Consider the following 276,164-nt stretch of genomic DNA (forward strand, 5'->3'; position numbering starts at 1 on the left):
TATCACTTCTCGGTAGGGTTAATACAATAAAAATGAATACTCTCCTTCGCTTAAACTACCTGTTTCAAAACCTTCCTTGCTATTTGTCCCTTACATTATTTAAATCCCTTAATTCTCATATTTCTCGTTTTATTTGGAACAATAAGTATCAACGAATTAGGTTATCCACTCTTACTAAACCCAAGCAGTTGGGAGGTTTATCTTTACCCAATTTGCAGCTCTACTACTGGTCTGCTCAGCTTAAAATGATGTCTGACTGGTTTTCTAGTAGAGACACCTGCTTATGGCAGGGGCCTTGAATCTTTTTCATGCTGTCCTAGAAGGTTAAGTTCTCTCCCATTTATCAATAACTTAGATCAATTGATTCATTGAAGGAAAACATGGTAGTTTATAGTACTTTGTTAGCTTGGCAAGACATAAGGAAATACTTGAATATTCCCTCCTTTATCTCAATTAGATCCCCCCTGACTTTAAACCCAGACCTACCAACTTCTATTAGAAGTATTGGCCTATTGAACTGGTCTTGTTCTGGTCTGCCTGCCAACTGTGACATAAATATGTGGATGATTGTGAACGGCGTTTATGTGGCTAAACTTTCCTGTATTTTGCTGCAGCTGCTTCTATTGCCAACCGCTGATGACCTACCTGTCTGTCTGTCTGTCTGCCAGGTGCTGCTGCACACAGACCTCCTGTCTTTTGTTATTCTTCAGTGCTGCAGCCCAGGAAACATTCTCACCACTCTAACAATGGCAAACTCGTTAACACACACCCACACACCCCAATACTCCAAAGGGTCATACAAACAGGTTAGTATTTCTGCAACCAGGTTTGTCAACTTATAGTTTTCTCTTTTATAGAATTTTTGGCTACTGGCTTTTAATTGAAAGTAAGCTAACAAGAAGAGAGAAAGGGGCAAAGGCATGAAACAAACAGACCGAGGACATTCCTCGAAGTCGGGACGGATGTGACAATGTCTGTAGCCACTGAACAAAGAGCACCACCCTACCCACTGTGCCGCATGATGCCCCATGTCTGCCTACATTGATACAGGATGCAGTCTTGACTTAAAGAAGTTGATTGTGCAAGTAGGACTCCATTTTGAGATGTTGATTCTGTAGAGCAGAACTGCTTTGACACATAAAGTCAACCAGATTCTCTATGTTGTATGCCTTAAATGCCAAAAATAGAAAATTTGAGAAAAAAAGAGAAAGGTAACAGTTGCCTTAACTAAGACACATACAAAAGACAGTTTATTCATGATTTCCAGGCTGGTAATGAGAAACATCAATTAGAGCGCCTGGGATTTCTGTCAGTCAGCAGTGTTTTCACAGCAGCTTGGCCTCATGTGAGCCAGGCTGCAGAATCTGTAGAGTAACAATGACTTTAACAGCTTTTCTGAACCAGGGGTAGAACAGGGCGTAGATCACAGGATTTAAACAAGAGTTGCAATAAAAGAGGAAAAACAAAACCGATGAATATGAGGTACTGGTTAGATTAACATCAAGCAAAGAGTAGCAGTAATATGGACAGTAACACATTAGATATACAACAACTAGAACCCCCAGAGTCCTGGCTGCTTTTAACTCTGATCTCTTTGTTCCTGATGTCGCTGAATGAAACGTGACGACTGTAATGTGAGAGCGCATGGCACGAGCCTGAGACACAGCCACCACAAATACTCTCAAATACAGAACTATGATGGTTGTTACTGGAAGTATGAAATTAAAAATGAGGTCAAATGTTCCTAGAATGTAGCTTATGATAAATTTACATTCTCCAATGCAGGATTTACTCCTGCCAGACTGAACCATCACATCATTTGAATAGAAATAGCTGCAGGAAGAAGCACAGAACCAACACAGACAAACACAATATTTGACTCTCGTCAACGAGATTCTGGTGGGGTAATCCAGAGGGTAGCATATAGCAATATAGCGGTCAACTGATATCAAAACAATGTTCCAAATTGAAGCACTGATGAGGTTAGAAATCAAAAACCAAAACAAAGCACACATGGCGTCTCCAAGAAACCAGCAGAATGTAAATCTGTAGATTTCAAAAGGCATCAGCAGGAGACCAACAAAAAAGTCTGAAACACCCAGAGAGAGGAGGAGGATGTTTGTAGGAGTGTGGAGCTGCCTGGAAGGAGACAAAATCACAATTATGCATCAAATATAGAAAAAATATCTAAATTTTAATTCTTTTTCCTTTTAGCTAAACATTTCCAAATGCTAAGGTGGAAGTTTAGTGTAGGTTGAGCTGAGAAGCTGCTGTTTGCCTGAAGTGTGAGACTGAGATGATGATGAGGAGGTTGAGCACTACAGTGATCAGTGAGATGAAGAGCAGCACAGAGTTCAGGAGAACGGCTTCAGACCAGTGAAGTGTGGGCTTCCTGCAGGAGCTGTTGAGGAGATGTGGGAAACAGAGATCAGTTCTGTCTTGGATCTCCATCCTCAGACGGCTGCGGCTCTCTGATCTGATCCTGTCCTGTAGCACATGTTTTCCTGCCTTAACCCCTCTGTTGCTTTATCTCTCTATGGAGTTTCTGCCTCCTCCTCCTCCACTTTGCAGATGTATTTCATATATATAATTTACCTTTTTTTGTCTCCCCAATAAGAAAAAAAATTCTGACAAAAGTAAAGACATTCATTATTTTCACACATCTCCTCCTGTTTTCTATGTTTGCCATCAGAAATTCATTCTCAAATTGTTTAGCTGTTAAACTCACCATCTGATCCTCTGTTGTTTTAAAATGCTGAAAATATCAAACTTAAGTTAAGAGAAGTTTATGTCACAATTTGGCAGCTTGTAATTGACCTCTGTCTCTTTGAGAAGCTCCATGACAACAACGCCTTTCCATTATGCTGTTTACCATCGTTCTTAACATTGTAAAAAAAGTGTTGTTGGCTATGGTTAATTTTATGGACTTATTTACATAAATCTCACTTAATTCTTTTGTTGTCGTGATGACAGCTTACTTTTTTGTGTTCAGCTAATGTAAAAGTTACAAATCTAACTAACTTAAATTAGCTTAAAGGAACATTTTACTTTGACTTGAAACAACTGAGTTCAATGCCAGTTTTGTATTCTGTGTCTGACCAACTCAATTTAAACGTCCCATTTAGTCTGCAGGACCATGCTGAGGGTGTAGAGCTGGTCCTGTGCTCCACATTCATGTTATACTTAAATGAAATGTTTATAACATGAAATGTTTTATAACATTTCATGTTATAAAACATGAAATGGAGACAGACAAAAGTACACAAAGCCACTGTTGCTTTGGAATAGTGTGTTCCTGATATGCGGTGGGTTGCATCCTAATCAGGGATCCTTGAGCCTGTTCTTCTGTAGCAGTGAGCTCATTGCTGTTCTTGGTGCGAAAGCAAAAAAAGTTTTCGCAACAAGAACAGCTAGCTTAATAAATATGAGGCAAAGCTACTCACTGCAAACTTTTTTTGCTTTCGCAACAAGAACAGGAATGAGCTCACTGCTTGTCAGTGAGTTGGCAGGGCATGATTTTATAGGCCCTTTGTTAACCATGAGCAGTCTGCTGTATCTTTCATTTCCACATCTAGTTGTCAGTATTGGTCCAGCGATAAACTTCTTAATTTTTAGTTTCCCATTTGTGCTCAAAAGACGAGTAAAGTGATTTTTCTGAATTTCTGATTTTTGCTTGGCTGGATCATTAGCTCCAACGTTTTCAATTAGAGTTTCAACATTAGGCTGATCAGTAGTTAGAGAATATTTTCTGTCTTACATCAGACACTTTGTCATTGGGGCAGCAGAGTACTGGTCTTCTGCTATCATTGCATTAGAAAATCATCTTAAACAGTGGGAAAAGACCTGAGGTTTCAAAACACTGTAGAAATGTTTCACCTGCCAGCGATAAACCACAACTCTGAGAAACATGGTTGATATGACAGCGCTGAGTTCTCATCACATTACTAGATAGATAGATAGATAGATAGATAGATAGATAGATAGATAGATAGATAGATAGATAGATAGATAGATAGATAGATAGATAGATAGATAGATAGATAGATAGATAGATAGATAGATAGATAGATGAAAATAACTTTAAATCAATCAGTAAATTTAAGTCTAGGACAGTGGCATCTCCCATAGAACAACTTAAAATAAGTAATAAAAAAGTAGATTCAGGTGATATTCTGAACCAGGAGTAAAACACTGCATTATTCATGTTGCATTGTGTGAAATGTAAAAAATAAAATCCAATATTTGACTATTGATAGGAAGGCTCTTATCCTTCCTATTTCCCTCAATCCCTGTAATTATGTTAAAACTTTTATCTGTGTGTTAGACTGGAAGCAGCTGTTAAAGTCTTGTTCAGCTTTATTTAAGTTAAACATTAGAATTGAAAGAAACCAGCAGGACTAGAAACAATGTACTTGGAATATATTATATTGTGGTTTTATTTTCTTTATTATGTCTAATATGAAAAAATACAGCAAATCAAGATCATTAAAGGGCCATTTGTGGAAAACCTACTAATGAAACTACCTATTAAACATTAAAATATTATAGCTTGACTACTTAATAAAATTAAACATTTAACATTTTTTCACACTGATGTAATTTGGCACTGTGCAAATAAAAATTGATTTGACTTGACTGATAAAATCATTTTTAGACACATAACTGTTATCCTATAGTTTGAGTGATGTGGCCCTTTAAAGTGTCGATGGTCACAGAAATAGATATGGATGATCAGATGAGGCCTAAAGTGAGACTTCACATGTTTAAATGGTTTATGTTACAGATACAACATAGCAAATCCAAGGTTAACGTGTTAACCCTTTCATGCTTGAATATGATCCTTTGTGTCAGGATTTTTTTCAAATTTTTAAAAAATTTTTCTTAAGGCATAAAAAAAGGTAGGATACAAATTTTGTAAAAAAATATATATATCTATTTTATTCAATTGTATATTTGTGGATAATATGTTAATTGTAATTTTCTCCACATCCAAAGTTGTTATTTCAAAAATACATCAGTACTATTGTTCTTCAGGGGTTATCTGATGTCACAATATATAGTTTTTTTACCTGCAAGAGTCATCTACAGTAGAAGGAGGGACCAGGTCGTTCGGCATGCTTCTTTGTCTGTCGGCCATATTGGATTTTACAAAACAAAAAAATCTTGCATTTGCAGCTGATGGCCAGTAGTTAACAATGTATTTTATGATGCATCAGTGTCCACTTCAGTGGTCTGTGTGCATTTATAACATAAAAATCCACAAAAAGCAGAAGAAAATGGCTTTTAGATAGCTGCCCACTTTAGTGACCGCTATGCATGAAAGGGCTAATGTGTGAAAGTTAAAGGAACTTTTTCCAATATTCAAAAGCGATAACGTCTAACATCTTACAGCAGAGAAAAGTATTTTATGCTCAACTAATTTTCTTTGTCCCCACCTCCCCTCAACCAGCAAACATTTAATCTATTAATTTAGAGCAAAAAACATCCAATTAATTTATGTTTTTCAGACTACTAATTCAAAGAGTCCAAATAATGGACCTATTTTGTTCATTATCAGTCTTCAGTGTATTCACAGCAGCTTGGCTTCATGTGAGCCAGGCTGCAGTATCTGTAGAGTAACAATGACTTTAACAGCTTTTCTGAACCAGGGGTAGAACAGGGCGTAGATCACAGGGTTCAGACAAGAGTTAACATAGCCGAGGAAAAACAAAGAAAATGAATAAGGGGTATTAGATAAAGTAATCCCAACTAAAGAGTAGCAGTAATATGGACAGTAACACATTAGATATACAACAACTAGAACCCCCAGAGTCCTGGCTGCTTTTAACTCTGATCTCTTTGTTCCTGATGTCAATGAATGAAACGAGGCGACTGTAATGTGAGAGCGCATGGCACGAGCCTGAGACACAGCCACCACAAATACTCTCAAATACAGAACTATGATGGTTGTTACTGGAAGTATGAAATTAAGAATGAGGTCAAATGTTCCTAGAATGTAGCTTATGATAAATATACATTCTCCAATGCAGGATTTACTTCTGCCAGGCTGAATCAGCTCATCCTTTGCATACAAAAGGCTGCAGGAAGAAGCACAGAACCAACACAGACAAACACAATATTTGACTCTGGTCAACGAGATTCTGGTGGGGTAATGCAGAGGGTAACAAATGGCTACGTAGCGGTCGACTGATATCAGGACAATGTTCCAGATCGAAACGCCAAGGATGGTATTAATAAAAAAAAACAAGAAAATACACATGGCGTCTCCAAGAAACCAGCAGAATGTAAATCTGTAGATTTCAAAAGGCATCAGCAGGAGACCAACAAAAAAGTCTGAAACACCCAGAGAGAGGAGGAGGATGTTTGTAGGAGTGTGGAGCTGCCTGGAAGGAGACAAAATCACAATTGAACATCAATTATCATATAAATATGGCCTAGCATTCTTAAAACTTAATCTGTAGGTTGATGTTTGCCTGAAGTGTGAGACTGAGATGATGATGAGGAGGTTGAGCACTACAGTGATCAGTGAGATGAAGAGCAGCACAGAGTTCAGGAGAACGGCTTCAGACCAGTGAAGTGTGGGCTTCCTGCAGGAGCTGTTGAGGAGATGTGGGAAACAGAGATCAGTTCTGTCTTGGATCTCCATCCTCAGACGGCTGCAGCTCTCTGATCTGATCCTGTCCTGTAACACATGTTTTCCTGTCCTCCCTCCTCTGTTGCTTTATCTCTCTGGGGAGTTTCTGCTTCCTCCTCCCCACATAATTACATGCATTTCTCTTCTTTATTAGGTCATAATTTACATCTTTAATTCATGCTATAAGCTAAAAAAGTCCTAAGGGTTCTGAAAGATTAGGTGGAATTGTACTTTAGCCGTTTCCCAAATCTGCAATCTGAAGTCAAACACAGCAGGAGTTTCTTAACGAGATGGAGGGAAATTAGAAGGTTTCTAATATATTTTTATTGATTATTAACAATATGTTGATAAATATCATACAAAGCCATTCATAGCAATACAATTATAAAAGGTTTTAAGCCAAAAATGATTCCTGAACAGCAGACATTCCCTCACGAAACTAAACTGGAGTGAAATAAATAATATTTGCACAAAGTATAATAAAGACAACACAAATAAAAAAATGCCATTTGAGATAACCCTGACAGTAAAATAAACAGAAACAACCAATCAGAGCCAGGAGGAGGCCCTTACTGCTGTCAATCACAATATCATGTGGTGCTACTCATACTTCCTCACCCTCACCTTCTTGCTCCCTGCAGCTAGCTGAGCCCGTTGCTAAAGCTAACAATTAGCTTTATTATATAATAATTATAAGTCCAGTTCTGCGGCGACTCCAAGACGACGGAGCAGGGGTTCGGCTCTCACAGTTCAAAACTTCAGCTGTAGTACGGAAGATTGATTTCCAGGAATTAGTCAGAGAACGGAAAGACCAAAACATGTGGATGAAGGCAGCAGGTGCTCTCCCACACCTGACCCACGTTGGGTCCACATTTGTGTAAACGCACGGCAGGTTAACTTTAGAGAATAGAAGAAAGAATTAATGAATCCAGAAATTTTAAGAATTATTTATTTATCATAATAGGGAGGAGCTGGAAAAGATAGGTACTCAGGGAGCAGCAGCAATGATATAGTAAATATTATTTTTACATTTTAATATTTTAAAGAAAAATGTTTCAGATTTAACTTTCATTATTTAAATTGTTGAACTGTGTCTTTGTTGCTGGTGAAGAGCAGAGCGACTTCAAATGTTCACACAGATTCCACATTTAATAACACTTTATTTTTACAATACAATTAGTTCAACACAATTAACACAGGGAACAGAGACTACAACCATAAATATTTCTGACAGTTTTGTATGAGACATGTTAAACTCCAACAGTTTATCCACATTAATAGTTTAATGTACAAACAAGCTGTTTTAAAACTGGAAGGACAGTGAGTCCTGACGACCAAAACAGCAAACTCCGGTCCGCCTAGAACCCAGTTTGAATAGAAGGAACTCTGGTGTATCTGAACGTCAAACGGACCAGAAACCGCTCCAAAGGCAGGAAGCTGACTGTAGTGCAGGGCATTCTGGGTACATACAACCAAAACAAACATGAGAGTCTAATGCTAGCAGGAGAAAAGGCTCATGGTCTTTTACCAAAGACAGAAGAGAAATCCTACAACCACAAAAATCTGACACCACTTCACTTTTGTTTACATTTTGTGAAGAAGGAAGTTACGCTCGGCGTCTTCTGAGGTTTTCACCTGGTTTCCTTCAATAGTTATTGGAGCAGAAACACCCACAGGCAAGAGGGGAGGAAAAGGTTTTTCTATTGTTTGACACAGCAACTGAAAATGACAAAAATGTTGCAATTTTGGTCCCCCAATAGAACCAAGACTAGCAGACATTCAGGTGTGAAAGTCAGCAGTCGTCTCATTATGTTTACAGATCATCTACAGCAGCTTGGCCTCATGTGAGCCAGGCTGCAGAATCTGTAGAGTAACAATGATTTTAACAGCTTTTCTGAACCAGGGGTAGAACAGGGCGTAGATCACAGGGTTCAGACAAGAGTTGGAATAAAAGACAAAGCACAAAATCGATACATATGAGGTACTGGTTAGATTAACATCAACTATAGAGTAACAGTAATATGGACAGTAACACATTAGATATACAACAACTAGAACCCCCAGAGTCCTGGCTGCTTTTAACTCTGACTTCTTTGTTCCTGATGTCGCTGAATGAAACGAGGCGACTGTAATGTGAGAGCGCATGGCACGAGCCTGAGACACAGCCACCACAAATACTCTCAAATACAGAACTATGATGGTTGTCACTGGAAATATGAAATTAAAAATTAGATCGTTTATTCCTGCAGCATAGCTTAAATAATGTATACATTCTCCAATGCAGGTATTTCTCCTGCCAGGCTGAATCAGCTCATCCTTTGCATAGAAAAAGCTGCAGGAAGAAGCACAGAACCAACACAGACAAACACAATATTTGACTCTCGTCAACGAGACTCTGGTGGGGTAATGCAGAGGGTAACAAATGGCTACATAGCGGTCGACTGATATCAGGACAATGTTCCAGATTGAAGCACAGATGATGGTAAAAATAAAAAATAAAAAAAAAACACACATGGCATCTCCAAGAATCCAGCAGAATGTAAATCTAAATATTTCAAAAGGCATCAGCAAGAGACCAACAAAAAAGTCTGAAACACCCAGAGAGAGGAGGAGGATGTTTGTAGGAGTGTGGAGCTGCCTGGAAGGAGACAAAATCACAATTGAACATCAATTATCATATAAATATGGCCTAGCATTCTTAAAACTTAATCTGTAGGTTGAGCTGAGAAGCTGCTGTTTGCCTGAAGTGTGAGACTGAGATGATGATGAGGAGGTTGAGCACTACAGTGATCAGTGAGATGAAGAGCAGCACAGAGTTCAGGAGAACGGCTTCAGACCAGTGAAGTGTGGGCTTCCTGCAGGAGCTGTTGAGGAGATGTGGAAAACAGAGATCAGTTCTGTCTTGGATCTCCATCCTCAGACGGCTGCAGCTCTCTGATCTGATCCTGTCCTGTAACACATGTTTTCCTGTCCTCCCTCCTCTGTTGCTTTATCTCTCTGGGGAATTTCTGCTTCTTCTGCCTTTTCTCTAATGCTTTAATTTTAAGTCTCATTGAAGCCATGTTCTTTTTCTTGTGCGCATAAGTTAACAATATGGCAAAGCGCTAAGAAAAAACTATCTAGTTTATATAAAATAATCCTGTGAAACATAATTGAATATCGAAACAAATTAAATATTTTAACCATTGTGTTGCTTTTCTCCTCCTAAATAAAGCTCTCAAAAGATCCTGTGGTTGTCAGTGAAGATCAGTGAGTTGGCAGGGCATGTTTTTATAGGTCTTTTGTTAACCATGAGCAGTCTGCTGTATCTTTCATTTCCACATCTAGTTGTCAGAATTGGTCCACTGATAAACTTCTTCATTTTTAGTTTCCCATTTGTGCTCAAAAGATGAGTAAAGTCATTTTTTCAGAATTTCTGATTTTTGCTTGGCCGGATCAATTAGCTCCAACGTTTTCAATTAGAGTTTCAACATTAGGCTGATCAGTAGTTAGAGAATATTTTCTCTCTTGCATCAGACACTGTGTCATTGGGGCAGCAGAGTACTGGTCTTCTGCTATCATTGCATGAGAAAATCATCTTAAACAGTGGGAAAAGACTTGAGGTTTCAAAACCTGTAGAAATGTTTCACCTGCCAGCGATAAACCACAACTCTGAGAAACATGGTTGATATGACAGCGCTGAGTTCTCATCACATTACTAGATAGATAGATAGATAGATAGATAGATAGATAGATAGATAGATAGATAGATAGATAGATAGATAGATAGATAGATAGATAGATAGATAGATAGATAGATAGATAGATAGATAGATAGATAGATAGATAGATAGATAGATAGATAGATAGATAGATGAAAATAACTTTAAATCAATCAGTAAATTTAAGTCTAGGACAGTGGCATCTCCCATAGAACAACTTCAAATAAGTAATAAAAAAGTAGATTCAGGTGATATTCTGAACCAGGAGTAAAACACTGCATTATTCATGTTGTATTGTGTGAAATGTAAAAAATAAAATCCAATATTTGACTATTGATAGGAAGGCTCTTATCCTTCCTATTTCCCTCAATCCATGTAATTATGTTAAAACTTTTATCTGTGTGTTAGACTGGAAGCAGCTGTTAAAGTCTTGTTCAGCTTTATTTAAGTTAAACATTAGAATTGAAAGAAACCAGCAGGGCAAGAAACAATGTACTTGGAATATATTATATTGTGGTTTTATTTTCTTTATTATGTCTAATATGAAAAAATACAGCAAATCAAGATCATTAAAGGGCCATATGTGGAAAACCTACTAATGAAACTACCTATTAAACATTAAAATATTATAGCTTGACTACTTAATAAAATTAAACATTTAACATTTTTTCACACTGATGTAATTTGGCACTGTGTAAATAAAAGCTGATTTGACTTGACTGATAAAATCATTTTTAGACACATAACTGTTATCCTATAGTTTGAGTGATGTGGCCCTTTAAAGTGTCGATGGTCACAGAAATAGATATGGATGATCAGATGAGGCCTAAAGTGAGACTTCACATGTTTAAATGGTTTATGTTACAGATACAACATAGCAAATCCAAGGTTAACGTGTTAACCCTTTCATGCTTGAATATGATCCTTTGTGTCAGGATTTTTTTAAATTTTATTTTATTTTCTGAGGGCATAAAAAACGTAGGAAACAAATTTTGTAAAAAAAAAATATATTTTATTCAATTGTATATTTGTGGATAATATATCAATTACAATTTTCTCCAACTCCAAAGTTGTTATTTCAAAAGTACATCAGTAGTATTGTTCTTCAGGGTGTACAATTCAGCTTGACTTAAAGCAGAACTCATAATACACTCAAGGGGGATCAGTACCAGGAAATCAGGTAAAATATGATAGACCATTAATTTGATAAATAAATAAATACCCAACCACTCAATAAGAAATTTGTTGACTTTTAGCATCAATTATTTATTCAAAAAGAATTACAATACTAAGAAATGAAGATAGTTATCTTGATAAATAGATCAATAACCCAGAAATCCCTCAAAAAATAATTATGTTAGACTTAAATCACTCAGTTTGTATCAGCCAAAAAACCTAAATAATGAAATGTCCCAAATTTTCCCGTTCTTTTTTCAAAAAGATTAATGTCCACAAAGGAGTTCCATATTCTCAAAAAAACAAAGTCCTAGAAATATTTCCCCATTGTTATCCAAAGTCCTGATCAAAAATGAAAATCCCAAACGTCAAAAAAACCCCAAAAAAGATAAGAAAAAAGAGTGGTACCACCAAAAATCCCCAAAAAGAAAAGTAAAGTCCAGATCTCACCGGGAGAGTCTTTCTTTCCCCTCGGTGGCGTCTTCTCGCACCGGCGGCCTTTCCTGGGTGCAAACTCCGATCCAGTTCCTATTATACGATCTGCGGCACTGGCGCGAACTTTGATCGCTGTTTTATGTCTTTTCTTTGATTTTTACTAGTTTTAAACGATCGATAAAGACAAAATCCCGCTGCACAGATCTAACGGTGAGCGTCTTCCTCTCCGCTGCGCGCCGACGCACCCGCCTCTTTTTCAATCACCAATTTCACACACACCTGAAAACAGCATGATGTTTCACCCAACTCAGTTATAAACAGTGGAAATTCAGAATGATTTTTAACAATGAAATCACTGCAACTGTTCTACAAGACAGTTTGATACATTTGCTTTTTAATATAATTATTCAGGAAAAAATTAACATAGTGGTTATGTTACAAGGGGTTTTCTGATGTCACAATATTTTTTTTTTAATTTACAAAAAAAAAAAATTGTTATCTGTTGTTTGTCAGTCAGCAGTGTTTTCACAGTATGTTGGCCTCATGTGAGCCAGGCTGCAGTATCTGTAGAGTAACAATGACTTTAACAGCTTTTCTGAACCAGGGGTAGAACAGGGCGTAGATCACAGGGTTCAGACAAGAGTTAACATAGCAGAGGAAAACCAAAGAAAATGCATAAGGGGAATTAGTTAAACTAATCCCAACTAAAGAGTAACAGTAATATGGACAGTAACACATTAGATATACAACAACTAGAACCCCCAGAGTCCTGGCTGCTTTTAACTCTGATTTCTTTGTTCCTGATGTCGCTGAATGAAACGAGGCGACTGTAATGTGAGAGCGCATGGCACGAGCCTGAGACACAGCCACCACAAATACTCTCAAATACAGAACTATGATGGTTGTTACTGGAAGTATGAAATTAGAAATTAGATCAATTATTCCTGCAGCATAGCTTAAATAATATATACATTCTCCAGTGCAGGATTTACTTCTGCCAGGCTGAATCAGCTCATCCTTTGAATAGAATAAGCTGCAGGAAGAAGCACAGAACCAACACAGACAAACACAATATTTGACTCTCGTCAACGAGATTCTGGTGGGGTAATGCAGAGGGTAACAAATGGCTACGTAGCGGTCGACTGATATCAGGACAATGTTCCAGATCGAAACAACCAGGATGGTATTAATCAAAAAACAAAACAAAACACACATGGCGTCTCCAAGAATCCAGCAGAATGTAAATTTGTAGATTTCAAAAGGCATCAGCAGGAGACCAACAAAAAAGTCTGAAACACCCAGAGAGAGGAGGAGGATGTTTGTAGGAGTGTGGAGCTGCCTGGAAGGAGACAAAATCACAATTGAACATCAATTATCATATAAATATGGCCTAGCATTCTTAAAACTTAATCTGTAGGTTGAGCTGAGAAGCTGCTGTTTGCCTGAAGTGTGAGACTGAGATGATGATGAGGAGGTTGAGCACTACAGTGATCAGTGAGATGAAGAGCAGCACAGAGTTCAGGAGAACGGCTTCAGACCAGTGAAGTGTGGGCTTCCTGCAGGAGCTGTTGAGGAGATGTGGGAAACAGAGATCAGTTCTGTCTTGGATCGCCATCCTCAGACGGCTGCAGCTCTCTGATCTGATCCTGTTTTGTAACACATGTTTTCCTGTCCTCCCTCCTCTGTTGCTTTATCTCTCTGGGGAATTTCTGCTTCCTCTTCCCCACATAATTACATGCATTTCTCTTCTTTATTAGGTCATAATTTACATCTTTTGTTCATGCTATAAGCTAAAAACGTCCCAAGGGTTCTGAAAGATTAGGTGAAATTGTACTTTAGCCGTTTCCCGAATCTGCAATCAGAAGTCAAACACAGCAGGAGTTTCTTAACCAGATGGAGGGAAATTAGAAGGTTTCAAATGTATTTTTATTAATTATTAACAATATGTTTGTTAGGATCTGGGGAAGGCTGGTTGGGGGGTCTCTAGTTTCTCCACCAGGGGGCATCCTGGGACCTTCTGGAGGGCGTGAACCTGGAGCTGCACACCTGCTGCCACTTACCATTTTTTGGAGGGGTTTATCAGGACTTAGCCGCCGACACTCCAGTGCCAGAGTGTTAGCCTGTGATGGTAATATCATTGTAGCTCACCTCCGACCACCTGTTCTCCGAGTAACCTCCTTTTGTGCTGCCTTTCCTAGATTGTCGTTCCGTGAAGCCCTGAGTTTCTTCAAACTTCTACGAACCAGGTCAGATTATCTAAGATCCTCGAGACCCCACGGAGTCTACCCGTTGGTGGCCACGTCCCTGAGACCAGCCCACAATTCTGTCAGCGGCAGATCCCTGGTCAAGCTGATCCCTTCCGGCACCTGTCTGAGATCTCCCTCCATTCACCTGTCCGCCCTCTAGAGAAACTCACGCCCTCGTTCCAGCCTGCAGCTCCGGATCCTGGCGGTTCACCTCTCCGTGCTCAGACGAGCTCAACGGCAAAGATCCAGAACCACACAGACGAGCACCAGTTCCGGACCACCTTGTACATACCTGTTTGCACTGTATTTAATAAATCACCATAACCTTTACCCGTCTCCAGAGTGTGTTCTGCGCATGTGGGTTCGACAAATTGATCTCAACATGACAATGTTGATAAATATCATACAAAGCCATTCATAGCAATACAATTATAAAAGGTTTTAAGCCAAAAAAGATCCCTGAACAGCAGACATTCCCTCACGAAACTAAACTGGAGTGAAATAAATAACATTTGCACAAAGTATAATAAAGACAACACAAATAAAAGAAAATGCCATTTGAGATAACCCTGACAGTAAAATAAACAGAAACAACCAATCAGAGCCAGGAGGAGGCCCTTAGTGCTGTCAATCACAATATCATGTGGTGCTACTCATACTTCCTCACCCTCACCTTCTTGCTCCCTGCAGCTAGCTGAGCCCGTTGCTAAAGCTAACAATTAGCTTTATAATATAATAATTATAAGTCCAGTTCTGGGGCGACTCCAAGACGACGGAGGAGGGGTTCGGCTCTCACAGTTCAAAACTTCAGCTGTAGTACGGAAGATTGATTTCCAGGAATTAGTCAGAGAACGGAAAGACCAAAACATGTGGATGAAGGCAGCAGGTGCTCTCCCACACCTGACCCACGTTGGGTCCACATTTGTGTAAACGCACGGCAGGTTAACTTTAGAGAATAAAAGAAAGAATTAATGAATCCAGAGATTTTAAGAATTATTTATTTATCATAATAGGGAGGAGCTGGAAAACATAGTTAATAGTAAATATTATTTTTACATTTGAATATTCTGAAGAAAATTGTTTCAGATTTAACTTTCATTATTTAAATTGTTGAACTGTGTCTTTGTTGCTGGTGAAGAGCAGAGTGACTTCAAATGTTCACACAGATTCCACATTTAATATCACTTTATTTTTACAATACAATTAGTTCAACACAATTAACACAGGGAACAGAGACTACAACCATAAATATTTCTGACAGTTTTGCGTGAGACATGTTAAACTCAAACAGTTTATCCACATTAATAGTTTAATGTACCGTATTTTCCGCACTATAAGGAGCACCACATTATAAGGAGCTCCTTCAATGAATGGCCTATTTTAAAACTTTTTTCATATATAAGGCGCATAGAATAGACGCTACAGTAGACTTAGACTTAGACTTAGACTGACTTTATTGTCATTTTGCATGCACAGGGTGTATACAGAACGAAATTTCGTTGCATACGGCTCAGGACAATGTTTTGAGCTTTCAATGTTGTGAGGTTACTCCAGAATAAAATAAAATACAGTATAAAATATGAATATAAATATAGAATATAAAGTGCAGGAATGACAGTAAAATATAAGTTATTTAGTAGAGGCTGGGGTTACATTATGCATCCATTAGATGGAACTGCGCTAAAGGGAATGTCAACAAAACAGTCAGATAGGTCAGTCAAACTTTATTAATAGATTACAAACCAACGTTCTGAAAACTCTGTTCATTCCCAAAATGAATAAACAGCTGTTGCTTCCTCCACTTCCTTCATGATTCGTTCATGTTAAATTCTCTGGCTGCTGCTCTATTCCCATGTTCTACTGCGTGACTGATCGCCTTGAGTTTAAACTCTGCATCATAAGCGTGTCTCTTAATAGGAGCCATTTGGGGTCTTTACACAAAACCCCGAATGCGCCGCGCGCTTCTTCTACTATGGGGGAAAATGAAGTCGGCGGCTGCTTACCATAGTTGCGAGACCGGTTGTGGCTCAATATTGGTCCACATATAAGGCGCACCGGATTTTAAGGAGCACTTTCGGCTTTTGAGAAAATTGAAGGTTTTTAGGTGCACCTTATAGTGCGGAAAATACAGCTGTTTTAAAACTGGAAGGACAGTGAGCCCTGAGGAGCAAAACAGCAAACTCCGGTCCGCCCAGAACCCAGTTTGAATAGAAGGAACTCTGGCGTATGTGAACGTCAAACGGACCAGAAACCGCTCCAAAGGCAGGAAGCTGACTGTAGTGCAGGGCATTCTGGGTACATACAACCAAAACAAACATGAGAGTCTAATGCTAGCAGAAGAAATGGCTCATGGTCTTTTACCAAAGACAGAAGAGAAATCCTACAACCACAAAAATCTGACACCACTTCATTTTTGTTTACATTTTGTGAAGAAGGAAGTTACGCTCGGCGTCTTCTGAGGTTTTCACCTGGTTTCCTTCAATAGTTATTGGAGCAGAAACACCCACAGGCAAGAGGGGAGGAAAAGGTTTTTCTATTGTTTGACACAGCAGCTGAAAATGACAAAAATGTTGCAATTTTGGTCCCCCAATAGAACCAAGACTAGCAGACATTCAGGTGTGAAAGTCAGCAGTCGTCTCATTATGTTTACAGATCATCTACAGCAGCTTGGCCTCATGTGAGCCAGGCTGCAGAATCTGTAGAGTAACAATGACTTTAACAGCTTTTCTGAACCAGGGGTAGAACAGGGCGTAGATCACAGGATTTAAACAGGAGTTGGAATAAAAGACAAAGCACAAAATCGATACATATGAGGTACTGGTTATATTAACTTGAACTAAAGAGTAGCAGTAATATGGACAGTAACACATTAGATATACAACAACTAGAACCCCCAGAGTCCTGGCTGCTTTTAACTCTGATCTCTTTGTTCCTGATGTCGCTGAATGAAACGTGACGACTGTAATGTGAGAGCGCATGGCACGAGCCTGAGACACAGCCACCACAAATACTCTCAAATAGAGAACTATGATGGTTGTTACTGGAAATATGAAATTAAAAATTAGATCGTTTATTCCTGCAGCATAGCTAATATAATGTATACATTCTCCAATGCAGGTATTTCTCCTGCCAGGCTGAATCAGCTCATCCTTTGCATAGAAAAAGGTGCAGGAAGAAGCACAGAACCAACACAGACAAACACAATATTTGACTCTCGTCAACGAGATTCTGGTGGGGTAATGCAGAGGGTAACAAATGGCTACATAGCGGTCGACTGATATCAGGACAATGTTCCAGATTGAAGCACAACTGATGGTACCAATCAAAAAAAACAAAAAAACACACATGGCATCTCCAAGAAACCAGCAGAATGTAATTCTGTAGATTTCAAAAGGCATCAGCAGGAGACCAACAAAAAAGTCAGAAACACCCAGAGAGAGGAGGAGGATGTTTGTAGGAGTGTGGAGCTGCCTGGAAGGAGACAAAATCACAATTGAACATCAATTATCATATAAATATGGCCCAGCATTCTTAAAACTTAATCTGTAGGTTGAGCTGAGAAGCTGCTGTTTGCCTGAAGTGTGAGACTGAGATGATGATGAGGAGGTTGAGCACTACAGTGATCAGTGAGATGAAGAGCAGCACAGAGTTCAGGAGAACGGCTTCAGACCAGTGAAGTGTGGGCTTCCTGCAGGAGCTGTTGAGGAGATGTGGGAAACAGAGATCAGTTCTGTCTTGGATCTCCATCCTCAGACGGCTGCAGCTCTCTGATCTGATCCTGTCCTGTAACACATGTTTTCCTGTCCTCCCTCCTCTGTTGCTTTATCTCTCTGGGGAATTTCTGCTTCTTCTGCCTTTTCTCTAATGCTTTAATTTTAAGTCTCATTGAAGCCATGTTCTTTTTCTTGTGCGCATAAGTTAACAATATGGCAAAGCGCTAAGAAAAAACTCTCTAGTTTATATAAAATAATCCTGTGAAACATAATTGAATATCGAAACAAATTAAATATTTTAACCATTGTGTTGCTTTTCTCCTCCTAAATAAAGCTCTCAAAAGATCCTGTGGTTGTCAGTGAAGGTCAGTGAGTTGGCAGGACATGTTTTTATAGGTCCTTTGTTTACCATGAGCAGTCTGCTGTATCTTTCATTTCCACATCTAGTTGTCAGAATTGGTCCACTGATAAACTTCTTCATTTTTAGTTTCCCATTTGTGCTCAAAAGACGAGTAAAGTCATTTTTTCTGAATTTCTGATTTTTGCTTGGCTGGATCATTAGCTCCAACGTTTTCAATTAGAGTTTCAACATTAGGCTGATCAGTAGTTAGAGAATATTTTCTCACTTACATCAGACACTGTGTCATTGGGGCAGCAGAGTACTGGTCTTCTGCTATCATTGCATGAGAAAATCATCTTAAACAGTGGGAAAAGACTTGAGGTTTCAAAACCTGTAGAAATGTTTCACCTGCCAGCGATAAACCACAACTCTGAGAAACATGGTTGATATGACAGCGCTGAGTTCTCATCACATTACTAGATAGATAGATAGATAGATAGATAGATAGATAGATAGATAGATAGATAGATAGATAGATAGATAGATAGATAGATAGATAGATAGATAGATAGATAGATAGATAGATAGATAGATAGATAGATAGATAGATAGATAGATAGATAGATAGATGAAAATCACTTTAAATTAATCAGTAAATTTAAGTCTAGGACAGTGGCATCTCCCATAGAACAACTTAAAATAAGTAATAAAAAAGTAGATTCAGGTGATATTCTGAACCAGGAATAAAACACTGCATTATTCATGTTGTATTGTGTGAAATGTAAAAAAAAAAATCCAATATTTGACTATTGATAGGAAGGCTCTTATCCTTCCTATTTCCCTCAATCCATGTAATTATGTTAAAACTTTTATCTGTGTGTTAGTCTGGTAGCAGCTGTTAAAGTCTTGTTCAGCTTTATTTAAGTTAAACATTAGCATTGAAAGAAAGCAGCAGGGCAAGAAACTGGGAATTATTTTGTGGTTTTATTTTCTTTATTATGTCTAATATGAAAAAATACAGCAAATCAAGATCATAAAAGGGCAATTTGTGGAAAACTTACTAATGAAACTATCTATTAAACATTAAAATATTATAGCTTGACTACTTCCTAAAATTGAACATTTAACATTTTTTCACACTGATGTAATTTGGCACTGTGGAAATAAAAACTGATTTGATTTGACTCATAAAATCATTTTTAGACACATAACTGTTGTCCTATAGTTTGAGTGATGTGGCCCTTTAAAGTGTTGATGGTCACAGAAATAGATATGGATGATCAGATGTGGCCTAAAGTGAGACTTCACATGTTTAAATGGTTTATGTTACAGATACAACATAGCAAATCCAAGGTTAACGTGTTAACCCTTTCATTCTTGAATATGATCCTTTGTGTCAGGATTTTTTTCAAATTTTAAAAAAAAAATTCTTAAGGCATAAAAAAAGGTAGTAAACAAATTTTGTAAATAAATATATATATTTTATTCAATTGTATATTTGTGGATAATATATTAATTGCATTTGCAGCTGATGGCCAGTAGTTAACAGTGTATTTTATGATGCATCAGTGTCCACTTCAGTGGTCTGTGTGCATTTATACAAAAAAATCGACAAGAAGCAGAAGAAAATTGCCTTTAGATAGCTGCCCACTTTAGTGACCGCTATGCATGAAAGGGCTAATGTGTGAAAGTTAAAGGAACTTTTTTCAATATTCAAAAGCGATAACGTCTAACATCTTACAGCAGAGAAAAGTATTTTATGCTCAACTAATTTTCTTTGTCCCCACCTCCCCTCAGCCAGCAAACATTTAATCTATTAATTTACAACAAAAAAATCCCAGTGAATTTTTGTTTTTCAGACTACTAATTCAAAGAGTCAAAATAATGGACCTCTGTTCATTATTTTGTTCATTATCAGTCTTCAGTGTTTTCACAGTATGTTGGCCTCATGTGAGCCAGGCTGCAGTATCTGTAGAGTAACAATGACTTTCACAGCTTTTCTGAACCAGGGGTAGAACAGGGCGTAGATCACAGGGTTCAGACAAGAGTTAACATAGCCGAGGAAAAACAAAGAAAATGAATAAGGGGTATTAGTTAAACTAATCCCAACTAAAGAGTAGCAGTAATATGGACAGTAACACATTAGATATACAACAACTAGAACCCCCAGAGTCCTGGCTGCTTTTAACTCTGATCTCTTTGTTCCTGATGTCGCTGGATGAAACGAGGCGACTGTAATGTGAGAGCGCATGGCACGAGCCTGAGACACAGCCACCACAAATACTCTCAAATACAGAACTATGATGGTTGTTACTGGAAGTATGAAATTAAACATGAGGTCAAATGTTCCTAGAATGTAGCTTATGATAAATTTACATTCTCCAATGCAGGATTTACTTCTGCCAGGCTGAATCAGCTCATCCTTTGAATTGAGAAAGCTGCAGGAAGAAGCACAGAACCAACACAGACAAACACAATATTTGACTCTGGTCAACGAGATTCTGGTGGGGTAATGCAGAGGGTAACAAATGGCTACGTAGCGGTCGACTGATATCAGGACAATGTTCCAGATCGAAACGCCAAGGATGGTATTAATCAAAAAACAAAACAAAACACACATGTTGTCTCCAAGAAACCAGCAGAATGTAAATCTGTAGATTTCAAAAGGCATCAGCAGGAGACCAACAAAAAAGTCTGAAACACCCAGAGAGAGGAGGAGGATGTTTGTAGGAGTGTGGAGCTGCCTGGAAGGAGACAAAATCACAATTGAACGTCAATTATCATATAAATATGGCCCAGCATTCTTAAAACTTAATCTGTAGGTTGAGCTGAGAAGCTGCTGTTTGCCTGAAGTGTGAGACTGAGATGATGATGAGGAGGTTGAGCACTACAGTGATCAGTGAGATGAAGAGCAGCACAGAGTTCAGGAGAACAGCTTCAGACCAGTGAAGTGTGGGCTTCCTGCAAGAGCTGTTGAGGAGATGTGGGAAACAGAGATCAGTTCTGTCTTGGATCTCCATCCTCAGACGGCTGCAGCTCTCTGATCTGATCCTGTCCTGTAACACATGTTTTCCTGTCCTCCTTCCTCTGTTGCTTTATCTCTCTGAGGAATTTCTGCTTCTTCTGCCTTTTCTCTAATGCTTTAATTTTAAGTCTCATTGAAGCCATGTTTTTTTTCTTGTGCGCATAAGTTAACAATATGGCAAAGCGCTAAGAAAAAACTATCTAGTTTATATAAAATAATCCTGTGAAACATAATTGAATATCGAAACAAATTAAATATTTTAACCATTGTGTTGCTTTTCTCCTCCTAAATAAAGCTCTCAGAAGATCCTGTGGTTGTGAGTGAAGGTCAGTGAGTTAGCAGGGTATGTTTTTATAGGTCCTTTGTTTACCATGAGCAGTCTGCTGTATCTTTCATTTCCACATCAAGTTGTCAGTATTGGTCCACCGATAAACTTCTTCATTTTTAGTTTCCCATTTGTGCTCAAAAGATGAGTAAAGTCATTTTTTTCAGAATTTCTGATTTTTGCTTGGCCGGATCAATTAGCTCCAACGTTTTCAATTAGAGTTTCAACATTAGGCTGATCAGTAGTTAGAGAAAATTTTCTCTCTTGCATCAGACACTGTGTCATTGGGGCAGCAGAGTACTGGTCTTCTGCTATCATTGCATGAGAAAATCATCTTAAACAGTGGGAAAAGACTTGAGGTTTCAAAACACTGTAGAAATATGTCACCTGCCAGCGATAAACCACAACTCTGAGAAACATGAGGACCTAATAAGCACCGTTCTGTCAAAATTTAATCGGACTTTGATTGATGAGTGATTAATGACCAGTGACTATTTGATTTTAATTTCCGGTCACATGATGCCCTTCCCCCCATCCAGTCACATGATTACCCCCCGCCCCCTTCCATTGAATATGTCATCAAAGCGACACATTGTTTAAGGTGAACTCCTTCTGACCTCTATGAGTTTGAATTAGCCAATAGAAGCAGAGACAAAGGGGTTCAGCCTTTAGTGTTTCTGCTATAAGTAATGTCGGAAAAATCAAGCATTCTACTTGTAACCGTTGTTCAAGAACTTTAAAATGAATGGAACTAAATGAGTTCATCCTGCTGTTGAGAAAAATGGACCTACCCTCCTCTGCATCATCTGATACGGATTCAAAGTTACCTAGCCCGAAGACATTCACTAAGATGATGAAGTCAACTCCGTTAACGAACAAATACTTGCTTGCTGAACAAGAAGAAGAACCTGCTATTGTATATGAGATCCCAATAGCAGTGAATCCGGATTTGGGCCCAGTGTTGGATAAACCTGCAAGCTCACCTTCATTGCCTGATGCGTTTGCCTCAAAAACTGTGGATAAAAGAGAAATATTGACAGGCAGAACATCTCTTCTATGCGAGACCCCGATATCCATCTATGACAACTCCAAGCTTGGAGCGGATGCCCCAAAGAAATCGAAATTTTATTTGTGTTGCGTGCAGAGCCCGGTACTTGGATCCCTCAAGGCAAACTGGTCTTTAAAACCTCATGGTCTATGGGGGTCATGCAGTTATGTTTTCCGTTATGAGACCGGAGAGCTTTACCTGTACCAGCTGGACAAGGATGAGGAGCTTGCACTGATATCGAATACATGCAGCCTCACCTATAATGACTGGGCAGTGCTAAGGGTTGCAATTCCTCGCGCCAATGAAGATATGGAATTGGCCTTAGAGCAAAATACAAGAGAAGATGAGTCTGACCCTCGATCTGCAAAGAAAACCAGAAGACGGTGTTTCCCGACCGATACTGACATCGGAAAGGGAGAAATTCTCTTCAGCGCAGTGTGGGAATCAAAAACTACTGAATCAGGCTGCTGGTCTTTACAGGCAAGCAGACGGAGGGGCGAGAGCCTGAATTTCCCAGACCTGTTTGTGTTGGAGGCTTTCAATGTGGAGTGTGGTGTATTCAGAACCATGCTGGCTCTCCCATTTGACACCTGGTCTGAGAAAATGACAGAAGTCGGGGATCAGGTTTCTGAACTGTTCCGAAAATCTCGCTGCTGGCTCGATATTTTGTCAGTGAAGAAAACTCTGACATTTCCTGTACAGGAAATGTCATTTCCTGTCCAGCCTATAAGGAGGGTCCCCTTCTGAGGACCTGCCCCTCTACCCTATATATTGAGAGGGTTGCAGGGACTTCTGACACCAAACCTTTAGAATGGAACAAGTAAGGAGCTATGGACTATGGGGACCAAACTTTTAATAAACAACCCGCACATCTTGGTGAAGGGGAGCACCGTGGTGAGAGAGGGACGAGCACTTTTAGCAAATCTGACTTTTAATGGACAGGATTTTAACCTCTTAAATATTTATGGCTTTAATGACAAACACGACAGGTATGACTTTTTAGACAGAAAAAGAAACAGAAAATTAAAAATGATAAGAGATTTTAGAACCCCAGTAGCTTTTAACCTTTCTCTTACATATGCTTTTATTCGGAAATTTTTAGAACATTTTAGACTGGAAGGAGAGGAGAACAAGATTTTAACTAATCATCGTTTTATTATTCCTGTTGTGCAGGACCAGGAACCAGTGACTCCAGTGCGCGGCCTCCTGTATGGAGACGCCTCCACCGTTTGGCGCAACGTGAGCCGTCCCGTCCTTCCAAACAGACTCCAGGACCTGTCATGGATGGTGGCTCATGGGATCCTGCCGGTCAGAGCCGTTATGCACTCCCGCGGCATGTCTGCAACGTCCATCTGCCCCCGACCCAGTTGTGGCGCGCCGGAGTCGGTGAGGCAACTGCTGTGGGAGTGGAGCGCTGCTGTGGACCTGTGGGCGAAAGCCGGCTCCTTGCAATTCCCACACTTGCCAGCAAGGGAGGTCCTTCATGTACAGCTAGCGCTGTACGGGGTGAGCCAGCAGAAAATGACTAAAAAGGACTTCGCTGTGAGGTGGCTCACCCCAGCCACCATCAAAGACGCCATTTGGACCTCCAGAAACTTGCTGGTGAGCAGGCGCAGGCAGATGCCCCCCGTGGCTGTGATCCGGATGGCAGCAGCAACAAGAGCAACATCAAGGGCTGCAAGTGGCGTGCCAAGGACACAGCCACCAAGAAGAATCGCCTGCGCCTCCGTGGACGAAGGAGCCGGCGCTACACGAGTAGAGGTCCAAGCAGCGGCGGCCTGGCTCTCCGGGTGAGGCAGGAGGGAAGGAGCTTCAGGGCGGGATCCCCTCTGAGCACCAGCGCTGTCTGGAAGGACGAGACGGCTCCGGACTTGGGAGGGAGTCACCCCGGTCCTGCTCAACTTTTAACCCACAGAGTTTTTCTGTTTTATGCTCTTGTTCTTAGCTTCTTTTAGCCTAAATTGATGAATTTGTACGTTTCTTGAAAAATTTCTGGATAATTGAAATAATGTAATGTTTTTAAATGTTTACAGTAACAATAAAATTTTTCGAAAGAAAAAAAAATGGACTATGGGGACCAAACTGGGGCGAGCCCAATTATTCGACAGAGACCCTCTTCAGTCCTCCGTCTCCTGGAAGCTACAACATGGGTCCATATTATCCGCCTTCTCCTCTTTTGTACTCATCCTCATCAGCATCATCGCCTGCACTCTCTCCTACAAATTTTCTGATACCGAGTACCCTAGCTGAAGAGGGTATCCCTCCAGCAGCAGCAGCAGCAGAGGACTCTGGAGATCCTGCAACCGGCTACTCCGAGCCTCCACCTCCATCACATCCCCGTAGTTTAGGAGGAATTTCACCCATCAAGAGGATGAAATTGATGGGTGGATACCGAATACGCTGATTGCTACTGTAAAAACAGCCTTACTGCATCTATTCAGTTTAATTTGTGTCAAGTATGTCAAGGAAACCTGCTACGGCTGCAAAACAGATCACCCAAACCAGCAACAGCATCAATGCCTGGAAATACCGGAGGAAGATTATTACCAACTCAACTTTCATCGCATCACACGGCGACTCCTGACTCCACGATTCATACTGGCTGTCCAGAAACTGCTGAAGCAACGCCACATACAGGTTGAGGATACAAAAGTGAAGATGATTGCAGAGACAGTTTTACACGAACTAAAATCGGCATACGGAATCCAGACTGCAATTAACGACATGTACCAGAACATGACCAGTGACGAAAACCTTGACCAGCTTCGTTCTGTTTCAGTGTTACACTCAGAATGAAAAGTAATCTTTTCTTCTGTGCTGACTTGTATTTTTCTAGTTCTATAGATTTAGTTTAAGTATTTTATTCGTACTTGTATTATCCTTTTTTCATCTTATTTAGCATGTTTAAGTATTTTATTCATTATCCTTCAATTGTGTTTTATGACTGATTGACTAGCATTAAATATATCTTTATACACGTATTATCGGTAAACATTTAATTGTAATTTCAAGTAAATAAATGTATTGTTTGTGATTTCTTACTATTAAAGGAAGAATAAATAATCCTTTGTACCATGATCTTGTTTTCTCATTATTTAACAACCGCTCACCAAAGCAGGTGACAGAAGGATGGCTGAGAAAAGGTTAATGAATAAGGTATATTACACTCCATCACATCCCGGTAGTTTAGGAGGAATAGAGAGACTGAAAACAGGTCTGCAGGATGAAATGGGAAAGAAGGTTAAGCTGGAAAAAGTACAAGATTTTTTGTCGGAACAAGACACTTATACTTTACTTATACCTGCACGCATAAATTTCCCAAGAAACAGAGTTTTTGTCACAAGGCCTTTAAAACAGTTTCAAGCAGACATTTGTGACATGCAAGCTTTGGCTGAGGAAAATGATGGTTACAATTACTTGTTAACAGTAATCGACATATTTTCTAAAAGAGCATAGGTACGAGTTTTAAAGAGGAAGACTGCTGACGAGGTGATAAAAGCCTTTGAATCCATTTTCGAAGACAGTCAGACTCCTAAAAAATTGCAAACAGATGCGGGTAAAGAATTTTTTAACAAGATATTTAAAGCTTTAATGAAGAAGCACGTATTGAGCATTTTGCCACAGCGAGCGAAACAAAAGCCTCTGTGCTTGAGAGGTTTAACCCCACATTAAAAACAAGAATGTGGAGATATTTCACCGCTAATAATGTTACATCAACGATGTGCAAGACTTGGTGAAAAGCTACAACCACAGCTACCATACAAGTATTAAAACAACCCCTATGGAAGTGAATTCAAAAAATGCCTTTCAAATATTTCAGAACCTGTATGATACATCTACAAGTACACGCTGCAAGAATTCCAAACCTAAGCTTAAACCCGGGGATCTGGTCCGATTATCAAAACTACGCGGCGTTTTTGATAAAAAATATGAACAGAGTTTTATGGATGAAGTGTTTACAGTAACTGATACCGTCATTCAATCTCCTCCTTTGTACAAACTCAAAGATCTCAATAACGAACCTATTCAAGGTTCTTTTTATGAGGAGGAGCTTCAGAAAGTGAAACTGTGTACAGATAAAATGTAACAAGTGGAAAAGATATTAAACCGACGCACCATTAGAGGGGTTAAACAGGTTTTTGTGCAGTGGAAAAATTGGCCTCAGAAATTTAACAGTTGGATTGGACTGGCTGACCTTCAAAATGTATAAAAGACACCTGCAGTTAAACTTACACCTGACACAACACCATGGAGCGCTCGGTAGAGGATGAAGGGTTCTACGTTACTTTACCCTCGAACGTGGGTTTAAATGTTTTTAAGGATAATACCATTTCAAGTTTTCGTGTGAATTTAGCACAGCATATTAATTTAGAAGGTTCCTGGCAAGTTGCCTTGACAGAGATTTCTTATCCTCACACCTGGTATAATGTCCCAGAAGAATCAGCTTACTTTGAATGGAGGGATAGAAAAGTGAAAAAGGTGTTTCGGCAAAATATTACGCCCGGATACTACAAAAACACGACACACCTGGTTGGAGAAATCAAGCCTATCCTTAGAGAAATAAAATCCGATGTTTACTTTGAACTGATTTACACGTTTGTAAATAAATTATTCTTTAAAGCAGGAGGACAATATCAATTACGTTTTCATGCTCCGATTGCTTACATGCTCGGCATGCAACCTGGAAAATGGCTAACTTTCGATAAAAGCACTTCTCGCCCAATGGACATGCAGGCAGGATTTTACATGATTTATTGTTACAGCGATGTGGTCGAACAGCAAATAGTGGGGGCCAATTATGCTCCTTTGCTGCATACAGTTAAAGTGGAGGGAAAATTTGGTGATATAATCACTCAAATTTTTAATCCACCCAACTATCTTCCTGTGGCATGGAAACATATCGAATCGATTCAAATAGAACTGAAATCAGACCAGAACGTTCCGATAAATTTCACCTACGGAAAGGCAATCGTGAAATTGCATTTTCGACCTTTACTGAGAGCAAGGCTGTGACTAGTTATCAGGACAGAATGAGACCTGTAAAACTGTTGGGCCCATATGACCAAGGAGGGAACCAGACATCTGCTCCAACAATTTATTAGCCTTTAAGAAATATTTTTGGACACAGCCATCTGCAGGAGCAAAATTAAGCAAGAACATCACAACATCAGATGTATTTTTTCATCCTTATATCAGTGATTTAAAACTATTTTTAATTTTGTGTGATCTTAAAGATGGAAAGAGTCAATTATTTTTCACCCATGGAAAAGTGTAATGTGTTTATTATGAGTAGGATTAACCAAGCTGAAGGAAAATGAAGAAAAAGGAGAAATAAATATTAATTGACACAGAACCGAATCAGCAAATATGAACTCATGAAACTATTGAAACCTTCAAGAATTTTATGTTGTGTAAGATATTTAAGAAATGTTAAGGAGGAAAGTTAATATGTTAGCTTAAATTTTGGAAAAAGCATGGCTCTCCTTTTCCTCCTGGATGCCCGGGTCCCGAGCGGATGTCGTCACGGCCGGCAAGGAAACGGCAAGGCACGATGACGTCACAGAAATACAAAGTTTAATTCAATATAAAACACCGTATGAATTTAACAAGAAAACTTCAGAGTACACAGAAGTACATTTCTTTACCTGAGACAAAAGAATTAAAAGAATAAGAACAAAGGCGCCTTTGGAGACAGCTGATGCATAAAAGCAAAACAGGGCAGTTGTCTGAATTCTTATTATTGAGCATTCCCTTTTCTAGTGAAGGCGTTTCTCTTTGTTAATATATGCAAATAGGGCGTACCTCTGTCTTGACCAACCAAGAGCTACCTTGGAAAATACTTAGACCTTCCCCTGAGTTTTTATGACAAATATCAAGAGTCATTCTAGTTATTAAAGTTATAAGTTATTTTCACAAAACCTATCTTGCTCCTCTGCAGTCAGCTTCTCCAAAGATATGAATCTTTACCTTATCACAAACAATAATGAGATAGAAGTCTTTTTCAACCTGTAAAACATAACATTCAAACCATTCCCTTTTGGGTTCCAATATTGTCATAGTTAGTACATTTTCAAATACATTTCCATTTACTAGATTAGTATTTGTATCTTGGGTAATATACTTTAATCTAACACACTATTGCTATTAATATTAAGAGGTATATCAGAAATTAAACTAAGTGTTTTCCAAGATTCCTAAGTTGTGGTCAACTCCAGATGCAACTCTGAGCTCCTGAGAAACCCCCGACCTCTGACCTGCGAGCCGGGGAAGATATTCTTTATGGCCTCCTAATTTAAAACCTTTCAAGAGCTTTGTGTTTTATGGCTGGTCTAAATTACAGCCTTGCCAAAAGAATGTTTATCTGTGAACTCCTGCCTTGCATCTGCTTTTGTCCAAATGGAATGTTGGTCTACTTAAACGCACATGGCATTAGCTTAACTATATTAAACCATCAAAAATAGCCATGATTCCTTAACAGAAACTAATACTGAATCTGCGCTCATGAATTTCTTTATTTGGTTGTTATCTCTAAAACACGTTTACTTTTTTTTGAACATCAGACATCTCATCTCTTTCCCACAGTTTTTCACTTAGTTCCACTACTGTAGTGGATTTTATAGTCAATGTTTAAAGCCAGCACACAGTCTGAAGCGATGGAGGACATTTACATCAATATGGAACCTGTTGGTCAAACCGCATCTAATCACACAGGTAAGAATGAAGTTGCAGAAAAATTTAGCATGTATTGAATTCAATTTTGCTAAGGTTGAGGTTTTTGTGCCAGACCTCAGTGATTTTTCCAAGACAGTACCCACATTGCAATGCTTTTTGAAACTCCACACTCACCCAAACACCTGTCAGAGACCGAGCCTCATCCTCGTGGGTGCAGATCCCTGCTTGATTGTTAATCTCTGCACATGTGCGGCAAAGAATGAAAACTAGCTTACCCCGAGATGTCTTGTAGGGCAGAACTGGAAAAAACAGACCCCGTAGGGGATAAACGGTGGCTCTGATGAAACCAAAGTGGTTGTTGGGATCATCAAAATCTTTGTAAATGATGGTGGGGTAGCCTAGTGGATATGCAAAAGTAGCGTTTACGTATGGGTAGAGAGATGTGAAATCCACATAATGCACACACTCACCCGGCCCTGCTGTGTACCTCAGCTTGAGAGCACAAGTTTGACCGCCGTACAGAGCGTTCCGAGGGGTCAAAGGTTCTGGTGCAGCAAATTTTTCCAGGAATCTGATCACCCCTGGATCAGACTTTTTCATTTCATCCCACTCATGTTCCCACACAGTCTTGACTCAAACACCATAAACGGTTTGCAGAATCTTAGATCTTTCAACCGTAGCTGCATAAATATTTGTTCAAACTGTACTTTTCTCAAAGGACACGTTTCAGTGGGTTGAAAACAACGAGAACACCCGTAGTATAAACATCGTTCAAAGGAGAACGCAGTGGCTAAACCTGAAATTACTGCAAATCCATCGACAGAATAGGGTCCGATTTTGCGTTTGCCCGAGTTCAACGCGTGTTCAATCTGTATGTTCTCACTGTCCATCTTCCACTCTAGCCACTGAATGGAAGTTTTAGAGAAAGTTTTGGACCCACGCCTGTAATCTACAGTGGATGGGATGGCCAATGTTCTTTCAGGAAGAAAATTCGTCACAAAAACCTGCATGCATGCAGAAGCAATTGTGATGCTCTTAAAGGGATCCACCTTTCTCTCCTTAAAGAACTCCTCTCTGAATTTAACACAACCTTGAAAAAGAATGTCCACATCATTTTTACAATAATGGAGGGATTCTTTCTCAAAGTCGAATCTGCCTTTGGATGCTTCTCTGTACCAACCAGTAATTTTCTGCCGCTCATCAGGATTCATAAGTTTGACGCCATAACAATCTAAAGGAGGAAACACACCCACATATTTGAGATGCTGTTCAGACGAAAAATTGTGAGGGGAATGTCCTTTGGAGCGGTCACAGAACCCCAGTGCTTTCGGCATGGCACTCAGTTTCATAGTCAGAAATGACAGGCTATCGATAAATTTCAATTTGTAATCAGGGTCTGTAAAACAGAGCACTTTTCCTCCTTACATGATTAGAAAAGGCTTGATACCTAACTGCACCATAGAGTTAAGCATTAAATAACTATCAAAGCCACGAGCATTATGTGCGATGAAAATGTATCCCTTGTACATAGGTCTTCTAAAATGCAGAAGAAATTGCTGTGCACAATCCAGGCCGTAAGCATGCCATTCAACACCTTTCACGGTTTTTGAAAAGACTAGAAAGTGTTTATGTACGCCGCTCTGATCAACAAAGGATTCAAAATCGTAAAACACTAGTTTGTCATGAAGTTTGTCATCAGCAGCACTGGTTTGAATGTAGCATTGATGATCATTAAGAGTTACATCTGTACCAGGAGGTCGATTTTTTTCACGGCAGATTACACATTTCGATTCACATACGTGTAAAGTATTCTCTTTGGTCATAGGAACGTAATATAACCTTTTACACATAGAACATAATTTGATCATCTCACAATCACTGATAAGCATTTCAGCATGAGGTCTGTTGCGAGGTTCTTTGTGCCTATCGAAGCATGTAGAGTTTCGACATATTTTGTTACAGTCATCGCAGCGTACTGGATTGTACTGCAGATGTGTGCAGCTGTAGCTGCAGCAGACTCCGCAGTACCCCCGGCAGTGATGGGTGTTAGAATTATTATGACTACTGTAACAAAATTTACAAATAAATCTTGATCCGGTAAAACCTGAAAGATTCCTAATGCCATAAAAATGATTATTATGGAGGAGGAGACAGCAGGGATTTGACCGATTTTGGAAATGTGTTTCAAATTTAGACAAAGCAGTATTTTTCGAGGTTCGGTGAAACATTACAATTTTTCTTTGTAAAATGTTTTCAAACTTAACAACGTCGCTGAATGTAACCGCTGTCTGATCAGATAGACCTGCCTGATGCTGCCACTTTCTTCCCTGTTCAAGAACTTGTCTGTCTGTAAATTCAGGGTGAGTTACATGTGCCAGACTGATTCCAAAGAACAGTTGATTACCGGTATTTTGTACAATATACAGGTGACGCCTCTTCTTATTAATCAATTGACATTCCAATGTTCTTTCAGCCTTGCATTTTGAACCTCCTGTGGGATACTTGACTATCTGAAGAATCAGCTCCATGTTACTTTCTGAAGGCAGCTCTGCATTAGATTGAACCAGCTCATCGAAAAATTCCTCAAATGCAGGCAGGATTGCATCATTATCAGTAACAGAGACAGTTATGTGATGAGAAATATTATCCCACACTAATTCTAACTGTACAACATCATTACGCACAGCTAACGATCTTGCAGCATTAGCCAGATCAATTAAAACATTCATAACTGCGGTGTAGAATTCGGCAAGATCAGGTATAGCATGGGTTAGAGGCGGGATTGATAACGATCTCCTTATTTCAATGTTATTGAAACGCTGATGTTTCAATCCTCTGACTTTGGTCTAGATTACCTCCATGTTACTGTGCTTCATCGACTGTTGCAGAAACTGTTTGAGATGGTAACCCAGAGTGTGATTCTGTATTTTGAAAAGCTTCATCCAACACAAATGAGGCAGCGGGTGAGTTTTGTGGAGATATACAGTTATTTAAACCGTGAAGTGCATCATTAATTTGTCTGAAATAGTGTGAGACTTCAGCTGGGTTTAAAACAGGTGATCTAGCAGGGCTAAGAGCAGGGCTCTGTGAAAGGCTATTTTCCTCAGTATCCAATGCTAATGCAAGTGTTTGCAGAACCTGAAAGGTGTTAGCAATTTGTTGAGAATAATCTGACTGAGATAATTCAACTCTAGCTTCTTGGTCTTCTATTCTTTACTGAGTTATAAGAGACAAATCATACACGAATCATTTCACAATCACCTTTACATCAGAGGAAACATTATGCAGCACTGTTTTGCTGGCTTGTAGCAGGATTTTAACTTTTTCTTGGTAGCGATTCAAAGCTCGTCCTTGTCTGCAAGCAGGACGTCTCTCCAGAAGCAGAAAAGATTCTGTAATAAATAAATAATCGGGAATAATCTTCTAACAGTTGTGAGATGTGATTTTGCTAGATAAATTCAAATAATATACCTGTAATCAGTCCGTCGAGTAAAACAACTCTGGCTTGCAGATTGTCTGCTGCAAGCCTCCTCCGTATTTCTTTGGCGCTGGAAGCTGTGAAATATAATTAACATGATTAATCATAACTCTGATTACAATCAGTTAGGTAAGGCTGCTTTAATTCTAAACAATATTTTACTGAAAAGCATTTGAAAACATATTTCGAGTTATACTATGGTGTGGAGAGATCACGCACCCACACACACACACCTATATGGGTTTTGGTGAATTAGAGGGATACTTTTTTTTGCATCATTAGACAGACACCGTTTTTCAAAATGTCCTGCTAAATCACATGTACCTAAAATGTCCTGCTAAATCACATGTACCAGCACACACACATCCACACACGCAGCCTTGTTTGCAAGCACTACTGGGGAATCAGGACAAGACGATGCTTTTTGGGAACCTCCCTTTCTGAAAGTAGTACTACTCTGCAAAAAAAAGCATGTAGCATGAGGGGCAGTGAACAAACATTGCACTTTAAATTTACAATAAGACAAACTGGAGTCCCCAACTTTACAAGAACGTGGCTCTTGGGGACTTGTCAGGTTTTTTTTTTTTAGTAGTATGGGGGGAAATAAATACACACTAATTCCTTTTTATTACACATGCACTATTATTTATCTAAAACAAATAATAAAACTCACCTAGGTGGAGAGAATCAGTAGCCCTCTCAGGTAGTGGTTCCAGCTCCGGTTCTGGTCCTGGTACCTGTTCGATGTCTGGCCTTGGTTCTGCTTTTGGGGTAATGTTGTAAACCTGGTTGGAGTCAACAGCCTGTCCTGACGGGAAGTCAAGGACCATATCATCCTCAGAGTCGGATGAAATGATGATTACAGCGTCCTTATTACGGGTTAAACCTGTAAAATAAAAAATAAATAAATACGTTAATTTAAAACAAACAAAAAAAAAACAACAAAAATAAAAATAAAAAATTTCCTGATTTTTTCAGATAAGCTATTTAAAAAAAAAAACTTACTCTGTACTCCTGTCTGTACGGAACCAGATCCGGATGGTGTCGGAGCTGCATTCAACGACTGTGATGATGATCTGATGGCTTCAGCGTCTTTTTTTTATTATTCAGAGACAAACGGTTCTTTCTGCGATTCTCCTGGATCTGTAAAATATTAGAGTAAAGGTTTATTTTCTCACTTTTAGAACTGGTTACAGACGTACTAAAAATAAAAAGATTACCGTTTGTATAGTCTAATCCTGTATGGTTCTGGTGTGTCTCCTGATTATTGGCAAGATCTGCAAGTAAATAATATTTTAAATTATTTTACAACTCTGACTACAAAGACAAAAGGTATGGTGAAAACAAACTTACCGCTTATAAATTCCGATTCTAAGACAATGTCTGGATCTTCTGAGATTGAATCTAAAGGAAACATCATTATTAAGCTTGATGCTTAATAATATCATATATTAATATATTAATAAATATATTAATAGAGAATTTTCTTTACTTACAGTCAAAAAGTGTGGATAGAACCTGGGAACTTATAGTTGCAGATCTTTCTGTAAAGTCAGACATCATTCAAAAACAATACTTTTCTAAAAAAAATTTAAAAAGAATAAGTTTACAAGTTTGTAAGAACAACAGGATTTGTACCAAAAGTCAGTAGAAGTTCTGCAGAGCTGTGATTCTTCCTGCAGGATGATGTCTCCTTTTAAAGACCATAAGAGGCTTCTGCCCGCTCTTACTGGTGCAACCCTTATGTCCTGCACACACACACACACCCCCACACACACAGATGACCCTTAACCCTAACCCTTTTTTCCTTCAGAGATGTCTGTCCACTTTTGCGCCTGGATGCATACACACAGACAGCTTGCTGACCAAAACCTTAGATAATTACAACATTCTATTTAAATATACTATATATATTAATCCTGATACTGATGGTCACTTGGTTTTTTTGTACTTTAATTGTGTTATACTTTAATTCCCTCACAAGTGCTCACATGTGCGCACACACCCTACACACCCACACACACATACACACACACCCACGCACACCCACCGTACCAAGAGGGGACTTTTGTTTCTATATGTCACACACACACACAAATGGCTTGGTGAGCAGCACTGTCATGGGGCCTCCTCCCAAAAGTCATGAGAATGAATCCTGTGCTGGCGTTTGCATCATATCAATCAACCCCTGATAGAGACCCAATTTAGATGATCAGAAATATAGAGACCCACATGTGTCACGCGTGATGACTGGCGGTCATGAGAGTCTTCCTGATGGCTGGGGCCTGTCTCGCTTCAGGCAGTATATCGGAAAGACCTTCTGTTTAAAAACCGGAGGTAGTTACAACATCCAAATCTATTTCAATATACTATATTGTATGTTACTATTGATTTTCTAACACCGAACCCCTTGTCTCTGCTTCTATTGGCTAATTCAAACTCATAGAGGTCAGAAGGAGTTCACCTTAAACAATGTATCGCATTGAGACATCCTGAGGGACATGTTCAAAGTTCAACCCTTTCCCTGTCCAGTATTCTGCCCGGACACACGCACAAACACAAACGGCTTGGTGAGCAAAACCGGAGTTAATTACAACATTCTATTTAAATATACTATATTGTATATTATTCTTGATTATTTTACACTTATTGTTTTTTTTGTACTTTAATTGTATTACTCATAAAACTCAGAGCCTGTCTCTGTTTCTATTGATTGAATTGAAATTAGCGGGAAAACAGTGTAACACGTGTTAAGCATGCTGAGGTCATGAGACATCCTGGGGGGGGGGGGGGTCATCATGTGACCGGAAATTAAAATCAATTAGTCACAGGTCATTAATCACTCATCAATCAAACTCCGATTAAATTTTGAATAAGGGTGCTTATTAGGTCTCTCTAACATGGCTGATATGACAGCGTTGAGTTCTCATCACATAGATAGATAGATAGATAGATAGATAGATAGATAGATAGATAGATAGATAGATAGATAGATAGATAGATAGATAGATAGATAGATAGATAGATAGATAGATAGATGAAAATCACTTTAAATCAATCAGGTAATTTAAGTCTAGGACAGTGGCATCTCCCATAGAACAACTTAAAATAAGTAATAAAAAAGTAGATTCAGGTGATATTCTGAACCAGGAGTAAAACACTGCATAATTCATGTTGCATTGTGTGAAATGTAAAAAATAAAATCCAATATATGACTATAGATAGGAAGGCTCTTATCCTTCCTATTTCCCTCAATCCATGTAATTATGTTAAAACTTTTATCTGTGTGTTAGACTGGAAGCAGCTGTTAAAGTCTTGTTCAGCTTTATTTAGGTTAAACATTAGAATTGAAAGAAACCAGCAGTGTTAGAAACATTGTACTTGGAATATATTGTATTGTGGTTTTATTTTCATAATTATGTCTAACATGAAAAAATACGGCAAATCAAGATCATAAAACGGCCATTTGTGAAAAAGGAACTAATGAAACTACCTATTAAACATTAAAATATTATAGCTTGAGTACTTAATAAAATTAAACATTTAATATTTTTTCACACTGATGCAATTTGGCACTGTGGAAATAAAAACTGATTTGATTTGACTGATAAAATCAGTTTTAGACACATAACTGTTATCCTATAGTTTGAGTGATGTGGCCCTTTAAAGTGTCGATGGTCACAGAAATAGATATGGATGATCAGATGTGGCCTAAAGTGAGACTTCACATGTTTAAATGGTTTATGTTACAGATACAACATAGCAAATACAAGGTTAATGTGTTAAACCTTTCATGCATGAATTATTTGAGTCATGATTTTTTTCAATTTTTCTTATTTTCTTAAGGCATAAAAAAAGGTAGGAAACAAATTTTGTAAAAAAATAAATATTTTATTCAATTGTATATTTGTGGAATAATATATCAATTGTAATTTTCTCCAACTCCAAAATTGTTATTTCAAAAATACATCAGTAGTATTGTTCTTCAGGGGTTATCTGATGTCACAATATATATTTTTAATTTATGAAAAAAATAATTTGTTATCTGTTGTTTGTCAGTCAGCAGTGTTTTCACAGCAGCTTGGCCTCATGTGAGCCAGGCTGCAGTATCTGTAGAGTAACAATGACTTTAACAGCTTTTCTGAACCAGGGGTAGAACAGGGCGTAGATCACAGGGTTCAGACAAGAGTTAACATAGCAGAGGAAAACCAAAGAAAATGCATAAGGGGTATTAGTTAAACTAATCCCAACTAAAGAGTAACAGTAATATGGACAGTAACACGTTAGATATACAACAACTAGAACCCCCAGAGTCCTGGCTGCTTTTAACTCTGATTTCTTTGTTCCTGATGTCAATGAATGAAACGAGGCGACTGTAATGTGAGAGCGCATGGCACGAGCCTGAGACACAGCCACCACAAATACTCTCAAATACAGAACTATGATGGTTGTTACTGGAAATATGAAATTAAAAATGAGGTCAAATGTTCCTAGAATGTAGCTTATGATAAATTTACATTCTCCAGTGCAGGATTTACTACTGCCAGGCTGAATAAGCTCATCCTTTGAATAGAATAAGCTGCAGGAAGAAGCACAGAACCAACACAGACAAACACAATATTTGACTCTCGTCAACGAAATTCTGGTGGGGTAATGCAGAGGGTAACAAATGGCTACGTAGCGGTCGACTGATATCAGGACAATGTTCCAGATTGAAGCACAGCTGATGGTACCAATCAATAAAAACAAAAAAACACACATGGCGTCTCCAAGAAACCAGCAGAATGTAAATCTGTAGATTTCAAAAGGCATCAGCAGGAGACCAACAAAAAAGTCTGAAACACCCAGAGAGAGGAGGAGGATGTTTGTAGGAGTGTGGAGCTGCCTGGAAGGAGACAAAATCACAATTGAACGTCAATTATCATATAAATATGGCCCAGCATTCTTAAAACCTAATCTGTAGGTTGAGCTGAGAAGCTGCTGTTTGCCTGAAGTGTGAGACTGAGACGATGATGAGGAGGTTGAGCACTACAGTGATCAGTGAGATGAAGAGCAGCACAGAGTTCAGGAGAACGGCTTCAGACCAGTGAAGTGTGGGCTTCCTGCAGGAGCTGTTGAGGAGATGTGGGAAACAGAGATCAGTTCTGTCTTGGATCTCCATCCTCAGACGGCTGCAGCTCTCTGATCTGATCCTGTCCTGTAACACATGTTTTCCTGTCCTCCCTCCTCTGTTGCTTTATCTCTCTGGGGAATTTCTGCTTCTTCTGCCTTTTCTCTAATGCTTTAATTTTAAGTCTCATTGAAGCCATGTTCTTTTTCTTGTGCGCATAAGTTAACAATATGGCAAAGCGCTAAGAAAAAACTCTCTAGTTTATATAAAATAATCCTGTGAAACATAATTGAATATCGAAACAAATTAAATATTTTAACCATTGTGTTGCTTTTCTCCTCCTAAATAAAGCTCTCAGAAGATCCTGTGGTTGTGAGTGAAGGTCAGTGAGTTAGCAGGGTATGTTTTTATAGGTCCTTTGTTTACCATGAGCAGTCTGCTGTATCTTTCATTTCCACATCAAGTTGTCAGTATTGGTCCACCGATAAACTTCTTCATTTTTAGTTTCCCATTTGTGCTCAAAAGATGAGTAAAGTCATTTTTTTCAGAATTTCTGATTTTTGCTTGGCCGGATCAATTAGCTCCAACGTTTTCAATTAGAGTTTCAACATTAGGCTGATCAGTAGTTAGAGAAAATTTTCTCTCTTGCATCAGACACTGTGTCATTGGGGCAGCAGAGTACTGGTCTTCTGCTATCATTGCATGAGAAAATCATCTTAAACAGTGGGAAAAGACTTGAGGTTTCAAAACCTGTAGAAATGTTTCACCTGCCAGCGATAAACCACAACTCTGAGAAACATGGCTGATCAGTAAATTTAAGTCTAGGACAGTGGCATCTCCCATTGAACAACTTAAAATAAGTAATAAGAAAGTAGATTCAGGTGATATTCTGAACCTTCTCGGCCTTTTGGCTAAGACAGCGGTCCCCTCCTTTGGGTGGTGATAGCGGTAGTCTTTGTGACTTGGCTGTTACCACTGATTTAGAGGTTCAGTAAATTCTGTCCCCAGTTGAGATATTGACCACTAAGTAGTGGAAAATATCTTTTACCTTTTATTTGTATTTATTGGTGTTTCTTAACTATTTATTGTTTTTAGTAAAGGTTTTAACCCTTTAACTGGTGGTGCCTCCACCATGGCGGCTAGCCATGCCGGCATGCGGAGGCACCACAGTGTTCGATTTTTATTTAAGGAAAGAGAAGAAGAAAATAGAGTAACGAGATTGGACTTTTCCAGGAAGCTGATTCAACAGGTGCTGAAGTTTCGGCCAGATGACCTGAATTGTATCCTTACCCTGCCTTTCAATAAGGGATATGACGTAAGTTTTTGCTCTGCCGCACTTCTCAAAGAATTTTGGACACGGTTTGAAAATGCTAAGACCCAGTTTTCAGCTTTTGATGTCGAGAAACTGACTGACAACTCCCTGAAAACAGTGATTGTCAGGATGTTCAATGAGACTGTCAGTGCTGAAGACATCTGTATATGGCTGGGTAGATACTGCACTGTGAGAGGCCAGGCTATGAAGGTGCGGGATGTGGACGGCATCTGGAACTGTGCTTGGCGGGTCCCCATTAAACAATGGGAAGACCCCCAAGGCTTCCAGGGCCTGAAGCATCTCCCCTCAATGATAGTCCTGGGGGAGAACAGAGGCTACATTCACTATCAAGGCCAACCCAAACTGTGCCAGAAGTGCGGCGAGCATGGTCATCTGGCCGAAACTTGTGAAAAAGTTTTCTGCGGTAAATGTCGAGAAGTGGGACACACTTTTGATGAATGTACGAACGGGTGGAAATGTAATTTGTGTGGTGGACAGGATCATTTGTTCAGAGACTGTCCAAAATCGTTTGCAAATAAATTGAAAATAGGAAAAGAGACGCTAACGGAAACGGTTAATGAGCAAGTGGACGCAGCTGGGTCGGAAAATTCAAATCTCCCGCCAGGTCCTCTGATTGGAGGAGAGGAGGAGAGGGCGGGAAGCGGGGAGGGGAAGGAAGCCCCCCCCCAGACCGAAACATCCAGTGAGGGGGGGGAGATGCTAACCGAAGGCGGAGCTAGCTCGGAATCTGAGGAAGAACAGACGGACAGCAGCGATGATGCCCCCCTCCCCGACGCCCAGCTGGCTAAGAGGCCGGCATCTGAGTCACCTTCCGACCTTACCACCAAGGTAGGGAGAGTCCGAAGGGGGAATGGAGCTCCAACCCGACCTGCACCACCATGTGGGAAGGAAGAGCTCTATTCACAGGACAGTCTCTGAACCCGCCTTGTTTTAACGACCGCCCGTTTTTTAGCATGGGTTTAAATTAGTATTATCTTGTTTTTAATCTTTCAAAATGTCATACTTGATTTTAGCCATCATACTCATGACTCTCACCTTCTCAACCATCAATGTTAGAAGTGTGAAGTCGCGAGTTAGAGCCCAGAGTGTTTTATCCTTTTTAAGCTCCGTACAGTCAGATGTGTTTTTACTACAAGAATGTTCACTCCCGTTTTTAAAGACTTACACCCGGTGGCAGGACTTGTGGCCACGGCCGTCTATATGGAGCGGCTCCAACGAAAATAAAAATGACGGCGTGGCCATTTTAATAAACAACCCGCACATCTTGGTGAAGGGGAGCACCGTGGTGAGAGAGGGACGAGCACTTTTAGCAAATCTGACTTTTAACGGACAGGATTTTAACCTCTTAAATATTTATGGCTTTAATGACAAACACGACAGGTATGACTTTTTAGAGGAACTGCAGCCCCACATGCTGGGAACTAAACCTTTAATAATTGGGGGGGATTTTAATTGCATTTTATCTAGAAAAGATAGGAAAAGAAATAGACAGGATTTTAAGGTAGACAAAACATCACTTTTATTACAGAGAATCGTTAGGGATTTTAAACTAGTGGACTGTTTTAGAACTATGCATCCTGGAGAGGAGGGCCACACCTGGTTCAGTGGTGACGGCTCTATGGCCTCTCGTATTGATTATTTCTTCATCAGGGATTGCGCCCTAACTGATGCTAGATTGTCACCGGCTTTCTTTTCTGATCACCTCCTTCTGTCCTGCACGCTTTCACTTCCTTCAGGTGCGACGACCGGGAGAGGTCTGTGGAAACTCAACCGCTCCCTGCTGGAGGACCAGGTTCTGGTCGGCCAGTACCGGGAGCGGTACCACGAGTGGCAGACCCTCCAAGACCTGTACGAAACACGAGCACAGTGGTGGGAGATGGTGAAAGGTAGGACCCAGACTTTCTTTAGACAAGCAGGGAAAAAGAAAAAGGAGAAAGAACAGAGATGCATGATGGGGCTGCAAAAAAGATTACAAAGATATTACTTTTTAAACCAAAAGGGAATGGATTTTAATAAAGAAATAAGAGAAATAAAAAAAAGAAATGAACATTTTAGCAGAAATAAAGAGTAAGGGAGTGATTTTAAGAAGCAGAGAAAGAGAAATAGAAGAAGGAGAAAAATGTAACAGATACTTTTTTAAGAAAATTATAAACAATCCAAGTTTTATTTCTGATTTAAAGTCAGAAAATGGAAACATTGCTTCTAACATAGAAGAAAAGAAAAAAGTAATTGAAAAGTACTATAGTGACTTATACTCAGAAAAAATGGTAAAAGAAAAAAATATAAAAGAAACTTTGAATTTCCTTGAGAAAAGTATAGAAGACAGCAGTTTTTTAGAGCAGGATTTTACCCTTTTAGAGCTTTTACAGTCTTTGAGAAGTTTTAAAAGAGGAAAATCTCCAGGCTCAGATGGACTCCCTGTAGAATTTTATTTAACCTTTTACGATATTTTAGCACCGGATTTACTTACTGTTTTTACTGATTTTAGCAAACAAGACACACTCCCCGATAGTTTTAGAACAGGAATAGTTACACTTTTATATAAAGACAAAGACAAGACAGATCTTAAAAACTGGAGACCGATTACCCTTTTAAACGTTGATTGTAAGATTTTTAGTAGACTTTTAGCAGCCAGGATGCGTCAAGTGTTGGGGGATTTAATCCACCCGGATCAAGCCTGCGCCGTCCCGGGAAGGAGGATCACGGACAGCCTGATACTGATCCAAGACACCATCTGTTTTGCGAGAGACAGAAACATTCGGCTGATAGTCCTAAATCTAGATTTCGAGAAAGCGTTTGATCGGGTCTCGCACCAGTACCTCTTCCAGGTTCTGCAAAAAATGGGTTTTCCTGGGAGGTTCGTAGCGTGGGTGGGACTGCTGTACCGAGACATCTCCAGCAGATTCATGGTTAACGGGTTTCTGACAAAAGCAGTGAAAGTGAACTGCGGTGTCCGTCAGGGTTGTCCGTTATCCGCCCTTCTCTATGTGGCCTGCGTCGAGCCGCTGGCGCAGATCTTGAGAAGGGACCCACAGATTTTAGGTGTAACGATACCGGGGAGTGGAGGGCAGGTAGCGAAATGTCTTTTATACATGGATGATTTTAACATTTTATGTACAGATCTTTTATCAATAGATAGGATTTTTCAATTAACCGATTGGTTCGGGAAAGCATCAGGGTCAAAATTAAACAAAGAAAAAACAAAAGCACAATTTTATGGACCATGGAAAGAGAATGAAAAATTAGGATGTCAGTTTCAAGTAACGGAAGAAGAACAAAAAATACTGGGAGTAAAATTTGACAAACATGGAGAAGGAAAGACAAACTGGACTGAAATAACAAGAAGAGTAAAACAGCGACTGGGATTCTGGGGGATGAGGAACCTTACAATAGAAGATTTTAATAGTTAAAGCTGTGATTTTACCAGTGTTTTTACTCACCAGTGCTGTTTTTATTCCTCCTAGGAGAGTGCTTTTAGAATTACAACGAGCCATTTTTTATTTCATATGGAACTCTAAATGGGAAAGGATAAAAAGAGAAATAATGTACAAACCCAAAGAAAAAGGAGGAAAAGGAGTCCCAGACCTATACTTGTTTTTAGGCAGCCACTATACGAGCACCCACCTGAAACAAGCCATGAACCTTTCCAGTAATAACAAAACAAACACGATGACCAGATTCTGGTGCGGGTCCTATCTTAGAAAATTAAAAATGATAAAAAGTGATTTTAGAACTCCAGTAGCTTTTAACCTTCCTCCTGCATATGCTTTTATACGGAAATTTTTAGAACATTTTAAACTAGAAGGAGAGGAGAACAAGATTTTAACTAATCATCGTTTTATTATTTCTGTTGTGCAGGACCGGGAACCAGTGACTCCAGTGCGCGGCCTCCTGTATGGAGACGCCTCCACCGTTTGGCGCAACGTGAGCCGTCCCGTCCTTCCAAACAGACTCCAGGACCTGCCATGGATGGTGGCTCATGGGATCCTGCCGGTCAGAGCCGTTATGCACTCCCGCGGCATGTCTGCAACGTCCATCTGCCCCCGACCCGGTTGTGGCGCGCCGGAGTCGGTGAGGCACCTGCTGTGGGAGTGGAGCGCTGCTGTGGACCTGTGGGCGAAAGCCGGCTCCTTGCAATTCCCACACTTGCCAGCAAGGGAGGTCCTCCATGGGCAGCTAGTGCTGTACGGGGTGAGCCAGCAGAAAATAAAGAAAAAGGATTTCGCTGAGATGTGGCTCACCCTAGCCACCATAAAAGACGCCATTTGGACCTCCAGAAACTTGCTGGTGAGCAGGCGCAGGCAGATGCCCCCAGTGGCTGTGATCCGGATGGCGGCAGCAAAAAGGAAAACATCAAGGGCTGCAGGTGGCGAGCCAAGGACACAGCCACCAAGAAGAATCGCCTGCGCCTCCGTGGACGAAGGAGCCGGCGCTCCACGAGCAGAGGTCCAAGCAGCGGCGGCCTGGCTCTCCGGGTGAGGCAGGAGGGAAGGAGCTTCAGGGCGGGATCCCCTCTGAGCACCAGCGCTGTCTGGAAGGACGAGACGGCTCCGGACTTGGGAAGGAGTCACCCCGGTCCTGCTCAACTTTTAACACACAGAGATTTTGTGTTTTATACCCTTGTTCTAAGCTCCTTTTAGTATAAATTGATGAACTTGAAAATTTTTTGAAAATTTCTGTATAACTGCAAAAATGTAATGGTTTTTTAAATGCTTACAGTAACAATAAAAATTTTCGAAAGAAAAAAAGAAAAAAAGATATTCTGAACCAGGAGTAAAACACTGCATTATTCATGTTGCATTGTGTGAAATGCAAAAAAAAAAATCCAATATATGACTATTGATAGGAAGGCTCTTATCCTTCCTATTTCCCTCAATCCATGTAATTATGTTAAAACTTTTTACTGTGTGTTAGACTGGAAGCAGCTGTTAAAGTCTTGTTCAGCTTTATTTAAGTTAAACATTAGCATTGAAAGAAACCAGCAGTGTTAGAAAAATTGTATTCAGAATATATTATATTGTGGTTTTATTTTCTTAATTATGTCTAATATGAAAAAATACCCAAATCCAGATCATAAAAGGGCCATTTGTGGAAAACCTACTAATGAAACTACCTATTAAACATTAAAATATTATAGCTTGACTACCTAATAAAATGAAATATTTAACATTTTTTCACACTGATGTAATTTGGCACTGTGTAAATAAAAACTGATTTGACTTGAGAGATAAAATCATTTTTAGACACATAACTGTTATCCTATAGTTTGAGTGATGTGGCCTTTTAAAGTGTCGATGGTCACAGAAATAGATATGGATGATCAGATGAGGCCTAAAGTGAGACTTCACATGTTTAAATGGTTTATGTTACAGATACAACATAGCAAATCCAAGGTTAACGTGTTAACCCTTTCATGCTTGAATATGATCCTTTGTGTCAGGTTTTTTTTAAATTTTATTTTATTTTCTTAAGGCATTAAAAAGGTAGGAAGCAAGTTTTGTATAAAAAAAAATAATATTTTATTCAATTGTATATTTGTGGATAATATATCAATTGTAATTTTCTCCAACTCCAAAGTTGTTATTTCAAAAGTACATCAGTAGTATTGTTCTTCAGGGTGTAAAATTCAGCTTGACTTAATGCAGAACTCATAATACACTCAAGGGGGATCAGTACCAGGAAATCAGGTAAAATATGATAGACCATTAATTTGATAAATTAATAAATACCCAACCACTCAATAAGAAATTTGTTGACTTTTAGCATCAATTATTTATTCAAAAAGAATTACAATACTAAGAAATGAAGATAGTTATCTTGATAAATAGATCAATAACCCAGAAATCCCTCAAAAAATAATTATGTTAGACTTAAATCACTCAGTTTGTATCAGCCAAAAAACCTAAATAATTAAATGTCCAAAATTTTCCCGTTCTTTTTTCAAAAAGATTAATGTCCACAAAGGAGTTCCATATCCTCAAAAAAATAAAGTCCTAGAAATATTTCCCCATTGTTATCCAAAGTCCTGATCCAAAATGAAAATCCCAAACGTCAAAAAAACCCCAAAAAAGATAAGAAAAAAGAGTGGTACCACCAAAAATCCCCAAAAAGAAAAGTAAAGTCCAGATCTCACCGGGAGAGTCTTTCTTTCCCCTCGGTGGCGTCTTCTCGCACCGGCGGCCTTTCCTGGGTGCAAACTCCGATCCAGTTCCTATTATACAATCTGCGGCACTGGCGCGAACTTTGATCGCTGTTTTATGTCTTTTCATTGATTTTTACTAGTTTTAACACTAGGAGTACTAGGTTTTCGATTTCTCCCCAGACTCCCCATACCAACAGCAGATCAGATCTCCTGTAGGTAATGCTCTTCAGTCTAGTTTTGAAGCATACATGAAGTGTTTTTGGAGAGATGTGACCTTTTGCAGCTGATGTTGTGCTGCATTATCCAGTCTAAGTCGAAGTCTAAGTCTAAGGAACAATTGTGCAACTGTGAGATGCGTTGAGGCCATTACCAGGGTACTTATAAGGTAATGGCCTTATTTACAGAACAAAAGCAATCCTTCAGGTCATTTGGCCTATCTCTGGATGTCAAAGTGGTGTCAAGGTGGACTAACGCCAGCACTTCGATAAAGACAAAATCCCGCTGCACAGATCTAAAAAAAATATTTTATTCAATTGTATATTTGTGGATAATATATTAATTGTAATTTTCTCCACATCCAAAGTTATTATTTCAAAAATACATCAGTAGTATTGTTCTTCAGGGGTTTTCTGATGTCACTTTTTTTTTTTTTATTTACACAAAAAATAATTTGTTATCTGTTGTTTGTCAGTCTTCAGTGTTTTCACAGCAGCTTGGCCTCATGTGAGCCAGGCTGCAGTATCTGTAGAGTAACAATGACTTTAACAGCTTTTCTGAACCAGGGGTAGAACAGGGCGTAGATCACAGGGTTCAGACAAGAGTTAACATAGCCAAGGAAAACCAAAGAAAATGCATAAGGGGTATTAGTTAAACTAATCCCAACTAAAGAGTAACAGTAATATGGACAGTAACACATTAGATATACAACAACTAGAACCCCCAGAGTCCTGGCTGCTTTTAACTCTGATCTCTTTGTTCCTGATGTCGCTGAATGAAACGAGGCGACTGTAATGTGAGAGCGCATGGCACGAGCCTGAGACACAGCCACCACAAATACTCTCAAATACAGAACTATGATGGTTGTTACTGGAAATATGAAATTAAAAATGAGGTCAAATGTTCCTAGTATGTAACTTAAGATAAATTTACATTCTCCAATGCAGGTATTTCTCCTGCCAGGCTGAATCAGCTCATCCTTTGCATAGAAAAAGCTGCAGGAAGAAGCACAGAACCAACACAGACAAACACAATATTTGACTCTGGTCAACGAGATTCTGGTGGGGTAATGCAGAGGGTAACAAATGGCTACGTAGCGGTCGACTGATATCAGGACAATGTTCCACATTGTAGCACAGCTGATGGTACCAATCAATAAAAACAAAAAAACACACATGGCGTCTCCAAGAAACCAGCAGAAAGTAAACCTGTAGATTTCAAAAGGCATCAGCAGGAGACCAATAAAAAAGTCTGAAACACCCAGAGAGAGGAGGAGGATGTTTGTAGGAGTGTGGAGCTGCCTGGAAGGAGACAAAATCACAATTGAACATCAATTATCATATAAATATGGCCCAGCATTCTTAAAACTTAATCTGTAGGTTGAGCTGAGAAGCTGCTGTTTGCCTGAAGTGTGAGACTGAGATGATGATGAGGAGGTTGAGCACTACAGTGATCAGTGAGATGAAGAGCAGCACAGAGTTCAGGAGAACGGCTTCAGACCAGTGAAGTGTGGGCTTCCTGCAGGAGCTGTTGAGGAGATGTGGGAAACAGAGATCAGTTCTGTCTTGGATCTCCATCCTCAGACGGCTGCAGCTCTCTGATCTGATCCTGTCCTGTAACACATGTTTTCCTGTCCTCCCTCCTCTGTTGCTTTATCTCTCTGGGGAATTTCTGCTTCTTCTGCCTTTTCTCTAATGCTTTAATTTTAAGTCTCATTGAAGCCATGTTTTTTTTTCTTGTGCGCATAAGTTAACAATATGGCAAAGCGCTAAGAAAAAACTATCTAGTTTATATAAAATAATCCTGTGAAACATAATTGAATATCGAAACAAATTAAATATTTTAACCATTGTGTTGCTTTTCTCCTCCTAAATAAAGCTCTCAGAAGATCCTGTGGTTGTCAGTGAAGGTCAGTGAGTTGGCAGGACATGTTTTTATAGGCCCTTTGTTTACCATGAGCAGTCTGCTGTATCTTTCATTTCCACATCTAGTTGTCAGTATTGGTCCACTGATAAACTTCTTCATTTTTAGTTTCCCATTTGTGCTCAAAAGACGAGTAAAGTCATTTTTCTGAATTTAAGATTTTTGCTTGGCTGGATCATTAGCTCCAACGTTTCAATTAGAGTTTCAACATTAGGCTGATCAGTAGTTAGAGAATATTTTCTGTCTTACATCAGACACTGTGTCATTGGGGCAGCAGAGTACTGGTCTTCTGCTATCATTGCATTAGAAAATCATCTTAAACAGTGGGAAAAGACTTGAGGTTTCAAAACCTGTAGAAATGTTTCACCTGCCAGCGATAAACCACAACTCTGAGAAACATGGTTGATATGACAGCGCTGAGTTCTCATCACATTACTAGATAGATAGATAGATAGATAGATAGATAGATAGATAGATAGATAGATAGATAGATAGATAGATAGATAGATAGATAGATAGATAGATAGATAGATAGATAGATAGATAGATAGATAGATAGATAGATAGATAGATAGACAGACAGACAGACAGACAGACAGACAGACAGACAGACAGACAGACAGACAGACAGATAGATAGATAGATAGATAGATAGATAGATAGATAGATAGATAGATAGATAGATAGATAGATAGATAGATAGATAGATAGATAGATAGATAGATAGATAGATAGATAGATAGATAGATAGATAGATAGATAGATAGATAGACAGACAGATAGATAGATAGATAGATAGATGAAAATCACTTTAAATCAATCAGTAAATTTAAGTCTAGGACAGTGGCATCTCCCATAGAACAACTTAAAATAAGTAATAAAAAAGTAGATTCAGGTGATATTCTGAACCAGGAGTAAAACATTGCATTATTCATGTTGCATTGTGTGAAATGTAAATAATAAAATCCAATATTTGACTATTGATAGGAAGGCTCTTATCCTTCCTATTTCCCTCAATCCCTGTAATTATATTAAAACTTTTATCTGTGTGTTAGACTGGAAGCAGCTGTTAAAGTCTTGTTCGGCTTTATTTAAGTTAAACATTAGCATTGAAAGAAACCAGCAGGGCAAGAAACAATGTACTTGGAATATATTATATTGTGGTTTTATTTTTTTTATTATTTCTAACATGAAAAAATACCCAAATCCAGATCATAAAAGGGTCATTTGTGGAAAACCTACTAATGAAACTACCTATTAAACATTAAAATATTATAGCTTGACTACTTAATAAAATTAAACATTTAACATTTTTTCACACTGTTGTAATTTGGCACTGTGCAAATAAAAACTGATTTGACTTGACTGATAAAATCATTTTTAGACACATAACTGTTATCCTATAGTTTGAGTGATGTGGCCCTTTAAAGTGTCGATGGTCACAGAAATAGATATGGATGATCAGATGAGGCCTAAAGTGAGACTTCACATGTTTAAATGGTTTATGTTACAGATACAACATAGCAAATCCAAGGTTAACGTGTTAACCCTTTCATGCTTGAATATGATCCTTTGTGTCAGGATTTTTTTAAATCTTCTTTTGTTTTCTTAAGGCATAAAAAAGGTAGGAAACAAATTTTGTAAAAAAAAACATTATTTTATTCAATAGTATATTTGTGGATAATATATCAATTGTAATTTTCTCCAACTCCAGAGTTGTTATTTCAAAAGTACATCAGTAGTATTGTTCTTCAGGGTGTAAAATTCAGCTTGACTTAAAGCAGAACTCATAATACACTCAAGGGGGATCAGTACCAGGAAATCAGGTAAAATATGATAGACCATTAATTTGATAAATAAATAAATACCCAACCACTCAATAAGAAATTTGTTGACTTTTAGCATCAATTATTTATTCAAAAAGAATTACAATACTAAGAAATGAAGATAGTTATCTTGATAAATAGATCAATAACCCAGAAATCCCTCAAAAAATAATTATGTTAGACTTAAATCACTCAGTTTGTATCAGCCAAAAAACCTAAATAATGAAATGTCCCAAATTTTCCCGTTCTTTTTTCAAAAAGATTAATGTCCACAAAGGAGTTCCATATCCTCAAAAAAACAAAGTCCTAGAAATATTTCCCCATTGTTATCCAAAGTCCTGATCAAAAATGAAAATCCCAAACGTCAAAAAAAACCCAAAAAAGATAAGAAAAAAGAGTGGTACCACCAAAAATCCCCAAAAAGAAAAGTAAAGTCCAGATCTCACCGGGAGAGTCTTTCTTTCCCCTCGGTGGCGTCTTCTCGCACCGGCGGCCTTTCCTGGGTGCAAACTCCGATCCAGTTCCTATTATACAATCTGCGGCACTGGCGCGAACTTTGATCGCTGTTTTATGTCTTTTCATTGATTTTTACTAGTTTTAAACGATCGATAAAGACAAAATCCCGCTGCACAGATCTAACGGTGAGCGTCTTCCTCTCCGCTGCGCGCCGACGCACCCGCCTCTTTTTTAATCACCAATTTCACACACACCTGAAAACAGCATGATGTTTCACCCAACTCAGTTATAAACAGTGGAAATTCAGAATGATTTTTAACAATGAAATCACTGCAACTGTTCTACAAGACAGTTTGATACATTTGCTTTTTAATATAATTATTCAGGAAAAAATTAACATAGTGGTTATGTTACAAGGGGTTTTCTGATGTCACAATATTTTTTTTTTAATTTACAAAAAAAAAAAATTGTTATCTGTTGTTTGTCAGTCAGCAGTGTATTCACAGTATGTTGGCCTCATGTGAGCCAGGCTGCAGTATCTGTAGAGTAACAATGACTTTAACAGCTTTTCTGAACCAGGGGTAGAACAGGGCGTAGATCACAGGGTTCAGACAAGAGTTAACATAGCAGAGGAAAACCAAAGAAAATGCATAAGGGGAATTAGTTAAACTAATCCCAACTAAAGAGTAACAGTAATATGGACAGTAACACATTAGATATACAACAACTAGAACCCCCAGAGTCCTGGCTGCTTTTAACTCTGATTTCTTTGTTCCTGATGTCGCTGAATGAAACGAGGCGACTGTAATGTGAGAGCGCATGGCACGAGCCTGAGACACAGCCACCACAAATACTCTCAAATACAGAACTATGATGGTTGTTACTGGAAGTATGAAATTAGAAATTAGATCAATTATTCCTGCAGCATAGCTTAAATAATATATACATTCTCCAGTGCAGGATTTACTTCTGCCAGGCTGAATCAGCTCATCCTTTGAATAGAATAAGCTGCAGGAAGAAGCACAGAACCAACACAGACAAACACAATATTTGACTCTCGTCAACGAGATTCTGGTGGGGTAATGCAGAGGGTAACAAATGGCTACGTAGCGGTCGACTGATATCAGGACAATGTTCCAGATCGAAACAACCAGGATGGTATTAATCAAAAAACAAAACAAAACACACATGGCGTCTCCAAGAATCCAGCAGAATGTAAATTTGTAGATTTCAAAAGGCATCAGCAGGAGACCAACAAAAAAGTCTGAAACACCCAGAGAGAGGAGGAGGATGTTTGTAGGAGTGTGGAGCTGCCTGGAAGGAGACAAAATCACAATTGAACATCAATTATCATATAAATATGGCCTAGCATTCTTAAAACTTAATCTGTAGGTTGAGCTGAGAAGCTGCTGTTTGCCTGAAGTGTGAGACTGAGATGATGATGAGGAGGTTGAGCACTACAGTGATCAGTGAGATGAAGAGCAGCACAGAGTTCAGGAGAACGGCTTCAGACCAGTGAAGTGTGGGCTTCCTGCAGGAGCTGTTGAGGAGATGTGGGAAACAGAGATCAGTTCTGTCTTGGATCGCCATCCTCAGACGGCTGCAGCTCTCTGATCTGATCCTGTTTTGTAACACATGTTTTCCTGTCCTCCCTCCTCTGTTGCTTTATCTCTCTGGGGAATTTCTGCTTCCTCTTCCCCACATAATTACATGCATTTCTCTTCTTTATTAGGTCATAATTTACATCTTTTGTTCATGCTATAAGCTAAAAACGTCCCAAGGGTTCTGAAAGATTAGGTGAAATTGTACTTTAGCCGTTTCCCGAATCTGCAATCAGAAGTCAAACACAGCAGGAGTTTCTTAACCAGATGGAGGGAAATTAGAAGGTTTCAAATGTATTTTTATTAATTATTAACAATATGTTTGTTAGGATCTGGGGAAGGCTGGTTGGGGGGTCTCTAGTTTCTCCACCAGGGGGCATCCTGGGACCTTCTGGAGGGCGTGAACCTGGAGCTGCACACCTGCTGCCACTTACCATTTTTTGGAGGGGTTTATCAGGACTTAGCCGCCGACACTCCAGTGCCAGAGTGTTAGCCTGTGATGGTAATATCATTGTAGCTCACCTCCGACCACCTGTTCTCCGAGTAACCTCCTTTTGTGCTGCCTTTCCTAGATTGTCGTTCCGTGAAGCCCTGAGTTTCTTCAAACTTCTACGAACCAGGTCAGATTATCTAAGATCCTCGAGACCCCACGGAGTCTACCCGTTGGTGGCCACGTCCCTGAGACCAGCCCACAATTCTGTCAGCGGCAGATCCCTGGTCAAGCTGATCCCTTCCGGCACCTGTCTGAGATCTCCCTCCATTCACCTGTCCGCCCTCTAGAGAAACTCACGCCCTCGTTCCAGCCTGCAGCTCCGGATCCTGGCGGTTCACCTCTCCGTGCTCAGACGAGCTCAACGGCAAAGATCCAGAACCACACAGACGAGCACCAGTTCCGGACCACCTTGTACATACCTGTTTGCACTGTATTTAATAAATCACCATAACCTTTACCCGTCTCCAGAGTGTGTTCTGCGCATGTGGGTTCGACAAATTGATCTCAACATGACAATGTTGATAAATATCATACAAAGCCATTCATAGCAATACAATTATAAAAGGTTTTAAGCCAAAAAAGATCCCTGAACAGCAGACATTCCCTCACGAAACTAAACTGGAGTGAAATAAATAACATTTGCACAAAGTATAATAAAGACAACACAAATAAAAGAAAATGCCATTTGAGATAACCCTGACAGTAAAATAAACAGAAACAACCAATCAGAGCCAGGAGGAGGCCCTTAGTGCTGTCAATCACAATATCATGTGGTGCTACTCATACTTCCTCACCCTCACCTTCTTGCTCCCTGCAGCTAGCTGAGCCCGTTGCTAAAGCTAACAATTAGCTTTATAATATAATAATTATAAGTCCAGTTCTGGGGCGACTCCAAGACGACGGAGGAGGGGTTCGGCTCTCACAGTTCAAAACTTCAGCTGTAGTACGGAAGATTGATTTCCAGGAATTAGTCAGAGAACGGAAAGACCAAAACATGTGGATGAAGGCAGCAGGTGCTCTCCCACACCTGACCCACGTTGGGTCCACATTTGTGTAAACGCACGGCAGGTTAACTTTAGAGAATAAAAGAAAGAATTAATGAATCCAGAGATTTTAAGAATTATTTATTTATCATAATAGGGAGGAGCTGGAAAACATAGTTAATAGTAAATATTATTTTTACATTTGAATATTCTGAAGAAAATTGTTTCAGATTTAACTTTCATTATTTAAATTGTTGAACTGTGTCTTTGTTGCTGGTGAAGAGCAGAGTGACTTCAAATGTTCACACAGATTCCACATTTAATATCACTTTATTTTTACAATACAATTAGTTCAACACAATTAACACAGTGAACAGAGACTACAACCATAAATATTTCTGACAGTTTTGCGTGAGACATGTTAAACTCAAACAGTTTATCCACATTAATAGTTTAATGTACCGTATTTTCCGCACTATAAGGAGCACCACATTATAAGGAGCTCCTTCAATGAATGGCCTATTTTAAAACTTTTTTCATATATAAGGCGCATAGAATAGACGCTACAGTAGACTTAGACTTAGACTTAGACTGACTTTATTGTCATTTTGCATGCACAGGGTGTATACAGAACGAAATTTCGTTGCATACGGCTCAGGACAATGTTTTGAGCTTTCAATGTTGTGAGGTTACTCCAGAATAAAATAAAATACAGTATAAAATATGAATATAAATATAGAATATAAAGTGCAGGAATGACAGTAAAATATAAGTTATTTAGTAGAGGCTGGGGTTACATTATGCATCCATTAGATGGAACTGCGCTAAAGGGAATGTCAACAAAACAGTCAGATAGGTCAGTCAAACTTTATTAATAGATTACAAACCAACGTTCTGAAAACTCTGTTCATTCCCAAAATGAATAAACAGCTGTTGCTTCCTCCACTTCCTTCATGATTCGTTCATGTTAAATTCTCTGGCTGCTGCTCTATTCCCATGTTCTACTGCGTGACTGATCGCCTTGAGTTTAAACTCTGCATCATAAGCGTGTCTCTTAATAGGAGCCATTTGGGGTCTTTACACAAAACCCCGAATGCGCCGCGCGCTTCTTCTACTATGGGGGAAAATGAAGTCGGCGGCTGCTTACCATAGTTGCGAGACCGGTTGTGGCTCAATATTGGTCCACATATAAGGCGCACCGGATTTTAAGGAGCACTTTCGGCTTTTGAGAAAATTGAAGGTTTTTAGGTGCACCTTATAGTGCGGAAAATACAGCTGTTTTAAAACTGGAAGGACAGTGAGCCCTGAGGAGCAAAACAGCAAACTCCGGTCCGCCCAGAACCCAGTTTGAATAGAAGGAACTCTGGCGTATGTGAACGTCAAACGGACCAGAAACCGCTCCAAAGGCAGGAAGCTGACTGTAGTGCAGGGCATTCTGGGTACATACAACCAAAACAAACATGAGAGTCTAATGCTAGCAGAAGAAATGGCTCATGGTCTTTTACCAAAGACAGAAGAGAAATCCTACAACCACAAAAATCTGACACCACTTCATTTTTGTTTACATTTTGTGAAGAAGGAAGTTACGCTCGGCGTCTTCTGAGGTTTTCACCTGGTTTCCTTCAATAGTTATTGGAGCAGAAACACCCACAGGCAAGAGGGGAGGAAAAGGTTTTTCTATTGTTTGACACAGCAGCTGAAAATGACAAAAATGTTGCAATTTTGGTCCCCCAATAGAACCAAGACTAGCAGACATTCAGGTGTGAAAGTCAGCAGTCGTCTCATTATGTTTACAGATCATCTACAGCAGCTTGGCCTCATGTGAGCCAGGCTGCAGAATCTGTAGAGTAACAATGACTTTAGCAGCTTTTCTGAACCAGGGGTAGAACAGGGCGTAGATCACAGGATTTAAACAGGAGTTGGAATAAAAGACAAAGCACAAAATCGATACATATGAGGTACTGGTTATATTAACTTGAACTAAAGAGTAGCAGTAATATGGACAGTAACACATTAGATATACAACAACTAGAACCCCCAGAGTCCTGGCTGCTTTTAACTCTGATCTCTTTGTTCCTGATGTCGCTGAATGAAACGTGACGACTGTAATGTGAGAGCGCATGGCACGAGCCTGAGACACAGCCACCACAAATACTCTCAAATAGAGAACTATGATGGTTGTTACTGGAAATATGAAATTAAAAATTAGATCGTTTATTCCTGCAGCATAGCTAATATAATGTATACATTCTCCAATGCAGGTATTTCTCCTGCCAGGCTGAATCAGCTCATCCTTTGCATAGAAAAAGGTGCAGGAAGAAGCACAGAACCAACACAGACAAACACAATATTTGACTCTCGTCAACGAGATTCTGGTGGGGTAATGCAGAGGGTAACAAATGGCTACGTAGCGGTCGACTGATATCAGGACAATGTTCCAGATTGAAGCACAACTGATGGTACCAATCAAAAAAAACAAAAAAACACACATGGCATCTCCAAGAAACCAGCAGAATGTAATTCTGTAGATTTCAAAAGGCATCAGCAGGAGACCAACAAAAAAGTCAGAAACACCCAGAGAGAGGAGGAGGATGTTTGTAGGAGTGTGGAGCTGCCTGGAAGGAGACAAAATCACAATTGAACATCAATTATCATATAAATATGGCCCAGCATTCTTAAAACTTAATCTGTAGGTTGAGCTGAGAAGCTGCTGTTTGCCTGAAGTGTGAGACTGAGATGATGATGAGGAGGTTGAGCACTACAGTGATCAGTGAGATGAAGAGCAGCACAGAGTTCAGGAGAACGGCTTCAGACCAGTGAAGTGTGGGCTTCCTGCAGGAGCTGTTGAGGAGATGTGGAAAACAGAGATCAGTTCTGTCTTGGATCTCCATCCTCAGACGGCTGCAGCTCTCTGATCTGATCCTGTCCTGTAACACATGTTTTCCTGTCCTCCCTCCTCTGTTGCTTTATCTCTCTGGGGAATTTCTGCTTCTTCTGCCTTTTCTCTAATGCTTTAATTTTATGTCTCATTGAAGCCATGTTTTTTTTCTTGTGCGCATAAGTTAACAATATGGCAAAGCGCTAAGAAAAAACTATCTAGTTTATATAAAATAATCCTGTGAAACATAATTGAATATCGAAACAAATTAAATATTTTAACCATTGTGTTGCTTTTCTCCTCCTAAATAAAGCTCTCAGAAGATCCTGTGGTTGTCAGTGAAGGTCAGTGAGTTAGCAGGACATGTTTTTATAGGTCCTTTGTTTACCATGAGCAGTCTGCTGTATCTTTCATTTCCACATCAAGTTGTCAGAATTGGTCCACTGATAAACTTCTTCATTTTTAGTTTCCCATTTCTGCTCAAAAGACGAGTAAAGTCATTTTTCTGAATTTCTGATTTTTGCTTGGCTGGATCATTAGCTCCAACGTTTTCAATTAGAGTTTCAACATTAGGCTGATCAGTAGTTAGAGAATATTTTCTGTCTTGCATCAGACACTGTGTCATTGGGGCAGCAGAGTACTGGTCTTCTGCTATCATTGCATTAGAAAATCATCTTAAACAGTGGGAAAAGACTTGAGGTTTCAAAACCTGTAGAAATGTTTCACCTGCCAGCGATAAACCACAACTCTGAGAAACATGGTTGATATGACAGCGCTGAGTTCTCATCACATTACTAGATAGATAGATAGATAGATAGATAGATAGATAGATAGATAGATAGATAGATAGATAGATAGATAGATAGATAGATAGATAGATAGATAGATAGATAGATAGATAGATGGATGAAAATCACTTTAAATTAATCAGTAAATTTAAGTCTAGGACAGTGGCATCTCCCATAGAACAACTTAAAATAAGTAATAAAAAGGTAGATTCAGGTGAAATTCTGAACCAGGAGTAAAACACTGCATTATTCATGTTGTATTGTGTGAAATGTAAAAAAAATAAAATCCAATATATGACTATTGATAGGAAGGCTCTTATCCTTCCTATTTCCCTCAATCCATGTAATTATGTTAAAACTTTTATCTGTGTGTTAGACTGGAAGCAGCTGTTAAAGTCTTGTTCAGCTTTATTTAAGTTAAACATTAGAATTGAAAGAAACCAGCAGGGCAAGAAACAATGTACTTGGAATATATTATTTTGTGGTTTTATTTTTTTTATTATTTCTAACATGAAAAAATACCCAAATCCAGATCATAAAAGGGCCATTTGTGGAAAACGTACTAATGAAACTACCTATTAAACAATAAAATATTATAGCTTGACTACTTAATAAAATTAAACATTTAACATTTTTTCACACTGATGTAATTTGGCATTGTGTAAATAAAAACTGATTTGACTTGACTGATAAAATCATTTTTAGACATATAACTGTTATCCTATAGTTTGAGTGATGTGGCCCTTTAAAGTGTCGATGGTCACAGAAATAGATATGGATGATCAGATGAGGCCTAAAGTGAGACTTCACATGTTTAAATGGTTTATGTTACAGATACAACATAGCAAATCCAAGGTTAACGTGTTAACCCTTTCATGCTTGAATATGATCCTTTGTGTCAGGATTTTTTTAAATCTTCTTTTGTTTTCTTAAGGCATAAAAAAGGTAGGAAACAAATTTTGTAAAAAAAAAAATTATTTTATTCAATAGTATATTTCTGGATAATATATCAATTGTAATTTTCTCCAACTCCAGAGTTGTTATTTCAAAAGTACATCAGTAGTATTGTTCTTCACGGTGTAAAATTCAGCTTGACTTAATGCAGAACTCATAATACACTCAAGGGGGATCAGTACCACGAAATCAGGTAAAATATGATAGACCATTAATTTGATAAATAAATAAATACCCAACCACTCAATAAGAAATTTGTTGACTTTTAGCATCAATTATTTATTCAAAAAGAATTACAATACTAAGAAATGAAGATAGTTATCTTGATAAATAGATCAATAACCCAGAAATCCCTCAAAAAATAATTATGTTAGACTTAAATCACTCAGTTTGTATCAGCCAAAAAACCTAAATAATGAAATGTCCCAAATTTTCCCGTTCTTTTTTCAAAAAGATTAATGTCCACAAAGGAGTTCCATATCCTCAAAAAAACAAAGTCCTAGAAATATTTCCCCATTGTTATCCAAAGTCCTGATCAAAAATGAAAATCCCAAACGTCAAAAAAACCCCAAAAAAGATAAGAAAAAAGAGTGGTACCACCAAAAATCCCCAAAAAGAAAAGTAAAGTCCAGATCTCACCGGGAGAGTCTTTCTTTCCCCTCGGTGGCGTCTTCTCGCACCGGCGGCCTTTCCTGGGTGCAAACTCCGATCCAGTTCCTATTATACGATCTGCGGCACTGGCGCGAACTTTGATCGCTGTTTTATGTCTTTTCTTTGATTTTTACTAGTTTTAAACGATCGATAAAGACAAAATCCCGCTGCACAGATCTAACGGTGAGCGTCTTCCTCTCCGCTGCGCGCCGACGCACCCGCCTCTTTTTTAATCACCAATTTCACACACACCTGAAAACAGCATGATGTTTCACCCAACTCAGTTATAAACAGTAGAAATTCAGAATGATTTTTAACAATGAAATCACTGCAACTGTTCTACAAGACAGTTTGATACATTTGCTTTTTAACCCTCCTGTTATGTTCCGGGTCAAATTGACCCGTTTTAAAATTTACAAATTAAAAAAAAATAAATAGAAGCATTTTTTTTGCATGAAACGTTTTCTATTTGTCTTAATAGGTGCACTCTAGACATAAGTTGAAAATTTATTCATTTTACACATTTGTACCAAACCCTAGGTCTACTTTTTACATCGATACTGTTCGGGTCAATTTGACCCGGCAGTCAGGTTAAAGTGCAAAAAAAGATTTTAAAATGTCCAATTCTATATGTTTCCTTGCAGTTATGAACCATATTTCACCACACACACACTCACACACACCCACACGCAACCACACACACACAAGCCCACTTTCTCACTATTCTCTTTACTTCACTAGGAAACTGCGAGAAAGCAGGTGTTCACACAACCTTTGACGGGAATCTTTTCTGTTCCTGTGGACAAACTCCACCCACACTGAGTGGACACTCAGCAGAAGTGGAGAAAAACATAAATACTCTCTGCATGACTCATTTATCTTGATTTTAATCAGCGGGTCAATTTGACCCAGAACAGTATGTGTGTCTCAAGTTCAATTATAAAGATCACCCTTTGGTAAAAAAAAAAAAAGTATAATATAAAATAATTTACCAAAGGTCAACTTCAAGGAAATTATTGTTTTTTTGTGTCTAGGTTTTTTTCATTGGACATTAAAAATCTAAATTCCATTTTTTATGTCCAAATGAGTAAATGAGCAGGTTGTCGTCATTGATCCTTAATTTCTGAGAAATAATAAAACATCATTGCACAAATATTGATTGAAATGGTTAGTATTGGAGTTAATAATCAGATACAAAAATGTTTTGGAGGAATTTTTTGGTTTCTGACACTATTGCATGATTAAACACTCCCTGGGTCAAATTGACCCACGAACATTTTTGCTGTACCCTAGAAACGAACATAACAGGAGGGTTAATATAATTATTCAGGAAAAAATTAACATAGTGGTTATGTTACAAGGGGTTATCTGATGTCACAATATTTTTTTTTTAATTTACAAAAAAAAATATTTGTTATCTGTTGTTTGTCAGTCAGCAGTGTTTTCACAGTATGTTGGCCTCATGTGAGCCAGGCTGCAGTATCTGTAGAGTAGCAATGACGTTAACAGCTTTTCTGAACCAGGGGTAGAACAGGGCGTAGATCACAGGGTTCAGACAAGAGTTAACATAGCAGAGAAAAACAAAAGAAAATGCATAAGGGGAATTAGTTAAACTAATCCCAACTAAAGAGTAACAGTAATAAGGACAGTAACACATTAGATATACAACAACTAGAACCCCCAGAGTCCTGGCTGCTTTTAACTCTGATTTCTTTGTTCCTGATGTCGCTGAATGAAACGAGGCGACTGTAATGTGAGAGCGCATGGCACGAGCCTGAGACACAGCCACCACAAATACTCTCAAATACAGAACTATGATGGTTGTTACTGGAAGTATGAAATTAGAAATTAGATCAATTATTCCTGCAGCATAGCTTAAATAATATATACATTCTCCAGTGCAGGATTTACTTCTGCCAGGCTGAATCAGCTCATCCTTTGAATAGAATAAGCTGCAGGAAGAAGCACAGAACCAACACAGACAAACACAATATTTGACTCTTGTCAACGAGATTCTGGTGGGGTAATGCAGAGGGTAACAAATGGCTACGTAGCGGTCGACTGATATCAGGACAATGTTCCAGATCGAAACAACCAGGATGGTATTAATCAAAAAACAACACAAAACACACATGGCGTCTCCAAGAATCCAGCAGAATGTAAATTTGTAGATTTCAAAAGGCATCAGCAAGAGACCAACAAAAAAGTCTGAAACACCCAGAGAGAGGAGGAGGATGTTTGTAGGAGTGTGGAGCTGCCTGGAAGGAGACAAAATCACAATTATGCATCAATTATCATATAAATATGGCCCAGCATTCTTAAAACTTAATCTGTAGGTTGAGCTGAGAAGCTGCTATTTGCCTGAAGTGTGAGACTGAGATGATGATGAGGAGGTTGAGCACTACAGTGATCAGTGAGATGAAGAGCAGCACAGAGTTCAGGAGAACGGCTTCAGACCAGTGAAGTGTGGGCTTCCTGCAGGAGCTGTTGAGGAGATGTGGGAAACAGAGATCAGTTCTGTCTTGGATCTCCATCCTCAGACGGCTGCAGCTCTCTGATCTGATCCTGTCCTGTAACACATGTTTTCCTGTCCTCCCTCCTCTGTTGCTTTATCTCTCTGGGGAATTTCTGCTTCCTCTTCCCCACATAATTACATGCATTTCTCTTCTTTATTAGGTCATAATTTACATCTTTTGTTCATGCTATAAGCTAAAAACGTTCTAAGGGTTCTGAAAGATTAGGTGAAATTGTACTTTAGCCGTTTCCCGAATCTGCAATCAGAAGTCAAACACAGCAGGAGCTTCTTAACCAGATGGAGGGAAATTAGAAGGTTTCAAATGTATTTTTATTAATTATTAACAATATGTTTGTTAGGATCCGGGGAAGGCTGGTTGGGGGGTCTCTAGTTTCTCCACCAGGGGGCATCCTGGGACCTTCTGGAGGGCGTGAACCTGGAGCTGCACACCTGCTGCCACTTACCATTTTTTGGAGGGGTTTATCAGGACTTAGCCGCCGACACTCCAGTGCCAGAGTGTTAGCCTGTGATGGTAATATCATTGTAGCTCACCTCCGACCACCTGTTCTCCGAGTAACCTCCTTTTGTGCTGCCTTTCCTAGATTGTCGTTCCGTGAAGCCCTGAGTTTCTTCAAACTTCTACGAACCAGGTCAGATTACCGAAGATCCTCGAGACCCCGCAGAGTCTACCCGTTGGTGGCCACGTCCCTGAGACCAGCCCTCAGTTCTGTCGGCGGCAGATCCCTGGTCAAGCGGATCCCTTCCGGCACCTGTCTGAGATCTCCCTCCATTCACCTGTCCGCCCTCTAGAGAAACTCACGCCCTCGTTCCAGCCTGCAGCTGCGGATCCTAGCGGTTCACCTCTCCGTGCTCAGACGAGCTCACCGGCAAAGATCCAGAACCACACAGACGAGCACCAGTTCCGGACCACCTTGTACATACCTGTTTGCACTGTATTTAATAAATCACCATAACCTTTACCCGTCTCCAGAGTGTGTTCTGCGCATGTGGGTTCGACAAATTGATCTCAACATGACAATGTTGATAAATATCATACAAAGCCATTCATAGCAATACAATTATAAAAGGTTTTAAGCCAAAAATGATTCCTGAACAGCAGACATTCCCTCACGAAACTAAACTGGAGTGAAATAAATAATATTTGCACAAAGTATAATAAAGACAACACAAATAAAAAAATGCCATTTGAGATAACCCTGACAGTAAAATAAACAGAAACAACCAATCAGAGCCAGGAGGAGGCCCTTAGTGCTGTCAATCACAATATCATGTGGTGCTACTCATACTTCCTCACCCTCACCTTCTTGCTCCCTGCAGCTAGCTGAGCCCGTTGCTAAAGCTAACAATTAGCTTTATAATATAATAATTATAAGTCCAGTTCTGGGGCGACTCCAAGACGACGGAGCAGGGGTTCGGCTCTCACAGTTCAAAACTTCAGCTGTAGTACGGAAGATTGATTTCCAGGAATTAGTCAGAGAACGGAAAGACCAAAACATGTGGATGAAGGCAGCAGGTGCTCTCCCACACCTGACCCACGTTGGGTCCACATTTGTGTAAACGCACGGCAGGTTAACTTTAGAGAATAAAAGAAAGAATTAATGAATCCAGAGATTTTAAGAATTATTTATTTATCATAATAGGGAGGAGCTGGAAAACATAGTTAATAGTAAATATTATTTTTACATTTGAATATTCTGAAGAAAATTGTTTCAGATTTAACTTTCATTATTTAAATTGTTGAACTGTGTCTTTGTTGCTGGTGAAGAGCAGAGTGACTTCAAATGTTCACACAGATTCCACATTTAATATCACTTTATTTTTACAATACAATTAGTTCAACACAATTAACACAGGGAACAGAGACTACAACCATAAATATTTCTGACAGTTTTGCGTGAGACATGTTAAACTCAAACAGTTTATCCACATTAATAGTTTAATGTACCGTATTTTCCGCACTATAAGGAGCACCACATTATAAGGAGCTCCTTCAATGAATGGCCTATTTTAAAACTTTTTTCATATATAAGGCGCATAGAATAGACGCTACAGTAGACTTAGACTTAGACTTAGACTGACTTTATTGTCATTTTGCATGCACAGGGTGTATACAGAACGAAATTTCGTTGCATACGGCTCAGGACAATGTTTTGAGCTTTCAATGTTGTGAGGTTACTCCAGAATAAAATAAAATACAGTATAAAATATGAATATAAATATAGAATATAAAGTGCAGGAATGACAGTAAAATATAAGTTATTTAGTAGAGGCTGGGGTTACATTATGCATCCATTAGATGGAACTGCGCTAAAGGGAATGTCAACAAAACAGTCAGATAGGTCAGTCAAACTTTATTAATAGATTACAAACCAACGTTCTGAAAACTCTGTTCATTCCCAAAATGAATAAACAGCTGTTGCTTCCTCCACTTCCTTCATGATTCGTTCATGTTAAATTCTCTGGCTGCTGCTCTATTCCCATGTTCTACTGCGTGACTGATCGCCTTGAGTTTAAACTCTGCATCATAAGCGTGTCTCTTAATAGGAGCCATTTGGGGTCTTTACACAAAACCCCGAATGCGCCGCGCGCTTCTTCTACTATGGGGGAAAATGAAGTCGGCGGCTGCTTACCATAGTTGCGAGACCGGTTGTGGCTCAATATTGGTCCACATATAAGGCGCACCGGATTTTAAGGAGCATTTTCGGCTTTTGAGAAAATTGAAGGTTTTTAGGTGCACCTTATAGTGCGGAAAATACAGCTGTTTTAAAACTGGAAGGACAGTGAGCCCTGAGGAGCAAAACAGCAAACTCCGGTCCGCCCAGAACCCAGTTTGAATAGAAGGAACTCTGGCGTATGTGAACGTCAAACGGACCAGAAACCGCTCCAAAGGCAGGAAGCTGACTGTAGTGCAGGGCATTCTGGGTACATACAACCAAAACAAACATGAGAGTCTAATGCTAGCAGAAGAAATGGCTCATGGTCTTTTACCAAAGACAGAAGAGAAATCCTACAACCACAAAAATCTGACACCACTTCATTTTTGTTTACATTTTGTGAAGAAGGAAGTTACGCTCGGCGTCTTCTGAGGTTTTCACCTGGTTTCCTTCAATAGTTGTTGGAGCAGAAACGCCCACAGGCAAGAGGGGAGGAAAAGGTTTTTCTATTGTTTGACACAGCAGCTGAAAATGACAAAAATGTTGCAATTTTGGTCCCCCAATAGAACCAAGACTAGCAGACATTCAGGTGTGAAAGTCAGCAGTCGTCTCATTATGTTTGCAGATCATCTACAGCAGCTTGGCCTCATGTGAGCCAGACTGCAGAATCTGTAGAGTAACAATGACTTTAACAGCTTTTCTGAACCAGGGGTAGAACAGGGCGTAGATCACAGGATTTAAACAGGAGTTGGAATAAAAGACAAAGCACAAAATCGATACATATGAGGTACTGGTTAGATTAACATCAACTATAGAGTAACAGTAATATGGACAGTAACACATTAGATATACAACAACTAGAACCCCCAGAGTCCTGGCTGCTTTTAACTCTGATCTCTTTGTTCCTGATGTCGCTGAATGAAACGAGGCGACTGTAATGTGAGAGCGCATGGCACGAGCCTGAGACACAGCCACCACAAATACTCTCAAATACAGAACTATGATGGTTGTTACTGGAAATATGAAATTAAAAATTAGATCGTTTATTCCTGCAGCATAGCTAATATAATGTATACATTCTCCAATGCAGGTATTTCTCCTGCCAGGCTGAATCAGCTCATCCTTTGCATAGAAAAAGGTGCAGGAAGAAGCACAGAACCAACACAGACAAACACAATATTTGACTCTCGTCAACGAGATTCTGGTGGGGTAATGCAGAGGGTAACAAATGGCTACGTAGCGGTCGACTGATATCAGGACAATGTTCCAGATTGAAGCACAGATGATGGTACCAATCAAAAAAAACAAAAAAACACACATGGCTTCTCCAAGAAACCAGCACAATGTAAATCTAAATATTTCTAATGGGATCAGCAGGAGACCAACAAAAAAGTCAGAAACACCCAGAGAGAGGAGGAGGATGTTTGTAGGAGTGTGGAGCTGCCTGGAAGGAGACAAAATCACAATTGAACATCAATTATCATATAAATATGGCCCAGCATTCTTAAAACTTAATCTGTAGGTTGATGTTTGCCTGAAGTGTGAGACTGAGATGATGATGAGGAGGTTGAGCACTACAGTGATCAGTGAGATGAAGAGCAGCACAGAGTTCAGGAGAACGGCTTCAGACCAGTGAAGTGTGGGCTTCCTGCAGGAGCTGTTGAGGAGATGTGGGAAACAGAGATCAGTTCTGTCTTGGATCTCCATCCTCAGACGGCTGCAGCTCTCTGATCTGATCCTGTCCTGTAACACATGTTTTCCTGTCCTCCCTCCTCTGTTGCTTTATCTCTCTGGGGAATTTCTGCTTCCTCTTCCCCACATAATTACATGCATTTCTCTTCTTTATTAGGTCATAATTTACATCTTTTGTTCATGCTATAAGCTAAAAACGTCCTAAGGGTTCTGAAAGATTAGGTGAAATTGTCCTTTAGCCGTTTCCCGAATCTGCAATCAGAAGTCAAACACAGCAGGAGCTTCTTAACCAGATGGAGGGAAATTAGAAGGTTTCAAATGTATTTTTATTAATTATTAACAATATGTTGATAAATATCATACAAAGTCATTCATAGCAATACAATTATAAAAGGTTTTAAGCCACAAAAAGATCCCTGAACAGCAGACATTCCCTCACGAAACTAAACTGAAGTAAAATAAATAACATTTGAACAAAGTATAACAAAGACAACACAAATAAAAAAATGCCATTTGAGATAACCCTGACAGTAAAATATATTATCCACAAATAAGTAAAAAAATAAATACATGAAACAAAAAAGAAGGTAGGTTAGTTGGGGGGCCACTCGGACACCAATAGCAGAAGAGTTCTCATAGACAGGGGGAAGGAACTGGAAGGACAGTGAGCCCTGACGACCAAAACAGCAAACTCCGGTCCGCCTAGAACCCAGTTTGAATAGAAGGAACTCTGGCGTATGTGAACGTCAAACGGACCAGAAACCGCTCCAAAGGCAGGAAGCTGACTGTAGTGCAGGACATTCTGGGTACATACAACCAAAACAAACATGAGAGTCTAATGCTAGCAGGAGAAATGGCTCATGGTCTTTTACCAAAGACAGAAGAGAAATCCTACAACCACAAAAATCTGACACCACTTCATTTTTGTTTACATTTTGTGAAGAAGGAAGTTACGCTCGGCGTCTTCTGAGGTTTTCACCTTGTTTCATTCAATAGTTATTGGAGCAGAAACACCCACAGGCAAGGGGGGAGGAAAAGGTTTTTCTATTGTTTGACACAGCAGCTGAAAATGACAAAAATGTTGCAATTTTGGTCCCCCAATAGAACCAAGAAACTTCCACAGCGGTTGTTCTATAAAACTACATTGTTTTTGGAAAACATAAAAAAAAGCATAGCAGTCATAAATGACTTAACGCAATGCAGCACATCAAGAACTCTTCAAAGTGTTGGGGTGCTGAGATGGTGCAGGAGTTAACACAACCCACATATGGAAGCCTCAGTTCTTGATGTGGCTGTCGCAGATTCGATTCCCGGCCTTGGCGACCTTTGCTGCATGTCCTTCTCCTTCTCTAATCGACTTTCAAATAAAGGCCACTGGAGCCAATAAAACTATTCAAAGTGCACTTACGACAACTTTTGTGCATCTTGAGTATATCAGAATAAACGGCTACATTCCACTTTATTTAGACGTGCTGCAACACGCCTCGCTCTTGTTGAACCTCTTTCAACAAACCGTGGATCATGTTTAATGTGTAGCCAAAACGTTTCAACTAAAGTTATTATTGGTCTGTTTGTTTGGCGGGCAATGGCACGTCCTGGTATGATGTTCTCAAAGTATGACACCTGTGGGGTTCTGCAGGGAGTGGTTTCCTTCTCCTTCACAGGGTGGCAGGCTGATGGGATCCAGCTGTTGCTCATCACCACCAATCTGCAAGGTCCTTAAAGGGGAGCGGCTTCCCAGAGTCAGATGCCAGATGGTTCCGCTTCTACAGTGGTACTCTCTAGCTGTCAGTGCTGTATTCCCAGTGTCCTCCTTGTTCTGACTCCTTTTCGTCTGCTCCTTCCTCTACAGTGAACCCGAGCTGAACACTCTCTGAACCGGACCCACCTGAAGAATCGGATCCCAGCTGCTCTGTTTGGCCTTGCACCTGGGTGCGTCACGCCCGCCACTCAGCTGCTGCCTGTCCGCCCTCAATCGCCTGCTGGAACTTCCCCCATCTGGAAAACAACCACGCCTACTGTTGGACCCCCATGTACTCTCCTCTGCTTACCTCAACCCGCAGCCCGTAAGTCACCATCAGGTTACTCCATCATTCCCTTCATTACTTCCCACGTTAACCGCTCGCCCTTTGCAGTTCCTCCGCTGGCCCGGTTCCTCCCTGCTGCCGCAGATCGACACCCCTCCACACACTCTCCAGCACATTCAGTTACTAAATAAATCTGTTAAAACTGTTTGGGTGTCCGTAGTTGTTGCTTGCCTTAAGAGTCCTAGAAACCTCGCATTATGACAGAACCATCTGGCCAATCGGACTCTGCAGCACAACTACGGACCGCTCTACATTGAAACCAAAGAACAAAAACTGCTTTTAGGCCTAAGCATTTTGTTTTAACAAATAGAACGCTTTCTTACAAATAACTACAGTAAAATAATCATTTTAGTCATCAATAGGAAGTACAGTAGGACAAACTGTGACTCGCGTATTTCATTTTTCCTCTGACTGTGATGCTGCGGCCTGACTCTGCTCTCTAGTGACTTTTTCTCCTGAAGCCTGTGGTGCAGGTGTGTGTTTTTTTCTCGAGAGAAGAACATAGTTATCTGTAGTTGTTGTCGCTCTTTTTCTTCTGGGCAAAAATATTTGCCAAAATTTGCCAAGCTGTATTACGTATATTTAAATACCGCAACGTTATTGGCACACAGGTAGAGAAGAAGCGCGGAGACTGTTTAGCCAATCAGGACCCATAACACAATGCGCTGTTATGGACAAAAAACTCCGTGAAACAGCGAGGCCGTGAAAGGTTATAGTGGGGGTTCACTGTAATCGAAATGGTCTGTATCTAATCGCTTTCACCTTTACCCATAATTTGTTAGAAACAAAGGAAGAAGAGAACAAATACGGTGCATTTTGACACCAAAACTGAAAAAAATAAACCAGCCAAGGCAGCATATTCACAGAAACCTGAGCCTACATATGAAAAACCTCTACTTTGAGTTCAGTCAAATCTGTTCAAAAACAAATTTTATTGGTGAAATTTAATGACAGAACATCAGAGTAAGTTGATATTTTGGTGGGACATTCATCATCAGCACGACTCATATGAATTGTAATATTTTGACAATTTGTTTTCAGGGAAGACGATTGGCAACATTTAGAGGACTGCTTGAAACCATGAACGTGGTTTCAAGCAGTGATGAATATTTATATTTGTGGATAACATGAATAACCTAACATAAACACGTTCATGTTCCAACACATGAACGTGTCCGTCCACGGACGCTCTCACGTACAAGAACACGATAATCGAAACTGGAAATATGAAATTCAGAACGAGGTCGACGGTCACGTAGCTCATCACGAACGAAGCAGGATTTGTTCCTGCCTGGTTGAATCAGCTCATCCCTCATGTAAATACAAACCTGCACCAGGCCAACACAGACCGATACAACACTTGACTCTTCCCAAAGTGATCCTGGTGGCGTAATGCAGAGGGTGACAAATGGCTACATAGCGGTCATCCGTCTCCCTGACCGCATCTTTCACACTAAGGAGAATTTAGTGAAAGACCCCAGGAATCGAACCCAGGACCTTCTTTCTGCGAGGCAACAGTGCTACCAACGCACCACTGTCCCTTTTATGCAAGATGCGTTTAAAAACATACTGTACCTGGCAGTGTTGTGGACAAATGTCTGAGTTTTTGTTTTTTACTGGTTTAACAGCTAGAATTGTACCAGTGGGCTGAGACACTAAAATATCATAACTTTTTCAGAAAAAAAATGTTAAATGATGATTTTCTGGCGTATCTCCTGTGAAAAGAATTGATCATATTTAATTGATGAGATGCTAGAAGTCAGAAAACTTAAAAGTCATAACATAGAACTTAGTGAAGAGATTGCATCATGTATGCTGGCTGCATCATGTTGTGTTTCCTGAAACATGTTAACACCTTTGATTGCAGCGGCGCCTTGGAGGTCATATGACTAATGCCTAGAGGTGTGAACAAGCCCGTCTAATGAGGCTCAGCGAGAAGCCAGTAGGAACAAGTAATTGGCTACAAAACATGTGTTTACAGAGAAACATTGTTAATCTCATCGGAGTTGTGTGTGTGTGTGTGTGTGTGTGTGTGTGTGTTATGGAGTCATTAATGGCCAAAGGCTAATTTTGATATGTTTTTAAAGTTATTTTCAAGTTAACTTCTGTTGATAGACATGGACCTATGGCAATGAAGGTTAATGTTGATTGCTCATTAGGAAAGCACAACAGTTTAGTTTTAATAACCACAACTCAAGTTGCTTGTTCTGAATTGTTCGCGAAGTTAAAGTTTGTAGCTGTCATGTAATATATGTGTGCTACAATACAAGATCATCTTATGTGTTTTTTCTACTTTGACCTACATATTCATCATTTACAATCTTTGATTTTTGGGTTGAACCTCCATTTTGAAAATTAATTTGTTACAGTTTCTTGATGAGGACACAATTGTATTTGTGGGACTTCACAAAACTTTCCTCTGCCTGATTCAAAATGGTTTGCTGAGTTCAGTGTTTTGTAAAATCAGCTTTTGAGCTTTATATCATTTTATAGTGCTATTCCCTCATCAAAAACAAACCTGGATTTTGCTTTGATTCTTTCATGCGATCCAAAATGCCTGGCCTCACCCTTTCCAGGAAGCGCCACAGTTTGTTGGTTTGAAACCCGAGGGGAAACATTAGTTCTGCTGCCGGTCTTCTGAGTAAACTGGACACCACTGACCTTCCTGTAGGTCTCAGTTCGGCACTAAGAACTTCGATCACTGGTTTCTCATACAGCTCAGCATTTTGAAGGTTTAAAAGTCAGAGGCACATTATGACAACACCTGTTTCACTTTGTTGGTAGACCTGTTGGATTGTTGAGGTGTTTTAAAGAATACTTGAATTTTGCAAGGTAATCAATGCATAACTTTATGCATAGGGCCTTAATCTTGGACATATTTTATGATCACAATATGACAGGGATCTGTGAAAGGTCGGGGGAAAAGCAAGTATCCAAACCAACTGGATGTGTGTTTGTTAATGACCTTGTTGACCCACAATGTGTTGGCAATGACTGCCTGGCTATTGAGAAGTGGAGATGTTCCACAGTCTCCCACCGAAGGCGGCAGGACGGGACGTCATGTGGCGTTCTTGTCTGCACCGTGAGGCCAGGCGTTGTTCTACATTGTAGCCCAGCAAGGTTCACATCTAACTTTTACAAATCCTTAGCGTACACGAGGATTGCAAGATACGCTCAGCAATCAGAGGGGACTGCAAAATTGAACTACTGCAGTTGATGTGTACTTGTAATGTATAGCTAGGCCCTTCCTCTGACGCTTCTGTTTGCAGATGGCCTTTCGCTATTGTGTGGAGAGATGGGGAGACTGAGTGGGTAAATCATAATGAGCAGGACAGTTAATTCAGATGCCTCAAGAAACCTATGCTGGCCAAGCTGAACAGTGATGCCTCATTATGTTTACCTCAGTTAGTTTCCCCTTAAATCAAATTCACCACTGCAGTGGAATTATCTGTGCATTGTCGTTTAAGATTGAATGCAGTCATTGTTCTCTGTGGTGCCACTGTGCCTACGTGGCATTCCCATCCACCGAGGGGGAATTCCTTTGCCAGGCCTGCAAAATACAACAATGGTTTGTAATAGTAATTTAAAAGTATTACATTTTTCTGTTTCTGTAGGTTTGTTATATCTTGAAACCCCAGTCGGTTATGACAGACGGTCACTGGCACCGGGCCACGCTCAGTTGGACGTTTCTTCCTGTTCTAAGGGAATCATCCGCTCCACTGTCGCTACATTCATGCTCAGTCTGAGGGATTGCTGCATTTTATTTAGGTAGGCAGTAACAATATCCTGCTTATAATATGCCGACTGTTTGCCATGAGATGATGTGAGTTGTGAGCTGCTGCGTTAAAGAAGCTCTGAGGCAGGAAAAAAACATTTAATGTCTCAAATGTTATTTGGAATGATGGTTTGTACATTTTTGTGTGCTTCTTGTGAGAAGGTCAGACCAATACAAAAGTTCTATTTCAGCAGTTTGTGGCACAGAAAAACACGACCGCAGCAGCCTGTACAGAACTGCTGACTGGTTAAACTTGCCGGAGTTCAGAGGCCAGAGAAGTTTGGTGTTTCCTCCTGTGACAGAGACACTAATGGCTGAAAATAAAGAATAAAAGCATCTTCTGTTTGGTTCTTTTGAAAATAAAAGCACTCCATTAACTTCATTCATTTATTTTACTACATTTTGTCTTTCATTGTTGCATTTGAATATATACAGTTTACAATTGAACAAATGGTTTCCCAATGTTAACATTTCTGTTTGGGATTTATCAAAAAAAAAATTTAATTGAATTAAATTTTATTAGAGTGGATAATATGAAATTAGTATCAACATAGACAAAGAAAGCACTGATGCAGATATTCAACATTAACAGAGTTTAATCTCTACAATTCTTAGAGCATAAATGTTAATTTCTAAAGAGGTAAATAAAATAACTCAAACTTAAGCTGTGGGACAATTGAAATATGACATAATCAAAATATAACAAAGAATTCAACAATAAATATTCATATTGTAAGTTAAGGCCTAAGGACAGAGCTACACTACAGGGAATCTAACCTACAGCAATGCAGATTTATATGGGACCTGATGTTTTGATAAAAAGTTTATTTCAGTCATTAGAAACTTAGAACTTTGAATTAGGCTTTAAAAAAAGACTTCAGACTTAACTTGCATTCATACAACAAAATTCACATTTAGCTTTACAATTCAGTGATGAGCAATCAAACCCTAACCCGGTAGTTGCTCCATTCATCACTTTGGAATCCCTTATTGCGATGCCCATAGTATTTCTTCCTCCTTATCGAGTGATGTACAGTCTGGTCGTCCATTGACGGTCTGGTGTTGAAGTTCCCTCTGGACGACCCATAGTTTCGGTTGGGTTTTGCTTGGTTCTTTCTGTGCCGGTTCACAAGCATCCATCTTTGCTCGTTGTCACTTTCCTCATGAAACATGATTAAGGCACGATTACTTCTGATTGTGGCTATAAATCACTTATTTGGATTAAAACGGCAAAAATAGCCAAGAATGTGTCTGTCACTAGCCAAACACACAGTCTGACAGAAGCAGCTGCAGGATGCATACCTGCTCCAGCACACCTGTATCAAACCGCTGAATTGCCTCATCAGTCATTCTTCTTACCAGTAGCCAGCCAATCATGTAATTTAGGTGTGCTGACGAAGAGATGCGTTTAAGGTCTTGTAAACACATAGTCGGGTCTTGTTGAAAGCAAATATCTCTGCCACATTGTTTAAAAAACTTATTTTGAAAACATCAGTTTCGGAATAATTTCTATCCAAACGAACCCGCAGAAGTACGCTCCCGACCGTTGTTTTAAATTGACCAAACCCATAGGGGGCAGTGCAACACAAAGCTAAAACCTATGTCAGCCAATCAGATTGCTTCAAAACTTCCACGACTTCCAGTTGGGAATTAAATATGGCACCAGGAGTTTAATTTTGTGGACAGATATGTAGGTTAAACTAATATTAATTATCTTATTAGAGTATGAAGTTATTAAAACACAAGACGATGTTGAGTGGGAATCATATGAAAGCATGTACGTGAATATGCTTTCGCATTATTTGTCGCAGACACTAAAAAAAGTTAGTTTTCTCATTTTACACACGAAAAACAGAATTTTCTCAGGTCTCCACTTTGGTCGGAGCTTTTATTAATAATTGTTTTTAGTGATATTAAATATATAAAACATATAAACTAGACCAAAGTTCTGGACCCAAAGTTCTTTTGGTCTAGAACTTTTGAATCTAGACCAAAAGTTCTAGATTCACAGCTCTCAAAGACTGAACGTGGACAAACGTGCAGTGCAGTACGACTAATAAATATCAGTCCAACTAGAGTGGAACACGCTGTTTAAGCAGCATGATCAAAACTGATGCAGGAACGAGACACAACCAGGTTTATTGTTTTTTATGCCTTAGACATTTATCTTGTCCCTGTAGTAGTTCTGTTAATTTTGTAGTTAACTGAGCTGTAAAAAATATATATAAACAAAACAAAAAATTCAAACTGGCCATGAAATTTCAGAGTAAAAGCAGTGCGCAGATCTGGTGGGGGTAAAAAGTTAGATGATTCTCTGTGGGGCTACTGACATCAACTCTTTACTTAAAATGTAGCTCGTTATCTGGATGATGAAACTATTGAAGTTAAGAGATATTTTCAACTCAAGTGAAAAATGTCGGCAGCAATTGCATCACACTAATGTTTGCCTGCGTCCTGTCATTGCTGACATGTTTTTGTCACACCTTTAATTGTAACGACACCTTAGAGCACAGGTGTCAAACTCCAGTCCTCGAGGGCCGCAGTCCTGCAGTTTTTAGATGTGCCACAGGTACAAAACACTGGAATGAAATGGCTACATTTCCTCCTCCTTGTGTAGATCAGTTCTCCAGAGCCTTGCTAATGACCTAATTATTCTATTCAGGTGTGGTGCAGCAGAGGCACATCTAAAAGTTGCAGGACACCGGCCCTTGAGGACTGGAGTTTGACACCACTGCCTTAGAGGCTGAGTCCATATCGTCTGACGGTAAAACACGAAGGTGTGAACAGAACTTCTATCAGGAGAGTTTCAGCGGCCAGCCATTAGAGGCTAAACGGGCTAAACAACACACAGAGGTGCTTTTCAGCCTTTGGGGTCTGTGTGTTTGTTTCTGTCTGTAAATAGAAAAATTATACACATTATGTCCAGCTAAACTTCTTTCAACAAACACTGATCTTTAGAGAGATGAAGGTTTACACCCAACTTTAATTGGGCTAATGAAGCGAGACACAAGATAAACTTCTCTGATACTTTTTTGATGTCTTCTCTCAAAACTTAAGTAAGCTTTTTAGTTGGTATATCTATAAAAGGAAGAAAAAAAACTACGCTATAGAAAAGCTACGATATCGTTTTAACAATTGCAGAATGTTTTAATCTGTCATCCAGTGATTTGTGTGCGAGTTGTCTAATACTTCCTGTTTGTCAGTGCTGGTGAGTTTCCTGACATTATTCCCAGAGGACTTCAGAGTTTTTGTTCTCTAACAAAAAGTCGATCTCAGAGAAGATCTGAGTTTGTTTTCACCTATTAATCTGCGTTTCATTTTACATTTGTCATTTTCTCACAGAATTGCTGATGCTTGTTAGGATAAAACTGTTGGATGTTACAAGTACTAACTGCTTCCAGTGAGTCAGGGGGTAACACGCTTCTACATGAAAACAAGAACAACAAGATTGTCTCAAATGTTTAATATTAATTGAAAAAAAAATGTGACAACAATTTAGAAGAAGGAACTCGCTAGTTTTAGGGTAAATAAATAAACATTAGTATTTCAAAAGACAGCAAATTACAGCTGCAAAAAGATTTTTAAGTGCAACGTTTCAAAGTGTAACACTGATAAAGGCGACAGCACTGTCTTAGGATAACATTCCAGACTTCATGACTTCATCTGGACTTGTGTTCGGGACTGGATCCGTGTGCATTTCGGACACCTTTTCCCCAGGAAACAGTCTTTGTGAAAGCAGGCCTTGCACACTGTGAAGACAGAAAACATGTTGCATGCGAATGCACAATCAGGAGTGATTTTAATAAGTTTTTTCAGGTTATGTTAATCATGTGCCCTTGCTTACCTGGACATCGCTGGCTTTTGTCTTTCTGAAAAGGAAAGATGATGTCCTTCGCTCGACAGAACTCGCAGATGAAGCCGCGGCCCCTACACAGCTGCGGGGAAAAGGTTAGGGAAAATATCAGAGGGGCTAGCTTCCACAGAGAGCTTGATTTGAACCCGACACATCATTTCATCCTTCAAACTGAAAGCAAGAGCAACAGCGCTGGTATCCAATTGAACTGACTGATTGAACGCAGATCGGTAAGACCAACCTCACAGTTGTCGACGTGCTCCAGAGCCGAGTTGAGCAGCGCTCGGGCCTGCGCCACCAGCTGACCCTTCTTCACTCTGTAGAGGTCTTCCATGGAGAAGAGCAGAGGCTCGTCCAGCAGGTGAGCAGGAAGTGGCTCAAACTCGGCCAACACCCTGCAGTGGAAACACAGCGTCACGTCGAAAACTGCTTTAGTTTACAGGCAGCCGAGGTTTTAGCAAAAACTACGCATACATTTAGTTACTGTGCTCAGTTTCTCAGTATCGCACATATGAGATTTGAATTATTTTGGTTTGAGTTTTGACGAAGTGATTCTACTTTACGTCACTTTTGCCTGCCTGCCTTCAAAATGAAAAAAAAAGCAATAAACCAGGAAGTGCAGATTCCTGAAACAAAAATAAACTCCTCCATCTGAAATTACTCATTTAAAAAAGTCATATAAGAACCATAAAGTAAGTTTCTTCAAAGAAACCACAAAAATGTGTAAAACTCCATATTTCTGTTAATTTCATGTTAAAATGAAATTTTAACAATGATAGCAGAACTGGTATCTTTTTCACTTTCATATATCACTTAACATAACCGCTCACCAACACACACATATGCATTTGTGGTACATTATATTTGTTAAAATCAGGTCGGTTTGAAATGAAAGCTGTTGTCTCACAGAGTTTACCTTCGTAGAATCCCAAAATTAGTAAAAACTAAGAAAAGACACAAGTATTAATAACTAAATTATCATTCTTCAGTCACAGCATTCTTTCCAAAAAATATGAATATCTGTTAAAAAGAAAAGTATAAATGTATTATTGTACATTCCTTTGAATTTATATATATAGGTCTAATTTTATTCCTTAGTTTAGTTTTGTTTATAATTCTGAATAAATTTGTGTGCTGAAGATTTGGAACAGGGATGTTTAAAAATCACTACACTTAAAAAAGTAAAACTGTTGTGTGTCTCGTGAGTCTTTACTTACTCTGAAACAAAAGTAAAAGTTTTATTCATTGTGCAAAGAAACCCAAGACATGAGTAGAAACTCAAAAGTTTTGCAATTATGTGGACTTGAGGGAAACACATGCCATTTTATATGTGACGGAAAAATATCTGAAATATCAAGTCTGTGTTTATATAAAATCACAGCACCTATAGCCACTAGAGACACTTTTTTTTAGGGTTATACTTCAGATAGGGAAGACATATTTTTGAGAGAGGAGTGAAAAAGGTCATCTAAACACGAGACGCCGACATCAAACAGAGTTGGTGCCCTCAGGTTCCCTCTTCACTCATCTCGCTCCTGCAATCATTCTTCAGCCACTCACACCTGGAGTCGTGAAAATCATAGACTTGCATTACGTATGTCCAGTATCGTACCTTTCAGATAATCTGCAGGCTTTCAGCAGCTTCCTGATTCCGATCAGCTGCTCCCTCAGCTCCTGAGGGGGACAGACGAAGACAGACAGCGTCTCACTTTTTTTCTATGTGTTGCGTCTCCCATACATACGATACATGAATACGAATATATGTTTACTGACGGCCAAAACGACTCACCCTGAACCTGTCCAGGTCTTTCACTTTGCTCCACAGAGCCTTTCCCACAGAGCTGAGGTCGAACAGAGGCTGAGACCAGACCGAGTCCAGCAGCTGCTTGGAGAAGTCGCTCACAGAATACCTGCAAACGTCAGCCGTGTTCAGACCAACGTAACATGCCACGGTTTTTAAACCACTCTGTTCTTGAATCCAGAACATTTCAGAGACATTTGCTCTTGTGAGTTCTTTGCCAACTGGGTTTTCACAAACAACCAAAACTACACATATTTTTTGAAGCGCTGATTATTCAACCACTTCTTTATATCTGACGTTTGCTATTTGGGGTAACAAATGTATTTCATGTAATTTCATGTTTTCATTTTTAACAGTTAAGTGTTTACCTGCGTTTGGGACGTTTAGGAACATCCCAAACGTTACTTTATAAAAAAATAAGAGCTAATCGACTCAAACAGATCAGAGCCACAGTCGTTATTAAAATGCTTTAATACAAAACATTCAGAACATAATTTGTATTCAGACGTATTAAAGAAATAGATCAGCAGTTTTAGCCTTTTTTTTTTTTTTTTTTGTACTTTCTACCAAAGCTGTCAACTGAAAAGATTACGAAACTGGAGAGTAGTAGGAAAATGTAACAGAGTGACATAACTAAAGTTTATGGAGGAAAATTGTACATTTTTATCAAAAAGTGAAAACATCAGTGGGTTTTTTTGTAGCAATATTGAAATATAATGCTTTAGGTGTAACTTTTACTTTTTTTTTAATTAGATGAAATTCAGTATTACATTCAAGCTCCACTGCTCCAACAATATTAATAAATGCTTCTAGATTCTAGAATCTAGAATCACATTGAAAAAATTAAGCAAATGTCAGACATATCATCAGCAAAAGCAGTCAGTCATTTTAGTATTTTGGCTGTGGTGCTTTGTTATTATTATTATTAATGTTTGTTTCTTTCTCTTTTTTTTTACCTGCTAAAGTCCCAGTTGGACAGAACTCGACCCGGAATAACAGCCTCTGATCCACTGTGGCAACAGTCACAGAAATATCTGTCAAAAACAACAAAAACCCTGAAATAATTAACACTGACATCATCGTAATAATGATAATAAAATACTTTAATAACATCTTTTGCGTACCTTCCCAGATATTCACAGTGCCGCAGTTTCTTGATGTATCCTGGAAGCAGAAGAAGAACTCGGACTCAGTTTTCTATCAATCAACTTGAACATTTGTTTCTCAGTTCGCATTAAGTCGGGATTTGATTTTAGTTCACTGCCGCTACTGAATCTGAACTGGTGCCACTGATGACCATAACCGTCCAGTCCTCTAGTTTCTGTAAATATTATTATCTTTTTTGGGGGGTTGGGGGGGAGTTTAATGAAAACCTGTTGTATGAGATTTTGCAACATTAGAGCACCACATTTCTTGTTAAAGTATGTCTTGTTGCTGTCATGATGTCATATAATTTGGTAATGTAATTATAAGCAATTATTATGAGACTCGGATCAGATGGCTGTTTTGAGTTTCTTATTGTGAAGCAGGAAAAGTAGCTGTTGAGTCGCTCTGCTCTGTTGACAGGAGGGTAATAAAGACTTTTAGTCTGGCTGGATATACAACCTTCAGTTAGAAAAAGACCCTACTTGTTCAGCTATTGAGATTCATATATTCAGCTAATAAATGACACATAAAAGACAGTTTGCAAGCTAGCACTGTGTTCAGCTCCTAGCTGAACGTTAGCTGCAAACAAGGAGGGAGTTACTTCCTCTTCTATCTGAGCAAAAGCTAAAGGCAGTATGATCAAACACAAAGTGGATGATTCTATGAAGAGGTTCATGAGACCTATGATCTATTTGTGAAAACAAGAAACACAAACATTTGTGATACATTAGCATGAGCTTAACACCTGCAAGATATGATCTAGTCTAAGCTGGAATTAATTAGTCCTCACATTTTTTTTGTGGATTGGTGAAACTTCTGTTCTATTTGTTAAAAAAATAAATAAATAGTGAGTCTTAAGTTTTCCCAAAATTGCTAAAACCTTGTTCTTGTTTACCCGGTGTCATGAATTACACACGTCTCGTGAGCTTGATGCATTGTTACACTCCTAAATCGAGGGCGTATCACAGCTAATTGTTCCCTCACACTGTCCCTCAAACATAAATCCCCAAAATGAAATAAAAAATAAAAATCTGAATTCGTTGTCGTCGACACTCACTGGGCTCCACCTCTGTCCCGCAGCCCGCACACAGGTAGTGTTGTAAGGCTACCACCTCGCTCCGTCTAGAACAGGAAATAAAGAGGTTATTTAACATCCAATCACATTTGCTTGATGTTTGGGGTTTTTTGACATTTTGTGTCTGCTCAGAAGAGGTCATGACCTGTGTTGCGGCTGGACAGAGAAAATGATCTGGGAACTCGGCGGCGCCCAGTTAAGGGATCCTCTCATCCTGGTCCTGAGTCGGATCTCCTCCGTTAAACTCCCAGTCTTTACCTCCACACCCCCAGTACCTGGTAACTAGTGGTGACCAATGGCAGAGGGTTCATGGTTGTGTTTATAATCCCATTATAACAATTAAGATTTTCAAGCACATCAGAAACTCGCGGGCTGTGAAAATGTAACAACCCCACTCCAACACAAACTGGAAATGAAATAACTAGACACAAATCAATAGTGACTTTAGGCATAATTGATGGAACTCAGAAGGTGAAAAACAGAACGGTGTTTTTACACTTCATAGTCCGATAGACTCGGTTCTATTGGGGACCAAAATTGCAACATTTGTTACATTTTCTGCTGCTGTGGTTCGCTTTCACACTGCATTGTGTCAAACCAACCAAACTAATTGAAAAACCTGTTCCCCTCCTCGCCTTTGGTGGCGCCGCACCAAGAACCACTGAAGGAAACGACACTCACAACTTTCTTCTTCACGAAATGTAAACAAAAATGGAGTAGCAATAGATTTTAGCGGTTGTACAATTTCTCTTTTGTCTTTGGTAAAAAATTAAAAAAAAGCCATTTCTGGCACTAGGTGTTTTTAGGTGGACCAGAGTTTGATTATGTATTCACACCTCTGCAAACGAACCGGACTTTCTAGACAAATGAACTAGAGTTCGGTTAAAGCGGACTAAAAAGGGCTGGTGTGTAAATCTCTATTTAGCCGAATTTTGATGCTCATGGTCAGTTTGCAAGGAAGAAAAACAAAAAACTTTTCGGCTCTGTGACTGCTAAGTTTTCACCTCTTGCAGTGAACTGCGGAGGCTCTGCCGTCCTCGCCGATGCACGTGGGAAGGAAGCCACTTCCTTTTGAACTCCAGCACCAGCTGCTGGGCCAGACACTCTGCACTGCTGGTGAAGCACCATATAATACACATTCAGAAACAATTCAGTGGGTCAAATGTCTGCTGTGGATTGAGCTGAAGATAAAGAAAATGTCTTACTTTCTGATCAAATCTGGTGGCATTGTGCCGACCCCACAGTCTGAAATTGAAGCACATGATTCTTTATTCATAGATCAACACTTAAAAATGAAGCAGCATGTAATACAGGAATTTATATTGGTTCGCTATGCTTGGTTTTATGTTCAAGATGTCTGCACGTTGGTTCCCTCTGAAAACTGATCATCAGATCAGATGAATGTATTACAAATTTGCGTCCTGCTGCGGTTCCTGTTTCTGCTCAGAAACAGGAACTGCAGTCTTCATAAATCTGTTAAGCGAATGAGAGCAACGACATCTGATCATTTTATATGACGGGGAACTGCGTTGTGCAGCAGCCTGCGACGTGAGCCATCATTTAGAAATAAAAAAAAAATCAAACACTTAGAAACTGCTTGTCACGGCCTTCGGAGCTCCAAAACTCAAAGTTATTCCAAGAAAAGGCGGTGAGTGGTTTGTTTCTGGAACACACTTCTGACTTGATTAATATATGATGTTACTTTTTTAGCAAAAGTACAAACAAAACAACAACTAAAGCTGTCTTACAACCTACATGTAAACAAAAGTGTGTTCCTGTGAATCTTACAAGTTCAAAAGGTGGTCAATTTTTTACTTTTTTTTTTTTACAAAACCTTCCATCGTCACACCACAACAAAAACATCTCCACCACGCCCATCGGTGTGTTTTTAATGTCTTAAATTAATAGGAAGATCTAAAAGTTACCAAAGAAATCATAACACAAAAATTATTTGCAGATTTTAGTTCCAAGCTAAAATAAGTATATTCTATCTGTCTAAATAAAACTAAATTGCTGGGGATTTATGATATACAAAAAAAAATCTACATAAATGGCCTCAGCTCTGCTTATTGAATGGATACATGAACATTTCCTACAAAACTGAGCAATCAAAACCAGTTCTGCCACGCCGAGGTCTCCCCCTGCTGGTTAATAAGCAGAATACACATTCACCCTGTTTATCGATTCCTAATGGATTCATCAAGTCTTAGAAGAATTTTGAATTAATATGAGTTACAACAACATTTAATTTCCCTTCGGGATAAATGAATTATGTTTGAATTAGATCTTTATATATTAGAATGCCTCTTTTCTCTGGAAATTTTAAATAATCTGTTTCTGACACTGAGATAAGAAAAAGTTTTTACCTTCAAACCCGCTGTCAGTAGAAAGGATCGACGGACTCTTGGTTTGATGTTCATTGTGACTGGCCAGTGGCTCCTGTGGATCCGCGCCCCAGTCCGTCCGCGGCGGCCTCGTGTCGTCCCGTAGAGGCCTGCGCTGCGGAGCGGTCCAGCCGCAAGTGTTGGAACCGTGAGTGCGCGCCGGGCTGCGCCCCTCAGAGCTCGGCTGCCTCTTTGTGCACACAACGCAGTGTTTATACATCATGGAGTCGAAGCTCAGGGTCCATTTGACGCCTTCCAGAACCTCCAGCATCATGTCTACCACGACCAAATGAGCGTTCTCCTGCACACACGCAATCATTCACACAAACATCAGAGGCAGATCTTTCACTATCGGAACCGCTGCTGAGACTTTCATGAGTAGCTTTCATGAGTAGCCGCATGAAAGACAAACTCTTAACTTCTGCTCCAAATTGGTTCTTCGGTGAATGTTTTTTTTTCTTTTTAATATTTGTGACTTTTTCCAATGAATCTGCTGCCTTGTTCCACAGACCGAGCCAAACAATATGTAGCATTTTATTTTGACATGCGGCGAATGTTCGTAGAAAGTCCGCCGACAATGTTCGCCGATTCATTGGTTCGGCGAACATTGTTTAATGGTTCTTCATTTTGGAAAACGTCGGCGAACGTTCATGACGACATTCAGAGGACGTCGTCTGAACTGTCTATACTAGCTGGGTAATTAAAATCTGACTCAAAGCCTAATAATGGATGTAAGAAGAATGTATATTTAATTATGCTCTGGGCGAAAAGGCGGGGGGACAAACTGCCATTATAGGATTAAAACAGAAAGTATTATTATTATTATTGTTATTATTATTATTGTCATGTGAAAGCATTGCCACAAGGTGGCGACGTTGGTTAAGGAGCCTACATTACTCTTACAGTGGTGAGGACATGTTTCAAAAGAAAATGTTGGTCATTTTAAGAGAGTTTTAGGCTTTAAAGTGCTACAAATCTACATGAAGGATTGTAAAAGCAGTGAAATCATAATGGCAGACCTTTTCCAGCTCACAGCTGGTCTTAAAGATGTCTGGAGGTAAATCCAGGAGTTCAGAGCAGCTTCTGTCTTTGCTGTGAGGCGTTGAGGAGGAGTGGCCTGACACCAAACAGATAAACACACATTAAAGTTCAGCACTGTCATTAATATTAATGAGTTTTCATGTTAACTGCTAAAATGTCTCAGGTTTTCTTGAGCTACATTTATTTTTCAGATGAATGAGGGGACTTAACTTTTTGTCACAATATTTTGTGGTACAATTATTATAATAAGAACTGTTTATGACGTCATGACATGTCAAACATAGCAGAAAATATCTCTTCTAAGAGTAATGCTCTTCTGTAGGACACCAATCACATGAACAAACAGTGGGGAAAAAATATTAAGCTTAAAAATCTCGACAATAAAAAACTTTTCGTTTCTCCCAAACATCATTAATTGGAATTCATTATGGCAATGATAAATTCAAATTCTCATGTAAAGAAATGTGTCACAATAACCGATAAATGATGCAATAAAAGCCCATTTTCCTATCATTTGAGTGAAATGTTTTTATGTTTCACTATTACGCTAATAGTTAAATATTTTCATTGTTAATACACACATTTCCTCGCAGTTATAATGTTTGTGTACACATAAGTTAAACTTTAACTCAAAACGTATGAGACTTAAAAGAAAAAAAAAGGTAAATGAAATGCAAACCTCTCATGATAAGTTTTGCTGGACGATAAATTGTCCCAGAAGTTATCGCGATAAGCAATAATATTGCTGTTTTGAGGCGATTTTAAAGTTATACTATGGTAGTGGCATAACGATGCACGTATACTTTCTCAAAGATCAATAAACTTTCATTTTTAATTATTTGCTGTAGTACAGACCTCTACGGGACATCCTTCATGCCCACAGCCATCACCTACTACAGCAACTCTTTGAAGAGTCTTGAATAACTTGAGCTCAATTTGAGTTTTAATTTTCCTTTGGGATCAACAAAGAATTGTTTGAATTTGAATTTAATTTCTAACATACATTTAACTCTGGAAGTGGAAGACATTTTAAATATCCAAAATACAACCAAAACAACAAATATAATGAACACTGAAGTCTCTGTAAACATAACTGGCCTTCATGAAACAGGCTAGTTGAGACCAAAGCATCAGACTGAAACCTTTTGTCATCCAGTCTTTGGTAGAAGAAGACACCCAAGCAAGACTAACTATCACACAAATAGAAATTAGCAATCTCCTTTAAATTTATCACTTGGTGAACTGATTTATTGCTCATTATGGTACCTGTTCTGTTGGGGGTACTCCAGCTGTTTAGGCTCCATCCCCGGTGCTCCTTCTCAGATCGCTGAGGGCTTCTGCTGGATCGGTCCTGGCTACTCAGGATGCTGATCGGGCTTGACGATAGAGAAACACGCAGGTTCTTATCCTCCACCGTGGTTTCGAACGATTGGTGACAGGAAGTCAGCCGGGGCTCCACGTCCTCCTTACTGGTAGGTGTCACACACTCAGGCTGGTCACGTGAACCGGGGGAACGAGGGGAAGAGTCCATGCTAGGAGGAGCACATTTTAAGTCAAATTAGAATTATTACAAGGATATGATGGCTTAGAGTACAAATGTCCTGAGTGCAGGTTTTCGCAGTAACTGAATATCTATTACATTAAGAAAGTCAGAGAACAAAACAGCTATGCATACATACATTTCTACCTAAAGGGAACCCAATCAAGCTAGCATGCATGTTTTTGTTCTGGGGGAGGAAGTTGGAGTACCCAGAGATAACCGATGCTGCATCGCTTATTTCTGTTCACTGATGCAGAGATAGACGATATCTTGTAAGTGAAATGACCACAAAATTATATCAAAACTAAAAAGGAGACATGCTAGCATTACCATAGCATAGCAACACATGGAACATGCAAGGCAACGGCCATCTCACCATGTAGTCTTTGCTGAATGCAGGTTTTCTTATGAAGAACATGAAAACTTGATTCTGTTTGACAGTAAAAACACACATAACTGACAGATCTTCAGCTCTGTTTTTGCGTATTTTAGTTTTAGTTTGCCTTCTGTCTTTTGTTTCTTGTTGCAGTTTTAAGCAGTTTCTGAACTTTAAGCTTTGTGTCCTGCTACATTCTTTCTGTCTTCACATGAGAAACATACAACTACTTTTCTGAATACCAATTATAGTACCGTACTCAAGTTTTTAGAAGTTTTCCATTTGCTTTGCCATTCAGGGGATTTACCCAACTGTTTAGCAACTGAAGCTTGACTCAGAAAATGTTCATAAAAGATAAAGTAAACGCCAAAAACATTTGATTCTTGGGGCGAGATAAATAAAAGAAGAGAAAGAACATGCTGTACTTCTTGAGGAAGTTTATGTACTTCAGTGTTTGCAGCAAGATGCTCTGACCATCCTCCTTATGAGGCTGCTTCACAACAACAGCTTCTTTAGTCAGAGGCTCCATCAGAACCGAATCGAATTGAAATATAATAATGTTAGCTGTGTTGATTTTTAAGTGGTGATCAGAAATAAAGCTAACAATGCTAACCATCTATCACTGCACCGCAGCGAGGGCCAACGGTAAGTTAGAAAAGTCGCATTTGACTAACTTCAAAAATAAGGGAAGTATGTTAAAATATGTTTTATTGACTTGAAACAAGTTAATAATAATAATAATAATAATAATAATAACATTTCAAATTGTTTGTTGGCTTGTGGGAAACATTAGGCAGATGTTAGTTATAGATCAGGAGTGTCAAACTCATGAGTCATATCCTGTCTTATTCTGTGATTTATCATTGTGTGGGTAAATAAACCTACATGTACCAATGTGTGCTTGTGAGAAACAACCAAATGAACTTGTCCCATGTGAAAGAGTTACTAGCCCTGATAGACTTTTGACATTTTTAGGTTATCAAAATGGCGTCAAAATCCTTTATGACCCAAGAGAAAGATTTTTGTCCATGCACTAATTGACAATAATTGAGCATGTTTCACCTTTAGCAAGTCAGAGATAAAACAAGAACTGTTTCTAAGTGATACATACAGAGTTTGTCTTGATTCTAACATGACCCTTTAACCGTTTTGGACAAGTACTGTTTAAGACTTCAGACACATCAGGTTACCGTATGAGCTGGTGATTTGGGTACTTCATGTTGTTCTGCAAAATAGCAGATTATTTAAAAGAAGAAAAAAACTAGAAAATGTTTAGAAAATGTTTCACCAAAAAGAAATATCAAGTTGTCGGTACAAGAAAACATATATTGTATAGCCCAGGGGTGTCAAACTCAAATACACAGTGGGCCAAATTTTTAAATTGAACAAAGCCGCGGGCCAAGGTTGGACAAATGAATCTTTTAATATGGACCCAAACAAGTTTTGATTTAACAATAAATATTGAACAAGCAAGGCTTATATAACTTAAAAGTGCAGGCGTGCAAAATTGAGTTGCTAATAATAATAATAAAACATATAAATGGCATATTAAATAAAATTTAAATAAAAATTGAAAGCCTCCTTTCTGAGGTAAATGTCAAAATTAGCTTCATACACAGACTAATAAATTTGAAAATAAAATAACATAACAACTATGAATAAATCATTAAATAAACTATGAATAAACCATTCAGGCCTTGGAGTAAAAAGAAAAGGTGCATAGAAAACTTATTTATTGCTCATTTTGCGACAAACTGATCTACTCTGATGCGGCCAAGCCAGATATCTGGCATCTTTTTTTGGATGCCAGTTCATCAATGTCGGGGCTCAGAGTTTGAGCTGAGGAAACCTTCATTATCGAACAAAGGTGTTCGTCAGTCAGACGACTCCTGTGAGACGTTTTCGTCATCTTCACTGAGGAGAAAAGTTGCTCACATACATATGTAAACAGATATTCTGTCTCCCACCTGTCCAGAAAAGTTCTATTTTCTGTCTTTCTTTTTGCCATTTTTTGGTAGGGTAACACAGTGACAGCTGTAGTTTGAGGTCGCAGTGTGGTTTGGGGGAGAGGCACGGGGATGCGGGGTGCGCCGGGGCTTTCAACCCAAGGAGTGCACAAGAAGACGGATCACCACCTTCCTAATACATCCATGTCCGCTACCATAAGTGCTACTGACACAGAGGAGGAGGCGTGTCTGCCTCTGTCCTGATTGAAAACAGCAGAGCATTATGGGACTTGTAGTATAAGCGGTGAATGCGGCGTCACAGCGTTGCCACCGTATAATACCGGCAGGCCGGCTCTAATATTAATTTGAAATTGCCTCGCGGGCCAAATATAATTACACTGCGGGCCAAATTTGGCCCGCGGGCCAGAGTTTGACACCTATGGTATAGCCCATGTTGTCCAAAACTAAGATCAGCAAGTTTAAAGGTTGCATTGCAGATCATTTCACAGGTGGAGTTTCGCCAGAACATGAAAGTCTCTCTTCCTCCTCTCAATACTGAGGAATAACATTGACCTCGTTCGTTTGTTATCCCAGTTCCTGTTTCTTGACTAACTGTGGAGAGATATAAAACGTTCAGGACTGCCGATTAATTCAAAGCCTTCTGTCAAGAATCAGTGTTTCTGATTCTTTGTCAAGAATCAGTAGCTAAGCTAGCGAGTATGAATAGTTTATTGTCATAGCTACTGTCATAGCTGTGACCAGCTAAGCTAGCTCCAGTTCATCCGAGTAACTTTTACCTTTGCCTGTTCAGCTGTTCTCTGCTTATTGGTTTTAATGTATTTCCATTTATTAGTTTTTACTTACAAAACAGATGTCCAGGCCTGAAATAATCATTTAGTTTAGCCTTTAGCATATTTGTAAAACTCACCTGGCTTAGCTACATTTGGTTAAGTGATGAAAAATTTAATTTGACCAAAATAACATTAAGATGTGATTGACATTAAATTAAATGTAATTTAATTTACATTAAATTGTGAAACAATTTACATTAAAACAGCAATAAATGTCTAAATGAGATCAAGAAGCTGTTAGGGTTAGCAAATAGGCTAAACATGTCTGTCAATGTCTTCACAGGCCATATAGATTAAGAATGTCTGATTTTTAACCGATTATTTTGACCTAAATAAAAATGAGAACTGGCTGGCTGTCTGGTCTTAAACTACCTTGACTTAATGAGAATGGCTTCTTATTAGCTATTGTTAGTTGTTTGTTTTTTTTGTTCAAAGTTATGAGCTTATGTTTTTGTCTTATTGGAAGTTATTTTTTACCCAAGTTCATTCTCCTCTTCATTTATAGAGATTCACAGAGGCGTACTCTGGCAACTACAATTGGAAGATTTTTAGCTTAACTGGTCCTGATCGACAACTGAAATTGAAAAATGTCATCTTTTTCCAGTCAGCTTAACTCAAATGTCCACCAAGGAACAGGAACACTTTTCAACGGGATCTTGTCGAGTGAATATGAATCAACATCAGCTATTTTCATTACTATTCATGGTGTAAGAAGAAATGTTATAAAGCACTACGGCATTTCGGGAGGTGTCTGCAGTTCGTTAGGGCTGCGAGAGTTTGAGAGAGAGCAAGTCTTTCAGCAGGTAGCAGGAAGGCCAAATGCACAGCAAAGTTCCTAATGTTTTTGAAAATGTTGGCAGCATTTTTAAAGTCTCAGAGCTACGTAACACACTGGGATTAGTATCTAAAATCTTTTGGAAAACCCATAGAGACCATCTTCTTTCTAACTGATGCTATACTCTGTAATAATTTTGTTTTTGCTTTAAAATTTATGTCAAATCTTATTTCATAGTCTTGTCACAAAAGGAATAACTTGAAAAATGTTTTAATGCTGTTCTTATATTGTCTTAGGAGACGCCTAAGGAGATGTAAGTCTTCTATTGCTTTGTGTGTTTTACAGATGTTGCGTACGGTACCTTAATGAATTAGACGGACTGGTTGCCTTTTCCTGCCAGGAGATGGGCTTGCTGCGTCTGGAGATGACTGGACTGCTCCTGTGTAGGGGAACGTTTTCATCCTTGGAATGGGAAGGTTCCTCCTCATTTTCCATAGCGTCTCGTGGAAGTTTGGAGTTCCTATCATGGTCTCTGAGCTTGCTGTTCCCTGGGATTTGTCTGGAATTTTTGGAGGTTTTGGTGCATTTCCTCCTTGTGAGTTGTTTCCGTGGGTACGGAAGGTCGAACGCCGTATTTGTTTCTTCTCCACTGGGTTCTTGTGTTGACTGAACCAGAGATGGGACGCAACCTGAATTGGTCGACTCCTGGCTCTGGTTAGAAAAAGCCTCTTTTTCTCCTAACAGGAAGCCAAAGCGGAAACAAAAGGACGAACATTCATTTCAAACTGGAGCAAAACACAAAAACTTAATCTTTTCTCTTTTTTTCAATAGACTTCAAATGAAAATGCTAATCCTTGCATAGCACTCTACTGATATTTATTTTTCAGTCTACTCCAGGAAGTCTGAGTTTAGTGTGAGGTTTACCAAATGAATCCTTAAGCAACCTTTCAACCTCTATGAGTCTGTCTTAAGAGTATGCAGACGCTCACCTGTGCCTGGCGGAGGTCCGGTTGAAGGTTGCCGGGACTCTCCTGAGTCCACGCTCCAGCTGACGTACCCTCCTCTGTTTGGAGACGATGACAAGCCGTCGCAGCTTCCCATCTGTGTGGAGGACAGAGATAGTTTCCTAATCACAGCAGCTTTGCTGCAAGCTTCCTTTTGAAACTCTTACGTTACAACAGCCATCACTAATAAATGTGCCCCCCGCCTCAGAAGCATGAAATCCTCCACTTATGTACAACCTGTTGGTGTGAAAACTGTCCTACTTCTTGCTTCCTGTTTGCCGGGAGATTTATGGGCATGGCGGCAGCAGCTGTTTGTCGATAACACAACCAACTCCCTTTGGTCTCTGAACACTCTGAGTCCCAAGTCTAAAGGTTGCAGTATTGATGTCAACTTGAATTTTTATGGAGGTCATAACTCTCACGGGAGATTTGAATGCAATTTAGCCGTCATGAACCTAATACCAGAACTCCCTGAATGGAGCAACAGATCACTTTCTGCCATTTAGCAACAAGCATGGACATCAGCAGTGACTTGCTCTGTGGCAAGTGTGAATTACGTAGTTCACAAGTGATGCTGTTTACACATCTCACTTGTGAACAGGTGCTGGGGCGGGGGGGGGGGGGGGGGGGGGGGGTTGAGCTCGTGTATTAAGTTCTGACATGGAAAAAATTCTGATCCATTTTTGAAGATGTACTAATTGGAAGTTTAGATTGATCTGTTCATGTGACGAACAAGAGAACTTCAATTTTTTTTTATTCATCTCTGGAAAAGAAAATGATTTAGATACAAACACCAACATGAATCTTGTTTAACTCATCAAACGAATGTGTATTGTTACTGACGGAACAGAACCCACGTAGCTCGTCTTTATTTTGGCCTTCGTTTGAAATAACTTCAATGAGTCACTACCTGTAGCCATTTATAAATCTCCAACGCTGGCCTGAAGAAAGTTTGCCTCGCTCCTCACTTCTACTTGTGAGATGTTTGAGGGGTTTCTTACTCGTTCACCCCATTTCAAGTCACCCCACAGAATCTCAACGAGTTACAGACTCAGAGCATAAATCTATTCTGGTCCTCGGTGGATTAACTGGGATGTTTTGAGTCATTTTTATGTCTCAGGGTAATATTTTTGTAGATTCCCTGTTGGTATGAGGTTCTCTTCCTGAATTGCTGCTTAGCTTGTAGCAAACTTCTCCTCTGGCATTCAGATAATTACATTTTAAACTCATCTGTCCTAACTGGAATATTTTTGAAAGATTTTTTTCCTAAGTTCTCTCTGGTGTCTTGTGTCTTTCTGGCCTTCATGTCTTTCTTGATGAGCTGAAGTTTCCGTTTTGCTCACCTTCAGTGAAAGCTACTCTTGCTCAGCTGCTTTCTGATTGTCCACACATGAATTAACATTCCAAAGATCCTGTGTTGGAGACTTCTTTTAGCATCTTGTGCATCTGCTCTGGGGGTAAACTTACTTGAACGCCCAGATCTGGACATGTTGTAGACTGGGTTCAGTGAAATTGCTGATTTTCAATCGTTTTGAGACTTCTCTAATTTGTTTATGCCCCACATTCATAAGCTGGTACAATCTTCTTCCTGTTGGTCTCACCCAACTCCTTTGACCTTATCATGCTGTTTAGTCACACCAAGAGCAAACAGAGCTGCTTTAAAATAAGTTTTAAAAATTAAATCTTCACAGATAACTTAAAGTTGTTTGATCAGCTCCGATTGTTTCTTTATATAATACAGTATTTTAGAAAAGCTAAATTTATAGATATCGGTAATAACAGATTGACCCCCTCTATGCCGGTGATGTTTACTGTAGTTTTATATAACTATTTCTTATCATTTGTGATCATTTAGAAACTAAGCTTACCAGCAGATTCAGTTTTCATACAGATGTGGTCTGTCTGTTTCTCCTCTTCATGAAGCTTGTTACTCTTTTTACAGGAAGTGAATGTGAATGTGAGGAAGGCTGATCAACTTCACACACTTAACGTCCATAACACCACGCTACTATATATATATATATATATTTACATATATATATATATATATGTATAAATATAATGTGTTACCTTAAAATGTTACTTGTATCATTTATTTATTCATTTTTAATCATACATAGACTTAAACATAGTAAAAAAAATACAATAAACACATGCTAAATTTGGTTTTAGTTTTTATTGTGCATAATGTCTTCAGAATATTAAAACTTCTTGACGTTTTTCTCTTTATAGCATCAAGAGGGTTATTAGTTCGGTCGAGTCTGCATCGGCTGCTCAACAGACACTGTTGAGCATTATATATATATATATATATATATATATATATATATATATATATATATATATATATATATATATATATATATAATATTTTATATATTCCTTTATTTAATCAGGTGAACCCCGTTGAGATCTAGATCTCATTTTCAAGAGGGACCTGGGCAAAAAAATTTGCAATACATAGCAACCTGGTTACAAGATAAAAACAATTAATACATATGCACAAGTATAAAACAATAAAAACAATTTAAAAGTAATGACACTGTTTCATGGAATCTTGTTGCCTATCTTTAAGAACTGCTCGAAATAAGTCCAGTGAAATCATTTCCGACATCTTAAGTTCAGACTGCAACTGATTCCACGCTGTGGGGGCAAAACACAGTGAATGCCTGCTTCCCTTTTTCAGTTCGAAAGTGTGAGCGTGAGACATGCAGATGAATAATGTTATATATAGTATATTATATATATATATACTGTATATATATATATATATATATATATATATATATATAGTCACTGAGTTAAATAGTTAATCCATTCTTGCCCAGAAAGAGCAAACTTCAGTTTATGCCTCCCATGAGCGCTTTTTGAGCTCAGTTAATTAAACTTAGCCTCTGTCTTCCAGATTCCACTAAATCTGATGTTTTTACCTGGAACAAATGCCCACAATCAAATTCTGCGTAAGGCCCCAGGGAACCTTGACACGGCCCTGGTAGTGTTTTTGAGTCAGTCTAACTACTGTACAACTCTCTACTCACAGATAAACTTTTTTCCCCAAGCCACATATGTGGCAATAGTGCCCCAGTTTGTAAAAAAAAAAAAAACGAGAGAAGAAGGTGCCGTTTTTAAGTCCTTGTTGTTTTCCTGAGACAGGAAATAATCTCACATGGATAGATGTGAGATTCTTCTTCTTCAAACCAGGTGAACTTTTGATTCTTCTTCTGCATAATCAGCAGACATGTGATTCCCCCTATCCTGAGACGTAGCTTGCATGGTGAGCTCAGCAGATTCCATCAGGTGTTTGCTAAATGCGGCTGGCTAGTCTGAAGGAGCTGATGGGGGGGAGCCGCAGGGGAGGTCTGCTTTGCGAGGCACCAGCTCGGAAGCTTGTACACTACGGCTCTGAGGAGCAGCTTCACTTAGGAGGCGGGGCTAGGTCCACCCAGACGTTTTGCACAGCTGAATGTTTGCCACGGGAGATTAAAGGATTTCTCAAACATGCGTGAAAAAATCCAGGCAATGATTTTGATTAGGGAATAACATTTTGACATGACAAAAAGCTAAGAATAAAATTTTAAAAAAGAGTAAATTTTACATAACACCGCCCCTTTAAGGGCATTAATTGTCCACCAGCGCATTTACAAATGTCGATCAAACTTTTAATGTTACTTTTGGAGGTATGACTTTGTCATCTCCGAGTGACTTTTGAATCCATTTTGATACAGGATCCCTCTATGTCCAATTGATTGTTAGCATAAGGAGCAAATCAGCCAATCTCATGGTAGCAAGTCGACTCATTTAGGCATCTAAATGTGTTGAAGATGACTTTTCCCATAAGAATGGGAAAAAAACTACAACTACAACTTTATTTTTTTGTGTGTGTATATCGGACAATTCTAATGTATTAGGATTTTCAGATAGAGTCTTTTCTCTTGTAATAACTAAGGGATTCAGGAAGCTGTAATTCCCACAGTCAAAAATATTGCCTGATCCTTTGAGTCGCAATTCCGGTTGTAATATTCGGACATTAGAGACAGAATTAGGTGTGGACAATATGAAGGAACGTTTCCATCCTGCCATGTCTCAACGGTTAGAGTTTTTGTTCTTGGTGGTGTAATGGAGTGGGGAATATTTCTTGGCACACGTTAGGATCATTAGCACCAACTGAACCGCGCAGACTACCTAAGTATTCCTGCTGACCAACTCTATCGCTTTATGACCACATTGTACCCATCTCCTGAAGGTTAGAATGATGCACTAAGCCAAACTTCAAATCATCATTTCTCAAACACGATAATGGGTTCTCTGTACTCCACTGTCCTCCAAAGTGACCAGATCTCAGTCCAGTTGAACTCCTTTGGGATGTGTTGCAACGGGGGACTCACATCATGAACGTGCAGCCAGCAAAACTGTAGCAACTGCGTGATGCTGTCATGTCAATGTAGACCAAGCAACTCTAAAGAATGTTTCCGTCAACTTGTTGAATCTAAGCCACGAAGAATTAAAGCGGTTCTGGAAGAAAACAATAGACCCAACTCTGCAAATATAGTGAGCGCATGTTGACTTTCTTGCACCGAATGCTGACATAGCATTTCAAGCTTTAAAACTTTGAGAAATATTAAAGTTCATTGGTGAAATTTCAGGCTTTAAGTCAAACAACAGAATGGAGAGAAAATCTAAACTTTCTTTGGTAGATCGGGGGCTTCACCGTTTGATTTCACAGATTTGACATCAAGTCTTTTTTCAGTAGCAGAAGCCACACTTCACAGCTTCCTGTACGACTTCAGAAGTCAACTGCGATTGTGAACGATAACATCTTTAAAAATGTCCTTTTTCTGTTTAAAAACCAAAGAATGGAGGAGAAAAAAAAAAAAACTACGTCCACCCCAGCAGAGGGCAGCTGCTGCCCAGCACACAACGCGTCCCCGGATTACTCACCGTGCCGTGGACTCCTGACGTATGGCTGTGAAGAAACCCTGTTAGGGTCCAGCGACGCAAACCCGCGACGCTGCTTATCCACCAAAAGCTGCTGAAAGGAAGGCAGGCGGTTGATTAGCACTTCCTGTATTCAACAGTGCTTGTGTGCCTTCTGTGGTTGAACACTTAGTAATGTCTTCCCTGACAGCAGAGAGGCCAGAAAGCCTTCTACTCCGCTTTCCATTGGGGTAATGACACTGACTACAAATACTTGGGCTGATTAGAAAAAGAAATCACCTATTTTAAGATGACCTTATCTGACTCATCTTGAATGTAAATGTGTCAAAATGACAGGAAACAGCCTCGGTGACATCAAGGCAGGGTTTCACTTTTGAGGTTAACATTTTTTTTAAATCCCTCAGATCAAGTGACAGTCTTTGTTCAGCAGAAATGCTGGTCATGGAGCTCCTCGGTACTCAGTGGGCACGGCGAGCCGGGCAGCCTCATCTGCTGTCAGCTGCTGCTTCTGAAAGAGGAAGCTCCGTTCATGTCAAGCATCGATGGTTTTTGATCGCATGGGAAACAAATGTTTTTAAAGTAGGAACAATTCAGACTCAATTTCTCTGAGAGGAACTGTGTCTTGGTAGATCCCACAGAGGGTTTCCATGGAGACCGTCGTGTGAATTTGTGAAGATGCTTGGTAAGTCCGCACACTTACGGTCAGTTTTAAGAATAATGAGGTCACACGTTGTAAGGGAAATTAAGACATTTTTAAAAAGGAGAAGGCGACAAGATAAAAATGTTCCCCGCAAAGTCAGGACGGTTTTGGGAAGTGAGGAAATGATCAGCAAAAAGGGAACATCCAAATCAATTGGCGACTGTTTGGGAAATAGTTTGAGAAGGTGTTCGCAAGATGGAGGTCAACATTTTAGAAGAGAACTTTTTCAATTCTTAGATATTGTTTTTAGTCGTAGTATGTGTTCTCAGAAATTGCAGGTCTAAGAAAATGTTCTTGGAACATTTTCCAAGGCAATTCTTAAAACAATTGCCATTGTTTTAAGAAAAACAGTGGCAATATGCATGACTATTATGATTTCATTAGTTTTGAAAACATCTGTTATCTAAACAACTTCAGGAAATATCTTATGGAAGGGAGGGCGAATACTGAATTTCAAAATATGGCATCCGAACAACTATGAAAAGATTCTGCATCACTGTAGCTGGGGTCAAACAATGGAACAAACTGAATGTGGAACTAAAACAATCTCCAAGCATCAATAAATACAAAGCTATGATACTCACTTTGTACACAAATATGAGTTTTTGTTCCCCTTCCTTTCTTCTGTGTTACTATTACTACTATTGGTAGCTTATTATTGTTATCTTACTATATTTGTTATTATTAGTTTTTTCTCTCTCTCTGTTTGTTTTACACTTTATTGTTACATAACACAGATTAAGAAGAATATATAGGCGCATATTGGCAAGAAGTTGGTAATTATTCTGATGCTGTAATGCCAGTTGTTATTTACAAATGTCGTTATTCCTGTTATTATTACCCATAGATTTTCTTGTCTGATGAAAGTTACTTTGTAACCATTTTGTCCATGTAGTGTAATACATGTGTTGGTTCTTTAGCCCAGTGCATTGAACAGGCACATGAATATTATGACATGGTTTTAATTACAATTTTTTGATCATTATTGAGTTGGTGAGTAATATAGTTCATTAAATAGAAATGAGGGCTAGGATTAAATAAGTGTTCACTTCTTCCTACTCCTTTTCAAACAGAAAAGTAGCGGTAAGCTAATTGTTTTGTTCTTGGTTACGTATGCACGTTTCCTCTGTCCTACTGAAGGCTTGTTTTCTTGTTTTTAAAAACCTGTTTGACATAAATAAATCAAATCAAACCAAAAATGACAGATCTCCACATTTGGAAATAAAAATATCATATAAAATGCCTGCTGTCGTCAGACTTTGTTGTGTGTTGCAATTTTTTACATTTATTTTTAACTTGAAGAAAGTTTCCATTAATGTCCAACAGCATAGCGTGGCTAAGACTGTTGTTTAACTTTACTTTTTATTTATTTGTTTGGAAAATTCTATTTTATCTGATAAGCAGGTCAACATCAGAGTTACTGTGCAGTGCATAATGTCAGTGAACGTCCTCACTGCTGTACAAATACAAATATGTGGACATGGTAGAGAACTCAGTGATCAGCAGTGGCAACATGCTGACCCATGCTTGTCATGGAAACAGCTGACTCAGCTCTAACCCTCTCACACTAGCATGCACATTGGTTGGTGGTAAATAAAGGCTTTTTACCCACGAACCTGTTCGATTTTCTTTCTATAGAAATGCTCTTCACCTACTTCTATACTTTTAGGTCCATCTGAAAATGTTCCTATTTTAGTCAGAAATGCAGGTATTTGTTTTTTTGGGGCCTGCCAGTAGCAATGCATAAGGTCACTGCCTCCATGCATTTCATGGCAGGCACCTATTGTTCTACACCTAATAGAACGCCTGTTTATTATTATTATTCTTAACTTTTTCTTCCGCTGCGTTAATGCGGCCTGATGCCAGGAGGGGAGCTATTACTTATAGCGGTAATCGGAGTTACGATGGCGACGTAAAAAGCGAAAAACGAGCAAAATTTCCAACTGCCGAAACGCAGAGTGTGAAATGAAGTGAATTTTTGACCCCAAAATAATTTTGAAATCGCCGTCACGCCCACAAATATCACCATATCGGCATCAAACTCGGTCATGACGTTGATACGCATGCCTGCTCCGGTAAAATGTTTTTGAAATTTCGCTAGGGCTTACGGTTTTCTGTCAAAGTGCTTCAGAGCGAAATCATGTGCCAGGGTAAACTGACGCTCTCCCTGATTCGCTTCCATGTATTTCTGAAAAATTTCAGACCTCCGCACACATCATCTTTCTCTCATCGCTGTTAATAATGTGAGTGAGGTAGAGATATGAATCGTGGGACTATAGGAGACGACAAATAGCCCCCTAATGCGCTTCAAGCAGTTTTCGAATATGTATCACGGTTCCTGAATGGAAAGGAGTTGTTCGGACTGCTTTTTTCAGTCAAACTGGCTGGCTCAAACAGATAGCTTCATTACCATAGCAACAGAACAAAGAGCAGGGCAGAGCAGCTGATTAGGACTACAAAAACGCATCACTGTAGTTCTAACTATGGCAGAACTACAACATGGCAGAACTGTCAGTTACTACAGAGGCGGACTGAGCCTGACTTGTGTTTTGGTCATTTTATAACTGATTTTAACCAACCATTGTTACACACAGGGTTAGTGTGGCAATTTAAAATGAAGCTTACTGAAAATTTCAAAATAAAAGCCTTGACAGTTTTTACATCAGGTAATTGCTCTTTCGGGCATTATATAACTGATTTAACCCAATCACTGTTACTCATAGGATTAGTGTGGCCATTTAATATGAAGCTTACTGAAAATTTCAAAATAAAAGCCTTGACAATTTTTACATCAGGTAATTGCTCTTTTGGGCATTATAGAAACGATTTAACCCAATCAGTGTTACTCACGGGATTAGTTTGGACATTTAAAATGAAGCTTACTTAAAATTTCAAAAGAAAAGCCTTAATACTCCCCTCTGGTTAGTGCAAATAATATTAGCCTGTATTATCTTTCTCTCTTAGGTTAGTGTGCTGCCTTGCATAGCAAGGCAGTACATTAACATTAGCACAAACATTAGCATTTCACTTCCTCCCACTATGATCCTTTTCCCTAACATAAGCATTTTAGCTATTTCTTATACATTAGCTATGTTTAGTATACTCAATGGAGGAGGTAAATGTAAGACAACATGCTAGTGATACCCCACATGCTACTCACAACATGCATGCTAACATTAGCATTTTGGCTCATTTCAACTGATACACTTACTTTAACATACTCAATGGTGCAAGTTTATGTTAGTCAACATTCTTGTGATTCTCCACATCCTACTGTGTAATTCTTTAGCTTAGCTTAGCATTGATGCTAATTTTTAGCATCAGAACGCTGTGTCTAAACTGACCAGCACACTTTGGCAGGCCCCGGTTAAATTTCTTCAGGAATAGTCTAGTGTATTATTATGATTCCACTGAGAAGATGGAAATGTAAACGAGATTTTTGCCTTTCAGTTTGACGCCTACACTCAACTCTCCCACACTACCTCTCACAGTTTGTCATGTTTCTGATAAAACGGGCGATTAGAAAGCGAATAACACCTTGTTGGAGTGTGATTGACTCCTTTCTTTTTAACGCATAATATTTCTTTCCCGTGACTTCACGGTTTTGTGTTTCCTACATTAAGGCCATTACAGTAAAAAAAACCAAAACCCTGGAGGAATTCAAGGGAGTTTGGAGATTCAATGTGGGTTTTATCTGATCAATTCAAAAATTTATCAAAGCTATGAATGTGGTTTAGACCTTTAGGGTTAAAACTACCAATGTAATAACTTGCTTTGCCTATGCGCTGAGGCAGGAGGAAGACATTAGTGGCACAAAGACAAACATTAACGCTAACACAGTGAGTAGAAACTGAAATATGCTCAGGGAAGTTGGTACAAACAAAGCTTTTTATAGCTATGGGTACAAAAAACCATTTAAAAATATATATGCATATAATTTAAAAGCATTTAAATAATTAGGCTCCATTTATCTGTAAGCTGAATGGGCTACAGCTTATATAAGCTACACCTATAAGCTTATTGCTAAACATCACGACTAAGCGACTCAGCTAAGCTAAACGGGTTAGCATATAGCGTGGCTAATTCGTCACCCCTCTTTCCCCTTTTATCATATGGTAGACATGCTGCCACAATCAAAAAAAGACAAAAGTAGTTATTAGCTTGGCAAAAGACAACATTTTCTAATGAATCGTAAATATGTCAATTATCTTTGTAAACTTTAGTAGCAGGCGAACAAACCTATAACCAAATAGCAAGATTGTTGTTCTGTAAACTGGTGCTTTTAAGTTTCATGTCCAAAAAATGAACCGTAATCCTGCATCAAGTTGCGATTTACACTTTAAAAATGCAAGGTTTCTCACCAACCCCAACCTCCAAATCCAATATGGCTGCCATGTACTTAAAAGATAAGAGAACATTGACATACTAACATGTTTACTTGTATTTCTGGTGGTTTTTATACCATCCAACCTTACATAGACTGCACATTACAATATGTTTGTGAAAATTATCTTTAATGTTTCAATAAATATGGCAGAGACATACAGTGATGTTGGTCTGTTTTGCTAATAGTGGGCCCTAAACTCAACAGTTAGCAAACCCACAAATGTAAAGCTTTTGGAACTGGATCACTGGTAAGTTGGATGTGACTTAATGTAAAGATCCGGAAATCTTCAGCTTTGTAACATATAGTGACTGACACTGAATGATCACAATATATTGGAGTTGAATAAATATCTCTCTAATCAAAATCTGTTGTATTCATATATGCTTGACAGCTGGTACTATGTTCATAAGTTTCAAAGTTTCACTTTGGCTCCTCCAAACTTACAGCCAAATGGTTTAATCATTGTCTACCATATCCATAAACATTTATTATCCTCTTAATTTTTAACATGGAACTTTTATGCTGTTGTCTTGGCCAGAACTCTCTCAAAAGTGAAATTTGGAATCTCAAAGGTACTGTTCATGTTAAATTAACATGAGATAAAAATGTAAAGAGTTGAAAATTCAAGTTTTCCACTTACATGGTCATTTTTGACCACTTGCAATATTGTGAACTAAATCTTACAACAATTAATCTGGTAAATCTGGAGCAAAAAAGAAAGATGCTTAGAGTCAACATCTTTCCAAGTAGGTATTGTTGGTAATACTTGGCTATTGAGCTAAAACTCTGCTAGGATTAATAATTGTTATTATTGAAACACAAGAACCCAGTTTTGATTGGGTAATTTACCATTATTTACTCAGTGTTGTACTGCTTTTCTGTTCATATTTATAGCACTGTTTCTGGTCAAGTTTTAGAAATGTTTGTCCCACGTTAAATATTATTAATTATTTTGTATTAATATTTTATTTTGTATTAATAAATACAAGATATTTATCTTGTATTCTACACACGCCTTCTATCACAAGATATAAGGCGTGTGTTATTAATAAATACAAGATATTTATTAATACAAAATAAATATTGTATTATTTCCTCAATTAAAACTGTAATTGAGTAATGACAGTTTTATGGTACTTATTTTGTTTATTGTACACATTTACTTTATATTGTTATTATTTTTATTATTATGGCAATAATATTATCCTTAGTGGTGATGGTGGTTTTGAGATAACACACCACACTTATTTTGTATACTTCAATTTTCATTTATTTGTTCTATCATATTTTCGGTAGCTGTCCGAAGAGCTTCATACTTTTTGACCAGCAGAGGTCGCTGTTTACCAAGTAACTTCATTTGGAGCTTCAGTTCTGCTTTTGAGGCGATGAAAGGTCAACTGCGCAGCCGCAATGAGTAAATCAATATAATTCCAATTTAAACCTAAAAGTAGTTTGTCTTAAAAATAGAACCTGTTGTGTGAGTAAATAAATATTTGGTCTGACGTGTTTGCACCTTTAGAAGGTACAAGAGGAATACCAGAACTTGTCAAAATTAGGAGAAATATCAATTCTCTGACATAGTGCTGAACGTGTATGAAACAAGTCATTTTATGCGCCAGCAAACCTAGACAACATTGTCAATTGTCTTGCTTTTACATTTTTGAAACGGCACATTATTTCAGAACTGTTGGCCACAAATTAACAGCTTGACGGCAGAGTTTTATTTTGAAGGTCGGCACCGGATGTCGCTCTCTTCTCGTATCCGCAAATCTTGACGCAACGGGCACACTGAGAGGAAGACGCGGCGCCGTTTGTTGGGAATCTCACCGCGCGACAGGGCACGGCACGGCAGGCTTTGGGGAAGTCGAATCCGCGCTTCCCACCTGTATATCACCGGACGCACGCGTGGCGGAGAAGCGGAAGATTATGGCGACGTTGGGACCGGAGTCGGCTCGCCCTCCCCTCGCCCAGCTCGGATCTCCCCCGTCTAACCAGCCTCACGTCGGCTGCGCGAACCTGCCTCCCAACCGGGGCTTGGAGCGCGCGCTGGAGGAGGCGGCGGCCAGCGGTGTGCTGAACCTCAGCTGCCGCAAGCTGAAGGAGTTTCCCCGGACCGCGGCCAACCACGACCTGAGCGATACGGTGGAGGCAGGTACGGTGCTCTCCGCGTTGTTGTTTCTGAAGTGAAAGGGTCCTGAGAGGTGCCACTAGTAGCAGGACTGCGGCGCTGGAGAAGACCGTTTGCTGCTTTACCTGCTGCGGTGACGTTTCCGTTATTCATAATGAACCCAGACATGTTTACACCTGAAGCTGCAAGGAGAGATAGAAGGCGTGTGTGTTTTGGTCCTATGTGCATTTGCAACTTTTGCAGTTGTCCAATGAGTCAACACAACGATTTAAGCCTCGTAATTAATGACCTCGTGGTGAAATGACTGAAGGTCCTGCAGAAGGTTTATGCAAAACAGCAGTGGACGTGGGCACTGGTTGCTAACAGCGGGCCTTGAGTGGAAATCCCCTCCACTTCCTTCCTTTTTTTTTTTTTGTCCATGTCCAGTTGTAAACAAGCACGGGAGGCATCAGGGACCCACACAGCGTCGGATTGTTCTAAAACAGCTGCTTCATGTGCACAAGTTCATGTGTACCAAGCAGTTCTCCCCAAAAGTTTATTAGTTGCATTTTTTCTGCAAAGCTGCTCCCGTTGATCCTGAAGAGTGTCTCCAGCTTCATATTCAGATCTACATATTTGAAGGGACGCACCGACCCACTTTTCTCACTCCCAATATCGATGTCTGAGGTTCATCGGCTGATGCCGATCTGATGCAGAAAAAAATCGGTTCTAAACTAAAATGTTTCTTTCTTTTTTTTTCAACATGTGTTGAATTGCACGTTTGTTGGATACCTCTGCACAAGAAAAGCACACTTAAATCCACCCGTTGCTTCACAAGCTTGGTCCAACATCCAATGTAAAACAAATAATAAGGAAACTGACTAAAACAACAGGTTGACTACTTCGGTCAAAAGTGTAAAAAATAAACTGCAACAAACCTTCTTCTTTCAAATGGTTTGCTGCATTTAAAGCAAATCGTTTGTTTCAAATTGGGCACATTGTCACCGATAACTAATCTAGAATTTTTTTTTCCGATACTGATATTAGTATCGGATCGCTGCATCTCTACATATTTAGCCTTGTGAAAGATATTCACACCTTTTTGAACTCATCCATGTTATTTTTCTCATCACTTTAAAGGGGTGAAAATTTTGTCCGTCTTATTTTGCAAAACAACTGAGATTTTAGGCGAAACGTCCTTTTGCATCTCGCCACAGACTCGCAACTGGATTTAGTTCTGGACTTTGACTAGGCCGTTCTGACACATGAATATGCTTTGTTCTAAACCATTACATATGTTTAGTGCCATTGAGACACTTGTTTTGTATTGGATCAGCCTCGAGGGGTTACTGGTGTGATCTTTGGGGTCAAAGGGCACTGTGTTAGTAGGAATGGGCATTTATCATATGATTTATCATTTAATGTGATACATCTATTATATGAATTTCAGTTTGTTGTTGTCATGATAAATTCCATTTAATTCTGTTTAAATCCTTCAAAATCATCTGTGTTGACATTTTTTAAACATATACAATTTATTTCAATGAGAATATTAATAGATATCAATAAGTTTTAAAAAAATGATTAAATGCAGTTACTGTGCGCAGTTTAGTGTCACAAATCAGACTTTTTTATATGCGACTAAAGTAAAGTATTACACATGGGAATGTTTTCCTGGAGCAGTGTTCGTGTTGGAGGGGTTATAATTGGTGTGACACTCGGTCATAACCAGACTGTTACCAAATAAAGGAGTAATAAATAGTTGTTATCACTTTTAGCATTTTTGCAATAGTACAACAACATGTTGCAATCAATCAAATTTTATTTGTATAGCACATTTCAGCAGCAAAGCATTTCAAAGGGCTTTACATCATGTCAAATAAAACTTTGAGTCCATGTCACCCGATCTTATGTGTTGGTAGGCCTGTCACAATAAGCAATAAATCAATTAATCACATGATAAATGGAAACAAATTCAATCATATCCATTTGCATAGTTGTTTATCTTTTTTCTCTCTTTCTGTTTCTCCTGAAACCTGGATGACAAAAGTCTTCAGTCTGGTGCTTTGGGCTCAACTACACCGTTATTTGTATTGTAGGACCATTTTATTTATAAGAACTCCATAATTCATTTTATTTGTTGTTTGTATTCATTTATTTTGGATATTTAAAATATCTCCCAGATTCAGTGTTAAGCATTCAATGGAATTTAAAGTTTATTGAATATTGAGACCCTCTAATTGAATTATTATGCCTTTACCTTCATATTACTTGAAAATAGTCCGAAAACAACAATATTATTGTTTATCGCAGTAACTTCTGGGATAATTTATCGTCCAGCAGAATTTGTGATTGTGACAGGCCTATAGCTGGTGAGCCGGGATTAATGTGCAAAGACGAAAATTACTAATCTCGAGTTAGAGGCTTCTGCAGCTAACACTGTGATACAGACTGCTACAGGAAATCCTCCCTACACTGCCATCAGCATCAATAATGTTTTTCTTTTGTTTTTCTTTTTATAACTGAATTTAGCTTCATCTAGTAACTAGCAAGCAGAAATAACTTTTCTCAAGATTAACTCAACAAAGCAGGTCGTGCTTCCTCATTCTTTTTCTGCAAAGCAGAGCCTGTAAAGAATGGGGGAAGGAAAAAAACCTGCAACAGCTCAGTCACAACATTGCTCTTTAAAAATCTTAGCTGCTTCAACATTTCCTGCAACATGTCCCATAACGCCGATTTGTTGCAATCCTGGTCAAAAACTCCTCACAGGAATTAAAAAAAAAAAAAAAAAAAAAAGCAAAACAAAAAAACCCACACACATTCTAGTTGAATTTAAAAACAGATGTTGCTTTTCCGAGAAGCAAGACAAAATGAAATTCCTCTCCTCCCCTGGATGCGGTCCGCTCCTCTCAGAGCTGCGCGGACCGCGCCGTCATCAGCTGTGGAGCTGCTCTGACTTTATCTCGGCGCTCTGAAACGAAGCGCGGCTTACGTAGACCGTCACGGCTAATAACAGAAACAGGATGGAGACGTGGGGAGTTGAAGTAAAGCGGGTGAGAACGTGTCAACTGTGTTTTTATAGCTTAACCGGGTCGTTGTCTTGGTTAGAATTTTTTACGTGTCGGCTTTGTGCAGCAAATTTTCATCTGATATTTGCTTGTTTTCAGCTGCAGCAAAGAATGCATTGCTTTGTTGTTTTTTGTTTTTAATTACGGAGTCTTAACTCCGGATCAGACCGCACTGTAATTACTGACCTAAGTGCCAAGATTTGCTTGCAGGAAGCTTCCCTGCAGCGAGGCCTGATCCGGATCTCCCCCCGCCCCCCCAAGCCGTCGTCCAGCATCTTGTGATGCCTCATTTCTCACAAACCGATGGGAAAGCTGAGCAGGGAAACATGTCGCCAAGCAGACTTCTGCAGCCTCCAGGGCGCAGACGCTCGCAGGCTTGGTGTAACTCACACCTAAACAGGAAAGAAAAGGTATGCGACTTGAAGCGAGGCCTGAGAAAAATGAGTGAAAATCTCTCTGATCACATGGTAACTGAGACCAACCCCCCTCCTCTCACCCCACGCACCCGCCGACGAAACAAAATTAGCAGAGAAAGAGCAGAGTGAGTCACCGTGACCGACGGACACGTGGGGTTGGAGGGGACTCGTACTCGCAGACCTACATGTATAGAGTTCAACGTTAGTGCGCAGAGAAGACGATGCAGCGCATGCATGCAACTGTCAGCAGCAACACAAGCCTCGGCTTGTCTGGAAACACGAAGTAGAGCTGGCAACTTTAAACGTTCCTCCCACTGAGTCCTTCTGATTAGCTGAAGGTGGGTTTTTACTCTGAACAAGCTTTGTTTGGTGGCTAGGTGGTCAAAACTGAAAGAAAGTGTAAAAATAGAAACTGTAGGAAAAAAGAGGAGATATAACGTCTTTGTTTAGATGCTGTTTGGCCTATTTCTTTATATAAATTATAATTATTAGGAATACACCATATGAAAACTTGGTGTCATTATCCAGTATTCAGTGTTGTATAGTAACGAAGTAAAAATACTTCACTACTTTACTTAAGTATATTTTGGAGTACTTCATACTTTCCTGGAGTATGAACATTTTTGATGACTTTCACTTTTACTTCACTATATTTCCGAACTTAATTGCGTACTTTTACTCCGATACATTTTCAATGTGTGGTTTAGTTACTCGTTACAAAAAAGCGAGAGAGAGAAACGCAAGTGTTTTGATCCCACCTACTGATTAGCAAGTAGCAAGTAGGCTACCGAACAAAGTCCGTAGCCTGCTTGCCTGGGCTTGTTCATCACCACCAATAGGATACTTCTTCTTCTTCTTCTTTTCTATTATGGCGGATCACAAGCAACTTTAAGGTGCATACCGCCACCTACTGTACATGAGTGTGTAGAAGCATTACTTCATATCTATTAAATTCTACTTTTTAATTTTGTATTCTTAAGATAAATAAACAATGCTTTCCTTAATTTGTGAATATCTGTTATGTTTCCTTCATTTCCTAATATACCTTTAAGATTCCATTCATGCCCCATATTTCTAACTATTCTCTTTAATTCTTCCCTTTCGAGTTCATTTGACTTACAGTTCATCAATATGTGTTCTACATTTTCTTTCTCTCCACATCTCTCACATTTATCATTATTTTTCCTCCCTATTTTATAAAGCATGTCATTTAAGTAGGTATGACCTACTCTTAATCTACTAATTATTATTTCTTCTCTTCTGTTTCGTTCATTAATGCTTCGAATTCAAACTGACTTTTGTACTTCATATAATCTTCTTCCTTTCTTATCTTCATTCCACATTTTTTGCCATTTCTTGATTTCTTTACTTTTAATTAGGATACACCTGTTTCGCTTCTCCCATTAAACACAAAGCAAGTCTCGCAATCAGTAGCAGTCACATGGAAATTCTATCTTACAAAAACTCCCCGTCCAACTTGAAGAAACACATCGAGGTAACTTCTTATGAAATGGTTATAATCCTCCTGTTTCAGTAACTATAGCTTGGTCACTAGGCACTATTGTGAAATCTTGACCATAAATGAACTTTGTTTGGCATTGTTTCAGTTCCACACGTGGTGTATTTAGCTTAGGCCTAATGTTGACTGTAGCAGGCTACCTAGACTCCTCTGTTCAAGGGGGGACAGAAGCCATAGCGATAGCAATTTAGACTAAATTTAACGAATATAGGAAAGGCATGCAAGTTCAAAACCAGGTTTACAGATGCCAATAAGCTGCATTTCCCTCCCAATTCTTTTTTTCTTTTGCATAATGACCAGTTGTGTGCACCACCTACTGACTGTAGGATTGACTGGTTCACTGATTTGTGAAGTAGAGTAATCGTAACAGCTCTTTTTCTTCATGTTGGCCGCATTTTCTGTACTATTTATTTTTCTCATTTTCAGCACTGACCTTACTTGAAGGGAAAACTTAAGGCTTACAAAAACTTTGTATTTTCTGTCCTGGAGGGTATACTAAGAAGCTGGTTCAGTTGTAAAGCAGGTTAAGTTAACCTTGTGCTATAGGTAAAGCACCTAATTTTCTTAACTAAATGATGCCTGCAGGTATATCTATTAGCAGGTTTAATTTTGCCTGCACTTGGTTGTGTACATTATTTTAAGTGTATTTGACAAGTTTACCAAAATATAAAAAATGTCATTCAAACTGCATTTGCTTTGTTTTACTTTTTACTTGTACTTTTCATTACATTACTTGAGTACATCCATTTTTACAGTAATTTCCATACTTAAGTACAAGAAGTTTCAAATACTTTAAGACTTTTACTCAAGTAACATTTCAGTCAGTGACTTCGACTTTTACCAAAGTCATATTTTGGAGAGGTACTTTTACTTGACTCTGAGATTTCAGTACTTTATACAACACTGCCAGTATTGCTGTTACAGCCAATAACTGATTTACCCATATCGGTTATTGGGTAACCGATACCCAATAACCGATATGGGTAGATCGGTAATTGGGTAAAAATTAGGTTAAAGGCTAAAATGTTGTATTTTACTTTTTTACACAGTTACTGTTTTTAATATCATCTCAGTTTTTAAAACATGACTGACATTGGCTGATGCTAGAGGTGCAGAAAAAACGTAATTCTATAAAGAATTGAAATTCCTAATCATGGGATTACTGAATCGATTCAGAATGCTCAAAAATCAATTTTAAAATGCATTTTAGACATGCGTCGTATTTGAGTATACTGCACATCGCATTACGCGTCCACTCGCCCACCGTGTGTATTTTGAGTAATTCTTTGATTATTATTATTTTTTTTATTATTGTTATTTAAGAAAAAAAACATCAAAGAATTACCAATTTGGTCGTGAATGCGACCTATTTTCTCAAAAGTGCAAACGAAAAAAAAGAGTTCATTGGAGAAAAAGTTTAAAGGTTAAGTGTCCAACACTGAAAGTCTGACATGAGGCCAAACAGACTGAGGCGAGAAGGCCAGCCTAGGCTAGGCTTGTCAGGGGATGAAGCAAGGCTAAGGATAGAAAATGAAAAGAAAGATTGGAATCTTTTTCTTCAACTTAAGCTCCGAACCGTCCAAAACTTTTTGCCAGCACTCTGGTAGCTAGGCATCAACCTCTCAGGTTCTGTGCAGTCACACCCTTTTCTAGTCAGATGGTCAAACATCCTTATTTTTCTCACAGTTGTGCTCATAAATCAAACACCCCGTCTGGTTGCGCCGTATTACACTGATGATATTTATGGGGTTATATTTGTGCCTCCAACCTGAATGCTGTGAGACTTATGTGAGCTCGTATATATATATACAGTATATATGAGAACAAACAAAAATCACTCTGCTTCTCGTGCTGCCACTCGGCCCAATGTCTGTGTTCACTTCTTAACAAAATATATGCAAATGGACCACTTAGAAACGGCTCCCTGGTTCTGATGCATTTTGAATTGAAACGCTGAAAAAACACAGCGCATCCATAAAATGCATTCCATGCTGACATGAATACACTGCTCAACTGTTTCCTGTCAAAACTGCTATTCAAAAAAGGTTTAAAAAAAGTAACAACATTTGGCTCATTAAATTAGTTTAAGCCCTTTTTCAGTAGGCTACCTGTCTTGTACAGTTAAAATAAAGAACTGTATGTTTACTAGACTGTTAATCATTTACAAGTCAATACTGTTTTAATTTACAGTGGTTTAAAAAAAAGTTAACCTGTAAAACTGCAATATTAAATGCGATGTCTGTCAAATTTGGTTGCACCTTGCTTTTTTGCTAATGCACCTAAGATAAAAGATAAACACACAGTGCAACTACTGCAAAACATTAGTCTAGAGCTGTAAAAAAAAAACTAAATCTTGAAAACATTAATTAAAGAGACATTTTCAGATGTGATTTTCATACTGTACAGCTTGACAAAGCTTTCCTAGTGTAATTCCTTGTCTAAGTGGTTCTTTCAGCAGTGTAGGTGGCTGGGCCATCAGAGGGTTCAGAGTGTGTAGAAAGGCTTGCTCTCTTGCCCTAAATGCACTGGACTTTCATCATGAAAAATTGAGGTCTTGAGATGGAGAAAACATGGAAATCCCTTCATGTCTGTTGGAGGAGCATTACTTGTACTTAGAAAGCGGACGTTCTGCTCCCAACCATAACACCCGACTATATTTGGAACCTAAACGATCAAACCTCTTCAGAAAACCAGTTTTTGACATCACGAAAACCTCAAATTGCCTGTTTTTTGTCACGAAATGGGTTGGGTATGGAAAAACTGGGCCTTTTTCCCACCTGAAAGTCTGGTAGACTTGTTTCAATTGCGGCGCTGCTGTGGTTCACTTTCACACTGCACTATGTCAAAAAAATAAAATCCTTTGAAAAACCTGTTCACCTCCTCATCTGTGGGGGCGCTGCACCAAGAACCACTGAAGGAAATGACACAAAAACCTCAGAAGAAGACACTGAGCACAACTTCCTTTTTCACAAAATGGAAACAAAAATGGAGTGGCGTCAGATTTAAGCAGTTGTTGGAGTTCTCTTTTGTTGTTGGTAAAAGACAACGATCAAGCCAGCGTTAGACTCTTGCATTTGTTTAGCTGGTATTTACCCAGAATGCCCTTTGTGGTAGTCCGCTTCCTGCTTTCGGAGCGACCTCCAGCCCGCTTAGCGTTGACATTCAAACTACTCCAGAATTCACTTCAACTAAACTGAGACACGGACCTTTAGAGGGACCAGAGATCTATGTTGTGGTCAGCATCAGAGTTGAATTACATTCACACCTCCCCAAATGTACCAGACTTTCTAGACAAACAAACTAGAGTTTGAATAAAATGAACCAAGCAGGGCTGGTGGGGATGTACATGTAGTATCATGTCATTAGCAGATGTAAACCCAGTTTAATGACATAAAGTGTTAGAGGGTAGGCAGTCTGGAGGCCCTGAGGCTTTGGAGTTGCCAGAAACTCTTGAACTAGAAGGTATCAGTGGTGCCCAGGAACAGAGAGGTGTAGGGATGTGATTCCCAAAAGCTACCTGACCGGTAAGTCAGCTCCCACATGTGGTATCAGCGCAGGAGCAACTGCCACGCTGCTCAGGTTATCATGTAAACAGGAGAGTTCTGGGGAAGTCCAATGATTCAGTCTGCCAGATAACCATCTTCAGGAAAACACCACTTTATGAATTAGTTTTAGTCTTGTTGTCTATTTCTGCTAAACATTCTTACACTTTTAATATTTTGGGGAACACACAAAGCCCAGAGCTGAAAATGATCTGGACTTCAGAGCTAGTTATTCATTCTAACAAATCAGCTGCCGTAGGTTCTCTGGAGCTAAGTTTGACTCGTTTTACATTCCATTTGGGAGGCGGTGAGCTCAGATCGGCTGTTTGTTTCGACAAAGATTACAGTCATCTCTGCATTTTCCCTCCAGATTTCACAAATTCAGCAGACTAGTTTGTAGATGCCGTGTTCGACCAGTCGTTCCTCTGAAATCCACTTTACATCCACTTCATCTGCAAATCATTCCTTCCCAGAGCTGCTGCAGAGGAATGGAAACAGAAACTACCAGATGATTTTCAGTTAACAGAGTCGCCTGCTGTTCAGTCATATGTACGATATGTTATTACTGTCAGTTCCTCTGAGCAGTCAGTAGTTATTTACAGTGTTACAGTGTGTTTGTTTTTGTGTCATTTTGGAGACCATGTGAGTGTGTGTATGTGTGTGTGTGTGTTCCCATTAGTACAGCCGGCAGTCTGTGTCCCACCACATTCGCAGCCCCAGACAATACAATACACACTTCTGCAGAGTTTGGCAGTTTTTCATTGGACACATTGTCATTACAGTGTGTGTATGTGTTGATAGAGGCAATATCTGTTTTGTCTGTCTATGGGACAGCTCAGTAGAGTTCACAGGCACCTAAAACACTGGGAAGATTCTCGAGTCCAGTTAAAGGTTTTCTGGTCTTTTCATACTTCCGTAGTGTGTTGTGTTTATTTGTGTAGTACCATTCATCATGCTGATGCACATAAATTACCCCAGGAACAAATGAAGGATTATTCTACTGTAAAAGCGTTTGGTGTTAGGGGTGCACCAATTGTCTTGCTGATTACAGACCCTGACATGCCAATACCGATAATTTTTTTTATGACAAAGTTGCCATGTTTGTAACAGTGGGGTGTCTATTGTTAACGACATACTACATACTAGATGTTACCCTGGTGGGTGCATCTCTCCTGGCAGAGCAAAATGGGGCAGTGACTGATTTGTAGACCTTTGTAGAGGTGGGGAAGATCGATGGATGAATTTGGTTTGGCCGATATAAGTATCGGCCAATCATTGATCACCCAAACTTAAGGCCCATTTATCGGTGCACCACTTGCTATTTTGAGTGTGAGCATATCTGTGGCTTATACAAAAAAATCTTACAGTGTAGATGACAGTCTGACCAATTGAGAATGCATTCAGAAAAGAGACAGAAATACGCTGGTTTATATCTATTTGAAGTATAATGGAGTTCTGGTTTTTTTTGTTTGTTTTTTTAGTATCATTTACATCTGAACATTGTTCATTTCAACTACCATTTCAACTGGGGTAGTGCATCGTCATTGGTTGAAAGTATGTTAAAGATCTTGAAGGGTGAGGCAAAATAAAAAAGTGGAACTGATAGCAGTGCTCACTGGCAACAATCCAGTGACAGAAGTGATTCAGTTGCATTCTGGTCCTTTTTAGTTCACTCAGTCATACGGCAACCAGCAGTTAGTGGTGTTGGACAGAAGCAGTAAGATGTCAACACTCTGTGTTTTTCATCTGTATGAACAGACGCCCAATGTGCGCCTGAGGCGGATAATCCTCCCATGAGTTCACCACCCTCACTTCTTCTGCCACACCGCTCGTCCTTCCCTTCCTTTTCCCTACACACCGACGTGCGCGGACACAGGAAGCGGTGGAGTTTAAGGAATGCGTTGGATAGAGGAGGGGCTATCCGCTTCAGAGTTCCCGCCACACCTGAATGTAATGACAGCTGGCACGGAAACGAACACCCTTGGTAACTCACTTCCTCGTACAGCGCCGGTGAAAAGGTTAGACCCTCATTTGGAACCTGTAAGGTTGGATTTGAGCTGTTGTTTTTCCAAGTCACCAACCTCTATAATTGGAAGAATTAGGGGCACAAGATGACGTTCATATAGATTCTTTTTTAGTCATCGGAGATTAAAATGACATTTATAGGGCCAAAATCAATCAATTGATTAATCAATCAATCAAGTTTATTTGTAAGGCAGTTGTTTCTTTACATCATAAAACCACAAAAATACAAAGTCATAGAACACCCAGTCAATAATTGAATCGCTAGATTTTGTCAAGTGCCATCGTTACACATCAAAATGTTGATTAATGTTTCATTGAGAATGTTTCAGAAGCAACTTGATCTCGTTGTCAGGATATTGGTAGGGTACATTTTGAGGGTGCAGGTGGCGTGACGAAACACTTTTTAAAATGTAAAAGAATGTGGCGCCAAAGTTACTAGGCGTTTAGACTTTGTACGTGTATCTAAACGTTTCACCAGCCCTGTAGCTGCGCTGTAACCCAACTGCTTTGTTCTGCTTGTGGGTACAATTTATAGTCGGTAAGAAAGTACCGACTGCTGGAGGTTTTCCCTTAGCATGCAGTGTGAGTTGGGACGTGTTGCCTGACCTTGACCCGTGACCTCATGATGATGATCTGTAGCGGCCCCTGTTGATTTCATCGTCACCTTAAACCTCCTCCTATTGATTTGTGCTCCTGGGGCCTGTAAGCGGGGGGAGGGTCGGCGGCTCATGCATAGCGAATGAAGCCGCTGAAGGAGCGGCTAATGGAGCGGTTAATGGCTTTCCCTCAGAGGAGAGAACAGCTACAGAGACACCAGACAGATGTGATCTCATCTGGATGAAGAAGAGACGAAACCTGAGAAGTCCTGTCAGACCGAACGGACTAAAGTGCCGAATCCACCTATAACATTACAGCAAATGAAGACGGAAAATTATTTCGTCGGATGGCTGAAAGTGTTTTTCCTATCTGTACGATTCGTCTTTCCAGTCAAAATTACAGAAGGAATTTGATTAAAACCAAGAATGTTTATCTTGGATCAACCCTAATGGCACTCATGGTGATTTGGAGTGTCATAAATATGCCCTTGTCCTATTTATCACGGATGAGTAGAAAAAAAATGAGGTGAAGGCCAAGATTCTGGCCCACTCCCCCGTCAAGTGACAGGAAATGGCCGCTCCCCATCTCATTGTTTTCAGGGGTCTACAGCTCAGATGTCTTCCTGTCAGACACACCAAAGCTCTGCAGCTCAGGCCAGCCAAACACGCCTTTCATCGAGCAGGTCTGGCATCGGGATCACAGCAGCCTCATCGTCATTTATGCACATCGACGATGGGAACTGAAAGAGCCTCTATGTTAATCTGCTTTTAAATTTAACTGTAGCTATGCAACTTTAGCTAATTTGTATATTTAGCATGCCATGTTTAGTCACAGTAGTAATCATTTTCTGCAGGAGTAATGTTATCCTTAGGGCCTGGGAGGTACTGAACGTTTCATGTTCTGACTTTCCCATGAGAGGATATTCCTCCAGTTAGACCCAGAGGAGTTATTTTTATGTGAAGTGAAAGATGTTTAAAAAGACTAACAGACAGAGTGCTCTTATTTGTGAACTTAAATGAACCCAGACTTGGAAGGCTGTGATTTGAAAGTCACAATTTCACACATAAAAACTCAAAAAACACTTGGCTTGAACTAGCCTAGTATGTTGTCTGAATTCAACTAGTTGGGTGGATGGATGTCTTTAAGCTGAGGCGCTCAGTGTGGTCCTCAACTGCAAATACAAAATAGATTTTTGCCACCTCAGACACTTGACGGAGATGCACAGTAAAAAGGTGAGGCCTTTCAAAGATGTTGTAAATTAAAATCTAATTGAAATAAAAAGAGCATTAACATGTTATCAGCTATGTTTTGCTTTTAATTTAATAATATGTAGGACCACAAACATCCAGTGATATTCACGAGAAAGCCAACTCTGGCAAGCCCTTTAATTAAACTTGGCGAAATAAAGGTTAAGCAATATCATGCTCTAGTTATTGTCAAAGATATCTGTAGAGATAATCAAACACACACACACACACCAAAAATTAAAAATATGGTTGATGTTTATTTGTTTTTTAGCTGGATCAACACGCAAAACACTTATTTTTGTTTTTTGCCAAATCATAATGTTTATTTCTAATTTTTTACAGAAATTAGACTTTTTATACGTAAATTGGACTACTACTAAAGGTTTTGTAGCTTTGTTAAGAAAAAAAAAGAAAATTTGGCGACCCTTGAGTACTTTCAATTAGAGATTTTTGGCCCCCGTCATTAAACTCCTAATAGTTTTGATTTTGTGTAAATTGCACTTGGGTGTAACAACACACCCAGTTCACATGATATTGGGTTTGAAAAAAATAAAACAAGATGGAATCTTAGGATTTTGTGGAAATTTGTGTAAAGTTAACGTATAGTTAAAGTATAGTAACGTTTTTGAATTTGCAGTCGGTGCAGAAAAATTTGGCCCCGTTTTATTTTTCATGCTTGCCTCAGTCTACGACGGTCTTGGCTCTGTAGTGAGCCCAGGGAGCTGGAGGAGCACTTTGCGCCTAAACAAAGGGGATTATTGTAGATTATTGTAGATTTCAAAAGAAACACAGTTACGTCAGACACCATTTCATTCACAGGAGAAGTGGAGATGGTTGAGGAGTACAAATACCTCAGTGTTCACCTGGAGGAGATGCTCAACAACTCTATACCTGATAGCAGCTCTAGTCGTCAGGCTTCACACATTCACACCGTGACAATGATGTCATCATATGCAACATTACATGTTTTGAACTTTTCCATCAGCGGATCTCTGCTTTCATATTCGGCCTATGTTTACGTGTGTGATTATGGCAGCGGCAGTGATGTGGTGAAGTCAAATCTTCTGTGTTTGGGCTTAAATTAGGTCTTACTCTTTGCAAAGACCAGCCAGTCTCTCTCTAGTTGCTCTGTGGAGCAGAAATACCGATGAACCAAGCACACGTCAGACTTCTTTCACATGTGTTGCTGCATTATTGGAGAAAACCCACAGATGTAAAGACTGAGCTACAGTTCACACCTGGCACAGGATCCTGTAGAACCCAGGTGATTGATAATCACCTGGATTATGCCAGAATCCATAATTCAATATTACTTGAAAATGGTCACAAAACAACAATATCGTTTATCGTGATATAAGTACTGGAACAGTTTTATCGTCCAGCCAACTTTCTTATCTGGCGCGGTTCAAATACATATCAGAATGCCAAGCCGACGGAAGTGGACTACAGTGCAAGGCATTATGGGTAAATACAAACTAAACAAACGTGCGTGTCTTGCGCTAGTGGGAGAAATGGCTCGTGATCTTTTGCCAATGACAAAAAAGAAATCGTACCACCACTAAAATCTGACGTCACTTTTTACTTGCTTACATTTTGTTAAGAAGGAAGTTGTTCTGAGGTTGTTGTGTTGTTTCCTTAAGTGGTTCTTGGCACAGTGCCCCCACAGGCGAGGAGGGGAACAGTTTTCTTAAAGTGTTTGGTTTTGTTTGACACAGTGCAGTATGAAAGCGAAAATGTAAGAAATGACACAATTTAGGCCCCCAATTGGATGGAGTTTAGACTGTCAGGTGTAACAATTATAGATTTCTCACTTGTCTGGTTCTAACTTAGAGGATTACTTTTACTGGGAAAACAAATCAACACTTTATTTCACTTTCTCCATGATTCAGTGCAACACGGGGACTGTTGGAACGTTGTGGTTTTCCTGTTGCGGCTCTTCCCGGGTGCATGCAGACAGATCTTTCTAGGCGTTTAAAGAGACAGCGGGTCATGAACTGGACAAGAAAGAAAAAAGGTGTTGACGTGTTTAGTAGTCTACATTTGTGACAAAACTGTAAAACTGGACAAAATTCCAAAATGTAGAAGTGTGCCCTCATAGATGCTGCATCCCCTTCAATAAATAAACACAGACCGTCTCCAATCCCACCAAAGTAGGCCAGACTCCCCGCCAAAACACACACACACACACACACCCACACACACATCTCTCTGTCTTCACTTCCATGCGTTTGGCACCATGTTAGCAACCAGATACACAACCGTATCCTTAACTGGTTCACTGTGATAAACACACATGCTCTCCATATCCCTGTGCTTCAAGCTTACCCTAATTCACCATGAAGCACACCACAGCATACATAAATAAGTACACGCACACACACACACACACCCACACACACGCACGATGGGATAAATCCACGTACAGATTGATCAAAGCTGCTGCTTTAATCCTCATGGAGCATAATGTGCCCCCCTTTGAACTCATCACCTGCACCCACCGACTGAGGCTAAATCCCACTGTGATGGCGTTTTGTGAGTGTGATGGGACTGAGCAGGAATATGAACACGTTTGTTTCTGAGCGGGAGGCTGCTGCCGTGGGTTTCAGCTCACTTGTTGAGGGTGTGTTTCGTTGTGTCGTCGTACCCGGTTTGCAGATGTTATGGCGGTTGCGTTGCTGCCTCTGGTTGGAAACAGAAGCTGCTGCTGCTGATCTGAGGGCAAACAAATGCAAATAAGCAAAGCAGGAGTTCAGCTATCGCCTTTGCAAACTGAAGCATCAACGTGTTAGAGACGTAGCCCGTCTGTGACCTGCAGCTGTCCTTTTAGAGCACTGGTGGGGGTTTTTTGTGCATTTTTTTTGCTTTGCTTTTATCTACTACATTTGTCTTCTCTTGAAATCCACATTAGCTCTGTATTTTATAAGGATTATACTTATTGGACTGGTACAGTCCAAAGTATGCATAGGAGTTAAGTAGAAGGATTTTTTTTATTTAAAAGGGAAAATAAATTGTGTATTTATATTGATTTATATTTGCAGTTACATCTGCAAGTGTTTAGATCTGTAATTTTTACCTTTTCAAGTTGCTAAGCCTGTCACAATAAGCAATAAATCCATTAATCCCATGATCACGTCAGCCAGTTAAATTGAGCTGGATAATTTGTTGATTTAAAAATAAATAATTCATTTTTTTTCTTTTCTCTTTCTCGTTCTACCAAAGACTGAATCACAAAAATCTTCAGTCTGGTGTTTTGGTCTCAACCCTTTTATTTTGAAGGAAAAACTTTACAGAGACTTCATACTTCATTGTATTTGTTTTTTTCATTTCTTTGTTTGTTCTTTTGGATATTTAAAGTATTTTCCGGGTTTAAAGGATAACACACTGATCTTTGAAAGGTTGTACTTGTATTATTATGCCGTGACCATTATGTAACTTGAAATGGTCATTTTAAATATTTCCATATTGATAGAAAGGCCTCACCTCATTCTACCTACATTTTTTCCTTTTGCAATAGAGGACTCATTTTTAATAAAATCAGAAAATAGAAATACATTTTAGTATACTTTTGTTAGCTTTCACAATAAGAGTTTATGTTGTACGCTTTTAGAAAACCGTTTGTTGTGGTTCTCGACGAGTTTTATTTTGTAGCAGCAAGGCTAAAAGTGTCTCTTTGAACTGAAAAAACTGCTGACCCCTGGACTAGGCCATTCTAACCTCAAACTTCTTAGTTTTCCTCCCTCTAACAACTCCCTTTTTTTTCTTCTAGCAACATTTTTACAGCAACATAATATTAATAGGATTAATATTAACGTACAACATATTTTGTATATTTTGTTCTGGGTTTTTTCTTCTTCTCTGAGTGATGCTCTTCTTGCATTAAGGAAGCACATCTCCACATTTAAATCACTCTTCTTATCGTGTTCCTTCCTTCCAGTTTCCTGTTTTTTTTTTTCCCTCCTCAGAGGAAATATGCTGAATTTTAAAGACGACACCCACAAGATTTACTGTAGAGCCACATTTATGTTTGTGACTCCCTGTGACAGGGCTCTGACGTGTGTGTGTGTGTGTGTTGTGTTTAATAGGAGTAGGGTGGTGGTTAGTTGGCATGCCATCCCCCGAAGCCATGCCAGCGACCACACGCACACACACACGCGCACACACACCCCCGCACACCATTGCAGTGAATTGCTGACAGCAGAGAGAGATGTGGGTCAGCAGTGGGGGTTTGTTGTTGCATTTGATGATGATTGTGTGAGTGACTGTGTCATCAGTATGCCTGGTGGGTTGCCAGTTTGAGGAAACTACCCCCCTCTAATCCTGTTAATGTCTCTGCCAACCGACTTCCTTTTTTCCCCTCAGTGTTCCCTTTTTTTTATCTTTATTTTTTTTTTATTATCTGTTCATCATCACCTCTTTTTAGTTTGATCGAAGGTTTGTCTTCTTATTTTTCCTGGCAGAAATAAAACTTTCTCCAAATCACTGCACCACAACCGTCTGTATCGCATTCACACATTTTTGCCTGTTTTAAGTTTTTTGAATGCCTTTCTCGTTTAATTAGATTACACCTGGTTAAGAATATTACTTTTAAATTTTTTTATATCCCATTTCACATTATGTATCATTTCATGAGTATACAGTGGACCCTCTGCGTAGTCCTGGATTCTTCTGTTAACAGATTTTACATGGAAACTTAACTGCTACTTAATTGCATAAAGTTACTGATCTTTTCATAATGCACCTGCAAAATAGTGACTACAGTGCAGGGCATTCTGGGTAAATACAACCATAACAGGCTCGAGAGATTGGCGCTAGTGGTAGAAACGGCTCCTGGTTTTCTACCAGTGACAACAGAAATCCTACAACCGCTAAAATCTGACACCATTTGTGTTTATATTTCATAAAGAAGGAAATTGAGCTCTGGTGTTGCTTCCTTCAGTGGTTCTTGGTGCAGCGCCACCACAGGCTAGGAGGGGAACAGGTTGCTCACAGGATTTGGTTCATTGGACACAGTGCAGTGTGAAAGAGAACCACAGCAGCTGAAACTGGAACAAATGTCGCAAGTTTTGGTCTCTGCTCAATCCGAGTCTACCAGACTATCAGACTTTGAAGTTGTGAGACTGTATCTTGATGTTTGGACCTACAGTAATTGTTCAGGATGCCATATTTACTGATGTGCTTCATTTTTGGAGCTTGTACGCTCCCCTGTTAGCATTGTCAACATTTCTAGTCCAAAGTATGGATAGGAGTTAAGTGGAAGGATTTTTTTGGAGCTTTTTCTTTCTACGGGGCTCTAATCCTGCCGGCCCCATTCCTTGGAAGTTGGACCCTCCAAAGACATCACATCAAATTCAGCTGTGTTATTGCTGCAAACTGAAAAACTACTGGGATTTTCTCACTGCTGTGCTTTTTGACCAGATTTACTTGCCAAAGTGATATGAACAACAAACTCAGGTTTTGTAGAGACTGTTTTCCTCTGCTATAACTCTGGTAGCATAAATATTATTTTAACATCGTCACTTTTATTATTTCATTTCACTTCTTGAGAAGTGTTAACACAGAATCAAACTTGAAAGTGTATTGACTGCAAGGTTACAATCTTTGAGAAGTAAAAAAATATATATATAGTAATATAGATGTCTTTTTCTCTGGAAGTCCAGCTTTGATTTTTGATCTGTAGATCAGTTTTTATCTGTATTACTACGCCCCCCAACAGTCATCACCCCCAACTCTGCAAATCCACTGTACTGCTAATCCGTGACTGTCTGCTGGTCACTGGGTCAGACAGGCAGTTATACCCCCACTCTTCCCTTCCATAGACTATTATGCCCTTACCCACACACACGCCCTCACACACACACACCGACACACCACAGCTTTTTGTTGATGTATCAGAGCAAATGAAAAACACCTGAGATCCTTACAAGCACACTATTTCAAATTCCACCAGATTATAGGGATTTTAGTCTATGCTACAAAGCATACAGCAAAACAAGGAAGAATTTCTCTGAGCTAAAACAAAAAGATAAGTGTATAAAATCTTTAAATTAATTACAGATAAATGAAATAATATAAGGATTTTGGCTCCGTCTTACTGATTTTTCAAAAAACAGATCAGGACAAGATTGGATATTCCAGTTTCAGAAACAGGTCAAGCTCAAAATCATTCAGTTCCATTCATTAGACTGTTTGTCAGTTCATCTATAGTATATAAACTGGATCCTCATGATGTTATCAATTCATGCAATGGTGATACCATAGAATTGCACAAAAATCCGTGAGGGACGGCGGAGTCCCAGAGCGAAATTCTGTGAGAGTTGTATGGAGCCTAGTGCCGGAAGAAAAACGGCGAGAGACTGAGGGTCATTGCGCGTAACACAAACCCTGTAAATTCTAGACACTAACAGGTACCATAGAATTGCACAAAAAAATCCGTGAGGGACGGCGGAGTGAAAGAGGTGTATGGAGCCTTGTGCCAGAAGCCCATTAAAATGCTGTCTACATCGTTTTAAACTGTGTGATTGTGAGCGTGAGTGGGAATAAAAATAGCAACAGGTATTTTGTTCCATATAACACAGTAGGAGTGTAACAGGTAAACTTTCTATGGATGCAAACTCGAATAAAAACCCACCTGTTCAGGATTGTATTTGAAACGTAATCAATTACAAATTTATTGATGGAACTTGACTTAATGTCGTGGTTTGATTGTTGATTCTATGTTGCTTTGTGTTTCTGTGTTTGTAATGATGTAAAGCACTTTGAAATGCCTTGCTGCTGAAATGTGCTATACAAATAAAATTTGATTGATTGATTGATTATCGGCGAACACTTTGATGTCACCATTAGCTTGAGCATATTTCAGATTTGGTCTCATAAATAAAACAGGGCTGATATTAACATGTTTATTTTAATATTGTCATCAAGTTTGTGGTGCGGTCTTTTTATTTATTTTCTTTTTTAAATAATATGTGTAAATATTAGTTATTGACCACAGCAGTAGTGTTGTTATCAAATAGCGTTACGAGCCCAAATTTTTGTATTGGTGCATCCTTAATTCGTAATATATTGAACAGGCCTAATATAATTATACACACATTTGCTACTGATGTAGAGACTGATTTTGATTTGTTTTGTTGTATATCACTCAATGCTCGTTGAATGAGTTTGATGGAGGTTGAAGTAAAACGTATTTGGAATATTACCAAGTCAAAAGGGAGGATAGGTTGATTTTGGCAGATTTATTTGGAATCTTCAAGTTCAAATAAATAAATAAATTCATTTTTTAAATAAGAACATGAAACTTTTCTTCCGGAAAATACAACAACGTAGAATAACTCTTTCTGTAAATCTGAACCAGGTGAAGGTAAAACCGCCACCTGAGGAGTTTTGGTTGAAACATATTTGCAGAAAAAAGGTGATTTTATCGTAAATGCAATATGAATGTATTTTTAGTACAGTTTGGGCTTAATTACTGCTGTAAATATGGAGTTCTGCTTTCAGGAAATGGCCTTTTTTGTGATTAATTGTTTACTAAATTAGTTGATTATTTCAATAATTGATTAATCATGATTAATTCAATTATGATTAATTCAATAATCGTGATTAATCCAGTTAATCACAATTAAGAGGATTAATCAACTAGTTGGAATCACAATTGGGATCACAATCAATCACGATTAATCGATTCAACCATGGAATACATTTCTTTGCTCTTTTGCAAAGCTGTGACCAACATAACCATTTCTGTTTTATCTAAGCAATAATGTCATTACGTAACCGTATGGAGCCACAGCACATTGTGTGTGAGTGAGTACTTGCACATTTGTTTCTTTTCTGCACACACACAAGTCTCAGACTGATCTTCCTGTGCGTTCTCCTCTCGTCCCACTTTTCCTCCCAAGCAGGCAGAATAGTGGGACACGTCAGCCAGTGGAGAAGCATTCCTCCCCACTGCGTCTCATGTAAATGAAAGGACAACAAATGAAAATCGTTTCTGTTTTGTGGCGGACGGAGAGGGAAATAGTTGCTCGTGTGTGTCCGTTAGTTGTTTTGTACGCGGATCTTTGTTGGTCTCTGGGTGAAGCTGATGTGGGTGGATGTTCACTTCACTCCAACCACCGTTACATAAGAGGCCGTTCTTGCCGGTTGTCCTGGAGAACAAAACCCAGATATCCAGAGAGAAGTAGACGGGATGGAGGGGGCAAACCGAAACACAAACTATTCCTACCCTTTAGAATTTGATGAGGACTTTTGTGGTTGTTGATAGAGTTTTATTACATGATGGTTTGTTTTAATGTTCATCCAAACATGAAGAAAAGGGAGACTACTTTAAAGGGTGTTTCATATTTGTGTCACAGAAATTCTTCTTTACTTGAGGCATAAACTTAGAACCACGATTGTTGTATTTGTTTTTCTCAGCAAACCTTTGGTTGGGATTAGTGGTAAAACACTAAAGATCCAAGGTTTGGTTTGTTATTGATTTTTTTTTTGTGGATATAGTTCACAATACAAAATCTGATTGCTCAGACAACAACACTGTTCTGTGGAAAGGAGACACAACATTATCTATTTTCATTATTACTAGGGCATTTAAAGTGAAGTCAGAGGAAGAACGTTTGCTTTTCTTTGACAGCCTGACACGTGCACGATCAAATAGCAGCTTGACAAACTCCAGTCTTGCTTACGTCTCACAGCAACCAGCACAGCCTACCTTGGGTGCAACTTGGAGGTGTGTGTCCTTCTCCCTGTTTCTGAGCTCTGCTTATTGGATTACTGATGGATGGAAACACAAATTGTAGCAACACTAATGCTTCCTTGAACTTAGTTAATTTACTATTTTTCTCTTTAGAAAAAAGAGAGAAAAAAAGCTTTACATTTTCTGGTAATTTCTGATAAATGGCTGCCATCCTTTTTATTTTTGCTTCAGTAAGCCATTCTGTAAGATTTTTTGAAGACAGAGAAAAAACTGAAATTACCTTTGCTTATGACGATGTTTCAGTTACACTCAGATAAATCAGAAATCTGTCTTTTGCTCTCGTAACCAGACCTTATAAAGCCAATTCGAGGAGCTTTAACTTGACTTATATTTTTAGCCGTGCGGTTGCGGGGTTTTGGCAGATGGACGCGAGTTGAGAAATGGGTCGCGTAGAATTCCTGTGGGGGGGACCGAGCCATTCCAACATAACACACACACGCAGACATGCATAATAAACACACACTGCATCTATTTTTAGAACTGGAAACAAACTAAATCCACCGTTTTCTCAGTCCGACAGCAAAAATGAAAGACGCACACATTTGGCCACATACTTGTGCAGCCGCCGAAGCATGCACAATCACACTCCGCATCCATGCAGAAAGTCTCACGCGGTTGTCACGGCAACTTCAGTCTGTGCCATCATGCTGGCTTTACTTTAGATTTTTTTTTCCTTCTTGGTTCTTTAGTTCCTTTCGGCTCGTTTACTTCTGATCAATCTTTCCTGCCACTGTTCTTCCTTCCTTCCTGTTATAATAGTTTTAAACAGGCAGCAGTTATTGGTTGGTTTAAACATGTTTTTACGTTTATCCAATTTATTTATGGAAAATTTTATTTAAACTACTTTAGAATGTAAGTTAAAAAAAGCTTTAATATAGGATTTATTTGTGCAATATTTAACGTTTTGCTCAAATTTCTACTTTTGTTTGTTTTTGAGGGTGGATTCAATTGAGCCTGGGTTTATACTTGAATGAGATGCATAGTGGGTTGTTTTGGGGTGTGTGTGTGTGTGCGTGTGTGTGTGTGTGTGTTTGTTGGGGGAGAGGTGCATAGCGGTGGTCTGTTTAGGACTTTGCTGTCATCAGCACTGAAAGCTGACAGCATTGGTGACTCAGTCGGTTTCCATCATCATCCTCATCAGCAGAAAGTCAGTCTGAGTCGGCAACTTATTCTTTTTCTCCCCATGGCTTCTTCAGCATCCTGAGCCTACTGTGTGTGTCTGAGAGCTGCTTCCCGAAGAAAAAAATAGAAAACCCTACTCCGCTAAACACACATTTATATGTTTCACTATGCAGGCCTGTTTAGCATTAAAATGCATGTTGGTTGGTGGAAAGGCATGACAGCATTAATCAGGGTTCCTACTCTGTCTTAGAGTCAGGAAAGTTTGGAATTTTGATTCTGGTTATTCAGGATTTGCTGCCCCCCCATCCCAATGTCAACATGCATAACTTTATGAATGATCAAAAACAAGCAGCTCTGGTCAATCACTGCTGTCTGATGGCACAAAGAATTCATCCAGCCATCCGTTTTTCCATCCTTTGTCCATCTGTCCATCATTCATCGATCGTTCCATCCATCCATCCATCCATCCATCCATCCATCCATCCATCTTATCAGGCTTTTGTCCATCCATCCTTTTATCTGTCTGTCCGTTCAACCATCTCTCCGCCCATCCATTCATCCTTTTGCCCATCCGTCTGTCCAAGACATCCATCTATCTTCCGATCCAACCATCCAACTGTCAATCCATTTGAACATCTAGCCGTTCGTCCAACTGTTCACCTGACTTTTCCTCCATCTTTCATCTCTCATTGATGATAGATGGATCCAAGTAATAAGTATATTGTAGTTTCTATCTGCTTTGCCGTTTGTGTCCTGAAAATGCCTGTTTTTTCTTTTTAGCATCCAGATGAACTCAGGGTTGACCACAAAGCTACCTTTCTAATCCCTTAGTTATTTATTTTTCCAGATTTCTCTCTCCTCATCCAGATTTTGGGTTCCATGAGTGCTCAGTGTTTCTTTACTGGTATTGCTCATTCTTGGGTATTAGTCTTGTTATGTGTGTGTGTGTGGGTGTGTGGGTGCGGGTGTGTGTGTGTGTGTGTGTGTGGTGTAATGCTGGGAGGACCCCTTCCTGCCCAATCAGAGGATGCAGCTGCAGCACACACTCTCACAGTGAGTGTATGTGTACGATTAGCTTCAAGGTCTGGTCTTTAGGCAGAGTTTGCTGAATTGACAGAAAAAAAGACCGTGGCTGAATATTGAAGACATCAGTGTGTGTATGTGAAAAATATGCATTAGTTGAACTTTTTGTCACAGGTTCTGGCAGTGATTTAATGGTTCCTTTTGCTTACAGTCTGATCTCTGGATTTTAGGTTCCTACTTTGAAAAATCATCTGTCTCAGCCGCTAAAGTCAGAATTTTACCTGGAATGTCCAAAGTTACGGACGTCTCAGAATCAGATGGTTTTAATGTCAAAATCAAGCTTTTTGTGTTCGGCAAAACTAAGAAAGTATTATATATTGACATCAACATCGGTATCACCTGATGTTGGCCAGTTTTTAGCACTAGTCTCAGGAAAGGGAGTGGAGGGTGTTGGTCCTGTGGTTTTTGCATGTGACAGTCATAGTGATGCAGCACAAAGTTGTAGAGAAGCAAGGGCGATAGTGTGGAAAATTTTTTCACGGTGTCAAAAGAACAGAGAAATACACGTATAAAAGTGACAAGTATCTATTATTGACCAAACCAGCAACGTCGGTTATCGATAACGGTATCTGACAAATTTTTAATATCTTTGCATTGTGAGGTGAAACAGTCTACATCGTGTCCTGAATATGTCAACATATTCATTAAGTGTCAGCTGTAGGTGACACAGGTATTCAAATTGTTCAAATATGTTTAGAAATAATCTTTCATGAAGTCATGAAAGCCTAAAATCAAGTTGGTCAATTAATCAGATTTACTCTACATATTATATTTTGTTTCTAAATGATCTCATTAACAATGTCCTAAAAAAACAACAACCCTTTTTTATATTATGAATTTAGCATTTTCCGCCTGTCTATTTCGTAACCCTTTTTAGTTAATAACGTTTTCCGACTCATGCAGCCTCCCGTCCCTTTTGAAGGCTCAACCCATAATCTCTGCGTGGTGTTGCTTGAAAAGTCAGTATGAATAATGATTGCAGAAAGTCAGGGGGGGGGAGAGGTGAAATGTTCTCTGACTGGTATGAATTGACTCATTTTCAGTACTGTGGTACATGCAACCATTTCGCACCTGGAAAACACAGAGGCTCGGATACGCAACGGTACGTAATAACATCCGAAGACAGCAGCAGCCGCAGCTCATTCGTACTGGAACATGTTGGATTCTAGACAAGACAAAGTGTTTTGTCTAGAGATTAAAGTAATGTTGTGTGAGATTTGCTGCTCTCAGCAACACAACTACCTGAAACTTCAACACTGAGTCATCCACAGGCAACTAATACAGAGAGTAACTGGCAGGCAAACTAAAGAGACTTTTACGATTGTGTTTTTTTTAAGAGAACTGCAATTCAGTTGTCTATTCTTCCTCACAAACGCTACAGTAAAATCATACTTTTACAAATATTACAAAAACGACATAATAAAACAAAAAATAGCAATCTTTGTTTAAAGTATAAATTCATCCATTCCAGCAATTTAATATTATTTCTTGATCTATTATAGGATTTTATTTTAAGGTTCTTTTGAAGTTAAAAGGGAAAACACCAGGATAATATGATATTGAATTATATATTATTGAATTGCTGGAATGGATGAATTTATACTTTAAATGAAGATTGTTGTCGTTTATTTTTAATCTATATTTGAAATAGTTGAAATTGAGTTTTGTTTGTGCTTTTCAAGGTATTTCATAATCTTTTTGTTAATGTTGATAAAATATTAAAACTGTTGAGGCGGTTTATTTGAATTTTGTATTGTATTTTTGTATATATATATATATAGAGAGAGAGAGAGTGTTAGTTTTGGTTTAATTACTGCTCTGAATATGTTGTTTAATTAGAATCTGTTTACTCCAGTTAATCAATTACTCAATTAGTTGACAAATATTTGAATAATTGATCCAATAAATCAAGTTTATTTGTATAGCACATTTCAACACCAAAGTGCTTTACATCATAAAAATACAAAGTTCCTCGTGATTAATCCGATTAATCGTTCAGTTGTTTTGCAGAGAACTACAACTGGTTTAGATTTGATTACATTGCAGCCTGACTCCAAATGTGCAGACCGACGTATTAATAACGGTAAAAGGCCAGCAGCGTTATAATTACTCTTCCATCCAGTCTGTGCTCTCCTTGCCCTGCCGCCGTCCTGTTAGATGACTGAGCTCTGTGTTAATCAGTGGGCAGGAAGGCATTCTTGCGTCTGAGCAGCTCTGCCTCCACATTCCACTGTCCTTTGTACACCAAGCAACCCACTAAGTGTGGTTTCACCGAGGTCACGAGGTGATCTGCAGGAAGACAAGAGTTACAACTTCATCTCCCAACAAACCGCAGATATGCTGCCGTTTCCTGTCAGCCTGCAGGCCGCAACATGCCTGGTTGAAATATCTTCTACAACTAACACAAGAACGTGGATTACTTGGAACATCTGACCTGGAGAGCAAAGGAAAACACATCTGCATTCTTCTCTGCTGTCTACTAATCTGCACATTTCTTGTTGTGAGCCACTCTGTTGTATTGAAGAGCAAGGAGAAAGATTTGTTGTCTTTTTCTTTGGAAGTCAATGTCATAGTCTTCAGTCTTTTATGTGATTTTGACTAATGAGAAAATGTTCCAAGAGGCATAGAATGAAATCTGTTGCATCACGTCCCAAATGTACAGATACTAAATGTAAAAACAGAGGCATGCAATACAAACAGTGGCGTGTGATGGAGTTTTCTCAATCATCTCTTTCTGCTTTTACTGAGTCTTTTCCCCAAAATCTTATTGGACAGATCCGCCAGTCATAAATTCTGCGGACGATTTTCAATTTTTTTTCTACTCATTTCTCTTTAGGGACAAAAAAAAAAAAAACATTAAACTTTGTGTTAGTTGACAATTGAACTCAAAGTTGATGTAAACCAAAGTGAAACTCAGATTTTCTCCACAGGTCAAGGTCTTAGAGCTTTTTCTCTTTATCAATAATTTATGTATTAAATTTTGAAAATCCTTCCACTTAATCGCAAAGACGGAAAGTAAAAAAAACCCCAACAAATACAGAATATCCTTTTTAGATGATAAATGAACTGAGCTCATGCAGCACTTACAGACATCAACCAGGAAGTTAAAGCTTGGGCACAGATTGGTCTTAAAAAATGGACAATTTGCTAAGCGCACAGTCAGAATTCAAAGTGTTTACAAAGTGTCTCAAGGACAAACAAAGTTAAAGTCCCCATCTCAGTCCAGTACAGAATTAGTAGGCAGATCGGAAGTCATCCAAGAGATGCATGTTCTCTACACTGTACATGCTGCTCCCTTTTCCAGCTTCGTCTCCTTCAGCTTCAAGTGGTCTTAAGCGTTCACCTTGGCAGCAAAGCGCTGACGTCTCATTACCACGATAAGGTTGTTTCCTGTTTCACAGACGAGGGGAGAGTACTGTTAATAACCCAGGAAGTCCCACGCCTTACCTCATACGGGGAGGCCCTGTTTGTGTTTACATCTTAAAAAATATATATAAGTTTAGCTGTCATTTATTTTCATAATGTCGGCGAAAAGTGGCTGGATAAACCTACAGTCTCATGTAGGCACTCGCAAACCTACCGGAGTTCCCAAGCTGGCCTGATTTTACTCTAGAAAACTTTGTTACTCAATCAGTTCAAAGCCTCCAAGGTTCTCAGGCAGTAAAACTTCCAACACTGTGGCTGGAAATTGGTTAGAGAGTTTCGTGCTGACGTGCTTTGTTTGGATGTCGCCTAACATGTTGGTGCCATTATGGCCAAACATCTCTACTTTGGTCTCATCTGGCCAGATTGTGAGTAGAGAGGCATTTGCAGAGTGAGAAGCATTTGCTGCTGCCAGGAGTCGCATGGAGACCCCTATGCCTGATTGCAATAAAGCCAGGCCTTCCTTTTTGTGTTTATGGTCTTAGATTTCATTCAAGGAGGCATTTAAACTGGACTGGCTGAAACCTGAAGATACCTGCAAAATGTTAAGTGTACATTTCTTTACAGAATTCAGTCAATATTTGTTGGTATATATATATATATATATTCTTTTCTTTGGCACAACCTGAATATCTAATGAAAGAAGGATTTGAGGCTGGCTTTAGATTGCGTCAAAGAGGGAGATGTAGCTTCAACAGTCACTGTTTCTAAGCTGCTGGCATGAAAACCAGATTGCTTGGCTGGGCATTTACATGTGTGAGCACCGTGGGAACCGGAGGACCTGGGCTCTGTGTGTCTCCAGGAAGGTGTTCATTCTGTTTTTTTTTTTTTTTTTTAATCTCTGCTACCATCTCACCCTGCAAGTTTAAACAGGAGAACAAGGAGGGAATGCCTCAGCAGTGAAGAGGGGCCTGATGGGTAACTGACCCGAGGCCAGCCGACCTCCTCACGCCATCGTGCAACGAAGCTTTCCCGACAGAAAGTGTGTCTGGGAGATGGAAGGTCCTTAATTCGCCTGCTTCTCCAGGTCACTGCAGCGTTTGTGGCGTCTGCAGACACACACTCCCGACAGCGATGGCTGCACGCCGGTGTGTGTTTTACAGCAGCTTGAATGAAAACAGATCTGACACGCTCTTTGTTCCTCATTCATCTCGTTTTAAATAGCACTTCCTGTCCCCCGCACCAGCGGCCTCGCCGTTGTTGCCGTAGTGTTAGTTTTATAAAAAAAAAAAAAAAAAAAAGCTCCACATGCTAGCCTGCGCAGTCAGACGACCTGCAGAGAGTTTTCTTGATATATATTTTTTTCCTCCTACATGACAACATCCAGGGGCAATTCTGGCTCCCCACCCCTCGGCACCCCCCTGCTGGTCGGGGGAACACCCTGCAGCACTGATGCCCTTTCTCTTTCCCTCCTGACTCTGAAGCGCCAGAACGAATAACAATCATGACTGGGAAAAAAAAAAAAATTAACGCACGGCTCAGTCTTTGTCTCAAAGTTCACGCACGATTGCACTCGGACACTCTCTCTTAAACCCTCAACACAAACGTAAATCCCACCGCATCCACGACGGCTGCCTCCAGAGGAACTGAACTCTCTCTCTCTCTCTCCCTCTCAGTCTGGGAAGAAGAAAACAAAATGGGTTTGCTGAGCGCTGAACCTCGGCAGAACAATGCCGACTGACATTTCTCTGCCTTATTTGGCGCCCGCTGATAAGTAAAGTCGATACCGTCGCTGCCGCGCTGCGCAGGACGTGATGTCACCGGTCCTGGCCTGGAGCAGCCGGCTCCTGCACTTTTTTTTTCTTTCTTTCTTTTTTTTTTTTTTGACACATACTGACTTCCACGAATCATAGATCACAGATTTGCTCTCGCTGGGGTACGACTGAAAACTCTGAACTGCTGAATTTGATCCGATTCTTGTTTGAATTTATGAACAGTATTCATAAAGGTCTTAAAGCAGCTTTCCTGCTTTTCTTCTGGGAGCAGCCATTAATTATTTATATTGGGAACAGGCAAAACGTCCCATAGAGCACCGAGAGAGCTGTTGGAAATAAAGGTTTTGCTAATCTCTTAAAAGCCTCTAAGTCTCTCTTCAGACTTTTCTGTGGAAAGTGTAACTCCAAGTTATTTGCAGAAATTAGCCTATTTTTTATATATATATATATAGAATGTTCAAGAAAAACGCTGAAATACCTGAACACGATTCTACTCGATAAACTATTGGCTGGATTTTACAGTCAAATAACAGCATTGTTTTTCCTTGGCACTGATTGGCTGTTCCCTCACAGGGAAATAAGGAAGACTGTAGCTTCTAGCTCTAGTAGAGCTAAGACTGTCTCCACTGTGTGTATTAAATCATATTAGTGTATATTTGGTGTTTGAAGTATTAAAACAGTTAAGCATTGTGGGAGGTGGCCTCCAGTATTCATGGGTTTCAGTTATTTGCAGGCGGCTGTGGCGCCTAATTCTTGCAAATACTTTGCTCTGTCTTTTAGTTTTTAATACCATATTCTCCTTTTCTTCAAACTTCCTAATCTTTTTTTATATATATATATATATAATTTCTCTTTCACTCACCCCCCTGCTTATATTTATTATTGTTGTAAAATCAGCATGACGTTTCTGGAAACGTCTGTAATTGTTCCCATAACATTTTATGTAGGAACCCTTTTACTACCATGTTGGACTCAGTCTGTCCCACCACATACTGTGTTCTGCATCACTTTTAAAATTTAATTTTTTTTGTGTGTAGAGCCCAGATTCCAGATGAATGAATGACCCCCGGTTTATTTTCGTCTCTCATTAAAGCGGTCATAAAGTAACTTTATTAGAGGCTGATAGGAGCTGCCTTTCCCTGCGGCCGACTGCGTCAGGCTGCAGAGCGGCGGCGACGCGACACGCTTAACGAGGGGCAAGTTCAGAAAGAAGCGATCGATTCTGCGAATATATAGCTAACCTAGATGTCAGAGCAAAGCCCTTCAAACATCCACACCCTGTAATTACCGACAGCAAATAGCCGGTTGTTGCTAAAGTGAGGAGGGGTTCACTTCCAGGACTCAGCGGCTGCAGGCTCATACAGTAGCTGTCTGTCACTAAAGGAGATGCTCTTCCGCTCCCGGGTTGTCATCACAGACTAGCTGACATGCTGTGTGAAGTGTTCACACCGACAGAGAACCTGCTGCGCTTTAGCTGAGGAATATGCAGAGAGACAAGTGAGCTGCAAGCAAATCTCAGCTGAAGTTTCCTGAGAAACCAACATCTTCTGTGGAAACTCCGTCTGTTTTTAGAAGAACCCATTCAGTTCCACCTTTTAAAGTCTTGGAGGAAAAAAACAAATGGCATGCTAAATCTTAATGTCTGATCATTTATAAAAGAAAAAAGGGACGCAGTGCTTTGCTACTAATTGTCAACACTATGGCAACTAGATAACAAGGTCCAAGGGTATCACATTCAACAAGTTGGTTAAAAGTTCTAATAGATAAAAAATAGCGAGGAAGAGGGAAGTGGGTCAATTGTGCTAGCTTGACTCTGACGACCTTAATATTTAAATGTGCTGGTATTTGATGTCTCGGCTCAGTTGAAAACAAAAGGGGCAATCAACACAGCAACTCTCTGACAGATCATCAGTAGAGCAGATGTTTAAATAAACCAATCAACCACCGCTGTGTTAATTAGCTAAAAGCAGCGGCAGCTAATCTACCACAACACTCACTTATTAATTATCGCAGAATAGACATCAAGCCTGAAAACATGATACTCTGACAAACTCAATGCTCTGTTCTTTGTTTGGGAAATGTTTGTGTGTGAATCCTGATACATTAGAGGCATTGTTGTCGATTGCTATGGCAACTGGTCAGTGCGTAGGGTATAAAAAAGAAGAAGAAGAGTGTTTTTGAGTTATTCTTAAATGATTTTCCTGCTTTATTTCCCCTCTTTTTTTTTGGCGCATTTTACTAAATTAATAATACCGGCATCTCCAGGTTTCATTTTGTTAAAGGAATTGTTCTACCCCGACAGCGCGACTGTAATAGAGGACAAGTAAAACAATAGCCTTTTTACCCTCCAGCGTTGTTTACATCCGCATCAGTGAAATTTCCAGATGTAAACAATAACATGCAACGTGTCTATAGTAACAACATTTCTAGATATCCCAATAAAATCCATCCTCTCTTGCTTTTGTTTTTTTTTTTTTTTCCTTTATTTAAATGTCTCCTTTTTTAATTTTTAAATTTTTTTTTTGCAGACCTCTCAAAGAACCGGCTGAGCGACATCCCCTCAGAGGTCTGCCACCTGGTCGCCTTGGAGACACTAAACCTGTATCACAACTGCATCAGGACCATCCCAGACAGCATCATCACCCTGCAGTCGCTCACATCGTTGAACCTCAGGTACGCAGGTCCTTGTTTAAGCAGAAGCTATGCCGTTGCCTAGTTACACCGGGCTTTTGGCTCGCCTCTCTACACAGAGTCAGCCATAATGAAAAAGACGCTCTGAAACACCAACATCTTCCCAAGAAAGCTCCTGAAGCTTAGAGCCAGTTTTAGACGGGAGAAAACTTGGTTTATTGGAGGAGCAACAAAGATATGATGACTACTCAGAAATGTAGAGACGCCAGCTAGCTAGCTGCAGCTAAACACGTCTGCTAACTTTTAAACATTTAAATGAATCAGTATTCTTTGGTCTTTTCTTTCTTCATGTGATAAGTGTTTTGGTGTAGAGTTCAACTCTTCATCATTTTTACAGGGGAGTTTTTCTTTTATGTAAAACAATGACATTCTTAGTTCTCCTCATAATGTTTGAGCTCTTTACAAACATGAGGGCTAAACACATTTTAACACCTTTCAAAGCCAAAGTTCTGCTGAACCACAGCAGCCTGTTCTATTTGTGGTACAGAATAACAGGAAATGTTGACCTCTGGCTATTGATTTGTTCAATTGTTTTCTTTCGCATCGTAATGATGCACTTTTTGGGTTAAAAAATATGGTTAAAATGGTATTCAGAGAAATTGAAACAGAAAAAGTGGAATTTTTGTTGGGGAAAACAAAGGGGATTTTCTGAGGCCCTGGCAGAGATTAAAACTGTGCATGTCCGAAACACTGACAGGAAGGCTGTGTTTGACTCATTACGCTTGAGTACACATAGACAGGCAAAAATAAAACCTACTTTGATTTTTTTCCTTTTTCCTTTCTAGAAATCTGTATTTTTAGCATCTTTGGCTAGCAGTGCTTTACACCAGATCAATTCAACTCAGTCTAATATTACACACGTTGATAGGAGAACAATCTGAAATTAGAAAGATCAGTGTTAAAAACTGATCTAAAGTGAGTGCGCTGTTGTGGCCGACTGGTTTTCGAAGGGCTATTTTTTGTTGTTTTTTTAGGGGTTTTTTTAGAGCTGACTCATGTGAGGTTTCACAGTGTGTGATGAAGGTGTGTGCGTGTGCCAGTATCTGCATCTCGGCGTGTACTATTTTGTAGGTCATGTGTGTGGTTTTGTTTTAGTTTTTGACTTTTAGAAACTGTTCCACACGGCTCTTTTACTACTAGGTATATATATCACTGGAGGATTGTTAAAGTGCTTCACATGTGGAAACTGTAGAAGAAAATGTGAAACACTTCATCTGCATGACCAACTGTGAGAAGAACAGAAGTGACGGTGTGGACTTGAACCTGTTATTATCTATGCCTAAAACTCTTTTTTTTTTCCCCCTCCAGGGGGTCTTTTGTGGGCTCTAGTGTCCCTGATATCACAGTAGGCTGACAGGAAACGGGGAAGGAGAGGGGGGAAGACATGCGGCAAATGTCGTCGGGTCCGGGAGTCGAACCCGCGATGGCCGCGTCGAGGACTCAAGGCCTCCAAATACGGGTCGTGCTAACCCCTACGCCCCCTAAAACTCTTATTTTGAAGTGTGAAAGGAAATAGCGCTTAAATCGCCCCATTTTGTTCTTTTTGTTGAAGAAGTCTTTAATTAGATGGATTTTGTGGATGAATACTGGGTTCAGGGTAGAAAACTGCTAGAGCTAAAGAACTAGTTGAATGAGCAGTAACTGGTTATAAAAATAAAGTTTCTCATTTTAAGATTTTAAAGTTGTTCAGAGTGTCCCCAAGATGACCTGCTAAGCTAAGGGGTGCTAGGCCAGTCAACCAGCGGCTCACCGTGTTTTTGTGTTAAAAAAACATCAAAAGGTCCAAAAATTTTGAAGGTGCATGAGCATCATCATTTGGAAATAATAGTATTTGAAGCCAGTGGGCAGGTGCAGGGATGGTGTAGTTGGTCGGTACCCCCTCACAATTCAGTTCAATGAGTCAATTATTAACCTAGCTAAGTGTCACCGGTGCTTTTAAATGACCCCATTTAAGATAAACTACACCTAGCCTGGTGGGCTAAAATGAAAAAGGTCGTAACAGAATTTACTTCTTCGCTGAGCTGCCATAGAAAACAGCAAAATACTCGAAAACCAGGACTTGCTATCTGTTAGCAATGCTAATGTTCGCATCTGATTTGGGATTTCCTACGAACAATAAACTACACAGTTTATAATGAATATCCTAAGCTAACTACACACATTTAACCCACTGATTAAACATAGCTTGTCATTTGTGAAAAACTTTGCTCTACGTGTGAAAATAAAGCAAAAAATTGATTCTTAGTTGTCCCCAAAATATTGTCAAAACTTTGTGTCTGCATCTATCACCACATCCCCAATAATTTAGCTGTTCTTTTTATAGTTTGTTTTTTTCTACAAACTATTTAAATTTCCCTCGTGATTTTTACACAAGCCACAAACAAATGATTTTTGATAATTTTCCTCGGTGTCAGTGATATGTGTGTGTGATATTTGGGCTGCAGTCGGAACCAGCTGGGCTCTCTGCCGTCGTGCCTCTGCGGTTTGCCTCTGAGGGTCCTCAACGCCAGCAACAACAAACTGGTGAGCCTGCCGGAGACCATCGGGCAGCTGCACAGCCTCATGGAGCTGGTGAGACTCACTCATCCTCGTACCGACTTCAGTTCAGTCCTGAGATTGTTTGAGACTAGAGATGCGCTAATTAGGCCTTTCCTGGTCGAAACTGATTTCAGCTTGTTTCTAAGTTCTGACGTATTCAGACGTTGATCAGTTCCGACTGGACACGACGACACATGAAAGGAAAACCCGTCTATTGGTTGACGTCTATAGAAAAAAAAAAAAGAATGAAATTCTATGTTTTGATGCAAATTTCATTCAAATGAATGAGGTGGAGTACATGCTAATTTGACACAATAAATCCAGAGTCACATTTACTTATATTTACATGAGTAACGTTTTGGAATAGTGTACATTTAGCAGCATTTTTTACTGCGCCGTACTTTTTATTTTTCTTGAGTGATTTTATTATGAAGTAGGACTCCAGCCACTGTGAGTAATCTCACTTAACCTAAATAAGCAATTGATTAACCAATTAATTGTAATCACATTGTTTTTGGTTGTAAAAATAAAACCAAAAACAATAAATTAAAATTTAAAATGTTTAAATTTTTTGGGGATATTTAAAATATCTTCCAATGTCAAAGTGGTGTGTCCTGTACAAAATTAAAGGTTTTGAGAGGGCGACCTTGCATTATTATTATAAGATTGTCAATATATTACTTATACGATACAATACAATAGTATTGTTTATCGCAATATGCGAGAATTTATCATCCATAAAAATTGTTATTGTGACAGGCCTAAGCTTCTCTGAGTTTGTTTTAACCAAAAATGCACCAGACGCAGACACACACACATCTGCAGTGTCTGTTAATCTCATAAGTTTTATACTGAAAGAAACTGATTCGGAAAATATTTATTATTATTATTATTATGTTTTTTATGACTTATATTCAATTTGGCCTTTCAAATACCAACATTTCCACATAACTTTATAGTTTGGTAAGTCTGAAGTAATATTTAAATATTAAATGATTCATTTTTTTGGTTTCTTAGTTACCTTTTTACCAAATACTCTTTTTTTACTCTTACTTGAGAATTTACTTGGCTGTTTTAAGTCTCTTTAGTCAGATCAATATGAAAATAAAACTTGTGTTAAACTGTTCATGATATTACCTGGTATTTTTAAACATTCTACTTAAAAAAAAAAAAAAACATTTGTCAAATCTCTGAAGATGTTGTAAATGTAATGCTGTTTTATGTGCCGCAGGACATCAGCTGTAACGAGATCACGGCCCTCCCCCGGCACATCGGCCGACTCAAAGCGCTGCGGGAACTTAACGTGCGGCGAAATCTCCTCTGCGTCCTGCCGGAAGGTGAGTCTGTTCCCTGTCTGTGCGAGGCGATGTTTTCCGCCCCGGTCGCTCTGTCTTTCTCCCCGTGTGTGTTTAAGCTGCAGCTGTAACGTCGGAGGCGACGGGCTCCTTTTAGACCACAGAGTCCTCCGTATGCTCTGCCACACCCGTCTTAGCTTCCTAAAATACACCGAACCCCCAGCGTGACCGCGGCTCACCCTCGGGTTTTCAAAGGTCTCAATCTGCTTGGTGACACCGAAAGAACCGCACCTCTCCAGAAATCATCTGGGGAAACTCAGATTAGCAGTCTGGCTGTCGAGTCTTTGACTTTCACTTAAAACGTCCCGAATTTGAGCAAACTAACGCAGCAAGACCCTCAGACAGGAGAAAACCAAAGCATCTCTATTGTTTCTAATAAACTGTATAGAAGAAGTATCCACCAGTGATTACAAATGTTATTCTGAAGTCTCAGGCAGAACTGACCCTATTTGGTCAAGAGAATTAGAAGCATGGTTGAGTTACAGTAAATGTCCTTCATAGTGTCATTTTTAGTGGAAAAGAGACCGTTGGTATCTGAGTAGAAGGAAGAAGTTGAGCTGATTCTGTAGAGTTTGTGGACGAGAAGTTGATGTTATCGAATCAGACTTGCAAGCGTTTAAAGGGGCAATATGATGTAAAATTAACTTTTTTGAGCTTTATGATGCTTTTCCCTCATCAAAGACACACCTGGAGTGTTGCCTTGATTCTTCCATGTTTGAGAAATCCTTTAATCTCTTGTGGCAGCCATTCAGCTGTTCAAAACGCCTGGGTGGACCTAGCTCCGCCTTCGAGGACGAAGCTCCTCCTCAGCCCTGCAGTTTCAGCTCCTTCAGACTAGCTGGCATCACTTAGCAAACACCTGGTGGAACTTCACATCTGATGAGCTCATTAAAGGAGCTAATGCTCAGTGAAATGCTGGTAAAATTGTTGTTAAAGTTCATAGAGGAGCCATGTTGTGATAACTTCAGAAAGAGCAGGAGCTTCTTAAAGAGACAGAGACCCAATTTCAAGACATTAAATTACAGAGTCAAATTGTTTTTAAATCATATTTGATATATATACATAGGCCTGTCACAATAGCAAATTTTACTGGACAATAAATTATTCTAGAAATTATTGCGATTTATGTTGTTGTTTTGAGACCATTTTAAAGTAATATAATGGTGATGGCAAAATAATAATGCGAGAGAACATCCTAAGAGATCAGTAAACTTTAAATTCTAATAAACATTTAACACTGGAACCAGAAGATGCTTTAAATATCCAAAATAAATCAATAAAAGAAGGAATAAAATTAATTTGTGTAGTCTTTGTAAACAAAATTATCCTTCAAAAAAGGATCTAGTTGAGATCGAAGCACCAAACTGAAGACTTTTATCATCCAGTCTTTGGTAGAAAGAGACAGAAAAAGAGATAAATAATAAACCATGCCAACTCAAACAAATTGAGTTTGTTTTAATTTATCGTGTGATTAATTGATTCATTGATTATTGTGACAGGCCTATATACAGCATTTTTGTAACAACTAAAGGTAAGATAGTTACTTGATTGTGCTATGAAACGTCACTAATGTGTCTGGGAAACACATAATCGTGCCCCTTTTTAGTGTAGCTTACGAGCCCGGACACATGATAGAACCTTTAAAGAAAACGTAAGAGTGATGTATTCTACTTCTGAACGCCTTTTGTTTCTCATGCCGGCTTTGCTGGTTGTTTTACTTCGTAGAATATTTTATTGTAGCAAACAGAAAACCGAAAGACGTCTCAGAAGTGAAAGTCTCGTTAGAGTCTTTACTAGGCACAGAAACATGAGGACGTCTTGTTCCCCGTCTGTGCTGTGGCTCCTTCACAGACAGACTGCAGATAGTCGATCAGAATGATGAATGACTCCGGTCTGTTTGTTGGATGTTTCACTCTGCTCTGCCTCCCTCCCCCCATCTTCTGTTTGGATTTCCCGCTCTGGTTTCCAAACCGGGCACATATGCGCTCGCCCCGGTGTTACGACCTGAACTCCTTCAGCAAGTGCCACCCCCCTACCCCCCTTCCCCTCGCCACTGCCATCCCCATCCCCATCGCAGACCAGACGGGAAGTTTTTCCAGGTTTAATATCCCGCCGAGATGCGAGACCACCAGCACTGTTCAGAACCCGGCCAAGCTCTGGGCGGCGAAAGCATAATGTTTGGGAGTGAGGCTCCCAAAGTGAGGATTAAACTGCAGTAGCGGTGGAAAAATCCTCCTCCTCACGGCTGGAATCTTCATCATGACACTGACATTGTTATGATTAGTGACACTAAGGCTGACGGTAACCATTACCGCTCTTCTCTCCGCCTTCCACTAAACATCCTGACTGACCTCACAGCGACGTGGTTGTTTACGTTGTGTGAATTTCATCATATTTTTATTTTATCTACAACTACTACTCAGTGGTAGTTGTTATTGTGTCTTGTCTCTATGCTGTAACTGCGAAGTAATTTCCCTGCTGGGATGAATAAAGTACTTCTATTCTATTCTATTCTATTCTATTCTATTCCATTTGTGGAATATTTTTACATCTTTACTGCAACAATCATTTCATTATCTGCTTGGCTGACATTTGGACCACCAGCATGAGGTTGAAATAAAGAGAACCTGTCAACTGGAGTCTGGAATACAAATCACAGTTTCCTCCAGTGGATAATAAGCCTGGCGGGCCTAGGTAATCTAAGTAATCGGATAGGGTGTGTTTTTTTACACACCTTTGTCTTTACCAGACTGTGCTAGTAACTGTAAAGACAGATTAAGCTAGGTTTATAGTTGATGCTTTGAACTGGGTGTGAGGGGATACGCACCAATTGTGCTGTCTCAGCCCGTTGCTTATTATTTCCAGATTTTGATGGCTGTTCATGCACTTTTGAGTTTTTGTAACATTTAACATTTTCTAACACAAAATCCCCATGGGCCGCTGGTTTACTTTAACAGCGCCCCTGCCATCGGGTTTAGCAGGTTTTCTGGCAGAAAATGTTTCCTTCGACTGGTTTCTGTCCTCAAACAGTCATATCAGGCTGAGGTTGTTGTATAAATTTAATAAACACGGCTTGACATCATTTTTGAAATTTCAGATTGACAAAAAGAAAGCGATAATGTCAGTGTTCCCACAACGACCTCTGGGGCGTGGCATTTGATTATAGCGCTGAGGTCCAGCTGAGCATGGACATTGAAATCAGTGGTGCAGCGAGATCTAATTGGACTCTAACAAGCTGTAAATTTGAGAAAAGTAATAAATGCATGAGAAATGAAAATCATTTCCATTTGGACAACGGTTGATAAAGAGACGCTCGCCTTTAACATCGATGGAAGGCCGGCGTTTTGAGATGTGCAGCAGACATTTGACACCTGTTACTAAAACAGGTGGTTTGCAAAACCTGCCACTTTTCCCTGTTTTCCGCTATTTCATAATCAATTGTAATTATTGCTGCTCCGCTTGCTTTGCCTGTTTATTTTGGATATTTAAAATGAAATGTTTTACTATTCCAGTTTTACATGTTCTTTAGAATTTAACGTTTTTTCATCTTTAAGTGGGCATTCTTGCACAAATAAGGCATTATTATTATTACTATTAGTCGAAAATGGTCCAACAATGATATCATTTATTGCAATCATTTCTGGGGCAGTTTATTGTGCAGCAAAACATGTCATTGTGACTCTTATTCTGAAGGAAGAAACACTGACAAATAAAATGAAGGCTGTTGGTCTGGCTGCCAGCTTCCAATCACAAAATCACTTGGATGGCGGCGCAGCATGTGTTTTGTTTTAAATGACTGACTGAGTGAACAAACTTTTCCATTGAAAGTACAGTTGCGCAAATTAGACATCATTGACTTTGCTAATTCCACTTTGTTTTACTCTAAACTCCAACATGAGTCGAGCACAATTTGTAGGTTTGAGGGATGCAACGAGCACCGGCGTTCACACGAGCAGTGGGCCGCTCTGCTGCAGCGATTACAAGCCTCTTTGGAAATGAACAGCAGCTTTATTGTTCTCTCTGGTGGGAAACATGTTGGTGATTTGAGCTAAAATTCAGCAGGACATTTTTAGCTCTCGGTAAATGTGTTGTTTTATTGGTCTGGTAAACGTTTTTATGCCGGAGCCGCCTCCAGGAAGTTTTATAGGTGCAGCTGATGTTTCTGATTCGCACCCTTCCACCAGGGTTAATGCGCTCAGATTAAAGCGGATGATTCCGGCGTCGCTTTAGGAGCTGAGGGTGGTCGCAGGCTTCCTCCGGCCAAACCGTTGTGTGCTTCGCGTTTAGGGGAGCGTGTTCGCTGCTTGTGAGAGGAAAAAAATGAACCTGGAAATAAAATAATCTTGTTTCTCTGAACGCTGAAGAGTTCCCAGACGTTAGCGTTTCTCTGTGTGCTCCCTCAGACCTGGCCGACCTCCCGCTGGTGAAGTTCGACTTCTCGTGTAACAAGGTGTCCACCATCCCGGTGTGCTACAGGAAGATGAGGCAGCTGCAGTCACTGCAGTTAGAGAACAACCCGCTACAGAGTCCACCTGCACAGGTACGTTCACAGAGCACTGCAACAGGTTTGCTGTGCTTTTTCCTAGCGGCTTGGCCAGACAGGACGGTAGGTCCTGCAGCGCCAGAGGCAAATTTGATATTCCTCCCTTTATCTTTATTGGATTAGTGGCAATTTGGACAGGTCACGATCATTTTTAGGAGACAACAATGGAGAGAGAAGAAACGAAGCAAAATTCAGAAAAACACAATAATCTCAAAGCATGAGGTTCGAGCCAGCAGTAAAATATATTCCATGAAAAACAAGAGTACAAAAGACAGTCAGTTGCAAAAATACCTCCTTCAATCGATTTGCCTAGGAAAGAGACAAAGTTAAAGACAGAAAGATGGAAACATGAAGGTCTGGCTCCGTAGGAAGAAGTTACAGCAAAACGTATCGGCAGACAAGATGTAGCTTCTATAAAAAGAAGGAAAAAAAACAGGAAAAGAGCTTAAAGTCTCAAGCTGAAATGACATAAAATGCTGAATCGGAGAGTAGTAGGAGAATGTAGCAGAGTGAGGGAAAGTGATTTCCGCTTGTTTTCCAGCCTTCAGGCCTTTAGCAGCAAAGCTACAGAGAACTCTAAGGATAACTTAAGGCTGTAACTGTAAGACACGCTGTCAATCACTCTTGTTTAGGTGCTGCTCAATGTCGCCAGTTTGCTGTAGCTGTGCTAATTGCAGAGAAAAGACTTTCTGTTCCAGAAGAACTGTTTATCCTCCGTCATTGATGGCCATGCTAACCAGCCTTAGCCTTTATGGCAGGCTGTGCTGTGGGGAAATAGAGTAAATTGCATATCAGAGAGCAAAGGGAAGGGTGTGAGCAGCACATACACAAGTTTAATTGACAGCCCAAGACCCTCCTCGTGGTTCTGATTGGTTGATTCCAACCAATTTCTGCAGATGGCAGTAGGACACCAGGGAGGAGGAGGAACTTGATTTTTTTATTTTATTTTTTTTCACAGATTGATCTCATATTCTACTGTCGGGACATAGTGACAGTTTTGACAGATATAAAAACCTAAAATGAATAATATTCTCATCTATTAATAATGAAAAATACTGTTTGGTGAAGGGCCTTTTTATACAACAATAGTTTTTTTTTAGATGTGACAATTTTACTCCAATTTCCTAGAGTTATGTTAAATTTCTGTAGAGAGCGGAAAAACAAAGTGACAAAACAAAACACCAAAAACAGAGCTCTAATAAAGGTTTGTTACAGTTATCAGTTCAGTGAAAACACTGGATCTGATTTTGATTTTACCGTACATCGAAGAATGAAGAAAGGTCAAAGCTACTTGAAGCATGACTAACCGCCGGCTTGGATCGGTTGTCCTTCAGCTCATCCTGATCAGACTCTCTGTTTCTGCAGATCTGCATCAAGGGTAAAGTCCACATATTCAAGTATCTGAGCATCGAGGCGTGTCGCAGCGAGAAGATGCCCGACTCGCTGTACCTCCCCGTCATGGAGCGACTCAGTTTCACTCGCCCCTCCACTGGCAGGTACGTCGCACAGGGGAATGTTTCTGCAGTATCACCCAGTTACAAGGTGCTTCTCACGTTTGCTTTTGCTTTTTGTTTTTACTGCGTGGCTCTACGGGTTTTCTTCCAGACTTAATTTCTACTGTTGACAAACCATCAGAAATCGGGTTACAGAAACAGCAGTGGAAAAACATCTGTCTTACAGAGGCACGATTAGTCATACTTAAAGAGAAACAAAATGTCAAACATGCGTATGACATTTTGTATCATAGTGAAACTTTCTAAGCCACTCTTTCTCTTTCATGTACTCAGTGTCAAATTAGAACCAACCCTGTTAAAATTCTTTTTTAAAAATTGTTCTAGAAGGTAACTCTGTTTTACCTCATCCTAAACGTTTCTCTGGCTTTTTGCATTGCTTCTTGCTTGTTGTGCAATCGTCCTCAAACGGAAAGATGTCTGCCCTCCATCCCAATTCCAGTGGTTGCAAGATATTGTCTTAAATTGGAAAAACTCAGATATCTACCCAAACCGTCCGCTGATAGATGTGAAAACTCTTGCGGTCGTTTTTTGAGAGCTTTTCTGGATAATTGAAGCTTGCAGCAACGTAACTGCAATACTACACTGTACTAAAATCGCCTCGCATGTCTGTTAATGCGCAAAAACTACATGGTAAAGAAGAATAACCTGAATCCAAACTATTTAAACGGCATATTAACATTTTCCATTAGTTGGGATTTCAGGATAGACCGCTGAATTGTTGGTCAGACAGATTAACATTTTAATGCTTCAGCTACATAAATATCCATAATGTCGATGACATGCCTACTGGTGATGTCATCACTGTATCACATTGTCACACAAAGGCCTCATTGGTAAAAGAACCATTCTGAACAGCACTCAGATTTTTCTCTGTCAATTTTCTGGTTTCGTAAAACCAGAAAATTGAAGATTATATGAACAATAATTAACGATATGCAATGTATGTTTTTGTTGGCCTTATTGATGTTAACGATCTCAAATCAGTTTTATTAGCAGCAACTGACCTCATATTGTGTGTAAAAGGAAGAAATCGTCTTAAGGAGACTCTGTAATTATTTACTGTCCCTAGCATCCTTTATTGACCATTAGCACAGTTAGCTTTGCTAACTGTATAAAGATGTCTCTATGTATAGAGATTCCCTAGAGAAATTAGACCTAAGCTTAAATTATATTGCCAAAGATTTGACATTTCCAAATCCAGCTCATTTCATGACAAATGAAGATGGAAAGCTCAGAAGTAGGGCTGGGTGATACATTTAAGTCTAGCAGGGAAATGGGGGCGTTGGTGACATCATGCTGCAAGGAGTCTATAGTTTAAAATAACATTGGAATTCATTTAAGAATATTGTGACATATATTGTGCATCGTGATGTAGCAAAATTATATCAGGATATTAGATTTTTCTCATATCCCCCGGCCTGGCCCAGAAGGACAAAATTTAGTTAGCTACATTTGGCTACAGAGTTTGTACACTACAGACTCTTGTTGTTAGCGCAGTTCCTGGGTAATATGTTGTGCTTACTGATCAGATGAAGACCTGAGCTTTTATTCTCAATAAAAACTCAATTTTGGTCACCACATAACTTCTCCTAGCATCTCTACTCCAACATTAGTGACAGGACAGAATTCCTGACCGTTGTAGGAATGGGTCTTTATTTTTTATTTCACCTCATAGTGCCACTGTATGGGGATTGTTTTCTGCCATAATCCAAGAGCACACATTTTTAATCTGAAAGCAGGATTTCATGTCTTTTGTTCTCAAAACTTTTAATACTTGTGCTTACATTTTCATTTTGAAAGCAGGATTTCATGTCTTCCTTCTCAAAACCTGTAATGCTTGTACTCAAAACTTCTCATGCTCAGACATGAGCTGTGTCCGAATTCAGGGTCTGCGTCCTTCGAAGGCCGTAAATAAACAAAGACCGGAAGAGAAAAGCTGTGAATTCGGACAGGTCTAGCCCCCACCCACTGTTCTCACCCCCACCACCTTAGCGCAACTTATGTTGCCTAGCAACCTTTACGGCGTGAAGCAGAGAGCGGCAAAGAAAAAACAACGGAGCCAAAGTTTGTTTTTTAGCTATGTATTACTCCTGATTTCTGTATTATTCTTTACCTTTATATTAAAGGTAAACTAAAGTAAAAAACAAAGCAAAAAAAAAATCTGTTAGTTTGATTCTAAAATGTTCAAACCTATATTACACATTTCTATCAGGAATAAATATAAGCAGAAATGATTCATTTTCAGATATAATACTCTCCAGATCTCAGATGAGCCATTACAGTTAAATTAAACTAGTATGTTTGAAATCTTAACTTTAATCAATCAAACCGATTTGCTCAGGAATAAATGAAATACTTTAGTAAACCAAGCATTTTATAACTAGATATTACCTGTCTGAATAATATCAGTGTTTAACTTCCACTCATTGGGGAGAGCTAGCGGGAGTTTTTAAAACAATGTGCCGGGAGTCAGCCGTTCTGTCCCGGTACACCGAACCTGGAGCGCCTGGCCGGCTGACAGCTGGCGAGGGGAGCTGGCTGTTCATGCAGCGGGAGCAGACATGTCCGAAAATGTCAGAGCAACATTGCAATTAGATGACGTATTGATGTACCGAGCAGATATTTGAGACATGCAAAGCCACATACTCGCCTAAAAACATCATGTTGTGTCACTTAAAGTGTAATATAGCAAAAATAATTTGCCGCTCTTCACCACCATTACCGCTTTGCCTGAACGCTCGGTTTGGACCCGCAATGAATCATGGGATATGGTGGTCCGTGAAGGATACACCGGACCCATCCTTCAAATCTGGGGAAAAGAAGGACGCATTTGAAGGAGTCTTTGAATTCGGACAGGCCTTGTCGCCTTGCTATGACGTAATCGGACTACAAATCCATCCTTCGAAGGATGCAGACCCTGAATTCGGACACAACTATAGTCTCTGCTTGCTTACGAAACATTCTCTGCTTGCTTCTGGAACAAAAATGCAACGTTGCCTGGCAACCTCTCAGGTATTGGAATGAAAGTGTTGTAAAGGGCGCGTTTGTTTCCTTCTAGTAGGTGTGTAGGTGCTGCGCCACCCACTGGATGTAGGGAGAAACAACGACCTTAGCTTTCTGCTCCGTGTTACTCTAAACATCGGCCAGCAGTGTGCTACTGATTGCTAACAGTTGCTGATCTTAGGGAGGAGTTTGTTCACCCAACCAATTTTATTTCCAGAAATATTGGATCAGAATAGCTTTCTGTGACCTAAACCTTCCCAGTTTGTAGCCAAACTCTCCATTAGTCATCTGAAACTGATTTGTTCTGCGTCTCCCTGCTGGCTCTATCAGACTATCTGCTGTCCCACAGGTTGCGTTGGAAGGAAGGCCAAAAACCCGTCTCCTGAAATATTAGCTGTGTGATTAATGGGTGACGGAATTAGGGAGGTAAAATAGATGCGAAGTAAGAGGAGAAGGCAAAAACAGCTAAAGTTGATACAGTAAACCTTCTGAATGATGGAAAAATAGGACAGTGAGGGGAAACTGAACATCAATTTGGGAACAATTTTTAAAAAAAGAACAAAAGAGACTTGGCTGAATGTAATAAATGTAAAGACTTTAAAAAAAATCTTTCATAGTGTTTCAGGACAGGGAGCTGGGATGTTTGCTAGTTAAGCTAGTCAAGCTACCGAACTAATGTAGCTCATCACTTTTGGAGGCTTCATCAACCCTGGGGTTCAAAGGTCAGGAGACCTAGGCATTGATATTATGAAAGTATCTCTACAAGGACACTGTTTCACTCATTTGTACTTTATTTACATGATTTATCACTTCAGTAGCAAATAAAAACAAAAAGCTAAATCACGACATTTCGTTACCAGATTCAGTATTGTATCTTTGTGCAGTGACAATGAAGTAAGTCTAAGTTTAGTTTACTTGTTTAAAGAAACAGGAAACAGATTTTATTACATTCCAATTAGTTACAAAAGCTTATGTCACTTTTGTGCATTAAAAACTGGCTCGATTTAACTGCGGCCCTCAGGCCTCGGTTCTTTATTGCAAACCTGATGGAATCAAGAATAAAATGAAAGTTACAAAGTGAGATGAAAGGTCAGGAAGAAACGTAGGGAGAAGCAAAACTAAGCAGAGGGCAGTAACCAGGAGGGAGAACAAGAGCCAGGAGTGCTTAAGAGATGAAAAGCCTGTGTCGGCTTTCTGGCCTCTCAGCTGAAAGTGAGCCCAGCTCTCAGAGGACGGTGAAGAGTCCGGCTTCACCAAACACTTGGCCAGAATAGAAAATGTTTCTATTCTCGTGTAGAAAAGTGCCGTCATGCTCAGTGGAGCAAACGCATTCTGTTTCTGTTCACGTTTTCCATTATCCCCCGTCTTTCTTTTTTGTTTTATTTTCCCTTGGTTTATTTAGGATTAGAAGAGTCTTAAAGGCGTGGTAGTCCCAGATATATTCTGCCGCTGAAGATGGAGAGAAGAAGAAGAGCGTGAGGGACTGACCCAGAAACGGTCCACATCCAGTTCTAATATAGAGCACAGAAAAAAAAGAACCTTAATGTCTCCACATATACTGTATTTTCATTCAACTCTTTAGCCTCGAGTCCAGAAGGAACAAAAGCTAAAGCTAAAACTCATTTTCTGAATGAGGAATTGCCTTGTTGCCCCTTGTAGACTGTAACACATTTTGGTGTAAAATAAATTGGACTAAATAGCAAAACATAATTTAAGATAATATTCCTAGAGGAATTGTAATGATCCAGGTAATCGAATCATTCGATGAATCTTTACAGCAAAACTTGAGAATCATTCAATGAACAGGAGATTTATTAAATCACAGTTTGGGGTTACTTATGCTTCTGTTTGTGGAGACACAAAAACAGAGTAACCTCAATGCTTTCTGTGATTCCAGTGCAGCATCACTGTAAAAACCTTTCAAGTCTGGATATAAGCATAAAAATTAGCACACTCTCTCTTCAGGTTGGATATTCTTTATAATTCCAACTGGAATCTCAGGATGACTGTCATTTTTCAAGATGGCCGCCGTTTTTTGAGCTTTTTAAACCAATTATTTCCATAAATGTTCCCCATTTTTATGAAACATCATATCATCTGTTTTCATTAGCTTCTGCTAAATTTGAATGTGTTTAGCATTAGTTTATGCTACCTTTTTATGTGCTTAGCGGTTTAGCATTAGCTTCTGCTACTTTTTTTTAATGTGTTTAGCAACCGCGTAGCTAAGGCACTTATTTAGCAAACAGCTAATCAAAAAAAGTTAGGCTCATCTTTTTTTGATTAGCTGTTCCCACCACTGGCAATGGCTGCTGCAGATTTTAATTCAAACAAATTTACTCCATTAGCTCCATGGTGGCCATCTTGAAAAATCTCATAAGATTTCTATTATGTTTGATGTAACCAAATACCAAAAGTATTCATCTGTTATAAACATTGGCAAATTCAGTGGAAAAATACACTTTTGTTGACAACCATGGTGGCCATCTTGAATTTTTCAATGACAAAATCTTTTTTTTTTTTGTCAAAAAAGCAAGCCTCTGAGAACATCTGTGTTGAGTTTTACTCTCTTATCCACATGTAAAAGATTTTGCTGATTTATTCAACTACCTGCTGCACTATCTGAAAAAGACTTTTATAATTAAACCATAAAAACCTATACAGTATTAACTAACAAGCCTGGACTTCAGTGATGTACATTGATTCGTGTCTTTAAACTGTTTGAGATGGGTGAAACCTTTACTAAACGGTAATCAAATCTAATCATCTCTTATGAATGTGTTGTTATATCCCAAAACATAAAATACAATAAATAAGGAAACAAGTTAAGTGTTTATTTCCTAAGTTGTGTAAAAAAAAAAAAAAAGAATCCTGTAGGAGAGAGAGGAGGAAGCGAGAGAGGGAGGGGTTGGCATCTTCCTCTGCTTCTGTGTGTCGCTCTCACTCAGTCGCACACACACTCCTTTGTGTGTGTCAGGTGTGTAACCTGTGTAATTTGTGTGCAGTGTGGAGGACATGGAGCAACAGAAGAAGCAGGACAGCGACTCAGGAGTAGGCAGCGACAACGGAGACAAGAGGCTGTCTGCTACCGAGGTATGTGATGCGTTTGTGTCGCCATGGTTTCATCCTCACGTCTGTCTAGACTCCTGCTTTAATCAGGCTGCACCTGCTGTTCATGCTGGGGATTTAGCCACATTTCGTATTCATGTTTTCTGGTTGGATGACGTCAGTTTTAGGGAAATACCGATGTTTAATAATTGAAAAACTGAAATCTATGTTGATGAAATACTCGATAATGCCATAGTTTCTTAATCTGTATGGGGGAAAGACATCTGATTTTAGACATTAGTAAGAGAAGGACGTGAGTTGCAATTCGTGGTAATAATGTTTTTCTTGGTCGTTTTGCTTCCTGCAGCCTTCAGACGAAGACAGTCTGAGTCTCAACGTGCCGATGAGCAACATTACAGAAGAGGAGGGACTCAGCAAAGACGACTCCAGCGAACACATCAGCTCCCTGACAGGTAGGAGTTAAACCGGCAAACACACACAGCCTGCATGCAATGGTTTAATTATAGTGCACTTCTTTAAATTTCAGCATTTGGCCTTCTTGAGTTCATATCTACCATTAATTAAAATGACTGCAATGAAGAGGAAATAATTGGTTTTTGTTTTTGACAATTTTTTGATGCGGTAGAGAGTAGGAGGTTTTTACTTTACGAAAGTATCAGTCAAGAGAGTGGCACAGAAAAAAATAAGGTTGAGAGACCATCCAGTTCTGACTAAAGTCTGCCAAAATCTTGTGGAAGAATAGTTTGATGAAACCAAAACTACACTTTTTACCATCAAATAAATACACAGCTATGGTGAAAGGTGTTGGTGGTAGTTACTTTTCCTTACATGGATGTTTTTTGTGGGTGGATGTTTAAGCAGTAACAGTGAGTCAACATTTAAATCCAATTCCTCGCCCATTCTTCGCCAAAAGAATTGAATTAATCTAGCCAAAGTCCAAAACTAAATCAAGCCAAATTTATTTATATAGCACATTTAAGAACAACTGTCAGTGGTCAAAGTGCTGCACCCGAAAACAACAAACAGTAAATTCTAACAAAAAAAACAAAAAACAGGGTTCGTATGGATGAAGTTCTTGAAAATGCTTGAATTTCAGTTTGGCTGTTTTCACAATTAGTGTGTGGCGTATAGTTAGTTCAACAACAGTCTACTAACTAGAAACTGAGCATAATCTGTTTTTAATGTCACTGTTACTGGTGCACGTAAAACAAAACCTACTTAAATTAAACAAACAACACTTAGCCTGGTGGGGAAGCTGGTAAAGCCTGGTGGCCCGCCAGGCTTATAATGCACTAGGGGAAACCCCAGGCTGCTGATATTCTCCTAACAAAGACAACTGAATCCTGACATGAAAACAAAAGCGTTATATTAGTTTAAGGGCGTCCAAAATTAAATGCAAAATGCAATTTTTGAGTAAGTTCATGAAGAGAAAACTCTGGAAACGCGCTGGAATCATCCTTGGCAGCAGTTTCCATCAAGCCATATTCTGAATTCGGGCATGCTTCTCTATGGGACATTGACGCTTTTGAGGGTTTTCAAGCATGAACACCCTGTTTATAGTCCCACTGCAGCGTCTGGATTTAGTCTAGATTTTGACTAGGCCACTCCATCTCTTTTCTTTTTTTAAAGGAAGCCAGTCAGAAATGGACTTGCTGATCAAATAGCAAGTTTGCTTGAACGCAAGACCCCAAAGTGCTAATTGGATAACTTCATGAAAGCTGCTGTTTGGCTTACTGACAGAGACGATATGAACGAGCAGATGGGTCAGAGGACGAACTTTATCGCTCGTCTGCCTCGTTGTGTCCGGACCGCAGTGAGCTGCAGTTCATCAAGAAGCTCTTAACTGTGTAGAATGTGGTGAGAGTTCAGAGTCTCTCCATTAGTCAGGCGAAGATTCGGTGCCAACCTCGTCTTCTCTCTGAGCTAAAGTGATTGTGTGTGTGTTTAGAGCTTGTTGAGTTGACGTCACAGAAAGACCATCCGTTTCTCCGCTGACCCTACCAGAGGTCCAGCTGGTGGCATGGGTGTGTGTTGGGTGTGTGTTGCTCACATCATAGGGACGATCCGAGCCCTAATGGAGAACAGCAGCAGCTCCCTGGACGCAGTTTAAATAGACTTCAATCAGCCTTAATTAGGTTAAGCTGATGGAGTGTCACATTCCCTGAGCTGACGAGAGGAAGAAGTGGGCTCTCTGGGTAATTTATGTTTGCTAACAGTTTGCTAACAGAGTCACAGCACTAATTGGCTGAACTAATTGGATAGATTCAAATGATTCCCATTGTTTAAAGATTTTTTATTTCCTTCACTTAACAATAATGCAAGATTACTTTGTGTTGTCTGTCACATAAAATTCCAGTAAAATACATTCAAACCTGGACAAGATATGAAAAGTTTTGAGGGAAATAAGCTGTAAAAAGCAAAAACACAAAAAGTATTTTTTTGTCTAGTCTCTACTACAAATATCTTAGTTTTGCCTAATTTCTAGTGTATTAACTTAAAAGTAACTCTTCAGCAAGATAAAGGAGCTTGTTTTAAGTCAATAATTTCTTAATATTGATTTTTAAAAAAAGTATTAGTTCCACTGGCAGATTTTCAAAGTTATAATATGGAAAAAATGTTTTGGTATAAGAAAAAAAACTGCTAATTAAACCAGGTTTTTTTTGGTCAATATTAAGGAATTATTTACCTAGAACAAGATCCTATACCTTGCTGAAAAGTTACAAAAGTTAGTTTTGTCTCATTTCAAATGCATCTGGTGATATCAGTGTTTCTGGTTGGTCAAAACCAGCTTTGTACGTCTCGCGCAGTGAAGTTTCTTAATTCTAAGCTGGTCATTTCCTGCTGTATATGCAGCACCTCCGAAAATCATCAAACCCTTTTCTTAAACATCAACCCGTCTGTTCCGAACTCTGACATTCGTTTCATTGCAGCCGACCCGAACTCCGACTCGGTGCGCCTGATAGAAGAGAGTCCTACGGAAGCCCTGAATGACCCGCTGAGCTACAGAGACTCGTCTCTCAGCAGTCGCTTCATCAGCTACATCAAGGCAAGGCGTCCCGCCGCAGAGCTGCTGGTCCTGCTGCCGCAGCGGTGCAGGAAATGACCTCGCTCCGTCAATAATGCTGTTCTCTGGTGGGAGCTATGTAGAGCCGTCGTGGTGACTGAACGGCTTTCCTTTCAGAAGACGTGAGGGGAGCTGTATCTTGAAATGAATTAATATTTTATCGCCGCAGTATAATGTCACACCAGACATTTTGAAAGACCCAACCTTTTAATATAAGTACATTATTCAGTGGTGGAAAAAGGCACAGCTGTTTGCATCTCTAGCAATCCATTTAAAAGAAGGTAACGGAAACACTTTTTAACATACATTTTACTTTTTAAGTACTAATAGTACTTACTAATAGTCAGCTGATCAGCTGACTATTAGTAATCTATAACTTCTGAACTTCCAGTTGGGATCTTGAGTCAGTTTTGTTGAACAACAATTGTGCTTTTGTTCCAGTTTTTACTGCTTCAGATCAGATTTTTCAGTGGATTAAGAAAAAAAAAAAAGAAGCTAAATTTCATAATTATGGCTGATAAAATATATATAAAATTGATCTTATCAACACATCCCTTAATGATTTATTTTATTTCATTTTATCTTTGTTAAATCTTCTCCCAGTTGTCCAAAGCCTTTCCATTAAATGAGACCAAATCAATCAAATATCTTAAAGAGCAGATGAAGAAAACAGACAGCGTATTGTACGGGTGAGACGGCGCTAGCGTCTCTGAATTCTGAGGAAACTGCATGTCATGTGACGGGTGCAGCTGGCGCTGACGTGTGTGTGTGTGTGCAGGGCCGAACGGCAGCGGACTTCGAAGAGCCCCTCAGGATAGAGGAAGACTCACACTGGCAGACAGAGCAGACGTAGGTTCTTCAGGGGAGATTCACCTGTTTTATTTATTCTGTCCCGCAGTCGCTCCTCGCTAACTCCATCAGTTATGTTCTGCTTATGTGTCGGTTTTGTGTTTTTGGACAGGTCAAAGGTCTCGAGGGGCACAGAGCTCCATATTGACATGATTAACCAGCTACAGGAGGCGGTGGAGCTGCTGCAGAACCCCAGCAGGTGAGAAAACAGGAATTATAACTCGGAGACTCTGAGATTATTTCAGTTCTCCTCTGATTTAACGAGTCATTTAACTTCCCTTTAGCATCCAGAGGATGTCCACACAGCCTTAACAAGCCTTAAATTCATGCATCTAAAATTAAGGCCCTAAAATGTCTTGTGTTCACCGAAAAACAATAAGGTAGCTTTAAGAACATTAATCATAGGCCTTAGATTTTGTCATGGCAGGACTATTTAATCTCACATATTCTAGGTAATTTCCTTTTTCCAAGGATGTAGCAGCTACTGGTAACTAGCTGCTAATATACCACAAACGGATATATTAGCAGCTAATTGCCCTTAATATAGATCTTAAATTTAAGACCTGTGGTAAGGAGTTAGTGGCTATTGGTAACTACTTGCTAATATACCCAGGATAGCTAGCAAAAGTAAAGCAAGTTCAAATTAATCTCCAGTTGGCCAGAGGATGTTAGCCATTAGCTCACTTCTGTTGCCAAGTAGTACATCTTTGTATATTTCTGTCGCAATAAAGGTCCTAAATTCCATTCATAGGGGTCTTAGAAAGTCTTAAATTTACGTTGCTGAAACCTGCAGGCTTCTTACAGAATTTGATTATAGTTTTTATTTTGTAAACAGCAGCAGCTACAGTAGGCAGGTGTAACACGGCAGGTGTTTAACCTTTACGTTTCAGAGTGAGCGCAGAGCAGGATGATCTGTCTGAAGTCCAGCTGTACCCGGTGGAGATGGTCACCGTGGAGGAGTCGTTCAAGTAAGTTTCCACAATGTAGACAGACATCAGTCCCAGCAATGCGGAAGTTATATTTTAAGTATTTAGAAAAAATTGTCATTTGTAGATATATTATTTTGTTTACCCCAGAACATCCTGATGTTTCCTTGTCTTATGTCTGTTTTTTTGTTTTTCTCAGCGGACAAGACAGCGATGAGGGAAGCACAACATCAAAGGTACAGTTTGCCAAAACGTTTCTATCTTAGAGTCAGACAGGCTTTGCTACTCTACTGTCCTTCACTACCTGGCAGCATGACATGATCCTACATAACACTTAAGTTTAGTGACAGATGATGTTTTTTAATGTCAAGTTTGCCAAGTGTAAACTTGTTAATCAAAGTGCTCATTTAAATAGTTGTAGAAAAAAAATGTTCAGAATCATCAGTTTGATTTGTTTCTTTTTAGAAATCTGTTTTAGGAGTTTACATTTCAGAATAAAACAGTAATGCCTCAACCAGTCGCCTCCAGTATTAAACATTTATAATATCGCTCCTGTTTTTCTTAATAAAAGTAATTTCCATAACACAAAATTTTGAGCTTATAACCCTGGTTTTAGTGTTCCTACAGTAGCCCAGAATGGACAAACCAAGTGCTGACTCTAAAGGACCTAACATGTTTGTTTTCTCCTACTTCCCTGCCAGGGACACACATGGTTAGACTTTTTTTTTTGCATTCTGCAGTTTTACCACTAGATGTCACCAAAGATGCCATTACTGCTGCATGTTGGACCGTGGTTCTGATTTGTTCTTTTTGTAGACATTTGTTCAGGATTTCTTTGGTTGAATCAAAGGACAGAGAAAGAATCATCATATCTATGACTCCAACGTCTTTCTGCCCGGATTTCTAACCATACGACCAGACAGAGATTTACAGAGTAGCAGCAAAAGCAAAGGAGGTGGATTAGCAGAGCTTGCTAACATTTGAATGCTATGCAGGATATTTTACTGTGCAATATCATCTCTGAGCTGTTAGCATGTCATTACGGTCATGAGTCACACAGTCCCCAGGAAGAAGGTACTTCAGGTTTGTTGGAAGACTGACTATGACTGGAGATCCTCCTTGCATCTCCGTTGACAAAATAATTGCGCTAATTGGAATTATGAAAATAAATTTGCTTCATGGAAACACGGCAATTTAGAAAAATAAAACGCAAAAAATCTTTGACGCTAGATTGAGGCGAGTTTTCGGCCGTATCAAAATTAGTGTATTTCGCAAAAACTGCAACAGAAACACTTTTTTGGTATCAAAAGAGTCACGTGATCAACAACCGGACATTACTACTGGCGGAAATGACGATAAAGACGACAGGAAGCTTATTTACAAACTTATTTACTTGTGATTATAATTGTGTTTCTTCTTTAATGGAATTTTGTTTTGTTTGTTTTTTTTTAAGTTGGGGAAATATTGATAAAGTTTCCGCACATTTGTAACCTGAAACACAGCTAGTGACAGTAAGATCTTATACTGTTTCCAAGGAAACCAAACCTTATTAACTGTGGTTATGTTGTGATTATATAAATCCTTAGAACAACAATTATCTGGTTCTTGTCTCCCATTTATTTAAAGGAGTAATAGTTAAAGCTGAATATTCTTACTACTTAGAGACGTCACCATTCTCCATTCTACGGTTATTCTCATTATCAAACTGCAGCCTCTTTTTTTTTTCTGGAAAACCCAACTTTCTGTTCAGAATGTAACTTTGTTGTTGGTTATAAGTAAAGCCCATAAGAATGTAAGAAACGTTAAGGAGTTGTCGCCTGAACGTTTGGGTGCGTCCTGTGGCAGCGCATGGAGGAGGGAGGCTATGAGTTCCAGAAGAAGAGGCGGATGATTCTAGAAAAGGCCCGCTTTGAGGCCCAGCTTGCGTGCCGGGACTATGAGTGGCATATGTCCCTGAAGGTAAACGTGGAAGCAGAGTCCGTTAGCTGTGTTGTGTTCCCCGGCTGAGCTTTTCCCCCCTCCACATATGTCGCATTTCATCTGGCAGCTTGTTGCACATGTGAGGATTAGAAACGTGTCTGTCTCGCTGCACATCGTCACCGGTCAAAGCGATTCACTTCAGGAGGAATGAAGCTCTTTATCGAACGTGGAGAAAGCGACAGCCGGGGTGTTCCGTGTTAGCATGGAGTGTTTTTTTTTTTTTTTTGATTTGCAGATGTGAAGAATTTTGGCTCCTGTTTGTCGTCTGACAAATTAATAGGAGTTGAATGAACTCCTATCCTGCTGATGGAATTTTTTCCCCCACTCTTTGCAAAATAATGTCAGCCTGAGTGGACATTTATGTAACAATCTGTTCAGCACATGGGAAAGAACGATACAATATTAGGTTGATGAGATTGAGACAAAGTTTTCTCAGTGAAGCCCGTGAATCACATATTCGTGGTTTGTTCTGTGGAATGTAACTCCACATTATTCCTGGATTTATTTTCCTTGATGCTGATTGGCTGCATCCCCAGAGCAGAGATGAGGAAGGCCATGAACGTTAGCTTCTGCGGTTGTGTTAATGCGATTTCCACTGGGCGTATTAATACATGATGTGCAGGTATATTTGGTGTGTAAACTATTATAATAGGCAGTTAGTAATCATTTTAGACAAATTAAAGTATTTACTGATTTTAGGTATTTGCAGGCGAGTTTGGTCTCTTTATTAGCACCAATACTGGGATCTTCTATATAGCATTAGCTTAGCACACTATTCCATTTTTACCTTTTGAGATGTTTTTACAACAGAGTGTTAGGGTCACACTAAAAAAAGAAAATTATGAGAATGAGGTAGTAGTTCTGACCAATGAAATTCTGTTGATAAAGCTTCATCGCACAACTGTATGTGTTTCTGTGTTTTGTTTTGTTTTTAGTTCATCTCTGCTGAGTCATTTAGGAAAATGCTCCCATGTGCTGGATAACGTTATGTGTCAATTCTGTTACTTTACTGATGGTTGAATATTTGAAGCGATGATGTCATTTCTGTTGTTTCAGCAAGAACACCGATCTCCAACCATGGGACCTCCATCTCTCTCCAGTCCGCCGTTTGGGCTGAAACCTCGCTCAGGTGAGCTGTAAAAAAAAAAAAAAAAAAAAGAAGAAGTGTTTCAGGCTAAAAATTAGGCTGAGTAGTTCCAGGTTTGGACTGATTAGTGCGGGCGAGTCAAATCCAGCCTCGTGGTTCTGGTCCGTCTGCTTTTATCTGTACCGTCAGGATGAATTTTGCGCTTTGCGCCCTTTATTTATTTATTTATTTATTTATTTTTTGACAGTTTAGTTTGCTAGCTTACGTCAGTGTGCTGCTAACCGCTAATAAAGCTAACATGATGCTAACAGCATGTCAGAATGATGTGTATTGTGAAATGCCACTAATCTTTATTTTTGTTTTGTGCTCTTTGTGTTTTGTGTGTCATTTTTTTATTCTTATTCCTCCTTTTTATGCTCCTCCCGCATGTCTTTGGTGTTAAACTCCCCAAAAATCCCCAACTCTGATCTGCCTGAACCTCTGAATCAATAACTCTGTCATTGATTCTTTACTGATTTTCTCTTTGACCTTTTTTCCCCCCCTGAACTTGGTGATTTATTTTTTTTATTATTTTTTCTTATTTTTCGGGTGTGTTTTTGACGTGGAATGAACTTGCTGTGCTCGTCTTTGGCACCTCTCTCACTGCACACGGTCCTGCCATCACTTCCTGTTATCACTTCCCACTTCGTGGTTGTAGCCCCGCCCTCACTGCCGTGCTCACCCCCTCCTTCCTGTCTAGACCCCTCCCTCCTCTCACAGGCCTCACCCCTACATCGTAGACATGGCGACGGAGGCATGCTCAGCCCGGGTGAGACACTTTTTCCCTGTTTACTGGTCAGTTCACACACATCTAGACTGACGGGTCCAATGTGCTCTTCTTCACTGAATTCAGATTTACACATTAATTTCCCCACTTTAGGACAACAAAGGTTATTTCTGTCCTATTCTAATAGCTGATATCTTGAGTAGACAACTGTAAAAACGTGCTTGATGTTCATTTTTCCATTCCCTAACTTCACTTTTTCAGTGAATATCTCAGTAGCTTTCATAGGGCTGGGCGATATGCCTGAAAAGTAAAATCTCCAATTATTTTAAACAAATCCGATTTACGAGGGTGGTCATTTTTAGCATATTAGCATAACGAAGAGCTCCAGTATATACTTTGTTTACTGGAGCGTTTAAGTACTATTAAGATGTGGCGATACGGTTAAAATACGTATCATGATCTAAGTGTTTCATATCAGTCAATATTAGTAATTATTGGGCCTGTCACGATAAACGATAAATCAATTAATCATAAGATAAATTAAAACTATCGACGTCATTTTAATTATCGGCATTATCGTCTCTTCCAACTGTTTTCTCTTTCTGTTCATGACACCGAATGAAAAAAGGCTCAACTCCGGTGCTCTCCACTGACTCCTCCCTTCCTCATTTCCTTAGTGTAAAGCTCGGTGCACACTACACGATCTTAGAGTTGTCGGCTGATTGTCGGCCCATTTTCAAAACCTGAGAGACCACACACTAGCCGACAGAAATCCTTGGTATAACGGTTCGATCGGGTTCGTTCCTGCCGTGTGGTGTCCAACAATGGGCACAAAATAATGGCTACAAGTTCGGTTAACTAATTTTAAAACCAGGCATTAATCAATGCTTTACTACAATCTACCTGCAATGCATGTGGCTAGTGTCAGCGTAAAGTCCTGACTGAATGAAAATCATTATAACCTATTTACATCACGTTAACGAAGAACCGGGTTTATCAACTGCGGTAGCAATTTCGCTCCAACTCCTCTCCTTGTCGCTTCTATATTCTTTGCACAAAATGTTGAATAAACATTAATGTTGTTTCCACATATCATCCCCAATGTTCGCTGGACTTCGGGTTGCGCCGTGTCAGCTGTTTGGGATTCCCCTCCGTAATTTCACCTCACAAAGCACGAGGAGAATCCGCGCTTTCTGATTGGCTACCTGTCACATTCAAAAGGCTGCGTTAAGCTCCCAGTCGGGGAAAACCCCTGATTTGGATCAGAGCGGCCACGACGATCTACCGCAGGGTGCTCAAACTTTTTGAGACCAAGATCTAATTTTTCTCTCACCAGCCGACTGAGATCTAGCTCATGACAGGAAGACATAAAAATTGCAAATTAAACTCTATTGACTTATTTTATATGCAAATATACATCAGTTATAGCAGAAATAATAAAGTGATAGAAAACCTAATGCAGTATATTTCTTCCTCAGTGAGGTTCTCCTACCGTTTTACACTCTCTCGCTCTCTTTTTGTCGTTAAGCACACCCGTTGCCGTGGCAACCTCCTGCGCTCCGCCCCGCGCGGAGCAGCGATTACGTTAAAAACGTAACATTCAGTCCGTTACGATGTCAAGTTTCCAGGCTTGATATTTATTTCTCGATTATTGGTTGATTAGATAATTTAAACTCCTGCTCTGCTAGTCAGTCTGTTTTTGAGTTGCCTTTTTTTTTTGTTAATGGAACTGAAACGCACTGAATTGCGCAACACCTTGTCGAAACAATAATTACTGAGAATATAAATTTTAACAGGTTTTGTTGATTTAAAAAATATATATTATTCTTTAATGAAGCTACAAACGTTTAGGATCTTAGTGAATATTTTGATAAGCGTGTCAGAAGAGGAAGTGCTGGTCTCATGGTCCTGGCGGCGTTCAGTTTGTCACCTACTGCCGAGATCAACTCAAAACCTTCCCGCAATCGACGTATTGAGTATCCTGATCGTCCGTAACACACCAAACAGGATGATCGGTTACGAAATCGTAAGCGACCATCTTAGAACCACCAACGTTCTAAGATTGTCTTAAGGGGAAAAATAGGGGCAAAAAATCCATGTAGTGTGAACTATTGCATCAGGTAGTCGATGTGCCCATTTTCTCTATTTAAATCTAATGCGCTCTTTGCACCTGCCGCTCTGACGTCACATCCGCATGCGCAAATACGGCTCATTTTTTTCCTTTTGAGTGACCATGACCGCAAGGAAAGATAAACTCATATTTCAAAGGCAATTTAAGCAATACCATGAACACTGTTGTGTTCCACGGTGCACAGCGTCTTCTAAATATAACAGTCGTTTAAGTTTTCATGGATTTCCAAGCGATCCTGACTTACAAAGACGATGGCTTGTCAATATTAGTCGCGACAACTACAAGCTAACATCGCATAGCAAAGTTTGCAGCCTTCACTTCCCTCCGGATCAGTTTCATCAGCCTAAACCTCCTGGCGGGAGAAGAATGGTAAAAAAAAGGAGCCTCCCTGTGCTATTTCAATGGAACACCTTCTGTGTTCAGCCTGGAAGAGCCAGTGTATGGGAAAGAGTGAGCAGACCAGAGCCGGACAGCGGCGCAACTGATCCGCCTGTGGAATGCAGGTATGCAGATCACGATTATTGCTCTGTCCCAGAACCAGCTGGCCTGGACATGGTAATAAATGAAAACCAGAAATTAAAAGAAGAAATAAAAGCCCTAACAAGCCAGATCGAAGAACTGAAAATCCATTCTACCTTCGGATTACAAAGGTTGGCAGGGTCTGATGATGACATCCGATTTTACACGAGGTAAGCATCCACACCGCAACAAACCTTTTTCTTTTTAAAATTTGTGTTACTCGCCCCACCTCTGGTTCCTTAATTAAATATGTCTGAACTCAAAAATACAATAAACAAAAATTATGGGGCTTCTTGTGCTTCCTCATGCTTCGGAAGCAAAAAGCCCGAACCGTAAATCTCCCCGTTACTTGGTCTCTGTTTGACACTAACGACAAAAAACACACATTAAAACAATAAACTTAAAAATGAATACAAAATAACGTAAGAACATTGTCCGTTAGAAAGAATAAGAATGTTTAGATATTTAAATAGTACAATTGTATTAGTAAAATGTCCGAGAATATTGCCTATTAGCATAAGCTAAAGCTAATGTTAGCCACGAAGTTTAAAGAACTTTAAAGTAAGACTCACCTTCATATTATTAAGGAAGAATAATATAACTTTAACTTTGGACAAAAAGTTTGGCCTCTCCTTCCTTAGAGTCCCGGAATCTCTGGCAGACGGACTGCGGCTGGAGGAAGTGAAACCACGACACTGCGCGTTGACGTCACAGATCACGGAGTTTAATTCATAACAAAGCAATCAATAACAAAGCTGCAGAGATACAGAGATATATTCATTACCTGTAACAGGAGAAATAGAAAATGAAACACAAAGAAACAAAAGGGGCAGAGACGCGTCTCTGGAGAAAGCTTATTATGCCAAAAAGCAAAACAGTGGTAGCATTCTGAATTTTTAACGTTTTACATGAAGTTTTATACTGAGTGGGCGTTTCTTCAATTTAATATATTCTACTAAGGCGTTCCACTCTTTAACCAATTATAACCTCCCGTATGGACTACAGGAAACTTGAGAAGTCTCCCAATTTACAACGAAGTTCCAAAGGCGTCTGGTTTCTATCGAGAGACAAAGGCGGACCAGTTAATCTTGGACGATACCAGGTACGAATGTCCCCGGCGCCGAGAGTCTTAAGATAAGATTTCGCAGACACCCATAAATCTGACGTCTCTTCCATTATCTCTCCTAACGTTCTCGAAGAGACTTGCATCTTGTAATTTTCAAAAAATGTTATCTTTGCAAACCCCAGTTTTGCTTTTGCACACTCAGCCTCCCAAAAGATTAAGTTCTGCCAAAATAATACATAAAATATACAGGACAAAATAGAGTATAATTCCTGAGCCATTTTCTAATAGTAAAGAAAACATTTTCATACAAACAATTTCCATTTGGTTCTAATATCGTCACAGATAATACAGTTTTTCAAATACATTTATCCTTTAATAGTTTTTAATATGAGATAATACAATCTTCAGTGAACATGGTATTAATACTTAGAAGTTAAATGTTACGGGGTTTCAATCTTCTATTTTGCATTAGTTTTACACCATCGCAGATGCTGGCCTCCAGCAGTTCTCCCCAACTGCCTGCAAGAATGTTAATTTATGTTTCTGTGATCTGGCCGGGCTGCAAGCGGCCCCATTTAATGATCTGCATTCTAACCCCTGTGTGTCCGGTTCAAAACAAGAGTATCAAACCTACCCTTTTACACATGCATAAAATTAACTGCATTAAGCACCAAAATCAATAATTTTCCTCGACAGTCCCCGTTTTGAGGTCTCAATTAAGAGACCTCACAAAAATTAATAAAGCCTTCTAATAGAGGACCAAAAACTATGCATTATACTACTAAAGAATAAAAACCCAAAAATCAAAAAATAAAAAACTCAAAAGAGAGAGAGAGACCTGAATATATAACAGTCCCCGTTTTCAAACAGAACCTGCAAGCTCCACAACTCCCTCATCAGGAACACCACGAAAGAGCATCTGATAGGGAGGTGGAGCCGGTGGTCCACTACTTCCCTTTTCAATTGAGACTGTAATAAGCCTAAGGATAAGTGAACGGACGCACGGAATACAACAGCATCCACACGTCACCACTATGGCAACAAACGTAGCCACAGAAACTAGCAATGACATGACAATCCCCTTCCATTTACCAAAAATAGTAGAAAACCACCTGTCTAAACCACCATCAATACCCGAATGTTCATGCATAGTGTTACTCAGAATTCTCAAACCCTCCAGGGCTCGAGTGACAGATCCATCAGGGGCAGTATTGTTCGGAATAAAAGTACAGCAGCTCTCTTGGAACATAAAGCAGACTCCACCCTTTTCGGCCAACAGCATGTCCAACGCCATCCGATTTTGAATTGTCATTAAAGAAGTAGGAGCTAACTGATCCTTCAAACCCCCAACAGCATCCCTGGTCAGATTCGCTAACCTCAGAAGATTATAATGGACATAATTTATCCTGTCAACATTTTTATTCGGAGTGATAGGAAAAAGAGCTGATAGTACTGGCATATTTTCAAAACCTGCTGCAATTTGATCCGCCAATTTATATTGATCCGGAACCCCTCTCGGCACGCCGATGGCATCTACATAAGTGGGAGAATTAGTAGTCAAATCAAATGCAGTATCAACACGTGTATTACGCACCTGTCGCTCATGTCTCCGTGTCCGTAAAGTGAGCACCTGCGCCGGACCTACAGGATCAAGTCTTTCTCCAACAACCATAAGCGGCACTGCAAGGCGAGTCATAGCACATATTCCAACAGTCCTAGGAGGAATTCGCACATATAATCTATCACCCCCACAAAAATAATAAAGTCCAGCTCTTGCCCAACTCCCGATTCCGGATGCTGTTAAAGTAACATTACACCAATCACTAGAAATCTGTCCTAGATTGAAATCCGGCTTAAGATGAGTAAAATTAAAACACACATACAACCCTTTACCCTTAACCGGAAGAAAAGTTCCCGTCTGAGTATAGTTATTAATAGGTGGATATATGTTGGCAAGCGCATCACAATTTATGGGGTCTGCCTCAGTTGTCAATTTCAGCATGCAATTAAAACCCCAACTATCTCCCAAGTGTAATGGGGCAGGTTCAGTGTAAAGATGAGGTCTAGCTGTGGCACATGCAATGCAGTTCCCAATATTAGTTTCCTTAGCCGTTTGAACCATCCAATTCAGCCATAAATTCCTGTCCCTATAGCCAGTCGCTGTTTGAATGATATCCAACGGTGTAACTGCAGAGTAGTCAATTTTAGCCGCAAACTGATCAGGAACATCCATGTCCCCGTCTTCTTCACCATCAGGTCTGACCATATTAATTTTGATAACCCCAAGTGGATCTTTATCATCAATTGAGGCACCTAAAGTCAAATAAACAGCTGCATCCGCCGGATACTTTGTAAAGAAAGGATTGTGCATTGAAGAAATGGTTAGCACTAAAGGATTTTGACCCTTCGCTGGAGAATGTATTAAAGACCCTCGTTTTATGGTAACCTTGTCATATTCAGTGTCATATTTATGAGCATAAGGTGGACTCCAACTTGATCCCACCCATCTGAAGGCCGATTTCCAAGTGGGACACAAGTGACGAACCCCATTTTCCTGAGTAATACAGTGTCGCTGGAAGGTCAGATCCCCACACAAATACAAAGGAGTGTTCTGCCAGGATCGGGGGGTCGACCAGCAGCGACGAATTACCTCACACAGATCAATTTGATAATCAGTTACAGTACCCAAAGTGTAGTTCAACTCAATTCCACGATATTTAGTGAGGCACTTGTCTACAGGAGATCTCAAAGAACGCTTCACACGAGCAGTCACATTTCCGCCAGACACTTCGCGCTTGACAGAAATCGGTCGGAGATCAAGTGTCTGTGAGGAAATGATTCCACCCGTGGATCCTCCTAAAGCCCACATTCCCAGCACATTGAGTCCAAAAAACACACCCAGTAAAAACTTCCACTCCCCGTTCATGAATCTTAAGCTGAACTCCATCATGCAAACCTGTCAAATGTAATCCTGTGTTATTCAACAATCCAATACTCACCTTTTAAACCACAAACTTTCACCGGTCAAAATTAAAAATGAAAACCACTTATCTTTCTACAATTATGTAAAAATCATAAACTTAATTATCATAATACAACACAAAACTACAGTACATATAACAGCCCAAAAATGTAAAAACGCAAAAAATAAGACTAAGATATGTATATAGCAATAGCTAAGAATTGTTATGCAAACTTAAAAAACAATATTCGCCACAAATCAAAATCATAAAGACATAAGAAATTACAGAATAGTTTCTTTTTTTTTTGTTCTTTGATAGTCTCTCAGAAACAAAATATGAAATCTTCGTCAAAAAATGATAAAAAATTACAAAAGAGTCTTTGTTTTTTTTAAATGTTCTTTGATAGTCTTTCAAAAACAAAATATGAAGTCTTCATCAGAAAATGATAAAATGTTACGCGCAAAAAAAAAAACGAAACGAGAGTCTTTTCCGAGTTCGCAAAAAACGACAACACGCAATAAAAATGAATCAATGTTGATCCTCTTGTAGCCTGATCCTTCTCGGCTAGAAACCTCAGGTTTCCAGCTGAGCGGCCGTTGCTCACTGAAAATTGGATTATTATGCCAATATAACAGTGAGTTTTAAGGAGAATATAAAATCTCCTTTTTCCTCAATAGAAGGACATCGGAACAGGATTATTATGCCTGTCCGAGCCTTTTAAACTTTGAATTTCAGGTACTTGAAGTGGTTGTGGCAGGAATTCCTGCTACACTCCCTCCTGGAAGCGCCTGGCGTTGCTCCTCGTCCGAAGATTGAAGCTGAAGATCTTCTTGTACGTCTCGGAGCGCACGCTGTGGCTCCTCGGCTGCTGTGCACTGACTCCAATGAAACCAGGTGTCTCCTTTCCCTTGCAGACGGACAGCATGAGATGTTCTCTCCACGACTCGGTATGGTCCGGTGAAACGAGGTTCCGACCACTTTCTTTTGATGACTTTCAGGCGCACCCAGTCGATTCCCGGAACGGGTGGTGAGCCGGGACGTTCCTGTGTCGTCTGATATTTCACAAATTCCCCTGCCAGGATCTGTAACTCATTAAAGAAATCTTTATGAGATAAGTGTGCAAGTTCACCTTTCCATCCTGGAATGCGAGTTGCAGGTCCTGGAAACATCCGTCCCGTCTGAAGCTCATATGGAGAGAATCCTGTTGATTGGTTAACAGACATTCGAACAGACATCAAGGCAATAGGCAAAGCATCCACCCAATTTAATTTAGTATGTGCACATATTTTAGCCAATTTCTGTTTAACAGTTTGATTCAGTCTCTCAACTTTGCCTTGTGATTGAGGATGATATACTGTACCGAATGAATGTTTCAGTCCGAGCAGCTGCTCCACCTTCTGCAAATCTTGGTTCCTGAAATGAGTGCCGTTGTCTGATCTCACCTTCTCTGGAAAACCATGGGTTGGAATGTAATAATTGATCAGACACTTTATGACAGTTTTGCTGTCCTCTTTTTTAGCTGGCCACGCCTCTGGCCAGCTCGAATATGCATCCACACACATTAATACATACCTGTATCCTCTAACGGGTGTTATCATGTCTGTAAAATCAATAATAATCTCCTTACCCGGTTGTGTAGTCCAAGGAAAATGTCCCACTGGTGGTCTGACAGTTGGTTTTGCATTGTGTTGTCCACAAATTTCACATGTTTTCACATGGTTCTTGACCATGTCCCTCAAAAATGGATGCCACCAGTGCTCCAGGTTTTTTAACATCTGTGCAATACCTACATGTCCGAGTCCATGAGCTTCCTGGAAAACCTGGAATCTCATATTTGGAGGGAGAATTACTTTACCATTCGGTCCGCGCCAGAGTCCCTCATTGCAGATGGCACCCCTCGCTTTCCAGACAGAACGTTCCTCAGGTGACACGCCTTTCTGGTGAAAAATAATTTTCTCCAGGTTATTCTGTTCCATCTGTTCCATTTCAGTACTCACCATGAAGAGAGATGGCAGGTATCCAGCTGCTTCTTTGGCTGCCTCATCCGCGGCCGCATTTCCTGCTGCCACTCTGGTCTTACTCTGATCATGTCCCTTGCATTTAATCACCGCAACAGACTGAGGCAACAGCAATGCCTCCGCCAATTCTTTCATTTCAGTTTCATGTTTTATGGGCTTTCGTGCTGCAGTTATAAATCCTGCTCTGAGCCACTGAGGAAGTTCCACATGAACGGCACTTGCTACATAGGCTGAATCACTATATAGATTTACCCTCATTCCCTCAGCTAATTTCAGAGCTTCAATCATTGCTTTGAGTTCTGCTCTCTGTGCCGATTGCGCACCCTGCAGTCTTTCTGCCCTCAAAACGTGAAACTCGCTGCCCAAGTCTTCCACCACAGCGAATGCTGCTCTCAGTCCATCTGTATCATGTCGAAAACAGCAACCATCTGTATAAAAATTTCTCACACCTTCACCAGCCAAAGGAGAAGCTTGTAGGTCAGGTCTTATTTTTTCTTCTTTTTGTACTAACTCCTCACAATTATGCGGCTCTCCTTCCTGCATCCTGTCAGCCATATTCACTCCGTTGTGTACAAAAGTTATATTAGGTGATTCCAGAATTTTGCTCAATTTTTGTTGTCTCAATGTTGTCAATGTGAAATGTTGTGAATTCACATATGCTACCACACTGTGTGATGTCATCACCTGCAGTGGATGACCCATCACAATGTGTGCAATTTTTTGAATCATTTTTCCTACACCTGCAGCATGTCTTGTACACGCTGGATGTCTTATCTCCATAGGATCTAGCATTGCGCTAACATACTGGAGAATTTTCCTCTCACCCCCTGTTTTCTGAAACAGAACGGCATTCACTGTCAGTTCTGTTACAGAAACATCCAAATAGAATGGTAAAGAATAGTCCGGAATAGCCAGCTGCGCCGCCGCAGCCAACTGTTGTTTCAGAGAGATAAAAGCTTCTTCTGCCTCCATAGTCCAAGTCAGAGCATGGGTGAGCTGACGAATCCCATGCTCTCTGACTAACGCCCGTAAGGGGTCTGTCAATTCTGTATAGTTAGGAACATAGTTCCTACTATATCCAGTCAGTCCAAGAAAAGACAACATGTCCTTCACCGTACATGGTTTGGGGTGATTGAGAATCGCAGATTTATGGCTGGCAGACATCTGAGTGCCTGTCCCAGTGATAATCCGCCCCAAAAAAGAAACTTGCTTCCTAGCAATTTGCAGCTTAGATCTGCTCACTTTAAAACCCCTGTCTGCTAGATGTGACAACAAACTTCGCGTGCCCTCAATACAAGACTCCAACGTCTGTGCTGCCAGCATGAGGTCATCAACATACTGAATCAGGGTCACGCCTTCTGGTAAGAAACAGTCCGCTAACTGCTGTTTCAGAACCTGATTAAAGAGCCCTGGTGAAAGAGCAAAACCCTGAGGCAGACGTGTATATCTCAGCTGCTGACCCCTGTAGGTAAAAGAAAACACATCCCTACATTCCTCATCCAATGGGAGACAAAAGAAAGCATTAGCAAGGTCCACACAAGAGAACCAAGTCTGAGACGGGTCTAGGTTAGTCAACGCAACATGCGGATTAGGTACTGGCACCGTAGGGGTCAACAAAACAGAATTAATCGCCCTAAGGTCATGTGCCATTCGGTATTTACCTGTCCCCTTTTTTTCCACTGGCAAAATAGGAGTGTTCCAGGAAGAGGTGGAAGATTCTAACACACCCGCTTCCAGAAGACCCCCAATAGTTTCTGCAATTCCCTCCTCTGCCGCCCGCTTATGAGGATATTGTGACCTCCAAATCGGAGGGCCCGGTTGTAAATCAAACGTGACAGGTGTGACATCAACAAGCCCCACATCAGTGGGACCCGTAGCCCATAAACACTCCGGGAGGGAAGCCAACATCGCAGCCGCAGTTGGATGATCAGTCAGCTCCCTACCATGGTGTCTAGGAAGTTGAACATGTTCCAAAACCACAGAGTCCACAGCCGAACACTTTATTTTGTATGTGTTTGTAGAAGGAGAGAAAAAGAGGTCAGGAGCAACGGTATTCTGCCAGTCTGAAGCTGCAAGGGAGCGTTTTACGACGCCCCCTAACTCCATGGCCTGATGACCAGGATGGAGAGCCAAAGAAATATGTGGAACTGCTTCATCATGCATCTTATACCAAAACAACTGATCCTGAGTCAGATTAACTGCAGCAGCAACACCCTCCGGTGCCACATAAATGTCCTGTGAAAACACAGTCCAATCATTACTGGCTAAATTCGCCTCAAACTGCTCCTGGTACCATTCAGTCTGGTCTCGGTCATAAAACAAAGTGACATGAGGAAAATCAGGAGCAGACCCATACGGTGCCAGCGCTTGGATCCAGGGTTTCCAAAGCAGAAAACAGGACAGAATCCCAGCATGGTCCGTCGATTCTGGCTGTAAAAGACCCCAGTATATATCAGCCAGGTGCTCCTCGGATTGTTGGAGCAAAAATTGTCCATGCGTATATACTTCAGTGCAGGCATGGGAAGATCCATCAGGAAAAGTGACAAGTAGTCCATCAGGTCCGCACAAAATAGTGGCCCCCAGAGCAATCAACAAATCTCTCCCTAATAAATTCACGGGAGATGAGGGGGAACACACAAAAGGATGTGACACTCGTTGTCTGCCCACAACAGTGTGCAGAGGTGTGGAAATAGGCAGAGTTTGTTTCACCCCGGAAAAACCAACCACGGATATAGTCCGACTAGAAAGTTTTTGTGATGGCATGACAATATTCATGGTGGAATATGTTGCTCCCGTATCCACCAAAAATGGCAATGTTTGTCCATCAACTGTCACATCAATCAGGGGATCTGCCAAAGCTCCCTGATTCAGGTTCCTCTCTGGGGTGTGTCAATATTCTCCAGCCTGAAAGTACTGTCCAGGATGTCGCGGAAGTAATGCAGCATTTGGAGGCTGTTGTGGCAGACTCGGCAACGCTCCATCTTGTGCAACAACCGGTGTATAATGAGGACACTGCTGAACCCAGTGACCCTCCTCTCCACAATAAAAACACCTGTCATTACGTCTCCCGCCTCGTGGACCCCTTCCTCGCACACCCGACCATGCGGGGGCTCTCCCTCTTCCCCCACGCCACCCCCGAAAACCAGACTGCCAGCGCGGGGCGACATAGATTTGCGGACCAGGTTGTGCTACTGGAACAGGGACCTGACCCGGAACAGGAATTGATGGAGCAGCTGTTGTTAACATAGCTTTAGCCTCCTTCTGTTCCTGTTTGGCAAGCTGCAGTTTCTGTCTAGCTTCGCTTAATTGAAGTTTCAGTAATTGTTTCTTAAAATCTTCCTGCTCCTTCTCCGCCTCTCTCTCCTCATCCTGAGAAATCTGCAAATTATGCAACAAATGCAACTCCCATTTTGCATGGTCACAAGATTTCAACTCCGGGTTTTTTCTCATTTGAGCGGCGACAGAAGGAGGGACACCCTCCAAAACAGCTTGGCGGAAATGTTCCCTCATTAGTGTGGGCTGAGTTGGATGAACTCCAGTTTGTCGTCTCCAGATGTCTAAGGCTTTGTCTAAAAATACCTTTGGGTGTTCTTTGGAATCCCAAAAAAATTTAGGAATAATTGAAAGAGACACAGGAGGAAACGTGTCCCGCAATGCTGCACCCACAAGAGTCAGAACAGCTGAAAGGGGCGTGTGATCAGGTATATGCAGAGTTCCAGCAGACAGTTCAACATTATGGTAATTCGTTGTCGTTGTTGAACGACTTAAAATAGCTCTAAAATCCCCCAATGCTAACATCATCCCCCCTGTTAATGTATCCAAGGCATGTAGCCAAGGAGTAGCCCCATCTGCTAAAGAGGGTAATTTGTCAATCAGGGTCTGTATATCCCCAAAAGAGAACGGCTTGTATCTCTGTCCTTGTTGCGATACTAATAAAGGCATATTATGATGAAAAGACTCCTGAGACTGAATTGACTGATTCTCTGATTCACTTGCTAAATCTTTAAGGTGAGTGGGGAAATTATCCACAACACGCCGCAATTTCCCCTCCACGTGCGAAAGACGCCTGCGAAAAGAATCTCCACCAGAGGGGGCAATCACACCCCGTGGTGTTCCAACCTCACTAGGGGAGGGACTATTCTCCCTACTCTGCATATCAGTTTGGTGAAACCCCTCCCGATAAAACCCCGGAGTGGAGGGAAACCTCGCAGCGCCCCTCACACGTGGAGGAGAAGAAAATGAGCCGCCCCGAGCAGGCGGTGCGTCCTCTACAAGACGGCCCACCAAGTTCATATCCACGCTCAGTTGTACCTCCCTCTGCTCCTCCTCGTGTCGGGGAGGAGCAAAAGTAGGCACGCGGCTGCCTGGGCGATGTGTAACTTGAGCCATACTTGGGTAAATCGCAGAAGGAGGCAGGGAAAAATAAACTGTTTTTTCACGCTGAACCCGATCTGCCATAGGCAGACTATCAGGAACAGATTGGGAATTGTTAAGGGAAGTCGTCAAATCATGCGGCTCCCTCACCGGCGGAGAGCTAGAACGCGAAGGACGCGCTCTCATAAGATCCCAGTCCACCGTGCCCCCACGAACATTTAAAACTGGATATAAACCCGTGTAAGAGGGAGTACTATCCTTATATGGAGGCGGAAGTGGAGCGCCCAACGGACTAAGTACCTGTTCAGGGTGTTCAGAGCCCACCTCCGGACGATCTACTTGGGCATGAGATGAGTCCGAAGTCCGTGTAGCTGACCCCTTTTTATAAAAGTGATCTGTACCCTGCCAACTCACCAAAAGCTTAGCCCATAACTGCCTATCCTGTTCCGCGTTCTCCAACTTCTGACACAGTTTCTTTCTAGCAAAAAATTAGCTGCGTCTTTTTGAACTCGCAGCGCATCCCTGTCAGCCAAAGCCTGCTTTAAACAGACATTCAAAATCAAACCCAAAGGCTTTTCAGCATTAAGGAGTTCATCCTGTTTGCGGACCGCATTTTCCAGCACAATTTTCAATTCATCCGCCTTCACATTAAGCGAATCCAAACCGAGCTGTTGATCATAAATACAAATGAAGTCAGCAATCTGGTCCCGCAAAGTTTTCCATGGACCCAGACCATATGAATGGCTTACAACATCCGTTTTAAACTCAGTATCCATAATAACTTTACGATAAAACGCAGCAAAATCAACACAAATTCACACAAACAGCACTATTCAAACAACTTAACACTGCTCAAACACACAGCCAGCCCGAACTCGCACACGCGCACACACACGACCACACACACGCATATATACACGCAGAGCTCTGCACGCACACTTCACAAAGAAGAGCCGCTAGCTTCAAAAACACCACAAACAGACAAATACAGATAACACTAAACAGAATAATAGACAAATAGAAAGAGAAGAGGAGAAGGAAGACAAAAAATACAAAGAAGGCGCCAGCTAAAAATAAAAATGCAACATCAAAGCTCGCCACAATCAATACTAAGAATTTACCACAAATTCTGTGTATCGGCCTACCTCAGACCTATCTAGTTCAAACAAAATACACAACGCTTGCCTCAAGCGAAACCAAGAATTTACCACAAATTCTGTCCATCGGCCTCCCGCAGACCTATCTAAAGTGTGCCACACACTAATCCTTAATTCCTAAAACCTACCGCAGGCTATTGTCAAAGTCTACCCCAGACTATTGTACGCACGGAAATTCATTTTTTAGGGACCCAGTCATTGATTCCCAGGGCACAAGAACACAATTAACAAACCCAGCTGTAACGACGGAGGGAGCGCAAAATCCTCCGTCTGAACCCGCCACGGTCCCCTGTGGTGCGTATGTCTATAAAGTGTACAACACACTACCCGTCAAAGTCTACCACAGACAAACATTCCAGCCTTTTAATTCAATTCTAAGTCAACAAAGTCAAGTAGAAACAATCTATCCTCTCCTACAGCTCCGAACTCCGAACAGCTGCCGCTGACTACGCCAATTCACGCCGGCCCAACCACAGACGACCAAAAAATAATCAAATAGTATCTTACCGCATCAAGCCGTCGAGCCGAAACAGGCCGATCCGCCTGCCAAAACTTCAGAACCGGACGAAGCCCCCAATTATTAAGGAAGAATAATATAACTTTAACTTTGGACAAAAAGTTTGGCCTCTCCTTCCTTAGAGTCCCGGAATCTCTGGCAGACGGACTGCGGCTGGAGGAAGTGAAACCACGACACTGCGCGTTGACGTCACAGATCACGGAGTTTAATTCATAACAAAGCAATCAATAACAAAGCTGCAGAGATACAGAGATATATTCATTACCTGTAACAGGAGAAATAGAAAATGAAACACAAAGAAACAAAAGGGGCAGAGACGCGTCTCTGGAGAAAGCTTATTATGCCAAAAAGCAAAACAGTGGTAGCATTCTGAATTTTTAACGTTTTACATGAAGTTTTATACTGAGTGGGCGTTTCTTCAATTTAATATATTCTACTAAGGCGTTCCACTCTTTAACCAATTATAACCTCCCGTATGGACTACAGGAAACTTGAGAAGTCTCCCAATTTACAACGAAGTTCCAAAGGCGTCTGGTTTCTATCGAGAGACAAAGGCGGACCAGTTAATCTTGGACGATACCAGGTACGAATGTCCCCGGCGCCGAGAGTCTTAAGATAAGATTTCGCAGACACCCATAAATCTGACGTCTCTTCCATTATCTCTCCTAACGTTCTCGAAGAGACTTGCATCTTGTAATTTTCAAAAAATGTTATCTTTGCAAACCCCAGTTTTGCTTTTGCACACTCAGCCTCCCAAAAGATTAAGTTCTGCCAAAATAATACATAAAATATACAGGACAAAATAGAGTATAATTCCTGAGCCATTTTCTAATAGTAAAGAAAACATTTTCATACAAACAATTTCCATTTGGTTCTAATATCGTCACAGATAATACAGTTTTTCAAATACATTTATCCTTTAATAGTTTTTAATATGAGATAATACAATCTTCAGTGAACATGGTATTAATACTTAGAAGTTAAATGTTACGGGGTTTCAATCTTCTATTTTGCATTAGTTTTACACCATCGCAGATGCTGGCCTCCAGCAGTTCTCCCCAACTGCCTGCAAGAATGTTAATTTATGTTTCTGTGATCTGGCCGGGCTGCAAGCGGCCCCATTTAATGATCTGCATTCTAACCCCTGTGTGTCCGGTTCAAAACAAGAGTATCAAACCTACCCTTTTACACATGCATAAAATTAACTGCATTAAGCACCAAAATCAATAATTTTCCTCGACAATATCCATGAATGTATGACGATACGTACATCTTAAAACCTTTTTCCAGTTTGCTTGATGGGGCTTTAGATCCCGCCTTACAAATACGATGTACATCGTTAATTGTTAGCTTTGGCAAGCCCTGCAAACACCGACTGTAAAATGACATCTTTAATAGACCGGACAAAAATGAGCCGCTTTTCCCCGAACGCGGAAGCTGAGGTGCAAAGAGCCCATTATTACTGAAGGGCAACATAATATACAGACTTTATAATTTGCACTCTTTTGGTTGAATGCAGTATTTATTTCCACTTTGGCTTTATGTTTAGTTTTTATTCAAGTACATTTTTTTGTTAATGGAGACTGAGAATCCATTTTATTTTTGTTTTTGGTTGTTTTGTTTATTTTGTTTATCAGTTCCAGTGTTTAGTGTTCTTTTGAAAATAAAGTGTATCTATCTTTGGCAGGAAATCGCATGCACTATTACGTCATTTCCATTACATCAGCGTAAAAAGGTCTAAAAACAATATTATCGTTTATCGCAATAATTTTTGAGACAATTAATCGTTCAGCAAAATTTATCGCGACAGGCCTAGTAATTATTGACTGTTTTTGTTGTTGCTGCTGTTTTAAATATCCAAAATACTTCCAAATAGTGACGTCACTGTTCATCTTTTATCCACAATTTCCAAAGGAGCCGTTTTCCTCATTTTCTCCACCCAGATATTTTTTTCAAATTATTTTCAAGCAGTTTTGAGTCATGGTGGAACAACATGAAACTGCTCCCCCTTACTCAGGCGTACTGTGAACACGTTCGATGGACATCAGTAGCCCACATTCTGCAGACTGTTGAGATTTCGTAGTCAAGCGTACAGATTGCCTACATTTCTCTACATTCCTTAATTTCCCACAATCTGAATGGATATTAGCAAGTTTAATGATCTAGTTGGGTTCCAATTTAACACATTGAAATGACTGAGCTCTATGTAGTTGTTCTTGTGATAATTGTTTGGAGATGTACTTAAAAATGCTTCTTTGACTAAATGCTGGATATTAGAGTCTGCAAAAAACCCCCCAAAAAACACGAAACTATGAAATGAATCCTGCGGATCTTGTGTTCTGTGAAACTGCATTCGATTTCGCCATTTTCTGTCCCCGTCCCACCCGGCGGGCTGTTTCACATTAGACGCCTCGGTGCGTGGGCGTGTGTGTACGAAGCCGACTCTGATCAAAGAGCAGCTTTGCCACATCTGCTTTCATCTCCAGCTGTTCATGTTCTGCGGTAGCTGCTGACTAGTGGAGACATGTGGTAAATGTTAGGTTTGCTCTCTCTGTGTGTGTGTGTGTGTGTGTTAGAAACTCACGCGGCTCATTAAGTGATGACAGTGAGAGTTTGTTCAGATGATGGAGAAGAAGAAACACAGATCTCTGTTTTTATTGCTGCAATAAAATGTCTGAACGTTTTACTTCTTGGCGGTAAATGTGACTACAAGGCATAGACATCCTATTTATTTTACTTATTTATGCTGTGTTGTGTGTTTTATTGAAGTAAATAAAATCAAAAGCAAACTGATATTTAAGTTTGACACGAAGGTATTCAAAGGGGAAAAGCGCTGCTGTAAATTCCAATCCACAGTTGAGTATTTGCAGATTTTTCCAACGGAACGTTACGTTTACGTCTAGTAAACAGGAACATTTGCAGACTTTTTCGTTCAGCATGTCTAGAATAGTTGAAGGAAAACACGGTTTGATATCTAAAATACCTATTTAAGACGCCATTGACTGGTATTTGCAAAGCAGCCAATCCAGGAGCGTCCTCTAAATTTCCTTGCTGCTAATTGGTTGTACAGTGATCCCTCGTTTTTCGTGATAAGCGAAATCCGCGAAGTAGGAACCTTTATTTTTTTAACAATCATTATACAATCAAATACTCCATAATACATTTAAAACAAATAACAAAACATTTTTTACAGGGCCAAGCATTTTTTAACAAAGTACCGTATAAACGTTTTTCTTTTTTTTTTTTTTACAAATAACTACTATACTGAAAAATAATAATTTTAATCATCAATACGAAGTGAAGGCTTCAAATTGCGGAGATCAGCACCGCCCACCGCAACCCGAGTCATTGGATTAGAACAGGGAAAAAAATTATTATGAACAAAAATACAAAGTGCAGTTGGACAAATAGTGATTCACTTGTATTTCACTGCTCCTCCTGACTTCGCTCTGTCACGTTTTTGTCTTCTAAAGCCCGCGGTGCAGGTGTGTTTTTGTTCGAGAGAGGAACATGGTTATCGGTAGTTGTTGTCGCTCTTTTTTCTTCTGGGCAAAATAATTCTTATAAACCGACGTGCCACCATCGATTATGTGAAATTTGGCAAGCTGATTTACGTACGTGTACATATTACCCGCAAAGTTATTGACACACAAGTAGAGAAGAAGCGGAGAGACTGTTTAGCCAATCAGAATGCAGAACACAACGCACGATGCAAATCCTCGAAGCTGCGAGACCGTGAAAGGTGAACCGCGATACAGCGAGGGTTCACTGTACTCACAAGAGTGAAAATAAGGAAGACTGTAGATATCAGCTTCTGCTGTAGCGCTAACACTGCCCACATTTTTTTTCTCTACTGTTATATTTTTCTGGTTGAAATCAGGTTCCCAAAAGTTATTTATTATTAATTTGTATTTTATTCATTTAAAGATTTATTTTAAAATGTCATCTTTTTCTGTCTTGCCGTCCAGCTAAATAGTTCTCGTGTGACTTCATCGTGTCACCATGAGACTTATAGCAGTATGCCTCCTTTATCTAATGCTTATGTCTTCCCCTGACTGATACCTTTGTCCACTGGGATCCTTTGCAGCCTCTCTGCAAACTGTTTTATTGCAACAAAGAATTCAAATCAGGGCTGAAAGTCAGGAAAATCCAGCTAAAAACATCTGAACTTCATTTTAGCCTACTCATATTTACTGTAAGTAAGGAATTTCTGCAAGTAGGTTCCTGCAGCTTTTGAATTTTTCAAAGGTTCATTTTCTATACAAGACAAAAAAATTAGCATTTTAATAGAGAACTGCTGGACGGACTGTACAATTTTACACAGATTTTCTTTAAGCCTTTTTATGACAATCTGAGCTGAAAGCATCGTTACACCTCAGGATACGATCCTCTGTTGGCTTTAGAAACTATTTTTAAACTGACAGAACAAGATTTTATGTTTACTTTGAGCTTCGATTTTAAAAAAAGATTTTTTTCTTTGTTTTTTTTTATTTCCAATACATATCAATGCAACAAAAGGAGTTTTTTTTTTTTTATTAAAGCCTTACTCATAGCAGTCATACACACACACTGAGACACTGCAGGCCATATTAGGAAACTGTGACACTCCTTTAATCTTGTGTGTGTGTGTGTGTGGGTGTGTGAGAGAGAGAAAGAAGGAGAGAGAGAGAGAGAGAGAAAGGGAGGAAGGTTAAGTTAAGGATAAATAAAATTAGTGTTGGAGTTAGGGTTAGGGAGTATGAGGGAAGATGGTTATGTTTAGAGAGAATTGAAGAGTGTGTGTGTCAATTGAGTGTTGAATGGGTGTGTGTGTGTGTGTATACATGTTGTGTAGAATGAGTGTTAATTAGATGTATGTATTTGTAAGGGGTTACCGGTACTTAAAATATGGAGAATATAATGGGTTGAAAGACTAGATATATTATCTAGAAAATATGAAACTTAAGTGTTATTCACTCTAGTAGAGCCTCTATCATTAAGGCCTTCCGGTTTAGTTGTGTCCAATCTCCTTATCCACAGCTGTTCCTGCAGCCATCTCTCCCGTTTAGTCCAATTAGGATTGTGTGCCACCGGTCTGGCCCTGATAGAGTCCAAACCATGTGTTCGAAAATGTTGAACTATTGTGGTTTCAGATTTTTTATTGTATCTGATGTTCGATTTGTGTGCACTGAACCGTTTAACCAATGTATTACCAGTTTCTCCTACATATTGTTTCTTACATACCTTGCACCAGATTACATGTACTATGTTTTCATGTTTTCTAGTGATCCTTTGTGCAATGGTCCAGTGTTTGTTAATTACTTGTACTACGACTGTACGGCTTGTAGTGTGTTCAAGTGGGTCTATGGCTCCGGTTGAAATTTGCACGGACGAGGAGGTCTTTGAGACTGGGATTTTTTTGGTATGCCGAAATGATCCTCCAATTTTGGGCCTGTGGTAGTTCCTGTTGTAGTTGTTCGAAGTTGTCTCTAATTACCTTGTGACTTTTCAAAGTGAATTGTGAATATGGACCTATGAGCGGAATTGTATGTAGATTTGTGTCTGTGTTCCTGTTTATGTTGGTGTTATTTGGGTGAAAGATCTCTTGTTTGACTTTATGAAGGAGGGATCTTGGATATTTTTGTTTCCTCAGGGCTTGAAAAAGTGTTTGTGTGGCCTCATCCCTGTCTGCAATATTTGAACAAATTCTGTTTTATCTAATAAGTTGTGCCTTGAGAATGCCCTTGAATGTATGTTTGGGATGGAAGCTGTGTTTGTGAAGAAGTTGGTGTGAATCTGTAGATTTGAAATGAATTTTGCGGTCCAATTTACCGGTTTTCAGGAAATTATCACCTTTAAAGATGATTGTGTCCAAAAACACTACTTGTTTAGAGTCAATTGTGGGTTTGATTTTGATTGATGGGTGATGATTATTTAATGTGGTTATGAAATGATCCAAATCTTCCCGACTATGGTTCCATACACCCCAGATGTCGTCCAAATATCTATAATAGGCCTCCGGTAATTTGTTACATTTCAGAAAGCCTTCTTTCTCCCATTTGGCCATGTAAATATTAGCATAGGCCGGCGAGAATTTTTTACCCATCGCTGTTCCTTTAATTTGCAGAAACCATTTATCGTAAAATTGGAAATCATTTCTCTCCAGATTACTTTTAAGGAGCTCCAGAATAACATCATCTGGTCGGGCCGGGTCTGGATTTTCCTGTAGGTACTCTCTGACCGCTTCAAGGCCTCTGGATGTCTCTATGTTCGTATATAAGCTTTCCACATCCATAGTGAATAAGTTCTATGATGTTATGTGTGTTAACTTTTTGTAGAAAGTCATTGGTATCCCTAATATAACTAGGGTGTTTGTTTGAAAGGGGGTTCAGATAATAGTTGATTAAATGTGCAGAGCCATAGGATTCACTACTGCAGTCTGACACAATAGGTCTACCCTTTGGGATTTGAGTTGGTTTGGTCCATTCTCCTGTCTCTTTGTGAATCTTTGGCAGAAGGTAAAATCTAGGTCTAGGTGGATTTGTGCCAGTCAAAAAGAGTAATTGTTTATGATTAATGTGTTTCGTCTTGTGGAGTTGTTTGAGTAGTTGGACAATTTGGTTTTGTGTTTCAAGATAAATAGGCTCTTGCAATGGTTTATAGAATTCCTTATCTTGAAGCTGCCTCATAGCTTCAAATGCGTAATCTTCTTTATCCATAATGACAATAGTGGAGCCCTTGTCCGCCGGTTTAATAATAATGGAATGTCGATTCTGGATTTCCATGAGTGCCTCTTCTTCATCCGGGGTCAGGTTGCTTCTTTCAGGTTCAATTGGAATTTTTCTAATAGCACTTTTGTCTTGTTGTATGAGTTCAATTATTTGGGGATGGACCTTATTGATTGGTGGTTCCCATTGAGAGGGGTGTAGAAAGGGAATTGGTTCTTTATTTTTGGTTGTTCCATTGTGGAAAAAGTCTACCAATTTGATTTTCTGGTGGTACTGTTGTAATTGAAAGTTCATGAGTTCTCTCACATTTGGTAATTTGGAGGTGGTGGGAACAAAAGAGAGTCCCTTTGAAAGTAGCTTAATATGATGTTCTTTCAGGTGGAATGTGGAGGAGAGGTTGAGAATACCATGTTTGGTATACAGTTGATTAGTTTGTAACCTGCTGTCTTTGGTTGTTCCAGATTTGTTTCTTTGTGTTATGCAGTTGGTCTTACCGTTTGTCCCAAACGTGCCTTGTAAATTTAAATGATAATTCTAATGTTCCCAAACTCTTTGTCCCGTGGTATTTGTCCAATGTATATTATCCTTTTCCGTGTGAAAGTCCATATATGAAATGGGTGTGATGATGTGATGGTGTACTTTGTTGCAAACTGATGTGATGGATTTGTTGATCATCTTAAGATTTTGTTTATGTATGAAATTTAGTCCATCTGAAATGTTAAGAAGTGGAATATAGATGTCTGCAAATGGAAATGTGTCTTGTGTTATGTTCAGAAGGGAAGTGAGGAGTTTTTCTATTGCTAATTGATCTTTGTGGGGTTTTTTGTTAATACCGAATGCTAAAATAATTGATGTGGTTGTATTAGAGGGCCTGGTGTTTCTAAAAATGTGTTTGGCATGTTTAAACTGTGCTCCAGGATAAATGTCAATTTGTACCTTTGAGTTGGTCAATGTCGGTATTCTATTAAGGTTTGAATCTCCTAAAATCAGTATTGGTTTTACGGGTGTAAGGCTCCAGTTGGTGAACTTATTTCCATAATGGTTATGGATGGTAGAAAGGGATTTGGTCTCCATTTTCTTTAGGTGTGAGTGGGGTTCTCAGCACTTCTTCCAGTGTTACATTGTTAGAAGTGGAAGGTACCTGTGAACCCGGGGTCAAATTTAAAGTTGATATTCTGGTGTTCTGTATTTGTTGCCGTTGTACATGGAGTTCAGTGTGAATTTGGTTTGAATTTTCCATTCCTATAACCTTCCGTATATCCTGTATCTGTGTATGAGATTCCAGTGTTTCTTGTGTTCGAATGTCCTTAATCATATTCCCTTTTGTGCGCATGTTTTGGTTTTGTTGAACCAGCTGTGTTCCAGGAGTTGTTGATGTTAATCTGAATAGAGAGTCTTTTATTGTTTTCCTGGCTATGGATAGTGTCATTTGTTTAATTAATTTAACCTCCTTCTGTATTTTTCTGGTATAAAATATATTCTAATATAACTCAAAAGAGTCTGAAATTACTATCAATAAAAGTTATTCTTTCTTTCTGTTTGTTTTTTTTATAAAAACTCTTATCAATAGAATACAGAATTGGTTGAGAAATGTATTTAATATTTAAAGAGAATATAAAATGGTGAACAATAACGGGAATTAACAGAAAGTTTGAAGTAATTATAAAAGAGTTTGTTCAGAAAGGGATATGTAAACTTAAATTAATATTTTATCAATATAATACAGTACAATACAATACAGTAATATAATACAATACAATACAGAATAGGTTAAGAATTTTATTTTTCATATTAAGGAGAAATATAAAATGGAGGAAAGTAACGGAAAGTTCCAAGTAATTGTAAAAAGAGTAAAGGGATATATTATCTTTGATTAATGTTTAATTATTATTAGGGTGTTTATTCCGAGTTAACCTATTTTATTTAACTGTTTTAATATCGTTGTTAACCTCGGTTCGGGAGAACCGCCCCGGTGTTAAGACGTCACTAATTAGCTAAATTTTAGAACCCGCTCTTCAGTGGTGCCCGCTGGGTCTGCGGACGTTTCAGCCGTGAAAACACCATACGCCCTCACCAGCGGCGGCAACCCGAGGCGATCAACTCTCGGTCCGGGTTCTATGTCCAATTTCCAGTTAGTTTTTATTAAAATTTAGTCTCAGGACAGGGGTTGAGGGGAAGCTAACGTCTGTTAGTTTAGTACTTTCGGTTTAAATTAGAAAAGATCTTTATTTGGTTTCCTTTTGATCACCGTTAAACCAAGGTAAGTAAGGGTTTTACTTACGTGATTGAAGATTGAATAAAAGTTTTTGAACTTTAGCAGAATGTTGTGTCGGATCTCCGCTAGTGCTTGTTTCTAGTTGTGTACACAGTAACGGTCAATTTCCGTTTGGAACAGGAGAGAGAGAGGAAAATGGGGAAGCGGGGGAACGCAGCAGCACGCGCGGCGCAATAGAGCTTTAGAACGTGACGTCACTGCTCTAGGCGTAGGGATATGAGCGCCATCTTGTATGACCATAAACATAATCTGTCTCACAGATATTTTGAATTTTTGAATCTAAATTACTTAAAATAATTAGCAATGGTTCGAACTTGCTGCGTTATTGGATGTAATGTCTAATGACACAACCGAAACGGTAAAAAGATGGAAAACGGACTTTCGTTTCACTGTTTTACTGTGTAAACAACGCGAGGGGGCTAAGCTATCGGAGCTAACGAAAAGGAGACGAATGTCCCGGGTATCAGCGGTGAGACGTCCTGATATTACGTTCTCCAACATCCCAAGTTATCTACAAGTTTGCTCCAGACATGTCCATTCTGGCAAGTGTCTAAATTCGCTTTGTTGGTGTTGTGTCATAATGTTTTGCTATGATTTTGTCCGGGTTTACTCATGTTCAGTTACGTTGATGTTAAATGTCAACCTTGTTTAGGTCGGGCTTCTATTTTTTATGTAGCATAGTCCGAGTTTTGTCAGTGGACAACGAGGTTATTCCATTATTGTGAAGTAAACTATTTTACTAGTGTTATCAAATTTACAGCATTAATACTGATGTTTGTTCTGATAAGTCCTCTTCAACAGTGACGTACGTGCTAAAGATTTAAAGGTATATGTCCAAAAGCAATATATATATACACACACACACATAAGGTTCATATTAAATCTATAATAGTTCCTAAATTTTGAAATAAGAATTTTTGGTTGGGAATAAGCATTTAGTTGAGAATATAGTTAGGAATGATTAAAATGACTAATTTTTCTTTAATTATTTTTTGTTCATGTGTTTGGGAAAGTTGTCATAAAAAATCATTTTAAATGGAAATTCCCAATTTTTATTTAGATTTATTGAATTTAAAGATTAATTGTTTTCTTGTCATTTATTTCATTTATATATATTTATGGAGGGGAAGAGTGGGAAAGGAGAAATCAAAGTAGAAGAGGGAGATCCAAACAGGTATTCCAGGTTCTGATAATTTTGTAGGTGTTATGGTGCGCAATAGATAGGTTTGGTTGCTTGTAGGTGGGTGTAGATGGTGTATTACGTCTTACGACCCCTGAGACTCCACAGATAGGTGACCGAGGATCTGGCTCATATAGGTTTCAGTGTTCACTCTCGGATGGACCGAACGCAACACCTCCGGCTCTCGTTCTTCATGGTACCCCCAAGGTATTGCACACTCACTCGAGATCATCCTGAGTGACTGGGCTCTATCTTGTGGAGGTGTATGTGCATACGGTTACCAAATGGCGAACCTCTTGTTTTGTATGTGCTGTGTAAGATGCTGAAATCGGACTGGCAGATTGCGGTGAGTGCATAAGCTCAGTTGAGCTGGGCCCAAACTGAGCTTTGAGTATCTTGTTATGTGCTGCATTCAATAGGGAGGAGAGAGAGAGGGAGGGAGAGAGAATGCACCATGAATGAGTGGTGTGTTTGTGTGTGCCTGTCTATTTTTAGCTGCTATATTTGAAGTGTTGGATAATGGTCCCGGAAGGAGCATCCTACTTCCACTGGAACGGGGTCCCAACATTTCAGATGGATCCCAGCCGCGTTAGAGTGACTGCTTGTGTTGTCTGTCTTTGTGAGGGCCAGTCAGAAGCTACAAGAAAAATCAGCTAATTTGGTTCAAGTCTTGAAGGGGTGAGAAGCATTTCTGCTCATGTCCTGCCCAGATTAAATTTGGGATCCGGATTGAAAAGCATGTAATACTCTCATCAGAGTTGATAGCACCTTTCAGTGGTTTGTGAATAAGTATGCCAACTTGTCACTTGTAGGGAGGAAAACCCGGCCGGTGTTAGCGCTAACAGGTTAGCTGCACGTTGCTCTGCTGGTCCTTAAAAGGCTCTAATATGTGGCAGCAACACTGAGCTGTGGAGGTGGTTGCTCACTCATTGGGGCCTGCCATGCAAAGCAATGGCAGGAACCTATTACTATTGTCGGAGAGAAGCGTCTCTTTAATCTTTATTTTTCTTCCGTAACCGTTAATGCGGCTCGTACCGCTGGGTGCACACCTACAAATGAGGTATCAAAACGTGCAGAAAATTCACACCATTGGAGCTATTACTTCTGGTGGGATTTGGGCTTAACGTGGCGACATAATTCGCAAAAAACTACGAAAAAAAACCCATTATAAGTCAATGGGAAAAATCCTAGAAATACCCTATTTTTGAGGATTTGCTGTGTCGTCACAAATTCACCTAGAAATGCCATTCAAATTTCATTTTGTAGATACGTCTGTGATCTCTTCGAAAGTGAAGACGGCTCGTCGATACCAGTTATGGTTTGTCCACAATTTGCCTCTAAGCGACCCAAAGTTTCTCATTTTTGCTCAAATTAGAGTGACAGCCGATCTAGGTTCAGATCTGGGCACAACATTTCTTTCTCTCATCGCTGTAAATGCTCTGAGTGAGGTACAGATATGAATCTCGGGACTATCGCAGAAGACACATTGCCCTCTCATACGCTCGAAACGCTTTTCGAATATGTATTACGGTTCCCGAACAAGAAGGATTTGTTTCCAATGCTTTTTTGTCAGTAAAACGTGTTTGCTCAAACACACAATTGTGTGTTTGAGAGCTCAGAGCTCAGAGCTCACACCCTGCTGAGACCATTATTTACCATAGCAACGGAACTCAAGAGGCTATTGGCTGCTGGTTAGGACTACGAATACGCATCACTGTAGTTCTATCTATCCTCAGTTGAAACAGATCAGGACTGAGAACTGGCCTTTAGAACTACCTGCTGCTATGGGCTGTATATAACTGATTTAACTCAGTAACTGTTACACATGGGATTAGTTTGGAACATTAAAATTAAGCATACTGAAAATTTCAAAATAAAAGCCTTGAATATTGTTACATCATGTAATTGCTCTTTTTGGCTTTGTATGACTTTTTCATCCAAAGCAATGTTACACATGGGATTAGTTCGGAACTTTAAAATGGAGCATAATAATAATTTCAAAATAAAAGCCTTGAATATTTTTACATCAGGTAATTGCTGTTTTTGGCTTTATGTGACTTTTTCATCCAAAGCACTGTTACACGTGGTATTAGTTTGGCCCTCTGAAATGAAGCATACTGAAAATTTCAAAATAAAAGCCTTGAATATTTTTACATCATGTAATTGCTGTTTTTGGCTTTGTATGACTTTTTCATCCAAAGCACTGTTACACATGGGATTAGTTCGGAACTTTAAAATGGAGCATAATAATAATTTCAAAATAAAAGCCTTGAATATTTTTACATCATGTAATTGCCCTTTTTGGCTTTATTTGACTTTTTCATCCAAAGCACTGTTACACATGGTATTAGTTTGGCCCTTTGAAATGAAGCATAATGAAAATTTCAAAATAAAAGCCTTGAATATTTTTACATGACGTAATTGCTCTTTTTGCCTTTATTTGACTTTTTCATCCAAAGCACTCTTACACCTGGTATTAGTTCAGAACTTTAAAATGAAGCATACTGAAAATTTCAAAATAAAAGCCTTGAATATTTTTACATCAGGTAATTGCGCTTTTTGGCTTTATGTGACTTTTTTATCCAAAGCACTGTTACACAATGGAATAGTTTGGCCCTCTGAAATGAAGCATACTGAAAATTTCAAAATAAAAGCCTTGAATATTTTTACATCATGTAATTGCTCTTTTTGGCCGTATATGACTGTTTCATCCAAAGCACTGTTACACATGGGATTAGTTCGGAACTTTAAAATGGAGCATAATAATAATTTCAAAATAAAAGCCTTGAATATTTTTACATCAGGTAATTGCGCTTTTTGGCTTTATGTGACTTTTTCATCCAAAGCACTGTTACACATGGGATTAGTTCGGAACTTTAAAATGGAGCATAATAATAATTTCAAAATAAAAGCCTTGCATATTTTTACATCAGGTAATTGCGCTTTTTGGCTTTATGTGACTTTTTTATCCAAAGCACTGTTACACATGGGATTCGTTCAGAACTTTAAAATGGAGCATACTGAAAATTTCAAAATAAAAGCCTTGAGAATTTTTACATGAGATTATTGCTGTTTTCAGCACTATATAACTGATTTTATCCAATGACTGTTATTCATGGGATTAGGTTGGCCCTTTGAAATGAAGTTTAACTAAACTTCCAAAATAAAAGCCTTGACAAAAATTTTAAATCGTACTGAATGGTGCACGTCCGCCTTACTTAACGTTCTTGTGGTTCTCCGCGTGCCATTGATTATGTTGCGGCGTTCTTTAGCGTCGATGCCAATTTGTAGCATGACGACGCCGGGCCCAAACCCCACGGGCGCGCCTTGGCAGGCCCCGGCTAAATTTCTTCCGAAATTTTCTAGTTGTTGTTGCTTCTCTCACAACCAGTCCTGAATCTATTCTGAAATGTTCACAGGCTAGTTTGCCAATAACAATTTCTAGCTGCAGATTATGAATTCTCATCATGTACTGTTTTATCCTCAGGGATAAATTAACAGATGACTATTTAAAGGGGCAGTATTGTGTTTTCTAGACACATAGTGCTATTTTATAGCACTACCAAGGATCTATGTTACCTTCAATTCTTATCAAAATGATGTGTACATAAAATATGAATTTTGCTTCCTGGCTGAACACCTTGAAATTGGGCCTCTGTCTCTTTAAGAAGCTCCTGCTCTTTCTGAAACGCCGCCATCAGGAAGTCATCCCAACATGGCTCCTCTTTACCCTTTAACAACATTTTTACCAGCGTTTCACTGAGAAGTAGCTCCTATAATGAGCTCAGCAGATGTGCAGTTAGCAATTAGCAAACACCACCAGGTGTTTGCTAATTGTGGCTGGCTAGTCTGAAGGAGCTGAGTGGGGGGACTCACAAGGCTCCCCCACTCATGAGGGAGGGCTGCTCTGAAACTCAGAAGCTTGGAAACTGGAAGCTTGGAGGAGGAGGCGGAGCTTGGTCCACCCAGGCGTTTTGTACACCTGAATGGTTGCCATGGGAGGAATGCTAATTATTAATATAAATAACTGCTTATTAATAAAGTGGTTCTGAAACTTGTTGCCTTACTATCTCTCTGATCTGTTTGGTGTGGAACTAAAGCTTTTATAACAAGCAGCTTATCTGTGTGTGTGATACGATTATGACTAGCGCTCCGTACTTGCCTCCTGCCTCTGGCAGAGTGACATCATTTCGCCATCATCGGCGCTCCTGACCTCATTAGTCCTGCATTTGGTTTTGGTAAACAGTTACAGGTCCATGTGACCTCTCTGCCATCGGATCTGCATCAAACACGCAGAAAGAGAAAGGGAGAAAGATCAGCAGAACCTGTGACCTTTAGCCCAGGCGGCGCTTTCTCCTACCAGCAGGAAACTGAGATCTCACCGACCTCAGGGTAGAAATAAACACACACACACACACTGTTCTCTTAATGCCGGTTGGGCGGTATTGTGCAGATCGTATCTGTCCGCTGATGTGTGAAGGGAGAGAAAATAAAGGAAAGTTCAGACTTACATTCGTCTGATCTGGAATCACACACACCTTCCTCCAAGCGTTTTCTGCGTCTCCCGTCGTTCACAGCAGAGCTTTTTAAAATTCACAGTGAAACATAAACCACAGTAATACACACATTTCAGCTGGCGGGGGCTGGATGAAGGCAGGTCAGCAGATTCCCAGAATGCCGTGCAGCAGCACTGAGGGGAGAAGCAGCATGTAGCAACAGGAGAGAGCTGATGTCACCCACTCACAATATTCTTTTTTTAGTAACTATTGTTACACACACTATTGCAGAGTGTTTTTAACTCCAGTTGTTTTTACTGTAAAAGCTTATCTGGAGCCAATCAGAGTGGTTTCCTGATGCTCTTCCTACTGAAAGCAGAAACAGAGCAAAGTGAAGTTTCATCTTGTTTTGGATGCAAAACCTCACTGGAACTTTTTCCAAAAGTTTAGTTTTGTGTCCTGGACGTTTTTTTTTGGGAATATCAAACCGTCCCATGATGCACTGCAAAGATACCAGGAGGTCATTTTTATGGTCACCACTCGGAGGATATGTTTTTAATCTTAAACCTTTTCCTTTTGTTTTAAAAACACATCCAGTCAAAAACACTGTAGTAGTCTGTTTATTGTTTTATTTTTTAGATGATTTAATACAGATTAATAATGGGAGTTATTAAAGTAAACCCAGCAGAGGAATCTTCCTCCTAAAACTCGGCTCCACATCCTGTATCCTCCTGCCCTGCAGTGAACCTGCGGCTCCCTCTTGTGGCCGTTCAGGTAACCTGCACGCATTTAGACTGCCTTCAGTTTCAGCAGTGAAGTGTAGAGATTTCAGCGTGTAGAAAATGGGACAGCCAGAAGGTGAATCATTCAGAGTGTGTGTGGGTGTTTCATGTGTGTGTGGGTGTGTGTTTTGATTCAGCATCTGTGAAAAGGCCGAGCGTGTTTCACACTCAGCTCCGGAACGCTCCCGCCGTTCAAGCCCAGATTCCTCCGCATTTCTCCTTATTAACCTGAATTCAGTCACAGTCCGACCCTTTGATTTAAGCCGTTGCATTGATCATATATTGGATTTTTCTTTTTCAAGCAAGAATTTTGGGGGAAAACTGTCTAAGAGTTCAGCTCAATTAGAGGATTTATTTTGGTTTGTTTGAAGTAAATAATAATCATTAAAAATAAAACGCCTTCAGTGAGGGTACAGCCAGCCAGCCTTTCTATTCTGGAAGTCATATTTGCGTTTATTCTGTGATGAAAACGTGCAGCAGGTGATTCTGAGAAACATTCCCAGATTTCCCAGAGTTCCTCCCGTTCCGTTTACAGCGGTGAAGTCACATGACCACTCTGCTCTCAAAGTCCAAGCTGACGGCGCTCCGACCTCCGACGCCACGTTTATATAAGCGCTCTGCATGCTTTATGGCTGGCAGCCATTTTTAATTGTGTCAGTGGGACTGCTGGGAGGAAGTGAGATCGTGTGTGTGTGTGTGACCACATTGCTGTGGTGTGTGCATGCAGCTGCCGCTCTGAAAGCAGCTCAGTGATGCAGGTCAAGATTAGTTTTATTTTTATTGAGTATTTTAACACCTCTAGTTGTAGAAAAACATTTCAAAAGCTTCATATGAAATGAAATTGACCTTTTACCTGAATGTGATTCAAACTGCTTGAAGGATGCTGATGATGATTGTTCATAGGATTTGACATAAAAAGCTTAGTTCAGGTGAATAATGTGGAAGTCACTCCACACAGTGATGGGCAGCAGCTCAGAGCTTCAGGTCAGAATATTGGATGAACCAGCAGAGAAACATGGAAACCTGCTTTAATAATCTTCATCAGTGTGTTTTAGAAACTTTCTATTGCCTTCTGTTCCTTCCTTCTATCCTTCCTATCCTCTCTACTTTGCATCCTTCCTTTTGCCTTTCCTCCTTCAGTGTAACTTCACTTAACATTCTTCTTTTCTTCCCTGTTTTCTTCCTCCCTTTCTTTTTTGTATCCTCCTTCCCTTTCATTCTTGTATGCTTCCTTCCTTCCTTTGTTTTTGTGTATCTCTTCCCTTTTTTTCTTGTGTCCTTCCTCCCTTCCTTGTATCTTCACTTGTGTTCAAGGATTCAAGGATTTTTTTTTTTATTGTCATACCAGCTTTGCTTGTCTGTGATACAAAATTCAGGCTCCCAGATCCTATTTCCTTGTATTCTTTCTCGCTTTTTATCTTCTTTCCTTGCTTCCTTGTGTCTTCCCTTCCTTCCTACTGCTCCTTCCCCCTGAGTCGTGGTTTTCTAACTCTTCCATTGTTCAGCAAACCGCAGCAGCTCATCTAACTCCACTTTTAGACGCCAGGATTAATCAACATGGATATTTCCATCATCTGCCGTTAACTTCAGATTTAGGACAGCATCCTTTCCACCCCTTCCTCAGGCTCCTTTATCCCCCTCAGTGTTGTGTCCCTTTAGCCCGGTACCGTGTGAGCAGCCTGTTTACTCTCTGTGTCCGCTGTCCCGCTGTTGTTGCTGCAGTGTTCCTGCGGAGCCACAAGAGCATGGAGTCCGTGGACCCCCAGTTCACCATGAGGAGGAAGATGGAGCAGCTGAGGGAGGAGCTGGAGCTCATGGAGCAGCTGAGAGACGTGAGACAACTCTAAACTCACCTCAGTGGGACGAACCGCTGCGTTCACATAGCAAAAGGACATGCAGAGGACAAAAGGTTACATTTGTTAGCCCACATGACAGGAGCGCCGTTTCTATTACAAACGTGTGCTAAACTTTGTCAATATTCCTGGTAATTACAAAAAAAAAACAACAACACACACAACTTCCCAATAGAGGTGTTTCCATTAAATAAGAATCTCAATTAAAGCCACATGTGAATCAGTTTATCGTGTTTCCATCCTCTGAAGGATGGCTGGAAATGGTCCCCGGGCTGCACTTAAAAAAACAACAAAAAACAAACAAGCAGTGAAGCATCTGTTGAATGTTATAAAACAGTTGGAAATATCTAGAAATGTAGGTGTGGTAAAGACTGAAATGTTAAAATAAGCAAACGTGTTTGAACCTTGACCTTTTTCAGTTCTATCCTTCCAACCTGCCTCCTCAGATCATCGAGAGCCGACTGAAGGTGGTCCTCCCTGAAGACCTGGGCTCGTCTCTGATGGACGGCGTCGTCCTCTGCCATCTGGCCAATCACATTCGCCCGCGCTCCGTCGCCAGCATCCATGTCCCCTCGCCCGCCGTGGTACGTGTTACAAACGCTGGGGCGTTTAAATCTGCCGGCCGCCGAGCCGAGCGGCGTCTCACCCGGATTGTTGTCGCTTGTCGTTCCAGCCCAAGCTCAGCATGGCGAAGTGCCGGCGGAACGTGGAGAACTTCCTGGACGCCTGCAGGAAAATAGGCGTGCCGCAGGTAAGACGGGCTTTTCTGTGAAGAGTTTCTCTGTGAGCTGGGGGCGGATTTCATGTTTCCATCCAAAACGTTGTGAAGGGAAGGTTTACAGCTCAGGAGTTATCGATATTCTGTTTAGAGATGCACCGATCCCAGATTAATATCTACATCTGCCCCGATTTTGCAACATTTCTGGATCAAGTATTAAACGTTGTGAACCATTGAAAGGAGATTTGTTGCTGTTTATCTTTCCATGTTTGACCAAGGTAGTCAACCTATTGCTTTTGTCAGTTTCAGTTTCTTTATTATTAATTATTTTAAATTGGCTTTTATACTCAGAATTGCACAGACTGAACAAATTAAAGTTGTTTCTCTGTTTGACCAGGCTTGTGAAGCTATTGGTGTGTTGAAGTATGCTGGACTGGTGCAGAGTTATTAAATAAATTTGTAATCCAGTACATTTATGTAAATAAATTTAAATATTACAATTAAATAAACTTTTTAAGTCAATTCAGCGATGTTTTTCTATATCAAATCGGTATGCTAAACCTCAGATATCGGTATCGGTATCAGAAGTGAAAAAAGTGGATCAGTGCATCCCTAATTCTGTTAGTTTGGAGCAGGACATGAAAACATCCTCAGTTCAACAGACTAACGCCCTAAGACAACTTTTTTTTATATTGAGATATAAAAGAAAATATAAAGGTGTCCTGCAAAAGAGATCTTGCTTGAAAGAAAAGTAATAGACGCATTTTCCATTTAAAATGCACCACATTTGATAGATTTATCATCCAAATTAGGAGTTTTGCAGGATACTGAACCAGAAGTGGGAGGAAGGCTGATGGTTCCTCGTATGTAAAAGCATCATTTCCTCTCCTGCAATAAAAACTCACATGATTTATGCAACAATGCCGATGACTTTCTCCAGAATACACGTTTCTGTAACAATATAAAAACCTGGGAACCCACTCAGCCGTCTCTCAGCTCTGGTTCCTCCCCCCCCTCTCCCATTTTCCTCCTCTTTGTCCCAATCGCTTCAAATCGAGTCATTTAACATCAACCTGTAACGCTGACATCATCAACGCTGTCATCATCAACGCTGTCATCACTGCCTTCAGCTTCTAGCTTCCTTCATCTTGACGGGATTTGACCCAAACAGTAGTCAACCTGTGCTGACTGTGATATTTGGTTCGGCTTTACTGTGAGTCTCAGTGTAAATGTCTGTGGGTGTGTGTGTGTGTGTGTGTGTGATTACACTGGCTGCATTCCCATTGATGTTACAATTGCGCAAATTGGAATTATGAAAATAAATATGCTTAACAGAAACACGCCACTTTTGAAAAAGTCAGGTTTTTTGATTAAAAGTTTTGGCATTGGGCTAGGTTTTTTTTTTTTTTTCCCCCTCAGCTGTTTCAAAATTAGCTTATTTCACAAAAACTGCAATGGAAACACTTTTTTTTGCAGCACACACTCACATGATCAACAACCAGATGTTGCTACTGGCGGAAATGACAAAGAATACGACAGGAAGTTGTAGGAGGAAGATGTTTTTAACTACGTATCATCCGTGAACAAACTTATTCACGTTTGATTTTGAGTGCGTTTCTTATTTAATGGAATTAAATTGCAAATATTTTTTTTTCAGTCATTAGCGGTAATATTGACAAAGATTTGCGCACATTTGTAATGGAAATGCAGCTACTAACACAAACACACCTCCTGCAGTATGAAGGGATCCTATTCATACTCTACAATTTCGCAATTTTTTGATATGAACTTGAATCCAGCAGCTAGCTGTTAACTTAGCTCGGTTTATAGACAGGAAACGAAGAAAGCTACAGGAACATTTAGTTAAAGAGACAAACCGTCATTCGATGTGTTTTAATTAATAGATTAGGCTGACCACAACCTTAAAGAGGCAGATGCATATTAATATTTAAAAATACTTTATTTACCCCAAAAGTGAAATTAAATGTTGCGACTGATGTCGTCCGAGTGTCTTCAACAATCATTGTGGAGTATGAAGGATGTCCACCAACAGGTCAATTTCCTGACAGAAGAGATGATACTTCACAGTGACATTTCCTGGATGACATCATCAATTGTTAGCATGCTCTGCTAATCCAGCTCATTTGCTTTTGCCGCTCCTCTTTAAACCTGTCTGGCTGTATAGTTAGAAAGCCAGGCAGAGAGATGTTGGAGTTGGGGATATGATCCTTGCCTGTTCTGATTGATGGAAGCCATGGTGTGACTGTTTGGGGTCATAGGTCAGGTATTGTTAGAGCTTTTGAGACACTAATTAGAATAAGTTTATTGACGATGCAGAGGGGAAAAGTTAGTGTTTCAGGTTTCTTCAGTAAGAAGCCTCATAGAGTGAAATCCTTTTTACATGAGTAATTACCACACGGTGTAGCAAATCCAAATTTTTCCCATTGGTGGCAAAACAATTTTCATATTTTGTTCAAAATCTCCTGGAATTATAGCATCGAGGAAAATTGTCCAGTTATTGAAATTTTTTTAGTTTTCTTTGTTCCTGCTTTCATATCGATGTGCTTATTTTATTGTCATGTTTTTTTTCTCTCTCTCTACTCGATGATTCTCTTTTATTTGTCAGTATGTTCTATGTTTTTTCTGTATAAAGAAAAAAAAAACCTTCTGGTTGTGTCTTTTGTTTTAACCTGTGTGACCTCTGACCTCCGCCGCTGCTTGCTGACAGCTTGGAGCCTCTTTGCGGAAGCTGCTGAATGCTTTTTACTGCCGACGCTTTACTGCGCTCCGTGCTCTGGCCTCCCATCAGCCGCCTTCCCCTCCCCCTTACTGGGCTGCTTACTGGGAGAGAGAGGGCCAACCAGTCACCAGGATTACTTGAGCATCCTCTCAGTAAGCATCCCTGCTGGTTGCCGTGGTAACCCCCTGCCTGCCTCTGCTCCCTGCCGGCTCAGACTTGTGACTTTTGAACTCTGCGTCCATTGGTTAATCTCCTGCCTTTTCTTTTTTCTTTCTTTACCTTTCGGCTGGATCACACCATCTTCCTGTCTTTTCCTCTTTCGTTCTTTGCTTCTTTCTTCTTTCTTTCCCTTTTCTCCTCTTTCTTTCTCACACCTTTCTTTTGCTCTTTTTCTTTCTGTTTCACTTTTGTTCTTTCCTTCGTTTTGTTTTGGTTCTACTCGTTTGTGTGTGAACTCCTACTTTCTTTCTGTCTTCATTTAACCTTTTGTCCATTTCCCTTTTGGAACTCTTTTTTTTCTTCTGTCCATTTTTACATCTGCACTTCAACCCTCATCTCCTTATTTCCTTCAACCTTTACATCCAATATTCTTTTCTTTTGTCTTTCACTCACTCACTTGCTTTTGTTTCTTTTACCGTTCATCCTGTCTTCATTCTGCCATTCCCTTGCATCTTGTTTGTTTTTTTCTTTCTTTCTTTCGTCTGACCCACCTTCATTGCATTGCCTCTCTCTTCCTGTCGGGGGCGCCAGTCTTCCCTTTGTTCGCCCTACGACATCACGCAGTGCCGTCTGCACCCGGTCCGTACCACCGTTCTGGCCCTGGTCGCCTTGGACACGACCCCTCCGGACAGGAAGCACGACAAGACAATCCCAGCCAGAAGCCCCGCCCCCTGCAGGGCCTCAGAGACTCGCTCATTGGTCTCCGTTACCACCCAAACCCCGCCTCCCGCTTGGCAGATCTGGGACGTAATTGGCTCCAGCTTGGTTCACGTCCTCTGCTTGGTTCTCTTGTTCATAGCCTACAGTTGGATCGAGCTGACGTAGCAACAAGCTCCGCCTTCCTCCAGGCGAGGCTCCTCCCCCTCCTCTATAGGCCCCTCCTTTTTTTGTCACCACACAAATCCGAGCCGTGAGATCATTCCCTTTGTCTTCGATGCCTTTTTGTCACGCTTCTGAGAGTTAGAGTAGGTCTGTTGTGACCGGAATCAAAGCCATCCTTCAGCAGACATGACATGAAGAAAACGGAGCAGAATGAGCCACTTCCTCTACGCTTTTCTTTTCTCTTTGCAATAAACTGGAACAGAAGCAGAACAGGACCGACTGTTGCCATAGCGTCCATCTGAAACAGTGAACAACCCGCCACCAAATGCACTTTATTGTGTTACAATAAGCAGATTGTTTTTGAATTTGTACGCTAAAGTTGTTTGTAGTGGGACCTTGCTGGTCCATGAACGTTTCGTTCAGTCGTTTTGCAGTTGAGAATCAAAACTTGAAAGAAAAAAAAACACTTTTTCCATTATTCATTCTCGTGCGAAATTCAAAGAACTACAACATATCGATGTTCTTTGTATTTTTGACTTTATCCTCACATCGAAAATTAAACATTTATAAAACGCCCCTGCGACCTCATTCCATTTTAAATTCTGATTCTCTGTGAAGCTCCGCCCTCCGTCCCGCTCTGGTGTCAGAAGCGATCGCTGAATTTTATAGGCGTTTGATTTTTGATATGAGAATTATGTAAAAAAAAAATACAAAAAATTTCTCTATATTGCATTTTTTTGAACGTCATGTGAAAATGAATAATGAAAAGTTTTTTTTTTGTTTTTTTTTTAAATTTTCGATAAAAAAAACAACAATTGAACAAAAGCGTTGTCCATTGAAAATCCAGCAGCCATTTAGGACCATCATGAAGCTCTGCTGGAGACAGTTGCAATTTTTTTTAACAGGGTCCATTTGTTATTTTGGCTTTAGGATCAAAGTATATCAGTGTAATATGTTGTTTATTAAACTCTTATCGGTTTTTAAAAAGTAAACACAGTGCTGTGACCCCTGGACTTTGTAGTAGTTGGCAACTGACATTTACAACATTACAAATCAGTCAACTATATTTTGTTACCATGAATGTATTTCAGACTTTTTTTGGTTTGGTTAAATCTAGTCAGGGTACAGAGTTGACATTTAATCTTTGAAATATTACTTAATGCAAATTTATTTTAAGTGACGACGTGTTTAATTCTAAAACTATGTTCAGGCAGAGTTCTGATCAGGAGAGAAGCACCAGAAGTAGGTAGGAGATTCTCACAGTATAATAATCTTAATTAAAATGTTCTACTGTTTTACAGCATGGTGTTGTTTTTGTGGGGTTTTTTTCCTTCTTCTTTTCAAGTTCACAATCATGATCTGAATAAGGTAGTATAGTAATTCAGATATGTAAAACAGAAGAAGGTTCAGATTTTACTTCCTGTTTAACGCTTAACTATTTGCTGCTGATTTGAAATTTGTATTTTTCCTCTGAATACGAGTTAATTTTTAAAAAAAGCACACATTCTTTGAAAGTAGACGTTCGCATGCAGTTTTGAAAAGTACAGAATTTGTTTGAGTCATTTTCCCAGTCTGGATAAAGTATGGCTAAAAAAAGAAAATTGAGAATGAAACAATGTTGGCTGGAATTTTTTTTTTATATATATACTTATTCCTCCTTTTGTGTTGTAAAGGCCAAAATTTTTAACCTTGCACAATAATTACACTGGTTTTGACAGCGTAGTTATTATAAGAATAAAGTCATACTACTACGAAAATAGTGGAAATAATAGGAGAATAGTGTCACAAGAGTAAAGTCATTATAAAAATAGTCAAAATGATACGAGAATAAAGTCAGTTTTATGAGAATAATCTTTTTCTCTTATCACTCTTGTTCTCAGTTGTTGCTATGGAGGCCGAACCAGTTACTATTTTTAGAGGACAATATCTTGTAGATACATTGTAAAAAAAAAAAAATATGATGTGATATGAAACATTAAGTGACAAAAAAGCAAAAACATACTTTTTTATGGCCCTACATAAAACAGCAGACCAGACCCTGGAAACTTTCACACATTCTCCTCAAACATTTTATATTTACTAGCATTGTGTTTCTCTCTCTGCATCTGCTCCTGCATTTTTTTCCCCCCTCCCTCCCTCTTTCTCGTCCCTCTCTCCGTCCCTCCCAGGACAAGCTGTGTCTGCCTCACCACATCCTGGAGGAGAAAGGCCTGGTGAAGGTGTGCGTCACGGTGCAGGCCCTGGTGGACGAGGCCTCCTCCAAACCCCCCGTGCTGGTGTGAGCAGCGCAGCAGCGGGACCGACGCCGCTCCGCGCAACGTGACGCCGCGGTTCACCTCTGCATCGCTCGCAGTATCGCAGCACTTTGAATTCCCCCTCGTCGGCGTGCAGAAAGGGAACCAATTCCGTCTGGAGTGGGTTTATTATTTACTAACTCAGAAAGAGGAAGGCTGAATCGAGCGTCTTGGCTCACTGCAGGTGTTTGTTTTTTTTTTTTTTTTTTTAAACCCTAAAAATCAGGAGTTTAGGATCCTTTTTTTTTTTTTTTTCTTTACTGTGGTCAGCTAAAAGGGCAGACGTAGAGCCCCACATTTTTTAGGTTTTAAACTAGATTAAGAAAATCTTCACACTGGCTGGTCCCCACTATTTTTGTAAAATATTGTGACAGTTATGAAAAGGAAAAAAGAATTTCACAAAAAACAAACAGAAATCGAGAGGATGCAGTGGAGCCACGCAGTGTTTGTGGATTTTTCTGTGGAACGTAAATTCCAAGTTATTCGTGGAAAATTCGCCTCGTAGCGTTTTTGTTGCAGAACATATCTAAAATGTTAGATATTATCAAATATTGAAAAGAAAATGCAGCTTGAGAAGCTGAAATAGCTTAGTGCAATGCTACTTGACACGATATTGGCTGGTGTTTGCACAGCAGTGTTTGTATTAGAGTACAAATTTTAAACCAATTTTTACACCCAAATTTGCAAAACTACCACTTCACGTTTTTCTGTCCCATAACATGCAAGAAAAGACATTTTTCCAAGGCTGTGTTCTATACTTCAGCATAGAGATGTTTATTAGCCAGAAGGATGTTGGCCAGTAGCCAATCCAGGACAACCATCATGGACGACGTAATAATTGTGAGTCACATTTAGAGAATATTTGTTTGGTCCCTCCCAAAATTAATAACTAAATATTACTTCCCCCAGTGCTGTTTCTGTTGACCTTTTGCAAGTACGTCACCTAATCATGTAAAGCTGCCATGACGGACGTCAGAAGGGAGGAACAGGAGTATCAAAAGGAGCGATTGTGATTGTTTTCCCAGGTTTTTGTTTCTATATTTCTATGGCTCCTACTGGTTCCACAGAGCTAGTTTATCTGTGGAAGTACACTTGGGGCTCATAGGCAGCAGTATTTACAAAAGTTTGAAATAGCGAGCTTAGAAACCGGCCCATATCTTTGCCTTTCTGATGTTTTTGTTGATTTGATCAAATCACAGACTTTGCTTGAATTGACATACCACTTTATAAACAATGGTCTGTTTTACACCATAGAACAACTTAAAGTGTACAAAAGTCTAAATTTTTTAGACTAAAGTTCTAGACGTTAGCATGCATCTTTTTCCATATCCTTTTTGTATATGGTAGGCTATATGATGGCGGGGCATTTCTCCATGGTTATCATGGTTAGCCAAGTACCTTCTCCATAATACAGTATTAGCTGCATTTCCATTACAAATTTGTGCAAAACTTTTATTAAAAGTTTATAATGAGAACTTTTAGCACAAGTGGAAAGTGAGACTGTTGGAGGCGGAGTCTTGCTGCTACGCCGTCACAAACCAGACATGTTAAAAAGACGGTATAAGCCTTTGAACACCGATGGTTTAATGTACCGATACTCACGGATGAAAAATCGATACTTTCCGAGGGGAAAAAAATCGATAAATATCTTAGAATCGATTTCATTATACAGCCCTACTTCCCAGTGCAAAACGTTTTAATTGAAAATCGAAATTGCCCCGTTTCTATTGGGCACATTTATTTTCAAAATGTCAATGGAAATGCAGCTACAGATTACATTTTACTAATCTCACTTCCTTAAGAGGTGTATTAACATTAATTTTCTTACCTTCCAAAAATATTTTCGCTCCACATCGGTGAGTACATCAAGGGCTGCTAGTCCTTACGATTAGCCGCTACTATCCATCGCTGTCGTCTTTCCTCATCAAAAGGTTTCCAGACAAAAAGTTTGTTGTGGATTCAGGTCTGTTTTCAGACCATTGTGACCCATTTTACTGTGAAATTAACTAAATAAAAGCAGGATTAGGCTGCGATTGTCTGATTTTTGATCAGCTTTGCAGGAGCTAACGTGCACATATGTTGATTTGACTCCCGTCATGGCGGAGTGGGCTGCTTTCTGAATAGCATGGCGTCACGTGCAAAGGGTCAATTGCTTCGTGAAAGAATCCATTTCACTTGATTAATAGGAAAAATTGTCATACCTCTAAAGCTCCACTCCGGGTTTTCCCAGTTACCTACGACAATTCACCACCACATGCTCCTAGCATAAACAAAAAAGTGAAGGCTGGATGTTAGCTTCTGCGGAAAAGCTAATACGGTTTTCACTGTTCATGTTAATGTAGATTGTAGACGAAGGTATATTAGATATTTGAACTATTAAAACAGCCAGTGTTAAAAGTTTTTGTACATTTTTCACATATTTCAACTATTCATGGATAGCTGTGGTCTCTAACCCCCATGAATACCAGGGTCCACTGTACTGTTACCAACTATGCTATTTTATGAGAAAAGCCATAAAGAAATGCCAAATTTTTTATTTTTTTTATTTTTTATTTTTGATGATAAATCCAGAAATTGGTATTGTTCTTAATGAGATATTTTTTACCAAATGCTTTTGGATGAAATAGCAAATTTATTTATTATTTTTTTCTTTCTTTTCCCTTGAAAAATCAATGTATTTAAAATTTTCCTGACGTTTTTTTTTTTTTTTAATCCCTTCTTTTGGCTTTAAACATGAATTGTTTTAAGATACTTTAAATTTTATTGAGCATATTTGGACACATTTAGACTTTTTTGGCCTATTAGTCTGAATATTTTAGTCGCCTCAGTGATCCCGCTGTCTATGCACACATCATTTAAAATGTTTTTTTTTTTTTTTTTGGGACTGTATACAGATATATTTGGTTGTTTTTCTACTGAGCTTGTAGCTGAAATGTTTTTGCTCTCACTTCTCTGAAGAGAATCAAACCAAAATACTAAAGTCTTATGACAGAGGGAGAAGGCTTTTTATCTACTTCTATTTAAACCTGAAGATATTTATAATATAAAGAGAAGCTGAAAAAAAACAGAGGCTTGAGTTGTTGTATAGAGTCAGACAGAAATAGGCCAAAGCTATTTTTCTCTAATATATTTTGGGTATAAGTGTGTATATTATCTAAAGTTTACCTGTGACTGTCTCTGAAGCGGGTGTCTTTCTGTCACTGTCTCTCTGGAGGACACTAATCTGACTTTCTCTGCGTCGTTTTCTCGTGCCCCGCTAACCGATTCATCCAGTGGAAATGGAACAGATGGACTCGTTGACGTGTTCCCGTCAGATGCAGTTTGTTTAATGTGCCAAAACACACGGCGTTAATAAGAAAAAACAGACAAAAGGTGTAACGAGACAAAATGTGGAGAAGCTCCAGCACTGTACATTTCTGTGTCTGCCCCCTAGGGGCCGCCGCTTGTCATTGATTTCTTAAAACTCGATGACTCATGAATATCTGACATTGGGACATTGGGACACAGGTAGAGAAGTGAGCTAATCGTCGCGCCTCTCGTTCAGGCCTGGACTGCTGAAGTGGTTTTTTTTGGGGGCGGGGGGGTTTAAGACATTTTGAAATAATTATAATTTTGAGTTTTAAAACGTCTCGGAACAAAAAGTCAGATTCTCACAGCTCTGAAGAGCAAAATTCAAGTTAATGTAGCAAAACATTCCTTTGGCCTGCTGACTGCTCTGAAGAGGCTTTTTCTGTGTGTGTGTGTGGGTGTGGGCATGTGTGTGAGTGTGTGTGTTTCAGGCTGGAGTTGTTGCTGTGTGAGATTACAGACTGTGTGATTCAGGGTGGGCTAGGTTTACTGCACTGTTGATGCCTCATTACCCAGCGTGCTTCGTCAACAGTATTTACAGTGTGTGTGTAAGTGTGTGTGTGGCCTTTGGCATCATGTTGCTCTGCAGACCTGGCAAAAATGGATGCATTAAAGGGGCAGAAAAAAATCTGTTGCCCGCATTGAACTCTGTAGTAAGAGAACAAGATGTTTTACCTCCTGAACTTTGAACCACATCCTTTTGTCTGGACGGAGACTAAACGCCGCTCATAACTAATGCATATAAACGCAGAAACTCTCAGAACATTCAGCATCATTCTTCTTGCATACAACACGCCTAATGCAGATTTAATTTTATTTCTTGAGTTTTTGCTTTTTATTCGCTCAATGCAGGCATCGTTTCAGGACAGTTTTGTGGTGGACCGAAGACGTACTTCTATCTCACCTCAGATGAAAATATGCGGACCAGTCTGCAAAAACACAAAATCTTACCAAGTATTTTTTTTTATTTAGTTTCAAGTACAAATATCTTAGTTCACTTACTTTTCAGCAAGATATGAGTCAATTTCTTAATATTAATCGAAGGACTAGTTTCACTGGCAGATTATTTCATTTATAGCACTGGGAAAATGTCTTGTTATAAGTGAAAATGTCTGCCAGTGGAACCAGTTATGAATATTAAAGAATTCTTGAGTTAAAACAAGCCCCTGTATCTAGCTGAAAAGTTAATTGTGTGTTAGTTTCTTATTTCAAGTGTAATTGAAATAAGGCCTAGTTTTTATTATTTCCATTAAAAACTAGACCAAAAATACTTGGTAAGATTTCATGTTTACATTCCTTCACTTCTAGAACCAGCCATCTTCTGCTTGTTGCTCAGCTGTAATATTTTACCTTATTAACTTACTTAAAAATTCTCTTCTTTTGAGGTCTGACACTTATTAATAGAAACGAACTGAACCGAACAGTTTCAATGTTTTGCACCAATAATATCCACCATTGGATAGAGTTGTAATATAAATAATAAAAAAGGCACAAAAAATATAATTTACAGTCTCCATGCCATTTTCATTTTAAACGGGCTTTCACATCTTATATTATCGATTAGCTTGGTTAGCATTTCTGAATCACTAGCCTAGCAAAGCGGCTTTGCTGTAATGTGTTCAGTGTTCATGTAGTCTGCTGTCTCGCACTCTCTTGCTGTTTTACCGAGAAGGACTTCGCTCCAGCAAACAGGAAGGGGCGGGGACGGACCGCTGTCAGTCTCATACCTTATTTGGAAATGGGACAATTGTACTCCGGAAGTGAAGGGGGCGCTATTTCTTAGATTATTCCCGATCTCCCATTTTTATTTTCTTTTGATATTTGTAATATATCGTCACCTTTAGGAAGAAGTTGGACTCTCGGCATGTCTTTGAACTTCTCTCTTTTATTTACTTCAGCGCAGCTCACGGTTTTTAACAAATTCTGTATCTTTCTGTGTACTTCTAAATCTGCTTCTTAGTCGGATCTTTTCGGGCATGCTACTGCCTCTAGTGGCGTGGAGGTGGTAACACAACTAATATAATTACATTACTAAATCAGAATAGCACAAAGTCTTTAATATTTATTAAATTTTCATTTTCTTAAGGATATAGAACTAATTAAATGACCTCAAAGTGATTCTAGTTTCTCTCGATGGCCAACCTGTTGAAACTGAGGCAAATATTGAATTCCTTGTGTCCTTCCTGGACAATTAGCTCAACTTTGCTGAAAACATGTGACTATATTTTTAAGAAATGTTTTCAGAGACTCTATCTTTTAAGGAGACCCAGTGATCTTGGGGTTACCTAACTAGAGCTTGTGGAGAAGACAATATTGACAATGTTAACTTTTCATCTCATTGGCTGGTTTGGTCACATGAGCTGCAGAATAACAGACAAACTTTTAAGAATACTTTGAATGGCAGGTAAAACACCTCTGTCTCAACTGTTTGCTGAAAAAACATGGAAGACGGCAAGAAATTTCCCGCCCATTTCTGTTTGCTTCAGCGAGATGTACTTGGTTTTACCGGTGAATCTAGCTAACGTCCAGTCTTCTTTACCTAGCAACAGAAGAGTGTTGTCAGCGCAGCGTATTTCTCCCTACTGGAGTGGTGGTGGTTCAGATATTTTATTTAGACGGTTTGCAGTCTTAAAAATACTTAATATTCAGATTAAGGCCAACTTTTGTATTCGGGTGGAATTTGTCTCAATTTGGATTATGGTGCAGCTCGTTTTCTGCTGTTTGTTCCAGAGGAAGAACATATGGAAATGAAAGGTCGCCCTCCACAGGCGGGCAGCCGGTACTACAGTGGCATTAAAATGATTAAATTAGTAGAAACCTAACATCAATTAAAAACTAGAGCTGCCCCTTTACAGCATCCACCAAAACATGGTCTGCTTTATGTTTCCAGCTTGTCTGGAGAGCCAGAAAAAAAACCTTTAACATTCTTGAACTGCAGTGTTGTTGTTTTTTCCATCTTGGTTTCCAAAGCTTTAGCCACTTCCAGATTCAGCAGTAAAATAAGGAATTTTAATTTAGAAACTAGACACAAAAAAAAGGCTTCCACTGGATGGATTTAAATAGTTGCCTAAACAAACATCCTCTGTCATGTTAAATGTTTTTTTTAAAATTGTAGAATAACCTGTACATATTATTTATCACCATGTGCAGAGTTTAGACTTTACGTACTGTATGTTCCACCTGAAAAAGGCTGGGGGTTTTTTTGTTGTATGAAAATGATCGTTTTTTGCGTATTTCAACACTACGGGCAGCTCGGCTGAACAGAAATCAGTATATTCCCATGAATCTGAGAGCTACCAATCGTGTTTCAAACTTCTGATATTTAAGATTCCCGTCGAAACGATTCACTTTGCCCAAACGGATCATGGCGATGTCATGGCACGGCTGCAGGGGTCAGGAACAGGAAGTCCAGGGTGATACTAAGGGATCTGATCGATCAAAGTCTTCGTTTTGGGTCTTCCACGGTTCGGTGCACATCCAGTCTCAGCGGTTCAGGGGGCAGGAGGGGGGAAAAAGAGCAATAAAACCAAACCGACTGCTTCCCCGAGGGTTTCTGCACTTTAAAGTTGTGTGTTTGTAAGTCTTCATTTTTGGCCAATGAGAAAAATCTGGGTTGAGTTTAGGTTAGAATAGTGATGCCAGTGAACACAATGTGTGTGTGCCTGCTGAACGTTGAGCAGTTCTTTTTGTTTTGTTTTCTTAAAACGTCTCTTCTTTTTGTATTAATGCTCACAGTTTTTGTACTTTTCTGACAGGGAGCAAATGTATTATTTTTGTGTGACTTCTCTTCAGGTTTGCTGAACTTTCGATGTAAACGTGCCCTCTTGTAACACTTTGAACTTTTGTCAAATGTACAGCGTGCATGAAATGTCCCTGTAACGTCGCCTTAACTGCTGTGAATACTGTATATACTGTACTGTATTTCTCATCACTTTATCAGTAAAGACCTCACATGTCAAAACAAAGCACATCTTTTATGAACTGGCTGCACCTTACAAACACGACACAAATGCCGGATGAATTGGGAAACGATTAGTCTGTTAAATCAAGACTTGGAAAAATTTGAAGCAGGATGAAATTTGCTTTTCAGACATGGTTAAGTAAGGGGAAAACAAAAAATTATTAAATAATGTTTGATTATCTGATGTTATTCCACTTCTTGGGCAATAAGAAACTCAATTTCTAAAAAAATAAGTTGCTTTTTAGGATTTGATTTATATTAAAATTTCATTGTTTAGGTCAGATTTGTCGCATCACAACTTGACGTTTTTCCTTTTCATTTTTTATTGAGTTTCTGATTGAGTTGTGTAGCAACAATAATCCTGGGCTTCAGCCTGTTCCTTTATGGTAAATTACTGGTTTGCAAAACGGCATTTTATTTTGTTTCCTTCAAAAGTCTAAAAATGACTATTTCACTTTTTTTGTGTACCTCCAGGTCACTTCAGAGGATGGAGATTGCTCAAATGCTAAATAAAACTAGGAAGCCGCATCGATACTAAAATGGAACTGATTTAAATCAGTTCACATAGCAGAAAAGACGTGAAATAGCCCTTTATCGTATTGCTGAATAGGAAGTTAACTTCAGAGTTGGGAGGTTTTTGGAACATGCAAAAAATAAAACCTGTTTACTGGGTGAGCATTTTCCTGAGTTTACATAAAATAAATCTTTTTTTTTCCAAGGATCATAGTCCTTTACATTCATTTCAAAATGTACAACAGTAAAGTTTACTTGTGATTTGTCAGATTTTACGACAGTTGAGGGACGGCAGAGGGAAAAAAGAAGAGAAAACCTGGAAGGAGAAAAATGAAGGACTCAGGAAATAAAGGAAAGCAGAAAGAAGGAGGGATAGAAGTAACTATATGAGGACGAAAGGAAAGATGAACTCTTAGGAGGAATTTAATATTTAGAAACTGTGATGAGGGTTGGGGAATATAACATTGTTTTTCCATATGTAGCCAGACCTGGAAAATACTGAAGCCAAATTCCAGACTATATGGGAATCCTGATTTCCAAAGAAAATATTTTGTACTCAAATTTCTTGGAAATTCTAAAAACTTTACGAGTTTGTAGAAATCTGGGTCTAAAACAAAATATTTATATTCTTGAATTTACACTGCAAAAACAAATTCTACCAAATATTTTTGTCAAATTTTTAGTGCAAATATCTTACACTGGGGGGGGGAGTACGACAAACGTGTGACTTTTCACAGATACAGGAGCTTGTTTTAAGTAAGTTATTTTTTAAAGGGGAAGTGCTTTTGGTTAGGGAAAAACATATGTAAAGCTAAAAAAAACCAAAAGATTTTTAGATAATGCTGCCCCTTTAGTATTGGTAAAAATAAGTAGTAGTTCCACTGGCAGATTTAATTTATAACATTTTCAAACATTTCTATTCTTTTTCTTCTTTTACTGTAGCACATGTGTAAAAAAGTGAAATGTCAACCCTTGGCTGTAGGTTTTTTTTTCGTTACTAATAGCTCAAAGCTGTTGGAGGAGACGAAAAAAAAGATCTTAAGAAAAGCAAAAGAGTAATGAGAGTTTTTATTCCAAAGAATTCCCACTTGTTCACCGAGACTTTCAGCTCTAATGAAATCAGAGTGGAGTAATTCATCACACGGTCAGGTCTGAAGATCTGAAGGTGCTTTTAACGCAGAAGGCAACGTTTCCTCAGTTTGTTCCAGGACATTACTGTAGCTGGGCGTCGGGTCCGAGCGGCCGGTCACTTTGGACTGATGTTTGCGTGGCGGTGCGGTGCGGCATGGCGTTCAGGTACTTGGCGTGATGCTTGATGTGGTCGTTTATAAACGAGTAGATGAAGAAGTAGCTGTGGTCGTAGCCCTGCAGGAGAATTAATTAATTAATAAAAGACTTTATGACGCAAGAAATCATTTTATACAAACATGCTCGTTGATTAGAGGAAAGCATACATTTTGTGTTATGTGACAGGACGACTGTTAGTCAGGCACTTCACTAGTCAGGGAAGAAAATCCTTGCTAAAAGAAATCCATGTGGATAATATCTATTTCTGACATGACCTGACCTCTGCTCTAAAGTCTCCAACCCGACTTTTAAATGCGTGGAAAGCAACAGTAAGGATTTGGGTTTATTCCTGGCGTCAAGTAGCAAGGGATGTATAACAGCATTAGCATTCTTGTTGATATGCTAGCATAGATTGCAGATCATTGAGCTAACGTGATCTGCAAATGTTAGCGATAAGCGTCACATGCTTTAATTTCGTAGCTTTGGCTTCCAAGAGACATTGTGAAACAGGAAGTTAAATTAGAAGAGGGCTTGGGGGATTAGTCAACATTCAGCAGAGCTGCAGTGATTGGTCAGAAAAGAAGAAAACACAGAGAACATTAAGGTGATTGGTCGACAAGTTGCAATGATTGGGTGAAAATTGCTAAGTCCATGCAAATGATGACTGAATTTAGCTTAATAGTTGCATTTGAGACATCTCAACCTCCCAGCCACTGATGGTGCCCGCAGCATTATGCTGTTGGGATTTAGATCAAAATGTTATTGGAAATCTGTGCAAATTTGAAGCGTCGTGAAGCTTTGGGGACGGACCGGCTGTAGTCTGAAGACGACGGGGATTTTCTTCTCTGAGCAGACGGCGATCAGGTTGTCGGGCAGCAGCTGGCTGGCGGACAGAAACTGATCATCTCGACCCTGGTCGATGAGGATGTCGAGCTGAGGGCCGAAGTAGGAAGCTGCCAACACGGTGGCGTCATACTCCTGGAAAACAAACGCAGCGTTGTAGACGAAGTGCATTCTCCCTTGAAACATGCTCTTATTTTGTAGCAGAAGGCCAAAGGTTTCCCACCTCCCAAGTGGACCGGTCGGCTCCCAGGTAACCTGTGAAGGCCTTCTGCCCCCAGGGACACTGCACGGGGTTACAGATGGGAGCTAACGCAGACACGGCCTGCAAGGGGAAACGTCAGGAGGAATCAACGTCGAACAGCAAACACAATCCAACTTCCTGTCTGAGCAGAAACAGCAAGTTACCTTGTATTTTCCCGGATTCTTCAGGGCGCAGATGAGCGCCCCGTGGCCACCCATGGAGTGCCCGCTGATGGACATCCTGTCCGGGACGGTGGAGAAGTTCGCGTTGATGAGCTTCGGGAGCTGAAACGGAGCACGGATGTTGGTTTAGACGACAGGAAGATGAAGAGGTGAGTGTTTGGTGGTAAGATGGTGGAAGGAATCCAGAGCACCTCCTCTGTGACGTACGAGTACATGCGATAGTTGGTTTTCCAGGGATCCTGGGTGGCGTCGACATAGAAACCAGCTCCTGTCCCAAAGTCCCAGCTCTCATCTTCACCTTCGATGTCGCAGCCACCTGAGGCAGGAAGGCAGGAACGCCGTCACTTTGCTCCACAGACTCACTTTCTAACCCACTGTGGTGTGCTTTTGAGTGTGTGGCAAGTGTCGTCTTACGTGGGCTGGTGTCCGGCGCCACGATGATGATGCCGTGTTCGGCTGCAGCCAGCTGGCTGCCTGCTTTGGTGATGAAGTTCTGCTCGGTGCACGTCAGGCCTGCAGAGAGAAAACACACCTCAGGCGGGTTTCCATCACGTTCCACAATCTGCAAAATACTCCAATGATTGGTAAACGTCCAACAGTACAAACCACTGAGATAAAGAACCTTTCAAAGGTGCTACGTTGATGTAATAAAGGCCAACTTGCATTTTTTAAATGAAGTGAATACATAGGGCCTTCAGTTTAGATACATGAATTTAAGACTTTCACCGTATTTTGGCCTGAGACTCACCAGAAAGCCAGTAGAGTACGGGACATTTGTCCGTTTCAGCCTTGGGGGGAAGATAAATAGCAAACTTCATCTTACAGTTCAGCTCAGTGCTGTGGAGAGAAAACAGGCAGGAATTTAACAGACGTCTGTGAAGCTCAACTTTTTAAGACACATTTGAATTTTCGGCCAAAGGTGAGGACAGTCGTTTGTCTCACCTGTCATGTTTGAACACCTTCTGGAAGCCGCCGGCACACTTGTTGGAGGACACCTGTGTGAGAGCCATCGCTGACCTGCAGACAGGGAGGTCACTCCATGTCTTCATTTATCGGATATCGGCCCCAAGTTTCATATTGGTGTATCCCCAATTTAAAACGCATACAATTATGTTATTACCTTTAACTAAACATTTGACTGGGACTCAGTGTAGTTACATTTCTAATGTTCAATGATTCTGGGGCAATGAAAAAAAATCCTAATAAGGCCATCCCTATTAATAACCGAGTTTCCTCTGAATAATAATCCGGAAGAATGTGACTCATCAGCAGAAAAAAAAAAACGTAATTACAAAGTGACTGAATGTGTCACTGGAGAGCAAGAGCCCAATTGTTGGTGTAAAGTGACGGAGCTTCATACGGACTCAGCAATGAATGTTGTTACCCAGAAGAGAACATAAACAGTGGTCTTAATGCGGATATCCAAGATTACTTTGTGTCGTCCAGAACGGTTTTAAAGTATTTTTATGATAATATTTTAGAAGTTATGGCATGTTTCATTTAATGCAGTATGAAGCATGAACATGACTTGCTAGCTGTCACCGTAAGACTTCCTGGAACAAATGTCACTTATTAACTTCAGAGTGACTGAAGTTTTTTATCAACTTCAGAGTGACTGAAGTTAATAAGAGGGCTAATGCAGCTTTAAATATCTCCATGTTCATGCTGGTGAAGAGCAGCTCCCACCTGACTGTAACACAAGAAGGAGAATTCTCAGGAAAGTTATGGTAACCTCTGTCCATCCTGAGCACAGACCGAATTTAGCCCAATCACACAGTGACGTGTTGATTCCAACAGCTCCACAACCATCAATTCTAAATAAATCGGCGTGAGGCAACACATGCAATGCTACAAAAACAAACAATGCAAAAATCTGTCTCACATATCACCGCTTGTATAATTTCCACCGTCCCAGTCACTCTCCATTCTATTATCCTGGTGCTTTTACACCAGCGCACAATAAACCAGACGAGGTTTAATTAGGGAGCGTTTTATTCAAGCCGAATTGCTCAAACTGCTGTCAAAATGTAAACGCGCTTATTATTCCCATTAATATATTTAACGCAAAGACATAAACAGGAGGAAAGAGAGAAAACTGTCCAAATTTAAACAAGAGTTTTGCGCGTGGTATGTTGGGGGGCGTGCAGGAATTAGCAAGTAAAGTTAGCAGTTAGCTAATACCCGGAGCTGCTTTTTATGAATGGCTGCCTGCAGCTAATGCAGTGAGACGCTCGTGAAGCAGCAAGCCGACAAATTAAACGCATAATTTCTTTAACATACCTGAAGAAATCACTGTGGTTTGCACGGAAAAAGAGGGCTGGCTTTGCTAACTCCACAACTAGAAGCAGCAGAGGGCGAGTGAGCGTCAATGGTTTAACGTCGTGACGTCACAGAGCCGCCCCCAAGCTCAGTTTGAGACGCGCTGAACGAGTTTATACACCAGAGGGCGCCAAATTAGAGGGGAAAAAATACATCCTGCTGTTTTCATTTCCGAAGGTATAAGTAACTGTAAGATGGGCCTTCTTATGAACCTTGGAGAGAAAAAAAGACAAATGGTCGAGAGCGTCTGTGCAGTTATATAATAATATAGTATGAATATGCTACGAAAAATACTGGTCAAACTAGAAAAATACAAATAGACACAGAATGAATTGACATACAGTAGATACACAAAATGTAAAAATTAATTACACTAAAAAGGCACAGGAAATTAAAAATATAAAAATGCATCTAAAAAAATTCAATAGCGGTTTGTCCTATTTTAAAAAAAAATAGGTGTAAGAGAAATGTGCTTTAACAAAATGTTGACTAAAAGGTGCAGATGTAAGATTCTTAAATAAAAATTAGGAATTTTTATTTTTTAAAAAACAACTCTTTGAAAACGGTATCATTTTCTTTCCTCTTCATCTATGTTTTGATTTCTCAAAAAAAAAAAATAAAAATAAAATCCCAACAAAATACTTTAAAGCTTTTGGTTGTAATGTGACCCAATATGAAAAATGATGAAGGTTTTTATAAATGCTAATGCAAAGCCGTGTTCATGTTTAAAGCAGTTGGTTCTCAGGTATGATCGCATGTTGTTCCACTCTACCAGCACATTCAACCACTGCGAATTCAAATTAGCGTAACCCTGGTGAGATGTTGAAATTGTAGAGCCTCATTTCACTCACATCAAGCCCATATTTATCTATCTGCTCACACCTCTCTCTCTCTCTCTATCTCTCTTTCTCTCTCTCATGTCTGTTTTCACACATCCTGCGTCTTTCCGTCATATTCATATTATCTGTTTCCTCTGCGATCTTCACCCATCGATGAGCGCAATTTGGATCGTAAACCACTTATTGAATCACAGGCAGCACGGCGGTATGCTCTCGTCCTGCAGCTGCTTCCTAAATTAGACCGTTTCAAATCGCCTCCCGTGTCCGCCCACTGCCCTCACAAAACAGATTCAATTCACTCAGCATCCTCACATAAGCTCCTTCGTCTCAACATGATTATGGTTCCGCCTTCAGCCAATGTGAGCTGGAGGACTGCATTTAAAGCAGAATTTGTCACACAAGCCTTTTTTGGGGGGCCTTGGGAATGTTCCCCATTGAGTCCACCAGATGGCAGCAACCGATTTAGTTTTCTTCTCTAAAACAAGAGCACAATTTTAACGTATGGATATGAATACACTCACTGTGTTTGGTTCTGCTGGACCCTGAATAAAAGTGGGATAGGTGTAGACGTTAATGTGTGAGTTTTGTGTTTCCACCAGTGTCACAGATCAGAATCCCATTCACCGACACCAACTCGTGCTCTCAGAGTCCTCCACGTTTTGCCTAGTGTCTCACGGGAACCAATCTTCTTTTTCTCATTTTCTCTCCCAGCCACCATCCGGTGGCGGTGCACAGTAAATATAGCTATACCAACGGCGGCTCCTTATCACAATCGATCGAGATGGCCCGAGTTTTTCCTCTGCTGACAGCGCCTTCAAATCGATTTTGGGAACAGAGTGAAGTTTATAGCGATTACGCTGAGGGAGGAGTTCAAAAATGAAATTTCAAAGTCTGACAATGAATTTGGAGAAAATGATGAGACGGGGGGAGGAGGATTATGGAGGACATGCAGAAAGACTCATGGTTACGATTCAGAACCTGCAGCCCTAGAATGGCAGGGTTAGTCAGTGTGTTGTGTAAACTGATACACATGGGTTCAATTTCTAATAAAATCCAAATGAAGAAAAGTAAGTTATGAAGAATTTTGCTTCATTTGTAAATGTATTTTGTTTTTCAATCATATTTTTATAAATATAGATTTGTTGGATTTGTATTGAATTTAATGAAGAACCAGGGTGGACTTCAATCATTAAGTGTGACCTAATAACGGGTGAATATTAAGCATATATGTTTTTATATTTCTGAAAGTTGGAATCAAATAAAATGATCCGTTGAACATTTTACAGTAAAAATTGATTACACTGAATCAAAAAGCAAAAATAAAAATGCTGTGGATGCTATTTACAGTTCAGTATTTTTTTTTTTTTTTTTTTGTGGAACATGACTCCAAGTCATTCTGATTTTTTTTTTCATTGAATGCATCTAAAATATTTAAAACAAAATGCAGCTTAGGAAGCTGAAACAGCTAAAAGTAAAGCTAGATGATACGATATTGGCTGCCATTTGTCAAACAGCCAAAGCGCCATTTTTTTCCCCTGGCCTCTGATTGGCTGTACCCCCAAGAATGGAAATAAGGAAAGACTATAGATAGCTTATCCAGTAGTTCTTTGATGGTTTCCACTGTGTGTTGGTGCATACTAATGTACATTTGGCTTTGAATCATTAAAGTAGGCAGCTATGAGCGTTTTAAGAGAAGTCCCAAGTACATAAATATTCAAATGTCACCGCATTGCACTACTGTTTTTATGAGCCACCATGCAATTATCCTAAAATTGTTACAAACTCTGACTTGCTGCTGGGCCTTTTTGCTCCTCACTTCTTATTGCTTAATCCCACACAACGATTATTTGGCAAACTTCAGTATTATGAACTGATAGCCTCTCTCATTCCCCCAGGAATCTCTCCATATCACTTCTTGTTTCTCCCCAGCTGGTGGCAGCTGGGGAGAAACAAGCAAAGTGCACAGTCATATCTGTGTAAAGAGCTTGCAGCACATTTTTAATTGGAAAACATGTCTTCTTCATCTCAGCGTCTGGGCGAGATTACATTAGATTAAATAATTGGAGCGCTGCCACCCTAGTAGCTTCAAGGGCGGCCAGTCCTCCTTACAAAAACTGATGACCAAGCATCAGAAGAATCACCAACAGCTTTTGTGCAAACTATTCATGAATGATGTCAGTGTGTCTTTTTTTTGGTCAATCACCAACAGATACATTGATCCTTTTAGTTAGAAGATCCTTCAAAGAGAGAGTTAAAAAGTTGAATGTTTTCTGTGGGACTGTTTGTGAATGGAAATAAGGAAGGATTGTAGATCTGAGTTACATTCCCATGGAAAACACGTACCATCGTTATGAAACGACTTGTCTTATTTGGAGTGAGGGGAAAAGCATGAGGTTCACACCAGTAGATGTTCTTATGTTGAAGACACACCTGTTGATGCTACAGTATGTCTCTGACAGATTTTAGTTGCAGTAGCAAACATCAACTGAACATGTCCAGTTAGCAGGGGCAAGTCGATAAGTGCGATTATTAAAACTGACAAAGAGGAAGATTTTACCCTGAACTTCCACTCAGAAGAAGAAAATCTTGAGTTTACTAATATTGCAACACTGATGACAAAGGCAGTATTGACATGGATTGTAGGGTGCATTGCATTTATACCAGCCCTGTTTAGTCCGTTTTAATAAAACTCTAGTTTGCCTAGAACGTCCGGTTCATTTGGGAACGCGCAATCGAATTCCAAAAAAGCAAACTGTGGTCCGCCTATAATCCTTGTTCTCGGTTTGGTTAAGCTGAAGTCTGGTGTGGTTCGAATGCAAATGTGAATGTCAAGTGGACGGGAGACCACTTCAAAAGCAGGAAATGGACTATAGTGCACGGCATTCTGGGAAAACACAACCATAACAAATGCAAGAGTCAAGCAGCACCATGAGAAATGGCTCGTGGTCTTTTGCCAAAGACAAAAGAGAAATCCTACAACTGGTCAAATCTGATGCTATTCCATTTTTGCTTACATTTCATGAATAAGGAAGTTGTGCTTAGTATCTTCTTCAAAGGTTTTTGTGTCATTTCCTTCAGTAATTCTTGGTGCAGCACTACCACTGGTGAAGTAGGAAACAGGTTCTTCAAAGGTTATAGTTCATTTGGCACACTGCATTGTGAAAACAAACTGCACCATCTGAATATGGAGCAAATGCTGCAACTTTGGTCAACAATCGAACAGAGTCTACTAGGGCGACAGCGACTGTATGGTAGAGTAGTCGTCTTGCGATTGGAAGGTTGTAGGTTCGATTCCAGCTTCCTCCTGCCACATGTCGATGTGCCTCTGGGCAAGGCACGTAACCCCAAATTGCCTACCGATCTGCGTATCGGTGTATAAATGTGTGTGTGTTTGTGAGTGCGAATGGGTGAATGTGACTCTAGAGTAAAGCGCTTTGAGTGGTCAAAATGACTGGAAAAGCGCTATATACTGTAAGTTCAGTTCTACTAAAAGTAGAGGGTCTGAAAATGCCTTCTGCATCAACTGAACTTAGGAACTTACTGACATTGGCCGAATGTCTTCTACCTGGACGTGATGACCTCTTCATCCTCAACAGATCTCCATTAGGGCTTCAGTCCAGCTCGCTGGTGTAAGGCTGGGCGAACACGAGGGAAATGACAGCTAAGACTGAGAGTGGAGAAAGTCATCGATCAAAGAGGATGGATGGTTTCGGTGACATGAGAAGCTGGCCTGGGACAGGACGCATTCTGCCGCCGTGTTGTCACAGCCACGAAGCCTTTGAAGCGGGATGCGGAGCTAATCAGTTTAGATTATGTTAGCAAATGGTAAAGAGATTGAGACTCCTGCCTGAGCGCTCAACTCAGCCTGCTAATGACTTGTTCCACTATGTTAATCGAATAATATGCTATGATTTTTACAAGCAGGTACCACAGGGAGAAATAGGCTCAGGACTTCGCAGTCATGTTTGAAAAGTTTGTTCTCCCAACTGTCTTCAGAATCGAGAGAAAGCTGGCTGAGTTTGTGAACACAAACAGGGAATTTGAGTTTGGTTCCACTCATAAAATTGCATGTAAACGTATAAATTTGGTGAGAGATAGAAAGGATCTTAATTTTGTAAATTACGAAAGAAGACAAGAAATCTCAGTTTGAATGTTCCCTCATTACTAACCCATTCTGAGGGAAGAAACTGCCTCTGGTTGGTTTTTTACAAATAGTGCCTTTAAGTGCCAACATGAAGGTAAAAGTTTAAACAGTTTGTGTCCAGAATCCAGGAAGTCATGACACTGAAAAATGGCAGAGTAGAAGATGATGAGCAGGGTGGAAAATATACTTTTGTTCTTCCCAATGATTTTCTTGAAATAATGAGTTAATCTGAAGAAAAGAATGTTTGTTTTCTTGAGTTCACAAAACACAAGCATGCATTTGAAGCATGGAATCAGGTTTAACACACACACACTTGTTATTTGGAGAAGACCATTGCAAAAAATGTGGAAAGTGGAAAATTAACTTGTCTTGAGAAAACCATTAGGTAAAAAGTATAAGTGAAAAATGTCGGCTCTTGGCTTCCGTACACAGGGAGCTGTACGGCAGATGGGAAATCAGAAGAAACTAGCTTATATGTATCTGATATTCACCATATAAAGGCTATTCAACTCAAACATGTTAACATTTGCTTCATAAATCAAGAATTTCTACTTTAGGTTGACAGCAGTGTAATTTTGGTCTATCGCTACCAGACTGAAACATGGTTACAAAAGAAAACAAAATTGCTCCGAAACAATTCTCCTTGGAAAAGAAGTGCTCACTCTGTCTGTCTGTCTGTTAATGTCAAGGATTTATCAAGCGCAAATAGTTTTGTTGAGGAGAAGTCGCATTCCGAGCATTTGTGATCAAATAAAACCACTCCTGCGAGCAGATGAACGGGATTCAGAAACCTTTAGCCTCCAGGTGTGAATTCTGGCTGTATTGTTGCAGAAACTAGTCAAACAACAAATCTCAGGCTGACATTTCCTCTTCTCCAGTCACAAAAGAAAGAATGAAGGGTATTCTCTCTTGGCAATGTGAGTCACATATTGTCATGTTTTCCTCATCTTGGCCTGCCCTTGCAGCGGAAGCGTCTCTGGAAGACATGCTTATACAAGCGGCTCTCTCTCCAGCACACTTACAAAAGCTGTCAATTTTAACTTCAATCTATATTTATAGCGTAGCTTCATTCTGGTCTGCTGGTCAACATTTAGACAAAAATGACGTAATCCATGGATGTAATAACACGGTTCACCTGCAAATATAAAACATATCATCAATATAAGGATAGAAAGATAACTGTTGACTCCCAGAACAATAAAATTAAATACTTAATTTAATTCAAGTATTTCTGAATTGAATCACATCAGAAATCTTCTGTCATTTTTGATTGACTAGCAGCAGAGAACTAGCTTCTGTTAGGCTGTTGCACCAAAACAAAAGGGTTTCCCACTATAGGATTGCTACATTTCACTAGCCACACCAAAACCAATGTGTTGAATTTTGATTAAATAACTTATATTCTAGAACACCACCTAAATACAACCTGCCCCACAAGCAAAAAAAAGATTTTCGTAAGCAAAATACCTTCCCATGATCTATGAAAATTCAAAAACATACAAGAAAAGTCATTGGCATCGACCGCATTTCAAAGTATTGCAGCACACAGAGCCAAATTACTTCCAGGGAGCATCCCCAACTCATCAAGGAAGTGACAAAAACCCAGAACAATACAGAGCACTGCAACTCTGTAAAGGTTTCAGTCTCTATTTCTAAATCTGTCTCTGTGTGTTAAGCGTTAAAGCTTCAACAATAAGGAGGATCTGGAGCAAAAACGGGCGTCCATGGGACAGACCCGAGGTGAAAATCACTGCTGGCCAAAAAGAAGACCTGTCTCAAGGTGAAAGACATCTCGATGATTCCCTGGACCTCTCAAGCACATTGATAAGAACATGGTGATAGTGGGATGAAGTGGGACTGCTTTGCTTTTTATAGACCTGTTTGACTTGCTTCGATTGATGGAGCCATAAATTCTGCTTTCAGCCTGAAAATGCTAAAGGTGAACGTCCCACAATCAGTTTGCGTCCTTAAACTCTAGGACACTTCGGCTGTGAACGACAGCTACATCATGACGGTTACCATGGCAGCAGCTTCTTCTCGCAGGCTGTCAGGATGCTGAACCAATGTCAACCCCAAATAACTAACAAATACACGCCACACCCCCCTTGTTTTAAACTTACCTACTTGTTTTATTAAATAATCTTTTTAATTATATAATTTTTGACTGTTGATATTTTGCTGCGTTTATTTAATTGCATGTTTTCACAGCTTTAGATTCTGAACATGGTTAGCATGGCCACGGCTTTCCTACTCAATTCTCATCTCCCTTCTCTGGTCCATCTGGAATTTCTCCTATTGAAGTGGATTCTCTCCGGTAGAATTTCGACCAGGCCAATCAGCAAACATAAGGAGAAGTTGTCAACAATGACGTAAACCTTTTGCGCCGTTTTAGAATTTGAGTTTGCCTGTAGTTTCAGCAATGGCAGCAGCAGAAAGTGAATGAAGCTTTTTCAGCTAAAAAAAAATATTGAATCAAAGCAAAAACGGTACTATAATCAATCAATTCCAGAACTGACATGTCATCTCTGCCCACAGGTTGCATTCTGACATCTCTAAGCTACAGTGTAATGTTTTAATGTATTTGTTTTACAAGCAGCAAACAGGCAATTATTTGTGGAGAAATGTGGCTCAGCAGCAGCCACTGTACAATCAGCACTGATCAGCGAAGAAGCTCCAGCGCTAGATCCACTCCAGGCTGTCTGAGGTCAGCAGCTGGAAATTATCCTTTGAAACTCATCCGAGTTGATTACAGTTCCGCCAGCCGGCTGACAAACAGGATTAAGATGAATGACGGCGGCGTTTGAGCTGCCTCCAGATCATCCCTGGCCCTCAACATTTCTTTACACACAGATTTTCAGATGGCAGTGGGAGTGGATTTACATATTTCCACAGCAATTTAGGCTAAGTCAACCTGAGATCTGTTAGGTTGAAGGATTTCTTGTAATGTTAAATTTATTGCATCCAGACATTTTTTTCTTTGCTGACTTCCTACCATCCAGTGCAGTCAGATCAGCTGTGAAGTCAAAATAACAGCCACCCTGTACATGTCTGTCTATGAGTGTCCTACAATTACATCATAAAGAAGTAAATGATTAATTCCCAAAATCAACAATCTGCTTTATCGGGACAAAGTCAAAAGCTGGTTTTGGTTACTGCTCCCAGGTTTCTGAAAACAGTTTTCATCAGCATAATTATGAGACGTATTTACACCACCTTTGGTACAGATGTTCAAGACCCAAACCCATATTTTGAATACGATTTTGAAGTGGCTCCCTCACAATTGACCTTTGAACTTGGAGAAAACAATAGATTTTGTTGGGGAAAATCTATTGCATAACCATATGCAGAACACAGAAAGAGACACTGTCCGGATCGGACACTGATGGATCATTTTGATTAATGGTGTCAAATGAAGCTCTGTTAAAGGACGTTTCAGTACGCAGGATTTGACAACCAAACACAATGTTCAGCTCTGCCAAAGGAACCTGCAGTAGAAACTAAATGAAAATGTGAGGAAAATAGACTGGGGATTGTCTTTAAGACTTTCAAGCCTACATTTATTTCCAGACATCAGCTCAGAAAATGTTCTGCGAAAATACCCTCCTGTCACTCCCTGTGACGGATTGTGGCTGAAATCTATGAGCCATAGATGAGAAAACATGTGAACCCGCTAAGCCAGAGTTTGGAGGAGCACTTTCTGGGAAGTATGGAAAAGTTCTGCGAAGAAACATTTTCTCCTTCCACTCTCTTCTCTTTGCTCTGCTCTCATTCACCTCATGTTTCCTCATGTACTCTGATTCCTTTCAAACCCTAAAAGGGTCCAACAGGGTCCTAATTATGTACGGAGAGAAACCAGCTCCTCCACTCTACAGGGACATGTTACAGCACGCCCCAACATACCCATCCTGACTCGTTACAGTACACATCTGGCTGTTGTCAGGAACCTTTCTGTCTGAATTTGATTAATGGCCCGCTGCCGCGGTACCATTAAGATAAATTTGCAGGAGAAATGGTGAGAATAATCTGGCAGTTTATACAATAAACAGAGTTGTCAAGAGATGGTGTGAGGATTTTTCTTTTGGGTATAATGATGGGGAATGACCACACAAACAAGACGCGAAGTGAACTTTTTAAGTTGTTTTAAGGCTGTTAAAGAAGGTTGGTTTGTGTATTACAGAGAAAAAAAAGTCACAACAGCAGCACAACAAAAGAGAGTCAGGCTTATTAAAAAGTAAACAAAAAAATTTAATATAGTTACTGGACACGAACAGTTGGTCCATGTGGATGAAAAAAAAAAAAATGTACTTGAACATCTTGGTAAATTTTTAATGCTGGAGCCAGCCAGATTCTGGTCACACATGACAACAAGCCAGTCTTTACTTTGAACACCATCAGGGCTGATCTGTGTTGTTGTGCCTCCAGGTCTCCTGCGGGGCTCGTTCTCCATTTCCTCCATCAACATTTCCAGAGACCTGTTTGAAAATGCAAGATCCAAATGATAAATTATCTGCAACTCACAGTCTGGCAATATTTTGCTGGAGTTGAAACGAGATATTTGCATAACCAACATAAAGACTTTTTTTTTCTTCTTCTCACTGTCTGAAGTTAAAGCAAACTAAACTTTCTCTTGTAGGTAAGTTGAAATACCAAAACTATTTCCATTTGCCAGAAAACTCAGCGAGAACATTTGTTTTTGGAGATTTTCTTTTTGAGTTTTTTGAATTCAAAAGTTTACTTGCATTACGTCAGTATCGGGGGTAATTGTCTTTTATACTAAAAAACATAAAAATGTGTATATAAACATGTACGTTGCATTTTATATAACTATATTGAAGACATGAAAAGGAGCAGAGGACCTTGGAAAACACAAGCTGTGAGGTTTGCCCAGTACGGCATCATTCAGTTGATATTTGGCCGACTCTTTGTCCGATTTCTTGGTTTCCGAAATGAATTCAACAGCTGCCTGAAACTGAAATGCCACATAGGGACACAGAGTGGGAAGAGCTAGGCTTCAAAAACAAATGATCATTTTCTCAGGTTGGTGTTTGACAGTCAGATCTTTACAGGTGAAACTCCTGGTCAATCCGCTGGCCTGCGGATGCATCAAATGGCGTCATCTGTACACCTCAGAACTTCTAATAGGATCGCTGACCTTTCAAGACCTTTTACTCTCCTCCATTTGTATTCAGCCGAACTCTTTCTGGGAGCAGAGAGGATGGCTCCAGATGGTAGCTGTAGTCTCTAAAGGAGAGCTGGTGGAGATTGCAAATACAGACATCCGTTGAACAGAGCTCGTCTGAGATGTGAAAACATGTTGTCTACATTCACGAGTAACTTGTCTCTCAAGTTTTAAACATTAGGGGTGTTGTTGCAGTTTTAAAACACCGTAGTATTTGCTCACAAAGTCAGCTGTCCAGGCATGACTTGGTACGGTAAGTGAAGTAGGACATACATTCGAGAGTTTTAAGCTCTCCACCTCATTATGTATACATTTAAAACTCTTATTTTGAAGTCTCATTTTCTTTTAGAGACTTCACTCCAAAGAGATTGAAATCTCACCCTTGTTTTGAAACCCTTTTTCCTTCCCTGCTGTCACGTCTAGTTCCTCTGTACGCGCTCGTCAGTGAGGGAAAGAAGTTCCTCAGCTTTGCCTTTAACTAAACTGTTCAAATAAATCTCAGTTTTATCGCCGACCTGTTTGATGCAGCTGAAACACAGCAGCAATTTTACCCAACTGGAGCAAAGCGAGATGAGAGAGTCCCGTCCTTCAGAGCGTCTTGCAGACTTCAGATCACTTTGTTAGCAGAAATGTTCCCTGATATAAAAACTTTGGCCAAAGTGGTGCTTGTAATTTCAGTGTCCTGTGTAGCACGGAGCACAGATTTACACAAATCAACGATTGACTTCAAACCGCCCCACTGTTATTCACATGGGCTGAAAGTTTTACATTCCTCATCTCTAACTTAGAAGCTAAATCTATATAGAATCTATCTGTCTATGTCTGTATTTGCAGGTTCCTATTAGACGTTCTGAGGCCAAGAGTTGCTTTTGAAACATGAATGTTTCAAAATGTTATCATTTTCTCACACAGTTAGACACTTTCAGTGAGGCGGGTGACCTTTGTGCTGGTCACTGAGAACAGACTCCAGTTTGCTTTCTTCAATTTCCCATTTAGCAGTCAATCTCAGTCCATCAATATCAGTCATGAGTGGAGCAACTACAGGTTGTTTCCATGGCAGGCGAACGCAACATCAAGCCAGCCAAGATTTTGTTGAATGTGTCCGCAGTGGAGCAGCACGAGAACACGCTGCATTGTGCAGACAATCTTATTTACTCTCTCATGCAAACAACACAGTATTCAATTTGTTTGACTGACAGCTTCCTGACAGTCTCTGGGCACGCTCTGTCTGCCAGAGCAGCAGGAGAGAATGAAAAGACATTTCATTATGTTGGGTTTTTATGCTAAATTATGCTTTCATAAAATAAGGTCCACAGCACAGCTTTGTTGAAGTTGGTGGGCTTTCAAAGCTATTCCAGATCGCTCTAAAGTGAACATCTCCACAAAGAACTCACTGCGATAGACGTCTTCAGGAAAGAGGAAGACACAACACTAATTAAAGCCGCAAGCGGCATCGGGCGGCTCTAGCAGGTCAGCGCCGCTCCGGCCTATTGGCCACCGCGGGGGTTCCGGCACCGCCATGCTCTCGCGCAGTTCCCCCACCAGTCCACCAGGCGATACGCATCGATGCGTTAGGGCAACTTTTCTTAACGACGCACAAACAATCTGGTGCAGATCGGCTGATGCGGCGAGGAGATATAGCTGATGGATTAACCTAGGGGGCGCAGTGGAGTCAACTTACAATTCATTGCAATTGGGCTCCTTGGAGGTTCACAAGAGTCAATCATAAAAAGTTACGTGCTCTATTACCTTCATAAACAACACCAACACAATAAAGGTAATATAAATATTGATATCTAATAAATTATTTCAGTTTTCAGAGAAGACCCATCAACTGAGAAAGCAATATTAAAATTATTAAATTGTAGATGAATAAATGATATTTCTAAATAGTTTATATTGTTTTAACTTTCTATTTTTATAATTTTATTTAATTAATATTTGGTTCATGTTGTTCAAGTTGCACAGGTTGTTTTGGTGAAGACTTCCTAACAATTTACACATTATTAATATTTCGGACACGATAAAGCTGTAGAGCTGACCTGAGGAGGAAGGCAGAAGCAAAAGTCACAAGTTAACAACGAAAAGCAGAGCGACAGGGAGCCAGTTCATTACTCTGTCAAAGAACAAAACGGTGCCTTCTCCAGGCTCTGATGCTCCTTTTATGCCAGTCATCTAATCAGCCTGATGTGCTGCACCTGTGGGCAACAAGCCTGACAGGAAGCTTGGAGGAAAGAAACATCTGAGAGCTGCACACTGAAACACACAATCTGCAAACAGCCTGGGAGATATGACAACATATTTCCTGAACACACTTTACACATAGAGCAAATTCCAACAGGACCTGGAGCAGCACACCCTAAAAGGCTAGTTTCAATTTTTTTTTATTATTTGTAATGGTTCCCTTACCTGAAATTGAAAGGTGACACATGGCTGCGAGCTCGTGAGCAATAGTAAAGAGCATGGAGCTTCTTCCTCAGCCAGTTCACATTGCAGCAGAAGAACGAACGTGTCCGTGGCTCGTTTGTTCAATTATTCCCCTTTTCAGGTATGAGTTGACTCAAAAACTTATCTGTAATGTTGTATGTGGCTTTCCTAACTATTACAAGGCTCGTGAATGATATTTACGCACATTATTCTTGTTAATAGATGAAGTTTAGCCAGTTAGCCGGTAGCTCGTAGCAGACAATGCTAACGCTTGTTTGTGAATGTAGCATTATACTGTGTATTCCAGCTGCAAGACAGCCTTTGCACACAAGATTAGGTTTATTCTCTGTAATTTGTTACTGTAATATTTGTGTACTTTGGTTCATAAGAAAACCATGCTGTCGTATGTAGGCACGTTACAACATGAGGTCACACGTGCAAGATGGCAAAAAAACAAAATGCTCACTATGAGCAGTCTTTTGTTTTAGCTGTCAAGTTGTCAACAAAACACGGCAAATCTTAAACGTTGGCATGATTATACATACATATATATATATATATATGAAGCAGTGACTTCCTGACTTTGCGGGTTGAACCAACATGCGACTGCCATTCTCTGTCCCGCACTGACAGGTGAGTTAAGGCTTCCCAGATGGAGGAAAAACACAGAGCTAGGCGCCCAAATAGTTCATCAAACTTGCTGGTTCTCATTAGGATTGTGTAAAATAAAGAGATTTCTCATGAGAGAATTTTAGGTAATCATACGCTCGAGTATGAAGACCCAACCATCCGCGGACAGTGCGGTTCATGAAGTGTGCACAGTATGTGGGGGCCTTTAGAAACAAAAACTCTGGCAGAAGTACAAACGTGAGACAACGGATCAGCAAAGGAAGTGCAGACCCGTCAAAACCTGAAGAACCAGACATCAGTGTCTCGTTGATGACGCGGTACATTTTTCTATGATAGATTAAGTTCCCTATTGTGCTTTTAGTAGACTATTATGGTTTGATTATTTGCATAGGATGTTGAGTTTGGATGATACGTTTTTCGTACTGGTTTTAGCCAAAATCATATGCATGACCATTTAAATAACTTACTACTGTAGATTAATAGTAGAAAAGTAAATATTGTTTATTTGTCCCACATTAAAAAAGTTTGTTAGGGCTTTCTGTGTAGAAAAATGTTGATATTTATACAGTGCTCAGTGGTCAATATTATTTTGCTGTTTTATTAATTTAATAACCTGACTTCCTATCAAGCTATAAGAATGAAGGAAAAACATGCTAACCAAGGCCTCAGACACAGACCTGCAGCCAGCAGGCGGTTCTAGACACAGGCTGACTCTTTGGTTGACTTAAATAATGAAATATTGCCCTGTTGTTTTTTTTCATTCTTTTTTAAGTTCCCCCCATAACACTGGCCTCTGTGGGTGATATAGAACTTCTTATTTGCATAAATATTTTAATATTACTCTTTAAAATACCAGAATTTGCTCAGAACTTACTTTTGGCTGTATGACATGAATAAAAATGTTTTAATCATGTGTTATGATCAGTAACTCAGTATTTGAGTACTTAACTTTTTACCAAATGCTTTTTGCACTTGTTTATTTAATACTTAATCTACTAGAACATGGGTACCGTCTATTTCATTTGATGCTGTTCTTGACAAATGGGCAAGTACAAAGACACGAAATGTAACAGTTTAGTTTTTAAACTGTTGTTCAGATTTCATATTTTCACTACAGAAAATGTGTTGATCACTATTACATATTTTTATTTTACTAAGCTTTTTTTGGTGATTTAGATAAATGATACTAAAAATAGATAATAATACTGAAATATGTAACATAAAATAAAAGTCCATAACAGAATAACTGTATTTTATAAGTGCATGAATAAGGAAGAGCTGTATGGACATATTAAACCTGGGCCAGGAAGGGGTTGGAGGACGGATGATGTGTTTGCATAAACCTCAGAAAGTTTGTAGTTGAGCCCCTACTGTACATCTGCTACTCGGAAAAACCCCAACTGTTTTATGCGGCTAAAAGTTTGTTTGGTGTAAAGTGGAGCTAATGTGCTAACGAACATCAAGCTAAGGACAAACATAAATACAACAGAAAAAAACCTTGACGCTACATTGTGAAAAACAAAAAGACCAATGGAACTAAAATGTCCTTCATGAAAGAAACTATGAATCTTGTGACTTTATAAACAAGAAATGTTACAAGAAATTCATCAGGGACACTCTGTTATGCACAAAAGGACTCTTTGTCTTCTCTCTATTGTTTTATCTGCTCACATGCACATGGCTGGACGCTGACATAACCGTAACATTTAAGGCTGGCAACAGTTGCACATAAAAACTTGAGTAAGGCAGGCCAACACCTTTAGAGAGGGAGCAGCATGAGGAGAAAATGAAGCTGAACTTGGTGTCACTCCTAAGGTGAGTTGAATGGAGCCCAGCGCTGGATGGCGAATGTAACCATTTGGATGATGTGTAACATTTGATCATTTTCGGCATTAGAGTTTGTTTTATATTTAACCAAATCTCATTTTTTCTCAAGGTAACAACACTGGGGCTTTAGTCGGGTCCTGAAACTGGTAAACGGACCTGGGGTGGAAGTGGGTGAACTACAGCATCTTGACATCAAGAGTTGTTGTAGTTCACAACTTTGTGTTGTGATACGGTGCATAATACACCTCAGCGGCCTCTAGAGGAATGTGATTAGGCGTGACGAGTGTTGACGGCAAAGATATATTTTCTCCTTTAGCAAAATGGATGCACACTGCTCAGGAGGAACGCCGCAGTTTCAGCATTTCATCTACAAAAATAATTACCTCCACTTTATTCAAAACATTTTAATTTCAATCACAAAACACTTTTTTTCCCCCCTTAACATTTCTATATTTTTCTTGAAACGATTACAATTTTTTTCCATCAAGATTTCAATTCTTGAAGTTAGTTTTGAGGCCTAGACAATTTCCAAAAGTAATAAAATGTCCATGTCTTTGATTAATCTGGCCGGAGCTGCTGCCACACACACGTTGCAAAGCCATGATGCAGAAATCCTTGCTTATGTAAGAAACATGCAAACGTACCGTACTGTGGGAAGTCGTCCCCACTTCCCCTTCAGGATTATCCATAGCTCCCAGCTGAAGAACATCTTTCCGTTCCCGTCTCGTATTCTCCTCTGACCCCGATTTAAATCAACGCCCATCACATATTCTCTGATGCCACTCTGTCGAACCGGTTCACTTGTCTGGTTTCCGACGGTGTGATCGATTATACATCAGCCTCTTAAATATGTGGTAATGTGACCTGTTTAGTGGAATGTTTTTTGTTTTTCTCCCACATACATGCATTTATTTAAGTTTACATGAACCCACACACACACATTATACAAAAGCAAAATCTCAACAATTTAAGGTTTAACTTGAGTTACATTCTTTCTTCATTTCCCTGTTTTTGTGTCGACAAGCGCTTTGTAGAAGAATGAAGGCTTTGTGAAAGCATGCGACTGAAACGCAGAGGAGACGAGCAGCACTTCGCCGTCCTTTAGATCATCGTCCGTCAGAATCCAGCCACAGGGACAACTGTCTCATGGTTGTTTTTACATTTTAAATATGACAAGAGATGGGTTAGGATTTTTAAAAACGAAGTTCTATAGAACGGCGGTGGCGTAACGAGGCCCGCTTATAATTTGATGTGGTTTTTTTTTTTTTTTTTTTTGACAAAATACTAACAAATTCAATATAATTTGACCAGAATATGAGTTAAAAGGGGAAATTCCTTATTTGTTGACAAGCTACTCCATCTAAGGTGTTAAAAATTAGTAAATGCAAATATTTACTAATCTGAGTGATATTAAATTTATGAAAAATATGTATGTGTGATATTGTAGGCGATTTAAATGTGACTAAATAAATTAATACGTGTGTTAAACAGTAAATACATTTATTTGTAACGGTCAAAAAGAAATCAATGGTTATTACAAGCAGGGGCAACCGCAACAATCTGCATACACGTTGGCACATGCGCCCTCCTTTTCTTTTTATAATAAAAAACATTTAATAATCATACAAATTATATATTTTTAGCTCCAATATGTTTATAAATTTGTCTTCATAGTATACAAATCTGGGTGATTGGTGTAAGATTAGTCTAGAGTTGCTCAGGAGGTGATACAAGAGTGTATCAACTTTTCACAAATCTTTTTCAAAGGATACATAATTTGTTTAGGGAAAATTGTAATTATTTCAGCAACATTTGCTAGTAAACCATTTTACTCAACTGTTTAGTCGTGTTGTAGTTGAACGCCGTTTGAGAAAAATCATATTCAACCAGTTTAAGATATTTAAAAATAGCTTCTACATAAGATCTCGATTTATTCTGCATTCACTGCATCGCGGCTCAGACTGAACGTAAAGACACATCAAAGCAATTCAGAGCTCACACATTTTATTCCCAATATATTATGCATAACATCATCTGAGGGTCCCAACTGCTTCCTGCTGAAAAACTACACTAATTGGCTGTGGGAATCAAAAGTAAAATTTTAAGCTCATTTCATCATTTTTTTATGATGAAATGAGTACTTTTCAAATTAATTTAAAAAAATCTTAAAAACACAAATTGAAGTGTGAAGATGCTTCTGCCTGTCTTTTTTTTTTGTGGTGTTCTGAAGAGTTAATGAAAGGAACATTTGTTCTGGTTTGGAACCACGGCACATTTGATTTTATCACGATTAATCAGAGATTCAAGTCAAATTTGAACTATTTCTGTTTGGCCAAAGTCCAAAAGTCACATGGCAGAATGTGTATGGATATGTAATCCATAAAGCCTTCTTAAGAAGATTAGCACCTCAAATTGATCTGTCAGGCAGATTGCAAGAACACAAGCTGGGTTTTCATGAACCATAAAATTACACAAATTGAAGCTGCAAGAAAAAATTTGCTTAATGGAGACACTCCGATTTTGAAAAAAACTTGTGTTTTTTTTATATTTAATTTGTCGATAGTGTGAGTTTTTTTTCAGCCGTAGTGAAAAACAAATGGAAATTTTTATTGATTTTTTTTCAAATCACACGCGATCAATATCTGGAAGTTACTACTGGTGCAAACCACAAAGAAGATGATAGAAAGTGGTAGAATGATGTGGTGCGTCTTTTTTTTGTCACTGTACTTGTTCTTAGCTTCACCAGCGCTATCACAGCATCACACAGTTCATATGACTCAATGTAATGGCGCATAAGTTGTGCCATTACATAAGTCACATGATGTAATCCAGTAATGTTTACCTCCATCCATTTCTTTCAGGTTTACAACTCAGACTTTAGCAAACTGTTAGATGTTTGAACTTGATTGAAAAAATATTAAATGAATATCTAAAAAGTTACAAATTGACGTCTTCTGTGTCTCAATCATTCTTTTTTGCTAACATCGGTGTCAAACATGTCTTTGATTTCCATTCCCGTGTCAGCGCTGTGGCGTGTGTTTATGGAGGTCGAGAGGCTGATGGTGAATTCACGTTACAATCCCCTGACGCTCCTCCTGCACGCTCCTAAAACTGACATCCAGTCACTTTGGTGACTGGATATCAGTCCTATTTTCCTTATCACGCCCTTCCACTTTCCGGATTTCCCTCAGATCTCAGCTGCAGTCCGTCTCGTCTCTTGTCTCTGTCCCACTTTTCTCGTCGCACACTGTCTTTACTTTGGAAAGTCATTAGGCCGTTTTCTTCCCTCGTATGTGTGTGGGCCAGATTAGGCAGAATTAGTTTCTGGTGGGCTTAAGGCCTTATGTCTGAATCATTCTGTTTTTTTTTTTTTTAACTTTTGCTAGTCACAACTGTGTTTTTTGTTTCTGTTCCAAATGCAATATTTCTATTATTTTAATGCTTGAATGTCTCACAGAAAATGCCTTCTTCTGTCTATCGCCATTTATGTCCTCAAATCGGGTGACGACTCAAAATTGGAAACCACTTTAGCAGATTTCTGGAACGATCCAGATAGATTTTGTGTACACTTTTTTACAAAGCATTTTAAAGGCTTATGTGGTGAGGAACTTTTCTAACATGTTTTTGAAATAAAAGCTGTATAAATGTCATTGCTGGAATGGATTTATATATAAGTTTGAGTTTTGTATGATGACATATTAGGGTCATTGTAGATGGAAGAAAAGAGTAAATTCCCACCAAAAAACGTAGAGCTTGAAAAGTTGACCATTTGCTAGACAATACTTAAATTTTGAGATGAATCTCAGAAGTTTTCTGGGGAAAAAATAATTTCTGAGTCTCAAAAGTAACATTTTTAAACTTTTTTAATTCTTTAAAAATCGAAATATTTCAAGCTCTGAAACTCAATCCTTTTTTTTTTCTCACAAATTTTTAACTTTTGAAGCTCAGAAAATTTCTTGTTTTTCTACATTTTCTGATCACTTTTAATCTAAAAGTGTTTGGCAGAACTTTACTCCTCTTCCATATGCAAATGCCCTGATACACTAATGTGGTGTTGTCACTTTTAGATTCAGCAAATGTTAAAACTCTAGCCAAACATGTCGTTGTTTACACAGTCCAAGAGAGAAACTGGAGGAAGGAATCCAGAGGGACCGTCAGAGATGGAGGAGGTGACGAGGAATTGGAATCAGGAAGAGTTGATCAACCAGGAACTGAAACAAGGTGAGTTTGAAGGTCATTGTTACCTGAAGCTTACCATTTGCAGTGATGGGATCATCTGGCGCTCCTCTAAGTACTGCACCTAATTGCCGCTCGACGAACTCCAGCTGGAATCAAACCTGCCAGTTTAAGTTGCATGTCCAGATCTAATTGAATTAAGAATTTGACCTGAAAATAGAGGATAGACGTCTTCAACCAGTTTGACTGAGCGTGAGCTGCTATCCAAAGAATTTACCAAAAAAAGTAAATCCACTGTTGTATGCAACAAGAAATTATCCACATATTTTGCCAGTTGTCTTGCAAATATATGATGGGATACCAACATTTGTAGAACAAGTTGGGTAATCACATTAATAAGCAGTGAGATGAGGGGTTAAGTTGAGCCTTATCTGTTCGTTTCTCGTACGATCTGCTCACACTTGGATGGCGCTAATCGCGCGTGAGCGGTTTCCTGATTCGGCTCCCCCTCGGCGTTGCCAATTAGTGCTGCATTTTAAAAAGTTTGTTACATTTTCTTAATTGAACTATTGCGAAGAAGGCGCCAGTCTCAGACGGACTTGCTTCCAGCTCAGTAGAAACCCTGCAAATTAGCATGCACTCAGACATGCTTAGTCACACTTGTGCTGTCCTCATGTGAGGTCTTCAATTATCTTCTAAAAAAACTTCTCATTAGGGCGCTCGCGGTAAAAGCGTGGAGCTGAAATGTTGCTAATTGTTGACTTATTAAATATGAGCATTAGCATGCCGCCACGTGTCTCGGTGTGTTTGGTGATTCATCGCCTCCCGTCCTTTACGCTGACCGCTGCACATATCTTCCCCCCCTCCCCCTCCCTCGGTGGCCCTTCCAAATGCCATCTGTCAGTCAAGCTGTATTACATCGTGCCCTTCAGGTGGCTCAACGGGGGCCTTTCAACACACGTCTGTGTTGTGTAAACATGCGATGGCGAGAGGAGAGTTATTAACCTCTTCACTTTAGCACAAGTGGCGACTCGGGCGGCGATGGTAATGATTCCGCAAGACACAAACCGAAAGGCGTACGCGAGGTCAGGCGGTCCAGACGCAGAGTTAAAACACTGACTGTGTCCACCACCTGGTGCCTCAGGGAAATGTCAGCAGTGTCGTGTCATTTTGAGTTTCCTCAGAACATCAGCTGGAGGTAAGGTGACTGTCTTTATGTGTTCATTTCTGGCACAAAATGAAAAGATAATAAAAAAAAGGACAAAAAAATTAGGACACAATCCACAAAAATGTATTTTAGGCAACAGGGAAAATAAATGTTGATCTTCTTTATGTTTTCTCCCTTCTGCTTTGGTTTATATACAATTATGCTAAGAGTCTTTTATAGTCTTAAGTGGAGAGTCCACTGAAGATGCATATTTAGTATGCAAGTTAGCTTAGTAATGCATAATTAGACTTCAGCCACTAGATGGCAGCAAGTTACTTCCAACTTGATCCTTAGTGTGTGTTGAATATGCATCAACCGTCAGAAGTTGTGTTTGAAGCAGAACAAAAACACAGGACATGACATAATGGAAGAGACCAGTAGTGAACTATGGAAACCAGTGAGCTGAAATACAGACGACATGTATTCAATAATCAGGGGAATGTTAAACAGCTACGAGAGACGACTGAGCAGAGGGAACGAGGCTGATTACCATTGAAAACACAAAGGGAGGTTAAAACTAGTCTAACACTAGAGAATTAACTAAAATACACAACTAGAACCCGATGTTGTAGAATAAGAAACTAAACACAAACGAATGAACTGAAAAGGAAAAACTTAATCATGACATATCAGAAAATAAACATGTGAAAACCAAAACCCAAACAACTGGCATCCGTGCTACTCATACACCACTTTGGCTGTGGAGCAGTTTGATGCGAATCTGTGACAACAGTCCACAAGGGATTAAATGTCCCTCTGGTTTATTAAACCTAACATCAATGTAGAGAAAAAAAATCAGTAAATTCAAATCCACTAAGGTTTTCTGTTAGATATTTAACTTAGAGTTAAACACACCAATTGAAGTTCCTTTATTGTATTCCTAAATTTCTTTGACAAAGGTCCCACCAACTCCATGTCAAACAACTCACAATTTATGACATTTGATACTTGCTCACACATAGCATGTCCCACAAACAGAAATTTGAGAATACTGTAGTTGCAAAACAAAGTCGCTGACATCAATCAGTCTGGTGAAATGTTGGAAAAACTTTGGGAACCAAGTGAATCAACGTTAGGACTATTTTCCGCGAAAGGAGAAAGCGTCGAAAGATCTGAACCTTCACAGAAGTCGCTGTCCTATAAGAATTATCGTATTTTCCGCACTATAAGGAGCACCTAAAAACCTTCAATTTTCTCAAAAGCCGACAGTGCGCCTTATAATCCGGTGCGCCTTATATATGAACCAATATTGAGCCACAACAGGTCTTGTAACTACGGTAAGCAGCCGCCGACTTCATTTTCCCCGTAGAAGAAGAAGCGCGCGGTGCACACTGGGTTTTGTGTAAAGACCCCAAAATGGCTCCTATTAAGAGACACGCTTACAGCGCAGAGTTTAAGCTCAAGGCGATCAGTCACACAGTAGAACACGGGAACAGAGCAGCAGCCAGAGAATTTAACATGAACCAATCAATGGTGCGGAAGTGGATATATATTGTGATTGCACTAACGCTTGATTTACCGTAACAGTATCAGACTGTTTTTTACGTGTTTATTGAATCGAGGAAAAGTTCCCCTCCACTATATGTTATACCTTGCTGTTGTTAAAAGATAAACTGTGTCACGAAAATACCACGTCACTGACTTTACCTCGGGGAAAATAATAAAACAGCTGTTTATTCATTTTGGAAATGAACAGAGTTTTCAGAACGCTGGTTTGTAATCTATTAATGACCTATCTGACTATTTTGTTGACATTCCCTTTAGTGCAGTTCCATCTAATGGATGCATCACATAACCCCAGCCTCTACTGTAGCGTCTATTCTATGCGCCTTATAATGCGGTGCGCCTTATATGTGAAAAAAGTTTTAAAATAGGCCACTCATTGAAGGTGCGCCTTATAATGTGGTGCACCTTATAGTGCGGAAAATACGGTACTCCAAGAGTACAATTTGCACAATTATACAATCGAGGGAAAAACATTTAGCAACGCTTTGACATTTTGCTGCCTCTGGTGTTTGTTAAATGTGCAGTGACTAAAAGAAGCACTGGTAAAACGAGACTATTGAACTTCTCTCCCATCTGCTCCTCAGCCTGAACACCATCTGTGTTCCAGCGCTAGCAGTGTTAGCTCCCACAAATAAACATCTGGTTTGTTTACCGCTGCCTGCAGGGTGTACTGTACTACAGCGTGACAAGCGCGAACGCATCTAGGTCAAATGCGTGGCTGAATGGGGGACGGTGGCGACGACGAAGTGAGGAGAAGCAAAGAGGGGGAAAAAAAAAAAAAGATCTGGAGGAGAGCAAGAGCAGCACTTCAAAGTGAAGGAACGGATGAGTGATGGTGAACACGATAATTAGGAAGAACCGTGAACAGATCTGCCTGTGGGGAGCGAGGAAAGAGTTGCATGTGCAGCGCTGCACGTTTGCTTTCAAAATAAATCCGATTCCGTGTTTGTATTCAAGTTTACATATTTCTCACACCGAGCTACGTGTGTGTTTTGATTTATTTTAAATAAATAATCTTGACGATCTAAATGCACACATTCACTCCTTCTGTTTCTCCTCTACATCTACTTGAACTCAAGTGGGGTTTAAAAGAAATGTATACACACAAATGCAGCTGAAGTCAATATGGCTGCCACACAAAAATGTGAGTCAGGCTGCAAGCACACAGTTTTTAATGATGCCAAGCATATCTTGAAATGCCTTTTTATCTTGCTCCACACGTGAAGAAATGAATCATATTTCGTGAAATATCAACTTCTGTTATGATTATGATACATTTCCTGTTATGCTCCAATATAGCTCCAGGTTAATTTGCATATTTGGATCCTTGTTGTGTACCCATTAGTTGCTTTTTCATCCATACCAGCTTCTGCCTAGGAACTTATTTATTATAAAAAAAAAAAGATTATTTTTGCAAGGTGTTATCCATCTTATTCCTACAACCCATAATGAAGGTGTGTTAATTCTACCTGCATCTTCAGGACCGGTATTTGTTTTTGCATGGAAACGGCTCTCTAACGCAGCAAACACAGATTAAAACATGTCGAAGTATCAACTTTTATACTTTAGGTGGATTGATACAATCAACAAACTACGTTTACCGTTGACCGCTGCCTGCAAACTGCCGGTACTTTCGGATGCCGATTGGGAACGAGTTTGGAAGAAAGACCCACCTGGGAGGAAGACCAGCTACGTGTCCATGCAGACGACAGAGGAGGCTGTGACCAGGCTGAGGACATTGCTTTCTCTGAGGTACGAAGTAGCTAGTTTTATTTACAGTAACTTTTTGGGAAATGTTTTTTTTTATTTCTAGGAGTAGTTTTACTTGACCATACTTAATGTTATTGTAAATTATCGCTACTCTGATTTGAGTTAATTTTTGGATATTCTACCGACTGTATATGACTTCACTGAGTGAAGAGCAAAATGTGTTCAGTTGTTTTCTGTCTGCTGGAAATCAAATTAACATACACTAAATACTACATATTCTAGCTTAATATATACATTACCTACTGTAAGTATTGCATACATGTAATTTACATTGAAGAACATTTATTTGGAAAATGATTTCTTCTTGAATTTATTTTGTTATATTTTTTAATGCTAGTCTTTTAAAATTCCAGAGTTACCACATAACTTTACAATTTAGTCTATGTATATAATAGACGTATATATTTGATCAGACATTACAAGCTGCAAAAAGCTGCAAAAAACATCTACTCCTCTAACTTTTTTTAAACTACAGACTGAGTTTTTTTCCCCCTCATTTTAAGTTCCCTTGGACATGATGAACATGTAATTTATTTAGTCACTGGGTATTGGATTAAACTTTAGATGAAAAACGACTGGCAATAATAAATGTTAATGAGCTAATCCAGGAAGTTTAATTAATAAAACAAAAACCCATTTAATGTTGTTGGATGGATCCGACATGTATTAATCATGATCTAACTTTGAGGGGCTATTTTTGCTCTGGCGGGATCGTTTTTACCAAGATCATCTCCAGCTTTTCCCCCAAGACGATGATCCTGTTTTTTTCATGTTATATCGCAAAAGTGAAATAAAACACGACATGCAGACTCCTGTAAAGAAATATACAGTTGGGTTTAGACAAAACCAAAGAATAATAATAACGGGAAGAAATTCTGTTGATTTATTGCCAACAAATCTAGATGAGTTTAGAACACCCAAACTCTTTTCACCCACCAACAATGGAATAAGAGTTGCATAATAAAGGCAACCAAACAGAAGCAGCAATATCTGTTTGACATTTAATGTTACAGGATTAAAACCTGAGGAGAAAATTCTAAAGTTTTAGATTAGAAGCAAGTAGCAACAGGAAAACTAGCTGGATTACACAACATTTCTTTAAGCTTTGAGACTCTGTATTCCACAGAATATGTACAATCTGGAAAGTACCCTCTTGTACCCCAATGATGCCAACTGTGCTATTGATTTACATCTAAAAATTATCTCTATGACAAGTTTCTGGCTTTGTTTGAGTAAAATTGTGAAGTCTAAATGCATTTTTGAATTTTTTTATATCAAGGCATTATGTGTTGCTTTTTGATGTATCGTCTATTTCAGTGATTTCTTGATTCTAAAGCTTGTGAAACTGAACAAAACTCTTCAGAAAATGTGGGGAATCATATTGTAACATACAGTTTCATCCATCACTAAATGAGATCGTTTGAAAAATCTGTTTTGTATTTAGCCAAATTGTCGGATATTAAAATTAGTTTATTTTTGGTTCCCGTTACCTGAATGTTGGTTTAAAGCTTCCAGCTCTCTTCAGATCAACGTTCACTGACTTGTTGTCATCTTCAAATAATAATGTGATGTTGGCTCGGGGTTTAAAGACTCCTGCAGAGTTTTGCTGCGGCTCTCCAAAGAAAAGAGAGAAAACCCAATCTAAGCCATTGTCAGACTTTCGGTGTGTTTGGGTGAAACGTTTGGAGTGCTGCTCTATAAAGCTCTAAATGTCTCAGGACGAAGCTCCATTTCTGAAGGTTCTTTTACAATTTAAGCCCTCTAGGCTATCGGGTTACACAAGTATTGAGTTACTGAGTGGCGAGGAGCTGCAGAAAATCTCCACGGAGCTTTAAGACAATCCATCCCAAAAATGCTCCATGTTGCTATACTGCTTCTGATTCAGCCATAAATCATCCTGACGTTTTATTTTTCTAAGCCGTTACCAAAATGTTCATTCCTTACACTTCTGCACTTTTGTTGTGAAAATGACTTTCTGAATAGGTCTGTACCTAACCATGAAAAAAGTCTGGTCCTTCCACTTCATGCTCTGCTCAATTTGAGGAATTTTTTTTATTAATTCATTTTTTCCCCCTCAAACTACAGCTTGCTTACTCTGTTTGTCCTGATCCCCATTCAAAAGGGATTATTTTAACAAATGAACTGTTTTACTTGCATCTCAAACATAACATTCAATCTAAATGTTGATAAACATTGTGCTTTAGAAAAAGAAAAATGTAAATGGCCTGCACTTGTATAGCACTTGATCAAGTTAGAGGACTCTAAGACCCAAAGCTTGCATTACCTATCAGTCATACATGCCATTCATACACACATTCTCACACTGATGGTAGTAAGCTACGCTGTAACCACAGCAACCCTGAGGCAGCATCAACTGGTGCCACCTTCTGGCCTCCACCAGCAGACAAAGCAGGTGACGTTTCTTGCTGTCTGACTGAACTGAGACAGATGGACAAACCCTAACTAGTAGTTGAAGCTGTTTTGAGTGTGTTAATCTAATCTAATTCTATTTGATCATCATAATTTAGTATTTTAGCTAGTCAAGAATGACAAAGTGTTGGAACATTACTTTACAGCACGCAGAGCTGCTTCTCTACGGGCGTGGCTTTAACTGGTTCTTCCCCATTTTGTGGACCCACCTCAGGATTGGTACTAGTCTAACCTAGCTACGGTAGTGTGTGCAAGTGATTGGATTGGCAACAGACTGCGTTCCTTGATTGGCCCAGCCATGAATTTACAACCACCATTTTCATTCCTCGCCATAATAATAGACGAGCTATTATAATGCCATGGTCAGACCTTGAGGTTCAAACCTTCCTAACATACAGTGTCAACCGGACGGGGCAACCTGCAATGAACATCAGACAAACTTTCCACCCGAGTGCCCCATCTCAAAATGACATCATTAGAGTGTCGACCATGCTCATTGGTTTGCCCACGTACCTGCCTATGTTCACGTCCACATAGTGAGGAACACACTGCCAACGGAGATGCACCTGATTTGGGTAGAACCAAACCAGACATTAACCGGCGAGGCTGAGACTTGACAGTGGAGAAGAGGCTTTAGTTCTTTGGTTCTGGGGTCTTTCTGCGTGAAGTTTTCATGCAGGAGTTCTCTCTAAGTAATCTGGTTTCTGCCCACAGTCCAAAAACATGACCGTTATGCTGATTCGCCTGTCTACATTTACCTTGGCTGTGTGTGTCTGATTCTATATTCTCTGTAGCTTCATTTCCATTGCAAATGTGTGCAAAACTTTGCTGATATTCCGCTAATGTTGGAAAAACACAGTTTTGCTATTGCGTTGTTTCTGTTAACGGAGAAACATAATTAAAGTAACATGTGAATAAGTTTATTAATGCAACAAGTCAATAAAAACACGCCACACCATGATCCTCCATCTACTTCCTGTTGCCGTCTTCCTCGTGGTTTGCTGCAGTAGCAACATCCAGTTGTTGATCATGTGACTCGTGTGATGAGAGCAAATTGTTTCCATTGCAATTTTGCCAAATAAACTAATTTGGATATGGTTAAAAAAAACACACACTTCATCCTAGCGCAAAAACTTTTTATTGGAAAAAGGATTAAAAAAAAATTATTTTTTTTTAAATTGGCATGTTTCAATTAAGCAAATTTATTTTCGAAATGTCAAATTGTGTTGCACCGTAATGGGTTGGCGACCCGAACAGGACGTACCCTAGAACTCTGCCTCTTGCAGTAGCTGTGTGGCACAGGTCCAGATGGAAACGGACAAGATTTGTCACAGAAATGAAAAGTTAAGGCGTTCAACACTGCAGGCTTCATCTGCAGTGGCAGTGATTCATCCCTGTCTCTTAGAGTCCTTCAAGTTGTTTCAGGACTGCCTGCAGGCCTTGGGTGGTCTTTTTCTCCCCCCTGCTTTTTTCCTTGACACATTTCTGGGACATAACATGAGTGTCAGTGTTGCATCTTTTTAGCTCCCTCAGACATTTTCTGCTTGTGTCTTGATCTGTGAACAATGACAAATAGAAAAGCCTTTATCTTGCTATGAATTTTGATCTGCTTTTCACATGTCAGATGAAATGTACAATTTTAACCTAACCTAAAATCATGTACAACATCGCTGTACATGCCAGGAATGTCCCAAACATGAGCATGTAAATTTTTTTTAGCTGTGCATGTGATAGCTGAATATATTTTATCTATTTTCTAATTTAAATAGAAAATGATTTTCCCCCCCCAGAAGACATCAGAGAACATCTAAAAAGTCTTTCTAAATTTTAAGAAATTAGCTTACCTCATATTTGAACTAGCAAAATAACCTTAATGCTTCTGTTGCCTAGACCAATTGAAATACTGTAAGAATTGGATCGCAGCAGTCAGCCAATTAGGGATGATCTCTTGCCTGTCATTGGAAAAAATGTCAAATGAATATGAAATTGTCAAAGGACAAGCCACAGTTTGTGGTTTTCAAGAATTCATTTTTAATTGCAATACATTTCCAATAAGGGTAGAGAAGAAGTAAACTGGTTAACATGTCCAGTTTTCACCAACACGGCCCACATTAATCCTAACTACCATCTGATGAGTAGATGCTGCTCACTGTTAAATGATTGCGACTTTATGCCTGCAGGTGTGCCGATGCCTTTAACAGTGAAAGTTTTGTATATCTGTTTTGAAAACAGGAAATTCTTGTAGTTTGCAAATTCGACCTCCGTTCATCAACTTATAGATATACACAGGTTGATTCATTCAGCTGTACTCTTCCAAGATCAGTAGTCCCAAAAGAATTATCGAGATTTATACGTTCTCTTAATAATACGAGGCTCATTCAGCAGTGTGCACATGTGCAGATAATGCTTTAGTTGCAAAATGTGACAGATTTATATTAATTCCATTCTTGTCTCCCTTTAGCTGCTTAAATTGCTGTATATATAAACTTGGCCTATCATGGAAAATGCGTTGTTGGTGTTTTCTTATGTATCCATATCCTAATAAACTCACAGTTTCACCTTTGCTATTATACAAAAGAGTGAATTCTGCGATTTGCCAGTATGATGGGCCTCAAGAATTGTAAGTTAAACTTTGAGTTAAACAAGATATCTTGCAAGGATTACATGTCGATAACGGCGTATTCATACTCTTTAAGAAATAATGGATTTTATTTGAACAACTTTAGTTAAAGAGGATCAAAACACTCTTTAGATGCCACAGAACCGCTCGCTAATTTCCCACAGCTTCTTTGAGGCGGCATCGTCCCTGGCCTTGGCGTAGACGCTTCTTGCGGTGCAGTTGGAGAAATAGCGCCCACTGAGGTGTTCGATGCCCTCCTGCAGGGCGCAGTGCAGAGTGGTTTGGCTTCCCTGGAGCGGGGTCTTGAAGAAAAACCTTCCAAGGTTCGATAGAATCATCTGAACGGTCGCATCTGCGTTCCTTTGCAGCTCAGTCTTGATGCCCCCTGCGAGAACACAAAGTCTTTTGTGGTTACCTGGTCTTACAACGTAAACAACTGAGGCTGTTGATTCCTGTGTGGCTAGAAGCTGTATGGTCATGTTCTACAGTGTATAATTTGAAGCACTTTTGCTTCTTAGTACTGGGAAGCAGTGAAAATCGTTCAAGTACGTGAGAAACGATTAACTTGAGGCAAAACAAAATCTGCAAAATGAACAACATGGTTTGTTTGGAAGGTTTGTCAAAAAAAAAAAGACAGATATGGCAACAAGTCGAAGACTTTTCCAATTCATTGTCACAACTTTCTGGTATAAGTGTATATTTAACAAATTTATTACAAATTGAGTATATATTTTTAAAACTCTGAAAAACCTGAGACTTGGCAGTTTTTCTACATTCCTTTCATTAAAACTAAAAATCTGCATAACTCTACTTTAGGGAATTGGTACACTACACTGTGAATGTCACTTATCAAATATAAAACAGTCGAGTCGGGGAAGTAGACACAGTGGTAAGCTGATGCTGCTCTTATTATTCTTCTGGATGAGTTTATCTGCATTCCACATCGTCCATGTCCACAAGCCAGGACATGGCCTGTGGACTTGTGTGTGATTTTCTTTGGGATTTAGTTTAGTTTCCCTTTTTTTAAAAAATGTATTCTTCGACTTGCTCCAATGCTGCCAAATGAATTCCCTTTTCAGCTTTCTAGCCTGACAGAGTTCAACACCGACTGACATTTGGAATTATTAACTTCATTCACTTTGACAGAAACCCCAGCTCCAAAAAAAAAAAAAAAGTCCTGAGAGTTCAACTTAGTTTCATTAGACTGAAAAACATTCTTAGCCAAAGTTTGAGGAGATTTTAGTCTGGCCTGGATGTTTTCCTTGACGTAAAAACGATTCTATCCTATAACTTTATTTGTCTAGACGTGTAAAAATGACAACAGACTGCTGTTACATGTTGAACATAATTTCTGCAGCTCCCTCATGGTTGCTCTTGAGGTCTTGGCAATCTCACTGTCCGGTTTCCATCTCGTTCTCTTAATCCCAGATTTTTTTTTTTTAAACATCCCCAGTTTATCACACCGTCCCAAATGATTATTTTCTGTTCCAAAGCATCTCTAGACTACAGTGAAATTTTCTATCTTTCTCCAGATTGATAACTTTTGTACAGTGAGATTCTTTCAGTCCTTTGTAATCTCTTCGCAAACTGTGGCGTTTTCAATGGCAAACATTAGCTGGATTTTATCTACAAATGTTCTGAAATGTGCTTTTTTTTTTTTACATTCTGCTAATGTAAAACAACAACAACAAAAAAAAAACACTCACAATTTCGCAATTACAGTTTTTTTTCATTAAATAAGAAGTGAAATTAAAATCATAAAATTGTTGGATCTTTTCAAATATCTGTACGGTTAGGTCGCATTCATCTGACCTGAACGTCAGCGATACTCAACAAATGTCCACATTCTGCATACTAATACGCCCAAGCGGAAAAAAACAACAACCATGGCAACGATAACGCGGATCAAGTTGTTAACCTGCTGGCTCCGGTCGGGCAACAACTTCAAAATCGCAAGCTATGCTGAATCATTAGCATCTACATTTACTTCCACACACACTGAGCACTACTTCTTCTTTTACATGGCAGTTGGCAAAACGCTGAGCACGCTCTGTGTGTGTGACGTTATTGCGCCCTCTACTGTGCATGTGGGACACTTTCAGGTCATTTGGAGTTCACACTGAAGATCACTTACAAATCGCACATATTTTGAAATATGAACGACCGCCCCAAACAAATCCGATTTCACAAAATATCGTATTTGGGTCACTTTAGGCTGCAGTGTGGACATAACCTTTGAGATCCATTGTTTGTGGTGAGCCCAAACCGCTTGCATTGGTTCTTACCTGGATGGAGGGAGTAGCAAGTGACCTTGGTTCCCTTCAGTCTCTTGGCGAGCTCGTGGGTGAAGAGAACGTTGCACAGCTTACTGTCGCCGTAAATTCCGAAGCTGTCCAACATAGACGTCCCTTTCCGCAGAGCTCTGTGTGTGTTCAGACAGTCAAAGTCGACTCTTCCCCAGTTGTGCGCCGTAGACGACACATTCACCACCCTGCTTGGTCCGCACTCCTTCAGCCGGTCCAGCAACAAGCTGGTTAACAGGAAGTGACCGAGATGGTTGACGCCAAACATCATCCCGAACCCGTCCTCCGTTCGGCCCATCATGTAGAGGCCTAGGACAAACCACGTTGATATTTAATATCAGTTGTCATTTTTCGATAGAACCAAACACAGCACCGCGTAATTATGAAACGGAGGGACAGGAATACACGGTTTTAAAATTTTCTTAAAGATAAAAATCCCAACTATGCTGTGGATTTAAGTTCAACTCCTGCTTTTATGTTTTCTGTGTCCACATTGCTTGTGGCACATTTGAAATTATACTTTTTAATGCTTGTTTTAATTAAAAAAAAAAAAAAAGATTCCGCTGTTTTGCTCCTTTTCCGTTAGGGTTATATTTGTTGAACGCATAACACAAAATTTGTCCCATAAAAATATTTCTGTGGATCCTTGCAGGTCCTCCAGGATTACCGCAGGTCTCTTGGATAATAATTCATTTACTTCATTGATCATTTACTAAGTAATGCATTTATTCTTTACTCTGCCGTAAACCTAGATGTCGCAAAATATCCCAAAAGTCATTACGTAGACACACAGCTGCAGTTTCAGTTAAAGTTTCATAAGATTTACATTCAAAGAAACTGATGAGGCCGTACTTTATTTTTTGTTACTTATATAAATTATTGTCATTTTGGTCCCTAAAAAAAAAAAACTGAAATTCTGCCTAACTTTATATTTTGGTTCCCTCCTTCTGATGATGCAATTTTAAAATATTAAATGATTGATAATTTGATCAGTTACTCAATAACTAAACTTGAGTAAAAATATGTTGAAGTGGTGCTACAATTTTTGGGTTCTCTACCCAGCTCTGATTATTGACATGTCAACTGTGAATTTGTGACACAGTGGAGATAAAGTATCGAGTTTACTGATGGTTTTGCTGAAATTGCAACAGGCTGAGGACAGAACTCCTACCTGCATTGTTGATCAGGATGTCCAGTCTGGGTTCTGTCTTCAGGAAGTTCTCTGCAAAGCTGCGGACCGACTTAAGACTAGCCAGGTCCAGCTGCATGAACACCACCTGGCTGCTGCCACTCTCCTGAAACAGACGTTGACATGTCAGCTAATATCTGGCAACAACTCTTACTTCTCTGCCTACATACCAGAGAGAGTTGAGTTCAAAATTGCCTTTATTTCACACTCCAAATGCCAGACAACAACACAAACGTTAATACAAAATCAGAAAGGAAAAACTAAAGATGCCATATCAACTGAACACAAAACATCATTGATACTCCACCTGCTTACAAAGACATCAATATTCTGTGTCAACTTAAAAAAAACTCAAACTCCACACGAATTCGAGCAATTACCAGCCTCTGAAATAAAACACCAGCATCATCCGTTTGATGGCCGTTCTTTTTGTTTTTTCTCCACAACCATATTGCCAGTTCTGCAGTCCCAGAAATAAAGTTTAAAAGAATATGAATAGATTTCTTCATATTCCGTGGACAATACCGTGGACCATAAATAAAAATACAGTTAAACTTTTCACCAAACCCACCAAACAAATGACCTAAAAGAACAAGACGAGGATTCAATCTTAAACATTCAATAAATAAATGAGACAATGTTTCATCCTGAGAACGATGACAATAGTAAACACTAACGCCAGGATTAAGGTGTGTCAGGTACCTGTGTGTAACTACGGCCCCACGCGCAATCCTCCACTGGAGGTCACCCACCCGCTTCTCAATGGGGGGTTTATACAGGGACCGCCAACAGCCTCTCTGGGTAGAGCTGGAGTCAAAAAACTCAAGCCACTTTGACACCCTCACTTCTACCAGAGTGTAAATTCAGCACCTTCACACAGACATTATACAAAACTTTCTTCCCCAGCCTTCAGAACAACTTAAAGGTGTATCTTGGAGAGACAGCAACATTTCTGGCTCATCCTGCCACTGATCCACTGTAGGAGAGACAATTAGGGAAGGAAAGGTATACTCATAATCATCATCCTGTTGAGTCAGTCTCTCTCTCTCTCAAAGGTGAGAATCTTCCAAGCATTTAACACAGATTGGTAGAAAAGGGTGAGACCAGTCAAATCCAAAGGTCCTCGTCTCAGCGAAAACAGATGTTTATCGTATCCATTACGTCCTGCTTTCCTTAGCAGAAGACGCACCGTAACCAACCATGGTAGTCCAACACCACATAGCAGCTTCTGCAGTGTTTGAAGCCTGAAAGCCGTGACACGATGTCGATAAATCCTTGTCCTCACTCATCTGTAGATGAGGCCAGTGACATCCAGGCCAGAAGAAATTCACTAAAGTCTTTTGGAGACGTTGTATGGGAGAAGATGGTGGCGTTAGCACGGTCAGTTTATGCCAGAGAAGCAACCAAGTTCTGTTTGTGCAGGAATGATATTTCACATAAACAGCAGCAAGAGCCTGGGGCTGTGTGATAATATCTGGGTGTTTTTGAAGACTAATTTTACGATCCTGTGGTTCGCTGGCAGGGTGAATTTGCTTAAGTGGGCTGATTAGCCCATTTAGGATTGAACAGTTTTGAATAGGCTCCTCTATTTCCTGTTCAGGGAAATAACTGATTTGAACTTAATTTGAGAGTCTAAAGGCCCAATTCAACTTTATATGTCACCATACTGTTCACGCTCACTTTAAAAAGTCAACAAGTTAAATGTTTGAGAAAACTCCTTTAAAATGATGAGTCATGATCTACCAACACGCACATAGATCAATATGCCCATTTTATATGAGAATATCTGTGTTATTGATTCCTTCCTAGAGGATGTGCATTTTATAAAACCTTTTTAATGAATGTTTTAAAAACTTTCTGCCAAACAAAATCAACATTTTGAAATGAAATTTTTTTCTAACAAATTTCCCACTTTTCAAACTCAGAGATTTTTAGTATTTTTTTTTTCAAGAAAATACAGCATAATCTCAATTTCAACAGAAATTTACAATTTTTTTCCCCACCTCTACATTGGTCCTAATACGCCGTTGTACAGACCAGTACTAAAGTCATTTAAACTCTCCCTCTATATTCAGTCTAATCCTACCTCATTGTTCAGCTTCATGCTGCTTTTCTTCCTAGTTTCACTGAGAAACAAAGACATGACCAGCAGACTCTCACCCTCTTGACGTCCTGCAGAGCAGCTTCTCCTCTCTGCTTGCTGCGACAGGCCAGGATCACTCTGGCTCCTCTCTTGGCCAGCTCTATGGCCGTGGTCTTCCCTATGCCAGTGTTGCTGCCTGCAGGCGGAAAGCGGTCAAAAACCAAACGCACATCATCGCTACAAAGCAGAAACTTTACCCACCGGTAACTATCACAGTTTTCCCATGCAGCTTTGCGTTGCTCTTGCAGCTCCTTCCTATTACCACAACCTGACGGAAAACGTAAGCGAGGACGACGAGTCCCAGCACCAGCAGAATGTAGAACATTGTTGCTGCCTTGGAGCTGCACTGAGGAAGCAGTGGGAGCCGTTGCAGAGTGCACTGGCTCTTATTCCAACAAACAGCCTCTTCCTGAATGGGCTGGACTTTGATTTCCATGTAATCAGATTGCAGCAGAGCACAAAACGGAAATTCTTAAGAGTGGCCCGGCCCACGAAGCTGCTTGTTGCCATAATGCTGGGTGTGTTTTGTTGAATCATGCCAGAACACTACAGTTGAACTCAGCTCCAGTTGTCTGGGACTATAAAAAAAAAAACACTGGAAGAAGGTGGGAGTAAAATTACAGCAATATTTAATTTCATTCTATTGTAATAATACTCAAGTGTTTTGTTTTTTTCCTGTTTGTTTTTGATCCAAGCCAAAGCTTTGAGTGGAAATTGTAGTCGGTGACACACAGTTCACATTTCAGCTTTGAAGGAGATAAAAAGTGTCACTGCTTATCTTTGGGGAGCTGCCATGACATCATTCAGGAACAACAGTCAATGTCTGTATGTGAGACAAAAGTTTTCACACCCCTTGAATTTGTTCACATTTTACTTTAGAAGAATTTCAAATCTCAGCATCTTTGATTAGAACTCTGAGACAGACCAACACAAATCCAAAAGTGTGAAGTGGAAGAAAAGTGACGCACATTTTTAATTTATTTATTTTAATGCAAATCTGAATTGGACTTGGGTATGGACTGTGAAGTGACCATTGTACAACGACTAAGTTAATTGCATTGAGTTTTTAGGGAAATTGCTGCAATTGAAATTAAGTATATCTTGTTTTTTATCGGTATTATATTTTATTTGGTATTTTACTGCCAATTTTATTGTACTTGTTATTGAACTGAACACATTTCTTATCAACTTATGGTGAAGTACATTGATTCAGTAGAGTTCTGTATTATTACAAAGATTTTTTTTTTCTTATTTTTAGATATAAACACTTCCTGTTTTGTGTTTAAAGATGCATCCACACAACGTTTAGAATTGCAAATTCACTTTTGAGTGAGGAGAGGCTAAATGTACAAATTATACATGATTCAAAACATTTTTACAGATGAAAAAAACCCTGAAAAGTTTGTGCAAAATTATTCAGCCCCATTTTCTCTGAGTGCAACCAGTTGCCTTCAGAAAATGCCTGATGGCTGCTAATACTTTTGCAAGCCTGTTCAGTTGCACTCGGCTTGGTGTTGGTCATTCACATAAAATTTCAACCAAACATATTCATGGTTGTGGTTGTAACTGTGACAAAATATGGAAAAGTTCATGAAAACCTTTGCAAGCCACTGTAGGATATTTTTTTCTTTAAACTGTAAATGAATGAAATAAACAAATAATAATAAAATTATATCAGTGCCAGAATAGTGGAGATAATGACTACTACTGAGATGATCTAATCTGATTTCATGGACATGAGTTTACTGTGAATGACGGCGCTAATTTTAGCTTGTTTAACAGTTTATTATTAAAGTTATCTAATACCCTAATAGAAAAGACAAGCTTGTATCTCCCAGCTTTAAAGAATCTGCTGCTGGTTGTTGGCAGTGTTGTGCAATCTTCAAAAAGCAGCATAAAGGTTAGTTTACTCATAGGTGAACCACGTGCACAGTAATAATTCATGTTCATGGCTGAACTACGTGCATGGTGATTATTAGTTAGCCTAACTGGATACACAGTGCTAATTCATGTTCACTCCCATGTCCCAGATTATTGCTCCCTAAAAATATGAAACGCGGTACGACCACTTCATGCAGCTGATCGCATCCACTGCTTCGACTTTTAGCATTTCCAAACAAGTTTCTGATCAATGCCAGATTATTTATAGCTTTTTAGCATTGATTATCTCTGTTCTTGTGCTCTGTAGCCCAATATGGAGAATTTTTAGAAAACTTTTGTTAGTTTTTGTTGTCAGGTATGAGGTTTATGCATCTACCTTGTCAGCACATTTAACCCCTACCCAGATAAAATGAGAACCACATCTATCCTCTCATTCATACCAAAGATAATGACAAATGCAGCAATGACTGAAGGAGTTTTATTCTAGTTTCCCACAATGCACTTTCCTCCACTGTGCCGTGTCATGTTTGAAGATAAATTGGCGTACCTGAGCTGATGACAATAGCTGTGTTTATTTAGCCAGGTAGGAGGATAATCGTTCAACTTTGCTCTGTTGTTTTTTCCACATCAGCCTTTAGTCCGGTCATCTTAAAGGATGAGAACAGCAGGTCTTGGTCTGGAACGTAAACCAGTAATAATCTAGCTGCAACGTTTTCTGATTTTCCTTTTCACTTTTGAGTTCCAGTTTCTCTTTATTCTTTATTAGTGTGAATGCTTCAAGGCTACCAAACTGCTACAATGTGATTTTTTTCTTTGGTTGCACCAACCTTTGTATTCATATTCATAACCACAGTGCCAGTAGCACACCTTCTATATTGTCGTCTCAGATATTTTTTGGCCAACATTTTTTGTACTATAAGCCATTTTTGTATTAGGCTTGTGTTAGGCTTTGCTGACTAAATTTGATCAAAATGACAAATGATGAAAATACAACAACCAGTACGCCTCACTCACAGAAACAAAACAAAATTATTTTTTTTTCCCCTCTGTGGGCTGGCACCTTATGGGTGGAGGGTTTTGAGTGTCCCACTGAAGTCAGGATCCTATTTGCCATGGAGGACCTCTGGTTGACCTCTGGGTGACCCCTGGTTGACCCCTGGTTGCTTCTCCATGGCAAACAGGCTCATAAGTGAGGATGAATCAGACTAAGAGCAGCAAAAAGAGACAAGAAACAGACCAAGCAGATAAGCCAGAATGCTCCTGATCTAGTTTTGACATGAAACTCAAAAAATACTTGACGTATTTTTACCTTTATTGAAGAGACAAGCATGACTTTTTGAAAAGTGACATTTTCATTCTGAGGGTGACGACGAGCCACACAGGGTGAGATCCACACCTCACCGCAACTTGGTTTTACTCTGTTGTCACTACTTGAACTGTTATACAATACATTTATTTTTTCCATTACAGCTTACACTGTCCATGTGGAGTGCACACATATCAACAGTGTGAGGTTAAAATTCAGTTTTATGTTGTAATAATATCTCTGTGTTTGAGTTATTGGGCTGTTTTGGCTTCTTCTTCCTGACTAAGGGCTGAGATTCCTGCAGTACAGCTGGTGGCCTCATTGCTTCATACCAGAGAGTGTTTTGGGGGGTTTATTGCATTGTTTATGTGGCAGCCATGTTGTCTTCCCTTATTGTGCCCATGCGATTTAGCTGAACCAGTATTTCAGTTCCCTGTGTTACTTTAGGTGAGTTTGTTTTGTCTGTTTGCGTGTTAGATGAAAATATGTCTACAGGTTAAAGCTTTTGTTGTTTTTAAATTTGCCAACGACCAACATAAGTTGCGTTCCTGTTGACCATACACTTGCGCAAGTTGGAATTATGAAAATAAATTAGCTTAATGGAAATACAGCAATTAAAAAATAAAAAAACCTCCCATTAGTCTTGAGATAACCGTATGACCAATAATCAAATGTTACTGCTGACGAAAAGACAAAGAAGACAACAGGAAGTGGTGGCAGTAAAATCACGTGTGGATGAGTTTGTTCATGTGCCAAGTCACTCCAAAAAAAAAAACAAAAACATGCCATGCTATCATCCTCCTTGATCACATGACTCATGATGTCATGTGTTTCCATTGCAGTTTTTAAAAAATACACTAATTTCAATACAGTTGTAAAACCACCCTATCCATGTGCAAGAACATTGTACTGAAAAACCTGAATGTTTTCAAAATTGACGAGTTTCCATGAAACAGATTTATTTTTGTAATTGCAGGTCGTGCAATTATATAGTCAATGACAATGCAGCTACTCATTCATTATCAGCCTGCACTGTACATGTCTGTTTAATGTCAATATGAGATATGCAGACAGGTTGATTAAAAACTTTTATTTTTACTCTTCCAGGATAAGTAGCTTCAAGGGAACTGACGAGATTCGCACAAAGTTGTCTTTACAATCTCTTGGTACAATAAACACTTAACAGGGCAAACAGAAGTGCAGATAATAAAACCGATGCTGGCCTGACTTCTAAATGTGAGCGGTTTACATTCATGTCATTCAAGAGCTCCTCTCTCTAGAGGAAACAAAACACTGGTGGAGAGCTTGGTTTAAAGTCTGCTTAAAATAAATCTCAGGTAAAATGTGTAACTTTAGTTAAAGAGGATTAAAACACGCTTTAGATGCCACAGAACCTCTCACTGATCTCCCACAGCTTCTTTGAGGCGGCATCGTCCCTGGCCTTGGCGAAGACGTTTTTTGCGGTGCAGTTGGAGAAATAGCGCCCACTGAGGTGTTCGATGCCCTCCTGCAGGGCGCAGTGCAGAGTGGTTTGGCTTCCCTGGAGCGGGGTCTTAAAGAAAAACCTTTCAATGTTCTTTAGTATCAGTTGAACAGTTGTGCTCTGGTTCCTTTGCAGTTCAGTCAAGATGCTTCCTGTGAGAACATAAAGTCTTTTTGGTTACCTGGTCTTACAGTCAAGGAGAAACAATAAGCTTAACTTATTTTACCGCTGTAATGGGGAAGCTAGTATGCAGCTTTCTCTGTCCAACACATGTTGTCACAGCACATAATGTGAAACTGTGACTTTCTAAAATGTAATAGATAATATTTGCTTTAAATGGAAGTGACATGGGGTCAGCAGGAGCATGCATCACGGAAATTGTTTCAGGAAGTGTCTTGTGAAACATGCTATTGTATGAATGTAGTTTCTGGAACAGTCCAGGCATGAGTGAAACTGGACAGAATGATGGTGAGTCTTAGGGTGAGTTTCCAGAACATTCGTGCTTTGGAGTCACATAACTTTATGTCCTGTTCACCAAGTCCACCACCTTCTGTCCCTCTTTGCTCCTGTCCTGGTTACCCATTGCTTCCTCATGACCCCTGTTCCCTTAACCAACAAGTTCGTTAAAGTCTGCACCACTCGTCACTCTCAACTCTTGGGATTCTCATATTCTATTTGGAAGGATTAACCACTAACAACATTGATCACCATACCTTTAAATTTAGGCTTCTGTCTCGTCAGCCTGTCTAGTCTGACACTTTTTGCTTTCAAACTCCTCTTTCAGGATAACTCCTACTCAATTTCTCTTTCCATCTACACCATGGTGGAACGACTTGAACCCTTTTCTTTCTCAGTCCACACTGACACAACCCTCTGCGTTTTTCCAGACTTGGTACTGACACAACTAATCACTGGCTTCTGATCCCTCCTGGTTGCATTATCCATGCAAATCATAATAGGGAAGGAAAAATGGTCCCAGAAGCTAGTAGTACTAAGCAGAAATTTCTGCAGCTTCTTAAGTTTTAATCTTAACTGTGGCTCGGTGGGGAGAGTAGTTGTCTTGCAACCGGAAAGTTCTAGGTTCAATTCCATCTCTCTTCTCTCATATGTCAATGTTCCACTAGGCAAGTCACTTATGAGTGAATCTGGCTCTAGTATAAAGTGCTTTGTGTTTTTCTCCTAATCGTACAATTAGATGTTTTTGGGCTTTTCCAGTTTATGTGCAAACAATGGCTTTAGCTAAAAGACTCAACTGTGCCAATATCCAGAAAGTCCTACCAGGACAATGGAGGTTTATCAGGTTAGTCAAACTGACTGAAAGATAAAGGCCTCATTGGTTGTGGAAAAGGTTTTTATAGGCCTTGTTATGGTCTAATTTTTGAAGTTGCAAAAAAGTTGCATTTTAACAAAGTTGCACACAAGTAAAAAATTGACTGTGGTAAACTCAGTTGGCTTACCAACGCTTGATTGGTTCTTACCTGGATGGAGGGAGTAGCAAGTGACCTTGGTTCCCTTCAGTCTCTTGGCGAGCTCGTGGGTGAAGAGAACGTTGCACAGCTTACTGTCGCCGTAAATCCCAAAGCAGTCTAACCCTGTTGTTCCTACTCTCAGATCTCTGTGCGTGTTCAGACAGTCAAAGTCCACTCTTCCCCAGTTGTGCGCCGCAGACGACACATTCACCACCCTGCTTGGTCCGCACTCCTTCAGCCGATCCAGCAACAAGTTGGTTAACAGGAAGTGACCGAGATGGTTGACGCCGAACATCAAACCAAATCCGTCCTCCGTTCGACCTATCAGGAGGACACCTGGGACAAACCATGGAGAACCAAGAGTCACTTTCTGAGTTACGTCTTCTTAACCACAGTAAGAGAGGACTTACTGAGTCTCCCTACTGAAACTATCTGGCTACTTAGATTCACTTCATGTGTAACTTAACAGCTTTAAACACTTGAACATTCTGTTAAGAAGCTAAAGTCAGATTTGTAGAATATATGGCACAAAGTTCACCCATCAAACGATTCTCCTATCTGAGCTGTGGATACTTGTAGGTCTTCCAGAGATACCACAGGTCTCTTGGCTACATCCACATTAGAATCATTGACTTAATTGATAATTGACTAAATACTGCATTTAGTGTGTAGCCTGGTGGATACCAAGATCTCCCAAAACCCCCCAAAAGTAATTTTGGGGTCTTGTGCACAGGATATCATTTTAAAAAAACATAGATTGACATGTGTAACTTGTGACCAAGTATGATAAAATATTGATTTTATTAAAACTTTTCATGAAAATGTAAGACGCTGAAACGAGAACTCCTACCTGCATTGTTGACCAGGATGTCCAGTCTGGGTTCTGTCTTCAGGAAGTTCTCTGTAAAGCTGCGGACCGACTTAAGACTAGCCAGGTCCAGCTGCATGAACACCACCTGGTTGCTGCCGCTCTCCTGAAACAGACATTGAACACTGATGGGTCAACTGTTAAACCATAGGCAAAGAAATAAGCATACAATCTGACTCGCTGTAATATGAGACTACTTTTGCAGCTCCTGGAAAAATTGCATTAGAGCAGTGCAAAATTCCCTGCAGTCAAAATGACCTCCAGTTTAGGTTGAAATAGGTAAAAGAAACCATAGTTAATTTGTTCTTTGCATCCTAAATACTAATAAAATTTTTTATGGAAGTTTACATAGTTTCAAGAAAACCCTATTCTGGCGCCCTGGCACCCCATGGACCTGTGTGTCCGCAAGTGATCATAATAAATATAATTAACATTAAGCGTGATAATCTCCCATAAGCTTTTTTTCTTTGGTGACTTCCAGTATCTCTGCTATCGCTACATACTAAAACAACAACTGTATAAGTTAAATATGTGAGCTTCATGAGAGGGAACCTCCTTCAAAACAACTAATGATCTGACCATGTGAAATGATTCCATAAGCCTGAATCAGAGTTTACCGATTTTAAGTGGGAATAATATTTTGGTGTCCATAGAGGTGGACATATTTTGTGGTACTATTGTGATAAAGACAAAAAATAAGATAAACTATTATTTTTTTGCACGGCTGTGACTCCCTGGAACAGGATTTATAGCGCCAGAAATATTGCTCTTGAAAACATTTCTGTTTGCAATGGGCTCCTTGAGGATCCCGGTTAGTTTTATGAAGTGCAATTTGTATCACTAAGCTGCACACATTAAGATCATTAATTGGAATATATTGATAAATCAGATTCTTTTCAAGACAATATTTTTGTTCTCCCCCAGAGGATATTTAGCTGTTTTCCGATTATTAGAATTTTTCGGCATCGTTAAAATATCTGTGTGTCAAAATATTTTGGAAAACACACAAGCTGTCATAGCTGTGCTGTCTCTCTCCCTCTATATTCAGTCTAATCCTGCCTCATTGTTCAGCTTCATGCTGCTTTTCTTCCTAGTTTCACTGAGAAACAAAGACAAGACCAGCAGACTCTCACCCTCTTGACGTCCTGCAGAGCAGCTTCTCCTCTCTGCTTGCTGCGACAGGCCAGGATCACTCTGGCTCCTCTCTTGGCCAGCTCTATGGCCGTGGTCTTCCCTATGCCAGTGTTGCTGCCTGCAGGCGGAAAGCGGTCAAAAACCAAACGCACATCATCGCTACAAAGCAGAAACTTTACCCACCGGTAACTATCACAGTTTTCCCATGCAGCTTTGCGTTGCTCTTGCAGCTCCTTCCTATTACCACAACCTGACGGAAAAAGTAAGCGAGGACGACGAGTCCCGGCACCAGCAGAATGTAGAACATTGTTGCTGCCTTGGAGCTGCACTGAGGAAGCACAAACAGCCTCTTCCTGAATGGGCTGGACTTTGACTTGCATGTAATCAGATTGCAGCAGAGCAGAAATCTGGAAGTTCTAAACAGAGCCAGGCCAGCCCACGTAGCCGGTGTTGACAGATCAAACAAGCCTGGTATTCATAATGACGTGTGGTAAAGTTCAGCTTTGTTCAATTTCAAGTGGCCAGATTATGCAAGATTCACATTTTGCACATTTAGGTACTTCCATTTGGGTTTCTACTGCTTCTAAAAACAGCACCAGCTGGTCTTTGGCAATAAGTTAATGTTTTATGGTGTGTGAAAAACAATGAAGCCGTTTCAAGAACTTAACCCAAGCAAAGCCCAGCCAGTCAGTCGGGTCAGAGCTCCAGATCTGACCTGATTAAACACAGGATGCAACAGAAATGTCCTTTGTTGTCCTGCAGTAGGAACATTTCTGTGCAACGGCAGCAAAATGAAGGGCAATAACAACAAAAAGACTCACACCGAGACAGAATATAAAATTATACACGCAAACAGAATAAAGAATAAAAAATACTGTATAGTAAGGGCAAAATTTCACTGTAAATACCATACAGTTATAAAAAAAATACTGTAACATAAAAGCTCAATAAAACATATTGAATATGAAAACATGCTTCTGATTGTAACGTGAAAAAAAAATGACTAAACTTTATTATACAATAGTTGGCTGTATGGACAACAGTCTAGTGTGAAGGATAGAGCTGATTTCACAGAAGTTCATATTTAGAGTTTTCTAATATCCCTTAAAGAAAAAACAAACCTGTTCGCCTCTCCTTAAAGAGGCTGGCAGTGGTTGACTGACTTCACTATGGTAGTGTTGCGCAATCTCCAAAAAGTAGCTTAAAGGTTAGCTCACACATGGGTGAACCATGTGCACGTTAATTCATGTTCAGAGTTGAACTATGTGCATGATAATGTATACAGTGTTCATTCATGTTGATAGTTTATCTGGAAAGTGATGAAAGGTGTTCTAAACAAATGAAATGCAACACACTGACTTCATGCACCAGATCACATTAACGGCACTATTCTAATTACTATATTCATATTTTAAATGTCTATTAAGAGAAAAGTGGAACCGAGGTCAGATTCATTGTTTGTGAACATCAACGTGGATTTTGATTGAGTTAGTAAAGAAAACCATAAAGTATTTTGTGATTACAGGGAAGTGGGGATGTGGAGTCAGTTCATGTCTTTCCAAAGAAAAAAGTTTCTAAGTATCACATATTTTTGTTTTCTAGCTTTTAGTATGCGTATCAAACATGAAATATAGGTTAATTGTGAAAATGGAAACATTTTAATTGAATAAATTTGAAAACCCATCTGTTACTTTTCCTCTACTTTCCAATTCTAGATGATCTGATTTTGGTCCAGGCGAAATACCTGAATAAAATATGCTGACGTTTGTGGCTGACGTGATAAAAACATGGACAATTTAAAGTAGTATGAAAACTCAAGGTTCGCTAGAAAGCTGCTGTAATGTTCTTTATGTCCCCAGACAAAGCTGATTCATAGTTCATTTTCAGTTGACTGCTGTACTTTGTTTATGTTGTTTCCTAAGGATTCATTTAAAGAAGTAAATATGCAACTATAACCCAAACTCTGTAAGAACGTGGCCATTTTGGAGAATTATCACCATTTTATAGTAATTACAGGCTATATTTAGACTTCTCATTAGAAACAAAAGACAAATAAACTCAGCTTCATGGTTCTAAATTTATTGGGTTAACAGGTAAAACATTTGAAAATTGTCAAAAAAATTTCCCCAGAAAAACTGGAAGTCTATTTAATTTACATTTACAACAATAACTCTTGAATTTACATAAAATTTAGCTACATATATTTAAATAATGAAATAACTGTAATGTACATTTCCACCACTAAACTTGCTCCTTCATAACCTTTGTGACGGCGCCTCATTAACAGATTTACATGTTATTCATCAGGCATAAAAAAAAAAAACATTAATGGAGAAATCAAAGCTTTGTGCCATTAGCTGTTCAAGTTTCCAAAGGAACTAATCTTCAGAAACATTTCCATTGGTAACAGCTCTTTCCTTTTTATCAGGGTAAATAATGAGCTGAAAACTTAGAATGTCTTTTAGTACAATGGTTTCTAATAAGCCAGTCATACATCATTAGATGGTCCCATTAGCTCCCCATAAAAAGACTATAGAGCCAAAAAGTAAGAACAGTTGCTGCATTATGATGTCAGAAATGCTCTTTATTTACGCTCCAATTAAAATTCCACATATGGCTCATAAGTTATGTAATATCTAAAATAAGTCAATTCCCTTCCTCTTTCTACAATGTCTGGAAAGTTAAAGAAAAGTCACATGAAAGTGTCAACTTTGGTCTCGGTTTCTGTGTTTGCAAACAGATTGAAAGTTACCATCACGAGTCAAAACACCCTTCAGAGGTCACAGAATCTCTCGCTGATCTCCCACAGCTTCTTCGCCGTGACCGGATCCTTGGCCTTGGCCAGTACGTCTCTGGCGGTGCAGTTGGAGAAGTGGCGCCCGCTGAGGTGCTCGATGCCCTCATGCAGGGCGCAGTGCAGCGTGGTCTGGCTTCCCTGGAGAGGCGTCTTCATGAAAAACCTTAAACCGTTCAACGCGACCAGTTGAAAAGTCGGGCTCGCGTTCCTGATGATGTCGGTCCTGACGACTCCTGCAGGAAGAGCCAAAGCTTTAGCTTGCAGCACAAAAATAAATAAGCTAGTTTTAGCCATGTGTGGTCAAATCAAGGTGCTAGTAGAAAAGACTCGTTCTTTGACTGGATATCATCCTGGGGCCACTGACCTGTGCAAAATGATTACAATGAAAACTCACAGCCACTTATTTTATCTCTTAAGTGCCACTTGTAATAAGTTTACCAAAGAATTTCAACAATATTGTTGCAGTGGCCATTTTATTTCTGCTTAAACTTGAGGTAATCTAACAAATCTAAAAAAAAAAGGTCCGTTAACATATTTGAAACATTTGTAAACATGCGGCCTATGAGATGACTGTGTATTTCTTATGTCTGCAACATTGCAGGGTAGCTTCTATGTTTTGGAGCCCTTTATTTTTCAGAGAACTGTTCACAAATAAAAAAACAATGAAGGGAATAGACAATGTTCCCAAAGAGAAACGGCTGAACTTGGGGGTCAAACCACACAATAAACAAAGAAAACTGCAAAATAATAGAATCCATATCTACAAGGCGACAGAAGAAATACAAACATTAAGATTCCTGTTAGGGCTGGATTAGGGTCAAACAAACTCTTCAAAACAAACAAGGCATGCATGTTTTCCATTTCCAAAGTTGTTTGCGTCAGGTTAACCTGGAGACATGAAGGGCCGTGGGATCAAAGTGATCAATAAAAGTCTTTACATTCACTGAACTTTTGAGTGATGTGCTTTGCCACTCACTTTCTTCTTCTTACATTTTCATTAGTCTTTGTCAAATACTTGTGCTTGTCAGTGGATTGAATAAGAAACCACCCCTATGTAGCTTACCTGGATGGAGGGAGTAGCAAGTGACCTTGGTTCCCTTCAGTCTCTTGGCAAGCTCGTAGGTGAAGAGAACGTTGCACAGCTTACTGTCTGCATAAACTCTTTGGCCGTCCACAAATGACGTCCCAGTCCGTAGAGTTTTGTGGGTGTTCAGGCAGTCAAAATCTACTCTTCCCCAGTTGTGCGCTCCAGACGATACATTCACCACCCTGCTCGGTCCGCACTCCTTCAGTCGGTCCAGCAACAGGTTAGTCAGCAGGAAATGGCCGAGATGGTTGACGCCGAACGTCATCCCGAACCCGTCCTCAGTTCGACCAAAATTGAACAGACCTAGAACGAAACACAGACGATCCTTGTCAAATAAGGTATGGGTGAAATTTGACAGTATTTAAGGCCCCGACAGACGTCATGCAAAGTGCCGAAACCGGCTCTCGTTGATGTAGAGGCGTGATTTTATTCAGAATGCCATCCGCCTGCCAAAACACGACCCCAGACCGGGTCAAATGATTTTCAACAGAGCTCTGTGCGATGTGTTGTGTGATTGGTCTGAAGCTAGTTGCAGTGTTTTAAGTGGAAATGCGCTCAGACAGCGATATTATTTCTCTTCAACTATTCTGCTTCCACTATCTGGTTTTTGTATCCGTTGGAGACATAAATACTTTTGAGGAACATCAGACACCATGAGAAATTACATACATTTGTATGATATTTCACTGAATAACTACTAGAATGATGAGACTGGTGAGTGGTTAATAATTTCTCTACGGAAGCTGTAACGTCGTAATGGAGGAGGCTGTCTGCTGAAAAGTGTTGCACTAGCTCTGTGAGCGTTTCCTAAAACCAAACCAGTTAATGTGGGGAGGAACTGGGGAGGCCTCTCAGATAGGAGGGTACACTGTAGCATGAGGGTTACCCCTAAGGTGGACTGCGCCTTTGTATGAAAGGTTTAAACCGAAACCATGTCAATTGTTCAGATTCAGATGAAGTTATGTCGCAGCCTTTAGGCTCTGTAGGACGAAATTACTTTTTAAATATACTCTGTCTTCATGGGGTTTCTGAGACTGTCGACAAGTAGCATATCCAGTATATCATCGAGGCTGAGGACAGAACTCCTACCTGCATTGTTGACCAGGATGTCCAGTCTGGGTTCTGTCTTCAGGAAGTTCTCTGCAAAGCTGCGGACCGACTTAAGACTAGCCAGGTCCAGCTGCATGAACACCACCTGGTTGCTGCCACTCTCCTGAAACAGACATTAAAAACTGATCAGTCAACTGTTAAACTGCATCTGCATCTATGGCAGTGCAATGTAGATTACCAAATAAATAAAGCACACAATCTTATTCACTGTAAAATGAGACAGAACACAATTCTCAGTAGTGCCAGTGTCATACTCAGATTCATTTTATTCGTATCCCAATTTGGGCAATTAATATTGCAGCAAATACAGAAGGCTAAAAGACAAAGTATCAAAGATAAAAAAAAATTTAAAAAAATAAAAATATAAGCACATAAAGGGCAGAATACAGTGCATTTCATTATTGGCCAACAGTTGCTACACTATATCAGGTACAAGTCCCCCTACTTTGTCCTGCATTAAAAAGAGATATTGCTGTAGGAACAACACTGTCTTTATTTTGGGTGAGAAACAAAGACATGACCAGCAGACTCTCACCCTCTTGACGTCCTGCAGAGCAGCTTCTCCTCTCTGCTTGCTGCGACAGGCCAGGATCACTCTGGCTCCTCTCTTGGCCAGCTCTATGGCCGTGGTCTTCCCTATGCCAGTGTTGCTGCCTGCAGGCGGAAAGCGGTCAAAAACCAAACGCACATCATCGCTACAAAGCAGAAACTTTACCCACCGGTAACTATCACAGTTTTCCCATGCAGCTTTGCGTTGCTCTTGCAGCTCCTTCCTATTACCACAACTTGACGGAAAAAGTAAGCGAGGACGACGAGTCCCGGCACCAGCAGAATGTAGAACATTGTTGCTGCCTTGGAGCTGCACTGAGGAAGCACAAACAGCCTCTTCCTGAATGGGCTGGACTTTGACTTGCATGTAATCAGATTGCAGCAGAGCAGAAATCTGGAAGTTCTTAACAGAGCCAGGCCAGCCCACGTAGCCGGTGTTGACAGATCTAACAAGCCTGGTATTCATAATGACATGTGTGGTAAAGTTCAGCTTTGTTCAATTTCAAGTGGCCAGATTATGCAAGATTCATGGTCTTCCCTATGCCAGTGTTGCTGCCTGCAGGCGGAAAATAATGAAAGAAAATTGAAAAAAGAAACGAAATAGAAACTTCACGTAAATCTTTACCCACCAGTCACTATCACAGTTTTGCCATGCAACTTTGCTTTGCTGGTGCAACTCTTTGTCTTCACCACCGTCTCATGGAAGACGTACGCAGCTATGAGAAAGCCCACCAGCAGAACTATGGCGTACATTATTTCTGGCCTGTCAGCTTCACAGGAGACCGGATTGCCTGAGAATGGAGTTGGAGCACTTTCAGTTTTTATACAAACCTTATTCAAACAAACACACCCCTTTTCTGTATGGACTTGTGACCTATGTACATAGTAATAATTTGCAATACTTAACTACTACAGTCATAGGTTAGATAATGTTTGTCTGTCAAAGGTGAAAGCTTTGATAGGCAGAAGAAAATAACTGAGAGAGGCAATTGTTGCTGCCCTGGAAGGATGACCTGAAAATGTTATTTTGTGGAAATGTTACATAAACTTTGCACATGAGAAAATTCATTTAACATTAAATACGTTTATCTATAATTAATGACATTTCGGAGGCCCGCCTCTCTTTATTAGAGGATGAACCCCCAAAATGACCCTGAGCTCAGGACTGCAGTGGCCTTCGTAGAACCTGTTAAATTCTGTGGTAAAGGCACTAGCAGCCTTTTTATTTCTTTCAAAAAAAGGAATTGCTTGGAGAAAGCCTTTTTTTTATTACATAATGTGGTTTTCAAACTTGTGTCTGTACAACCTGTAGTACTTCTTGAGCAGTACAGACACCTTACCAGTTTGTCCTGACTCTGTTGGTCTACGTTCCTACGCTCATCTATGGTGACTAGCTCTGCGTAACGACCAAAGTAACAACGTCCCATATAGATTCTGTATCTGGTCCCCACTGAAGTCTTGCTTTATCAAGTCAGTCAAGTTTATCTGTATTGGACATTTCAGCAACAAAGCAGTTTAAAGTGCTTTACATCATAAAGACAAAAATACAAAGACATAAAAAACACCATGCAGTCAACAACTGAGAAAACCAGCAACAAATGTTACATTTTGATGAGTGCCATCATCAAAATCATTATTACACATCAAATATGTAGGTAGATTTATCATTTATTATGGTTCAAAAGCAACTCTAAACAGCTGGGCTTTTAGTCTACATTTAAAGGAGCTCAGTGTTTCAGCTGTTCTGGAAGTTTGTTCCAGATTTGTGGTGCGTAGAAGCTGAATGCTGCTTCTCCATGTTTTAGTTCTGGTTCTGGGTATACAGACCAGACCCAGAACTTCCAGACTTGACAGGTCTGGAAGTTACTTTATAAACTGTCTTTGGTGGCTCTGAGGGTTGCTTTAGCGTTGGTACGTTTCAAACATGTTTTCCTCGATACTCTCGGTTTGTCTTTCTGCCTTCACCTATTCATGGATCATCTAATTATCCTCAGATCACTGTAACACCCCACTGTGGGTGCTACAGTAATCTGCTTCACTTTAATCAGATTGGGAATATCCACATCTGCACCACTAACAGCACAGAGGACTCTTTAGTAGTTTAGAGTACAGTCATAAAAGTCAGAGCAGCGCAGCAGTCAGAGGGTTTGATTAAAGGTGTGAAAGCACGCCGGCCAGTGGGAGTGACTCATTTCAGCACCCGACTTACCCCCTGAGGCCGCTTCTGAGGCGGCCGACTGGATGTGCTGTTACCCCCTCCCTCCCCCAAAGTAAAGCTGCTGCAGTAACAACCAATCACGCTGCATTTAATGAATCAAGAAGACAGTCCGGGTCGGGTTCATCAACTCTGGAGCAGAGTCACAGCAAAGGGAACAGGCATCAACACAAACACAGCAGCAGAACCTCTCACAACGTACAGCGCAGATCAACATTTTACAACATTATGGCTCCAGGTCTTGTTCTTGGTCGACACCTGGAATAGTTGCTTTTTCATTTGTTCACTGTCATGAGACTGGATGACCATATTAGGACATAATAGGACATAATAAATATGTTCTGTGCTTTAAGAGAATCTGTAACGCATAAAGAAGAGCCAAACTGGAAAAACTGTGTGACAAACAAACTACGTACACCCTTCCTAGAGACGCATTGATCCGATAATTATATCTGTATCGGTTCTGTTTTTGAAAAAAAATTTTAATCGGGTATCGGTGACGATGTGACCGGTCCACAAGAGCAGATCTATTTAGTCTAATTCTATGCTTTGTGCTCTGAGCTCATGCTTTATTATTTATTTTGCATCATATTTAAGATTCCTAATTGCACTTTCTGAACCATCTGAAAGGTTTGCTGCAGTTTATTTTTACATGTTTGACCAAAGTAGTCGATCTTATTGTTTCAGTTTCTTTGTTATTTATTTTCCATTGGCTGTTTTACTCCTAATTGCACCGACTGAACAAATGAAAGTTGTTTTTACATTTTGACCAAACCTGTGAAGCTGTTGGTGTATTTCAGTGAGCTGTACTACTGCAGAGTTATCAGATACATTTGTAAATCAGTACATTTATGTCTGCATTATAAAAAGGGAGATATTTCCAACTTTCATCAGTACTAGTAAAAGCTCATGTTTGTATATGTTTGAGGTCTGTGTGTGACAATAATCTTGTTTTGGATTAGATATTAAATCACAAAGATATTAAACTTCTGTGAAAAAATTTTGTTAAAAAAAAACCTCTTAAAGTTGTTGGATATATCTTTCCATCCTCGAAAAAGAAAGATTAAAATTCATCTTTAAAAGCAGAAAACTACATATCACATATTGCTATGACGAGTGTACGTACTGTGACAGAAGTCCAAATTATACAAGCAATTTTCCTGAGAAATATTCTACATGATGATATTTGAGGTTTTCCAGAGGCTTGAATCTGCATCACTTCCTCCCCCGTCTGTGGAATGAATTGTCTTGTAACCAATATTTTGATACGACGCTCAGATGACTAATGATTAAATTGGCAACGACACTCTGTTTTGACAGTTTAATTAACTCAAACCGATGTAGCCCATCAGTCCCTGGAGTTTTTCATATAAAATAACATAAACAATACGTTTCGTTTTAGTGGATGGTTTTAAACTGGTGGAACATTTTCTTCTTTTTTTTTCTATTTGTTTTTTATCGCCCCGCAAGGGGTCTTTTTTGTGGGCTCTAGTGTCCCTTTTTCAAAGTAGGCTGACAGGAAAGGGGGAAGGAGAGGGGGGAAGACATGCGGTAAACGTCGTCGGGTCTGGGAGTTGAACCCGTGACTGAATGTGGGTCGCACTAACCCCTCCGCCACCACGGCACGCCCCTGGTGGAACATTTTTAAGGCTGAAACATCCAATCAAAGCTTGAATCTAAATGTTTTCTGTCAGACAGCTGTTTATTCAGAGCAAATGTTTGGTAAACACATATGTATCTTTTTTATTCCGAAATACATGCAAAATGTCCTTCTAGGCTCCTGTAGCGTGCGTTGTGCTGTCGGCGTTTCAACAAATCGAATGCTCATGGATTTTTACTCGCGCTCTGGGGAGAAGCTGAGTGGATATGTTTCATTTTCATTATTACTTCTTAAAATAATTGCGATACGCAGCAGCAGTAATAAACAACTCCTTAATGTAATAACAAAAATAAATGTAAAAACAAAAGCAACCCAAAACGAAATCATATTCCACTAACAACAACAATGACAGAAACAAAACATGGACCATGTTAATAAACAAAAACAATGTTTTCCCAGAAATATTCTTTTGGGTTTTCTCATCTGAAACAAACGGACGAAATGAGTGGAAAAAAACTTCCATTCCTTTCAGGCGTCGTCCGAGAAGACGCCGTAAAACATTTGAGTCGCATTTTGTTCCGACTCTTTGCATCAAATAAATGTGGAGAGGTTTAGATTTTGAGCTCAAGTGTGACTCTGTGAAAGATAAACTTAAAGCAGCGAGTTGTGTTAACTTTTTTGTTAATTTGGTCGTATCTCCGAGAGTTGAATAAACGAGAGTTTTTAAATTAGCACAAATAAAACCTGAAACACTAAAAAATGTGGAACCAGGGACTAATTTCCAGGTTGCTTAGCGACAGGTTTATGTATCTTACAACATAATTGGGGCCTGCCCATAGCAATGCATAAGGAGAGCAGTACTGACTTGCGAAGCAAGTCAGTACTGCCTCCATGCATTGCATGGCAGGCACCTATTATTCTACACCCAATAGAATGTCTCTTTATATCTTTATATCTTTATTTTTCTTCCATCACCGTTAATGCGGCTCGTACCGCTGCGTGCACCCCCACAAAAGTGGTATCAAAACGTGCGGCTCGATGCCGAGAAGGGAGCTATTATTTTTATAAGGAATTGGACTTACGATGGCGACGTAAAAAGCGAAAAACGAGCAAATTTTCCAACTGCCAAAACGCAGAGCATAACTGACACCAACTGCCGCTTTTTTAGAGTGAGAAATGAAGAGAATTTTTGAGCCCAAAATAATTTTGAAATCGCCGTCACGCCCATAAATATCGCACGATTGGTATCAAACTCGGTCCTGACATTGATACGCATGCCTGCTCCGGTAAAATGTTTTCGAAATTTCTCTAGGGCTTACGGTTTTCTGTCACGGTGCTTCAGAGCAAAGTCATGCGACAGGATTTTCTGTCGCTCTCTCAGGCTCTCTCCCATGTATTTTCATATATTTCTCAAAAATTTCAGATCTGGGCACACCATTTCTTTCTCTTATCGCTGTTAATACTGTGAGTGACGTAGAGATATGAATCGCGGGACTATCGGAGACGACAAATAGCCCTCTCATACGCTTCAAACGCTTTTCGAATATGTATTACGGTTCCCGAACGGGAAGGAGTTGTTTCCAATGCTTTTTTTAGTTCAAACTGGCTGGCTCAAACAGAGAATTGTCTCCCCCTGCATGTCTCACTCACAGCTGACAGTTGGCAGAGAGAATTATTTACCATAGCAACGGAACTCAGGAGGCTATTGGCTGCTGGTTAGGACTACAAATACGCATCACTGTAGTTCTAACTATAGTGGAACACTCAGTTGAAACAGAGCAGGACTGAACTGGCCTTTACAACTACTTGCTGCTATGGGCTGTATTTAACTGATTTAACTCAGTCACCGTTACACATGGGATTAGTTTGGAACATTAAAATGAAGCATACTGAAAATTTCAAAATAAAAGCCTTGAATATTTTTACATCATGTAATTGCTCTTTTTGGCTTTATGTGACGTTTTTATCCAAAGCACTGATACACATGGGATTAGTTTGGCCTTTTGAAATGAAGCATAAAGAAAATTTCAAAATAAAAGCCTTGAATATTTTTACATCAACTACTTGTGTTTTGAGCATTATATAACTGATTTAACCCAATGACTATTACACATGGGATTAGTTTGGACCTTTGAAATTAAGCTTAACAAAAATTTCAAAATAAAAGCCTCAACATGCCCCTGAGGTTAGTGCACCGCCGCAGGCGGTGCAATAATATTATTCTGCATTATCTTTTTCTCCCAGGTTAGGGAACTGCCTTGCGCAGCAAGGCAGTTCATTAGCATTAGCATTTTAGCTTAAATAAGCTATTAGCTATTTATTTGACTTATTAGCCATGTTTAGTATACTGAATGGAGTAAGTCCATTATAGAGAACATCCTAGTGATGTCCCACATGCTAGTGACAGCAATGATGCTAACATTAGCATTTTTGCTAATTTTAGCTGATACACTTACTTTATCATACTGAACGGTGCAAGTACATGTTAGTCAACATTCTTGTCATTGTCCTCATATGATTGCGGCTTTTTTTTAGCATTGATGCTAATTTCTAGCATCAGAACGCTGGGTCCAAACCGACGGGCACACTTTGGCAGGCCCCGGTTAAATTTCTTCAGGAATTTTCTAGTTATTATTGTTGGCCTGTTGAGAAAATAGCGATAGGGGAAAGAAAGACCTTCCAAACACGCCATTGCTGATTTTTTTTAAATGCTGAGCTAAAAAGAAAAAGTTTGACCGTTATGAACACCCAGGTTTAAAGCTCTGAGCAAACAGGGAGTGATCTATACTATTAGTGCCAACTCAAACAAATCATGGAGTCACACATTGTGGACATAAGACTCTAAAATCTGGTTTAGTGTTGAGTCTGATTTATGGGTTATGGTATTAAACACGGTTTTTGAAAACAGCCATTCTGTGAAGACTACTGGTAAGGTGTGGTTTAACTGTCAGGTAACCAGACGTGAGTCAACAGTTTGTAGTGTAACATTTTGGATATTCATCTAAAATTGCCCCATCGGTGACTTTAATGGCCGTTTTCAACCGTTAAACGTGGGTGAAACCCAACAGCAAATGAGTTATTTTAGATCAAAGATGCCGTTCTGTGATGCCAACATCTCTTAACTGGTCGGCTGGTTTATCTGTTGATCCAGTTATGTTTGTTGCCATGTTGAAGTGTACGAAGTCAGTGTGGGACGTTCGTTTTTTACAGCATTGTGCCTTTAATCAGTCTATCAAGTTTATTTGTGCAGCACATTTCAGCAACAACGCAGTTCAAAGTGCTTTGTCTCATAAAAACCCGAAAACAAAAAGTCACACAAACCTCATACAGTCACCAATCTGAGAACAAACAGTAAAACAAAAGGTCAATATGCAATAATTTCTGCTATGAAAACCCAACTTTGCAATGCAATTTTTAAAAACTTTCCCCTCTAACAGAATCGTTTGTTTTTCACAGAATAAATGCCACATTAAATGTGGAAAATGTTTTTAAATGATTCATCAAGGCCTCACAAAATCTGGTGTTTTGTTTTTACAGGGGTGTGTGAACACTTAAGAGCCAACATACCGGAAAGATTTCAGGTTCTTTTTCTACAAATATTCTTTGCTTTTCTTCAGTGTCTAGTCATGAAACTCTATTAGTTTAGAACTGATTGTAGTGAGAGCAACATCTCTTCCTCCTAGCAGTTTAAAGAGACGGTGTACGCAATTTACACGGATATGTCTGTGATGATGGTTTCCATTCAGGAGGGTTATTTCCTGACTGGAGAGCGGCTGGGTTTCCCAGTGACCCGTTTCGTCCGGGTCAGTTGCTAATCAAAGGAAGGACAACACTCACTCCCACACACTCACACTTAATGTGTTCTGAGTTTAAGAGGTAGCAAGCAGCAGCTGGTCAAAATGTTACACGTTCCTGCTAAAAAAATATCATGCAAGGTGACCACAATTTGAAGATAAGCAGACATGTTGCTGTGTATTTACCTAACTTATCTTTAAATTAGACAAATATACAGTCAAAGGAGGATGATAAACTTGAGGCATCTCAGTTAAAGCTGAAATATGTATTTTGTTTTACAACAAAAGGTTTGTTACACAAAGGTTGTGACAGTGTAATGTGAGACAGAAACAACCAATCAGAGCCAGGAGGAGGGTCTTAGTGCTGTCAATCAACCTTTGATATTTAACCTTGCTATACTACAGCTGGTTCACCACAACAGAACCTGCTACAAATGTTAAGGCTAGTTGGAATTTGCGCTAATTATCACAGCACTGGCATTTGCTAACTAGCATTTGCTAGTTTATCCTCTGATGTGACGGCAGATAAATGGTTTTCCTGTAACTGTAAGTTGTTCCTCCGCCATTAGCACGTTTAGCAGCAAGTACATGAGTTTGATTGACGGCGCTTTGTTAGAAAAAACATGTCAATCCAAACGACAAAATCTAAACAAATTTACAAACTCATCAACGTTACTAAGTGGTCTACAAAAAAAACAAACAAAAAAGAACAAAAACATTTGATATCAGTGACTTCATACACCCATTGAAACAGAAAATGCTGGGCCGGCCCTTTATGAGAAGCTTTTCAGCAAGATATAAAAGCTTGTTTTACATCAATCATTCCTTAATATTAATGAAAAAGTACTTGCTCCTTTGTCAGATAATTTCACTCATCACAAGACATTTTTCCCATGTTGTAAGTGAAATAATTTGCCGTTGGAACTAGAACTTTTTCATCAATATTAAGGAATTATTGACTTAAAACGAGCTTCTATATCTTGCACTTGGAAGTTAGTTTTGTCTTATTTCAAGTCTATGAAGATATTTGCAAGAAACCAGACCAAATAGTTGGTAAGATTTTGTGTTTTTGCAGTGTTAGTGAACCCTCTCAGTACTGTAGGCCCCAGAAGTTACAGAATATTAGAGTTGCAAAAGCGGCGACTACCGCTGGAGCAAAAGGCACAACAGAAGATGTACAAATATCTTCAATAAACCTGAATATAAGTGAGATTAAAATGGCTTTCCCTCAGCCAATAATAGCCTCTTCTTTCAAGAGATTTTATGTCACTTGTCCCTCACGCCATCACTTGGATCTCCTGGGTCACGCAGTCAAGCACTCTTATACAAAAGAAAAGCTAAGTGGAGCCATGTTCTACCTGCAGGAGTGCTGATGGAAGACAGTGAGGATCTAAACATGTAGCATGAAAAGAGATGCTTCAAAACGCAGCAGGTTTAACGGAGACTCCTGATGTATCAATCAATCAATCAATCAATCAAATTTTATTTGCATAGTACATTTCAGCAGCAAGGCATTTCAAAGTGCTTTACATCATATCAAACACAGAAACACAAAGCAACATAGAATCAACAATCAAAACACGACATTAAGTCAAGTTCCATCAATAAATTTGTAATTGATTACGTTTCAAATACAATCCTGAACATTTGGGTTTTTAGTCCAGTTTGCATCCATGTAGCTTGCAGAAAGCCAGATATGTCTCTAAGTGTTCAAAGATTCAATAGCAAATGCACATCATCAGCTCATCTTTGCTTTGATATATATATATAAAAAGTATTGTACAAGACAAACGGTGTCGAGATCTGACCTGAAACTGTCAAAGGCGGTGGGGAGAAGGGAAGCTAAGGGAAGAGTCACACTTCCCTTAGATGTAGATGTTCAAGAACCTGAAGCAGTCTGTTGCCTCACAGTATGTTTTACTGTTGTGATTCGCATATTTTTTGACAAAAGGAAAGCTGGTGTCTAATCTCCTGGACAATAAACTCTACTGAACTCCAGGGGATATTCAGGGCCTTAGAGATGAATTTTCTATCCATCCCCTGACTTATACTTTCCGTAACCTTTTCTCTGGTTTGTTTGGAGTGTTCTCTTTGTCTTTGTGCTGCACTTATCAGGAATACTGATATACCAGGGATGGGCCTCTGCTTTGAGTCTGGCGCCACCCTCTGACTGGGACAATTGTTATTATCCTTGCCCACACATACAGATATGCTCACAGGTCTGGGCTGGCTCTAGCTGAACCTAGTGGGGGCGGATGGACAAACTTACATCAGACAGACTTTGTGGACAGACAAGTGAATTAAGCTTTATTTTGACGATAAATTTAAAGGGGCAGCATTTTGGAAAATCAACTTTTTTCAGCTTTACACCATGTTATACTGTTATTCCCACATCAAAAACATAGCTGAAGTGTTGCTTTGATTCTTCCATGCATGAAAAACCATTTACTTTCCTGCCTCCCAGAGCAGTCGTCCCCTTCAGCTCCCCCACTCGGCTCCTTCAGACTAGCCAGCAGCAATTAGCAAACACCTGATGGAACTGAGCATCTGCTGAGCTCATTATAGGAGCTACTTCTCAGTGAAATGTTAGTAAAAATGTTGTTAAAGGATTTATAAAGGAGCCATGGTGTGATGATTTTATGAAAGCGGACTTTCAGAAAGAGCAGGAGCTTCTTAAAGAGACAGAGGTCCAATTTCAAGGCGTTAAATTAAGAAGTCAAATTTATTTTAAGTCATATTTTATGTAGACTGCATATTTGTGACAACTGAAGGTGACAATAGTTATTTGATAGTGCTATAAAATGCCACTATGTTCCTGGAAAGCACCTAATACTACCCCTTTAATGGAAACATGGCAATTTTGAAAAAATCATGTTTTTTGATGAAAAGTTTGGCGCTAGGATGGTGTGTTTTTTTTGGCTACATCAAAATTACTGTAATTTGCAAAACTGCAAAAATGGAAACACTTCTTTGCGCATCACAAATGTCATGCGATCAACAACCAGATGGAAAAAACGGAAGACGACGTCAGGAAACGGAAAGAGGATAATGTTTTTTAGCGACTTATTGCATAAACAAACTGATTCACGCATGATTTTTAATTGCATTTTTTGTTTAACGGAAAAACCGCTGTTGCGAAATTGTGTTTTTCAACATTAGCGGGAAATCGACAAATTGCTACGCAGGCTTGTATTGGAAACGCATCTAGCGAGAAGGAAAAAGCAGCAACTGAAGCCTGACGCCTCTGAAAGTAAAACGGGAGCATCTACCTGGAAAACCAGACTTGAAACGCTCTCAGCTGCTCTCCCTTCGCCCTTTGTTGTCATAACTGTTGTGTTTCACTCTGCTGAACATCTGGGGAGCTTTACTCTTGCGGAAGAGGCCAAAAGTCAAAGTGCATCAACTCTTTGTTTCGTCGTCTGTGTTTTCGTCTGCATGGACAGTTTTCTGGAGGATTGTGTTGTTTGTGTGTTACGGATAACGGCTGCTGTTTTCTTTTTCATTCTCAGTCCTTCCCCCCCCCCCTCCTCTCATGTCCATCTGTCACCAAAGTCTCGCATCATCTTCATTTTCTCTCTTATCTCTGTCGTGCTGCTCTGTAAATACTAAACAAACTCTTTGCTCCAGCGTGCATCTGTCTGTCCTGGATATCTAACATACATATTTTTGCAATATGTTAGCGATGGGACCCTCTTATCGTCCCCACACAACACAGAAGGAGCCCAGCGGTACCGTTTCTACATGGAAGTTAGATTTATCAAATCCAAGTTTTTAACTTTGAACTGGGTTTGCGCTTTCACAACACAGCCCCCCCCCCGTTCGCTAGAGCCAAATTTAATTATTCATTAAATGTGCCTTCTAGAGACTTTTCATGGCACCGATTCCTGCTGTCGCTGCAAAACGGAGATGGGCAGCAAACAAATGAGAGAAATGCAATGCGATGTGGAGTTGACAGTCAGTCAGCCAGAAAGAGAATGAAAGGGAGTAAATGATGGAAAGTGCAAGAGACACTTGAAGAGTCAGCAAGTGGACGAAGGCGACTGTAATTACCCCTTTGACTGAGAGGGAGCATAAGGGAGCGAAAAGGATGATGATTTAGACGGACTGGATGGAAAGCGAAGTCTGACTCTGGGGGAATTGGCAGAGGCTTTGATGTAGTTTTCGAGGAAAAGCATCCCGAGTGGATTGGAAATCATTTACATGGAGAGAGACAACAATGATGTTTATAGGCAGAGGGAAAAGTAAACTTTAAATACCGCTTCAAGTCACGATTAGTGAGGCAGTCGACTAATCTGTGAAGGATTATTTTAATCCATGTCTGATTCCCCCGGTTTGCTCCTACTGTTCTCAATACCACACCTACTCAAACCTGCACTCCGGATTACTGTACACATAGACACGATGACTTACGAAGGATGCATTTGAAACAAAAGCTCAACGTTTTCCTCCTTTGATCAGCTCTACTTGATTTGGATCATTCCCTACTGCCTCCTTAAGAGATGATCCATCCTGACTAAATGCCTAAACCACCTTATTGACTCCGTTCGACGTTGAGGCATAGTGACTGAGTACATTTAGAGCTTTACTTTCTTCAACATTGCAAACAAGTGCAATGCTTGCTTTGCAACAGACAAGATTTTAATTCATTAAATTGTTTTCTGCTATATATTTTTGTCAATTGTAAATGAGACACTGAGAGACTTAAACTCCTCAGCTTAAAGCAAATATTGACCCCCAACCCAGAGAGAGCAATGCACCAGTTTCCGGTTTAGAGCCACAGTCTTACTCTTACATGAGCTGACTCTCATCCCAGTCACTTCACTCCTACCATAAATCATTCTCCATGACCTTCAACACCCCAGTTTTTGTCTCATTGCTGCTAAGTAGCTAAGCAATCTCCCATCTTCTCTGGCTTCCACCAACTGGTGTCTTCCTTGTAGCCATAATACACAGCAATGTTCTTAAAGTCACAGCTCCTCAAACCTGCATCTGCGATGGACAATCCTCAATATGGATTCCATGTATTCCTTTTTTTTTATTGGAAGTTGAGAACACATCTCCTGGAGTGGTAAGTTGAACAACTTTTTTGGGTTCCCAAGCTCTCTCTAGCAGTGAATCTAACTAATTATTTGCAAGTATCAGTTGACAACTCTGGCCCTCTCTTCACTAGAGAGGCAGATACAGTTACAGGATTGACCATCCAATTCTGACCCAAGGTGGCCTGGTACCAAGTACACTTAAGAACCACCTTGTGTTCGAACATGATGTTTGTTTAGGAACAAGTACTGTAGGTTGGTACTGTAGATGGTTTGCTCAGTAGCAATCCATCTCTCAGATTTAGTGGGATTGGGCCATTCTTCCTAATCCCACTCCTCCTCTGGGTAGCACCATCATTGCCCACAAGGGTGTTGAAGTAGCAGAACCGAGGTGTTCTCGATGGCACCCCTTACAGACCACCAATTACTGACTAAAAAAAAATCACAGCCTGAACTACAGTTCAGTCCATAAGCACGAAGAGTCAGAACCTTCCCTCTTGGAACTTGTAGTCCAATAAAGATGACTCCCTGGCCCACCTGGGAGAACTCTGTCACTAAGGTTCTTAGCTGGGTATTTGTCAGTATCCTCACACCTGTTTGTCACCCATTTGATGGACAAATAGGAAAAAGTAAAAACTGAATTTTGACCTTCTAAAAACAACCTACCTAGTCCATCATCCTTGTCTACTTCACCTGGCCCACAGCTCAAACTGCGCCCAGCATCTACTCGTTTCTTACATGAAGTAGGCCTCCTGCTGCCTTTTCAGGCTGCACCAAGTGAGCCTCAGGACTCTGTTTGACAACTAGATGTCCTCCTGGCTCCTGCCAGGTATCCTTATTTTAGACAAATGTAACCTCTAAAAGCCGTCATGGTTCATCAAATTCTGAATCACTCCTCGTCTGTCCCTCCCCAAAGACCAGTTCACCAGGATATACTCCACCATATGCCAAAGTCCTGGACAACGTGGCCCCTACAGGATCACAGTGGTTTGCAAAGCCCTCCGTTGCATGAAGGTGATCATTCTAAGAAGGGCTATCTGCTTCCTAAATATAATAAAATATGTGATTGCTGTGACTTTGCTTTGAAGAGTAAAGAGTTAAACTCAAAAGGGAAATTGTTGCCAACCTCGTATCTGTCCTTCCACACAAAGGAAAGCAATTTTGAATCACAATGTAGAAATGAGGCAAACAAGGAAGACTATTAAGTAATTAATTTTAATTCACCACATGTATGTTCCATTGTCAGAACTCAATTACCAACTAATGGGAAAACGATGCCTATCAGAAGCAGTTTTTACACAAAAACACAACGAGCCAACAAATCTGAAGCTCCATCTATGAAAGCCTTTTCTTCCTTAAATGACTGTGTGATTGTTATTAAGAATGGCCTTTTCTTTAGCAATACTACAAAAAAAAACCATGATGAAAAAGAGATGAATTATGCCAGCGCACATCAGGTCCATTAAGTCGGCGTGAGTCATAGTGGGAGAAATCGGTAAAGGAGGGGGGGGAAGCATATGAGCCACACAGACACAGAGGGAAAATGTTTTTACAATTCTCATTTTGATTTTACTCTAACAGCATCTGCTTGCCGACTGATTCTACTTCACCCGAAGGAAATGAAAGGAAAACATCGGGAGCACCTAGCAACGAGGCGGAGAGCGACTTTACCTATCCATTTGGAGCTGAAACAACAGCTGCTGTTGCTTTCACTACAATTAGTTGCTGGTGCTATACATCCCTAACACAAAAAGGAGGCGAATTTGAACAAAGACAAAAATGAACAAATAATGGCGGGTTGCTAAGCGCATTGGGGTAGGAGCGTATAAATTACCAGGTTGGAGACTCGCATTCAGAGCTGCCTCCCCGTTGCCACCCAACACAGGGTCTGTCAGAGAGCACACCTACGTGCACAGCAGTGTCCCCGCTCTGTTATCCTGGACACAGACCTATTAACGTCTCAACGCTCGGGGGCTATTCTTTTTTTTTGAATTTCCACCTGAACACACACCGGAGTTTGAGTCAATAACAGCTCGACGTGTGTGAGGCTAAAACGGGCCAAGGAGACAAAAGTTTTCACAAACAATAAGTCTGCCTGTCACTAGCAAACGGGACAGTAGGCTGCTTGACAGCTAAAGCAAAAATAACACACTCCTGATCTGCTGCTCCCCCTGCTGTGAAAAGGGTTAAAAGTGGCTCATATTTGAACTATCTCAGTATCTTCCTTTAGTACATATAAAGTCAGATGAGCTAGTCCGAAAAGAGTCAAAAATAGAAACAGACTTCCTAACACCAGTCTCATAAAAAGTAATACAAATTTGTCTGAATGGGATAATTTTTTTAAAGCTGCTGCTACATTTGCATTGGGAGGAAAAATCAGTACATAATGTTAAGAAGTATAAGTGACGTGTTGTCAGTCAATACTTTTTTAATGTCTTAATTCAAACCCACCTCTTTTGTTTGGGCTTTGGGCCAGTAAAAGTGATCACAAAGAAACGCTCTGGTTCAGCTATTTCTTCATTTAGTTTTCGTACGTCAGGTCAAGTTAGGTTTCACCGTAGAGCTGGGAGCCTAAATGAAAAAATGGTAAATGGCCTGTAATTGTATAGTGCCTTATTAAGTCCAGAGAATCCCAAAGTGCTTTACACTACATGTAAAGCGATGTAAATCGCCTACAGTAAATGTAATGTGCTCTGTTGGGAAGGGAATGCTTCAGAAGGTTTTATGTTGTTTCCCTCAGTAGTTCTTGCTGCAGCGCCACCACAGGCCAGGAGGTCAACAGGTTTTTCAGCTAGTTGGGATCGTTTGACACGGAGCAGTGAAAGTGAACCGCACCAGCTGAAGATATAACCAGTGTTGCAGTTTTGGTTCTCAATTGAATAAAATTATCAGGTGTGAAAAACACTTTAAGAAAACAACTGTTCATCCCAAAGTGAACACAGTTTGAAGTTTAATGAAACTGTTTACATAGTCAGCTGGAATGTTTTAGAGACTGAAGTTGTTTTTAGATAGAAATCTGCTTTGGACCGGTACCATCTCTGTCTAGTTATCAGCCTCAGCCTCTGGGACCGACTAACCTGGATTTATGCTGAATGAAGATGCCAAAAGAGTGAAATTGTGCATTATGAATATTACAAACTAAACTTAAAAAGTAATATTACTACTGTAAATATACGGGTGTATTTTTCCTTCAGATGGAAGGACCCTAAAGAGGAAAGAGCAGCTCACTTGTGGTCTGCAAACAAACCCCAGCCATGATTTAAAAATGAATATGAACTCCTCATGTAAAGTGGAGAAGTGCTTCATGATGACTAAATAAGATGTTCAGTTGTGTGTGAGAGCATCATTAAATTTTAACCTGTATCACGGCTTTCCTGACTTGCAGTCTGCACGGCGCAACTTCTCTGAAGTCGACAGGGATTATTGTTCATCCATCCATCAGCCTTGTCCCTAACGGGGTCGGGAGGGTTGCCGGAGAACCCGGAGAGAACCCACGCATACACAGGGAGAACATGCAAACTGGAATCGAACCCAGGACCTTCTTGCTGCAAGGCAACAGCTCTACCAACTGCGCCACTGTGGATTATTGTCATAAGCCTTAAAAGACGACTTTAAAAAAACTGAACCTTTTTTTTCCTAAGAGGATTTAGTAAAATAAAGGGTACAAACAGTTGCCTCAAAAACTGACAGACACACACAAGGCGAGGATGAGCTGACTCTCGCCATCCACCTGCAACACGTTTTTAGGTCTGTGATTTAAAATCTGCAATGCAAACAGCGTGGGCCAGTCTACCTAAAATATGCATAGAAACTTGTGAGGGAACACAATTATTTTTTGATCAATTTGGCTATAGCGACACGCTGGGGACCAAAATGCGCTGCAGTGCTGACATATCTGACCAATCGACACGTTTTTTGCTGGAACTGAGCAAACAGCCAGGAGGATCGTTAGCATAATTTATTTTGTTTATGTTTTACAACACTGCGATAAAACAAGATGGACACCAGTGGGTGGTGGATAAATATCAATTACATAAAGATGATAAAAGGGACACAAAAGGCGAAGAGTACAAATGTGCTGTATGTTGGACATGGCATCCCTAATTTTAGTAACCCTTTTCTTTTTTACAATATACTCGCTCATTTATATAGTCGCTCATTTGTTGCTACCAGAACAAGCCTTCTCTTTAGATCAGAATGGAGATCCTCATTATCTCATTGACTTTGCTACAGTCGTTACTAGACCTGTCACAATAATCAATAAATCAATTAATAGCATGATAATTTAAAACAAAATCAATTATTTCCATTGCCATGATTTATTGTTTGTCTCTTTTTTCCCCCCTGTCTCTTTTTTACCAAAAACTGGATGATAAAAGTCTTCAGTTTGGTGCTTTGGTCTCAACTCTCCCATTTTTAAAGGACAACTATGTTTACAAAAACTTCAAAATTCTTTTTATTTCTTGTTGTGTTTATTTATTTTATGTATTTAAAATGTCTTTCAGTACCAGTGTTAAATATTTATTCGAATTTAAAGTTTACCGATCTCTTAGGATGTTCTCTTGCAACAATATTATCGTTTATCACAATAACTTCTGGAACAATTTATTGTCCAGCAAACTTTATCGTCACAGGCTTAGTTGTTATAATATCAGAACTTCTGAATTGATTATACAACAGAAGCCATGTCTGTAATTCCAGACTACGGCGTTATCTGACTGTTGGTGGGAGTTGCACCAATACATTTATTTTTCTTCCTGGAGAAATCTAAATCCAGCGGAAACATTATAAATAGATCCGAGGCAGACAGTTTATGCGAGAAAACCCTCCATCTTGCCAGAGTCGAGGCTGTTCTGGAGAGAGCAACTGGAATAAATTCTTCCGAGAAGTCTGTGCAAGACTGGTCAGAACTTACTGGAAACATTACAGCCAGCAGGCACCACATATTGAGAGCAAATGTGTGCAATCTCTCTCCTGAATGATATGCAATACTGCAGTGTACTGGCTCTTAATTCCTCATCTGTTTTCATACCTGGAAGTGGCATTTCTTTCTGTCACGCTTTAATGAAAACTATCCATTCTCTTCTGTTTATCTGAAACTTGGGGTAATAGGTAACGGAAGGATATCTAGGCATATAGTACCTGCACAGTGACACTAACCAGCCCATTATGGGGGACAGAAACCTGTTATCAGGGTAGAATGGATACGTTGTGTCCTATGTCGTACCCACAAAACCTCTAAAGGAAATGCCCAGGAGGCATCCTGATCTGAAGATTAAACCACCTCAGCTGACTCCTGTTGAGGCTTAGAAGCTCCTGCTATAGCTTCCACCAGAGGATTGAAATTTCATCCTATCTTAAGCAGAGCCAGGCGACTTTACAAAGCAAGCCCATGTCCACCACCGGTATCTGAGATCTCATTCTTTTTGGTCATCCCATTAACCTTGGTCAGGGTTGGCAAGGTATACAGGCTGGTAAATTGAGGCCTTTGATCTCGATGTGTTTTTACTGTCTCTTTTGGCAGCCGCCAGGGTGCCCTACACACCTTTGAGTCCATGATAAATTTTCCCCTAGGGGACGACAAATATGATCTTCTATTCAATGCCTGCAGTGCTGCAGATGAACACCAGTCCATTGGTCCTTCTTCCGCTCCATTCTGCCATACTGTAAGGCAAAGACTACATGGACGGAGCAATCAACATTTTTCCATCAGTAAACCATGAATTCAGACATCATCTGCAAAAACTGAAGATAAGAGCCCGAGTTTCCCTGACCAGAAACCATTCTCTCCATGAATACACCTTGAGATAATGTCTACACGCCAAACAAATCTGGTATAAGGGATTGCTTCTGTCCGATCATGCTGGACCCTTCGGTTCTTCATCAGTCATAGCAACAACTTCCTTTACTGCTGGTAAATTCAGAAATCGCTTTTGTTTTTATTTGCCCTGTCACATAAAATCCCCCTCAAAAAATGCTTAGAAGTTTGAGGTTGTACCATTACAAAACATGAGATATTCAAGGGGTGCCAATACTTGCAAGGCACAGTTTTAGTATCCAAGTCTGACCATGTCAGTAAAGCCCGTTGACCTAAGAGGGAGCAAATCAAATTCATTTACATACTGAACACGATGAGGGAAAGGGGGGGGGGGTGCAGAAAGGCACAATAGAAGAGAGAACAAGACACATCAGAGAGAATGAGGGCCAGCCAATACAATGCAAGGGAAAGACACCCTGGGTAGAGAGAGAAAGAGAGAGAGACAAGGAGCGAGTGAAAGACTCAGAGCGAGAGAAAGGAGATCCCCGCTGAGAGGAAGAGAGGCTGCATGTGGAAAGCTGAGAGCAGAGCAAAAGCGGAGAAGCATTCAGCTCTTGGCCACCACGGAAGACGACTGACAACTTGCCGACTAACAACACTCTTCTGGAGAATCGAGAGCTCTTCAGTCAGCCGCGTGGTTCTTTACCTTCTTCCTCCACTTCTTTGAAATTGTTTCAGGAAAGTGACGAGGCATGGGAATGTGCCACGTGGGAAACATGAAGGTTCGCACAGGAACGTTCAGGTCGTTGGCGGACGTGGATGGAGAGTGAGAGTGACGGACATTTTCCACCGAGGTCCGGATCTGCAAATGAGTAGGAAAAACATGGAATACTTCAGATTCCTTGGAGGGCTGACATTGATTCTGGTTAAAAGGAAGCAGTGAAATGTTTTGTTCTTCTTAAGGGAGAGGGGAAAGTTAGTGACACACGGACAAAGCCATGTTGAATGTAATCATGATCACGGTCCATCCCTGTCAGCTGCTCATGCCATCTCACAGGTGTGGGGACAAGTTGGGGTGAGGAAGCTTTTTAGGAAATTCCACCCAGCTTTTTAAGTTTTTTTTTCTCCAAAGTGCATATTTTGTCCTCAGGAAGCAACATATTTGCCAGAAAATTCTGTCAAGACAGAAAATTAAAATTCTTTAAAAACACAGAGCTAATATTTTTATCATGAGCGCTGCTTTGACAAGCTCAGACTTCAAGGATGTGAAACCTGCGACTTCCGTTCAAACACCTTTCATAAGGTTCTTCTTTTTCTTCTCTCTTTTTCATGAAGATACTAGTCCCAGGTTTGGATTTGGGTTTTTTTCAGTACCTGAAGCACTTCTGTCTCCTTTGTTTTTTGCTCATTTTTCCAGACCCTTGAGACACATGATGACGGTATCACCTAAGCAATAAAA

The 276,164-nt window shown here is 39.7% G+C and overlaps 20 protein-coding genes and 1 long non-coding RNA gene across 26 annotated transcripts; 3 read left to right on the top strand and 18 right to left on the bottom strand.

The window, feature by feature from the left end:
- Positions 1 to 1,245: 1,245 nt before the first annotated feature.
- On the bottom strand, positions 1,246 to 2,457 carry LOC116722498 (trace amine-associated receptor 13c-like). Its single transcript, XM_032566640.1, has 2 exons — positions 2,279 to 2,457; positions 1,246 to 2,139 (listed from the first exon to the last, which is right to left on the bottom strand). The coding sequence occupies exons 1-2, from the start codon at positions 2,449 to 2,451 to the stop codon at positions 1,326 to 1,328; spliced, it is 987 nt and encodes a 328-aa protein (XP_032422531.1). The 5' UTR covers positions 2,452 to 2,457; the 3' UTR covers positions 1,246 to 1,325.
- A 3,112-nt stretch (positions 2,458 to 5,569) lies between these two features.
- LOC116722801 (trace amine-associated receptor 13c-like) lies at positions 5,570 to 6,670 on the bottom strand. Its single transcript, XM_032567110.1, has 2 exons — positions 6,474 to 6,670; positions 5,570 to 6,383 (listed from the first exon to the last, which is right to left on the bottom strand). The coding sequence occupies exons 1-2, from the start codon at positions 6,644 to 6,646 to the stop codon at positions 5,570 to 5,572; spliced, it is 987 nt and encodes a 328-aa protein (XP_032423001.1). The 5' UTR covers positions 6,647 to 6,670.
- Positions 6,671 to 8,364: 1,694 nt separating this feature from the next.
- Positions 8,365 to 9,548, bottom strand: LOC116722494 (trace amine-associated receptor 13c-like). Its single transcript, XM_032566636.1, has 2 exons — positions 9,376 to 9,548; positions 8,365 to 9,272 (listed from the first exon to the last, which is right to left on the bottom strand). The coding sequence occupies exons 1-2, from the start codon at positions 9,546 to 9,548 to the stop codon at positions 8,459 to 8,461; spliced, it is 987 nt and encodes a 328-aa protein (XP_032422527.1). The 3' UTR covers positions 8,365 to 8,458.
- Positions 9,549 to 11,863: 2,315 nt separating this feature from the next.
- On the bottom strand, positions 11,864 to 13,596 carry LOC116722497 (trace amine-associated receptor 13c-like). Its single transcript, XM_032566639.1, has 2 exons — positions 13,389 to 13,596; positions 11,864 to 13,285 (listed from the first exon to the last, which is right to left on the bottom strand). Exons 1-2 carry the CDS (start codon positions 13,559 to 13,561, stop codon positions 12,472 to 12,474), a joined length of 987 nt encoding a protein of 328 aa, XP_032422530.1. The 5' UTR covers positions 13,562 to 13,596; the 3' UTR covers positions 11,864 to 12,471.
- Positions 13,597 to 16,599: 3,003 nt separating this feature from the next.
- On the bottom strand, positions 16,600 to 17,956 carry LOC116722490 (trace amine-associated receptor 13c-like). The gene is made up of 2 exons (XM_032566631.1): positions 17,767 to 17,956; positions 16,600 to 17,663 (listed from the first exon to the last, which is right to left on the bottom strand). The coding sequence occupies exons 1-2, from the start codon at positions 17,937 to 17,939 to the stop codon at positions 16,850 to 16,852; spliced, it is 987 nt and encodes a 328-aa protein (XP_032422522.1). The 5' UTR covers positions 17,940 to 17,956; the 3' UTR covers positions 16,600 to 16,849.
- A 2,216-nt stretch (positions 17,957 to 20,172) lies between these two features.
- On the bottom strand, positions 20,173 to 21,265 carry LOC116722492 (trace amine-associated receptor 13c-like). Its single transcript, XM_032566633.1, has 2 exons — positions 21,093 to 21,265; positions 20,173 to 20,989 (listed from the first exon to the last, which is right to left on the bottom strand). The coding sequence occupies exons 1-2, from the start codon at positions 21,263 to 21,265 to the stop codon at positions 20,176 to 20,178; spliced, it is 987 nt and encodes a 328-aa protein (XP_032422524.1). The 3' UTR covers positions 20,173 to 20,175.
- A 15,599-nt stretch (positions 21,266 to 36,864) lies between these two features.
- LOC116722512 (trace amine-associated receptor 13c-like) lies at positions 36,865 to 37,978 on the bottom strand. The gene is made up of 2 exons (XM_032566659.1): positions 37,782 to 37,978; positions 36,865 to 37,678 (listed from the first exon to the last, which is right to left on the bottom strand). Exons 1-2 carry the CDS (start codon positions 37,952 to 37,954, stop codon positions 36,865 to 36,867), a joined length of 987 nt encoding a protein of 328 aa, XP_032422550.1. The 5' UTR covers positions 37,955 to 37,978.
- Positions 37,979 to 39,316: 1,338 nt separating this feature from the next.
- LOC116722539 (uncharacterized) lies at positions 39,317 to 43,872 on the top strand. Its single transcript, XM_032566695.1, has 2 exons — positions 39,317 to 39,639; positions 43,095 to 43,872. The coding sequence occupies exons 1-2, from the start codon at positions 39,601 to 39,603 to the stop codon at positions 43,713 to 43,715; spliced, it is 660 nt and encodes a 219-aa protein (XP_032422586.1). The 5' UTR covers positions 39,317 to 39,600; the 3' UTR covers positions 43,716 to 43,872.
- A 2,198-nt stretch (positions 43,873 to 46,070) lies between these two features.
- On the bottom strand, positions 46,071 to 47,188 carry LOC116723596 (trace amine-associated receptor 13c-like). The gene is made up of 2 exons (XM_032568624.1): positions 46,999 to 47,188; positions 46,071 to 46,895 (listed from the first exon to the last, which is right to left on the bottom strand). The coding sequence occupies exons 1-2, from the start codon at positions 47,169 to 47,171 to the stop codon at positions 46,082 to 46,084; spliced, it is 987 nt and encodes a 328-aa protein (XP_032424515.1). The 5' UTR covers positions 47,172 to 47,188; the 3' UTR covers positions 46,071 to 46,081.
- A 2,863-nt stretch (positions 47,189 to 50,051) lies between these two features.
- On the bottom strand, positions 50,052 to 51,424 carry LOC116723576 (trace amine-associated receptor 13c-like). Its single transcript, XM_032568603.1, has 2 exons — positions 51,217 to 51,424; positions 50,052 to 51,113 (listed from the first exon to the last, which is right to left on the bottom strand). The coding sequence occupies exons 1-2, from the start codon at positions 51,387 to 51,389 to the stop codon at positions 50,300 to 50,302; spliced, it is 987 nt and encodes a 328-aa protein (XP_032424494.1). The 5' UTR covers positions 51,390 to 51,424; the 3' UTR covers positions 50,052 to 50,299.
- Positions 51,425 to 54,427: 3,003 nt separating this feature from the next.
- On the bottom strand, positions 54,428 to 55,767 carry LOC116723616 (trace amine-associated receptor 13c-like). The gene is made up of 2 exons (XM_032568650.1): positions 55,595 to 55,767; positions 54,428 to 55,491 (listed from the first exon to the last, which is right to left on the bottom strand). Exons 1-2 carry the CDS (start codon positions 55,765 to 55,767, stop codon positions 54,678 to 54,680), a joined length of 987 nt encoding a protein of 328 aa, XP_032424541.1. The 3' UTR covers positions 54,428 to 54,677.
- A 3,744-nt stretch (positions 55,768 to 59,511) lies between these two features.
- LOC116723695 (trace amine-associated receptor 13c-like) lies at positions 59,512 to 60,705 on the bottom strand. Its single transcript, XM_032568779.1, has 2 exons — positions 60,509 to 60,705; positions 59,512 to 60,405 (listed from the first exon to the last, which is right to left on the bottom strand). The coding sequence occupies exons 1-2, from the start codon at positions 60,679 to 60,681 to the stop codon at positions 59,592 to 59,594; spliced, it is 987 nt and encodes a 328-aa protein (XP_032424670.1). The 5' UTR covers positions 60,682 to 60,705; the 3' UTR covers positions 59,512 to 59,591.
- A 3,262-nt stretch (positions 60,706 to 63,967) lies between these two features.
- On the bottom strand, positions 63,968 to 65,061 carry LOC116722802 (trace amine-associated receptor 13c-like). Its single transcript, XM_032567112.1, has 2 exons — positions 64,872 to 65,061; positions 63,968 to 64,781 (listed from the first exon to the last, which is right to left on the bottom strand). Exons 1-2 carry the CDS (start codon positions 65,042 to 65,044, stop codon positions 63,968 to 63,970), a joined length of 987 nt encoding a protein of 328 aa, XP_032423003.1. The 5' UTR covers positions 65,045 to 65,061.
- A 1,593-nt stretch (positions 65,062 to 66,654) lies between these two features.
- Positions 66,655 to 67,261, top strand: LOC116722660 (uncharacterized). The gene is made up of 2 exons (XR_004339812.1): positions 66,655 to 67,095; positions 67,165 to 67,261. It is a non-coding gene; the product is annotated as an uncharacterized LOC116722660 (long non-coding RNA).
- A 7,078-nt stretch (positions 67,262 to 74,339) lies between these two features.
- On the bottom strand, positions 74,340 to 94,565 carry rubcnl (rubicon like autophagy enhancer). Its single transcript, XM_032568828.1, has 17 exons — positions 93,622 to 94,565; positions 88,669 to 88,780; positions 88,041 to 88,416; positions 83,458 to 83,723; positions 82,170 to 82,267; positions 81,133 to 81,451; positions 79,972 to 80,011; positions 79,771 to 79,879; positions 78,912 to 79,048; positions 78,749 to 78,813; positions 77,670 to 77,709; positions 77,502 to 77,579; positions 76,534 to 76,654; positions 76,357 to 76,418; positions 74,986 to 75,139; positions 74,736 to 74,826; positions 74,340 to 74,640 (listed from the first exon to the last, which is right to left on the bottom strand). The coding sequence occupies exons 2-17, from the start codon at positions 88,778 to 88,780 to the stop codon at positions 74,543 to 74,545; spliced, it is 2,166 nt and encodes a 721-aa protein (XP_032424719.1). The 5' UTR covers positions 93,622 to 94,565; the 3' UTR covers positions 74,340 to 74,542.
- Positions 94,566 to 100,471: 5,906 nt separating this feature from the next.
- On the top strand, positions 100,472 to 199,642 carry lrch1 (leucine-rich repeats and calponin homology (CH) domain containing 1). Of its 6 annotated transcripts, none has more exons than XM_032567063.1 (20): positions 100,472 to 100,857; positions 131,850 to 131,994; positions 134,457 to 134,583; positions 135,782 to 135,887; positions 140,309 to 140,445; positions 141,814 to 141,944; positions 147,968 to 148,055; positions 148,378 to 148,483; positions 150,962 to 151,077; positions 151,874 to 151,944; positions 152,057 to 152,143; positions 152,835 to 152,912; positions 153,070 to 153,106; positions 154,716 to 154,829; positions 155,907 to 155,979; positions 156,635 to 156,745; positions 188,611 to 188,720; positions 189,188 to 189,325; positions 189,415 to 189,492; positions 195,409 to 199,642. In XM_032567063.1, exons 1-20 carry the CDS (start codon positions 100,632 to 100,634, stop codon positions 195,520 to 195,522), a joined length of 2,193 nt encoding a protein of 730 aa, XP_032422954.1. In that variant the 5' UTR covers positions 100,472 to 100,631; the 3' UTR covers positions 195,523 to 199,642. The 6 variants fall into 6 exon arrangements, with proteins under 6 accessions (XP_032422954.1, XP_032422951.1, XP_032422956.1 ...); XM_032567060.1 differs by lacking the exon at positions 195,409 to 199,642 and adding an exon at positions 192,950 to 194,543; XM_032567065.1 differs by lacking the exon at positions 156,635 to 156,745.
- Positions 164,024 to 169,971, bottom strand: LOC116722777 (uncharacterized). Its single transcript, XM_032567059.1, has 2 exons — positions 164,743 to 169,971; positions 164,024 to 164,583 (listed from the first exon to the last, which is right to left on the bottom strand). Exons 1-2 carry the CDS (start codon positions 168,173 to 168,175, stop codon positions 164,114 to 164,116), a joined length of 3,903 nt encoding a protein of 1,300 aa, XP_032422950.1. The 5' UTR covers positions 168,176 to 169,971; the 3' UTR covers positions 164,024 to 164,113.
- Positions 199,643 to 204,399: 4,757 nt separating the features above from the next.
- esd (esterase D/formylglutathione hydrolase) lies at positions 204,400 to 208,302 on the bottom strand. The gene is made up of 10 exons (XM_032568021.1): positions 208,190 to 208,302; positions 206,852 to 206,926; positions 206,658 to 206,746; positions 206,324 to 206,422; positions 206,101 to 206,225; positions 205,892 to 206,011; positions 205,710 to 205,808; positions 205,454 to 205,621; positions 204,544 to 204,721; positions 204,400 to 204,512 (listed from the first exon to the last, which is right to left on the bottom strand). Exons 2-9 carry the CDS (start codon positions 206,917 to 206,919, stop codon positions 204,569 to 204,571), a joined length of 921 nt encoding a protein of 306 aa, XP_032423912.1. The 5' UTR covers positions 206,920 to 206,926; positions 208,190 to 208,302; the 3' UTR covers positions 204,400 to 204,512; positions 204,544 to 204,568.
- A 28,068-nt stretch (positions 208,303 to 236,370) lies between these two features.
- On the bottom strand, positions 236,371 to 243,086 carry LOC116723668 (retinol dehydrogenase 12-like). The gene is made up of 5 exons (XM_032568736.1): positions 242,820 to 243,086; positions 242,636 to 242,754; positions 240,458 to 240,581; positions 239,269 to 239,595; positions 236,371 to 237,368 (listed from the first exon to the last, which is right to left on the bottom strand). The coding sequence occupies exons 1-5, from the start codon at positions 243,052 to 243,054 to the stop codon at positions 237,112 to 237,114; spliced, it is 1,062 nt and encodes a 353-aa protein (XP_032424627.1). The 5' UTR covers positions 243,055 to 243,086; the 3' UTR covers positions 236,371 to 237,111.
- Positions 243,087 to 246,878: 3,792 nt separating this feature from the next.
- On the bottom strand, positions 246,879 to 251,162 carry LOC116723601 (dehydrogenase/reductase SDR family member 13-like). The gene is made up of 5 exons (XM_032568630.1): positions 250,943 to 251,162; positions 250,759 to 250,877; positions 249,608 to 249,731; positions 248,767 to 249,093; positions 246,879 to 247,440 (listed from the first exon to the last, which is right to left on the bottom strand). Exons 1-5 carry the CDS (start codon positions 251,064 to 251,066, stop codon positions 247,184 to 247,186), a joined length of 951 nt encoding a protein of 316 aa, XP_032424521.1. The 5' UTR covers positions 251,067 to 251,162; the 3' UTR covers positions 246,879 to 247,183.
- A 1,655-nt stretch (positions 251,163 to 252,817) lies between these two features.
- LOC116723602 (dehydrogenase/reductase SDR family member 13-like) lies at positions 252,818 to 256,691 on the bottom strand. Its single transcript, XM_032568631.1, has 5 exons — positions 256,473 to 256,691; positions 256,289 to 256,407; positions 255,733 to 255,856; positions 254,620 to 254,946; positions 252,818 to 253,789 (listed from the first exon to the last, which is right to left on the bottom strand). The coding sequence occupies exons 1-5, from the start codon at positions 256,594 to 256,596 to the stop codon at positions 253,533 to 253,535; spliced, it is 951 nt and encodes a 316-aa protein (XP_032424522.1). The 5' UTR covers positions 256,597 to 256,691; the 3' UTR covers positions 252,818 to 253,532.
- Positions 256,692 to 276,164: the final 19,473 nt, after the last annotated feature.

This window comes from Xiphophorus hellerii, chromosome 7 (assembly GCF_003331165.1).
Source record: "Xiphophorus hellerii strain 12219 chromosome 7, Xiphophorus_hellerii-4.1, whole genome shotgun sequence".
NCBI lineage: Eukaryota > Metazoa > Chordata > Actinopteri > Cyprinodontiformes > Poeciliidae > Xiphophorus > Xiphophorus hellerii.

Excerpts from the sequence above, each read along its gene's own strand:
- LOC116722777 (XM_032567059.1), bottom strand. The coding sequence starts at position 168,175 with ATGAATATTGTCATGCCATCACAAAAACTTTCTAGTCGGACTATATCC. Across the intron at positions 164,584-164,742 it reads CGGACTGAAACATTCATTCG|GATTCTCTCCATATGAGCTT; the intron begins GTACAGTATATC and ends ACCAATCAACAG.
- LOC116722801 (XM_032567110.1), bottom strand. The coding sequence starts at position 6,646 with ATGGAGATCCAAGACAGAACTGATCTCTGTTTCCCACATCTCCTCAAC. Across the intron at positions 6,384-6,473 it reads ATCTCAGTCTCACACTTCAG|GCAGCTCCACACTCCTACAA; the intron begins GCAAACATCAAC and ends GTCTCCTTCCAG.
- LOC116722497 (XM_032566639.1), bottom strand. The coding sequence starts at position 13,561 with ATGGCGATCCAAGACAGAACTGATCTCTGTTTCCCACATCTCCTCAAC. Across the intron at positions 13,286-13,388 it reads ATCTCAGTCTCACACTTCAG|GCAGCTCCACACTCCTACAA; the intron begins GCAAACAGCAGC and ends GTCTCCTTCCAG.
- LOC116723576 (XM_032568603.1), bottom strand. The coding sequence starts at position 51,389 with ATGGCGATCCAAGACAGAACTGATCTCTGTTTCCCACATCTCCTCAAC. Across the intron at positions 51,114-51,216 it reads ATCTCAGTCTCACACTTCAG|GCAGCTCCACACTCCTACAA; the intron begins GCAAACAGCAGC and ends GTCTCCTTCCAG.
- LOC116723601 (XM_032568630.1), bottom strand. The coding sequence starts at position 251,066 with ATGTTCTACATTCTGCTGGTGCCGGGACTCGTCGTCCTCGCTTACTTT. Across the intron at positions 250,878-250,942 it reads GAAAACTGTGATAGTTACCG|GCAGCAACACTGGCATAGGG; the intron begins GTGGGTAAAGTT and ends TTCCGCCTGCAG. Across the intron at positions 249,732-250,758 it reads CTCTGCAGGACGTCAAGAGG|GAGAGCGGCAGCAACCAGGT; the intron begins GTGAGAGTCTGC and ends TGTCTGTTTCAG.
- LOC116722512 (XM_032566659.1), bottom strand. The coding sequence starts at position 37,954 with ATGGAGATCCAAGACAGAACTGATCTCTGTTTCCCACATCTCCTCAAC. Across the intron at positions 37,679-37,781 it reads GTCTCAGTCTCACACTTCAG|GCAGCTCCACACTCCTACAA; the intron begins GCAAACAGCAGC and ends GTCTCCTTCCAG.
- LOC116722492 (XM_032566633.1), bottom strand. The coding sequence starts at position 21,265 with ATGGAGATCCAAGACAGAACTGATCTCTGTTTCCCACATCTCCTCAAC. Across the intron at positions 20,990-21,092 it reads ATCTCAGTCTCACACTTCAG|GCAGCTCCACACTCCTACAA; the intron begins GCAAACAGCAGC and ends GTCTCCTTCCAG.
- LOC116723596 (XM_032568624.1), bottom strand. The coding sequence starts at position 47,171 with ATGGAGATCCAAGACAGAACTGATCTCTGTTTCCCACATCTCCTCAAC. Across the intron at positions 46,896-46,998 it reads ATCTCAGTCTCACACTTCAG|GCAGCTCCACACTCCTACAA; the intron begins GCAAACAGCAGC and ends GTCTCCTTCCAG.
- lrch1 (XM_032567060.1), top strand. The coding sequence starts at position 100,632 with ATGGCGACGTTGGGACCGGAGTCGGCTCGCCCTCCCCTCGCCCAGCTC. Across the intron at positions 135,888-140,308 it reads CCTCTGCGTCCTGCCGGAAG|ACCTGGCCGACCTCCCGCTG; the intron begins GTGAGTCTGTTC and ends GTGCTCCCTCAG. Across the intron at positions 189,493-192,949 it reads GGAAAATAGGCGTGCCGCAG|TCTTCCCTTTGTTCGCCCTA; the intron begins GTAAGACGGGCT and ends CGGGGGCGCCAG.
- rubcnl (XM_032568828.1), bottom strand. The coding sequence starts at position 88,780 with ATGGGAAGCTGCGACGGCTTGTCATCGTCTCCAAACAGAGGAGGGTAC. Across the intron at positions 76,655-77,501 it reads TCCAACTGGGACTTTAGCAG|GTATTCTGTGAGCGACTTCT; the intron begins GTAAAAAAAAAG and ends TGACGTTTGCAG. Across the intron at positions 74,641-74,735 it reads CAAAAGCCAGCGATGTCCAG|TGTGCAAGGCCTGCTTTCAC; the intron begins GTAAGCAAGGGC and ends CTGTCTTCACAG.
- LOC116722494 (XM_032566636.1), bottom strand. The coding sequence starts at position 9,548 with ATGGAGATCCAAGACAGAACTGATCTCTGTTTTCCACATCTCCTCAAC. Across the intron at positions 9,273-9,375 it reads ATCTCAGTCTCACACTTCAG|GCAGCTCCACACTCCTACAA; the intron begins GCAAACAGCAGC and ends GTCTCCTTCCAG.
- LOC116723602 (XM_032568631.1), bottom strand. The coding sequence starts at position 256,596 with ATGTTCTACATTCTGCTGGTGCCGGGACTCGTCGTCCTCGCTTACTTT. Across the intron at positions 256,408-256,472 it reads GAAAACTGTGATAGTTACCG|GCAGCAACACTGGCATAGGG; the intron begins GTGGGTAAAGTT and ends TTCCGCCTGCAG. Across the intron at positions 255,857-256,288 it reads CTCTGCAGGACGTCAAGAGG|GAGAGTGGCAGCAACCAGGT; the intron begins GTGAGAGTCTGC and ends TGTCTGTTTCAG.
- LOC116722539 (XM_032566695.1), top strand. The coding sequence starts at position 39,601 with ATGGTCATCTGGCCGAAACTTGTGAAAAAGTTTTCTGCG. Across the intron at positions 39,640-43,094 it reads TTGTGAAAAAGTTTTCTGCG|GACCGGGAACCAGTGACTCC; the intron begins GTAAATGTCGAG and ends TCTGTTGTGCAG.
- LOC116722802 (XM_032567112.1), bottom strand. The coding sequence starts at position 65,044 with ATGGAGATCCAAGACAGAACTGATCTCTGTTTCCCACATCTCCTCAAC. Across the intron at positions 64,782-64,871 it reads ATCTCAGTCTCACACTTCAG|GCAGCTCCACACTCCTACAA; the intron begins GCAAACATCAAC and ends GTCTCCTTCCAG.
- LOC116722490 (XM_032566631.1), bottom strand. The coding sequence starts at position 17,939 with ATGGAGATCCAAGACAGAACTGATCTCTGTTTCCCACATCTCCTCAAC. Across the intron at positions 17,664-17,766 it reads ATCTCAGTCTCACACTTCAG|GCAGCTCCACACTCCTACAA; the intron begins GCAAACAGCAGC and ends GTCTCCTTCCAG.
- LOC116723668 (XM_032568736.1), bottom strand. The coding sequence starts at position 243,054 with ATGGAAATCAAAGTCCAGCCCATTCAGGAAGAGGCTGTTTGTTGGAAT. Across the intron at positions 242,755-242,819 it reads GAAAACTGTGATAGTTACCG|GCAGCAACACTGGCATAGGG; the intron begins GTGGGTAAAGTT and ends TTCCGCCTGCAG. Across the intron at positions 237,369-239,268 it reads TTGCTACTCCCTCCATCCAG|GGGGCATCAAGACTGAGCTG; the intron begins GTAAGAACCAAT and ends GTGTTCTCGCAG.
- esd (XM_032568021.1), bottom strand. The coding sequence starts at position 206,919 with ATGGCTCTCACACAGGTGTCCTCCAACAAGTGTGCCGGCGGCTTCCAG. Across the intron at positions 205,809-205,891 it reads AGAATCCGGGAAAATACAAG|GCCGTGTCTGCGTTAGCTCC; the intron begins GTAACTTGCTGT and ends TTCCCCTTGCAG. Across the intron at positions 204,722-205,453 it reads TCGTCTTCAGACTACAGCCG|GGCTACGACCACAGCTACTT; the intron begins GTCCGTCCCCAA and ends ATTCTCCTGCAG.
- LOC116723616 (XM_032568650.1), bottom strand. The coding sequence starts at position 55,767 with ATGGAGATCCAAGACAGAACTGATCTCTGTTTTCCACATCTCCTCAAC. Across the intron at positions 55,492-55,594 it reads ATCTCAGTCTCACACTTCAG|GCAGCTCCACACTCCTACAA; the intron begins GCAAACAGCAGC and ends GTCTCCTTCCAG.
- LOC116722498 (XM_032566640.1), bottom strand. The coding sequence starts at position 2,451 with ATGGAGATCCAAGACAGAACTGATCTCTGTTTCCCACATCTCCTCAAC. Across the intron at positions 2,140-2,278 it reads ATCTCAGTCTCACACTTCAG|GCAGCTCCACACTCCTACAA; the intron begins GCAAACAGCAGC and ends GTCTCCTTCCAG.
- LOC116723695 (XM_032568779.1), bottom strand. The coding sequence starts at position 60,681 with ATGGAGATCCAAGACAGAACTGATCTCTGTTTCCCACATCTCCTCAAC. Across the intron at positions 60,406-60,508 it reads ATCTCAGTCTCACACTTCAG|GCAGCTCCACACTCCTACAA; the intron begins GCAAATAGCAGC and ends GTCTCCTTCCAG.